The 214,202-nt window shown below is 40.6% G+C and overlaps 3 protein-coding genes across 5 annotated transcripts; 1 reads left to right on the plus strand and 2 right to left on the minus strand.

Annotated features, from left to right (window-relative positions):
- Positions 1–23,178: 23,178 nt before the first annotated feature.
- COL2A1 (collagen type II alpha 1 chain) lies at positions 23,179–123,301 on the plus strand. The gene is made up of 54 exons (XM_070740898.1): positions 23,179–23,272; positions 28,093–28,299; positions 30,964–30,980; positions 31,668–31,700; positions 31,820–31,852; positions 31,945–31,998; positions 33,773–33,874; positions 36,063–36,146; positions 39,777–39,821; positions 39,937–39,990; positions 44,898–44,951; positions 46,867–46,920; positions 47,514–47,567; positions 47,654–47,707; positions 50,353–50,397; positions 51,645–51,698; positions 55,453–55,497; positions 58,172–58,225; positions 62,742–62,840; positions 64,438–64,482; positions 64,685–64,783; positions 66,545–66,598; positions 70,006–70,113; positions 71,720–71,773; positions 73,197–73,295; positions 75,631–75,684; positions 77,051–77,149; positions 78,880–78,933; positions 80,564–80,617; positions 83,317–83,370; positions 84,559–84,612; positions 85,516–85,560; positions 85,690–85,788; positions 87,254–87,361; positions 88,398–88,451; positions 90,626–90,679; positions 92,682–92,735; positions 95,247–95,300; positions 95,423–95,530; positions 96,539–96,592; positions 99,498–99,551; positions 101,951–102,112; positions 102,208–102,315; positions 103,802–103,909; positions 105,952–106,005; positions 106,956–107,063; positions 107,198–107,251; positions 109,701–109,808; positions 110,946–110,999; positions 112,303–112,410; positions 113,434–113,722; positions 115,411–115,598; positions 118,500–118,742; positions 122,663–123,301. The coding sequence occupies exons 1-54, from the start codon at positions 23,179–23,181 to the stop codon at positions 122,807–122,809; spliced, it is 4,479 nt and encodes a 1,492-aa protein (XP_070596999.1). The 3' UTR covers positions 122,810–123,301.
- A 1,019-nt stretch (positions 123,302–124,320) lies between these two features.
- On the minus strand, positions 124,321–146,248 carry LOC139161594 (glycoprotein-N-acetylgalactosamine 3-beta-galactosyltransferase 1-B-like). Of its 2 annotated transcripts, XM_070740929.1 has the most exons (4): positions 146,190–146,248; positions 137,313–137,539; positions 133,143–133,807; positions 124,321–127,726 (listed from the first exon to the last, which is right to left on the minus strand). In XM_070740929.1, exons 2-4 carry the CDS (start codon positions 137,497–137,499, stop codon positions 127,508–127,510), a joined length of 1,071 nt encoding a protein of 356 aa, XP_070597030.1. In that variant the 5' UTR covers positions 137,500–137,539; positions 146,190–146,248; the 3' UTR covers positions 124,321–127,507. The 2 variants fall into 2 exon arrangements, with proteins under 2 accessions (XP_070597030.1, XP_070597032.1); XM_070740931.1 differs by lacking the exons at positions 137,313–137,539; positions 146,190–146,248 and adding an exon at positions 134,497–134,598.
- A 15,661-nt stretch (positions 146,249–161,909) lies between these two features.
- On the minus strand, positions 161,910–213,689 carry OS9 (OS9 endoplasmic reticulum lectin). Of its 2 annotated transcripts, XM_070740899.1 has the most exons (15): positions 213,359–213,689; positions 197,319–197,495; positions 196,115–196,178; positions 193,403–193,479; positions 189,539–189,637; positions 187,426–187,627; positions 185,668–185,778; positions 183,163–183,278; positions 180,909–180,951; positions 178,300–178,388; positions 177,657–177,899; positions 175,585–175,831; positions 170,909–171,076; positions 166,133–166,245; positions 161,910–163,142 (listed from the first exon to the last, which is right to left on the minus strand). In XM_070740899.1, the coding sequence occupies exons 1-15, from the start codon at positions 213,611–213,613 to the stop codon at positions 163,005–163,007; spliced, it is 2,142 nt and encodes a 713-aa protein (XP_070597000.1). In that variant the 5' UTR covers positions 213,614–213,689; the 3' UTR covers positions 161,910–163,004. The 2 variants fall into 2 exon arrangements, with proteins under 2 accessions (XP_070597000.1, XP_070597001.1); XM_070740900.1 differs by lacking the exon at positions 170,909–171,076 and having other exon boundaries at positions 213,359–213,574.
- Positions 213,690–214,202: the final 513 nt, after the last annotated feature.

A 214,202-nucleotide genomic window follows, 5' to 3' on the forward strand; every position in this document is an offset into this window, starting at 1 on the left:
TTTTCAAAAAATATTAATTAAAAAATACTTTGCGGGGTTTTTTTCTATACCAGGGTTTTTCCAACCTGATGACATCATACATCATCGCCAAACTTTCGTTTGCCATTGCTGATTGGCCGAAATCTCGGCCAATCAACGTTTTTATCACAAAAAAAATAATTATTGTTAATAAATAATTATGTTTATAAATATCAGGATCACTAAGTGTCTCATTCAATGGTGAGAACCAGTAATAATGAAGAACAAATGGTTTTTAAAGGAAAGGGAAATGGTAATTTAGGGGTTTAAAGTGTTAAGGGAAGGCTTGTGATACTGGTCATAGCCAAAAATGGTGTATTTACTTCTGCATCTCTACTTTGCGGAAATTTGACTTTCGCGGGCGGTCTTGGAACGCATCCCCCGCGAAAATCGAGGGAACACTGTACTTCAAAACCGCCTCACATTGGGGATCAACAGAAGCAGGCTGTGAAATGGGTGTATGGTGTGATTGATACAACATATGTAGCTTAAGCCTACCGGTCAATGACTACTTCAGCTTCAACTGCAATAACACAAGAGCACGCAACAGATTCAAACTTAATATGAACCGCTCCAAACTTGACTGTAAAAAATATGATTTCAACAATCGAGTTATCGAAGCGTGGAACTCATTACCGGAGTCAATTGTGTCAACCCCTAAGCCCTAACCCCCAACACTTCTCCCTTAGACTCTCCACAATTGACCTTTCCAGGTTCCTAAGAGGCCAGCAAGGGGCGTACATAAGTGCACTGGTGTGCCTTTCGTCCCCTGTCCAATTGTCTTTCCTTTCTTTCAACTATCCTATATATTCTCTTCCTTCCTTATATCCTCTCCTCTAAGTTCACTTTCACTCTCATTTATATTATCACATGTCTATTTTTCTTCCTATGTATTTGTGTATTGGGCAAATGAATTAATAAAAATAAATAAATAAGCCTCTGTGCATTTATTTCCTAATATAGGTGAGGACTAGCATCTCACAGAACTGTTTTCCTCCTTCTGATGCATTCTTATATTTTACTAAACAACAGTCAATACCCCTCTTAGTTGTACACAATATTCAAATGTCACCAGGTTGGGGACTCCAAAAAGACTGCAAAAAAACCCATTCCATCCATTTCCAATTTAACATAGTTCCAAAGGCTACCTAAACAGGTATCGCATTTTTCATTTAAATAGCTCAATATGAAATATGAAATATTAATGTTTTAATTAAATGTTTTCGGAGCGCTTGCGAGCCATTTGACGTGCACGGTGTTGTCAATAAGGTGATGTATTTATGAAGAGCGGCTCAACCTAAACAAATACATCAGTACTGGGCTGCAGTAATGGAGCAACAAGCTACCAGGAAATAGAATTTTTGGTTTTCAGCAATAAGACCCATAGATGGAGGTATGTTTCAGGAGAAATGCCAAAGGATATTTCTCATTTTCATTGCGTCATTTCATGCTTCTTGCTAAGAAGTGAGGACGCATTGTTCATCCCCAAGCACATTCCATGCTGCTGCTGAAGATGTATTGGAAGGAGATTTTTTTGGAGAAACTAGTAGCTCAGAAAGGTTATTTGCAGAAGCTGTGGAATGCTCTGGTCCTTTGAGATACTTTCCTTAAATCCTCGCTTTCTCTGAAAAAGCCTCTTTTCTTCCAGACATTTCTCATGCCTGCCCATTAGACCAGAGGAAATATTTTTGGGAAAGTCTGAGGTTAGTTTGCAAAGTCATTTTTGACTTGCATTTCTCAAAAAGACAGCAGGGGAGAGGAGACAGTTTTGCACTTGATGAAAAGTTTAATTGCCACCTGAACTCCTTGGTTGGTCCACCTTTCAATCAAATATTATTTGTAGAATTCCACACACACACACTTGGGCAGGGAATAGGAGAAGAAGGGCAAGACATTGTGGAGGCGAAATGCTACCAGTTTGGCGAGGTTCGTATGTACCAGTAGTGGCGGTGGCCAGTGGATTGGAGAACATGTAGCGGTGGCCACGCGAAGCTCCGCCCACCCAGCCTAATCTCGCCAATCTCTTTTTTAACCCTCTGCATATGTGCGAAGCCTTCTGCGCATGCGCAGATGGTGAAAAAGTGTGTGTTTCCGAATCGGCAGGGAAGCTAAGTAGATTTCACCTCTGCTTTAAGCAAAGATCTGTGTGTGTTTGTGTGAAAAACAGGCAAAGGAGAATAGGCACTCCCATGCCTGACTCTCTGGTAGAAGTCCAATATTTCCAATAAAGATGGTCCTCAATTTATAACCCACAAGTGGGATCAGATTTTCCATTGCTAAGCAAGATGGCTGTTAAGAGAGTCACACTTGATTTTATAAACTTTTTTATTTTTTTGCCATGGTCAATCCCATTCTGAATCCGACTTCTCCATTGACATTGCTTGTTGAAGGCTGACTGGGAAAGTCACAAATAGTTATCACATGATTTCTAGAATGGATCATGTTACCTAGTGTTCTGCCGGCTCAACCGCCCATAATTACAGGGTAATTAGTCCAGGAAGACACACACCACAAGATAAAAGGAAACCCCAGAACTTTTTATAAACAGAAAAACAGAAACAGCTCCCTTTTTAAATGTCAAAGGAATTTTCTGGTACACACAAGGCACAGGTTAAATGCAATCCAATTGCTCACCCAATAACTGGGAAATTGAGTCCAATTCTAAAGTCCAGAGAGTCCACACACACAATCCTGAAGAGCAAAAACCACGATCTTGATGAAACAATGAATCAGATAAACTGCCATGAGGCTAAAACACCAGGCTGCACTTTTATCTTTAGCATTAATTACAGCAGCCCCACCCAACCACAGGTGGCCTCATTTTCTCTTGTAATAATCCTTCAGTTGTTGTCTCCTATGCATCACTCTACGCATGCGTGGATGTTTCATTAATTCTTGTTCAGAATCCAGGGATGATACAGATGACTGATCTCCTCCTGGGCTGTCTGCCAAACTCCCCTCTTCCCTGTCACTCACGCTTCCTTGGTCAGAGGAGACAGATTTTACTGGGAGCAAATCAGGCCTGCGGCATGTGGATGTCTCCCCCACATCCACCTCCACATTGCTTGGGGCAGGAGCTGGGCCAGAGCTAACCACAACACCTAGTTTGGGTAATTAAAGTTTGCAAGAAAATAATCCAACTCAGAGAGCACTAAGGACCCCCTGAGTTATCATAAATACATAAATACATGCCGGTTGTTGTTAAATTTTGATCACATGACTGCAACCCATTGTAAGTGTCAGAGGGTGGAAAAAGGCACTGTATTTTTCGGAATATAAGACACACCGTAGTATAAGATGCATCTTAGTTTTTTGGAAGGAAAAGAGGGGGGAAATCTGCCTAACAGATATTTATCTGGCTAGCATCCTTAGTCTGGTCAGCTTCAGCACATTATTTTATCCCCTCATTAGGGCTTTAAAAAAACTTTATTCAGAGTAACAATGAAAGAGCTTGCAAGTTTCTAAGAGCTAGGTATATCGTTATCACCTCATTAGGGCTGGAAAGAAACATTGGTAGCAAGTAGAGCAATGAAAAAAAAGCCTACAAAAACCTAGGGCTTGGAAAACATTTATTAACAGAGAGTAACAATTAAAGAGCCTGCAAGGTAAGAGATGGGAACATTGTTAGCACCTAGTTAGGGCTGGGGGGGAAAGCTTCAAAAAAGAGCTACATTCACTCAAATTTTCAGCCTCTTTTAGGGAGGACAAAAGTGCATCTTACATTCCGAAAAATACGGTAAGTCACTTTTTCAGTGCTTTTTTGGTGCTGTTGTAACTTTGAACAGTTGCTAAATAAATTATTGTAAGTGAAGGACTACCTGTATAAAAGAAAGGAAGGATGAAAATATTTTGCTTCATTGGTGGCAGAAGAATTGTAGGTACAGAGCTATACATTTCTTGGTCCATCTGCGTTACGTTTTTCAGCATTCATCGATAAAAAGCTAAATATTTATCCCAGTCTTCTGCAAGCGTGAGTTCAGACAGCACAAGTGATCCAGCTACATAGGGAAGAAAGTAGAAGACGAGGTTTAGTAATAGTATGGTGTACTATTTATATCTTTTAAATATTAATAGTCTGCATAAATTAAGATTTAAAATGCTGTCCAGTTATGGATAGACCCAGGGATGCGTTCTAACTTACCTCGCCGCCGGTTTGCTTCCTCCCACGCCAAATGGCTCTGCGTGCATGGTGGCTACGTTTGTGCATGCACAGTGCCAAAAGCTAGGAAAAAATAGCCCCCCCAAAATGGCAGCCCCCCCCAAAAAAGATGGCAGCAGCCACAGACCAGCACCTACAGAAACATCTCTGTGATGTCACCACCATTTTACTATCAGTTCTATAGAACTGGTAGGAACCCACCTCTGGATAGACCAGAATGTTTTTCTTTCTCACATTTCTGAAGTTTAGGGCAAAGGTTCCTAACCTGAGGGCTGCAGCCCACTGCGGATCATGACCTATTCACAAGTAAAAAAGGCTATGGAGGAAGCTGGAGGCTGTCGCTGGTGAAAACGGACTTTGGGAGCCTGTTTTAACTGGCTCAACACAAATGATGTTGAGCTTGTCATGCCCACCCAGGCCACACTCGCCCAGTGCCATGAGGTCAAATACAACCCTGATGCAGCCCTCAATGAAATCAAGCTTCACACCCCTGCACTAAGATAAGAACCCATCAGGCCAAGGGTGGATCATCTGCTATGATTGCATATTAGACCCAGTATCTCATTGTACTGTTTATGGACATCTCACAATACCTTGCTTTGAGAACTGCTTAAAAAGGACCCTGTGGATTGTAGGCAGCAGAGCCAGTGTCCCTCGGTAGCGGCACAACTTTAGTCACAAATGAAACTGCTACTTGAATTGGCAAAGAAACAGGAACGTAGAGGAAAGTGTTTTGGTCCAATCTGCCAACTTGTCTTGGTCCACCATGTGAATAATTCTTAATAGTTTCTTTTCCAAAAAATAAATTTTATTGATTTTTATAATAATAAACAAATACACACAACACAAAAACAGTACACAGTAAATTGTGCTCCCTCCACGCAACACCAGTCATTCAATCCATCCACCAAATAAGGGTTTACTAGTTTATAATATTTTAAAAACCGGGAACGTCAACATATTTACAAAATATAGAGTGATTCCAATTTATTCTTTGTGGCGCGGTCTCGAATTCTACTGACCATAAAATCTCTGACCCTATCCCATCTTCCCATCAGTTTTTCCACTTTATTTTTATTGATCATATTCATTTTTATTTCCATAATTTCAAATTGAATGTGTTCCACCATGTACCGAAATAATTCTTAATAGTTTCTAATTCTTGCACACTTTGCCTTTCTTAAAGCGACAATGATAAGAGGCCAGCTGAAAAGTTGGCAACTTTATTCTTAAATTGCAACGCAAATATAGTAAACACTTCCTGTTCACCTCAAATATCAGCTTGATCTCCTGTTCCTTTGAATCACTAAAATCTCCAAGTCTTGTTTTACAGTGATCCCCCGATTATCGCGAGGGTTCCGTTCCAAGACCCCTCGCGATAATCGATATTTCGGGATGTAGTGGTGCGGAAGTAAAAACACCATCTGCGCATGCGCGTCCTTTTTTCTATGGCTGCACATGCGCAGATGGTGGAGTTTGCGTGTGGGCGGCGGGGAAGACCCGGGGAAGACCCAGGGAAGGTTCCTTCGGCCGCCCAACAGCTGATCTGCTCCGCAGTGTGGCAGCAGCGAGGAGCCGAAGATGGGGTTTCCCCCCAAGATCGCTTGCCGCTTGCCCGTTCGCCCGCCCGGCCGGCTGCTCGCTTGCCGCTCGCTTGCCGCTCGCTTGCAGCGCGGCAGCAGCGAGGAGCCGAAGATGGGGTTTCCCCGTTGCCCAGGCTTGCCGCTTGCCGCTTGCCCGCTTGCCGCTTGCCGCTTGCCCGTTCGCCCACCCGCCCGGCTGCTCGCTTGCCGCTCGAGAGCAAGAGGGGGAGAGATAGAGAAAGAGAGAGAAGGAAAGAAAGAGATGAGAGAGGGAGGAAGAGAGTGTGAGAGAGGTAGAAGCAAGATAGAGAAAGAGAGAGAGAAAGAAAGATGAGAAAGGAAGGGAGTGACGTCATCGGGTGGAAAAATCGCGATATAGCCTTTCGCAATGATCGGGATCGCGAAACTCGGGGGATCACTGTATTGGGATCCAGCAAGCAATTTATCAGTATTTTTGAGACTTTTCTCCTTGTTTGAGTTCGAGCCTGCTTTACAGGCTTCTCCAAAGGAACTTCATCATTCAGAAACAGTATACAGAAATGGTGGCACTTTGCCAGAACACTCAAAGCAGTCAGTCAGCTAGACGTCTGCTTCCTGTTGCTTACATGAAGGTGAACTCAACAGAAGCCTACTATCTCTCTCAGGCCTGGGCTGGACCGGGGATGAAAGGAAAGAGAGGTCAAATTTCATTCTGGAAAGGTTCCATTGATAGCTTTCAGCTCTGGGTTTCCATCTCTGGTCTCATGAATGGAGCGTACATGCACACACACACACACACAAAACACACCCCTATATTTTTTTGAAAAAGCTTTTTATCTTTTCTTCCACATCAACAACATAAAAACCATACATCACATATACCTTCAATAACAATCAATATACAAATATTGTATTATTAAAAACAATAGTACAATAACCTAAGTTGCATTCCAATTTTATTAATTTAATCCATCTCAATCTTCTCACCCTCCACTCCCCACTTTCTATGTCAGGTGGCTAAACCACCTATAGTACCTACCTTCTCTCCCCTTTCCTACTACCATCTCCTTCTTCCTTCTTCCTTCTCCACCTCTCCTTCTACTCTCTTTCTTCCCTTCTCTTTCCTTCCTCCTTCTCTACCTTCCCTTCTACCCTCACTCCTTTCTCTGCTTCTTACTTACTTCCTCTTACGCCCTCTAAATCGTTCCCTGAGTGGATAATTTAATTGCAAAGATTTTTTTCTTATTATTTTTCTCCCACTAAAAAAAAAAAAGCATACAGAGGTGGGCTGCTAAGGTGGAACAGTGACATTTGCTCACCCCTGTGGCTCAGAGTGGTAGCAGAGTCCAGTGCAATTATGCTACTGCACCTGTGCAGGTAGCAAAATTGTGCACGGAGATACAGGTGAATTTGTGTTTCAGCACTCATGCGGAAGCCAAAAAGTGTGCTGAAACACGGGCGCGCCTGCGTGTTGGTGTGTGATTTTGCTACCTGCACAGGTGCAGTAGCATAATTTCGCTGGACTCCGCTACCACTCAGAGCTACTGGGGTGAGCAAATGTCACCGTTCCATCTTAGCAGTCCACCTCTGCATACGCACACCTATATTTATCTGTCTGCCTGTGTTTGTCTGTGTTTCTATATACAGACATGGGCTGTCCCACTTACTCATGTACATCTAATGGTGATTTATCGGGTTTATCAATATTCCCCAGCAATTCCCTTCACCAAAAACCCAGAACTGTCCCAATCAAGTCCAGTCAAAAACAGATCAATGCTAGTCCACAGAGCAATGACCAATGAATCCAGAAGGCACTTGAAAGTTTCCCAAACAAGACAAATCCACCTGGCAGAATTAAATCCACAACAGAAGCGGATTCACAAGGCAAGAAAAGTCCAGAGTTCCCAAGGCACGATCCAAAGTCAAGGCTCGGCGTCATTCCAAAGCAACCCAGGAATCACAATGACCAGGAAACATGCAGCTAGGAAATGAACACGCTGTTCCCAGCATTGCCTCCAGAGGTGGATTCCTCCCAGTTTGGACTGATTCACCCAAACCAGTAGCAACCAACTGGTGACAGCACAATGATGTCACAGAAACCGATCAGTAATGTATTTGGCACATCAGGGGGTCAGTGGAGAAGAAGGGTGGAGTTTCAACGTTGCCGAAAGGAAAATGGCTGTGTTTTTTGCCACGCTAAAGTAAGCCAAAGTATTTTGTATTGTTATCAGTCAGTGCTGCTGTTTTTCAAAGTTATGCTGTTAGGAAAATAAATCTTGTTTAAGTGAAGCAGAAGGAGGAATGCAGCTAAGAGAGAGATAACAGACCGAGTGCTGTATGGAATGTGTTTGAATTACAGGAGAGCAGAGAAATAAATGGAGTTTCTTTATTCATGAAATGATGCATTTAATAAGAGTTATTTGTAATTGCTAAATTTCTACCAGAAACCAGAACACACACACACCCTGAATTTTTTTTAAAAAATATTCTTTTCCACATGTGCAGAAGCCGAGTTTCCGGCACCATTTTGGTTTTGGCGCTTTTTTTAAATAAAAAAAGTGTTTTCTTGCACTGCACATTCCCATGAGGCACACCCACACGGCGCGGGAGGAAGCAAACCAGTTGTGAGGTAAGTTAGAATCCACCCCTGATTGCCTCCATCTGTCTGTTGTGCTATATAGCCATCTTCTGGTGCAGCCCATCAAGGCTGCCTTTGCTGCTCCTGCCTTTTCTCTGTCCTCTGTGTTTTTGGATCAGGTACAGTAGGCAGTTCCTCTTCCTCATCACTGACGAGATGCAATTGCATGATTTTCCCACCTGAAGCTTCAGGGCTGTCATGCTGCAGCTGTCCTTCAGTCAAACCCCTCTCAGCTAGCTGCTTAGAGCCATTGACCAACTGTAAAATAATGCACTTGGGGAAAAGGAATCCTCAATCTGAGTATTGCATGGGCAGTTCTGTGTTACCAAAAACTTCAGAAGAGAAGGATTTAGGGGTAGTGATTTCTGACAGTCTCAAAATGGGTGAACAGTGCAGTCAGGTGGTAGGGAAAGCAAGTAGGATGCTTGGCTGCATAGCTAGAGGCATAACAAGCAGGAAGAGGGAGATTGTGATCCCGCTGTATAGAGTGCTGGTGAGACCACATGTTCAGTTCTGGAGACCTCACCTACAAAAAGATATTGACAAAATTGAACGGGTCCAAAGATGGGCTACAAGAATGGTGGAAGGTCTTAAGCATAAAACTTATCAGGAAAGACTTAACGAGCTCAATCTGTATAGTCTGGAGGACAGAAGGAAAAGGGGGGACATGATCGAAACATTTAAATATGTCAAAGGGTTAAGTAAGGTTCAGGAGGGAAGTGTTTTTAATAGGAAAGTGAACACAAGAACAATTGGGCACAATCTGAAGTTAGTTGGGGGAAAGATGAAAAGCAACATAAGAAAATATTATTTTACTGAAAGAGTAGTAGATCCTTGGAACAAACTTCCAGCAGATGTGGTAGATAAATCCACAGTAACTGAATTTAAACATGCCTGGGATAAATTTATATCCATCCTAAGATAAAATACAGAAAATAGTATAAGGGCAGACTAGATGGACCATGAGGTCTTTTTCTGCCATCAGACTTCTATGTTTCTATGTATCTTTGTCCTCCTGACATGCCTGGAACTGGTTCATCTTCCTCCGAACTGACATCTTGAGAGATATGTTGGGAAGCATCCAGGGGAAGTCATCACAATACCTAACACACACAAAGAAGCATCAGCTATCTTATCACTTTACTTTATGGCAACTCATTCTCTACATCAGTGGTTCTCAACTTTCTAATGCTGCGACCCCTTAATACAGTTCCTCATGTTGTGGTGACCCCCAACCATAAGTCCAGCGCCAATTTTCCCAACAAAGCTTTAAGCTGATTGGCAGGAAGATCAGAGGGACACCCCCACTGTAAAAACCTGATTGGTCGGATTGTACAAATATTTTCCAAGGCATCAGAATAGAAGCTTTAGTTCCTAATACCATGGGAAATTTGTCTTTTCCCATGATCTTAGGCGACTCTGTTAAATGGTTGTTCGACCTCGAAAGGGGTCCTGATTGTATCAGAAGGTATGCATTCCCTGGTATTATCAGCTGGGATCAAGGAAAGGAAGTCTGATCCAACCTGATATTTAAGTAACCCAGCTAAACTGGGTAGTGGTGGGTTGCTGCTGGTTCAGACCAGTTTGCCAGTACTGGTGGTGGAAATTTGTCCATGCCCCCAAATTGGTCCTCCAGTTGTTGCTCCTTGAAAGCGGCTGGCAAATAACCCTCTGTGCATGTACAGAAGGGTAATTTCCTTGATGTGACGCGGGCACCCGAGTGAGCGAAGCAAGTACTTCCAATGCGATGCGAATCGGTACAGAAGGTAAGTAGAATCCAGGCCTAGTGTAGCTGCATTGCATTTTGCAATTTCAAATGGTCTTTAAATGAATGTCCATCAGTTAAAATGTTTGACATAGCTTACAATTTTCTTACTGATGAGTCAAAGCATTCCCCACTTCCCACAACCATCACTGACAAAAATATCAAGTTTGTCCTCATTATTGTTGTAAATGTTTAAGGGGTTGTAGACAGGAGTTAACAGTAAAATGTTGAAGATTCACCTTTGTCGCCAGGAGTGGGGATGATTAAGCCCCCCTTTTTTAGTTTTTCTGACCTCTGTATTACGGTCAATTGGGTTGAGTGTTTATGATTGCGTAATTGATGATTTACGATACTGTTTATGTTATATTAATATTTTTTAATTAACTGGTTAACTGGTACTGTATTGTATTATTGCTATGTTGTGAGCCGGCCCGAGTCTTCGGAGAGGGGCAGCATACAAATTTAATAAATTTAATAAATTATTATTATTATTATTATTATTATTATTATTATTATTATTATTATTATTATTATTATTATTATTATTATTATATGAGCATCCGTATGGTAGTTTCTTTTCCTTCAGATTTCCAACACTCCAAGTCCTATTTATTACTCCTGCAAATATTTTAATGTATGGGGAAATCAGCCACTAGAGGGCGCTGTCACATCTGAAGGATGTCCTCCTGCATCTACAGCATGGGGATGATGGTGGTGGGGGGTATTAAGTCATAAATTATTAGATTTAATGAACTAAGCCTTAAGGCCCTTTTCCTGCTGCTATTATTATTATAGCCAAAAATGGCTACTTCTTTGACAGAGATTGTGCTTCAGATTGTACAACTTCACATCAATTAGATTGTACACTTTCACATCAATCAAGATTGTGCAATTTCACATCAATTTCAATTATCTGCAGGGCCTATGCGAGGCTTTGATGTCAAGGCCGAAGAGGCATTTGATGATCTGAGAACGTTTCATATAATGCCATGAACTATTCGTTTTGGGAAGCAAGCCAGATTTTTCCCCACTACCTCCCCATTTCCAAATAAGCAAGGGAATGAATGAATGAATGAACACAGACATACAAACAGAGACAGACAGACAGGCAGACAGACATAAACACACAAACACATAGAGAGAGAATCATTTTGGAATTTTCAAACTGTAAGATTCTGAAGTAAGTTTTGTCTCCCTCTGTCAAACAACAGAGACCAACATGCTTTTATAGGTTTCTTTTTTAATATTAGATTTGTTTCGCTATAATATTGTTTTTATTATTGTTGTGAGCCACCCCAAGCCTTCGGAGAGGGGCGGCATACAAATCTAATAAATTATTATTATTATTATTATTATTATTATTATTATTATTATTAATAAATTTTAGGAGGAAACAAGACTGATGGTTGACGATCATTTAATGGGGAAAATCCCTTTAAGAAAAAAAGAAGTTCTGTTGTTATCTAGGATTATTCTTTTTCCCTTTTCATACACAATGGAAAGACTTTTTAATTACTTAATATTAATATTAAAATATAAGGATAACTTACACACATATGTGCACACACACAATGTATTTATATATTATGGTACCTTATGTTGTAACATAGCCAAAAAAATGCACTCTAAGAAGTCCAAAATTCTGGCTGCATCAATGTCCAGTTAAGGCAATGCAGACTTATTTCCTGCTGCGAAGATTGGCATTCAGAACCATATCGCCCTATTTAACTACCCAGTTAACATTGTTCATCCCATTTTATTCCCTTCTCTACCAAGAGCCACAATGAGGGAATACTTTTTCTGGGAGCAGTCAAGCATTGTAAAATTGCTAGCAAACTATTTGTACAATGACTCACATTGTAATATTTGAACAAAGGATAGGATTGCTGTTCTCATTCAAATAAACCAGTCACTTAGAAACTACTAATATTATACTGTATATATGAAAATTTATGCATGTCTACTATAACCATGATGTATAAAGGATACATTGAGATACATGTTCCATTAAAGGGAAGGTTGAATATATGCCTGCCCATATCTAAATACAGAGAAGATTTTACTGTATCATCAATAGCACATCAATTATTTGAAATTAAAATTATCCTGTCTGCTTTCCTTAACCATTCTAAATAACCCGATAACTCAACACAAGTAATTCCATAATTTTAAAGCAATGAATATATTTCTAAAAACCAAACCAGAAACCAGTAAAATAATTCAACAATAGTAATCTAAATAATTCTAAACTGCATGTTGCTGTTTAGGCAGTAGCATTTTTCTGCTTTTCCTCCCCCTGTAGTTCCTTAACCATGGGACAGTGATAATATAAGTTGTTGTTGTTGTTGTTGTTGTTGTTGTTGTTGTTAATATTAATATTATTATTGTTATTGTTGTTGTTGTTGTTGTTGTTGTTGTTGTTATTATTATTTATTAGACTTGTATGCCGCCCCTCTCCGGAGACCCACAGTGAAAAAGAAAAAAGATAACCTCTACTCAAATGGTAAATGTCATTCCCATTTTCCCTTGAGCAAGAGCCGGGGTGGCACAATGATTAGAGTGCAGCACTGCAGGCTACTTCAGCTAACTGCTAGCTGTAGTTCAGCAGTTCAAATGTCACCACTGGCTCAAAGTTGACTCAGACTTCCATCCTTCCAAGGTGGGTAAAATGAGGACCCAGATTGTTGGGGGCAATAGGCTGATTCTGTAAACTGCTTAGAGAGGGCTGTAAAAAGCACAATAATAATAATAATAATAATAATAATAATAATAATAATAATAATAATAATAATAATAATTATTATTATTATTATTATTATTATTATTATTATTATTATTACTACTATTTATTGGATTTGCATGCCGCCCCTCTCTGCAGTGTATAAGTGTAAATGCTATTGCTAAATGCTATTAATGTGGTCTTCCGTATCTCAAAATTGGATAGCAAAGAGTTTGCTAATACAAGTAGTCCTCTACTTACAACCCACAATTAAGCCCAAAATTTTCTGTTGTCAAGTGAGACATTTGTTAAGTGAGTTTTGCCGCATTTTACATCCTTTCTTGCCACAGTTGTTAAGCAGATCACTGCAGTTGATAAGATAGTAACACGGTCGTTAAGTGAATCACCCATTGACTTTGCTTGTCAGGGTCATGGAATCACTTTGATTCCTGGGAAAAAGCAACGGTCATAAGTATGAACCAGATGCCAAGCATCTGGATTTTAACCACATAATCATGGGCTGCTACAAAGGTCATAAATGTGAAAAATGGCCGTAAGTCACTTCTTGTAACTTTGAACCACACCAAATGAACTGTTGTAAGTTGAGGGCTACCTGCACTGGCATTCAGTCAATTGATCAATTAAATGATAGAGGAGGCATCAACTAAAATGTATTAACTTGGTTGACAGTTATACCTTAAATCAAGCAGGTTGAATCTTGCAGTCTCCTGTCAGTGGCAGATGGGGAGGGGAGCAGGAGGCTATGAAAAATCGAACAGGTGTGCACCTGGGCCTCTATGTCAGGTGTGATATTCTTCCCACATCTTTTCCTGACTCTGGGCTTTTAATTATTAGTGATGAGCAGATATTTCTTCTGGCATAACTCAACCCTGTTTTGCACCTGGGCCAGAAATTCCTGTGTTGAAGCTATAATATGTTGGCCAGGGAGGTAGAAATTAAATTAACAGCCTGAGCTGACAAATGATAATAAGAGGGGAAATTGCCCTGGTTTGTTTTCGTGTCTTTTAGAACAATGTTTCCCAACCTTGGCAACTGGAAGATATCTGGACTTCAACTCCCAGAATTCCCCAGCCAGCGAATGCGAATGCTGGCTGGGGAATTCTGGGAGTTGAAGTCCAGATATCTTCCAGTTGCTAAGGTTGGGAAACATTGTTTTAGAGCAACATGAAGCCATCAAGTGGAAATACCATCCACAACATATAGATCAGGGTTGTTAAGCTTGGAATCAGCTCTGGAATCAGCTCCCCCTGGAGATTCACACTGCCCCCACCCTCCTCGCCTTCCGAAAGAGTTTAAAAACACATCTTTGCTTCCAGGCCTGGGGACATTAGACCTTACTTCCGACCAACGAATGTCGTTAGTATTGAATGAATGCAAATGAATGTTTTAAAGTAGAATTTTTAAGAGCCTTTTTAGTATATTAATTGGATAAACTGTATTGTTATGTTTTGGGTATATGCTGTGAGCCGCCCCGAGTTCGCGGAGAGGGTCGGCATACAAGTCCAATTAATAAATAAATAAAATAAATATGTTATCCAGCTCTTTCACATCTCATAATATGGCTACCTTGGCATTGAGTTTATTTTCTTCTGGATCTTTAAGCTGCAAAATATTTAGCTGCAAGACACCAGGAACAGCCCAAAGGATACAGATCTCCCTCCCCATCAATATAAGCCTGTAATGAGGCAGAGGCCAGAATTCTTGACCTTTAACTTCTATTAAAGGCATTCTTCCCCACTTAGCATCCTAGATATTGTACCAGATTCTCACTTGGGTTATTTGAGATGGTCTAAAAAAGGTGAAGCTCAGCTGCAAAAATCAAGGCATTTTTTTGAGTAAAGTTGCCAAACACCAGATTCTAGTGAAATGTATGGTTGAACACATGCAATTTGTTGGCACACCTGAACCTAACTTTCTACTCTAATAAACAGCCCTGTTTCCCATTTCACTCTGCTTCCTCTTCTACATTAGCCAAGATGAACTAGATCAGGGCTGTCAAAATCATGGCCCGCAGACCGGAGGCGTCACATGTTGGCCACGCCCAATTCAGCGATGGAGGAAAAAGACACTATGTCACACAATGCTTTAACAACATGAGTTTGACACCGTTGACTAGATGTTGCTTCAAGCTGGGTAGGTTTGTTGCAGACTATTTTATAAAAAGTTTGCCTTCTGCTTTTAACATCCTGACTTGCCTCAGAACCAAGAAATTATGAACACAATGCATGGAACTCACTACCAGATTCTATAGTACCATCTCCTAACCACAAAAACTTTACCCTTAGACTATCCACTATTGACCTCTCCCAATTCCTAAGAGGGGTAAGAGTGTAAGGGGCGTGCATAAGTGCACCAGCGTGTCTCCCGTCCTTAATGTTCTTCATTTTTACTAGTTGCATGTATTTGAATATTATTACAGTGATACCTCGTATTATGAACCCCTCATCATACAAATGTTTCAAGATACGAACTCGGGGTTTAAGATTTTTTTGCCTCTTCTTCCGAACTATTTTCACCTTACGAACCTGTCGCCGCCACTGGGAAACCCCACCTCCAGACTTCCGTTGCCAGAGAAGCGCCCGTTTTTGTGATGCTGGGATTCCCCTGCTGGGATTCCCCTGCAGCATCGCAAAAACGGGGAAGTCCGGAGGTGGGGTTTCCCATAGAGGGGAGCCTCAAGGGAATCCCACCAGCGCGAAAATAGACACTTTGGCTGGCAGAAGAGGTGAATTTTGGGCTTGCACACATTAATTGCTTTTCCATTGATTCCTATGGGAAACACTGTTTCATCTTACAAACCTTTCACCTTACGAACCTTGTCCTGGAACCAATTAAGTTCATAAGACAAGGTATCACTGTATTTCTAATACTCTTTTTCAAAATTTTGACTTTTACTAGTATCATATATCTTAATATTATCATCTTTTCACTTGACAAAACAAACAAATAAATAAATACACAAACAAACATCTACTTTGCACTCTGGCTGCTGTTAAATAAGTATAATGTATAATGACTAAACTGAGTTTATTATAGATTTTTGTTTGTATCTGTTTCTTGGCCAGTTTGGATGATTGCTGATTGTGGCTCAGAGATCTGAAGAGGCTACTAAAAATTGCTGCAAAATACTGCTTCTTATTGTACAAAGTGCTGCCTTGAGGGCGGATAGAAACAACAAAGCAGGGCATGAGTAAGTAGAGGCAGTCTTTGTAAGTTCTAGTAAGGTTATCAATGTTGGTTTGGGAATATTTTTTAATATTTTGTTCTTATAACTGTCAGAAATTAGATTTTCAGAAATGAGCAGGTGAAGGTCTTCATAGCATGCTTAGGACTGCCACAGAGGAAACCAGATACTGTGTTTCCCCGAAAATAAGACACTGTCTTATATTAATTTTTGCTCCAAAAGTTGTGCTACGTCTTATTTTCGGGGGGTGCCTTATATTTCTCAAATAAGACAAATTCACAGGCAGAAAAGCTGACACCCCCAAAGAAAGTGTACCGTACGGTACAATGATTACGGTATGGTACCTGTCAGTATGGCACCCACACACTCAAATGACGGCACTTATATGGTACAACAGTATACTCCCGCTATTGCAGCTTCCGGCCACCAGAGGAACTACAGTCTACGCTCTGTAGTGGAGACTGTAATGGCGGTGAGACAGCAGCAGACTGTGTCTGCTGTACTGGACGGTACAAAGCAATGGAAGGGGCCAGCAGGGGACACCACATTATTACGGTACCGCTATGAACAGCTTTGAATGGTACCGTATGTTTTTCCACCGTACCATATGTAAACTTGACTACGCCTTATTTTCGGGGGGTGCCTTATATTAGCAAATTCTGCAAAACCTCTGACATGCCTTACTTTCGGGGTATGTCTTATTTTTGGGGAAACAGGGTAGGAATCCATAGGGGCAATAAAAAAAGCACAACATTTCACCCCAAGTTAAGAAAAGTCTCATATCTAAAGGTTTTGGAATTTTTAAAGGTTCTTTCAAGATTTCCCTTTGTGAATAAAAATTCTAAAGCAATGGACTCTGAACAAAATCAAATAAAATTAAGTCAAGGTATCCTAACTGCATGAGGAATTTAAACTCAGAATTTAAGGTGTAAACGCATTCTATTTCAGCTCCTCTCTTGCAGCAAAGATCAAGCAGTAGCCAGGCAACTGATGAAAAAGTTCCTAGTTGGTTGCAAAACGTGGATCTGTCACCTCACTGCAAGGAAACACAGAGGTTATTTAAAGTGGGTTTGTCTTAATGACAGGTTAAAAAGAGATAAAAATAAGATTCACAAACCACACACATACACATATTATCAAAATCTACTGTTGCATTCAGTGAGCTCTGAGTTACATCCAAGCCTCAGTGGAATAGCTTCCCTGTTTAAATTCAGTGGGGTGAGTAGAATTCATCCAGTTCTGAGGTAAAAGATGGGGATCTCTGCCATTGGTTAATTGATGGGGCACATTTTTAGCATTCACAGCCAAACAAGGGCAAAGCTCACTGGCTCTTTTTACAACTGAGAGTGTGAGTTATTTTTGGGGAAGGTTCATACCACGCTGTGGCCATCTTTGCTACAAGCACACAATGTGACTTTTCATAAGCATTGAAAAGTTAAGAGTCTTCTTCAAAGAAATCCCTGATGCATTAACGAGCATTAAAATTACAATAGCCTTTTTTTGTCTTGTGGCAACAATCATAAGGGATGATTGAAAGCTTTTGGTATGGAAATATTAGAGGAGGTGTCAAGTTACTGAATTTTATACTTGTGTGGAGCCATCTTTTATATGTTTCTTTTATTATTTTTTTATATTTCTTTGTACTTCTCTTTTTCTCTTTATTTTTTATACCTCTCTTAGTTTGTATTTGTCTTTTATCTTTGTGTTTGTAAACTCTGATAATAATTATGAAAAAGAATATTATTAATCAAATTTATATGGCTGCCCATCTCAAGGAAAATGACACCATACATAAAACATTCCAATAAAATATATATATATCACAATTGTTACATAAAACCATTATAAATATTATTTTTAAAATGTTTATTAATCAAATTTGGTATGTATTTAAACTACTTAGTGTAAATGAAGAAATTGACATAACTTTTTTAAAAGTTTTGTCTGCTCAGATTGGCTTGCATCTGCAATGTATTCATTCATTCATTCATTCATTCATTCATTCATTCATTCATTCATTCATTCATTCATTCGACTTCTATGGCAGCCAATCCCAATGAGACTCAGGGATTGTTGTCTTTCTAGAGCTGGTTGACTTTAAGGCAGTTACACTCTCTCACTCTCAGCTCAACACAGGATTGTTGTTTTGGGGGAAAAGGAGGGAAGAAGGGGTGTTGATTCTCCAGCTTGAATTATTTGTAAAAATAATAAAGATGAGATACAAAATAAATAAAATAATATTAAATTATCTTCAAGTTACAAAGTGTCACGCGTTGATATATGGCAAATTTAACTGATCTTAAGGTTCAGGAACAATTCCTTTGAATTAATAGAATTCTGCTTTGGAGCATTCATTCATAAATCACATAACTTTGTGTCGATTATGCACTCTGGAACCCGAATTATGCTCGGGGAGAAAATGGCAGGGAAGAAAAATGTAATCTCCTCTTTCCCATTCACATATGGTCAGTTCCAAAGGCAGCTGTTTCTTTACACTAGTTTTTCAGTTATTGGTCAAAAAGCATCTGGTGAGGTCAAAATGAGGATTGAATGTTGTTCATTTAACTGCTGTTGTTAAAAAATGCAACACTTCCCAAGGATGATGATGATGATGATGATGATGATGATAATAATAATAATAATAATAATAATAATAATAATAATAATTTATTAGATTTGTATTCCGCCCCTCTCCGAAGACTCGAAGGTGCTTTGGAGAGTACATACAGCTGTTTGGTATTTGGTTTAAAAAAGGCTTAGTCACAAAACTAGGAGATTGATGTCTCAAGGAAGGAGAATTTGCCTTAAAATTCTGCATGGTATTTAAACCAGTTTGGTCTATTGGTTAAGGGCGCCTGGCTGGAAAGCAGGAGACTAATCCCACCTTAGCTATGAAAGTCACCTGGGTGGCCTTGAGCCAGTCACTCTCCTTAGGCCAACTCACCTCACAGGGTTGTTGTGGGTAAAATAGGAGGTAGATGTGTTAGATGCAGAGGTGGGCTGCTAAAGTGGAATGGTGACATGTACTCACCCCTGTGGCTCTGAGTACTAACGGAGTCCAGCGGAATTATGCTACTGCACCTGTGCAGGTAGAAAATTGCGCAGGGCGATGCAGGTGCGCCCATGTTTCGGCACACTTCTGCATGTGACCTAATGTTAGCATTCATGGCCCCCACGTCTGCTAGCAAAGCCAGGTATTCACAGCCTTTCGGAAGGCCAGTAGGGTGGGAAAAATACGGACATCGCGGGGGGGTTGGTTGGTTCCATAGAGCCAGGCCAGCCACAGAGAAGACCCTCCCCCACGGTTCCACCAACCCGCATTGCTAAGTCCAGTATTTCCCAACCTTGGCAACTTGAAGATATCCGGACTTCAACTTCCAGAATTCCCCAGCCAGCATTCACTGGCTGGGGAATTCTGAGAGCTGAAGTCCAAATATCTTCAAGTTGCCAAGGTTGGGAAATACTGGCTTAGTCAACAGGACTTGAAGAAGGCCAACTCTATGTGATCTTACTGGTCTCTGGCAGGTATATAGTAGGAGACGGTCCCATAAATATCGACTAGCACCTTGCATTGCTCCCAGAATGAAACTGGAAAGCAGTGCAACTCTGTAACAAATGTGCTACATGGGCAAACCCATTACTCTGCACACTGCTTACATTGTTGACCAGCTGAAGTTTGGAGGTGCCTGGATTTGACAATTACCCATTTTGCAGGTTTTTTACCTCTGAACTACATTCCCTCCATAGCAGGGGTGTAATTCAGCAGGTTTGGACAGGTTCTATAGAACCGATGGTGGCAATTATGCGTAGTTTGGCAAACCGGTAAATTGCACCACAGACTGGCCCCTCCCCTCCCCCCTCACACCATCTCGGGTTCAAACACACAGAGCAAACATGAGGAGGCATCGAAAAGCAGTCAGATTGACTGCTAGAAGACTTGGCCAAACTTTTCTGTCGGTTCTGTGGGTGTGGCTTGCCGTGGGCGACATCAAGTTGGCCACGCCTACTCAAATGACCATTACCAAGCCACGCCCATAGAACCATTGGGGAAAAATTTGACGGAGTGAGTGTCATCTGCAAGGTCTTGTTTATTCAGCTTGTATTTGGTGTTCTGATTCTTTTTGCCAATGTGCAGCATTTATTGGTTGAGATTTGGAGTTGCCAGATGTTTGACCATTCTGTCACAGAGTCAAGGTCGTTTTGGAGGGTAGCAGTATTGTTGGGAGTGTTGAAGAGTTTTACATCATCGGCGAAGAGAATGCAGTTATTTGTAATGCGATCACAAAGGTCATTGTAAATAGTGTTGGTCCTAATACACTGCCTTAAAGTGGGATTAGATCAGACACTCCCAATTTTGACCACTTGTTGTGTTTGACAGGAACACAGTTATCCAGTCATGCAGGGGTCCAGAGATGCCACAGGATTTCAGTTTCAGAAGTAGTTTATCATGAACCACTGAGTCGAAGACTCTACAGAAGTCTATATAAATTGCGTCTATTGTTTTGCCCTTGTCAAGTTTTGAGGTCTATATATTTTTGCAGCGTAGTTGTACATTGCAGGATTTCCCCCCCTGAAACTGAATTGCTTGTTTGAAAGTAGGTTGTTAGTTTCTAGGTGGAGGGTAATGGATTAGTTTGATTGGCTCCATGGCTTTGCATGTGGCAGCATAGAGAGATTGGGGTTCAGGCATTTCCTTCAGTTGGGAACTGCCTCCCCCCCCTCCCCCCAATCATCTGCCAAGAAAAAAACGCGCTTGACAAAAAAGCCACACCAACTCTCTGTCACTTGCCCTGTCTCTGGGTGCCAAGCTTCGAGCCACGTGCGTCACAAAACCAGAGCCAGACCAGCTAAGCTGCGCGCGCAGGTGGGCGCATTCAGTCCCGCCGGAGCCGCCCTCTGCCCGCCTAAGATTTTTGCTACTGTAGTTATGTCGGAAACCGGGAATGACTCTCTTCGGCCGGGACGCGTCTCCCAGGACACGGGAGAAGTACTTGCTGGAGAAGGCGGCTCTTTATCAAACGGGCTTGTGTAGGCTGTCGCCTAAACTTATTTTCTCAAATAAAAGCCTAGCTACATTTAGTGGGACTAAATTATCAAGTAGGGCTCACGCCCCGCCTTGGCAGCCAACTTTTCCTCCCAAGAGAGACCTTGGCATTTTCTCTCTCTGGAAATGGCGATGCAGTAATGGGAAGAGGGACCAGGCAGGGCAGGGAGAGCGCGTATCGCGGTGTGTAACGGGGACAAGAGAGGGGAGGGGGATCGCTCTGATTTAGCCAGTACGTTTCTCATACCTTTCTCCGAAAGGGAAAAGGGGTCAGGAAGGGACAAGTGGAATGAAATGAATAGAATTCTTTATTGGCCAAGTGTGATTGGACACACCAGGAATTTGTCTTTGGTGCATATGCTCTCAGTGTACATAAAAGATACTTTTGTCAAAAATCATAAGATACAACACTTCATGATTGTCATGGGGTTCAAATAAGCAATCAGGAAACAATATAAATGGTAAGGATACAAACAACAAGTTACAGTCATAGTCACAAGTGGGAGGAAATGGGTGATAGGAATGATGAAAAGAATAATTGTAATGCAACCTTAGTGAATAGTTAGAGTAGAATAGAATTCTTTATTGGCCAAGTGCGATTGGACACAAGGAATTTATCTTTGGTGCATATGCTCTTACTGTACATAAAAGAAAATAAACATTTGTCAAGAATCGTGAGGTAAAACGCTTAATGATTGTCGGTACAAATAAGCAATTAGGAAACAATATTAATATAAATATGAGGATACAAGCAACAAGTTACAGCCATACAGTCACAAATGGGAGGAAATGGGTGATAGGGGAGGGGGTTTATTCTGCCTATTTGGTCATTTGCGTCCACTCAGTTCAGGAAACGCCACTCGATCGCCTCAGCCATCGGGGTGAGGTAGTCAAAACTCAGACCACTTTCCCAAGCCATTTCCCCCCGGCGTTAACTCATTCAAGAGTTGAGCTGGGTCATTAATGCCCTGTTGCAACCGTCCCCCTTTCGTTCACGTTAAACGGCAGAGAAGGTGGCCCGGGGAGAGGGCGAGGGAAAATACTTGGGAGATTTCTTGGGCCAAAAGCTGAGGAAAACGATTGGCGGGCTGAGGATTTAAAACGGCACATAATAACGTATTAAAAGTGGCGGGGTGTATCGAGTACGCGAGGGAAGCAGCGATATTGCAGCGTCTTGCGAGGGGGAATAAAAAGGGGATGCAGCGAACGGGTTCTTGGGGGGGGGAAGAAAGCAACAGGTGGGGAGGGCAAAGCGCTCTTCCGTCCGGACCTGGCTGATGCTGCGTCTGTATTGTATAGAGAGGCAAGCTTGCTTTAAAAGAATCCGAATAAAGTAAAGTAGTCAAGTCTCAACTTTGTAGAAAAAATCGGGATGCAAAGAGCGGGAGACGCTGGAGAAATGCAAGTACGCGCCGGCCACCCTGGGAATCTTTTGCCTCCTTCTACCTCCCGGTTGAAGCCCAGCCAGATTCCCAGCTCTCGAAGGCTCCCGCGCGCTCTTCTCCGAAAGTTGCTTCCATGGAGAGCAGAGCGATGGACGGGGCTGGCGAGGTGAAGATTTCGTCTGAGGCCGAAGCGGGAGGGGGGAGATGCTAAGGCGTGTTTGCAGGCATGTATAGGGCGGGGGCTGGAGGGGGAAGAGGGCCACGGACCCCCCTCCCTCTCGCCTGGTCGCCACCCGTTTGGGGGCTGCGGGAGTTGGCCTTGAGAAAGATCGATCGGGAGGAGGGGTCTCTTCACTTGGGGACAAGGCTTGCAAGCTCAGGTTACAGCCCTGCTGGGGGCAAGGGGAGGACTGAGACCTGGGCATATACACGGGCTGCTAGAAGGCAGAGGGGAGCATCAGCCGCGGTGCTTCATCCCAGAGCCCTCGGCCTTAGCCGGGTTTCTGCTGGGCCTTTTGCTCCTTTGGGATTCTCTTTGCTGTTTTATTTTTTAAGACCGCGGAGGATCGACTGCATGAAGGCTCGGTAGCCACTGGGGAAACTACCACCACTTACTACTATCACCACCACCTCCTCCTCGTTTCTCATCCAGGCAAAAGGTCCTGCATGTCTAACATTTAGACATGTTCAGCTTTCTGGATTCAAGGACTCTAGTGCTCCTGGCAGCTACTCAAGTAATTTTATTAGCACTTGTCAATTGTCAGAATGAAGATATACGTAAGTGACCACCTTTCTTTCTCTTTCTCTGGTCCAGAAAGCAGGTTGATGGGGAACAATAAATTAAGAAGGGTGTGTGGAATCAGGAGAACAAACAAACTTTAAAAAAAAAAATCACTTGTGGGTTTGTGCAACTAAACTTCCTCCTTTGAGTTAATCTCTGTCCATCTCCTTCTTGCACTTGGTTTCTCTCCTCCTCCCTCCTCAGATTCTTTCCCGCTGCAGAGAGATGCTGTTCCATCCTCATAATTAGTCTGAAATCCCAATCTGTGCTTTGTAATGCTTGGTTACTCAAAAACAAGAGTTGCGCTTAGCACAATCTCATTCCAGTGCTGCCGCACTTCTTCTCTGGGCCTTCCAAACAGTGGGGTGAACTGGGGATAAGGCTTTATTATTATAAGTGTTTAAAGTGTTATATGCGGTCATCTAAAGATCTCCAGAAACAGTATGGTTTAAAAAGTCATATTTCGGTGGATAAATGACCCTCCCAACCTCTTGTTGGTGGAATGAAAGGGTTAACTGAATAATTTGTACAGGGGCTCATGGGGGGGGGGGGGCAGCAGGATCCAGACAAAAGAGAATATACCAGGAAGTTTGGGGAGGGTGTGGAATCACAGAGAAAGATCTTTATCCATAAGATCTAGTGTCGCTCCCCTGGTTCAGTTAGGGATGTGGAGTAAGGTGCAGATGGAGTTCCTGGAGAATTTGATAGCTAACAGATTTTTAATTTTTTTTGGTAGCTGAAGGAGCAGAAGGAAAAATTCCCCCAACTCAAAAGAGGCCACCTGAGGGGGTACAAAACATTCCAGAGGCACATCAGTCCATTTATTCTACTCTCACTCTTCACCCCTCCCCCCCACACACTTAGGCATGGGAATCCTTCCTGTGTGTCGGAATTGTGTACAACCACCCTCATCCCCCCCTTTCTTCTCCCCAAAGCTTTTATCAACTTTCCCTCCCAATCATTACAAAAGTAGAGCCAAGCTCCCCCTTTTCTGATGCTCACTTAAAAAGCCTTTGTTGTTTGCAGTATTTTATTCAAGAGTGGGAAAACTTGAATAGGTAGAAGCAATTCTTTCCTTCCTATATTTTGGACAGGTTTTCTTCTGTTTGAATTCTACGCGTAATGCTCCAGATTGTAAATCAATTGCAGGGATTATATCAGGGAAGTGGGGTAGAATTTCCTATTTTGTTTTAAAAAAAAATTTGCTCCTGACCTCAGGCCTTGCTTTCTCCCGGTGCAATTCCAAAGAAAGACTCTAATTCTTTTTATTATTAATATATGCTATAATATCTGCAGTAGGGTCTTCTGAGTTGGTAACAGAAAGAGCCTTGGGCTGGTTTGCCTCAGGGTGGTTCAAGAAAGGGAACTAACTTAAGTTCCTAGCCCTGATGATCAAAAGGTATTGAGGAGTTAAGTCTATTCTCTGCTTTTAACAACCATAAAATGTTAGGAAAACAGAGGAGGGCTACCAATGGAAAAGTGTAGAACTTTCTTAGTTTATGGTGAGAAAAGCAAAACAAAACACCAGGAGTCAGGAGTTTTACTGACTAACCCACTTTATTAAGAGGTACAAGCTTTCAGTGAACTAAGCAGGGCAATTGCACACTGAAAGTAGCTCAGAAACACTCCGAATCTTGGGGGACTATTTGTAATTCCCGATTACAATCAGGTGCCCTTTCTCTTATTATAATCAGCTGGTGGGCAGAGTGGTAAGTGTAGTCTTTCTTAAGTTTAACATCTTTCCTCACCCCTTTTGCCATGATTAAAGCACCATGACTTGGAGATTTAGAAACATGCAGGAGAAGTGAATTGTTCATCAGCAAATCCTATTTAATTGTTTGTGTGTGTGTGTTTTAAAATCACATTTTCTTATTCTCATGAAGGGGGAAAGTTTTTAATCCAGGTGTTTATCCAGGAGAGTCTCATGTGTGTGTTTCTTTTTCCTTTTACACATTGATTCCTCCTCTCCCCCCCACCCCCAAAGTGTTCTTCCAGGTTAAGGGAGTAAGCTGAATCCTTGCTCTATGCAGGTTTATTTGCCTTGAGCAGCAATAGCTTCCAGATGCTGAAAGGCTGCCCATGTTTATTTAAAGTAGTCCCTACTGGAGCCATGTGAATCGCACTCTGTGTGCCTTTGAGAAAAGGTCCATTCATGAGTGGAGGGTCCCTTGGGCTCCAACTGGCTCTGCTGACTTGTGCACAATAGCCCCCCTGTCATATCCTTGCTGCTGTCAGGCCTTCGCTAAGAAGTTAAAGAAAAGGGGCAGGGGGGAGGGAAGAGATCCAAGTGCATTTTTAATGTACTTTCCCCCCTGATCTCTTCCCTATTATTTCACTAACTTAAGGGAGGGATGTCAGAGAGGATGAGAAAGTTGAGTTAATCTGATGTTTAATCTGAGCATCAAAGTCTTCCTCTGCCTTCTGGTTTGAACTCTCCAACCACTCTCCATCTGCCATATCCTTCACCGATCTAACATTAGTTTGGTCTTCTGTTGCCTAATAACACCTGCCCCAGTTGGATTTTTAATTAGAAAAACACTTTTACTCTTCCTTAGATTTATCAAGAATTAATTCAGGTCACTACTGTTCCTTAGGTGCAGGTTGAAAGGGCCTGGGGAAAATTGGGTGGTCTCTAATACCCTCCCTTGCCCATTATAGTCAATAATTAGTGTTAGGGGACGCAAAGTGAATTAGTTATGTGGCCCAATATAACCATTCTAAGTGGTAAACCTCTTCTGCCAGAAATGCTATCAGTTCAGTCAAGTGGCTCACCAAAATACTATGAATGGAGACTGTGCTTAATTATAAGTGAGTTTGCTAAATGGCAAGGTCTGCTGAGTAAGGATTGAGGGAGCTCTAGATCAGCGGTAAAGAGGGGGAGAGCAACTACTATAGCTGAACTAAGACTTAGAATAAACATAATTTATACACCTGTGATTAGATCTTAGGCTTGCCGGGTATTTTTTGATGAAGGTGGTATCATTGTAACCAAGAGATAATATATAGCAAGCAAAATACTTTTTTTTAGATAGATAGAATTCTTTATTGGCCAAGTGTGATTGGACACACAAGGAATTTGTCTTGGTGCATATGCTCTCAGTATACATAAGAGAAAATATAGATTTGGCAAAAATCATGGGGTACTACACTTAATGATTGACATAGGGGTCAAATAAATAATAAGAAACAATATTAGTAAAAATCTTAGAATATAAGCAACAAGTTACAGTCATACAATCTTAAATGGGAGGATAAGGATGATAGGAATGATGAGAAAAAACTAGTAAAAATAGAAGTGCAGACTAAGTAAAAAGTTTGACAGTGTTGAGGGAATTATTTGTTTAGTAGAAACTGATGTCAGTCAGGAAAAAAAATGATATGGCAGGAAGTAAAAATATAATGCAGGAACAATCTTAGGCAAGCAATTGCTACTTTAGAGGTTACCCTGGAAGTAATTAATACTCCAGCAATATCTTATAGGAATCTATTACCCTAATTACCCTATAACTATTGCCGGCTAATACATACTGTTGTGTACAAGTAGGTATTATCCTGCAGCTAACTAATGCCCTAGCCTTTATCTCACAAATACCTTCTACTGGTACCCTAGTTATTACTTTATAAGTAATTATTATCCTGGCTCTTACCTTGCAGGTAGCTATTACCCAAGCCATTACTTCACAAGTGAGCATTGTCTTGCCTCATGAGTGACTATAGCATCCTAGCACACCTCGCATAACTGATGGTGAGGATAAATGAAAAAAGTCTCTTGAGCCCACACATCTGGTAGGAAGAAACCTTAAAAGATACTATATTTATTCAGCACTGCTAAGATCACAACTGGGGTCCTATCTAGGATTTTGAGTAATACAATTCCAGAAAGGGTTTCCAGAGGAAGACAAAAATGATGATACTGTACAAGTATAAGACATTTCCTAAGAAGATAAGAAGGATGTTGGGATGTTCAAGCTGGAAAAACAAAAACCGAGGAGAGATAAGATAACCATGTTCAGGTACATAAAGGGAAACTAAAGGAAAGTGATTGAGACTGTTTTCTACAGCTATAGAAACTAGAACCAGAAATAGCCTATAAATAAACAAAAATGTTTCTACCTAGATTTGTTTTAAATATTTCCTGTCAGTAAAATGTTTGTTATCAGTAGAACAATCTACTTGTGAGGGTTATGGATTCTCCATTTCTCTGTGTGTGTGTGTGTGTGTTAAGTTAGGAGAATTATTTATCATGGATGGTTTAAATTGTTTTCCTGAACATTGCTGAAGATTGGACAGATGACCCTCATTATCCTTTCAGATCTACAACTCTTATGATTCTCTAATACAGTGTTCCCCAACCTTGGCAACTTGGAGATATCTGGACTTCAACTCCCAGAATTCCCCAGCCAGCATTTGCTGGCTGGGGAATTCTGGGAGTTGAAGTCCAAATATCAAGTTGCCAAGGTTGGGAAACACTGGTCTAATAATCCCACCAATGGCACGTGATCTTTGGAGTTTACATAGACTCTCCCAAGTCATGAGTGTTAACTATCATTGTTGTGAGGAACCCTGAGATAAATTTACTTATGTGGAGGTGGGGATGGGATTGGGAGCAGCTAACAGAAGGCCCTTATCTCTTATTTATGAAGAACAAAATGCCCTCATAACCTGTGGGAAGTTGATGAGGTGTTTCTGAAGGGGGCCGGTTGGGAATAACGGAGGCCAAATGTTGGATCACTGGGGCAAACGCTGCTCTTTCTTTCGCTCCTGGTTTCTGCTGCATTTGTCTCTTAACCTGCTTTCTCCTTTCCTTCTGGCGCAGAGGAGGCAGGCAGCTGTGTACAGAAGGGGCAGAGATATAGTGATAAGGATGTGTGGAAACCGGAGCCGTGCCAGATCTGTGTCTGTGACACTGGCACTGTCCTCTGCGACGATATTCTCTGCGAAGAAATGAGAGACTGTCCCAGGCCTGAGATCCCCTTCGGAGAATGTTGCCCTATATGTCCAACTGATCAGCCCATCGCCAGTGGTTGTAATTTATTTATTTCTATTTCATATAAATAAATTACTTGAGAGATGATAGCACCAAAAAAAGAAAGATGAATAAGAGCCATGGATGTGTGACTCTCAGAGGTTGTCGCATCCATGAAAGGCAATGGCTTCAAAAGGCTACTTCTCACAATTCCTCAAACTCTTATGATATAGAAGAGATGAATTAATTGAAATATGAACATATGACACAAGAAGATGGGCAGCGTTGTTGATCAACTATTAACTTGTCTAAGGCAGCTGACACATTTATTAACAGTGCAGGCATTTTAGAACCAGAAACATTTCTAGAAATTTCAAAAGTTTTCCTCAGCAAGTAAAAGTTTTTTAAACAACTATAGCATCAACTTTTTCTTTTGCATTTACTGTTATAGTTATAGTTTATTAGATTTGTATGCCACCCTTCTCCGAAGACTCGGGGCAGCTCACAACATAACAGTGATACAATACATTACAAATCCAATAGTAGAAAATTGCTTTAAAACATTGAGGAAGTAGGAAGAAGCTTCATAATGCTAAATATGTCTTCCACTACACAATGTTGAACTCTGATTTCTATGTCAGAATTTTATAAGGGGACCTAGACAATGGGAGGTTGTTTTTTTAAAAAAAATAATCCTATAGAAATGGAAAAGATGAACCAGGTATTGATATCTGGTATTATCCAATGACAAAACCTCTTGAAAGACAGGGACTCGAGTTCTTAATATATAAATTTAATGATGTGCAGAAATCGTAGCTTGCGGCTACCATTAAAAAAAGTGATGCTGATGCTAAATGCATATCTATATAGTGCTTTATTACAATACAATATTTTATTAGTGTACCCATGTTCAATAAAATTAAAGGAACATATAAGCAGATAATTTGCACATCCTATTAATATCAATGTGTATTTGGCACACATTTCAAACAGTACCCATTGCCTTATTCTTTAACAGCTTTCACCTAGTATGCCAATCAAAGTTGTGTAAGAAAATTATAAGGGTCAAGGAACACAAGTGTCCTTCAGCTTTCCTTCTTTGACCAGCATTCCTACTGAAGGCTAGTGTTTGGAAGGATGTAAAATGCTTGAGTAATTTTGGAGTTACTGAGAATATCAACAGAGATAGAAGTAGATAGCAATTCTCATTTTGGTGAAATGTGTTTATGTCACAACAAAAAATGTGTATGATTCAGCCTTGAGAAATCTACCATTTCCCCCAAAATAAGACCCTGTCTTATATATTTTTAAAATCCTGAAATAAATTTTATTGCCATGCACTTAAAAGCCTGATTGGGCTTGTTATCAGGGGATGTCTTATTTTGAGGGAAACAGGGTATGAGGATAAGCTAAAAATAGTCAAGATAGATATTAGTTTTGTTTGGATGATCACAGCTGCCATTTTTTAACTTTTTTCACACACACACACACACACACACACACACACACACCTGCCTAGCAGATAGCTCTGGCTCCTCCCATATGTTACAGTACTGTATATCTCTTTGGAGCCTTAAAGTCCCTTAAGGAATTCCTAGTTCATTAATTGAGGGGTGAGGGAGAGGCCTCAGGCGTCAAGAGGTCAACCTTTCCCCTTGTGGGAACTTTACAAGAATGACCTAACTTTCATACCTAAAGTTTGGGAGATGATTCATAAGGCTTCCCTGCTTCACCTTGTGCTGCCTTGGGGTTCTGTTTTCCGCAGCAATGTCAGGAAAATATTTTTCAGTTTAAAAAATAGCAAGTCTTTTTAAAAAAAACATGAGGAATTGTAACTAGTACAAGTGGCCTTTTTTAACCCTTTCCCCTCTTCTGGCTGTCTGAGGCTCCTCTAATTAAAAGGGAAGCAACAAGAGACTGCCAGGAGAAGTAAAAAGGTTGAGACCTGCAATAGTTAACACTTTTTTTCTGTGCATTGTTTTTTTTGCAATTAAACTGATTTGGCTTTTAACCTCTGTGTTTTGCTTCATACATCTGTTTTTTTTTTAAAAAAATAGCCTACACTTCTCAAATCTTTTGTTTGCTTATTTGATTGATTTAACCATGTTTAATGGTGGTGAGTTTCACTGATTTTTTTTTTTAATTGGGAAGTTGCTTGTAAAGAAGTCACATTTTGGGAGTCCGACTTCCTCCAATCAGTGGGATTCTCAGTCCTCTCCTTCCAACCTATGCAAATTTATTTGGAAGAAAGTCCTAAATGGACGCAGTCTTAAAACAGACAACATTGCTTTGATAAAACTGAACTGCAATTCCTGTGGGCAAAGTGGAATTAATGTTAGCTAGCCTGCTTTAGCATGGCTTGCAATGAATTATTCAGAACACTATTATTCTCTCTACGCTTGCTTGTTTTGTTACTTTGCATCAGCCCTTACATTCCCAGTGTAAAAAAATAACAATCCTATGAGCGTTGTATTCCTGGGACATCAGCATCTCCCACAGAGCAGTGATTTGAAACAGGGCAAGTACTGAAATAAGAAAGCTCTCCTGTCTGTTTCCTTGATCTAGTTACAGGTGACCCTATGTTCGTCTCCGTGTTGTCACATGCTTCATGAATGAACAGACTGAGGACAATTGTGAAACTCAAATTTTCATATATAATTCTATTTTTAAAATAGTTCTGATGTTTTCTTCTGTTCTCTCTCTCTCCTTCATTCTTAACAGGGCAACCTGGTCCTAAGGTGAGTCAAATGAATGCTCTTGACAACCACCATTGTCTGTTAGCGCCCCAAGGTTTGCCCACTATGTTAGAAGTGCAACAGGGACTTGCAGAATTGGTTGCTCTTCAGTTGGCAGCTTTATTAATTTAAAATATATCTAACCTTTGTTGAGCTGCTTAAAAAAGAAGTGTAGCATTATTATTTATCACCAGGTCCCAAAAAGCTAATTTCTGCAGAGTGAGATGCTATAAAAAGCACTGTTGTGGCTTTTTGTGTTTTTAGGGGTTTGACTTCAGCCTCAGGGAGGAGATAGGTCTTCAGAACCAAATGATGCAATAGATAGTTATCATGATTTATGACAGAACCTGGCTCTGAATGGGAATGGCAATCTGACAGCCTCCTACTGAAATTGATTATATAATTGCTTTGCTCCAACCAAATGAATATTTTACTGACTTTACTAAGTCTGTTCATGTTTTATATAAAGTTATGCATACCGTAGTTCCAAAATTGGAGGTTAGATACTCTAATACTTTGAAACCTACAGGCTATCTATTGCTGTAGTGTTGAAACAGGCTATCTACTGCTGTAATGTTAGAAAGTTAAGGCTGTAGACTCAGAGTCCAAGATGTGGGAATTGATTGGCTTGGGATGTTTGATTCAGCTTCCATCCACTCCTTAATTTTACATATTTTTTAAATCTGGCAGGGTCAAAAGGGAGAACCTGGTGATATCAAGGAGGTAAGTTTCAAATTTAATGCATCCCTTCCTATTTTTTCTTAAACCCTAGCTGTACAAAATATACCTTTGACTGAACTGGTTTTCTGAATGTTTTCTTCTTTCCCCCTCTTGTGGTCTAGGTTGTAGGACCAAGGGGCCCTCCTGGACTACAGGTAGTGGCATCTTTGGCAATCTTATTTACATGTATTGAAAAATATTTTTTTTTAAAAAAATGGTTTGTGAATGTTCTCGTTATCTTCTGCAGGGACCTGCAGGTGAACAAGGACCAAGGGGAGAACGTGGAGATAAAGGAGAAAAGGTAAAACCAACTATACCTGTGCAGTGTTTAATGAACTAAACAGGCTACAAGTCTATTTATACTGACCTCAGAGTAAGTTCTCAGCAAAGTAGAGTTTGCATCTAATTCAGGGTGTCAAGTGCTGTAGTTGTAGAATATCACTGTCTTTGTCAAATTAATATTTTTTTGCAGAAGTAACTCATTAAACCCTCAAGGCAGGTCCATCAACATTAAATATTACAGTTCATATTAAAGTCATAATCATAATAAGAAGTGTAGAAGAAGATCACTTAAGCCATGATTGGGTGTAAGATACAGAGTTAATAACATGACCGAATGAACTTTTAGACACCTCGCTTACCTGCAAAATTGTTGAATTTACTGAACCAGCCCAAGGCATTTGGCTGTGTATAGCTGAGCCTCTCCCATACATACATCATTGCATTCAGCAACCAAGTTGAACTGACAAATGAATTCTACTTCAGTGCTCACAGTGCAATAACATTCTTTAGGGCAAACAGACTAGTTTTGGGGGCACAGGATAAGCTACCTTAGGGACTGCAGGGAGTTTGGTATTGGAATGTTCCTTGCTCTCCAAAACTTATAACTGAAAATAATTACCTATGATTATTCTGCAATAGAACAAGACCTCCAAATCAGTAGACTTGTATGGATAGTAAAATATCTGGACAATGCCATTTTCCACTTATATCCTTCCAGTCCTAATACTTTCTTTCCCACCACAAAATCTATTGGTATATATGTGTAAGAGAGACATGAAAATATACCCATCAAATATTTTGACTGGTAAGTTGAGGACCTACTTGTGGGAGTATTTTTCTTGTGTAGCCTTTGCATTTAGATGGATAATAATATACAGTTTCAATAGTTTTTAAGCCTTCTCTTTGGCAGCTCCAACCCTCTGGAATCAGCTCCCTCCAGAGATTAGAACTGCCCCTACCCTCCTTGCCTTTCATAAACTCCTTAAAACCCACCTCTATCGTCAGGCGTGGGGGAACTGAGACATCTCCCCCTGCCTATGTAGTTTTTGTGCATGATATGACTGTATGTATGTTTTTTATATTGGGGTTCCTTGCTTTTAGATTTTTAAATGTACAATTGTTATTTTAGATTCTAATTATTAGATCTGTCATTATATATTGTTTTTATCACTGTTGTGAGCCGCCCCGAGTCTGCGGAGAGGGGTGGCATACAAATCTAATTAATAATAATAATAATAATAATAATAATAATAATAATAATAGTTAGAATTCAGTCATAGAGCAATGAAATGGGAAAATTTGTGCTCATAATGTTATTCCTCTTTGAAACATAAGTGGCTGAATTTGAGCCAGTTGTTATCTGTATACTTTGCAGGGTTTTTTGTAAAGGGTATGAAAGGCATTTTTAATCTAAAATCACAATGTCTGCCAATATTATTAAGAATTAAGAGGCACAGACAAATGGCATGGTATCCTATCCTATCCTATCCCATGTCAATTAAAATTAGTATACTAAACAAAATTACTAACAATATATATAGGCATATAATTGGCACACTAAAATTCAATTTAGTTATAAACAATAAACAACTTTAATACAATGGGACTTCCCTTTGCATTGTTTTGAGTTATAGAATGCTGTTTTAAAAATTATGAGATAAACTGCATTAGAAGTGGCGGTTTCTAAAAATGATAAGTGATAAGATAAATATATAATTGAAAAGAGTGGACAGTTTGGTATTCATAGAAGATCTTCCTTCCTTCCTTCTTTCCTTCCTTCCATCCATTCATAGGGTAGTCCAGGCCCACGTGGCAGAGATGGTGAACCTGGCACACCTGGCAATCCAGGGTCCCCTGGAGTCCCAGGAACTCCAGGCGCCCCTGGCCTTGGTGGAGTGAGTATTTTTTTACTTTGGCGAATGTTTTTAATCTCACAGCTTCTGCATATGAATGTTACACAATTTCATGTAAATGCCTCTTTCACTGGGTTGCCTCTTGAGAATTCCTAATGGAGAAGTCTTAATTCGGAATAACATGTGTAATGTGTTGTCTACGTTTCAAATACCCCAAACAGCAAGTAACACTCGTGATTGTTTTTTAATCAACTGAACAAGGCCTTTGACCCACTCCTGTTGCTTTGCTCTGTGAGACTCTCTGCATGAAAGAATAACATTCCCCTGTGTTGAAAATCTCCCTGCATTGCTTGAATGGGGGGGAAAAAGCATCATCATAATCTATAATAATATGAACAAAATTCCTTGTAGCATAGCTAGTTCATCATTACTACGTTTATTTTTCTGCTGGCTGCCACAAAGAAGCATTGGTTTTATGGAAGAACGCATTCAGAATTTTTGTCGGGTCAACAGAGGGGCACAATAGGGAGGACCATTGTTCTTTGTAAATTCAGAGTGTGCCCCATGACCCAGAATCCTTTGTAATACTAGAGTGTTCGATGGGATTCCTCAGCCGGCCGACTGAAGTGGGAAGAATTTCCTTAAAGAAGAAAACTTTAGAGACCAAATCTCTTTGTCAGTATAGTTTGGACCAATAGCCCAGCAGCGAATTAGATATGCCCTAGCTGATAGATTTCAGTAGGCATAATTGCCTCTGTGTTTTGTTGTGTTATCATGGTCAAACTGATAGTATAAATGGCCTCTCATAATCGTGGGATCTCCTGACTTTGCTTATATTAACAGAGAAATTACAAAACATCTTTACTTAATCTGCTAATTATCCTGTAGCTCCTTTACAGAGAAATATTTCAAAGAGCAATGTCTAATCCTTGAATAAAAAAGCATAGAAAGATCTAACTGTTTTTAATTGGGGGGGGAGGTTTTAGAATTATCAGGTGAGTTATTACTAGGGACAAAAACATTTCCACCATGGGGGTTTCTATAAAATTATTTATTAGAATCATTCACATGTTTAATTTCTTTCGCTGTGAGCCATGGACTTTTATTTGCAATTCAAAAGCATGACCTGTGATAGAAATGTTGAATAGTATTTCTGTAGAATGTGTACCAAGTTCTTACTCCATATCCGCAGTAACTATTTCAACTTTGGATATATTTTATTACAGCCCTCTTTGGGTACAGTCAAAAGATCATATTCTTTTAGTCCCAATTAATATACTTTAACAACTAACTTCCAGTAAACACTGACAATTCGGCACAGAATATGCATTAAAAAGAACAGAAAACAGCTTCTTTAATGGTTTCCAAGCTATTCTTTTGTATAGGATATGAATAATTCTTAGCATAAGAACTACTCATCTTGATGTTGCCTTTTAGGATGTGAAATTTAGGATTGCTTTTCTGCTCACCCCTAAATGGTGTCAGATTTTTCTTTGAAAATATACTTGGCAAAATCCAAATTTAAGTTACACATTAATTATTTTAAATGCCTTTCTATAACTTGAAATTCATTGATTTACTTTACATTAGAAATACCATGACTTCAAGAGTAGTTAAAATCTCTAGTATTTACAAGTAACAGCTGCCCCGAGTCTATGGAGAGGGGTGGCATAAAAATCTAATGAATGAATGAATGAATGGATGGATAGATAGGTAGGTAGGTAGGTAGGTAGGTAGGTAGATAGATAGATAGATAGATAGATAGATAGATAGATAGATAGATAGATAGATAGATAGACAGACAGACAGACAGATGGATAGATAAATAAATAAACTCTTGAAAAGTTAGGTAATATGACTTTTATTTCTTTAGACACTACAGAGTTTCAACTCATATCCAAGAAATGTTAAATACTTTTTTAGTAGAATAATCAATTGCCAAATAAAATCTCCCTTTTTTTCTATACCTGAAATTATTTCCAGAAATACCTCCTGATAAAATATCTGCATGAGTTGCAAGGAGAGAGAAAAAATGGTAAAAGAGAGCAAATTTACCTAATCTCTCCCCCCCCCCCCCCCTGTAACACGGCAAAAGATTGCCCATCAGATATAAAGGAAAGGTCTGTGCTTTTAAAAGACCTTCTTATATTTCATATGGTAGACGGGTTCTCCATTTAATCACATCGTATTCCGCATCTCACTGAAACTATGTTCCCTTTGTCTCTTGCAGAACTTTGCTGCTCAGATGGCTGGTGGATTTGATGAGAAGGCAGGCGGTGGAGGGGCTCAGATGGGAGTGATGCAAGGACCTATGGTAAGGATTAGGAGAGTGGGTGCAATCCTTGGGTATTTGCACTACTTTTTTCTTTTATATCAATTTATGGGTCTTGGCCTAATATTCTCCAAAGAATCTGATCACAGTGGTCAAACTGATGGCCCATGGGCCAGATGTATTTCCCCCCACCCCATATTTGATTCATACACAACAATACTAAGGTTCCTAAGTGGTCAGTAAGGGGCGTACATAAGTGCACTAGCCTGCCTTTCGTCCCCTGTCCAATTGTCTCTCCTTATCTCATATCTCATATATCTTTTCTTCCTTTCATATATCTTCTCCTCTACTTTTATATCTTTTCTTTATATATAATACTTCATGTCAATCCTCTTCAATATGTATTGTGTATTGGACAAAATAAATAAATAAAAAATAAAAAATACAAAAACATAATTGTATCAATAAACATACATTATTCTCATAAAAAACAAAAACCTATTTTACACTCCAATCTTGCTCTTTATTAAACAGTCTGTGTTAAATATGCATTGAAGTAATGTAAATAAGTTGAATGTGGATTGAGCATTCTGATTGGTTAAGACAATGACAGTTGAGTTTAAGCGGGAAAGTAAAAGTATAAAAGGAGCGCTCTGACACTGTTTCAGTCAGTCGCGTTCTGAGCTGAAGTCACTTTCTAAAAAGAGCTTTCTCCTGCTGAGCCAAAATAAAGAATTTAAAGAACCGACTGCCTCAGTCTTCTTCACTGGCGACGAAGAACGGTCGAACCTACGATCCTTCGCCATGGACAGCCTGCCTGTCGGATGAGCTCCCGATCCCTTCGACCCAGAAAAGTCGACCTGGGACAACTACATAGCAAAATTCCACTCCCTTCTTTTTCTCCTCCTGCGTCATCTACCTTTTTATACCTTCTCTCTCCCTCTTCCTGCTTCCCTCTTCCTTCCTTTCTCCCTCACTATTTCCTCTTCCTATCTCCCCTCCTCCCGTCTACTTCATCTTTCTCCTTCTTAATCCTTCCCTAAGTGAATAACTCTAATCTATTACATAACAGACTGGTAACACATTTCCAGACTTCTCTAAGTTCATCCACTTTATATTTATACTTCTTATTCTTAAGCTCATATCCATACTATTAAGTCTTTATTTTAGGTATATGTTATTTATCTAATGCTACCTCCTTAATCTAATTTCACTATCTGGGTTATTTCCATTCCTCTTATCATTTTCTTTTGTTCCAATCATAATAGTTAAATTAAGCAATTAATTCTCTATCTATATTCTTTTTCTAACCATTCATAGAATTTCACCCATATTTTATAATATTCTGAGTCTTCCTTGTCTTTAATTTTCAATGTCCCATGCATTTAGAGGGTCCAACGATAGACCCAGTCTGTTTGGATATTCACCTAAAACAAACAGGCCCCTTGATAAGCCAGGAGTGTTTTTCCACTTCTCATCTTTATGATCCATGTAAATATTGATTGTTACGGGGAGATAGTTCTCTACAAAAGTTGGAAGCTTAACAAATATTTTAATTTGCCATTCTCTTGACAGTGTGAAACATTTGCTAGGGGATACAGTATTTAACAGCCTATTCAAATCTGTAGAGCAGTGTTTCCCAACCTTGGCAACTTGAAGATATTTGGACTTGAACTCCCAGAATTCCCCAGCCAGTGAATGCTGGCTGGGGCATTCTGGGAGTTGAAGTCCAGATATCTTCAAGTTGCCAAAGTTGGGAAACACTGCTGTAGAGTATACTTCAAGCAACCTGGCATGCTAAATGCCTATTTTTATATTAGAAATTATGCATTTTGACAAACTTTTAAAAGATCAGGAGAATGGTTGGCTATTATAATATCAGCAATGGCTGTGTTGGTCATTTTATATTTCAAATTATTTAATTAATTATTTAATATAATCATAATGATACAGTGTATGCAGATATACAAAGCAGGTAGATATATTAATTTCCTTCTTTTAAGAAGGCATCAAAAGTACTTTATGCTTGTTTTATTATTATTTAATCTTATTATCCTTTTATTTTGTTTTCAACAAAATGTTTCAGAAAAATGATAAATATAGGTAATTAATGAGGTTGTGCAATTTTACTCAATTTGACAGTAAAGATTCCAACCACGGTATATTAAATTAATTTTATGCTATCATGTTGTGGTATGAGCTTTAACTTTAAAATTTTACAAGATATTCTTCAGATGGCTTTAATTTGAGGAATTAGTTTATTATTTATGCATATAAGATTCCTCCATCTTCTCAGTCATTTTCCTTTAAAAACACTGCTTGAAATGGCAGACAAATGTCTGTGAAATGGTTGATTAACTTTCAAAGTGCAATCTAATAAATCCAGAATGGTTTTGAATCTCTTGATTGCAAATAAGATTATAGCTTCTTTCCATTTATTTCTTTAAATCTAAAGGATCCTACCAATTAGCAAGCATTTTAAAAAAGTCTAAAGACCACATTACTCAAAAGAGTTACATTCCTAGTTTCATAACCAGTCAGCTAGTACAGGATCAGCAAAATTTGAGATTTTGAAGTGATTCCATGAAAGTTATCACACCAATTTTTCTAATACCCCCAATCCCAGCAAAAATTGCTTCATTGTCAGGGTGATATTCTATATTGTTTGGAAAGAATTGCATGGACATAGGATCAATTGGACCTATTGTTTGAAGAGCAAAGGGTGATCTCTTCAGGCTTCCATTTTCTGCCTTGGAAGCCTTCAGACAAAAGTGCCCTCATTTAAAAAAAAAATTTTTTTAGTTTGCATTATCAGATTACTCAAGAACGTAAACCGATTGTTGCAATAATGTGGAAGTAGTTTTAGAAAATAGCTGTAGCCTTTGTATTTTTTTATTTTTTATATTTTTTGGGCCAAAGCTTCTTGAAGGCAGGTGCCAAAATCTTTGAAACAGATGATTACAGATAGGGAAGTAATAGAGAGGATTGATTCAGGAATTCTCTCAGTATTTCCCTTGGACCAAGGGCTGAAGAAAGACAGCAGCTACTGTTCTTCAGGATCCACAAAACTTCCAGCAGGAAATTTCTGCTGTCCAGCATTTCTTGGCAAGCTGTAAATGAAATTCAGTCTTAGTCAACATGGACTGTTTCCAAGAAAAGCTGTGAGTGTGTGTATGTGTGTGTGCGCGAACGCACTCTTCTTTTTGCCTGAGCATGCCTTCCCTAAATAAAAATACTTCTGCATGATAGAGAGGGAGAAAGAGAGACTTAAAGGAAACAACATTATAGCAATAGCCATGAGATTAGACCTACTTTTACACCTGCATAAGTGCACCAGCGTGCCTTCCGTCCCCTGTCCTAATGTCTCTCTTCTACTTCCACTAGCTCCATGTGTATGAACTCTATTATTCCCAATTTCTTCTATATTATTCCTAATGTCTTTCCTTCTATTCTTCTATTAATGTATTTTACTATGATTATATCCTCCGAAACCTACATTATGTATTAGACAAAATAAATAAATAAATAAATAAATAGCTGTCCCGGGTCTACTAAATCTAAATAATAATAATAATAATAATAATAATAATAATAATACTCAACTTTTCTCTTGTGCTTCAATTATAAAACAACAATATTGATACATTTTTTTCTTTTTTAATTGTTATATAGGGGCCAATGGGACCGCGGGGGCCTCCAGGACCATCAGGATCTCCTGTGAGTATAGAATTTGATACTTTCCTTGGGTGACCTTGTAGGTCATGAAAATAATACAGTAAGATTGTTCTATCTTGAGATGATCACTGATAGTGCTTCTGCCACCATTTTTCAGGGCCCTCAAGGATTTCAAGGCAGCCCTGGAGAACCTGGAGAACCTGGTTCTGTGGTGAGTATCCAGGAAGCAGGGTTATTTTAGCCCAGTGGTTGTCAGCCTGGGGGGCGGGACCCCTTTGGTGGCGAACGAGCATTTCACAGGGGTCGCCTAAGACCATGGGAAAAGAAAAATTTCCCATGGTGTTAAGAACTAAAGCTTCTATTCTGGTGCCTTTTTACTATCCGACCAATCAGATGTTTATAGTGGGGGTGTCCCTCTAACCTTCCTTCCAATCAGCTTAAAGCTCTGTTGGGAGAATTGGTGCTAGATTTATGGTTGGGAATCACCACAATATGACCATGGAGACATCTTCAGACAGTGCTGGCTCTTCAGCTTTGAAACAGAGATGAGCACTGCCCCCTAGAGTCGGGAATGGCTAGCACATATGTGTGAGGGGAATCTTTACCTTTTTATTTATTTATTTATTTGTTTATTTTATTTATTAGTTTGATTTGACTTCCTAAGTCAAAAACTAAGTCAGTTTGACTCCCTAAGGACTATGCCGCCCAATTCCCTAAGGACTCTTTATAGATCATTTAGAAGTATCAGGTACGGGAAGTTGCAACAGTATGGAGCTGTCCTTTAGCTCTTACCTTATCTCATCTGGATTTTGAAAAAAAATCACTACCATTTAAAGAATGCCTGAACAAATCTAACAGGTGTCAATTTTTGAAACCTACAGTTTACCGTCAGTGGTCACATATATTCAAAGAATTAGTAGGAAGCTTATGTATAAAGAGCAATGGGCTTATATATCTCTTATATATATGAACACAAAGTAAATTTCCCACATGGATTGATCCAGGCTCAGTTTAATGGTAGAAAAGAAATTGTTGATCCAGGTGGAAGTTGTTAAGGAGTCTTTTTTTCTTTGTATCAAGGTGAGGAAGATACCAGTAGAGAAGGTATTAGGAATAGAAGATGAGTATTTGTGGTTTAAGTCTCGTATAAATAGACTAGAATAGAAATCTTTATTGGCCAAGTGTGATTGGACACACAAGGAGTTTGTCTTTGGCACATAGGCTCTCAGTGTACCTAAAAGAAAAGATACATTTGTTAAGAATCATGTACAACACTTAATGATTGTCATAGGGTACAAATAAGCAATCAGGAAATATTAATATAAATCGTATGGATACAAGCAACAAGTTAAGTCATAAAGTCATAAGTGGGAGGAGATAGCTGATAGGAACAATGAGAAGAATAATAGTAATAGTAATGCAGCCTTAGTGAACAGAGGGAATTACAGTATTTGTTTAGCAGAGTGATGGCATTCAGGAAAAACTGTTCTTGTGTCCGGTTGTCTTGGTTTGCAGTGCTCTATAGTGTCATTTTGAGGGTAGGAGTTGAAACAATTTATGTCCAGGATGCGAGGGGTCAGTCAATATTTTCATGGCCGTCTTTTTAACTTGTGCAGTATACAAGTCCTCAATGGAAGGCAAGCTGTCAGTAATTGTTTTTTCTGCAGTTCTGATTATTCTCTGAAGTCTCTGTCTCTCTTGCTGGGTTGCAGAACCAAACCAGATAGTTAGAGAGGTGCAGATGACAGACTCAATGATTCCTCTGTAGAACTGTATCAGCAACACATTGGGCAATTAGTGCAGAAAGAACATTCTTTGTTGTGCTTTTTTGATGACGGTTTTGATGTTAGGTGATCATTTTAGGTCTTGAGATATGATAGAACCTCTATTGTTGATACTGTGCTGTCTATTATTGTAAGAGGTGATAGAATGGGAGGGTCTACCACCGTTTCTACAGTTTTGAATGTGTTCAGTTCCAGATTGTTCCAGTCGCACCACGAGGCTAGTTGTTCCCATTTGTATGCGGTTTCATTGTTGTCTCAAATAGATTAGAATAGAATAGAATAGAATTGAATTTTATTGGCTAAGTGTGATTGGACACACAAAGGAATTTGTCTTGGTGCATATGCTCTCAGCGTACATAAAAGAAAAAGATACATTTGTCAAGAATCATGTGGTACAACACTTAACGATTGTCATAGGGATCAAATAAGCAATGAAGAAACAATCAATATTAATAAAAATCTTAGGATACAAGCAACAAGTTACAGTCATACAGTCCTAAGGGGGAGGAAAAGGATGATAGGAATGATGAGAAAAACTTGTAGAAATAGAAGTGCAGATTTAGTAAAAAGTCTGACAGAGTTGAGGGAATTATTTGTTTAGTAGAGTGATGGCGTTCGGGGAAAAACTGTTCTTGTGTCTAGTGAGACCAATCACTGTTGCATCATCTGGAAACTTCAGTAGTTTAACAGATGGATCGTTTGAGATGCAGTCATTGGTATACAGAGAGAAGGGAAGTGGAGAGAGTACACATTCACCACTAGCTGATTTAGGTTAGTTAGAAGAATGTCTGGTATGAAAGTATTAAATGCTGAACTGAAGTCTACAAAGAAGACCTTACGTAGGTCTTTGGAGATTCAAGATATTGTAGGATGTAGTGCAGAGCCATATTAACAGCATCATCTGTCGATCTATTTGCTCGGTATGCACATTTCAGGAGGACTAATAGTGGATCTGTTATGGTTTTCAAGTGGGACAGCAATAGCCTTTCAAACGTTTTCATAACTACAGATGTTAGAGCAACTGGTCTGCAGTTATTCAGTTCCTTGATGGAGGGCTTCTTTGGCACTGGGATGATAGTGGAGTGTTTGAAGCAAGAAGGAACAGGGCATATCTCTAGTGATTTGTTGAAGATTTGGGTGAAGATGGGGGCCGATTGGTCGGCACAGATTTTTAAGCAAGAAGGCGTTATCTTGTCTGGGCCTGGTGTTTTTCCTGGCTTCTGTGTGTGAAATAGATCTTGCAGTTCCTTTTCTGTGATCACAAGATGGGGTCAGTTGTAGGAAGTTTGGCTGGTGTTGGTGTGTCTGGGATGGAGGATGTGGAGATAGGTGGCTGTAGTTTCCTTTCAAATCTGCCAATTGCTGATTTCCTTCATCTTGGGAAGGTGGTTTGCCATAACCAGTGATGTTTTGAAGAGTTTTCCACATGTTTGCTGGTTCATTTGTTGAGAACTGATTCTTGAGCTTTTCAGAGTAGCTTCTTTTTGCTGCTCTGATCTCCCTTGTTAATACATGTCTGGCCTGATTGTACAGCATTCTATCAACTTTTCTGTAGGCTTCCTCTTTGGAAGGATGTACAGTAGCTACCTAAGCTTAGCTGTAACCGAGGTTTATTGTTGCTATATGTTTGCAAGTTCCTGGTCGGTACACATAGGTCTTCACAGATATACATAGGTCTTAAATACATTGGCACACTGTGAAACTACTTTACATTGTCATTGTCAGTTGCCTCTGGGAATAAGTTGATTTTGAAGGTTCATGCAGGATGTTGATGGAATTCTACCTTAATAGCTACTGAGATGGAATTACTTAGAAAATTATGTGTTCCCATTTCTTTAGGAAGAACATAAAATCCTGTCGAATGACTGAGAGCAATTTATAGTTTTGCTTTGCATATGAAAACATATGATGAAGCTTGATATAGATCTGCTTCTGGGAATGGAAGCCCCATGTAGCATTTTTGCTGCAAGCTGTCAATCAGAAAGAGTTCTGGGACTTCAAAAAAAAGCTTCAGAGGCCCCTACCTTTGCCGTACTGATTTTAGAAACATAGTTTCAATTTTTATTTGTTTGCTTAAGGTAGCTTTTCCAGGAACATATCTGATTTGCTAGATCTTAATTTTTAATCTTTGTAGCTATTATTTCATTGCTGAGAAATTAGAGGTGCTTTATGGTGAACAATCTTCAATGGATTTTTATTGAAGTTTGGACTTGACTTGTAACTATATAAATATTACATATCCTGCACTATATTTATATTTTACACTATGCCTATTTATACTAGTTGCCTTAATATGTGAATTAATTTGCTCATTAAACCCCATCACCGATTTAACTGAAGGAAATATCAATTCAAAGCAGAACTAAGAAAGGTTATGAAAACATGAAAGCTGTAATCCTATTCCTAAAATGATCCTTATTTATTATTATGCTTGATTGCACAGTCAGCCAGGTGTTTAAACTGGATTTGGCATTTTTATCTATCTGTTGAGTCCTTCTCAAGCATCTGGTATAGGCAGATGTTGATGTTTGAGAATGTTGGTCTAACTTACCTCACTGCCAGTTTGCTTCCTCCTGCATCGTGTGAGTGCTGAAAACCAAGCTTTTACACATGCACAGAAGCCAAAAACAAGATGGCTCCTATGGCATCCCTGTTAGAGCCGCTTTGGGGGCGTGGCCAACCAGCGATCACTCCTACTTCGGTGAGCGGGGGAAAATTCCTGCTGATTCTATAGAACCGGTCAAAACCGGAAGGAACCCACCTCTGCTATTGGTGGTGTAACCGCAGAACCATTCACTAGTGAGTTCAGGAATATGACTGATCATTCTTAATCTAATGCATTAATTGAAAATTGTTGCTTGAATTTAGCTATTTCCCTTTTAAAGTTAAGTCATGGTCATTACAACTCCTGAGATATGCATTATCTACATATTAATCTTTATCTGTCTTGAATCTCCCACTTTTCGGTATTATAGCACTTTTTCCTTTTCTACACAAAGACTTCTATGATACCCTCCTTACTAAGCATTTGTACTGTGATAAACTAAATTGCTAGGGATCATAGAAGATTCCTCGTTAATACACATAGTAGATATGTTTTTGCTTGGTATTGAAAAAGCTGTTTTCAAGGAAATTGGTGCTTAAATCCCTGAGCCAGATGTCGGAAGAAATAACATGATTTGGGAAGTCCTCAGCTGAGGTAGAATTTGAACCTAGCTTCTGGTGAACCCAGTTTCTGTCTCAATTGTTGATCAATGCCATACCAAGCCTAGGGTGTATCATTATAACCCCTTATTTCATATTTCATTCTTCTCAATTATATTTTGTCTTCTAGGGTTCAATGGGTCCCCGTGGGCCAGCTGGACCACCCGGAAAACCAGGAGATGATGTGAGTATTATTTTCTTAAACATCCCAATATTAGGATCAGCATAGGGGAATCAGCTTAGGTGAAGGAGAGGTTCGCTAGAAACGTTAGGTTAAAATGTTTATTTAAAGATTATACCTTCATGGTTATATCAATTACACTACGCCAATAAATCATTTATTTTCAGAAGGGAGATGGGAATTCTAATATAATTACGCTGAAGAGAAATATATTTGTAGACTTGACAGAAGCCAAGATCTACAGAGGTATACCATTTAAAAGAAAGAATGAATTGCTGCATCACAACCCACTGAGAATAGAAATGCTGAATAACAGAGCTAAAAAAGGCCTTGGAAGTCTTCTGATCCAACCCCCTGTTCAAACAGAAGACCCGATACCAGTGAGGGTGAACCTCTGGCACGCGTGCCACAGGTGGCACACAGAGCCATATCTGCCCGCACGCGAGCCGTTGTCCTAATTTAGCTCCAGTGCGCATGTATGTGCCAGCCAGCTGATTTTCAGTTTGTGTGGAGGCTCTGGGAGGGTGTTTTCGGCCTCCAGAAGGACCAGGCAAGCCGTTTTCACCCTCCTTAGGCTCCAAGAAAACCTCTAGAGCCTGGGGAGGGTAGAAAACGGGCCTACTGGGCCCACCTGAAGTTGGGAAATGGGGGAGCGGGGGGAATCATACATGCATGCATGGGGGGCAGGGCATGTGCATGGGCAGGGGGCGGGGGCATTGAATTATGGTTGTGGGGACTTGCATGTGCGCAATAGTGTGCTTTTGACACCTAAGGAAAAAAGGTTTGCCATCCCTTCCCTATAATATTCTGGACAAATGGCTGTCTAGTCTTAATAAGCTCCAGTGTTGGAGCATCCACAACTTTCTAGGCAGAATCTCTTTCTATCCATTGCCTTTTGTCCTGCCTTCAGGTGCTTTGGAGAGTAGGTTGGCCCCGGTCTCTGTGACAGCCTTTCAAATATTGGAAGACTGCTATCATACCACCCCTTGACCTTCTCTTCGTTAGACTAAACGTACCCAGTTCCCCTCATTAACTGAGAATGCTTACTGGCTGATCAGCTGTTGAGAAGAAGGGGGGAAAAAGAAACAATCAGGAAAGCTAAAAACTAGACAAGAATTAAGTAAAAAGGGACTTGACTGGCCCCCGCCCCCAGCCAGGAACACCCCACATTAGCACTATTTTGTTTCCAATTCCCAATTGTGTACCCCTTAAATAGACAATCCATGGCATTAATTTGCTTTTGAACATTCATCTGTCTGTCTATCTATCTATCTATCTATCTATCTATCTATCTATCTATCTATCTATCTATCCATCCATCCATCCATCCATCCATCCATCCATCCATCCATCCACCCACCCACCCACCCACCCACCCATCTACCTACCTACCTACCTATCTGCCTATCTGCCTATTTACCTATCTCTGTCTGTCTGTCTGTCTATCCATCCATCCATCCACCCACCCACCCACCTACCTACTTACCTACCTATCTGCCTATTTACCTATCTCTGTCTGTCTGTCCGTCCGTCCGTCTGTCCATCCGTCCGTCCACCCACCCACCCACCCACCTACCTACCTACCTACCTACCTACCTGCCTATCTGCCTATTTACCTATCTCTATCTGTCTGTCCGTCCGTCCACCCACCCACCCACCCACCCACCCACCCACCTACCTACCTACCTACCTACCTACCTACCTAGCTAACTGTTAAGCATATAGAAAGGGAAAATATCCAGCTAAAACATTAAAGTGATGAGGGTCTCAATTTAAAAGTGACGAGGGTCTCAATTTTTTCATTTAAAAACGAAACCATCTAATTTTGGGGCTCTTGAGAAGGAGGAAGAAAAATCAAGCGTTGTCTTATTCTTATGTATTCCCTAATAAAATTGCATCCGCTTTGGGTTTTTTTCAGGGTGAAGCAGGCAAACCTGGCAAATCAGGGGACCGTGGATTACCTGGACCTCAGGTATGGCTGTGTCCTCCATATCAGTATACTGTAGATATTTAGATTCAGAAACCGCAATCCTCCAATTTTACAGGTTACAGGTTATAAGAGGCATAGTATTTGGGGCCAAAATGTCTTTCTTTTCTCTCCCTGGTAACAGGCTGAAAATTGTAACCTTCATGATGCTAAGTGGGCAGTACTAACATCCTGATTTCTGGGTACCTTTACTGCAGCACTGTAATTCTATATATCCTAAAGAGAAAGGACTGATGTTAAATCAGGATACTGAAAGGAGGAAGTAAATAACAGGGAGCAAGCAAAATATTCTTACCTTCCCTTTAATGATGAAGATAATCAGATTGAGAAGAAAACAAAGGGTATAAAGGCCATTTTTTGTCAGACTTTGTTTTCTTCTATTATGATAAATACCTGTGGGTCCAACTGATCTAGGTTCTATGTAAATGACTATCAAATTAGAAGACCAGTTTTTCCTTTTTTTGCTTTTAAAGATATTGTACTTTAATGAAGTCAGTAGCAATGTAGGAATTTTTGCATGTGTGTTTTAGAAAAAGTTGTCTATTTTTTTAACCAATTAATTTGTCATTTAAATTTAGGGTGCTCGAGGTTTCCCGGGGACCCCAGGTCTTCCTGGAGTCAAGGGTCACAGAGTAAGTTTATATTTTGTAGATGAGATTTTTAAATTTTAATTTAATCCAGAATTGATTCCTATGCTTTCCCCCCTCCTCTCTTCTAGGGATATCCTGGTTTAGATGGCTCTAAAGGGGAAGCTGGTGCTGCAGGTGCTAAGGTAAGACCGAGAACTCCCATCCTAAGATGTGACTGGTTGCAGGCAGGAAATATTAACCATTCTTAGACTGAAATTCATTTGGTAAAAAAACAATCTCAACTGCCATTTTGCTAGTCTATTTTTCCCCCCAAGGAAGTTTAATGAAAGGGAGCACTATTCACTTAGCAGACTGGGAGAAATCATGGAATACAATATCTAAAATAACACTGTCAGCTGCATATAAAGAAAATTATTACAAACTTTTTTATAGATGGTACATGCCACCATCAAGACTAGCGAAGATATACCCAATATTACAAGACACCTGCTGGAAATGGAAAAAAAAAATAAGGTTCCTTTTTTCATATGTGGTTGTCCTGCCCCAAAATTCAAAAAATATGGAAAACAACCCACAAATGGCTCACTGAAATTATAAAAGAGATAGAATACACACCAGAAGGTATGCTCTTAGGAATCTGGAAAAGACCTTATACCAAACAAACGCTCTTCCTCATAACACATATAAGCACCGCAGTCAGAATCTCATTGGCACAAACATGGAAAAATGAACAAACTCCATCAGAGAGCTTAATTATTGATAAAATATATAAATGTATTGAGATGGATGAAATGACAACTCAATTAAGGGGACCGAAAGCAAAAAATCTAAACAATTATGGTACAAATGGCACGAATGGATTCAAAACAAAGATTGAAAATATAACAATACAAAGTATCAGTGTACAAAAGAAGGATAACAATTACCTTAAGATGTATGATCTCTTTTTCTATGTATTTTTTCTATACTAATAGTAAAATCTACTTACGATATTTACGTATATGTAAATGTACAAAAATATGAAGAAATGTATCGGAAAGGTAATAGAAATGGATTAAGATCTGTTAAACTAGAACAAAATATGTGAGAAATATTGTTTTTACTCCTTATTCTTTTTACTTTCTTTTTCTTTTTTCGTTTTGGAAAACAATAAAGATACTATTAAAAAAAAAGAAAGGGAGCAGATAGGGTTATTGTAGAAGGGAAAAATACTCCATGTGAAAACGATGCTGATTTCAACTGATACAGAAATCAGTTCACCAGAGATGGCAAGTTTTACAAATCAGACACTAAACAATGAGACGGGTAATCAACCTCGACTATTATAAAAACATTTTTAAAAGCAATTTTACATTTGTTTTCACTTTTTAAACTATCCAGAAAAAAACTGTTATTGGAAAACAGCAAAATCATGATTATATTAATTGTGCCATATTGATACAGTGTGTACTTACTGTATAAGGTGGATGTTGTCAGGGTTCCAAGTAACCTCCCATTATTGTATGGCCACCAATTGGCAGATGTTTAATCTCTGTGATGTCACTTACCCATGGCATTATGATATCTCTAGCCATTCTATTCATCTTAAAAACAATTGATAGTGTATATTAAGACACCTGCATTATGAAGGACACGGATTCCCAGGACATGAGGATTCCCAGGACACTTAGGTCCTACTTTATACTGTGATCAACAGACAATCAATCAATCAATCAATCAATCAATCAATCAATCAATCAGAATAGAGCTGGAAGGGACCTTGAAGGTCTTCCAGTCCAACCCCTGCTCAAACAGGAGACCTACCATTCCAGACAAGTGATTTGTCAGTCTCTTCTTAAACACCTCCAGTGATGCAGCACCCACAACTTCTGAAGGCAATTTGTTCCACGGATTAATATTTTTAATAGATGATATTTTTAAACAGTCGACAGTTGATGCGCATTTCATTGCTTATGAAAAATAACTGTCAGGCTCCAAAAACCAAGAAAAATATGCTGAGTTTCTTCTAAGCAGTTTCCTTTATAGTTCCTCACCTACAGAAATCTCATCAAACTGAAGGAAACTATTTGCATCATGAAAAAATATATTCTGAGAACGTCGAGGGAGGAGGAACTGTCCTGACCACTACCTCCCAATCCCACTACCTAATTTTGCTGTCTAAATTTTGCTCCCCTGGAATATAGAATCTTCCTCCAGGGAATCCAGAGTACATTCCACCTCAATAACTTCCAGTTCAAGAAAACTTCAAGAAAGTCCTTTTGCAGCACAGAGAATTCACCCCAGATAGCCTTTGTTTAGCAACTGCCTGGTTTAACTACCATTCACAGTTCTGACTGTGATGAAAAAGTAACTTTGAAACCAGGGTTCACATTTACAATCTTTGCAAGTCTGTAAGGCAAAGGAAAGCTAAAGTAAAATAAAAACCATGTTGGTTTCCCTTAGCAACTGTTTTGTTTAATGATTGAGTTGCAGAACCCAATTATGATCACTAAAGAGAACCACCTGTACTCTCTGAAGAGAGATTAAGGGTTATAAAAACATGACTAGCTTGGTACCAAAAGCTTGGTACCAAGTTGGAACTGATTCACCTCTTTCAGAATCTAGTAGCTATAGGGCATCCTCTAAAGATGTGTTGAAATACCCAGCCTTCAGTTAGGTATTGGTGTGTTTTCCATGCTTGTGAATTGCCCTCTAGTGTTTTCTTGATATGAAAGGTAGTAATGATTTTGCAGCTGAGGCAAACCACGATGCCCCAATCTGTTTTATATTTTCTTGGACTGTTTGATGACACAGATGTCTAGTTTACCATTGTTTCTCTTCTCTCTAGGGTGAAGCTGGATCTTCTGGGGAGAATGGTTCTCCTGGTCCTATGGTGAGGATTTATTGCTTAGTTATTTTTAATTGTTATCACAACACCAACGTTGTAGGTTGGCCATTGTCAATATCTGATTATCATAGAAACATAGAAGACTGACGGCAGAAAAAGACCTCATGATCCATCTAGTCTGCCCTTATACTATTTTCTGTATTTTATCTTAGGATGGATATATGTTTATCCCAGGCATGTTTAAATTCAGTTACTGTGGATTTATCTACCACGTCTGCTGGACGTTTTTTCCAAGGATCTACTACTCTTTCAGTAAAATAATATTTTCTCATGTTGCTTTTGATCTTTCCCCCAACTAACTTCAGATTGTGTCCCCTTGTTCTTGTGTTCACTTTTCTATTAAAAACACTTCCCTCCTGGACCTTATTTAACCCTTTAATATATTTAAATGTTTTGATCATGTCCCACCTTTTCTCCTGTCCTCCAGACTATACAGATTGAGTTCATTAAGTCTTTCCATGTCAAACTCACAGCCTGCAGGCTGGATACATCATATGCTGGCCCCATCCCTGCCCAATTTAGGGAAGAGGGGGGAAGTCCCAATACATCACATGGCGACCCCTGATATAGAGCATACATATCCCTTCTTTGCATCCCCATAGGTTAATGTAAACAAACTACATTTATATTTTGAGTTCCATGGAATCTAAATGGCACAGGTAGAATTCTCATGTAAAGTAGTTTAATACCCTTGCTTCCTTAGTCACAGCACGTGTGTACTCATGCACAGTATCAATCATGGGAAATGTATTCGGTCCCCTCTCACTGCAGCTCTTGCTTGAATATCCTAGCAGGCATTTTATTGGTGAATTGTTGTTGTTGTTGTTGTTGTTATTATTATTATTATTATTATTATTATTATTATTATTGCATGGTATATTTTGATAAAAACAAATGTGATAAAAATACCAAATATGAAATATAAAATCTAAAACATTTCTCGATTACATTTTTTTTCTTCATTTGTCACAGCCAGGAAATCAGCAAAGTCTCGATTATAGACACTTTTTTTGGTGCTCTGTCACTATATATTGACTAGTTTGTCTATTGACCTCACAGTTGCAATTCAGCAGTGGTATAGAGAGCTTCTGCAAATCTTCCATGGCCAGTGCGAATTTGGTTGATGAATTAGAAGATAAAACACACAGTTTAGTTTTCAGAAGAGGAAAATTCCCCTTGAAGGACAGTAGGGTGCTAATACCTTTTAAACTTTTGCTTCTGCTATTCTTTAGGGTCCCCGTGGCCTTTCAGGTGAAAGAGGACGTCCTGGCCCATCCGGTGCCGCTGTAAGTATCAGCATAGTTTGAATGTTGCAAATCTTGCTCCCTGGGTATGTGTACTTTGAGTGCTTTTTACAGCCACAGAATGCATAAATGCAGAATGCAGAAAATATTTGCCCTCTTTGCAATCTCCCATCTAATTCACCGTGGTCAATTCAATCTCCCAGAGTAACGGTATATCCTTCTAATATAAAGGATGAAGGAAAATTAATGCAGTACTATGATGGCTGTGCATGCAAAGCACACATACTTTTAATATATCCTTAGGATAAGGATGGTAGTATTTACTGTGCCATGAATAGTGAAGTTGTATAACAGCAGTGTTAATTAAAGGGAAGCATTTGTGTAGAAAACAGTTTTAATTATCTTGTGGTCTGGACCGCAAGTATAGGATTAAATTTTGTGCTAAACCTGCCTTGGGCACCTTCTAGTTGCATGGACCTAAATTCTCAGAAATGACTGGGCTGTTTAGAAAAGACATCGGAAGTTGCCCAGACCAAGGAAGGCTGCAATAAAAGAAAAGCTAATGCAAAGAGGTTTTCCTTCCTCTATCTTCCCTTTTTCCCTACCCGCCTTTCCTTAAGTATAACATAGCACAAGATTATAGCGAGGGTTGCCTTTTGAAATAAAGCTTCTAGATTAATGGTTCCAGAAGCAACTTTTGGAAGGCCAAAGAATAAAATAGCATCTTAATGTAGCTGTAAATTTGTCCGTACCTGCAATGCTTAATCTCAGATTTTATAGGATTAGTAGAGAGCCTTTTTGTGTGGTGGTTACGTCTTTATGTTAGAAACTAGGAGACCATGATTTCTAGTTCCAACTTAGGCACAAAAACTAGCTGAGTGACCTTGAGCTAGCCACTTTCTTTCAGCCCTAGAAGGAAACTAGGGCAAACAAGCTTCCCAAAAACCTTACCAAGAAAACTGCAGGGACCTGTCCATGCAGTCAGCAAAAAATCAACACTGACTCAAAGGAACAAAAAAGAAAGAAAGAAAGAAAGAAAGAAAGAAAGAAAGAAAGAAAGAAAGAAAGAGTCATAAGATTAACACATTGATTGTACAGATAGGAAGGATTTCTATGTAAAAAGCTATTGGAACTGACCCATTCCACATATTTGTTTATTTTGTTCTTGCCCTGTCCTTTCTCCAAGGAGCATAAGATGACATACATGGTCCATTCCGTTTGCATTTCCATTTTTTGCAAAGCCAATTAGTCCAAGAAATGTTGATTTGTCTAACATTAGTGGGTAAATCCTGCAATGTACTGTAAGTACAATGCAAAACAAAGCTGAGTTTCAGGTGCAGATATTTTTTACAGAGCTGTAAGTCAAATAAACTCTCCCCTTGGTCCATTTCACACCTCATCTTTTACTACATGGTAACATTTTTCTAATGGTCATTATAAAACTCAGCAGGACTGTTTTTGGCCCAAGTTCCAGACTGTTTATTTGCACAGATTTGAAATGTTGAAGAAATTAAGGAGCTGAAGTAATCAAGTTACTCAATAGTAAGTCCAGATTTCCAGTAGTAAAAAACAGTAGGATTTACTGTTTCTTATGACTAAATTTAAATCCATCGTATTGAAGAGATGTAAGAGATTGAGTGACAAGAAACTTGGTTCATCTCAGAATAGGTGCAATACATTTAAGGGTGGGAAGTGATTCTTGAAAGCCTCCCCTGTTTTACCCCAATATAGCATTAAATATAGTTTCCTAAAATCTATGTCATTCTTGTTTCTGCCATGAGTCTTGGCAATAGGAAGGTAATTTAACAGATAAACAGAGTTGGAAGGAACCTCGCAGGTCATCTAGTCCAACCCCAGGCCCCCAAGCAGGAGACCCTAGTCTGCCTCTACCTAGGATCAAACTCATAACCTCCTAATTGTGAGGCAAGAGCTCCACCTCTAGGCCACAGCAGCTTCTTGGTGACTATTTTGTCATCAGTGTAGTTTTTATAAGTTTCTTACCGCTCACCAAATATAAAGACAGTTTACACTTGTGGTGGAAGAGGAAAAAAAGATTTTAACGGTAATTGTTAAAGCAACAACAAACATTTTTTAAATAATTCCACTTCAAAATAGGGGAATATAAACTTTTGAAGGCGAAAGCAAATAATTTTATTCAAAGTGTGGGATGTTTAAAAGGGGATTTAACCAGGCCTAAGCAAATAATTCAATAAGATGTTTTGTTTGCAATTGTGCAATCCTCTAGATTTGCTCTTTGAAACCACAGAACAGTCATATCAAAAAGCTCTTCTGAGTTATCTGAGTGGTTTATCCTTTAAGGCAGTGTTTCCCAACCTTGGCAGCTTGAAGATATTTGGACTTCAACTCCCAGAATTCCCCAGCCAGCGAATGCTGGCTGGGGAATTCTGGGAGTTGAAGTCCAGATATCTTCAAGTTGCTAAGGTTGGGAAACACTGCTTTAAGGGGTTATGTTTGCACAAACTTAGTTTTTTTACTGTCCTTGAAGGGAGGCATGTGAGGGAGGCATGCTTTTTGTTTTGCTTTAAGTCCTTTGATGACATCCCCTGGGCTTTGGATTGTGCTGATGAGAGTCACATGATCCTTTTGGCCTCACCTTTCCTGGCCCATTGCCTGAGACAGAAGCAACTAGGCCAAGCAATTAGTCTTGAGTTACAGGAGGGCAGGAATGTCAACCCATTAGCTGCTGAGAAGGACCCCTCACAAGAGGCCTTGCTCAAGCTTGGGGATTGTGTGAGATTAGAACTACGATCCTGTAGAAAAGTACAATCTTTTCTACAACCCGTTGATGTAAGAATAGCCATAGATATGACTCAGACGTCCTAAAATTGAAGGACGTTGTTGTTGTTTGCCATGATTTTTTTTCAAGGCTAGTATCATCTTCCATTTTCTCTTGCTAACCAAAAAACCCAAAAAATTTCCAGAAGAATTACATAGAACGTGAAATTCTATATCTAACTTGAAATTTAAAGAAGCTTATTTAGATTCTTTTATTCCAGCTGTTGCATGCCTCCAAAACTGGAAAGTTGTAGGACCGAGCCTCAAATATATTTTCATTGCTTGTATTCTCACAAGCAATGTGGAGTACTTTCCCACATACAGCGTTCCCTCAATTTTCATGGCTCTGAACTTCACGAATAGCTTATACCACGGTTTTTCAAAAAATATTAATTAAAAAATACTTCACGGGTTTTTTTTTTCTATATCACGGTTTTTCCCGCCTGATGACTTCATATGTCATCGCCAAACTAATAATTTTTGCAAATAAATAACAAAAAAATTAATTATTGTTAATAAATAATTATGTGTATAAATATCAGGATCAGTAAGTATCTTATTTAATGGTGAGTACCAGTAATAATGGTGAGTAAATGGTTGTTAAGGGAATGGGAAATGGTAATTTAGGGGTTTAAAGTGTTAAGGGAAGGCTTGTGATACTGTCCATAGCCAAAAATGGTGTATTTACTTCCGCATCTCTACTTCGCGGAAATTCAACTTTCGCGGGCGGTCTTGGAACACATCTCCTGTGAAAATCGAGGGAACACGGTACTCCGTTTTGTCTCCTGAGTTAGAGCAAGATTTCTACTCATGTAATATATGCCTCCAACTGTCCATATAAGATGTTAGTGAACTGATGGAGAACAAGGGAGTAGAGCAGCTGTTAGATAGCTAAAGATTTGCTCGGAATTCTAAATCCATTTGGATACAGAACTCCAAATATAATAATACTGTTGTCTGACAAAATATATTTTTCTGAGTCAGTATTCTGTTCACACAGGGTGCTCGTGGTAATGATGGTCTCCCTGGTCCAGCTGGTCCACCGGTAAGTAATTAAGTATTTTATTTTTTTCCCTTCTGGAAAATGATCATGCTATTTACATTTATTGTTACTATAATTATATTATCTAACTTTTTTTTATTAAAAAAAATCCCTTTCCTCTGTTATACTAGTGATGTCATGAAAGACAGCAATATTATATTGTAAAACCTATCTTCCATACCAAAGACTACAATTTAATAACAATTACTCATGCTTTGTTTCAGCCCGTCAGGCATGGGGGAACTGAAACATCTCCCCCTGGGCACGTTTAATTTATGCATGGTATGTCTGTGTGTGTGATTGTTAGCATATGGGTTTTTTAAAAATATTTAAATATTTTAAATTTGTCTGATTGCTTATGATTTGTTTTTACATGTTGTGAGCCGCCCCGAGTCTTCGGAGAGGGGCGGCATACACATCTAAGTAATAAATAAATAAATAAATAAATTAAGATGAAAGCTTTAGCAAAAGGGGAAAAAATAAGGCGGTATTTAAAAGATAAACAAAAATATATGTGTTTATAATAACAGCAATAATGATAGTAATAGGTGTCTTGAGTACAATGAAGCGGCACTTGAACCCCATCAAAATTACAAAATTACCATCAGTCAATTGCAAAAGGTAGCTTTAGCCAGAACAGCTGATATCCTGCAAAAATATATTTAATGCCATCAAATATCAAAATCTACCTATCCCAGGTCCCGATAATGGGATAAAAATGCCAAATCCAGTCTGAACATCTGGCTGACTGTGTGACAAACTATAATGATTAGCAGGGAGCAGGGAGACTGAGACATATATCTTTCATAGCTGGAAAACATAGGAGCTGCTTTCCTAGGTACAAAAAAATTATGAGAAGTCCTGTTTTCATAAGAATATTTTTATGTAACCCAAGAGAACTGATTGATGATATAGTTAGAGAAGCAGAAGGGCCTGTAAAAATGGGAAACAGTGTAGGAAGACAAAGTAAGGTAAAGTTAAGGAACAAGTATAGGCATCCACAAGGATATAAAAAAACTGTAAAATGGCAGGTCTGGCTTTACAATTCAAGACCTGCCCCTTTTATATATGCATGATGCAATACTGTGCCTATTATTGTGTCACACACTTACATATATGTGCACCAGTGGTCATTGCAGCTGAGAAAAATCAGAATTGGGATGTGAGGAGATGTAAAACTATTGTATATAATCTGAGGAAGCAGCAACAACAATTTGGGCATTTTCCTTTTGAACAGATGCAACAGGACTGAGGAATGTTAAGGAATATTAAGGCAAACTGCAAAGAACAAGATTGTTCTAGCAAAGATTAAGGATACCTAAAAAGATACCACTTCAGAGTGGTAAACGGAGGGGGGGGGGAACAGAGGTAGAGGGTTTTCTGCTTGTTGTACAATGAGGAGCAGCTTGACTTAATAGTAGAAGGGGCATAGGGAAGAAATGGTGAATAATGACTTTTTTTTCATTGTACTCGCATCTTCAGAATCAGGGATGGAGCTGATTTTTTGAGCTAATTGATTAATTAATACTATTTAATATTTTTAGCATTTAAATGGATTTATGTTCTTTACTCTAGCTAGACCTGTGTAACAGATGTTTCTTAACTTACAGTCATCTTTTATAAAGTAGTTATTTTACTGGGAAGAAGAAAGCATTATTACAAAATAAATAACAATTATGAAATGTTAATACAGCAGTAAATTAGTATTGAAGAAATATTATTTTATAATTACTTCGTGACCTCCTTGACTGTTCATGAGTCAGACAAATTTGGCAACAGTTATCCATGTCAATTTCATTCTTCCTTTCCCCCCCAAATAATTTTATTAAGAATTATAAATTAAAGAAATAAAAGCAAATACAAACACAAAAGTACAAAAAGAAAAAAAACCCCAAAAACCCCTTCATCCCAGCAAAAACAATTTTAACAGCTTGTCACCATATCTAAGTATAACATAATCTCTCTTTCCCCCACCTACTTAATTTCTTAATTAAAAAACAAAAATCCATAAGATTCGTCTGCCCTGTCAACAGGAAGTCGATATGACTTTTTTCCTCTTTTAGCCCTGATCAAATAAACCAACTTGAAAAATCTTCCCTGAATTTTTATTGAAATATCTAATAAATAAAGGAGAAGAAAAGAAGAAAGACTCTTTGAAGGTAGCTTTTTAAAAACAAGGAACAACAATAATCGTATACAAACTAGACTGGATCTGACACAGATTCCAAATTCAAATTCCAATAATATACAAGCCGTTTCAGTTGATTTTGATAACATCCACATTTTATTCTATTATATCCACATTTTCCTTATTTGAACCTTATTATAAGCACCTTTTGTTCCTGACCAAACTTCTAAATACAAATAATGATAATGATAATAATTTGGAATAGTGGAGAACTGGGACAGGGTGAGTGCCCTTTTTATTAAATCTAAGCGTAACTAAAAACATCAGCACTTTTATTTCTTGTCTCAGTTTGACCAAAGACTTGTTTTAGCCACTGATACATTGAGAAATTCAGTTCAGCTACAACTGTCTACCTCTACATTTAGATAATTCAGTTATTATACGTTAGGAGTGAAGTGCACAACTGTTTAAATGAGCATCAAAATTCTAAATGTTCTCCTCATTTTTGTCAAGCTCATTAAAGCCACTTGTTTTGTTTCCTTTTTTCAGGGACCTGTTGGCCCTTCTGGTGGACCAGGGTTTCCAGGAGCTCCAGGTGCAAAGGCAAGTCATGTTTCAAAGCCAAAGTAATGTTTCTGCAATTGTGTAGCATAAATTGCATCCATTTCCCAGCATTCTATATGCCACTATGCTAACTAGAACACTATGCATCTTTCATTCTTTTTATTAGTTTATCCATCTGAAGAAGTTTGTAAGTAGTTTTCCTTAAGAGAAAGAAAGATTTCTTTAAAAAAAAAATAGAGAAAAAAAGATTTCAACTCCCTGAATTTTTTTTTTAAAGGAAGAAAGTACAGGTAGTCTTTGACTTACCATGGTTCATTTTGTGACTGTTCAAAGTTACAACACTAAAAATATATGACTTTTGACCATTTTTCATGGTTACCACGTTTGCAGCATCCCCATGATCATGTGATCAAAATTCAGATGCTTGGCAATTGGTTCATATTTATATTCATGTGATTCAAAGTCATGTGATTCCCTTTTGCGACCTTCTGACAAACACAGTCAATGGGGAAGCTAGATTCACTAAATTATCAACTACGGTGATTGACTTAACAACTGTAGCAAGAAAGGTCATAAAGGGGAACTAAACTCACTTAACAAATGTCTCATTGAGCAACAGAAATGTTGGGCTCAATTGCGGTCGTAAGTCAAGGACTACTTGGATAGACTCTTTTTATAGTAATAAACATTTTTTGATTTTGAGGATTACTACTTTTGGGGGCAGACAGCCTGAGAATTTTAAGGAATATGGATTATACTGAAGAATTGTATGATTCCATCTTGTTCTAATTTATCTGTTTCTCTGGATATAATTTGCTGCAGTGAAATGGAAAAGCAATGAGTCTAGCTAAGAAAACAGTACAAGGAGAAAGCAGGTGTGGGAATTTTTCAAGACTTTTAGAAAATGTCTTGAAATAATGGCTTGTGAATATTCTATATAGGTTAATGTACTTGAGTTGGTGACAGATAAACCAATTTAGACTTCTTCTTTTTTTAGTAATGATGATTTGTTTGTAGGGGGAATATCCTGAACATAATTAAGGCCCATTATTGAATATGTTTAATAATGTGTTTTAAGATGGCAGGTCAAAATAATTTGTTTTAAATCAAGGGGAATTCTCCCATTCACTTCCTCATCTGGAAGGTTTATTGGAATATTTATATTGCAACAATTCTCAAATGGAATATGGCTGAGACTGAAAAATAAGCTGGTGGGGGGGAAATTTACATATCCATTTCCTGCTAAATTTGGTTCTTGCCCTAGGTCTTCCCACTCACACATGTATTCACCATCAGTTTGATAACAGAAACTTAGATATTTCTGTGTTCATTTATTTTTTATTTATTTTATTTGTTTGTTTGTTTTGTCCAACACACAATAATACACAATGAAGGTTAATATAGAGGATATATATGAGTACAATGTATCAAAGAGAATATAGAAGAGAAATATAGGAGTAAAATATAACTAGAGAGAATAGCAGAAAATATAAGAGATAAAAGAGATATAATAGATGATAGAAGAGGTAGAAGAGAAGATATAGGAGAGACTATAAGACAGGGGACAGTAGGCACTCTGGTGCACTTATATACGCCGCTAATTCCTTTAAGATCTTTAATTCCTTAAAGATGGAATGGACTCTTGTAAAAGAAGATTTTGTTTTCTGCGTACTATTGGCTCTGTTATGTGTACTGCAATTCTTTTTCTAAGGTATCTTCATTCCTCATGTTCCTTTCAAGTATTCCTGAGTATTTCGCCCATGACGCCTTTTGCTCCAGGCTTCAACAGAAATCTGAATTGTGCTAAAGGGGCAAGACAATCAGGCTCACCCCCCCCCTTCTCCCCACAGAGGCCTATCATAATGTTATGGACCTTGGCTCAGCTTCACAGATTTCCTTATTGTAAGGCTCATTAGGGCAAGGGAAAACACAGAGGCAGCCAGAGAGAATGGCCTTCCCTTGGGAATTCCCAAAACCATGTGGTTTCTGATTTTAGTGTGCTAATCTGCTAGTGGACTGGTTTCTAGGGTTACTAGACAGTGAAGGGGCCATGTGTAGACGTGTGAGGGGAGGTAGAGATGGTAGGAAATGAGGCCCCTTGTGCATTATCCCACAACCACTAACAATGGGTCTTCTTCATTAACAAAGTGCCCTTGTTACAAAAGATGAAGAATCCTTCTGAAGGGAATGTCACAGATAATAAGATGGGGCGAGGGGGGGGGAGAGGAATATTAGCAGTTTGCATTTTAGGAATGGTGCTTTCTTTGGGAGCTGGGGTGAGGGAGAAGAGCAAGAATGGAAAAGCCTAAAAGTTTGGTATGAAATAACCTAACAGTGTGCAAGTTTTCAGATTCTCCAGAGCGTTTTATTAATTTATTTAGTTCAATAAGAAGGGTGGGGAAGAAGTGGACAAACCCAAAAATCATACCCTGGCCAAGTGTTTGAATGTGAGGATTTGCAGTTCAAGGAGTAACATTTTAATTGTCCAATTTATTCACAAAAATATCCCCTCCTCAACCTGCCTGTCATTCGAGGCGTGTTTTAGAATTCCTTTCCTTGGTCAAAATATCAGAAATCCTTGTCCAGAATCCATGGTAGTCTCTTATGAGTGCTGGGTTTATTTTATTTTAAATAAAGAAATATTTCACATTGGCAGCATCGCAGCTTATTGATTTAGCATATGGCATGTTATACAGGGACGAGCAATATCTATTAACATTTCACTTAGGATTAGTAAAGCACAATAAAATATAAATGTCAAAAAGATCACAGATTTCTACAAGATCTACATTGAAATATTAATGTGTAAGGCTAGGCCATCTGGCCATTAAAGCGCATCATTGTTTATATTTAAAAAATCAGATAGTGGACCAGTATATGCCCTCAGTTTACAGCTGGTCACAATGTGATCTACAGTTTGACATGGGACTCCCCACAGTCACAATGAGGACAGGATACTATGCCTCATTTTATACAGAGAATCCCTATTAATAAATGAGGAAGGTCGGCTTACGCTGGTAGGAGTGAATTGTTCATAATTTTTCTTTATTCTCTTACTAGTGTGTCTTGTTTATGTAAAGCTGGCAATGCTATATGGCTAGAAGAGGAAGTGTCATCAAGTCTGATGTTTAACTTATTAGTGTGGCAGCTATTTAGAATAGAACTGAACAGAATAGAATAGAATTCTTTATTGGCCAAGTATGATTGGACACACAAGGAATTTGTCTTTGGTGCATATGCTCTCAGTGTACATAAAAGAAAATATACATTTGTCAAGAATCATAAGGTACAACACTTAATGATTGTCATAGGGTACAAAGAAGCAATCAGGAAACAATCCATAAACCACACAGGAGCACAGTGTTCTACGGAGTAGACCAACCCCTGTGTTGATGACTTGGCACCTGAAGCTCCCCATTTAGTTTCACATAACTTCTGGAGTGTATTGTTCTTGTATTGATTTTTGCCACCATATTCTCTAGACTGGAGAGAGTCTAGTCCATTGTTACTCCAAGGTATTTAGGATGTGGATTATTGTTGTTGTTTCAATAGATCTTCAGGGCTTCATATGCTAGTTTGTAGTTAAGGTGGAAGCACGTAGTAACCGCTTCGTTGGTGTTAGGACTGAGTCTCCAGTTAGTGAAGAATTTTCCCAAGGTTTTAAGACTTTTGGATAGTGACTGTCCCACCACTTCCATAAGTTTTTCTTGTACTGCTTTGGTTAGATCATCAGCGTATCCAAATTTGTGTCCTAGCCTTAGACCACTTTATTCATCACAGCTTTATACCACCTTACAGAAGAAATGTTAGATCTAAGGGTGGTCTCTTTTAAAAAAGAATGCAACCAATGTAGGACAATTGGTATATAAGTTCTGAAAATAGGGAAAAATAGAAAGCTATTGGCCCAAAGTTGCAATCACCAAGCTCCTCTTATAAGATACAGCCTGATTATTCTTACAGGTCACAAAGAATCTAGTAGGGTTTTTTTCCCCTGATGATATTTAAATACTTATTAATAGTATGATCCAGGAAAGCCTTTGATTGTCCAGCTGCAGGAAGTGTAGAATTTCCATCAGTTGGCCTATCAGTTCTATTGGACTATGCAAGCCACATGGAGGCTTATACTCTAACGGTGGGGGAGGCCATGACCCATAGGTCATTTTAGGAGCTTTAAGAAATGCCTCAAACATTTTGCAAAACTTAAGGCAGTTCCAAAAGTGTTTTCGAAAGGTAACTGGACTTCCTTGAAGACGTTTTTATTCTCATCTCTTCATCGTTTCTTGGATTGAGACAACCATGACGTGGATGACTGAGAATGTCCATAGACCCTTAAGGCAGTCATTCTGCCCCTTAACCTCTTCTCAACTACCCATTGAAAAGAACCTCAAATGTTTGCCTCTGCAACCACATTGAGAAGTTCTGAGTGGCAAAATAGGGATGGTCTTATGAATTCTGTGGTCTAACTTTTTTGCATCCTTCTGTTTATGGATATCTTTGTATGAAGGGTGGGGTTTTTTTAATAGTAATCCATGTTCCTTTCTTTATATCTATTCAGGGTGAAGCTGGTCCTACTGGTGCTCGTGGCCCTGAGGGTGCCCAAGGCTCTCGAGGTGAATCTGGATCCCCTGGTTCTCCAGGACCTGCAGGACCTCCAGTAAGTACTCTGGTTCTTAAAATATGTTCAAGATCCAGAATCTGACCTGAAGATGGTTTAATTCACACATAGGCAATCTACAACCAATGGATTGCATACAATCCTCGGCCATTTTCTATGTAAGCAGGGAGGAGACCAACAATGTACATTTTTTTCTTGCTTAATTCTTGATTTGCCAACAACTGATGATTGAGAATAACGGCTGTTCTTGCTGCTCTTAATATGTGAATGATCATGCATATAGACTCAAGACATAGTTTGGGGGAGAAATTAGCCTAGTTTGTAGTTGGCAAATGCTCCCACTTTTCATGGACCTTAGTTTAGTGGACTTTGGATGCAACATGAAAAAAATACCTGTCTATGCACTGCATAGCTTTAGATGTGTGTAAAGTCTCACCTGCTGTTTTAAATTTGTGAAAAATTTATAAAATGTGCAAAATACATATGCATAAAATCCTATTCCCATTTTATGTTTACATAAAATGTTTACAATGTACACATCAAAAATTTCTTTTGGATTTAGCAAACGTTCTCTTTTAACAGACCCTTCTTTTGCTTATTTTAGTCTGCTAAATCTCAGATTAACTGTATTTCTCTAGAAATTTACCCTACCATTTGGCTTAGGATTTTGAATTCTAAATTCATAAACCACCAGAAGTGTGCACAACATTTCAGTGCCGGAATAGTGCCTTGTTTTTTAAAAAAAATCTGGTCCATCAACGTCAAATGTTGTATGCAGAGACTGTGTGACATATTTTCATCCATTCTAGTTTCTACTGTGACCTACAAATGTTTATACAAAAACCAGGGTTATGTACACATTTGTACATTATCGTCTTCACTTGCCCATATTGATCTGATTATAAGAAAATAAAATATGCCTACAAATGAGAGGGAAGCTCCCATTTGTTTGTCTCTTAATGAGATACAAATCATACTGTTGGCAAGAATTTTGGAGAATTCAAGATATGAACTGACAAAACCACTGACAAAAAGACTCCTTGTAGGGACTGAGGTTTTAGGAACTTTGGAAGCAAATTTAATTTGTTTTATAAAACCATAACAGCAAATGGCAAAGTTTTTATTGCAAATTAAATAACTGTCCATTTGATATCCAAATTACTTTAACATATTTCAAGACCAGAACTTTTCTCTCCATTGCTGTTTTGGGTTTCTTCATCTTTACCAAAACTATTAATTATGGTGAGAAGGAAAAATCCTTATTTGATATAATGTCCTTCATTATATAACAACCTGGGAAGGAAAAAAAATATGGTTGTAACCAATTTTGTGGTTTAAGCCACTTGTTTATTGTTTGTTAGTGTAAGAGCCATTGCTCTCCTCCAATATTAATCAAACGTTCTAATCAAAAGAGGTAATTTTGTGGCTTTCAATTGAATTGCGTAATTAATGTGTTTAACACATTACTAAATTTTACATTTTATAATGTCCTTTTGTAACTTGGATTAAAGAGAAATAGTAGTTTACCAGTAACTTGCAATTCAGTAAATTTAAGTGAACTATTTTCTTAAAATCTCTGAAATGACAATGATTTTTCAAAAAGGTATTTTGCTCACAGATTTCTCCTTGCTTTTAGGGCAACCCTGGAAATGATGGGATCCCTGGTGCCAAAGGATCAGCAGTAAGTTGCACATTATTAGATGGATATAAAGGCGGAGCTAATTGGAGACTTTGGAAGACTTGAGGAACAATCACAGAATCTCTGGTCTAAGCTACCTATTGAAATTCTAAACATCAGCAGTGATTTCTCGGAATAGCTCGCTGTGTCTCAATCCACCTGCATTTCTAATGCCTAACTCTGGGTTTCTCTATTTGATTAACAGGGCGGTTCTGGCATTGCTGGTGCTCCTGGTTTTCCTGGCCCACGTGGACCACCTGGGCCACAAGGTGCAACAGGACCTTTGGGTCCCAAAGGTCAGGCGGTAAGATAGAGGGATACCGTGAAACTATGACGTGCCTGGTGCTCCAGATTGATTGTTCAAGATCCTGCCTCTTGCATCTGTTCTGGGGTGCCTTCTCTCTGGGTGATTCATATCATGGACACTTCATTCTGAACCTGTTTCTGTTTGGCTTCTTCTCATGCCAATCTTAATCGTGATTTGGCCATGGATTGTTCAAGAACAATGTCCACCTTTTCATCAACTTTGCCTGCCTACAGTAACTATTATAATGGTTGCCAATGGTCTATTATTTCCATAAAGTTCTACATGTGGACTTCAGGGAAACAGTTGCAATTTTTCCCTATTTGATTGCTTAAGAGGCATTTGAAAGTGGGGAGAAATATGTTTGAGTTTCTCCAAAACTGGCAAGGCATTATTATTGATTTTTTGTTTTATTTTTTTGCTATCCTTAGCAAAGGAGAGGAAGGGAGGGAGGAGAGAGAGAGAGAAAGAAAGATTTCCCTTAATTCTCTGGATCTCTGTAATTAATGGAGAATTTGAGGGAGCAGAGGGATATTTCACTCGGGCTGGGCATGTGGCCATCAGATAGAAAATAGAAGATCTTCTTTGGTGAGCTAGTATTGCAGTGCCAAAAATGTGTGACAATATGAAGTATTGCTAAACGAGCACAAAGAAATTGCAGAAAATGTAATTAATTCTCACTGTAGGTGATTTACACTTTGGGAAGAGGACAGCTGGAAAATTTAATCCTAAACAAACATACTAAAGAGGAAGTCTTTTTGACTTCAAAGACAACTTACTTCTGAGTTAACTTGCTTGGGATGGCATTGCTAGTCATTTAGAAGTGATAAGGAACACAGGTCTATGTTTTTATAAACTAATAAAAACTGATAAGCTTTGGGGACCTGAATGGAAACCCACATATTCCTGAAGAATTCTCCAATGTGAAATTATTGATCTTCTAGATGTGTACCTTATATCTAAAATGGTCTCTTTACTAAAGAATCATGAAGTTCATACAATATCCGGCATCATGATGGATTTAAGAAATTGTAAAAGACTGCAGGCATACCCTGGAAAATACATTAGAAGTACAGTATTATAAAAAAATAATTATTGGAGTATATTATATCCAAATAGGGAAATGAAGCCTTTTAAATAATGGGATAATTAACAGTTAGTTAGAGACTAAACTGAACAGGGGCTGTTACAAAACCATGGTTTGAAATTGATTCAAAAGACATGCAAGCACAGCAACCTTCTACTCTTCATCAAAGACTTTTCGGCCTTCCACATGAGCCTAAGAAAAAGTTGCTGCTGTTTTGACAAACAACATTAATGTGACTGTAAAGTAGCAGCATGCCTTTTTCCTATGCCTTTTGCATAGAAATCTGGAAGAAGCTGGGCTCCATTAAAACATTGCCAATGGATGCTACGTTCCCATTCATACAAGTTCTGAGGTGTTTTTTTAAAATACTCACAGCCCTATTTCAGACTGGTTCTCCACCATGAGCAAGACTTTCTGGGCACTTTAACCACATGAGTGTTGCCAGACTCTTTAGCCATTGCAATATTTTTATTTGAAAACTTCCCTATTTAAAAATGCTCATTTGTCTGTCCATTTTCTCTTTCTTTCTTTCTTTCTTTCTTTCTTTCTTTCTTGTTAAAGGGTCCCCCACATCTGATACTGCTTTAAATGATTTGCTGGTTTGATCAGTAGGTAGCCTAAAGTGATACAGATGTTGCTGTATTCTCTTAACATTTTTCTTTCCATCTCTGTAGGGAGAACCTGGAATTGCAGGCTTCAAAGGTGAACAAGGCCCCAAGGGTGAACCTGTAAGTAATTGATCACATGCTTGTCATTTTACGCTAAATTTGAATGCTCCTTTTTACACTCATTATTAAAGTTGTGTTTCTACAGGAGCCCTGTGATCTGGCTAGGGAATTTTGAGAATTATAATCCCAGTCCATTTGAAGGGCAACCCTGGGGGAGGGGGCGTGTTAATTTCATTATTTAACAGCTGAGGAGTTTTTTGTTTTGTTTTGGAAGGAGTGAGAAGATTTTGAGAGTTTTCTATTCATTTATTTGTATCTTTTAAACAATGCACTTCTTCCACAGTTTCACCTCCCAATACTCTGAGATTTTATTTAAAAACAAAGGAGATGCATTCTGACACATGCATAGAACAACCTGATGCCCTAGAGAAAAATGCTAGCAATTTTTTTTAATGTTTGCTAAGGGATGAAAGGGATGCTACTGATTAGGTGACACCTTAAAAGGCAGGATAAGATCTGAGGGTCAGTTGAAAAGATGGAAATAAATACATAGTGCCAGTCTTTCACTTCTCTTAGCTCGGATATTGGTCAAAAGATTCCTACTTTGCTGCTATTTGTGCGGGAACTCTAGACTTGCCAAGAGGTACCTGTGATTGGGCCTAAAGCATCTTAATTCTCAACATATTTCCAAATATCCAGACATCCTGGATCCATCCTGTGTTTAAACTATACCGGCAATCTTTGTTTACTGGCCACAATTGGGTCTGGCAACCTGGTCATTAAGTGAAGAGAGGAGTGAAACCTCAACTGTTTCTTAATCAGGTCACTATGTGGAAACTGGTAGACTAGGTGAACACAAACTCTCTTCTTCTGAGAGCACAGGTCTAATAGTTAAGGCAACAGGCTAGAAAACAGGAGACTGTGAGTTCGAGTTCTGTCTTAGTTATGAAAGCTGGCTGGGTGACTTTGGGCCAGTCATTCACTCTCAGGCTAATTCACCCCTCAGAGTTGTTGTTGCGAGGAAAATAGAAAATAGAAAGATGGAGTAGTATATATATTCGCCACCTTGAGTTGATCATAAAAATAATTAAAGGATACAGACAGACACACTTTGTGTATGTGTGTCTGCATTGTTAATGTATGAGCAGGGTAATCCTTGTTTACCAAGGTTGTGCACACACAGAAACGTTTAGATTGAGATTAGTTGTGAATAACTACTGAGCCACACACAGATATACTAACTTGAATTGAAGTTTACTTTGAGAAACAACATATCCATATAAACAGTCTAAAGTCATACACATAGTAAGTCAGAATAGCAATCCAAATATTACCAAGTACATAGTCTTTCTTACCAGTTTTCTTTGCATTAATCAATAAAGATATCAAGCCTATACCCATTTTAGCTATAATATATAATTACAATACAGAGAGATTGCAAAGCAAACCTAACAGTGAGTAGCCATTAACAGTGAGTAGCTAAGCAAAGAGAGTGATTCAGAGAAATAAGCTATGAACTCTAGCTCCCTCTTGTGGCAGTCTGCAACACCTCAGCTAAACAGACATAGCTCAGTTATAATACATATTGTTGGTTTATATGTTGCCAACCCGACTGTTTTGGACAGAGTCCTAACATGCATGTATGTCCTTGTGTGTATGTGTGTAAAGTAACATTTATTGCCTTGAGATACCATTTCTCCATCCCATGTCACTGGCATGGGAATATATCAAAATAGCTTGAATTATAACATCATGGAGTTCTATTAACGGGAGTGTACTGTGACCTGCAAGGTTTTTCCTTTCTTTTACCACTCTTTCCATCATTTTTTAAAGAAAGAAATAAAGCCTGGCCTTTTGTTGTTGTTGCAAAATCTCTTTTGGAGTACATGGGGGAAACCATGGTAATTTTATTGCATTGAACTCTGCTTTTTATTCTTGAGGCTGAAGATATACCATGGTAAACAATGATTCATTCACCAATTTATATACAGTGATCCCTCGTTTTTCACGGGTGTGTTTCAAGACCACCCATGAAAAACGAATTTCCGTGAAGTAGAGGAAAGATATTTTTTAATGTATTTAACGAGTATTTGGACTTTTAAAACCCACCCTTTGCATTAGTCATTCTCTAATGTTTCTCAGCTGGAACTACATGTGATGTCCTACCAGGTTTTTTTAATAGAGTACAGTAGTACTGTAGAATAATTTTATGAATTTTTAATGGATTTAAAATTTTCAATGGATATAATGGATTTAAGCCTCCTTTGAAAACCCGTGGAGTAGCGAATCCACAAAAGATGAACCAGTAGCGAGGGATTACTGTACTATTTTCCGATGGGTATATAAATGGCCCATAGCAGGGGTGGGCTTGCTCTGTGAAGTTCTTTAGTGCCATTTATATAAAATGTTTATTATGTAGCTCATCAGTCTTCATAGATAAAATGCAGGTTTGGTATTCCTGCGATTTAAGGGATTGTCTTGCTTTCCCAGATTATACTGAACCATATTTTTATGTCCTTCCTTAATTTTAGATAGCATTGCATTTGCACCTAGCAACATCCAAAGGATGGAACTTATTTTTTTTTCTATATTAAAAATGTACCTTCTAATTTAAAAGCATCAATGTTGACACTGTATTCCATGTGTATATTGCCATCTGAACAGTGAGAAATGCTAAAATATGATGAGTACCAGTTTATAGGAAATAAATAATTGGTTTTTGAAAAGTTATGCTGCAAGATTTATTTAGATGAATAGATAGGGGCTCATAGCATTTATGTTTTTTATAAATATTTATCCCCATCAGATAACTAGATAAATTCGGAGCCACAGGTTTGGTGAAAATAAAGTAGCCTCTTTCCATTTTCTCATTCTAATGTAGGCTGCCTTTTTGCTACAATATGTGTACACACACACACACACACAGAGAAGTATCACTCATCCCTTAGCTTTGATATTTAGGGATAAGAAGGCTGAGTGCTTTCTACCATGTCATAATTCCTCTTTCAAACATAATTTCAGAAGGTTGATGATGATCATCAACTATTATTAGGGATTTGGGGGGAAAAGTATAATTATTGCCAATCCTTTGTTTAATCTTATGCAGCATTGATTTAGAGTGCCTTCTAAATGTCTTTATTTAGGTTTTCCCCTCAAGCCCATGATTTAGAGCAAGGAGGGAATCAATGCTTGCCCTGCCCATCCATAATAATATTTTTACATTTTAATCCACCTGGTACCAATGAAAATGGCACTTGAAATAGTGAAGATAAAAATGACAACTCTCATAAGTTGCCTTTCTGCCTGGTTATTTTGCTACAGAGATTAGATCACCCTAAATTCTGGGCGATATTCAAAATGTTTTTCTAAAAATACAGTGACTGTTGATAGGTTTTAGACATTATTGTATAGAAGATAAAGGAATATAAAAGATGTAACTAAGCCTCTTTGCTGTTTCTCATCCCTAGGGACCTGGGGGACCACAAGGAGCCCCTGGCCCAGCCGGCGAAGAAGGGAAGAGAGGAGGTCGTGGTGAGCCAGGAGCTGCAGGACCAATTGGACCAGCTGGAGAGAGGGTAAGTGATATCATTTGCAGGAAGTAATCCTCTATGTGGAATGCCTATAAACCAAGGGTGTCAAACTCAAGGCCCACAGGCCTCATCTGGCATGCGAGGTGCTGAAACCTGGCCCAGGTGCCTGCCCTGGAAACAGTGAAGGACTGGCCCACGGTTTCTCTGCCAGCAAAAATGGAGCCTGGACGGGTCGCACACGACCTCCCCAATCTCCATTTTTGCTGGCAAAGGACTGCAGGAGGGCGTCACAGCCAAAAACAGAGCCTAGGCAGGCCGTTCATAGCCTTCCTAAGCTCAGTTTTCACTGGCAGAGGGCTGTAGGAGGCCATCCCTCTAGAAAACGGAGCCTGAGTGAGCCACACATAGCCACCCCAAGCTCTGGTTTTGCTGGTAGAGAGCTGCAGAAGCCATTACAGCTGAAAATGGAGCCTCTATGAGTTACATTAACCTGACCATGCCCTTAGCCCCTGTGGTCAGACATAATTCTAATGCATTCCTCAATGAAATCAAGTTTGACAACACTGCTCTAAGCCATGTGGTGCCATGTTCCAACAACTAGGTTCTTATGTGTAGAGTTTAAACTATCTACTTTATTGTTCTATGCCTATTTCACAGGAATCATCCCAAACTAGTAGCTTCTGCCTGGGAAAGACCAGATAAGGCTCAAATAAGGCTCAGGGATTCAGCTCTGGCCATCTTGTGGTTATGTAGCAAATCTAAACTTATTCTCTGCTTGAACTCTTCTTCCCAACTGGGGCAACAGCTCTCCAACAAGTGCTGTAAATTCCAAGCAAAGGATTAATTAAACTTAGGTTGGGAGTTGCCTAAGATAGTTGATGGCCATTTTGATTGAAACTGTTCAAATAAAAGACATCCCACCCAGTCGATATAATACAAGATAATGTCAGGTTAATGACACATAATTTTTGAGGCGATTGAATTCTGGACCCCAAAATAGCAGCCTCTTGATCTTTTAAAGATTGTAATGCAATAGTCCCTGTAGAGTGAACTCATGTTTAAGTGCAAAAAATATTTGGATCGTTATGGCACAGAAGATATAAAGAGAAAATCATATTTGGTCACAGCTCTTGGCCAGAGTATACAACCCTTTGTTGCTGTTACTTGTTACATTCCTAGAAATATAGTTAATGTACCTTATTCTAAATGTCCATGTTGCAATAGAAAAAAAATCCCCCCCTACACACAACTGTATATGTCCATAAAATCTAGGGGCATAGTGGTGCAAGAGAAGAATTTTATTGTTTCCATCCTTGTTTACTTTGCCTGAGCTATTGAAAGGGAGATATATGGCTGCCAATTCAACCTCCACTTTAGAAGACTAGATGTGCCCTACTATTTCAAATGGTCTTAAGAACATCAAGGCTCTTCCCTTAGAACAGGTCATATTATTTAGATCCATGCAAGATATTTCTTGTGTATTGTAGTTGTATTGTTAGTGCACTCACCAGCGGCAGTAGCCTATTGAGGGTTCTTACATCTGCTGTGTCCTTGTCCTAAAAGAGGTCCAAGGTTCCTATTCAACCTTTGGCAATGATGATTCTTTTCCTTAACTTTGACATTTTTTAATTTTTAATTTTTTTGCTTTCAGGGTTCCCCTGGAAATCGTGGTTTCCCCGGTCAGGATGGATTAGCTGGTCCCAAAGTGAGTATTGACTGGCTGTCTTTTCACTGGAATAACAATAAAAAAAATAGAAAGATGGCACAATTTTTTTTCTTTGTGTTTTTGACTGGGTTTTTTTCCCTACCGCTATTGACAAATAGCATATGAAATTGGTACTCTGTGTTCCCTTTAAAAGTCTCCTAGCTCGTGAATTCTTTCATAGAAAACATAGTGTGCACATTTTGGACATGCCACAAAATATCTTTAGGATCTCACATTTTTCTTTGGAAAAGTTCACCACCTCAACCATTTCATAGATGTATCGTGTTTAGGATGGGGTTGACCAATCCTGTGGAGTTTTACTTCTAAAATTCATAATTTACCAATTAGATTCAGCCACGGAAGGCACACGTTTAGAAAGAAGAAACCCCAAATTCAATATAAACTAAAGAATTACCTTCTTTCATTGTCCTATATTGTTTCATAAAGTTCTATGTTCTTTCATAAAGTTCTACATTCTTTCATAATCATTGTGGGATATCTTGTGTGGTGTGGTTCATCAGCTTGGCTACCGAACTAGGATCGAAGACCCCTTGGACCAGGCTTAGCCTTAGGGTCAGTTCATTGAGTAAATTGGACTGGTCACTTCCAGCCTATCTCACTATTTTGTTATCTTTGGGAGGTGGAATTGGAGGAGATAGTGCTGGTTATACCAAATTGAGCTCTTGGAAAAAAAGGCAGGAGAAAAATTGAATGGTTGAATAAATCTATTTGTGGTTACTACGGTCCTTTGTAATTTAGCTTGAGGAGGAATTATTTTACTACAGATGTAGGTACATGTAAATAATTAAGGGTTAGGATGCAGATATATTGCAAACTTAGTTTACCTTCTGCTCACCCCTTCTGTTTTTCTATTTTAAGGATGTCAGAATAATTAAATGAGTTTTAACACTATTTAATATATACAGGAGGCCCTCGACTTACAACAGTTCATTTAGTGACTATTCAAAGTTACAACATCACTGAAAAAAGTGACTCATGACTGCTTTTCACACTTAGAACTGTTGCAGCATCCCTTTGTCCATGTGGTCAAAATTCAGATGCTTGGCAAATGGTTCATATTTATGATAGTTTGCTGTGTCCTGGCTGGGGGTTAGGTAACCCCCTTTTGCAACCTTCAGACTAGTGAAGTCAATGGGGAAACCAGATTCACTTTAACAACCGTGTTACTAACTTAGCAAATGCAATGATTCACTTAACAACAGTGGCAAGTAGAGTCGTAAAATGGAGCAAAACAAAAAAATGTTTCATTGAGTAACAAATATTTTGTGCTCAATTGTGGTCATAACTCAAGGACTACCTGTATAATGTGATGGTAGATCGTTGAGCCAATTACAGATTTTCCTGGTACTGTATTCTTCTGAAAATCTTTAATGTATTTCTCGCTTAAATTTTCTTCCAATAGGGTGCTCCTGGAGAACGTGGTCCTCCTGGCCTTGGGGGACTCAAAGGGGCCCCTGGAGATCCTGGACGACCTGGAGAACCTGGCCTGCCTGGTGCCCGGGTAAGTTCAATATGGAATTTAATAAGCTTATAAAGGAGGTGCCCTCAAAGTATGAATTAGTGTAGGGCATGGGTCCTCAAACATGGCAACTTTAAGACTTGTGGACTTCAACTCCCAGAATTCTCCAGCCAGCCTAGCTGGCTGGAGAATTCTGGGAGTTGAAGTCCACAAGTCTTAAAGTTGACAAATTTGAAGACCTCTGGTCTAGGGATTCCTGCATTACTATGGAAGAATATCACTCAACCTGAGAAGGCCTGTCTTCTTTTTTAAAAAAAATAGTTTTTGTTAATTATTTACACTAAAAAGAAGACAAGACAAATACAATGCAGAGAGAAAAAACAATACAGCAATACACATACAATAGAAAAAGCAAAGAAAAAAAGGCAAAAACAAAGATAAAACAAACATATATTTGCCAACCAGCAAGTTGGCATTGTTGCTACAGCTTTCACTATTGTTTACTATATTCATATATTTACAAGAGTCTTGGCCATGTGTATTTCACACTTATGTCCAGTATTTTATGATAAAGGAATAATAAAGGGTAACAAGATTGCTAGGAAATAACATATTTGACTGTATTATAATTATTTAAAGTTTTAAATATTTTTTTTTTGGTCAACCCAGAAGGTCTGTCTTCTTAGTATTACTACTACTTATTTAAGTGAATCAAGCCTGCTTATAAAGCATGTGCAGTAATACACCTGATGTACAGCTGGTGTCAGGTAGTAGAAGACACGATTTTTGTGTAGAGAAATGAAAAGCATTCACACTGCTGTGGCTTCAGGTTGGGTTTATAGGCAGCAGCCGGTTGTTCTTTTCTCCTTACTGGTGCGCTGTGCGCACATCGCAATGTTGCACACATACGCACGCACACCTCCCGTCGTGCGATTTTGCTTCTGTATATGCACAGAAGCAAAAAACCACTGAAAATTAGTTTTTAAAAAATGATAACACGCACAAACCAGAAAAGACAGCACCGGAGCTGTTGGGCACAAATTGCACAATTGGCGGGCCATTACTGGACTACCACACCGGGAGAGGGGGCTTGAATAGATTAAAGCATCTCTAAAGAATTTGGTACAATTTTGTTTTGAGTCTCTATTTTTTCACTTAGCAGCTAAATTTGCTAGTCTCAATAGTTATTGTTTAATGAGGGGTGACTGTAAGAGACAGTGTGAAGCTGTTTTTCATTTTGTATCTGGTTAAAAATATACTAGGGCAGGGGTAGGCAAAGTGAGGTCTTCTATGACTTGTGTACTGCAACTCCCAGAATTCCTGAGCCAATCATGCTAGCTCAGGAATTCTGGGAGTTGAAGTCCACATGTCATAGGAGAGCCAACTTTGCCCACCCTTGTACTAGGGTATAATGCCTGGTGTGACTTCATAATGAAATAACGTCATGCCAACCTGTATACCTCACCTTTGCTTTATTTCATTACATGCTACAGTTGATGGACACTGCAATTATGATCACTACCATCTGAAGTTATTATAATTAGAACTAGAAGAGAGGAGAAGCGTATACATACTTGTAGGGTAGTAGAGCAATTTAGATAGGACGTATAAGTAGCCACTAGATGGCATTGAGTGGATACAGAAAACTCTTTTAATGTTCCAATTTTTTGCAGCTGAAATATGCTAAGCCAGTTTTGTGGCACCCATAATTCTCAGAGCTTTCAGATTAAGTTTTGTGTCCATAAAAGTCCCTGTTTAAATAATCTTGACTCAGAAAAGTTCTGCAGGAAGGACCAGGTTTAAATCTGTAGATTTAATACTGGCATCTGTCCCATTTTCAGTGCCAGGTGTGAGCTAGAATGAGTGAGTTTGCCTGTTTGAAACAGACAGAAAAAAGTTATGAGTGGTTTGATTGTGGCAATTGCAGCTGTATCTCTATTTAGGCGGTAACAGGATCATTTTTATTTGTGATTTCTGTCACTTAAAACGCTACACACTTTTGGCTAGACAAAGAGCTATATCTTTGTCTAGCCAAAAGATGACAAGAGTTGTTTTGGAAAGTCGGATGGATGGATAGATAGATAGATAGATAGATAGATAGATAGATAGATAGATAGATAGATAGATAGATAATGGATGGAAAAAGGAAGGAAGGAAGGAAGGAAGGAAGGAAGGAAGGAAGGAAGGAAACACAAAAACAGGTTCTACAATCTTTCAGACATTTATATTGGGCATATTGCTTCAGCTATTGTTCCTAAGGCTTGAGACAATGAAAGCAGTGGGTAAATTAACATCAGAATTAATTTTCTTGGCAACACTTGAAGAAGTCCAAAACTATCTTAATTTCTTTTTTATATATATAACCTCTTCTTACTAGGGACTCACTGGTCGCCCTGGGGATGCTGGTGCTCAAGGCAAAGTTGGCCCATCTGTAAGTGAAATTCTGTACTTTTCTTCTTGTGGCATGCAGAATATTTGAGAATACGGTTAAGCTAGAAGAATATGATGATAAAACAAGGCAGAATTGCAAACATTTCCTTGGCATTAACTTGTGCGGAGAATTTTTTAAAAATATCGAAGTTGGATTTAAAGTTATGACCTGCGCTAAGCCATTTTTTTCTTACACCTAGTTTATTGACTAAACCACATACAGCCATATTTATCACAACTTAATAACAACATGTTTTATAAACCACAGTGGGGACTTAAGACAATATATATTAAGCCAATAACCTGTAATACGTGAACTCTGGTTGTAATTGTGATGGATGAAGAAAGAGATAGCAACAGAAACACACACGCATGCTAGATAGATAGATTATAGATAGATAGATAGATAGATAGATAGATAGATAGATAGATAGATAGATAGATAGATAGATAGATAGATAGACAGTATCTGAAAATATGTATTTCTATGCTTGATGAATCCATTGTTGTTATTCATAATATTCTTAATAGTGAGATGTGCATCCTGTCTTGCTTTCAGGTCTCAGCTTATAGGGGATCTTTTATTTGTTTAATCCCCACAATGGCAAATTTATGAGTAGGTTAGACTAAGAAAGAATTGCTAAGAAAGTGTATCTAGTATAATTCCTTAGTTAATGGTGGCTTAAAACATGTGTCTTCCCAGTCCTAATCCAACACTTTTACTTCTAGACCAGAGTTCCCCAACATTTCTGGCTTTGTGGACTGGCAGGAGGGAGGGGATGATTTGCACAAGTGGCTGGCAAGTGTGCATGTGTGCACACAACTCCATTTCCACCAATGGTTGCACATGTGCCTACCCCTCACATAAATGGAGCAAGTGTGCTCGCTGCAAATGGCTCACCTGCTGTTTCCATGGCCCAGTTACAAACCCTTCACGGCCCACTACTGGGCGGTGTCCCACTGGTTGGAGACCCTTGCTTTAGACCAGTGTTTCCCAACCTTGGCAACTTGAAGATATCTGGACTTCAACTCCCAGAATTCCCCAGCCAGCGAATGCTGGCTGGGGAATTCTGGGAGTTGAAGTCCAGATATCTTCAAGTTGCCAAGGTTGGGAAACACTGCTTTAGACCACAATAACTCTTTGAATACTTTCATGAGGAAATAGATCCCATCACTGTACAACAAACAGCATGAAGGGTGAATGACTATAGTTATAGATCGAGTTTACACTGACTTTTTAAAACAGGTTAATAAAGCAAACAGCCTCTTTTCCAGGCCAAGTTAGCATTTCTACCGAGCTAGGCCTGTAGCGGCTTGACGTTCACCTGCTTTAGCAGTGGATGCCTATACTTTCTCCCTCTCTATAGGGTGCTCCGGGTGAAGATGGACGGCCTGGCCCACCTGGTCCTCAAGGTACTCGTGGTCAGCCTGGTGTCATGGGTTTCCCAGGCCCCAAAGGTGCTAACGTAAGTAAAGCTGTATTTGACACTTAGAAGCACGACCCAGGCAGATTTGAAGGGAAATAGGGAGCAATTATGACATTTGCCCGACTAACAGAAAGGTCTACAAATTAGTCAACATTTCTCCTTATTTGCCATACTTTTTCTGCTCTCTCCAATTTGGGTAGTAACTGTTGTCCTTTTTTAAAAACTACGATTTTGTTACATTTTGAAAACATGAATAAAAAGTAAACAAGCAAGAAAAATGAAAGAAAGTAGTGAGGAAAAGTGAGGGAAAGGAAAGAAAAACAGAAAAACAATGGCTTCTGACTTTCTTTGGTGCAGCTGTAGATAAGAAATAGAACCAACTCTTATTCTAATATTAACAATACCCTACATTACTTCTATAATCTGATAGAATTTAATCATCAAATCCCCAAATCAGTATTACATTTCTCTTAATTTCTCGCAAAGATTAGTTCATTAACAGCTCATCACTGTTGCTTAAACTACAACCAAGCAATTCTTAATTACATACCTCGCCCCATTTTCTATAAACTCATGTTTGGATCTTCAGCTCTCCTTATTAATCTGCGAAGTTGTAATATAAATGAACAAAAATAGTTATAGTTTATAGTTTAGTTATAGTTTATTAGATTTGTATGCCGCCCCTCTCCGAAGACTCGGGGCGGCTCCCAGCATAACAGTAATACAATACATTACAAATCTAATAATGAAAAAAAAATTAAATCCATTTAAGAAGGCATTAATAACATAATAAAACCCCTAACTGTCCAGTCATACACATTGAGCCTAATCTATCATACAGTAAGGCCAAAAACATAATAAAAACGGGGGAAAGATGGTAATTATCCCCTCGCCTGGCGACAAAAGTGGGTCTTCAGCATTTTACGGAAGGCAAGGAGGGTGGGGGCTATTCGAATCTCTGGCGGGAGTTGATTCCAGAGGGCCGGGGCCGCCACAGAGAAGGCTCTTCTCCTGGGTCCTGCCAACCGACATTGTTTGGTCGATGGGACCTGGAGAAGGCCAACTCTGTGGGACCTAGTCGGCTGCTGGGATTTGTGCGGCAGGAGGCGGTCTCGGAGATATTCTGGTCCAATGCCATGTAGGGCTTTATAGGCCATAACCGACACTTTGAATTGTGACCAGAAACTGATCGGCAGCCAGTGCAGGCCGTGGAGTGTTGGTGAAACGTGGGCAGATCTTGGAAGCCCCATGTATAGCCCTCTTTTCCATTTACTCTGTGTTTTCTCTCTCTCTCTCTCTCTTAACAATTATACATTGCAAAAAAGAAATAAAGGACTTAATACTACCCCCCAAACACTCACTCCTTTGTTAGATAAGAAAAACTATTACTCCATTAGACATTTGGGGGAAAAGTGCACTATTCGGTCTAGATATCTATTCAACATGACCAGAAATAAGAACTCTTTATTTAGCCATAATCAGATGGTTTACCTAATTTTGTATTTTCCCCTTTTTCTCCCAAGTATGCTTAAGTCCTATAGCTAAAAAATTGTCTCTTGTTTTTCTTCTCATTTCCTCTTCTCTCATGTATAGTAGTTACTATAATCACAAACAAAGGCAAATAGTTACTGTAATCCTATGAAACACTATTTAATGGAGAAAGAATAGGATAGAAGGACACGGAGTTTGAGACATAGAGGATCTCCAGCTGGATCTTTTATCTTTTGTAAAATATGCTTATAAATTATTTCGTTCATCTTTCTCTTTAGGGTGAAGCTGGTAAGGCTGGTGAGAAAGGACTACCTGGTGCTCCTGGACTGCGGGTGAGTTTATTCTCTGTCCCTCTACAGTTAAAAAGCCTTTTGCTGTTTGTTTATAGACTTTCTCTAAAAGGTTAAATAACACAGCCCCACATTGTAGTAAAAACAACTCAGTTTCTTCATATCGTCTGAAAGAAGGGACCATCCTCTTCTTCCCTTCTTACTCCACATCTGTATAAGGCAGATGTTAGCTGAGATCCTAAGTACTGAGACGCAGTGATGAGAGGCTGTGGGAAATAATTCTCATGACCAACTATGCAAACAAATCAGTGCTGGCAAAGAGGCACATTGAAACTAATTATACAACTCAGTGTTGCATTTTTCTCCATGTTAAATAAAACTCTTCTTTGTTCTTTAAGTTTCCCACAAATGATGCTCATCAGCCCAATTTCTAACAATGAAACATTAGTTTGCTAGAATTATCTGGAAAAGTATGCAGAACCTTGAAGTATTTGAAAAGTAATTTTGCTTGTTCAGAGTTGTAGTATTGGAAAACTTTAATAATTATGCACGTGCTTTAGAAACCTCAAAATATGGGTGCATGTCTCTGAGTCTCCTTCCTTTCTTGAACACTTTGCTTATGTACAGAGCAGCTAATGCACGCATGTACAGTATCGAAGTGCATCTGTGCTATGCTTCAATAATTGCTAGGTGCACACACTGGAGTGCTACCTTCAGCAAGGAGGGGCAAGAAAGAGCAATAGCTTCCAAAAGTGACACATTTTCATTCCATTTTGACAAATCTTGACATATTCGTCTGACCTAACATTTTTCTCTTTGAGAATTATTAAAAGTACAGCATGCAGACATTCCAAAAATATGTACGGTATTAAAATACCCAAAGAAGGGTAGTTGTCGTCTTCTTCTTCTTCTTCTTCTTCTTCTTCTTCTTCTTCTTCTTCTTCTTCTTCTTCTTCTTCTTCTTCTTCCTCTTCCTCTTCCTCTTCCTCTTCTTCTTTTTCCCTTCTTCCTCTTCTTCCTCTTCCTCCTCTCCTTCTTCCTCCTCCTCCTCTTCTTCTTTTCTTCTCCTCCTTCCTCCCCTTCTTCCTCCTCCTCTTCTTCTTGTTCTTTTCTTCTCCTCCTCCTTCTCCTCCTCCCTCCTCCTCCTCCTTCCTCCTCCTCCTCCTCCTTCCCTTCTTCCTCCTCCTCCTCTTCTTCTTCCTCCTCCTCCTCTCCTCCTCTTCTTCTTTTCTTCTCCTCCTTCCTCCCCTTCTTCCTCCTCCTCTTCTTCTTCCTCCTCCTCCTCTCCTCCTCTTCTTCTTTTCTTCTCCTCCTTCCTCCCCTCCTTCCTCCTCCTCTTCTTCTTCCTCCTCCTCCTCTCCTCCTCTTCTTCTTTTCTTCTCCTCCTTTCTCCCCTCCTTCCTCCTCCTCTTCTTCTTCCTCCTCCTCCTCTCCTCCTCTTCTTCTTTTCTTCTCCTCCTTCCTCCCCTCCTTCCTCCTCCTCTTCTTCTTCCTCCTCCTCCTCTCTTCTTCTTTTCTTCTCCTCCTCCTCCCCTTCTTCCTCCTCCTCCTCCTCTTCTTCTTCTCCTTCTCCTCCTCCTTCTCAGAGCAAAGAATGTTAACTGCTTTTATTCTGGGGTAATGGGAGGAGAGATGAGGTGATCAATGATCAATCTGCACCTTTTTCTTTCAGGGTCTTCCTGGCAAAGATGGTGAGACAGGAGCAGCTGGACCACCAGGACCTGCTGTGAGTATTTCCTTTCTTTTTATTTTTAGGAGCATGCCATCTACAGATTACCTAGACACAACTGTTATAGAAAGGAGGCAGAATCAAAATCCTATCCTTTCCTAAGTTTAGGGAAACTGGGCTTTTATGAGGATGAGCAGGATTTCCTTTTGGCTTGTTATGATCAGAAAGTGATCACTCAGCAGATTGTTTAAGCAAAAGTTGCTGTCCTTCATTGGATTCAATTAAGTTGCATACAATATTAGTTTCTCATTCGTTCTCTTTTATTTGCAGGGGGAGTATTCTGAATAATTTCTTCATTACATTTATAGCTTATTTTTCCCTGTAAACATCTCAAAGGGACAGTTCTTGTTTTCTTCATATTCCACTTTATCCTAGCAAAAGTCTTGTGGAATAGATTAGTCTGAGACTGGCCCGTGTTCTTTCATTAAGCAGATGAATTTCAATCTAGTCTCCATAGTTCAAACCAGAGGTGGGTTGCTCCCAGTTTGGACCGGTTCTATAGAACCGGTAGCAGGAATTTCCCCCTGCTCACCGAAACGAGAGCAATCGCCAGCTGGCCACTGAACCAGCGCTTTTGGTGGCAATGTAGGCGCCCCCTCTTGGTTTTGGCTTCTATCCACATGCAGAAGCTGTTTTTTGCTTTTGTGCACACGCAAAAGCCAGGTTTTTGGCACTGCACATGTATATGCGCTCAGTGCAGCCACGTAGCATGCAACATGCATATGCCCACACAGTGCGAGAGGATGCAAACCAGACGTGAGGCAAGTTAGAACCTACCACCCCTGGTTCAAACACTATAACACATCAGGTGTTCAGCCCTCAGCAGTATTACGTCCGTTTCTATTACTCCTGTTGGGGAATTCTAAGGTTTTGCTATGAAAAGTACAGGAAGAGCTCTAACTTATGGATAGAATGTGAACTTTGCAGCAAAGTAGGAAACGAAGCTATGGGAGAAGATAGTAGTGATCACAGCAGAACCATAGAATTCTTTAGTAATGAGTAATAGAACTTGGCGTTCTACCACTGAGGGCTCAACACAACAGCTACACAAAGAACATTTAACTATACAGTAGTACCCCTAGATACGAGTATAATTGGTTCTAGAAGGGAGCTTGTATGTCGAGCAACTCGTATCTGGAACAAATGGCTTTAGACTTTGTTTTCCCCCCTCCGAGATAACCTAAAGCAAGGATTATTGCGCCACCTAGTGGACGCTCGGCTCGTATCCCGAATTTGAGCTCGGGTCTGGAACAGAAATTTCTCTCCCCTCGCGGCTCGTATCTTGAAATACTCACATGTGGAGCAGCTCGTATCTAGAGGTACTACTGTATTGAAATTTAAGGATTGCCAATAGCTTAGTAGCAGGGGTGGATTTCTCTTACCTTCCCTATTGGTTCGGAAGTGTGCGTGTCATGTCAGGTACTGACCCTCTGCACATGTGCAAAAGCCTTTGTGCATGTGCAGAGGGTTATATGCCAGCCGCTTTCAAATAGCAGCAACCGAGGAACCGGTTTGGGGGCATGGCAAGCCGGCCTTCACTACCAGTTTGGCAACTGTGGCCAAATTTCCACCACCGGTTCATGTGAACCAGTCTGAACCAGTAGCAACTCACCACTGCTTAGTACAGTGATTTTCAACCTTTTTTGAGCCGCGGCACATTTTTTACATTTACGAAACCCTGGGGCACATTGAGCGGGCGTGGGGTGGGGGCTAAAAAAAGTTTGGACAAAAAAATTATATCTCTCTCTTCCTCCCTTTGGCTCTATTTCTCTCTCCCCCCTCTTTCTCTCCCTTCCTCTTTCTTTCTCTCTCTCTCTCTCCATCCCTCTTTCTTTCTCTTCCTTCTTTCCTCTCTTTTTTGCTCTCTTTCTCTCTCCCTCCCTACCTCCCTCTATGTCTTTCTCTCTCTCTCCTTCCCACCCTCTCTTTCTCTTGCTTTCTTTCTTTCTCTTGCTCTCTCTCTTTCTCTCTTGCTTTCTTTTTCTTGTTCTCTTTCTCTCTCTTGCTTTCTTTCTCTCTCTCTTGTTCTCTTTCTCTCTCTCTCTCTCTCTCTTGCTTTCTCTCTCTCTCTCTCTCTTGCTTTCTTTCTTCCTTTCTTTCTCTCTCTGAGCTTCGCGGCACACCTGACCATGTCTCGCGGCACACTAGTGTGCCACGGCACACTGGTTGAAAAACACTGGCTTAGTACAATGGTTCTCAACCTTTCTAATGCCGTGACCTCTTAATCCAGTTCCTCACGTTGTGGTGACCCCCAACCATAAGTCTAGTGCCAATTCTCCCAACAGAGCTTTAAGCTGATTGGCAGGAAGGCCAGAGGGACACTCCCACTGTAAATGCCTGATTGATTGTATTGTGAAAATAGGTTCTAAGGCGCCAGAATAGAAGCTTCAGTTCCTAACACCATAGGAAATTTGTCTTTTCCCATGGTCTTAGGTGACCCACATGAAACAGTTGTTTGACCCCCCCCAAAGGGGTTCTGACCTCCAGGTTGAGAACCACTGGCTTAGTTGATGGTGGGTGGTCCATTATGGAAGAGAGTATAAATCCATTTAATAGGACATAACTGTAAGTAATCAATAATCTTTGGGTAAGCTCTGTGTTTTTGATTCCATGAATTATATCTCTCCCCTTCCTGTTAGACTCACAGTGTTGTTGTTTTTTTTTTTTGCTAATGATGATGATGATGATATTTGCAGGGGGCTGTTGGAGAGAGAGGTGAACAGGGTGCCCCTGGACCATCTGGATTCCAAGTAAGTGCAGCAATTCTATTCCAAGCCTTTACTACCATGCTGGAGGACATTCCCCCCTCCCCACCCAGTCCTAGCAAGTAAATCTGCTTTTGCAAGGGGGAGTATAAATAGACACAGGCAGAAGGGGGAAAAACCTATCCAATTCCTGCTGAACGCACCATGAAATTTGTCTAAAATATTGAATTGTATCTGTTCCTCAAAAATGCATAGATGTTTTCAGGGTTGCATTTGTTGATGATAACTTCCTGCCAAATAATTTTGTCAGGTACCAGGGAGGCAACAAGGAAAGCACTATTTTTATTTAGTCTGTCTATCACCTCTTTTCCTGGATTCCTGGCATATCCCAAAGGCTGTATGTCTCACAGTTTGTACAGGGGGGAAATGTAAGAGAGAAAATGAATGAATGAGGCTGAATTGGGCTTATATATTAATCAGAGATGCTCAAAGTAGGCAGATGTAGTTTTGTTGCAGGTGTTTGAGAGCCACAATAGGAATGTATCCATAGTTGTCCCATCATCTAGGTAGGGGGATACTATTGTCCAATCTATTTTATTTTTATTTATTTATTTATTCATTTGTCCAATACACAATACATATGGAAGAGAATAGACATGAAGTAATATATATAAAGATAATATGTAAAAATAGAGAAGATATATGAAAGGAAGAAAATATATATGATATATGAGATAAAGGAAAGACAATTGGACAGGGGACGAAAGGCACACTAGTGCACTTATGTATGCCCCTTACTGACCTCTTAGGAACCTGGAGAGGTCAATCGTGGATAGTCTAAGGGAGAAATGTTGGGGGTTAGGGGTTGACACTATTGAGTCCGGTAATGAGTTCCACGCTTCGACAACTCGATTGTTAAAGTCATATTTTTTACAGTCAAGTTTGGAGCGGTTGACATTAAGTTTGAATTTGTTGCGTGCTCTTGTATTGTTGCGGTTGAAGCTGAAGTAGTCATTGACTGGTAGGACGTTGCAGCATATGATCTTGTGGGCAATACTTAAATCATGTTTTAGGCGCCGTATTAGTATTAGATTTACATCATGTTTGATGGTAAATTAGTGATTGTTCCTTTGGATCTAATTCCTGCCCTGGATCCACTTAGCTGGGGCAGGATGTTACTTCTCGAAGAGAATGGTGAGCCTTCCTAATACCAAAATAATCTCTTGCTTTCAGGGACTTCCAGGCCCCGCAGGCCCTCCAGGCGAAGGTGGAAAACCAGGTGACCAAGTAAGTTATAATTATCAATCCCCATTTAGCACATACAACATAGATGCTTACCAGTCTGAAAATGCAGCCTTTCCTACGTCTTTTCCATAGATTCAAAATAGCTTCTAGATGTGGAAGTAGATTGAATTATGTACACTGAGAGCATATGTACTAAAGACAAATTCCTTCTGTGTCCAATCACACTTGGCCAATAAAGAATTCTATGTTCTATCTCATCCCCAGTCCTTCTTTTCATTAAACTAGCCATGCCCAGTTCCTGCACCTGTTCTTCATATGTTTTAGACTCCAGTGCCCTAATCATCTTCATTGCTGTTCTCTGCAACTTTCTAGAGTATCAACGTCCTTTTTACATTATAACTTACATTATAACTCTGCTACTGCTAAATAGAAATTATGAATCACTACTGAGATATTCAGTAGGTTTACAGTGCAGGAAGCAATATATATCAGTCCAAAATGCTGATATTTGTCTTATTTGTAAAAATAGACAGAATCATGATATTGATCAAACTTTTCAACCATGGCCATATGTGATTAGAAACACAGACAATTTTTCTAAACTATAATTCTCATCATGACTTTGCCTTTTAGAGGGTGTGTTTTTTTGTCAATACGGCATTAAAAGTAATATTTAAAAGTGAAAAAGCTGAAAAGATGCTTGTCCAAATTAAACCCTAACATGTGAATTGAGTATGATAAATATAATAAATATTATTTATTTAGTTATAAATAAATAAAATGAATAAATAAATAATATTCTTCACCTATGAATTTTGATTAATATTTTTTTTAGCTTGCCTTATTTGTTAATGGCTAATAGGGAATCGTGTTAAGTTTTAGGAAGGTCTGTTAGTAGCTTCTTTCCCTGTCCTTCTGTTTTCAACTCTTTTGTTTTGGTTTCAGGGTGTTCCTGGAGAAGCTGGTGCTCCTGGTCTTGTTGGTCCCAGAGTAAGTCACCTACAGTTCAATTTGAGCCCCTGAACTTAACTCATAAGTGGAAGTAGCAAAACAGCAGCTTGATTCATTATTTATCGGTATAGACTCTCAATGGCACTAAGGAAAATCTCTCCTTTCCAGGGTGAACGTGGTTTCCCAGGAGAACGTGGATCTGCAGGTGCCCAAGGCTTGGCTGGTGCTCGAGGGCTTCCGGGTACCCCTGGTACTGATGGACCCAAGGTAGGCTGAGTATTTGCCTTGTTTTCTTACTCTGTAATGAGGCTGAATACGTTTTGCCACCCAGTGGCTGCCAACCCTACAAAAAAAAGTGGCATTGGACTCTTCTGGAAGAGCTTTCCTCAGCCTGGTACCCACTAGAAGTGTTTAATTGAGCTCCACAATTCTTTGGCCAGTGTATACAGTATTGGACATTGAAATCCATCACATCTAGAAAGCACCAAGTTGGAGAAGACCACTTCAGGTCCCTGCAATTTATTTGGCAAGTTTGCCATTGCTTCCCTTCTAGAGCTGAGAGAGAAAGACTGGCACAAGATAACCTAGCTGGCTTTGTGCCTAAGGCAGAACTAGAACTCCCAGGTTGTTGTTTAACTATTACATCAAGCTAGCTCTTCTGTTATTATCTAATGCAGTTTGGTATTGTGACCTATCTTATTTTTCAGAATATAAGACACACTGGAGTATAAGAGGCACCTTAGTTTTGGGGAAGGAAAATAGTGGGGGGAAATCTATCTACCAGGTATTCATCTGGTTAGCATCCTTAGTTTGTTCACCTTCAGCACATTAGTCTTCAGAGAGGGTTGGCATGCAAATCTAATAGATTATTATTGTTGTTGTTGTTGTTGGTTGTTGTTATTATTATTGTTGTTTGTTGTTGTTGTTGTTGTTATTATCATTATTTATTATGTCAATACAACACAGCAAACGAGATCACTATGCTGGATTTCGTATTTCATCACCAGTCGGGCGCTTCCCAAGCACCTAGGACTGCGTGATGTAGCGGCAAATTATGTGTGCCAATCCCAGTAAAGTGGCCTTTTGCAATTGACAGATGGAGATTTTGTCAATTCTGATGGTTTTCAAATGTCCGCTGAGATCCTTTGGCACTGCGCCCAGCGTACCAAGTACCACTGGGACCACTTTCACTGGCTTATGCCAGAGTCATTGCAGCTCGATTTTTAGATCTTCGTATTTCACTAATTTCTCTAGCTGCTTCTCCTCAATTCTGCTGTCCCCTGGGATTGCGATGTCGATGATCCATACTTTCTTTTTCTCCACGATCACAATGTCTGGTGTGTTATGCTTCAGAATTCGGTCAGTCTGAAGTCGGAAGTCCCACAATAGTTGTGCTTGCTCATTTTCGACCACTTTTTCAAGTTTCAAGTTTAATCAGATTTGTATGCCGCCCCTCTCCACAGACTCGGGCTTATGATCCCACCAGTTCTTTGCCACTGGGAAATGGTAGTTCCGGCACAAGTTCCAGTGGATCATCTGTGCCACAGCATCATGTCTATGCTTGTAGTCAGTCTGTGCGGAAGATTGTTAGCATCTAGTTAGGGATGGGAAAAAAACCTTGCAAAAAGCTACATCGGCATATGAGACGCACCCAAATTTTCCGCCTCTTTTAGGGAGGAAAAAGGTGTGACTTATACTCTGAAAAATACAGTATGTTGTTTTTCTTGCTTAGGGTGCAGCTGGTCCTGGTGGGCCTCCTGGAGCCCAAGGCCCCCCAGGTCTTCAGGGAATGCCTGGTGAGAGAGGAGCTGGAGGTATTCCTGGACCAAAGGGAGACAGGGTAAGTAGCAGAGACTTTCCATAAAATTTCAAAGCACCATATTTTCTTTTTTTTAAAAAAAATATTTTTTTATTATTTTTCTCAAACAAACACGATATATAACATTTAGTGGAGCTACAGTTGCTCTGCTCAAAGTAGAAGTCTTCATGATACAAAGAGAAGAAAGATCTTATTGTTGTTTGACACCGTCTATGAAATATATAAAAATATCTATTATAAGACACTACATAAAAACACATCTAAAAGTTTATAAGAATATATATCTATAAATTCTTAATTTGTAGATTGAATCAAACTAAAATAAAGAAGACAAGAGAAAAAGAAATAACATTTATATTATAGGTAATCACAATCTAATACAGTTTTACTATTAGGTTCAAATTTTCAAAGTGATATAATAGCAAGCTTATCCCTTTTTCTTTTTATCCCACCAAATATATACCTTCTGCCAGATATCATAAAATTCTGAGTCTTCTTGATTATTTAACCATCTCGTCATCATGTCGAGCTCTGCGCATTCTAAAACTTTCTTAAGTATTTCTGCTTCTTTTGGAATCTCTATTTATTTCCATTTTTGAGCAAAAACTATCCTAGCTGCTACTAATATATGAACTATTAAGCACCACATTTTCAAGAGTTGTATGTGTGGTTTTTTTTTTAAGTGTCGGATTTTGTTAAGTTGCTTATTATGTTTTTTTAATCCCCCTTTGTTTCCTGTGGTTTAGTTTTTTAAAAATTCTCTCTATAGTTTAGTAAAATGTTTTTAAAAGTTATCTTCCTTTTGTTAAAAAGGTTAGTTTTTTTAATTATGGATTCTTATTTACAAGAGGCATTGTGGATAAATGGTTACATTGCTGTTTGTTTTTTTAAAAAAATGATAAGTCTATGTTTTTAAAAAAATAAATGTTGTCATTTTTCTTAAAGTTTCATAAAATAATACAAGAGGCAAGGGCAGAAAATCACAATGTAAGGGATCAGGGTTCCAAGTTGATATGGGCTACTTTAAGTCATTATTCCTTTGGTATTTTCCCAACAGGGTGATGCTGGTGAGAAAGGCCCAGAAGGTGCTCCTGGCAAAGATGGCAGCCGCGTATGTCCACATCAGAAATCAATTTCTCTTCTCTTAAGGCAGCAAAATTTTTATTTAATGAAATAAGTGGATGACTAGTGTGGAGGGGGAATATGTAACATATTGGTCTATATAATCCTAGACTCTCATTAGTGCCAAGCCGCAGAGAACTCTGACAATACCTAATTAATCTAACAGAGTGTTTAATTAAAATAGATTAAACTCCTTACTGAGCAAATTGTCTCGCCCAGGGATGCGTTCTAACTTACCTAGCTGCCATTTCGCTTCCTCCTGCACTACATGGGCATGTTGCATGGCCATTTGCAGTGCTGAAAACTCAGCTTCTGCGCATGCACAGAAGCAAAAAACAACTTCTATATGTGCAGAAGCAAAAAACAAGAGAGACAATTCAGGGGCGTGGCCAGCCAGCCATTGGTCCCAGTTTGGCAAGCAAGGGAAAATTCCTGCTACCGGTTCCATAGAATCGATCCAAACCGTGAGGAACCGACCTCTGGTCTCTCCCTTTTCAGAGTCAACCCTCCTTATTATACAACCACCCTTAGATAATTTATTCTGGTGTTGTCCTGTGTTTTCTCTATGCAAGAAAATGCAGTCTGTGATGGTGACACCTTATTTTCTTCAATAGAGAGAAGACCCAACCCCCCCCCCAATAAAGGATCAATAAAAACAAAGGCTTAGTTAAGGTTTAAAGCTTTAGAATTGTCATAAGTGCTATTATCCCTATTGTATTATGGGACGAAGGCATAAGGGATCCATTGCCCAATGTGTTCAATTCAAATGAAGGCACATCAGCCATGGACCCAGTGATGGGCTACCAAAATTTTTACTACCACACTGTGGGCATGGCTTACGCATTTTGTTTCAATAATTTTCAGTGCAAATTGGGTGCTCTGGAGCTCCATTTTCTCTACCCCACTGCGGTCTCCCCCATCCAGGCAGTAGCCCACCCCTGATTATCTACTATATAAAGTATATGTACACTCACGCACGCACGCACGCACAGTTCTTCTAAAATTATACACATTCAAACTCATTTACTGCGATAGGAAAAACATACCCAGAAGGGATACTGTGTACCTGACTATACCCGTAGGAGCCCATCACTGCATGGAGCCCAGTATTGAACTGCGACAATATTCCAGGAGGATACGGGATGTGATGGTAGCATCTCACCTTCTCCTTTATGGAGGAATGGCAGCAGGAAGTGGTAGCTTTTATGGACAACATCCTGGACTCCCAATCAAAGCCTATTATTTTCATGTTTTCAAATGTGTTGAACTACTGTAGATGGAGGATCCAAGTTGGCCATGAACAGGATTTCGTTCCCAAATCTTGTTCAGTATTTTACTGCCATGCTAGCATTGCAGCTGCACTGCCTCTGTTCTTTCCTTAGCCATATTAGATAACGCGATATGGAAGGACACAGAGGCAGGAAGCAACCATGGTGGACTCAGACCGAGATCCAAACCTACATACTGCAGTTGATGTGCTAACAGAACTGTATTAGAAAAAGGCTGGGAATAACTACCGTGTTTCCCCGAAAATAAGACAGCGTCTTATATTAATTTTTGCTCCCAAAGATGTGCTTTGTCTTATATTCAGGGGATGTCTTATTTTTTTTCAATGAATTGTATCCTGCATCCTGCTGCAGCAAAAATGCATCCAAACAAGCAAATCTGTTTGATTTAGCGTTTTGGGATACACTTTATGGACAGCAGTGTTATATATGTTCTGTTCGGGAATGTTGCGAAATGAAACGTCTCCTACATCTTACTTTCGGGGGATGCCTTATATTAGGCAATTCTACAAAACCTCTCCTATGTCATACTTTCGGGGTGACTTATTTTGGGGGAAACAGGGTAGTTAAGAAAAATGTTTGCTATTCTATTTTATAGTGGGCTATTATGTCAGTTGGAAAAAGACTGAGCGCTATAGAAAATTCAGTATAATTTAATTCAAACATTATGATTTGTGCAATTTACATGTGTGGAATAGCTTTGAATTGTAAAATAAATGAACAGGTACAAGGAAAAAGGGTGAAAAAGAGGAAGGAAGTCATTGGTTTGATTTGGACCTATTTTAATTTAATAAGTGAGGATATGAACAGAAGGTTGGGATACCTCTGATCTTGTTTTCTATCAGTACATCTAACTCTTTATTTTCTTCATTGTCAGGGCTTGAGTGGTCCCATTGGTCCTACTGGTCCTGGTGGCCCTAGTGGAGAGAAGGTAAGAGGTTCTGTCTCTTGTTAGGTCATGTGACAAGTAGAGAGTTAGAAGCCACATGTATGCTCTCCGAATAGTTGTACTTCCACAGTAATGTTTCCTATCACCCAGTACTGAGAATTTGGAGTGTGTCTGTGGATTATCAATAGCACTTAGACTGATATACAGCTTCACAGTGCTTTACAGCCCACTCTAAGCAGTTTACAAAGTCAGCTATTGGCCCCAACAATCTGGATCCTCATTTTACTGACCTTGGAAGGATGGAAGGCTGACTCAACCCTGAGCCACTGAGAATCGAACTGTTGGCAATCAGCAGAATTAACCTGCAATACTGCATTCTATCCAATGCAACACTCTTTTTAGAGTGCCTTAAAAACTATTTCTAGGCCTTCGAAGAGCCTTGGGAAGCTATGCTTTATGACAAAAAGTATACGTGGAACAGTAAACACAATAAGAAATCACATTAGCTATGCTTTATGACCTAGATCCAGAGAGATGAGGAAAAACATGGGGGATGAAGTATCAATTTAACTTCATTAGAACTTCATTAGAAGCTTAGAGCTGTATTGATGATAACCCCATTATGTTTACATTGATGGACTTATTGACTTCTTGTACATCTGAATTTTCTCGCTTCCTGGGGTTTAGGAAGAAACCACAGAATCAGAAGTTCCAGCAATAAGAACTGTTCAGTAGGAAGAATATAGTTGATAATTATCTATTTACTTGGCTGTTTTGTTCTGGCTCCATGGAATCCATTGTATCTTCTATCCTTAGTTAGTCTGGCTAGTCTCCAGAGTGTATCCCAGTGATGGCGAACCTTCGCATGCCAAAAGGGTGTGTGTGCATGTGCCCACACCCATTTCTTCCCCCCCATAATGCGTACCCCACCTGTCCTGTGCATGCGCACAATCCCCCCCATCCCTGCGCATGCACACAGGCCTCACCGAAACCTGGGACAGTACTTCCGGTTTGCCCATTATGCTACTTTTCACACTTTGGAGCCTTCCGGGAAGCTTCCCTGAAGCCTCTGGAGGCAAAAAAACAGCACAACGAGCAAAGCAGAAGCCCGCTTTTCTGGACTTCCGGTTTGCCCATTGGGCTGTTTTTTGCACTCAGGGGCTTCAAGGAAGGTTCCCTGAAGGCTCCAGAGGGCAAAATGGCCTTCCATAAGGCCAAAAATCAGCTGTCTAGTGTGCACTGGAGCTCTGACGTAAGGCAATGCCTTGCATGCCCTACAATATGGCTTCATGTGCCACCTGTGGCATGCATGCCATAGGTTCGCCATAATGGGTATATCCAAATCTCAGCCTGTTTCTCCCTACTATACCTGCACTGTTTGCAGTGCAATCATGACATGGACAAGGATTGTCTTCTTGTTCTTAATTCCTTGCAGTGCCCAGTGGTTCAGTTGCTCAATTAAATAAACTAACCTGTCAAAATATTAAAGGTGTAATTATACAATACAGGTCGTCCTCAACTTACAATCCCAACTTTCAACCCAGAATTATATGTTATTGAGAAACCTGTTAAGCGAGTTGTGCCCCATTTTACCACTTTCCTTGCCACAGTTTTTAAATGAATTGCTGAAGTTGTTTCAAATTAGTCACATGGCAGTTCAGCAGTTTCCCCATTATCTTTGCTTGCCAGAAGGTCACAAAAGGAGATCACGTGACCCCGGGACACTGCAAACATCATAAATATGAACCAGCTGTTCAAGCCTCCAAATGTAAATCACGTGACTGTAGGGATGCGGTCATAAGTGTAAAAAACAGCCTTAAGTTTCTCACTGCCATTGTAACTTTGAACGGTCACTAAACAAACTGTTGTAAGTTGAGGACTACCTGCTATGTACCTTCTTGCCATCTTAAGAAAATTCAGGACCATTCATCTTACTAGCCATTGGCCATATTGAGTTTTACCGCCTTTGGTAATGGTGGAAGAGATTCTCTTTCAGCAACAAACACTCCATGGTCTTACTTTCACTTCTTTTCTATCCCTGCAGGGTGAATCGGGTCCCCCTGGCCCAAGTGGAGCTTCTGGAACTCGTGGTGCCCCTGTGAGTTTGATTGTCATTGTGAAACCTTCCAATGAAGTTTGTTGGGATAAACAGGGGAAGAGATTCAGGCTAGCCCACATCAGTGTAGAAATCCTAATAGGAAACCATTTATTTATTTTTATTTATTTTTTATTTATTTATTCTTTGTCCAATATACAATACATATGGAAGAGAATAGACATTAAGTAATATATATAACAATAGAAAGTAAAAAAGAAGAGAAGTAGATGGGAGGGAGAGAATATATATGATATAAGAGATAAGGAGATAATATATATGATATATATATATATATATATATATATATATATATATATATATATATATATATATATTATAGATAGATAGATAGATAGATAAAGAGAGAATATATATGATATATGAGATAAGGAAAGACAATTGGACAGGGGACGATAGGCACATCAGTGCACTTATATACGCCCCTTACTGGCCTCTTAGGAACCTGGAGAGGTCAATCGTGGATAGTCTAAGGGAGAAGGGTTGGGGGTTGGGAGTTGACACTACTGAGTGAGTTCCACGCTTCGACAACTCGATTCTTAAAGTCATATTTTTTACAGTCAAGTTTGGAGCGGTTAATATTAAGTTTGAATCTGTTGTGTGCTCTTGTGTTGTTGCGGTTGAAGCTGAAGTAGTCGTTGACCGGAAGGACGTTGCAGCATATGATCTTGTGGGCAATACTTAAATCGTGTTTTAGGCGCCGCAGTTCTAAGCTTTCAAGACCCAGGATATAAATCCAATAAATCTAATCTAAATCTAATTTAAACTCCTACAGGAAGCATAGGAATATATGTAGATGTACTTTTACTGAATTGTTTCCATGTGAAGAGCAAATTGTCTCCCTTTCCCTCTATTGTACTATGTAGAGATCAGCTTGGAAGACTCCAGCTGTTTTGATTAGCATCTATCGGTAGAAAAGCCCATTAGAGTCTAACTGATAACTCATGAATTTCTCCAAGTTGTAGAAAGGAAAAGCCACTCGCTCTTGTATTTATGCAGAGTAGCGGCAGCATCTGAGAAGGAACAAACAGTGCTGCAGAGCTACCCTGTGGGCTGTTCTGAAAAGATGATTTGCAAGGTCCCTGAGAATATCTTAGGAAACTGTGTGTTCCTAAACAATTGCTGGATAGTGTCTGAGCCGTAGGAAGCATATCTGTTGGGTCACAGCAGCCTTATTGCAGATCCTATTATCTCTGAAACAGCTGGAGAGATCCTGTCCCTAGACTAGCCTCTAGAAAACGGAACTGCCCCTGCGGCTGTAGAAATTGGCCAACTGTGGCCAGGTTCTTTTTTTTGTAAAAAGGTTTTTTTTTTATTCCCCCCCCCACATATATTCACACAAATGTCGATGCATGTACCTACTAACATATTTTTAAAAAGTACCTAACTTCATATTCCTAATCATTTCTATATCTGTATTTACACTTTACACTAAATCAGGTCTGCATTCAAGTCTCATTTTCTCACTCCCCTCACACACACTCCATCTCTCCCATCTACCTTTCTTCCCCACTCTCCAACCTTCCTTTCTTCCTCTCTCTTCTCCTCCTTTAACTTTCTCCAAAAACTACTTCCTCCCTCCCCTTCTTTTATTTATTTATTTGTTTGTTTATTTGTTTATTGGATTTATATGCCATCCAGTAATGGGCTACCAAAATTTTTACCACCACACTGTGGGCGTGGCTTGTGCAGGACGCCCTGCATTTTCTTTCAACATCTTTCAGTGCAAATTGGGTGCTCTGGGGTGGGGCTCCATTTTTGCTACCCCACTGCGTTCTCCCGCATCCCGGCAGCAGCCCACCCCTGATGCCGCCCCTTTCCAAGGACTCTTTACCATTCCTTGAGTGACTTCTTCTTTAAAGAGAAACAAAACCTTTTATCTGGCAGACTATTAATATGGTTTTCTTTTTAGGAACTTATTTCCTTAATATCTTTTCCCTGTTTTTACATCATCTTGAACATATTTATAATTATTATAATTACTTCCCCGTTTGGCAGGACCCAGGGGAAGAGCCTTCTCTGTGGCGGCCCCGGCCCTCTGGAACCAACTCCCCCCAGAGATTAGAATAGCCCCCACCCTCTTTGCCTTTCGTAAGCTCCTTAAAACCCACCTCTGCCGTCAGGCATGGGGGAACTGAGATATTCTTTCCCCCTAGGCTGCTACAATTTATGCATGGTATGTTTGTATGTATGATTGGTTTTATAATAAGAGTTTTTAGCTGTTTTAGTATTGGATTGTCGCATGTTGTTTTTACCACTGTTGTTAGCCGCCCCAAGTCTACGGAGAGGGGCGGCATACAAATCCAATAAATAAATAAATAAATAAATATTAACTTTAATTTAGGTATATACCTTAATACTATCGTTTACTAAAACCTTAGAGTTCTAATTTCATCATCTGGGTTACATTATTTCTTATCTCTTAACTGTGGCCAGTTTGAGGGGTATGTGACCTTGGGTTTTTTCCATTTGTGACTGCTCTTTCCATTTCAGGGTGAGCGTGGTGAAACCGGACCCCCTGGCCCTGCTGGATTTGCTGGCCCCCCTGTGAGTATTGCATGACAGTTCCAGGCTGTCACACTTCTAATATTTAAATGGTCCAGTCGCTCTTGGTGTTTAACCATTGTGGCTTCTTCCTCCTGCCTCTCCCACTTTTCTCCCCATTGCAGGGTGCTGATGGTCAGCCTGGTGCTAAAGGCGAGCAAGGTGGATCTGGCCAGAAAGGAGATGCTGGATCCCCTGGTCCACAAGGGCCATCTGGTGCTCCTGGTCCACAGGTCAGTGAAACACACACACATACAGGGAGAAAGAGTGTGTGTGTTTGTAAAGCAGGGATTTTCCAGCTGCTAATCCAAGTGTATACACAAGTTTAGCACATTGTCCATGAAGGTAGTACTATGTCCCACAGCACCACAGGCATAGCTTCTGAATGCTGAGAGGTCTATCGAGAGGGTGGAAAAACTGGGGAAGGCTAGTTGCTGCTGAACAAAATTTATTTATTTATTTTATTTATTTATTTTATTTGTCATACAAATATAGTATTGTATTGTAGTATGTTTAACATAATATAAGTATAAAGTAGAGATAGAAAAGATAAAAAAAGACATTAGGACAGGAACGGTAGGCACGAAGGTGCACTTATGCACGGCCCTTACAGACCTCTTAGAAAAGGGGAGAGGTCTATTGTAGATAATGTAAGGTTGAAGATGTTGGGATTGGGGGAAGAAACAACAGAGTCCGGTAGTGAATTCCAGGCGTTGACCACTCTATTGCTGAAATCATATTTTCTGCAGTCTAGTTTAGAGTGATTTACATTTAGTTTGTATCTATTGCGTGCTCTTGTGTTGTTGTTGTTAAAGGTGAAGTAGTCGCTAACAGGGAGTACATTGTGATGTATGATTTTATGAAGAACAGTTAAATCAGTTCGGAGGCGGCGTAGCTGTAAATTTTCTAAACATAGTAATTGAAGTCTGGAGGAGTAAGGTAACTTGTTGCATGAGGAGGAGTGGAGGACTCTTCTTGTGAAGTATTTCTGGACTCCTTCAATTGTATTAATGTCTGTTATGCAGTGTGGATTCCATACAGGTGAGTGATGCTGTATGCTCACCTGTATGATGTGGTGTAGCACATCACATCATACAGGAGATGTGATGTGTATGATGTGATGTGATGTGTCACATTACCTGTATGATATGATGTAGCACCAAAATGATGCTACATAGATCAGCAATGAAAAGTGCATTTAAAAAATCCCGATTTCCTGATTTCATTTTGCTTTTCAACAGGGTCCAACTGGCGTGACAGGTCCAAAAGGAGCTCGCGGTGCACAAGGGCCCACAGTGAGTATATTTGGTGAATCAATTCCTTTACTTTTTGTTTTCCACGGAGGCTCTTTTGAAAGTAGCATTAATGTTCATTGTTCATGGCTTTTCTTTACGTGAATGAGATGTGCTGTGACACCGTTCTTTGAAGCAATGTGGGTAACGATAAGGGGAATTATCAGCTATGGAGATGAGCAATGCGTATTGGAGAAATCAAGTCAATGGTTATTCCGCTTGGCTTTGTAGCTGGTAGCTGAAGAATAACCTCAGGGAACACCCATTCCACTTTTATTCTAACATATGTCAAAACAGCTGTTCTGAAGATGAATGAAAATGCAGCTTCAAGACCAAAAAAGATTTCACATCCTATTGTTGACTCTTTTATCTTATTGCCTACAAAAATAATGGTAACAACACAAAAGGATGCTTTACCAATATCATGTCATGTGACAATTGCCCACTAGATGGCAATAGAGCTCAATCTGGACTGATCTAAAAAAAAATCTAAGCAATGATTACATACTTAGAAGGGAAGCTATAGGCCTGTTAAATTAAAAACCATCCAGAAGAAGATAATCAGAAACTCCCTGGATTGTGGTTAAAAAACACCCTATATACCATCAAATGAGAGATTTATCTTTAATCCTTCCTTTGGATTTTGGGTTGCTCGAAATTAAGGTAAATGTAAACCCCACCCCCAATTTTTGCATTCCCAGCATGTTGAATCATAAATTCCATCATAGTTCTGATGGTTAGAATTGGGGTAATCTTTTTGGTTTTCTTGGAGAGAGTTGTATTGAGGAAGGCTATTTTGGTGGCTTTATGCTCAGCATTTCATAGTGCACGTCTTACAAGACATGTCTTCATTATATTTTTCTTAAGGGAATAATGCAGGGGTGAATTTCAAACTTTTTCTCTACCTGTTCTGTGGGCATGGCTTGCTGAGTGTAGCAAGGGAAGGATACTGCAAAATCTTAATTCCCACCCCACTTCAGGGGAAGGATACTGCAAAATCTCCATTCCCGCCCCACTTCAGGGGAAGGATACTGCAAAATCTCCATTCCCGCCCCACTTCAGGGGAAGGATACTGCAAAATCTCCATTCCCGCCCCACTTCAGGAGAAGGATACTGCAAAATCTCTATTCCCTGCCCATTTTGGGGGAAGGATATTGCAAAATCTTAATTCCCACCCCACTTCAGGGGAAGGATACTGCAAAATCTCCATTCCCGCCCCACTTCAGGGGAAGGATACTGCAAAATCTCCATTCCCGCCCCACTTCAGGGGAAGGATACTGCAAAATCTCTATTCCCTGCCCATTTTGGGGGAAGGATATTGCAAAATCCCCATTGCCTCCCCACTTTCGGGCCAGCCAGAAGTGGTATTTGCCGGTTCTCCAAACAACTTAAAATTTCCACTACCGGTTCTCCAGAACCTATCAGGCCCGCTGGATTTCAGCCCTAGAATAAAGTCATTGTTCTTGTTGATCTCCAGGCTGACCTTAGAAGATGCAAATCAGTCAAATCAATAAGAGATGCTTTTATTAATCAATCTTTCTCAGGAAGCAGCAAATTATACCTCTACCTTGTAGAAAAGAGAAGATTGCAACTCAGTCTGTACCCATCTGTGAACTAATTGTCTTGTCTGGTGCTATTAGTGAATGTGGATGTTCTGATGGGCTGCAAATTAGAGCAAAAAAATATATTCAATTTAATATCCATGTGCAGTGCAGTGCCCACATATATTGCCTAAGGTTCTCTGTCTCATCTGACTTCCAAATGTTCTTTTTTTCTTTTTAATTAAAAATGAAGTGAAATTGGAAGCAGCCGTGCTGCAAACCAAACTGTCAACATAACATTTATTTCGAAGAGTATTTGGAAATATCCATCCCCATTAGCATTCCTTTAGGACAAAGAAGGCCACGTACCATGTCTCTCCAGAGAAATGTAGAAGGTAGAAGTAGATAGTTTCTCTTCTCATTAAAACTTATTTTGTTTTACCTACCAGAGCAGCCTTTGTGTCCAGCAAGCCAAAAAAAATCTACCTGCTTCTAAATTAGAAAAATATTGGTTGGGGATTCGGGATCAGAGTTACTAAATCTACTAGGAAATGGGCTTAGTGGACTTAGTCTGTTAGTGAAATTAACACAAACAAGCAATCTGTCATTTATGTCTCCTGAAAGTGGTTGTCTCCTCCATCCAAAGTTGGAAGAGGAAGCACATCCCTTCTTCTTTATAGTAAATACCAGCAGGGGTTTTAACTCCATATAGGTCTTTCTTAGAATATCTGTCTGACCTTTGTCTGACCTTCAGAATCTAGAGGGATTTTTCCTTTTAAAAAGAACAAAAAAAAGGAATATATTGCATGCCTTTATACACTGCTCAAAAAAATAAAGGGAACACTTAAACAACACAATATAACTCCAAGCAAATCAAACTTCTATAAAGTCAAACTGTCCACTTAGGAAGCAACACTGATTGACAATCAATTTCATTTTGTTGTCAGCACGTTCAACTTTGTACAGAACAAAGTATTCAATGAGAATATTTCATTCATTCAGATCTAGGATGTGTTCTTTGAGTGTTCCCTTTCTTTTTTTGGAGCAGTAGATATGAACGTCTTGCATCCTGCAGTTCCTCCAATGACTTAAGACAACCTTGTTTTGGTTGGGCCCTCATTTTGTACTCATAACAGCAACCGTGTGGGATAGGTTAAACTGAGGTAAAACAATCTCCTCAGAATCCCCCAGTGAACCCTGAGGCTGTGTGGAGATCTTTCTATCTGTATCGCCCCAGGATACACTTTCCAACATATTTTCTGAGGCATATTACTGAAATCAAACTTTATTTCTTAAGAAATGGGCCACTTGCTCGTCAGTGTGTTTAAATTGAGGTGTTTTGCTTATGAAATCTTCTTCTTTTCTAGGGCGCCACTGGATTTCCTGGTGCAGCAGGACGTGTTGGACCACCAGGTCCCAATGTGAGTTCTTTGTTGTCTGCCATTGTTCCCCCACCCCACCCCATTTTAATATCAGTAGTGCTGAAAGAAGAAGAATATGCATATCAAAGTGTAAGCTCTCTTTCCCAAGCTTCAACCACTTTATAGTACTGAAATGGTGGATCAAAGTTTCAAAGGTTTCAACAGGAAACAAAATGAAACATAATTTAACTTGCTTATGAGGATAAAATTAGAATCCCATTTAAAAGAAAAAGCTTGCCATGTTACATAGGGTAGATTATTATTATTTATTATTATTTATTAGATTTGTATGCCGCCCCTCTCCGGAGACTCGGGGCGGTTCACAACATAGCAATAATACAATACATTACAAATCTAATAAAAATTTAAAAGTCAATTAAAAAACATTAATATAACATAAACAGTGTCATAAAATCCCCGAATACACAATCGTACACATTCAACACATTGTATTGTATTATCATGTTAATACAATAAAATAAAATATTAAAGGAGGAGAAATTCTGTATTCAAATGTATTGGTTGAAAGTTCCAATTGATCCTGATGAGTTTCTTCCTAGCTGGCTTTTTCTTCAGAGGAGAAAACATCATAGGCTTTATACCAGCAGAGGGAGCTGTAGCATTGAAAGAGAGCGCCAAATGCCATTGTCTGCCCTGATCCCTGTTACAAAAGATGTGTCTGCTAGTTGTGATCTCTCAGACTTTCCAGTCACTTGAGTTCTGGTTGCATGGCAACAATGAAAGCTACAGAAGACAATTCAGAAACCATTTCCACTGACTTTTTCATGAACCAATCATAGAGAAGAAAAATCAATCCTTCTCAATGACCGAAGTAACACTTGCTAAATTAGCAGGATGGACAAGGTCATGTTATAAAAGAGAAACAGAAAACTGGATAGCTTTTGTGATTCTAGACATACCTATGAGCTTCTGGCAAGAAAATGGCATTTCCAGGAATCCGTCCTTATTTTCTGGGTTCTGATGGATTTTAGACAAATAGAGAATTACTACACAATTTTAAGAGAGCATTTTTATTTCCTTCCTTTTTGAAGAATCCCAACTCCCATTATAAGCCACCCCAAACTATAATGTCCCATAAACAAACAGCTTCTCATTCTTTTCTACACAAGATAGACTTTTTCTGAAAGGCATTCATTTTTATATAAATCTTATATAAGGAGTGGTTGTTTGATTCCTCAAACCACTCCAGCTCATGTACATTTCTTTTTGTTAAGATGATTTATGATTTAGAATTAGAACGAATGAGCTGGAAGGGACATTAGAGGTCTTGTAGTCCAGCCTCCTGCTCAAGCAGGAAATATATTATTTCAGATAAGTGGGTTAGGGTTAGGGTTAACCCTAGTTTCTTCTTAAAGTGATGGAGCATCCACAACTTCTAAAGGCAAGCTGTTCCACTGGTTAATTGTCCTCACTGTTAGGAAGTTTCTCCTTCATTCCAGGTTTCTTCTCTCCTTGATTCGTTTTCATCCATTGTTTCTTGTTTTGCCTTCTGGTGCTTTGGAAAATAAGTTAACCTTTTCTTTGTGGCAGTCCATCAAATACTGGAATTCTGCTATCACCCCTAGTTCTCCTTTTCTCTAGACTAGCCAAACCTAAATCCTGCAGCCATTCTTCATACGTTTTAGTCTCCAGGCTTTTGCTCATCTTAGTTGCTCTTCTTTGAACCTTTTCCAGCCTCAACATCATAGATAGATAGATAGATAGATAGATAGATAGATAGATAGATAGATAGATAGAGATAGAGATAGAGATAGAGATAGAGATAGAGATAGAGATAGAGATAGAGATAGAGATAGAGATATGACGGTCTTGGCATATTCGGGTTTCTTCCCGTGTAGGATTTGGAAATTTCTGGCAATGTTTCGACGAGGTTCCACTCATCATCTTCAGGCTGGTGCTTCTGTCCTTGTTCTAGGGCGAATACAAGGACAGAAGCACCAGCCTGAAGATGACGAGTGGGACCTCGTCGAAACGTCGCCAAAAATTTCCAAATCCTACACGGGAAGAAACCCAAATATGCCAAGACCGTCATACCTGTACCTGTGAAAATCTACAAAAACATATATAGAGATATATGGATATATAGATATATATATAGATATACTGTATATAGATATATATATATATATATATATATATAGAGAGAGAGAGAGATCACTATATATATTTGATCACTATATATATATATATATATATATAAAAATATAGTGATATATATAGTGATCAAATATATATAGTGATCAAAATTGGTTGCAGTATTCCAGGTGTGGTGATCTTACTAGGGCTTTATAAAGTGAAGCTAATATTTCAGGTGATCTTGATTCTATGCCTCTGTTTATACAACCCAGGATTGCATTTGCTTTCTTTTTTCTTTCTAGGGTAATCCGGGTTCCGCAGGCCCACCTGGTGCTTCTGGAAAAGACGGTCCCAAGGGTGCCCGTGGCGATGCAGGTCCAGCTGGACGTACCGGTGATCCAGGTTTGCAAGGCCCACCTGGTTCCGCAGGCGAGAAGGGAGAATCTGGAGAGGATGGCCCTCCTGTATGTATTCAGCTCGTGGTCTTGTATAAGTTACTGACTTGGCCCGTTGCTATTTCTGGGGCAAATTCCTTCCTGTCTTCCTTTCTTTTTATCAGGGTGCAGATGGCCCACCTGGACCTCAGGGTTTGGCAGGACAGAGAGGAATAGTTGGTCTTCCTGGTCAGCGAGGAGAAAGAGGCTTCCCTGGTCTGCCTGGGCCTTCTGTAAGTACCTTGGAGGCTAGCGACCTTGAAAAATATAAGTTGAAACGTGAACAATGTACACTCAGTTCCTTGGACATTCCATTTCCCAGCTTCTGAATTTGGGAGATGTCCAATGCTTTTGTCACCTTTTTCTTTTTATTACAAAATCGATATTAGGTTAATAATAGTTTTTAATGTTTTGAGAGTTAAGCTAAAGGGGCTGTGTTGATTCATGTGGGTGGGATGCTGAGTCTCAAAAGACCATTCAAAGATCAGCAGTTCAGCAGTTCGAAACCCGAGAACAACCCGCCTGGCAGAATAAGTTCCTGTTACTTTGTCCATTCAACAGTTCAAAAGCATGCAAATACAAATAGACAAACAGGTACCACTTTGGTGGGAAGATGCTGGGGGCATGAAAGGAGCCGCCTCAGCCATCCCCTGGGCAACGGTGATGTCACACTGGCTATTATCTTTTCAATACAGAAGCACCTTGGTAGTGCTTTCAACATGGGGGAATTGAGATACACTTTCCCCCTAGGCCTTTATAATTTTATGCATGGTATGTCTGTATGTATGATTGGTTTTTATAATACAGTAATGGGTTTTTAACTGTTTTTAGTATTGGATTATTGTTATATGCTGTTTTGTTACTGTTGTTAGCCGCCTGGAGTCTGCGGAGAGGGGCGGCATACAAATCCAATAAATAAATGGATGGATGGATGGATGGATGAATGAATATAGTGGTAGTATTAAGCTGCTACTTACTGTATCAAGTGTTCTGTTGATTTTTCGTAGTCTGGCTTGTATCCCTTCAACATGGCATCACAGCATCTGTGAGAACTACGCTGCTCAAAAAAATAAAGGGAACCCTCAAAGAACACATCCTAGGTCTGAATGAATGAAATATTCTCATTGAATACTTTGTTCTGTACAAAGTTGAATGTGCTGACATGTGAAATTGATTGTCAATCAGTGTTGCTTCCTAAGTGGACAGCTTGATTTCACAGAAGTTTGATTTACTTGGAGTTATATTGTGTTGTTTAAGTATTCCCTTTATTTTTTTGAGCAGTGTATATCAATTGCATTCTCTGCATTTGATCTCTTGGGAATAAAGTGTTCTTCCCCAGCTAAGAAACATAGCAAAAACACAGTTTGTTCATACTTACCTGAATCAGTAACCAACTACTGTCTTAGTAGAGGAAATTGTATTTTATTGGGATATTAGAGATGGCTCAAATAAAAAAAATATTATCAGTTGCTCAGACAATTCTGCCAGATTTTTCTGACAATTTTCAATTCATCCAAGTTTTAAAACTCACAAACTGACCTTGCACAAAATAGGTTCATCATCTTCATATGATTATGGAGTAAAACTGGACAAACAATTTTTAGTTTAATTTTTAGCTTAATTTTGATGGGGAAAATCGACTTAGGTTTTTCATTTTACCTTGTCCAGTTTACTGTCAAAATAGTCTTCTGCTTGCTCAAATTGGTTTTCTTCCCCCAGGGTGAGCCTGGTAAACAAGGATCTTCTGGAGGTCCAGGAGATAGAGGCCCACCTGGCCCAGTTGGTCCACCTGGTTTGACTGGTCCCTCTGGTGAACCTGGCCGTGAGGTGAGTCCAATTAACCTAGGCACGTTTCTCAAATGGAATATAAAAGATGCATTTCTGGTTCCTCACAAGGGTGCTTCCTCTCAGGAGAGTATTTAAATAAATATCTATCCTTTCCCATTATATAATGACTAGGTATAATACAACCACAGCACGACATTCAATGCAATATTTCACAACTCAAGGAGTATCTGATATAGTCATTTCAAAGTTCTTGAAGAGTATATTGCCTGTTTCCAAACATATTTATTCCTTGAGCCTTGACCTTTATTGAAAGTTCCTCCTGATGAATGGGGTTAATGCAGAATGAAAATTAATTAAACACCTATGGCTCCCCTCTAAAAGAGGGGAGATGCCTTTTCCCCATATTAACAACCATGGAAGACAAGGAAGCTCATGGCAAAATAGTGTGAAGGTTGGCATGATATGACGGCTTTGGGGAGGGCTTGGCACATACCTTCTCTTGTTCATATGGTCCACCCATACACTAATTTAAAACCATTGCTCTTATTGCCATATTTTTTTAAAAATATGGAAACATTTTTTTGTTTTCTGATGGAATAATTTTAGACATGGTGTAATAACAGCATCAAAGAAGCAGATGATCAGACTAATAGACAGGACCTTTTCAATTTATTCCTTTGTCCATCACCATCAGCGGATAAATAAGATGACAAAGCTGATAGAAGCTGCAGTTACAAATAGAGCTTATACCAAAAAAAATTTAAAGGGTGAATTTGGGAAGTGGGTTGCAGAAAGCTAGAAGACTGTGAGGGTTTGGGTTCAGTAGCAAATGGGAAATAGCTCTGGTTCTGTGCCCTTTTTGCTCTTGCTAGTAATTGTTGATAGTTGAGAAGTCCTATCCCACCCATCACGACTCCATGGACAACATTCCTCCTGTCCTTTACCATCCTCTGGAGCCCATTTATGCTCACACCGACTGCTTCAGTGACTCCATCCAGCCACCTCATTCTCTGCCGTCTTCTTTTGCCCTCAATCGTTCCCAGCATTAGGCTCTTCTCCAGTGAGTCCTTCCTTCTCATGAAGTGGCCAAAGTATTTGAATTTCATGTTCAGGATATGGTTATATATCGTGCTGGTTAGCTTAGGCTAAAGCTTGGTAACTACAGCATGAAGCCCCGAGGAGCCTTTTAATAGTATAACAACTGTACAGTGGTACCTCATGATACGAACCCCTCGTCTTACGAACAACCCAAGAAAAATTTTGCCTCTTCTTACGAACTTTTTTCTTCTTACGAACCCGCCGCCGCTGCCGAGAAGCCCCGCCGCCCGGCTGTCGCTTTTTGAAACAGCTGGGGGGCTTCTCAGCATCCTCCTGAACCCGAACGCCAAACCCAAACTTCCGGGTTCGGTGTTCGGGAGGCTGCCGAGAAGCCCCCCAGCTGTTTTAAAAGGTGACAGCCGGGCGGCGGGGCTTCCCAGCAGCCTCCCGAACCCGAACCTTTGCCGAACTTCCAGGTTTGGCGTTCGGGAGGCCACCGGGAAGCCCCGCCGCCCGGCTGTCGTCTTTTGAAACAGCCGGGGGGCTTCTCGGCAGCCTCCCAAACGCCAAACCCAGAAGTTCGGGTTTGGCGTTCGAGTTCAGGAGGACGCTGGGAAGCCCCCCAGCTGTTTCAAAAGGTGACAGCCGGGCGGTGGCGTTTTTTGTGGTTTTTTTCCGTTGCACGGATTAATTGATTTTATATTGTTTCCTATGGGAAACAATGTTTCGTCTTACGAACTTTTCGTCTTACGAACCTCCCCCTGGAACCAATTAGGTTTGTAAGACGAGGTATTACTGTATTTCAGATGAGAATTTACCAAACCAGAGTTTGCTCTAGTTTGACCTCCAAGAGAAAGAGGATACCTTCTGTTTAAGATGAGTAGGGGGGTATGGGACAATTCAAGGATCAGGTCATCACAGAACATATGCAGTTTTTCATTAGTAGAAAATGTTTCTACCAACTCCTAATTAATTGCCAGACCCCAGCTGCACAAGCGCCTTCCTAGTTTTCTCAGAAATAACTACCCTCTTCTTGTTCTCAGGGTAATCCTGGTTCAGATGGTCCTCCAGGCAGAGATGGTTCCCCAGGACCGAAGGTAAGTGTATTGGAGGTGTTGATCAGCTCCAGGAATCTATTTTAATTCACCTCTTTTATTTGGTTAGTGTTTCATCACTGCTTTTGGCTAGGAGGTTATAGAGATAATAATTTACCCAAATAATCTCAGACAGGATGCCTGCCCTTTATATGGCTTTCTTTCTTCATTCATATTCTCAACCACCATTTTCTGACTTTTAAATATCCCATTTTGCCTCCGAGGGCAGCATAGTTTTCATGATAGAGTGCAGTACTAGACAACCCAAGCTGTTTCCCCCTGTTAGAATGGAGTGTATAGAAGAGTAGGCAGAACTGAGGGGCAGAGTTAAGCATGTCATCAGCTTAGACTAATTACGTTCCCACAAACAGTTTAAGTCCAAACCCTCTTAAATTTTGTTGACCCTTATCTGGCGGCAATTTAATATTAAACTTTAACTAAATTCCTGTATATAGGTTTTGACAGTAAATTTTCTGAACTGCAAATTAACATGCGGTCTTGATCCTTTGTGCCTGACCAGGAGGGTAGCATGGATAGAATCGGTGATGGTTTTAATCTGACATTTTTGCTTTTACGGTAATCCATATAAACTATCCAAAATCATTTATGAGTAGTTGGTCAGTCAAATAATAAATGTGAATAGATAACATAAAGGAGGAATTTCTGGAGTCTCATAACTCTGTCACACTGGGTCGGGTTATAAACAACTGCAACTGACTAGTTTCCCCAAATGTTTCCCAAATGGCTTCTTCAGCCCTTGTATTGACAATGGTATCCTGTGTCTCCTAATATCATAGACCTGAATTTGGGCTAATAATGATAATGATGATATTTCATGTTTGTTACAAATGAAAAGGCAGTTTTCTATTGGGTAGTTGTCTCTTACTCCACCACCCTTCATATATGCGGCATTAAATATTTGAACTTTGTGTCTTTCCTCTCTCTCCAAACAGGGTGAACGTGGTGAGACTGGTCCTGTTGGAAGTCATGGTGCTCCTGGCTCACCTGGTTCTCCAGGGCCTGTTGGTCCAACTGGCAAACAAGGAGACAGAGGTGAAACAGTTAAGTGTTTAGTAACAAGGAAGAAGCTGGAATGAAACCAACTCTTCAGATCCATTCTGAGAACTGCAGTCTTCCATCTTCTCATTGACAGAAGGCTAGGCCAACATCTCATTCTTTTGCTTTGTTTTTCCAGGGTCCTCAAGGTCCCATTGGCCCGACTGGCCTTGCAGGAGCAAGGGGCTTACCTGTAAGTACTTTTTCCTTTTGTCCAGCTCCATCGTCTTCTGACTTCCTAGTAAACATTGTGGAATTCCCCACAGAACCAAAAGCAATCAAGTCAAATTGCAGCTGTGCCCTTGCTATGTCTAGCCAGGAGAATTCATTTTCAATTTGTGCGATTAGCACAATGGCTCAATGCCGTGGGGAGCACTTCATGTTTTGCAAAGCCAATTGGTAAAGTAGGTCTGGCTCTTAAATATGTGAACCCTGCCATATGAACAACAACAAAAAACAAATTACAGGGACGGAGGCCAAGTGCAGTGCAAACCTATATACATGTATGTTTATGTGATACTTGAATAGAGGCCTCTCGGGTACGATAACCGGATGTTGCTTGTACAGGAGCACTTTGCACATTTATCTGAAGTGGGGTAGTCTTTCCTTGCCTCTGCTTTCTTTTTCTTTTTTCAATTTTTTTAATTATTTTTCAAAAGACAAACAAAAAACAAACAACATTCAACATTTAAGGAGCTACCATTGCTCCACTTATCGTAGAAGTCTAACTAGTACACACACAAAAAAAGCCTAACTATAATCAGATCAATACAAAACCATAATACACGTACTCTATATTCTTATTAAATTTATCTCTATATTCTCTATATTAATTAATTTTCTTATCTATAAAATATCAAATGTTTAATCTAAAATAAAATATAAAATATAACACTTCTAAATTTATCATATTGCAAAACTACTCTATGTTTATATTGTTTTTAAACTATTCATATATGCATACAGTTTACCATCAGATTAATAATTTCAAATAATTATAAATTCTTACTTATTTAATTTTTAAAACTATTTTTAAAATTCCACCATTTATATACTTTATCCCATATTTTATAAAATTCTGTTTCAACTTGGTTGTTCAAGGTTTTTTGTCATCATGTCTAATTCCACACATTCTATAATTTTTTTTTAAATACTTCTACATCTTTTGGTATTTCCTTTTCTTTCCATTTCTGTGCAAATGTAATTCTTGCAGCAACCAATATATGTATTATTAAATACCAGCAATCATTTAAAGATGTCTCAGATTGAGAAGCAGCACGAGATTTCCAAAAAACCCCCACCATAGTTGTATCTCGAATGTTCATTTCTTGAAATAATATATGTTACACATGAATAAGATGTTTCTAAAACTGGAATTACTTTTTACCAGATAGCCATAAAACACATCAAAGATCAACTAATTATTTCACCCAGGAGGGCGAGTCGGCGGACATCTTTTTCATTTATCACTTGAGGTCACCATGAGTGAGTGCTGGACAGCATTCTAGCACTATTAGCCTGTGGCTAGAATGCACTAAAAATGCTGAGAGCATTCCCTATTTAGTCTAATCATAGAATTTCTGCCAGGGCGTATATGGACAAATGGAACAATAATTCCTTGCCATTTTATTTTTTAGCTCCCAAGGTAATTTCTACTTATTCACTACCACCACCCAAGACTTTATTTTTCTTTATTTGCTCCACAGAAAATGAGTACAATTCCAAACAGATAACTACAGCCATCATTTTTCCCCTTAAGTATGCTCACAGGGCATTTCTTTTGGCGCCTGAGGTATTTTTTTTGTAGATAAAAATAACGCTGGAGGCTTTTTTTGCTTACATTGCGACATACTAGTTTCCATTTTTATTTTTATTTTTTACTGAAAAGAGATATTTGTGGACACATTAAGACACATGAGCATTTAACTGGTTGCTTCTGCTATAAGCATTTACTGCCAAAGAAAGACCAAACCACTATAGTCTTCTATTTAACTTGTACACATCAAGGTAATCTGTCTGATTCTGCCCAAAAGGTCCAAATCTAAAGTTCATAGAAATTAAACATGGTATAAACATGTTTCAGTACATTCAAATTAAGCTCAAAGTAACCAATGTTTTTTCTAGTTTAATCACTATAGTTAGCATTGTATCAAGAGAGACGATTGGAATTTTAGGGCAAGGATTGATGTCATAACATCCTTTGCAAGGAACAAAGGGGCTTTATGACATAAGAACATAACAACCAGAACTATGAAACTCACTTGCCAAGCCTGAAATAGAGATACTGTCAATATGAAAGTTAATTATTCACGTTTTCTATTGGGCAAATATATAAAGCATTGTGGAGTAACAACAACATCGTCTCCTGTATTCTGTAGCAAGCGGGCTTTCCTGTGATTCTCCAGTCCTTTATTTATTTGTTTGTCAAACGTACAAGATAGCTATAAACATAAGCAAAGAGAACAATAGGACAGTAAAACAGGGATGATAGGTACAGACCTCTTAGGAATGGGGTGAGGTCGACAGTAGACGGTCTAAGGTTAAAGTCTTTGGGGCTTGGGGAAAAAAACACAGAGTCAGATAGTGAATTCCAGGCATTGATTACTCTGTTGCTGATGACGGCTTGTGTTTTATACTTCTAGGGTATGCAAGGTCTTCGTGGCGACAAAGGTGAAGCTGGAGAGGCAGGAGAACGAGGTCTGAAGGGTCACCGAGGATTCACTGGCCTGCAGGGTCTCCCTGGACCTCCTGTAAGTTTTGATTTCAGCAGGTCCTGGATGGGATTCAGCCCCAGAGGCTCCGTTCTAGGCTTGGGGAGGGCCAAGGAATGTTTCTAGTACTATTGTTGAATGAATGGTAATGGAAGTTTTTAAAGTAGATGTTTAAGGATTGTTTTATGTATTAACTGGATTGACTTTATTACTGTCTCTTTATATATGTTGCGAGCCGCCCCGAGTCCTCAGAGAGGGGCGGCATACAAATCCAATAAAATAAATAAAATAAATAAATCTGGGCATAGTATGGCAGGCTAGAGAAAAGACGGATGGAGGGGTGACATGAGAGCAGTGATGATTCCAATATCTGAGGAGCTACCACAAAGAAAAGGGGTCAACTTATTCTCCAAAGCACCAGAGGGCAGAACAAGAAACAATGGATGGAAACTAATGAAGGAGATAAGCAACCTGGAATTAAGGAGAAATTTGCTAACAGTGAGAACAATTGACCAGAGGAACAGCTTTGCCTTCAGAAATTATGGGTGCTTCATCGCTGGAGGTTTTTAAGAAGAAGCTGGAGAGCGAGCTGTCTGAAATGGTAGAGGTTCTCCTGCTTGAGCAGGAAGTTGGGCTAAAAGACCTCTAAGGTCCCTTCCAGCTCTAGTCTGATTGATGATCTGTTCCTCCTATTGTAACAAGGATAAGAATCAGTCCATAAGAATCTGCTGTATGCATTGCTCTCTACAAAGATTTCATAAATGCAATAACTTTTGGTAAGACTTGTGAACTGAAATTCTATATAGTAAACAAGCCCTGTTTAGGCTTGGGAATTTAAATTATCTCCCATGCAACACAGAAGGTCTTTGAAAACCGATCAAAGGATCTTCAGTCCAGGACATAGTTATTATTTGGCCATTCTATTCCCTACTAATGGCCTCCTCCAAAAGATACAGTTGCAAGATACATTGGATGAGTTTGTACTTTGTAATAAATTTCTCCTTTGACGTGAAGGTCCATAGAGGATCACTGGCATGTTAATTCATGCACAAAGGTCAATGAATCAAAGCCCACAAGGAGTAAGGCTCCATGTCGTAGAGACCACTTGGACTGCGGAGAAACTATAATGCACAATATTCAGATTTAACCATGCAGCTGTTTTCCTTTCTTCCTTAGGGTCCTTCTGGAGATCAAGGTACATCTGGTCCCGGTGGTCCCTCTGGTCCCAGGGTAAGTACAATGAACAGGGTACTTCAGAAAACCTAATTTCGTGAACAATTAAGTCACCTGTCATTTTATGGGTATTCAATCTGCTGCACGGACTCTTGATTCATCAGGCACGACGATGCTGTGATTTGCAAAACTTCATATTTTTCCTCCCAAGAGTGACAGTAGGCTCTGAATTCTTGAGGTTGATTGGTTTAAGGAGAGGATAGAAGCAATTACTACTGAGTCAAAGAGGAGCAATAGGACATCTCTTGTTTCCAAATCTCCTTCTGGCTCACATCCTAAGCTTTGGTGACGCAGTGGCTGGAGTGCAGTACTGCAAACTGCTTCTGCTGACTTGTGGCTATAGTTCAGCAGTTCAAACCTCACCACCAGCTCAAGGTTGACTCAGCCTTCCATCCTTCCGAGTGTTGGGCTTTGTTGGGTATCCTGGTTAATATTAATATTACTAGTATTAGCAGAGTTTAGCTGGCTTAAGTTGCAGCGGATTCAGCATGGCAAGAAATCAATTGTATGGCTTAGAATCCCATTTGTTGGTAATGAATGATCAGCCCTTCATAAAGAGGAAATAAACTGTAATCTTTACTTACAATTCTGTTGATTCCTGCATTTACGTAATGCAGGCACATATGCTTATATTTCAATATATATCAATAACTTCTGGATGCTTCCATGTGTGAGGATGTCTTCGGATTGATCTCACACATGTGTCCTCAGCCGAGGACAATGGAACACACAGGGAGAGAGAAGGAGGTGGAAGAAAGGGTCAGCAGGGCCAAAAAGAGGATCGAAAGGGGAGGAGTACCTACTCTGCAGAAGTTTATATAGTCTGCAGAGTACCCGCCCCTTTTGGTCATCAAAAGGTGACATGCTGGTCAGTTAATTGTGACCTGACCATAGAGATGTGTTTACAAGACAGTGCAAGCATGTAGTAGAGTGGTTAAATCCAACACCGAGGTGGGTAAAATGAGGACCCAGAACGTTGGGGGCAATAGGCTGATTCTGTAAACTGCAGTATATAAATGAAGCGGTATATAAGTCTTAAGTGCTATTGCAATCGCTATAAGGGCTGGGAAGCTTCCGCCGTATGTGGAGCAGGTCAGATTAGGAAAGGCTCTCCTACTGCAATTTGGTTGTAGCAGAAACTTGGGAGCATCAGTGGGATGGATGGATGGATGGATGGATTGGTTGGTTGGACAAATTTATGATGCAGCCCGAAAGTTCTTTCCCTCGTACATTTATTATATAGGCAGCATTTATGATCAGCTGATTCTCACCTGTAATTTTTTTTTTGGCTTTCTCCTAGGGTCCCCCAGGTCCTGTTGGTCCCTCTGGCAAGGATGGCTCAAATGGAATGCCTGGGCCAATTGGCCCCCCTGGCCCACGTGGTCGTAGTGGAGAAACTGGTCCAGCTGTAAGTAACTTTTTTTAAAAAGCTATAAATACAGGTAGTCCTCAACTTAATGACCATAATTGAGCCCAAAATTTCTGTCATTTAGCAGGACAGTTAAGTGAACTTTGCTCCCATTTTACAACCTTTCTTGGCATAGCTCTTAGGGAATCACTGCAGTCATTAAGTTAGTTAAGTTAGTTAGAATATGACTTCCCCAGTGACTTTGATTGTTAGAAGGTCGCAAAAGGTGATCACATGAGCCAGGACACTGTTACAATTGTAAATATGAGTCAGTTGACAAGTGTCTGAATTTGGGCTGCAATTTTGGATCATGGGTGGATAATGGTCATAAGTCACTTCTTTCAGTGCCATCATGACTTCAGACCATCACTAAATGAACAGTTACAAATCAAGGTCTACAGAAATAAAAAGCTACAATACATTACATAAAAGATGTTGGCTTTTTTTTTTCATGGGGAATTAATTGAAAGACTAGGTATTTTGTATGAATGTTATTATTCTATGAATAAAAAATAACATGGTATTCTATACTGCTCAAAAAAAAAATAAAGGGAACCCTCAAATAACACATCCTATATCTGAATGAATGAAATATTCTCATTGAATACTTGGTTCTGTATAAAGTTGAATGTGCACAACAGCATGTGAAGTTGATTGTCAATCAGTGTTGCTTCCTAAGTGGAATTTGATTTCACAGAAGTTTGATTTACTTGGAGTTATATTGTGTTGTTTAAGTGTTCCCTTCATTTAATTGGAGCAGTGTATGATGAAATATTTATATTTATTTGCTTGTTACTTATTACATTTATAAACTATCCTATTTCAAAAGGCATTTCTAATTATAGGACAGCAACTATATGCCATTTGCACATAGCACACTGAGCTTTATATATATGTATGTATATATGTTTATGTACACATATATATTTGAGGGGAAGGAGGGAGGGGGAGAGAGAGGGGAGGGAGAGATTTCTGTCCTAAGGCAATTCTGTTAGAATGGCCTCCTTTCCTCTTCTCTGACAGGGTCCTCCTGGCAATCCTGGCCCCCCAGGCCCACCTGGCCCCCCTGGAACTGGGATTGACATGTCAGCCTTTGCTGGCCTCGGCCAGACTGAGAAAGGCCCTGACCCAATGCGCTACATGCGATCTGATCAGGCTTTCAGTAATTTGCGGCAGCATGACGTTGAGGTCGATGCCACCTTGAAGACTCTCAACAACCAGATTGAGAGCATCCGAAATCCTGAGGGCAGCAAGAAGAACCCAGCTCGAACCTGCCGTGACCTGAAACTATGCCACCCTGAATGGAAGAGTGGTGAGTCTCCAGGCGGAGTGCCCCTAACTGATTTGGGGTGGGCCGGAGTTCTGTCAGCAGAGTTATGTAAAACCTATACCCAGAGAGAACCAAATGATTCCCATTCGAAGCATATATAAATGTCTCTCAGAGCAAGAGTCAGTGATGGGTTGCTGCCCCCACAGGAGTGGGATGCAGTGGGGGTAGTAGGTTTATGCAGTATTTATTGAATACTGTACTTAATAGTTTTTTTTATTGTCCTTTCTTCTCTAGTACCTTAGTATGATCCTTAATTACTTTTAAAATAGGAGATAATTAAATAGTATGTTTTTACCCATAAACGCTCTAATCATTTTAATCATTATCGAGAACTGAACTTTTATAGCAATTAAAGAAAATCGAGCTACTTGCCTAATCTGTTATCATACTGAACCTTGTGGGTTCAGTACAAAACTTTAAAATGTTACTGTGCTCCTCAACAAATAATACTCAACAAAAATCATTTGTCCTTTTTGTGGCTATTCAAATAATGTGACTTAATCAACTGAAAAAGAGTCCAAGCACCTATTTGAAAACTTATCTTGGCCACTCCCACCCAGTCACATGACCTTTAAGCCACCCCTGGCCACATGAGTATTAAGCCACTCCCACCTGGTTACATGCCCAGCTAGCCACTCCTACCCAGTCACATGCCCATCAAGTCACACCCACAAAATAAGCCACGCCCACAGTGTGGCAGTAATTTTGGCAGCCCCTCACTGGCAAGAGTGGCTTGGATATTTTTGATTTCTGTCACCCCAAAATGTGGAATTCTAACAATAGTTAGAATGCAGTATTGCAGGCTAACATTGTCCACATCCTGGAGTTTAATCCTGACTGGCTCAAGATTGACTCAGCCTTCCATCCTTCCGAGGTCAGTAAAATGTTAGGGATATTGTTAGGGATATTAGGCTAACTGTAAACTGCAGTATATAAGTCTAAGTGCTATTGATATTTGATCCGCTTCCTTGAAAATATTAGAGATACCATAGCTTGTAAATCTGGCCATATTCTTTTCCCAGAATATCACTGGAAACCACACTGTACTAAATGATAAAATGTAGCTATTTTTCCCTAAGTTTAGATGCCCATTCTGTTATCAGAGTGAATCAACTAACACAACCTGAAAACTATAGACTACAGTCCAAAATATTAACATGTAATGTGGAATCTTTAATCATTGAATATTGTAGTGGTGATGTTCATATTAGAGTAAACATTAGAGATATGTTTATAAGCTAAACCTTACAAAAACTTTTAAGATTTAGCCTTTTTCATAATTTCTAGAGTACTTGATATTTCAACCTTTCACTGTTTACATTCATGTCCTGATTACTAATAAATTTCAATTATAATTCCATTCTAATATGATTAATTAGACATCTAGTGCATTAGTTAGACATCTGAGGCTACCCCCTGGATAGGAATATGGCCAGTGCAGGATCTGTTTTTTTTACCAAGTGTGACCAAAAAAAAAAAAAAGTAATATACAGTATATGTACAATGACCCAGATTGATGGGAGCAATATGTTGACACTTTAAACCACTTAGAGAGGGCTGTAAAGCACTGTGAAGCAGTATATAACTGTGTGCTGTTGCTATTGCTATGCATGTGAAAACAGAGACATAACATACATTTATTTGTAAGTGACTTTGTTTCCCTTTTACAGGTGATTATTGGATTGACCCCAACCAGGGCTGCACTTTGGATGCCATAAAGGTTTTCTGCAACATGGAGACTGGCGAGTCCTGTGTCTACCCGAAGCCAAAGGGCATTCCCAGGAAGAATTGGTGGACAAGCAAGGACAAGGAAAAAAAGCACATCTGGTTTGGAGAAAGCATCAATGGAGGTTTTCACGTGAGTAGTCAATAATCAATAGCTGCCTTTGCATTGATTAGACAGATTTGGAGAGAGTGCCAGTGTACTGTGAGCATCCCAGTTCCCTTTCTCAGCTTCTCTGGGTTAACAACACAACATCCATTTAGTAACTGCAGTTTTTCTGTAATGCTGTCTGAAGGAAGTGTCCTGAATCACATTTTTTATTTATTTATTCTTTGTCCAATATACAATACATATGAGAGAGAATATACATTAGGAATATATATATAAAGATAGGAAGTAAAAAGAAGGGAAGTGGATAGGAAGAGAATATATATAGAGGAGAGAATATATAAGATAAAAGAGGTAAGAAAAGAGAATTGGACAGGGGACGATAGGCACATCAGTGCACTTATATACGCCCCTTACTGGCCTCTGAGGAATCGGGAGAGGTCAATCGTGGAGAGTTTAATGGAGAAGTGTAGGGGATTGGGGGTTGACACTATTGAGTCCGGTAATGAGTTCCACGCTTCGACAACTCGATTGTTAAAGTCGTATTTTTTGCAGTCAAGTTTGGAGCGATTGATATTAAGTTTGAATCTGTTGTGTGCTCTTGTGTTGTTGCTGTTGAAGCTGAAGTAGTCGTTGACCGGAAGGACGTTGCAGCGTATGATCTTGTGGGCAATACTTAGATCGTGTTTTAGACGCCGTAGTTCTAGGCTTTATAGTTCATAGCCTGCTGGATTCCGTATGTCAACCCTGAAGTGATCGTGGCTTGGAGGGAGGGAGGGGCAGATAGTTAGATGTTTTTTTAATCCAAAACAATAAAACATTCCTCTGGGAACCTAAAGGCATTCCTACAAGTGGCTGGCTAGAGGAGGGGGTGAAGATAATTTATTTTATTTTTATTTATTTGTTCGTTTGTCTGTTTTGTCAAGTACATATTGGTGGTATTCAAAGATATAATAATGTTTATATACATGATACTAGTAAGAGAAAACATTAGGACAGGGGACGGAAGGCACGCTGGTGCACTTATGCATGCCCCTTACTGACCTCTTAGGAATCGGGAGAGGTCAACAGTGGAGATAGTCTAAGGGTAAAGTTTTGGGGGTTAGGTGATGATACTACAGAGTCTGGTACTGAGTTCCATGCATCAACTACTCAGTTACTAAAGTCATATTTCCTGCAGTCGAGTTTGGAACGGTTTACTTCAAGTTTGTATCCGTTGTGTGCTCGTGTGTTGTTGTGGTTGAAGCTGAAGTAGTCATTGACAGGAAGAACGTTGTAGCAGATGATTTTATGGGCTATGCTTAGGTCGTGTTTAAGGCGATGTAGTTCTACGCTTTCTGAACCTAGGATTGTAAGTCTAGTTACGTAGGGTAGTCTGTTGCGAGTGGAGGAGTGGAGGGCACTTCTAGTAAAGTAACCAAGCAACTGACCAGCTTCTGGATTGGACAGTATGATCAGTGACCTGTGGGGGGGAGGGAGGAAATTTTTTATTTATTTATCTATTTATTTATTTATTGGATTTGTATGCTGCCCCTCTCTGCAGACTCGGGGCGGCTAACAACAATGATAAAAAACATGTAACAATCCAATTTAGTAAAACAACTAAAAACCCTTATTATAAAAATAATAATAGCATAGACATTAGAGAGTTATTGTTAACGGCGAGTATTCTGAGCAGAGTCAGGTTACAAGCGGTGTGCCACAAGGGTCTGTTCTGGGTCCTATTCTTTTTAATATGTTTGTGAGTGACATAGGGGAAGGTTTGGTAGGGAAGGTTTGCCTATTTGCCGATGACTCTAAAGTGCGCAATAGGGTTGATATTCCTGGAGGCGTCTGTAATATGGTAAATGATTTAGCTTTACTAGATAAATGGTCAAAGCAATGGAAACTGCAGTTTAATGTTTCCAAATGTAAAATAATGCACTTGGGGAAAAGGAATCCTCAATCTGAGTATTGTATTGGCAGTTCTGTGTTAGCAAATACTTCAGAAGAAAAGGATTTAGGGGTAGTGATTTCTGACAGTCTCAAAATGGGTGAACAGTGCAGTCAGGCAGTAGGGAAAGCAAGTAGGATGCTTGGCTGCATAGCTAGAGGTATAACAAGCAGGAAGAGGGAGATTATGATCCCGCTATATAGAATGCTGGTGAGACCACATTTGGAATACTGTGTTCAGTTCTGGAGACCTCACCTACAAAAAGATATTGACAAAATTGAACGGGTCCAAAGACGGGCTACAAGAATGGTGGAAGGTCTTAAGCATAAAACGTATCAGGAAAGACTTAATGAACTCAATCTGTATAGTCTGGAGGACAGAAGGAAAAGGGGGGACATGATCGAGACATTTAAATATATTAAAGGGTTAAATAAGGTCCAGGAGGGAAGTGTTTTTAATAGGAAAGTGAACACAAGAACAAGGGGACACAATCTGAAGTTAGTTGGGGGAAAGATCAAAAGCAAGATGAGAAAATATTATTTTACTGAAAGAGTAGTAGATCCTTGGAACAAACTTCCAGCAGACGTGGTAGATAAATCCACAGTAACTGAATTTAAACATGCCTGGGATAAACATATATCCATCCTAAGATAAAATACAGAAAATAGTATAAGGGCAGACTAGATGGACCATGAGGTCTTTTCCTGCCGTCAGACTTCTATATTTCTATGTTTAATAATACTTTAAATTAGTTGAAAGCTGTGGGAACCTTTAGAGTCAGTTTTCACCATCCGTGCCAATATAATCTACCCAATAAAACTGTCCTTTGAGGAATCTGTCAGCCTTGGAGTTCTGGTTTCTATGGGTGAATTACTTGGAATGCTGACACCAGGCTTTTGTCCTCTTGGCCATTCCCGTGTGCCATTCCTGTCCCTTCTCCCTTGGCTCCTTTTAAGGCTTCCACGTCCTAATGGCTTTGCCTTGTCCTTTTCCAGTTTAGCTACGGAGATGACAACTTGGCTCCTAACACTGCCAACATCCAGATGACTTTCCTGCGGCTCTTGTCGTCTGAAGGCTCACAAAACCTTACCTACCACTGCAAGAACAGCATTGCCTACATGGATGCAGCATCCGGCAACCTTAAGAAAGCTCTGCTGATACAGGGATCCAACGACGTGGAGATGAGAGCCGAGGGCAATAGCAGGTTCACCTACACTGCCTTGCAGGATGGATGTACTGTAAGTAGAAAGAAAGCAGCCGTGTCTGAAATGGAACAGGGCTTCCTTCCTGCCAGGGCAGAGGTTTGGATTAGAATACCCCCAAGGTCCCCTCCTTATCCCTATTATTCTAAATTATTTATTGGGAATTAGCGTTCTGCCTAATTGGGTGGCATAATGCTCTCATTCTGGAGAGCATAAAGTGGGAAGAAATTGCAGCGGTGTTGCCTACATAGAACAAATTTCTAATCATAGTTTTACACATTTCTAAAATAATTTTTGAGCTGTGATCTTGAAGATAGAAACATAGAAACATAGAAGTCTGACGGCAGAAAAAGACCTCATGGTCCATCTAGTCTGCCCTTATACTATTTTCTGTATTTTATCTTAGGATGGATATATGTTTATCCCAGGCATGTTTAAATTCAGTTACTGTGGATTTATCTACCACATCTGCTGGAAGTTTGATGTTATTTATTTAACATTGGGCTAATTTGTACCAAGAAAGTAAATACAAATACTACACAATTGTTTGATTCAAGGGCAAGAGGTCCTAATGACAGTACCAGGCTCAGCTTGCTGATCAAAGAGAGTAGCAGAAATTACCATTTCAGCCAAGTAGCCAGTTATATTTTTCTACGTGGATCATTCTGAGTAATTCCTGAGTAGGATTTGTTTTTCTTTTTAGTGATGCAAGCTTTATAGCTAAAGGAGAATGATGGTTTAAATCATCCTAGGACAGTGATGGCGAACCATTTTCCCCTTGGGTGTCAAAAGATCGTGTGTGCACCCTATGCACAAATGCCCACACCCCTAATTCAATGCCTGCGGAGTGAGAAAACAGCTTCCCCCACCCTCTGGAGGCCCGAAAAGGCCTGTTTCCCAACTTCAGGTGGGAAACAAGTAGGGTCTTGTTTTGTCTTCTCCAGGCTCCAAAGGCTTCCCTGGACCTGGAGAAGGGTAAAAATGCCCTCCCCCACCCCCCTGGAAGCTCTCTGGAAGCCAAAAATGCCCACTCAGAGCCTCTGTGCAAGCCAAAAATCAGCTGGCCGTCACACACATGCATGTTGGGCCAACGGCTCGCGTGCCAGCAGATATGACTCTGCGTGCCATCTGTGGCACCCATGCCATAGGTTCGCCATCACTGTACTAGGCGATATCAGATTGAAAGGAAGAAGAGAGGCAATTCTGAATCCAGTTCTGCAAGGGAGGTCTTCTGTTGACTGTTCTGCCTGGCCAGCCAACCATTGACCATTTTACATATTCTGTCTTGACCAGGTTACCAAAAAGGAGTCAAAAGTATATACAGTGATCCCCCGCTCGTTGCGAGGGTTCCGTTCCAGGACCCCCCGCAACGAGCGGGTTTTCGCGAAGTAGCGCTGCGGAAGTAAAAACACCATCTGCGCATGTGCAGATGGTGTTTTTACTCCCACAGCGCTAGCGAGGAGCCGAAGATTGGGGGCGGCGCGGCTGTTTGCCGCCGGCATGGGGGGCTTCCTAGCAGCCCCCCAAACCCGGGTTGGGGGTCCGGGGGGCGCTGGCTCTCGGCGCTTTCGAGCTGAGTCCGGGAGCGAATTCGCTTCCGGACTCAGCTCAAAAGCGCCGATAGCCAGCGCCAACGAACGGCTTGTCCACGCTGGCTCTCGGCGCTTTCGAGCTGAGTCCGGGAGCGAATTCGCTTCCGGACTCAGCTCAAAAGCGCCGATAGCCAGCGCCAACGAACGGCTTGTCCACGCTGGCTCTCGGCGCTTTCGAGCTGAGTCCGGGAGCGAATTCGCTTCCGGACTCAGCTCAAAAGCGCCGATAGCCAGCGCCAGCGAACGGCTTGTCCACGCTGGCTCTCGGCGCTTTCGAGCTGAGTCCTGGAGCGAATTCGCTTCAGGACTCAGCTCGAAAGCGGCGAGAATGAACGGCGTGGGCGGGCGAAGGGCGGGCGGCAGCGAGGAGTTTGCGTGGGCGGTGGGGAAACTCCTCGCTGACGTCAGCAAGAGGGGGAAGACCCAGGGAAGCCGCCCAGCAGCTGATCTCCCGGTTGCCATCTACGCATGCGTGCCCATAGAAAAAACGGGCACGCATGCGTAGGTGGTATTTTGACTTCCGGGTTGAAAAATAGCGAAGTACCCTTTTCGCAATGGTTGGGGACGCAATAAACGGGGGATCACTGTAAAGCCAGAAATATTTGAAATCTGCCACATTATTTTATTAATCAGAGCAGACAGGGTATAGCTCAGTGATGGCAAACCTTTTTTTCCATGGGTGCCAAAAGTGTGTGCGTGCATGCTATCGCGCATGCACAAATGCTGACACCCATGTCTGGAGAGGGTAAAAACGGCCTCCCCCTCCCCCTGGAAGCCTTCTGGAAGCTAGAAATGGCCTGTTTCCCAACTTCTGGTGGGTCCGGTAGGCCCGTTTTTCACCCTCTCCAGGCTCTAGAGCAGTGATTTTCAACCTTTTTAGAGCTGCAGCACATTTTTTACATTTACAAAATCCTGGGGCACACCAACAACCAAAATGACACAAAATGACACTCTAAGACAGTACATATTATACATATTATGCCCCCCTTGTGTGTGCATGTGTGTGTACACACTCTTGAACCATTTCCAAAAACAGGTGGGGACTGGGGGGGGTTCCCTCTCTTATTCTTTGGGTGCTTTTTATCATATGCTGTAAATCAAGTCACTTCTCTCTCTCTTTTGTTTCTCTCTCGTTCCTCTTATTCTCTGCCTCAATCATTTTCTCATTTCTTTTTTTCTCCATTTTCTCTCATTCCTCTCTCTCTCCCTTCCTCTCCTCTCTCTCTCTTTCTCTCTCTTGCTTTCTTTCTCTCTCTTGCTTTCTTTCTCTCCCTCTCTCTTGCTTTCTTTCTCAAACACACTCACTCTCATGCTTTCTCTCTTGCTTTCTTTCTCTCTCAAACTCACACTCTCTTGCTTTCTCTATCTCTTGCTTGCTTTCTCTTACTCGCTTTCTTTCTCTCCCCCCTCTTTCTCTCTGTCTCTCTCTCTCTCTTGCTTTCTTTCTCTCCCTCTCTCTTGCTTTCTTTCTCTCTCAAACTCACACTCTCTTGCTTTCTCTCTCTCTTGCTTGCTTTCTCTCTTACTCGCTTTCTTTCTCTCCCCCCTTTCTCTCTGTCTCTCTCTCTCTCTTGCTTTCTTTCTCTCCCTCTCTCTTGCTTTCTTTCTTTCTCTCAAACTCACACTCTCTTGCTTTCTCTCTCTCTTGCTTGCTTTCTCTCTTACTCGCTTTCTTTCTCTCCCCCCTCTTTCTCTCTGTCTCTCTCTCTCTTGCTTTCTTTCTCTCTCTCTCTTTCTCTCCCCTCTTGCGGCACACTGGTTGAAAAACACTGCTCTAGAGGCTTCCCTGGAGCCAGGAGAAGGCAAAAGTGTCCTCATTCTCCCGGAGGCCCTCTATAAGCTAAAAATGCCCTACCATAGCCTCCGTGTGAGCCGAAAATCAGCTAGCCAACAAGCACATGCACATTGGAGCTGAGCTAGGGCAATTGCTTGTGTGCCAGCAGATATGGTCCCGCGTGCCACCTATGGCACCCATGCCGTAGGTTCGCCATCACTGGTATAGGTGTTCCATCAACCCACCCTGTCTGAAGATATAAGTATTCCAAGGAGCGTTAGACTCTGATCTTCTAGAATCCTACAATCTTCTAGAACCCCATACCAGATCCATGAGCAAGTGTTATGACATCACTCTTCAGAACTACATTGCAAGCCAAAAAGGACATCGTAACTCCCCACTCAGATTTTTGAAATATTGATGCAGCCATAAAATGCCACTGATTTGAAAGTAGTCAGGGCCAGTCTAAGCATGCCATGCATATCCAGGTGTGTTTTATTATTATCCAAGCACCTCATTGAAACTGGAGTACCAGAGATCTTGAACTAATGCGCTCTTTTGTGTGTGTGTGTGTGTTTTCACCATTCCAGAAACATACTGGCAAGTGGGGGAAGACAATCATCGAGTATCGCTCTCAGAAGACTTCACGCCTGCCCATCATTGACATTGCGCCTATGGACATTGGTGGCGCCAATCAGGAATTTGGTGTTGACATTGGCCCCGTGTGCTTTTTGTAAAAGGAGAACAAACCCTAAAATCAATATTTTTTTATCAATCCAAGTACTTCCCAATCACTTTTAGGACTTCTGCACTGAATGGCTGAACCAAACTCCTCCCTTTCCCCCAAAAAAACCTTTTTGTTTACCTTTTTTGGATCTTCTTATCATTTTTTGTGGCCATCATTGCTTGAGTAGATCACAAAACCAGCATAAGAAAGAAAGGGAGGGAGGGAGGAAGAACTAATAATGGTACTATTTATTTATTGTCTTCCTAGAGGGCCTTTCTTGGGTCAGGTGGTGATAGGAAGCTCACAAGTATATATGAAGGGCCATTCTCTCCAAGTTGCTGATGTCCCCAATCCTGGTTGTAGCCAAATCTTCTCCCCACTCCATTCCAAGTGCGTATCAAAGCAAGATTACTGTGTACGATACTAAAGATGGTGCTATTATTGTTAAAACAAGTCTGTATTTTTTAACATCAATTGATATAAAAACCTTCATTGGAAAGTAGTAATCTGGTTCTTTCTTGTTTTTGTCTATGAGTCTGAATTTTATTGACTGGTGCCTCAACTTTATAGTTTCCTTTTGTAAAACCAAATCAGCCGTAGGGTTAGTGTGTAAATCTCTCCAGTATTCATGCTAAATTGCACTAGAAAATAAAAGCAACCTCTCACCTCCACCAATGATTAAGCCTTATATACCATGGAGATGTGCATTTTGGAAGAAAGAATATTGTACACTTCCTTTCCACTCACAGATAAGTGACAATGCTAAATTTTTCTCCTATTTTCAGATCCCTTGTTTTAGATTTAGTTGAGCACCAACATTTTCTTAAAAGCATTGCTGATATTAGTTTGTAAAGTGATGCTACCGGTTCTAACCAGCTGTAAGCATAAACAATTATATGAGCTTGTCGATCAGAAGGTTGCCAGCTCAGCAGTTCGAATCCTTAGTGCCGCATAAGAGTGACCTCCCATTAGTGGTCTCAGCTGCTGCCAACCTAGAACTTTGAAAGCATGTAAAAAATGCAAGTAGAAAAATAGGGACCACATTTGGTGGGAAGGTAACAGCGTTCCATGCGCCTTCGGCGTTGAGTTATGCTGGTCACATGACCACAAAGACGTCTTTGGACACTGCTGACTCTTTGACTTTGAAATGGAGATGAGCACTTCCCCTAGAGCTGGAAACAACTAGCACACATGTGTTGGGGTTAGGGTTTTGGCCTACCCTCCTGCCAAAAATCATAAAGCTAAGGATCTGAATTCTCTGTTAAGAAAAACAAAATAAGATGAATCATACACTCTCTATTTCTACGTGAATAATATATGTGCACCACAAATTGTGATGGTGGACAGAGCACTGTTATATGACTGGAAGAAAATAGGTGTTGGTTGAATTTTCTAGCACTGAAATTCAATGGGTACTGTGAATATTTACCTACCTCCTAAAAGTCATTATGCATAGTGAAATGCACTCAAAAGATTAGTGTCAAACCTTGTGTTGACCCATTGAAACAAATGCAATTTTAGTTCCATATGAGCAACATCTCCATTTATTTCAATATCCCAAAATGGCTAATTTTAATTCCAACCTGTAATTAGTGACAGATACTGTATAATAAATCCCTCTCCCCCAGAATCTTACACAGAACAATAGAATAATATATCATTATCCACTACATCAGAAAGAGTTGAAAAGGAGTAGGGCAATCTATTAAACATTTCTTTAAGCCCTGAGAAATCTTCACAGTTATTCAATATTAATGGTCTGGTCCACCACCTCCATTTATCAGGACGAGTTAAAAATTCACAGCTTTGGCAATGTACGAACATGGGTAGTGATGAAATCTACTTACGTTCTCTACTGGTTTGGAAGTGCGGGAGGCTTTACGAATGCGCGGAGGGTTAAAAAAAAGAAAATGGCAACGTCCAGGTAGGTGGGCGGAGCCTCACCCTGCCGCCACTAGCAGTTCTCTGAACCACCGGTGTCCGCCACCACCAGTACGCCTGAACTGGGCCAAACCATTAGCATTTCACCTTTGGTCACGGGGTGGGAGTTTCATCAGCTGCCTGCTTTAACTTCAGACTTCACAAGGAGACTCAAATGCTGGGCCTCTAAATCTCCCTAGCTCCATGTGGGTCTTTTTAGCACATTACAGGAAGGACTGATCAATGTATTTAGTCATCTCTGCCTTCTACAAGGAAGTAGAATAGAAACATAGAAGTCTGACGGCAGAAAAAGACCTCATGGTCCATCTAGTCTGCCCTTATACTATTTTCTGTATTTTATCTTAGGATGGATATATGTTTATCCCAGGCATGTTTAAATTCAGTTACTGTGGATTTACCAACCACGTCTGCTGGAAGTTTGTTCCAAGGATCTACTACTCTTTCAGTCAAATAATATTTTCTCATGTTGCTTTTGATCTTTCCCCCAACTAACTTCAGATTGTGTCCCCTTGTTCTTGTGTTCACTTTCCTATTAAAAATACTTCCCTCCTGGACCTTATTTAACCCTTTAACATATTTAAATGTTTCGATCATGTCCCCCCTTTTCCTTCTGTCCTCCAGACTATACAGATTGAGTTCATTTTTTCATTGACTATAGCCCTTACATCATTGCTAAACCATAGCGGTTTCTTCTTCCTTTTACCTTTAGTTATTTGCCTTACATACAGTCTAGTGGCTTTTAAGAGAAGCAATAGTTGTTACATTTCCCAGAAGATTCTTTTTTGTCTACATCCTTGTCTTGGATATAGGTGGAAGTGTACGTACTTTCCATTCTTTTTGGACTTCGGAAAACATGTGCTCGTTTTTCACAACACGGATCAATTTATCAAAAATAGAACTCCATTATAGGACAGTAATTGCCACTGGGGGATGCTTGGAAACATCAGACGTTGCCCAGTTAGAAAACTGAAAAGCACTTGGTTATTCTGGCGGATTGAGCCACAAAACAGGGATGGGTAATATTCCCTCAAGGGCGGGCATCTGCTGGTTCTCCTGTCTCCAGAACTCTCTCTTATTGGCATAAGGACACTCTTATAGTGTGAGATTAACACCACTGCAGAAGCTTCATGTGGACGAGGATTCCTATAGCGTTAGAATGGAGTTAACCTTCAATAGCAGGCAAGGGAGTACAGGCAGTAAGGAGGATGAAGACATATTTAACTGCAGCAGAGGTGGGATTCAGCAAGTTCTGACCAGTTCTGGAGAACCGGTAGTGGAAATTTTGAGTAGCTCAGAGAACCGGTAAATCTCCGCCCCCATCTATTCTCTGCCTCGAGTCCCAGCTGATCGGAAGGGAAATGGGGATTTTGCAGTAACCTTCCCCTGGATTGAGGAAGGAATGGAGATTTTGCAGTATCCTTCCCCTGGAGAGGGGTGGGATTGGAGATTTTACCCCTGCTACGCCCACCAAGCCACGCCTACCAAGCCACACCCACCAAGCCACACCCACCAAGTTACACCACACACACACACACAGAACCGGTAGTAAAAAAAATTGAATCTCCCCGCTGCAGGATTGGCTCCTGCCTTCAAGCTAGTCAGCTGTTGGGCAATCAGCGGTGATGTAGGGGGAAAATATTGCCCTTTCACGTCAATTTTGATTCTTGAGAAATGCCCCCTGCAGTCCTTTTTGGTAGCATTTCCCAGAAGCGGCTTGCCAATTCCTTCTTCGTCTCCATTATCTTCCTTTAAACAATAATCCTTGTTGACAATACACCCTGAATCATGAAGAAGCCCATCGGTGGAGTGTCTAATTATAGGCTGAATCCTTCAGTGCAAGAGTCTCCAACCTTGGCAACTTTAAGGCTTGTGGACTTCAAGGCTTTGCTGGCTGAGGAATTCTGGGAGTTGAAGTCCACAAGTCTTAAAGTTGCCAAGGTTGGAGACCCCTGCTTCAGTGGACTGAAACTGCTGATGTCACGCTCGTGTGACCTGGTAGACTTAACGTCCTATTTTCATCTCATCTCTCAGTGTCGAAGAGAGGATTCTTACTCATTCCCACTAGCCAAACACCGGCTATTATATGACACCTCTTTGCTCACGGTGCAATCCTGTTTGGGGAGGGAAGACAATGACACTATCCCATTTTCCAAGATGTTCCTTTTGTGCATCTTCACAACTTCCTTCCCCGTCACTCGAGAAAATTCTGCCCCACTGCTTAAAAAAAATAAATAAATCACGTTTTGAAGGCCAAACCCTCAGCGTTTTAACCCAATGTGCATCATACAGAGCAGGGCACCTTTAAGCCTAAAAGACTTCAACTCCCAGAATTCACCAGCCAGCAAAGAACTGATTGGCTATTTATATACCCCGCTGCCAGGCGTGGCCAATCAATGATTACTCTGGATTTTTCCCGCCTGAAAAACCCAGGACATAACAGTTTCCAACACCAGGGCAAAAAAGTAGCAGATAAAAGCAGCATCGTGTTGGGTCAGATTCTGCCTTCTTCTCATGTCCTGTCAGCAGCAACAACAACAACAGCAACAAAAATGGCTTCTTCAATAACATCCTTCCTTTTGGCTAGCGGGCGTATACAGAGGTTTTGGGGAATGAGAAAATTACCTCAGCTTAGGGCATATTCATTCCTCTCCTTTCCAGGAAGAAGCCACTTACTTTAAAACATGCTAAAAACCAGAGGGGCCAGCAGGATTGAGGCCTCACCATCTGTAAGCCTGGATGGGTTTTGCTCTGAACGTGCGCTCAGTTCTTACAATTTGCCCTGCTCAGTGGCGTTGCTGCTCCTTTTAGGGTCTTCCCCCAAGGGTGGGTGGGGCTGAAGGTGAATGGCATTCTCAGGCAAGGGTGGCTGGTAGCGGTAGCGATACCCGTGGGCACGCAGATGGTAGGTGAGGTAATCCAGGGTGTACATCAACTCTGAGTTCACATAGTGGAAAGAGACAGCCAGGTCAGAGCAACACTGAGGTCCCTGAGGGAAAAAAAAAAGAGGAGAGTGTGTTAATTGCTGACGCTAAACTATAGACCTACCTGTGGTCATTGTAAGCTGGGTTGAGGACTGGGTGATGCTTCCAGTTGGCTTTTGAGAAAACACCTCTGGGACCCAATAAGAACATAAGAAGAGCCATGCTGAATCGGGCCAAAGCCCATTGAGTCCAGCATTCTGTGTCACACACAGTAGCCCACCAATTGTCCATGGGGATCTTGAGCAGAAAGAGAAGGCAAAACGTCTAATCCTGTCTTGAAGCTATCCAGGCTGACAGCTGTCACGACCTCTTCTGGAAGAGAATTCCATAAACCAATGATCCTCTCAGTGAAGAAATATTTCCCTTTATTTGACCTCACTTTCTTACCTATGAGCTTTAGGGAGTGTCCCCTCGCCCTAGTATTGTGTGATAAATAAAAGAATTTTTCTCTATCCACTTTTTTCCATCCCAATGCAATGCAGTTGTAGAAGTCACACCGTTATCCCAAATCTCAAATCTTTACATTAGATCAGTGGTCACCAACTGGTGGTCTGTGGACCATCGGTGGTTCATTTGGTGGTCCACAGAAAAGTCATTTACATTTGTTTATATTGCACTAAATCGGGGGTCCTCAAACTATGGCCCCTGGGCAAGATATGTGCAATGAACGTTAATGTCGCTGCAAAGTGTCTCCCCCTTTCAGGGTCTTTGTGCAGGTTGGAGGGGGGCAGAAATTCTGGTGGGGTCTGCTTCAGTCTCCAGGTGTGGGGTTTTGGGTGAAGGCTGGAGGGTAGTGCCACTGGTGGCGAAGAGCCAGAGGACCTGGTTCCAGTGGGACTGCATCATGGCCTGCAACTGTCTGACCATCTCAGCCTGCTGAACCTCCAGGCGACGGTACCTGGCCTTGCACTCCGGCAGGTCTTCCCTCTGCTTGGACAGTCTATGCTTGTAGTCCTCAGTGAGGTGCTTCTGCTGAGCCTCCTTCTCGGTCAGATCCAATTTGAACTGAGTTGTTTTGCCAACTCTTTCTCATGGTGGCTGTTTAGCTCCAATAACTGCTTCCTGTTGGGGCCCTAAAGAGCCCAGGCCAAGAGGAGAGGAGTGGATGGGAGGGGTGAGTAGAGGTTGGCGAGGTGATGTGAGTGACATTGAGTTGGCCACACCCATCCAGTCACATGATCACCTAGCCACACCCACCCAGCCAGTCACTAGGCAGATCATATCAGTGGTCTGCAGAATTTAAAATTATGAATTTAGTGGTCCCTGAGGTCCGAAAGGTTGGTGAGCCCTGCATTAGATGACCTGTTCATATGGATGTGGTTGCTTCTCAAATGATCAGAACAAAACAAAACAAAAACAAAATATGGCTCCGGTATCAATGGAACTGAGAAATTAAGGGCCATTCCGTTTCAGGAATATTTTGATATTCCTGCATGAATAATTTCCGCAAGAGCTTTGGAAAGATCTCAGGAGAGCAAGCTAGGTTCTGGTGAGATTTCTGCAATCTGAAGTAGGATGGGGCCCTACTGCGAGGCCTGGCAGGCTCTTGATTCTGGTTTTTTTTTTTAAGTCACAAGAAACTATTCTGTTAAGAAAAATACAAATAAGAGTGAGGAACCTATGACTTCACTAGTTATCAGACTTACTTACTTACTTACTTACTTACTTACTTACTTACTTACTTACTTACTTACTTACTTACTTACTTACTTACTTACTTACTTACTTACTGGATTTGTATGCTGCCCCTCTCCGTGGACTCGGGGCGGCTAACAACAGTGATAAAACAACATGTGACAATCCAATAGTAAAACAGCTAAAAACCTTTATTATAAAACCAAACATACATACAAAACATACCATGCATAAATAGTAAAGGCTTAAGGGGGAAAGAATCTCAATTCCCCCATGTCTGACGGCAGAGGTGGGTTTTAAGAAGCTTACGAAAGGCGAGGAGGGTGGGGGCAATTCTAATCTCTGGGGGGAGTTGGTTCCAGAGGGCCGGGGCCGCCACAGAGAAGGCTCTTCCCCTGGGTCCCGCCAAATGACATTGTTTAGTTGACGGGACCCGGAGAAGGCCCACTCTGTGGGACCTAACTGGTCACTGGGATTTGTGCAGGAGAAGGCGATCCCTGAGATAATCTGGTCCGGTGCCATGAAGGGCTTTATAGGTCATAACCAACACTTTGAATTGTGACCAGAAACTGATCGGCAACCAATGCAGACTGCGCATATTTGGGGAAGCCCATGATTGCTCTCGCAGCTGCATTCTGCACGATCTGAAGTTTCCGAACACTTTTCAAAGGTAGCCCCATGTAGAGAGCATTACAGTAGTCGAGCCTCGAGGTGAAGTCTTCATGAAACACCTTGCTGGCTTGGACTAAGTGGCCACTGGGATATTGAAGAACCACAAATTCCTTATTCTGATAGCACAAAAAAAACCCTTTCATTCATGCATACATGCATTTCATGCATACATACACATATATGCATACATACACATACATGTATACATACACATTCATGCATATATACAGCCAAAAGTAATCTGCTTTGAAAAGTTTACTGAAAGAGCAATTACAGTTGGCATCTTTCCATTTCAGCTCACAGCAAGCATTAGCTAATCTCCAATTAATCACTTAATCCTCTAGGGTCACTGAATCCCAATTCCCCTACAAAGATTAAACGTATTTCTGGCATCTTTGCCCTCCAATTCCTCACTTCAGATTAATCTAAAGAGAAAAGGTTTGTAGGGTAAGGCTACCTGCTGAAAAGTTCTTTTTTCTAGACCAGTACAAACGAGTACATAAAGCCTTGTCTTCTCTTTCATCTGATCACCCTACACAAAGACAGATATGTGTCCCATCCACAACAGACCCGCCAACAGCTGGAGAGGCATTTCTGTGGTTGCCAAGAAAACCTCATGACCATGCCCGAAGCATAGAAATGGTTGAGTTAGAGGTAAGCAGTAAAGCTGCTGAAGAACCTGTGGTCCAAAGACGGGCTACAAGAATGGTGGAAGGTCTTAAGAATAAAACCTATCAAGAAAGACTTAATGAACTCAATCTGTATAGTCTGGAGGACAGAAGGAAAAGGGGGGACATGGTCGAAACATTTAAATATGTTAAAGGGTTAAATAAGGTTCAGGGGGGAAGTGTTTTTAATAGGAAAGTGAACACAAGAACAAGGGGACACAATCCGAGGTCAGTTGAGGGAAAGATCAGCAGCAACGAGAGAAAATATTATTTTACTGAAAGAGTAGTAGATGCTTGGAACAAACTTCCAGCAGATGTGGTTAACAAATCCACAGTAACTGAATTTAAACATGCCTGGGATAAACATATATCCATCCTAAGATAAAATACAGAAAATAGTATAAGGGCAGACTAGATGGACCATGAGGTCTTTTTCTGCCGTCAATCTTCTACGTTTCTATGTTTCATGTTTATATATTTCAGTCCATTGGCCTCAGCAGCATACTCTAGGGCAGTGTTTCCCAACCTTGGCAACTTGAAGATATTTGGACTTCAACTTCCAGAACTGGAGTCGGGCCGGGGTGGCGCAGCAGGTAGAGTGCTGTACTGCAGACCACTGAAGCTGACTTGTAGATCTGAAGGTCAGCGGTTCAAATCTCATCACCGGCTCAAGGTTGACTCAGCCTTCCATCCTTCTGAGGTGGGTCAAATGAGGACACGGGTTGTGGGGCAATAGCCTAGCTCTGTTAAAAAAGTGCTATTGCTAACATGTTGTAAGCTGCCCTGAGTCTAAGGAGAAGGGCGGCATAAAAATTGAATGAATGAATGAATGAATGAATGAATGAATGAATGAATGAATGAATGAATAAATAAATAAATAAAATAAATAAAATAAATTCCCCAGCCAGTGAACGCTGGCTGGGGAATTCTGGGAGTTAAAGTCCAGATATCTTCAAGTTGCCAAGGTTGGAAAAAACTGGTCTAGGGCAGTGATGGTGAACCTTTTTTTGGTTTGCATGCCAAAAGGGGTGTGGGTGGGTGTATGAGCATGCGTGCCTTCCCTCTTCCCCCACGCATACGCCCCACCCCTGCGCTGTCCACCATACATGCGCACAGGCCTTTCTAAAGCCTGTTAGGCAGTAGTGGTTTCATACCAGTGTGGTCCAGAGAGCCGCACTGATATGAACCCAGTGACTTTTGAAGAAGAAGGCCCCCTGCCCCCCCCCCCCATCTTAATGCTGACCTTTATTCTTCATCTAAAGCACAGCTGAGGGTTTTTCCACACGGAGACGCCGGGGGGGGGAAATCACCAAAAACCAGTGGGTTCATAACAATGTGAATCTCCGGACCATACTGGAATAAACCCACCACTGAAAAAAAATGCCTAAACTGGCAAACCGGAAGTGTGTTTTTCCTACTTCCGGTTTGTCATTGGGGGATTTTTTTTGCCTCCGGGGCTTCGGGGAAGCTGTCGTGAAGCATCCGGAGGAAGAAACTGCCTTTCCAAAGGCCAAAAATCAGCTGTGTGTGCTGGAGCTGAAACATAGGAAAGTCTCGTGTGCCCTCCCATATGGCTCCTTATGCCACCTGTGGCACGCGGTCCATAGGTTCACCACCACAGGTCTAGGGTTAGAAAAATGGGGATGGTAGCAGTTCCACCTCTATGGTTTCTCAACTGTATTCTACAGCTACAGCCAGTAACTTACAGGGGTTTCAGGGAAGGCAAAAGGGTCTGCCCTTGCCATCCACATCCAAGAGATTCCAGATTCAACCCCAGGCACCTCTGAGCAGGTTCTATGTCAACTTGCCACAGCTAGTTCGCCATAGCCAACTCACCATGGTCAACTTGCCATGGGCCAACTCGCCACAGGATAATTCAACAATTTAATTTATTTAAAACAGTTAACAAAATATTTTAATTTTTGTCATTCTCATTTCCTTTTGTCCCTCCTTGGGCATTCTTTCTTTAGTGATTCCATTTCAACATTTCTTCAATATCAGTGTGGCTCTTGTCCTGCGGTGAGTTGCCCCATGGAGAGCTGGCCATGGTGAACTGTCCATGGCAGGTTGACTGCAGTGAGTTGGCAATGGCATAGCAATACAATTTAGACTTATATACTGCTTCATAGTGCTTATATAGCCCTCTCTAAGCGATTTACAGAGTCAGCATATTGTCCCCAACAATCTGGGTCCTCATTTTACCCAACCTGGAAGGATGGAAGACTGAGTCAACCTTGAGCTGGTGGTGAGATTTGAACCGCTGAACTACAACTAGCACTTAACTGAAGTAGCCTGCAATGCTGCACTCTAACCACTGCACCACCCCTGGCTCTTATAAGTTGACTGTGTCAAGTTGTCCCATTCCGCCTCTGAGCAGCAATGAAGAAAGTTCTTGACGGAAAACCCCAAAGGAAATGGCTTCACCCTTGCTTCGTGTGCCACCTACCTCCACGACAGGATAATAGCAATAAGTCCAGTACCAGGAGCTTTTGGAGACCTTCCCTGTCAAGTGCTGCTCAGGCACAAAAGGATGGAAGGTCTCCCTCTTTCTCGTGTCCCGGGAATCGCCAGCCTCCACGCCCATCTTCTCCATGCATTGGCCCAGAGCCAGGTCCTCTATGGAAGACGTGTGGCTGCAGACCTTGGTGGCAAAGCCGGCCACGAAGCGACGCAGGGCCTCTTTGCTCAAGACGTAGCCCCCGCCCCCGCTCATGTAGCCTTGCTTGGCGAAGGGCCGGAAGCGCTTCCCGAAATAGATGGGCCTGTCGGAGGAGTAGTTGGAGAGCAGCCACCGGAGGTTTTCCAGCACCACAAAGGTGTCGTCGTCGGCTTTGAGGAACCAGTCGGCCTGCTCGAAGTGATGTGTGTGCACATAATGGAAAGCCTTGATGGTTTTCCAGTAGAGCTGGTCCCTGCCTTCCTGGGTACCCAGTCCTACAGTGGGAAAGTCTTTGTCTTCCACCGAACTCATGAAAACCACCACGTTGCAATGACGGGTCCAAGTGGCCTTGACGTGGCGTGCTTTCTTCTCCAGGTTTTGGGGCCCTGTCATCACCCAGCACAGAATCCGCACCTTGTCATACAGGTCATCTGCCATGCCGTTATCCTCACCTGAGGAAGAGGGAACCAAAGAGTTACCATTTTTTCAACGATTAGCCATGTGAAGAACCTAAGACGTTTGTATACAGTGTTACCTCCACCTAAGAACACCCCTACTTAAGAACTTTTCTAGATAAGAACAGGGTGTTCAAGATTTTTTTGCCTCTTCTTAAGAACCATTTTCTACTTAAGAACCAGAGCCTGGAAAAATTTCCCAGGAAATTTGAGAGCGGCATGAAGGCCCGGCCAGTTTCCTGCCATTCCCCCTTTAATCCTGGCCATCTCAGGCTTTTCTGGGCTGCTGGAGGAGCCTTTCGGTGGGGGCTTTGGCAGTCCAGAGCGAACAAAGTATTTCCCTTTCTCTGGACGCTTGGAGAGGGAATAAACCCTCCCTTCGCTCTGGGCAGTAACTGTCCTCCTCTTCTTCCTCCTCCTCCTCCCACCCAAATTCCAAGCTTTTATTTCTTTCCTAATGGGTTTGCACACATTATTTGCTTTTATATTGATTTCTATGGGGAAAATTGCTTCTGCTTACAAACTTTTATACTTAAGAACCTGGTCACGGAACGAATTAAGTTCTTAAGTAGAGGTACCACTGTGCTAGGTACAGGCAGTCCTTGACTTACAACAGCTCATTTAGTTACCGTCCAAAGGTACAACAGCAGTGGAAAAAGTGACTCGTGACCATATTTTTTACATACCTGTTGGTCACGTGATCATTCAGATGCTTGATAGCTGCTTCACATTTATGATGGTCATGTGATGGTCATGTCATCTGGGGTCATGTGATCACCTTTGGTGACCTTCTGACAAGCAAAGACAATGGGGAAGCAGAGATTCACTTAATAACCATATCCCTAACTTAATGACTACAGCAATTCACTTAACAACTGTGGCGAGAAAGGTCATAAAAATGGGGCCAAACACCTTTAATAAATGTCTCACTTAGCAACTGAAATTTTGGGCTCAATTGTAGTTGTAAGTCAAGGACTACCTGTATTGATTACAAATTTAACTTGTAGGTTAAATTTGGTGATCAGTGGTTACATCAGCAGATGCTCCTAAAGTCCAAACCACAAAATCCCACTTCAGAATTCTCAGATTCTGTGACCACAATTGTCACAATGACAATAATGTACACAGAATTGTATCATTTACTGCAGGTTTCTTGTTCATGGGCTGCAAGGTGAAACTGCTGAATCAGCAGCCAAGACTAGGTGATCGAGAAGCACACTCTATATCTCAGTAGCATAATATAATTCATTCCATGATGTTCTCTGACAAACATTAGCATGGTCCAGATCATCAACCAGCACAATCTGCTTGACTGTAACCAGAGACTGGTATTCAACCGGTTCTATTCAGCTCGAGTGAACTGGTAGGGACGATTGCGGGAGTCCACTTTATATAAATATTGTCCCATTTATCCACGTTTTTGAGGTTCTGCACATGCTAACATTTAGTGAATTTAGTAGTGAAGGCAAGTATCAGGCCGAAGCCATCGTTTGAGTTGGAGACTTTGGCCTGCCACATATGCCTGACAGTAAGTGAATACCACCTCTGACTGTAATCCCTCTTGACTGGACTGTTCTGCCCCAGCTACGGACCAAAAAGAACGTAGCACACATGCAGTTTGTTCAAAGCTATGCTTACCCAATTAACAACTACTAATAATCTTGCTTAGTAATTGACACACACAAACACAAGTTAAAGCAGTCTTTTATTTATTAGATTTGTATGCCGCCCCTCTCCGTAGACTTTTTGTTGAAAAGCCAGCTGTTAATTAAACGGCATTAACAGCTAGCAAAAGTCCATAAAGTCATGAGTCTAAGCAATTAGTCCTGGATGTCTCAAAAAGCTTACAAGGATTGGCAAAATGCCTAGAAGCAGGCCGCAGGAAAAAAGCCAAAACAGCTAAGTTGAGCAGATGTTTTCAGACCACAGAGGCACCTGAATGAACAAAAGTTGTTTCCTGCAGAGTTTTTGCTGTCATCATCCCTTAAATAGGCTAAGGGAGTGGCAGCTTCAAGCCTTACTCCCGAGGAGATCTCCTCCTGAGGAACCATTCCTGCCTTTTGGCACCTCTGAGTGCCCATGGATTAAGAAGAGGAGGAGCCTGATGTGAGGTGCTGAAGGTTCCAAAGGCCCTGGCTGAACTTCTGCCTCAGGCACCAAGTTCTCACCAGCCTCCTTACTGTACGACTCGGATGCCAGCTGCACAGCCACTGGTGCATCACCACATCGGCCTCTTCTCGGATGGGGTCCGCTAACAGCTGCAAAGGTTGCTGGCGGGCCACAACAGGACCGTATGGAGCATTTGAAATTGGACAAAAGATTAAACTGGGGACTCACACTCTATATTTAATTTGGTAAGTATGATAGGGCAAAAACGCTTCCCCAACTAACTAATGTGAAGTGAAACTGCCCAGCAATCAACGGACAAGATAGCAGATGTCAAGCCTATAAGCCTACAAAAAACACATTGGAGGCTTTATAAGTATTTTCAACTATTTATTTAGTCAAAAGCTTAATATCAGTCTAAATGAAAAGGCATATAACCACGCTTATTCCTTTTTAATGCACTTTCCTTCCCTAACCTGATGTCTTCCTCATATTTGGAATCCAAGCTCTATTTCCTACCCCCCCTTTTTTAATACTTTATTAATTATATACATTAAAAAAGAGAAAAGACAAAACAACAGTACAACATTTACAGAATGTACATACATGGAAATCTATAAAGAGAAAAAGATAGTAAGAAAGAAATAATAACATATATACACTCATAACAAAAATAAAGCATTATGCTTTATACATGGGTTATTTTGGTATCAGAACTTAATATTTACACCTGGTAAATGGCAGGATGATTGATTTTGCAGCTCATTAATTTATAGCAGTATTTTCCCTTTGTTAATTGTTACACATACATTGAGTTTTCCATTAACATATCCGTTTTTATGAGATTATTTTCATTTTCTCTATGGTATAATAGTCCCTTGTAATGACAATATTTCCTCTTAATAACAATTTAATTTTTCTCTCTAAATTTGATAACTTGAATAACTTTATCGTTATTCTCATTGTTCTTTTATTTTATTTTAAGCACTCCAGATATACCACCTGCCCCAGGTTTTGTGGAATTCCTTAATATCTTTGTCCTGTAGTTCGTATGTAAGCTTTGTCATTTCTACTACCTCATATATTTGGTTATTAAATTAAACATTGTTGGGACGATTTCCTGTTTCCAGGTTTGTGCATATACAATTCTTGCGGTCGTTATATGTAGGATTAGATGCCTGTCATTTATTGTAACTTTATGTCTAATTATTCCAAGAAGAAAGAGTTCCGGTTTTAATGGTATTTTTTTCTCCTATAATTTCCTCCATCAAATTTTTAATTTTTTCCCCAAAATTTCTTGGCTTTTTACCCCTTTTGATGACTGCTAGGGTAGACCCAAGGACACCAGGATGGGAGGGGAAAGGATTCTGCTGGACCTGTTTTCTTCAGTTCTTACCTTCTTCGCCTAAGTGTGCAGAACTGACAAGAGTTGATTTAGCCTTGGAGCGATGTGGCATCTGGAGGCCGAGACGCAGGGATTGTTCCCATGTCAGGTTTTGCACAATGCAAAAGATGCTTAGAAAGCCAGAAACTAGGCCAACAAGGAAAACCAAAAAGGAAGACTTGGAGCCTAATACGCCCATGCCAAGGATAAAAACCCCAAGTGAGGATGTGTCACATACCCTGCAGTGGGAAGAAAGCAGAATTAAGGTGAAGAAGCCCTCTGTTGACTGCCAACATTATTGTTACATCCCAAGGTCAGCTGTGAAATCCTATCTTCATTTTACTCCAATCTCCACTGGGATCAAAGATGTTGGGTGGGAATTGCACATACATCTAATGTTGAGATGTATGGACTGTTCTAGGGTGTTCCAAAATCTATAACATAAAGTTAACAGAATAACAGAGTTGGAAGGGACCTTGTAGGTCATCTAGTTCAACCCCCTGCCCAAGCAGGAGCCCCTACACCATTTCTGACAGATGGCAGTCCAGTCTTTTCTTGAAAGCTTCCAGAAAGCTTCAAGTTGTGATTAGGCCACTACATCTGCTCAGTTTTAACACCTCTACTACAGGCTATAGGATATATCCCAGGTTCTTCCTGGACCCTAGTAGCAAACTCTTAGAAAGAAACAAATGCTAACAAAAATATATGTCTTGGATCAGAGGTTATAGCTCTACAGACAGTAGAAGACTGCAGTCTATTTCCCCAACTTTCCCCAACTTGGTGCGCTTTGGATGTGTTGAGATTGCAACTGCAGCTAGCTAACCATAAATAACACGTCTAAGGATCCAATTTCCTCATCTAAGAAGACACAGATCAATGTGTCTTATCCTTTAAACCTTCGTGTTCTGTTTGCTTTTACTATACACTTGTACTTTTTCAGGTCTATATGACCCGACCTTAAAATGTTAATTTTAGCCGCCCCGAGTCTACAGAGTGGGGCAGCATACAAATCTAATAAAGTAAGTAAGTAAGTAAGTAAGTAAGTAAGTAAGTAAATAAATAAACAAACAAACAAACAAACAAATACTGTAAATGTTTTTAATACCTATTCCATTATTAAACTGTCTGTGAACATTGTTGATCATAAACAAATAAAAAATGAAATTAAAATTTAATATTTTTTTTCAGAAAAAGGTAACACAGGCTGTTTGCAATTATGTTCGCTTTATACATAGACTAGGCTGCAAGTTCCAAATTACATCCTTGTTTTTAGAATGGATTTCTTGCATCTGACTAGTTGTCTGGGTACCATGTACTTTTTCAGGTCAATATGACCCGACCTATCCTATATCAGGTATTCTTGATATAGCGTACCTAGTAGGACCAGGAGTAGCTTTTATAATATTTTCAGTGACCAATCTACCAGCATGACTAAGTTGCAAGTTCCAAATTACACCCTTGCTTTTAGAATGGATTTTTTGCATCTGACTAGTTGTCTAGGTACCATGTTCTTCATATTCCATTTTCATCACAATCGCAGGGTGCATCTGTATGTGTGTGATGGGGCCCTGAAACAGACCCTGTTCAAATCTGTACTTAATGCTCATCCATGCAATCAATATATCACAGCAGTGAGAATACACCCCCTCCTAAACAATCATTCACTCTTCTTTGTTACAATGGCACATATTAGCCTGCTTCATGGCACAGTAGTCCAAAATGTCTTTGCAATATGCACCCTTTTGAATAGTGAGATGAAGTACACAGAAAAAGAAATAAATTTTGCAGACAGAAATAATTAGTGACCTGTAAATCTGTTCAGGTCAATACTGATCCAAACAGTACAGATATAACAATCAGCCCACAGCAAAAAGTAAACCAACCTCCACCAAAAACACTCATAGTAAGAACCCCTCAAATGAGGAATTAATCACAAACTTTCAGACCTGTAAAAGTCAATTAATCACAAGTTTCAGACCTGTAAAACCGTCCGGGTCACACATCAAAAAGTTAAAATAAAAAACCAAAAACACTCATAGTAAGAACCCCTCGAATGAGGCAAAGTCATTTAATCACAAGTTTCAGATCTGTAGGGGGAAAAATCTACAAGATCTCAAATTTCATTTCGGGTCATATAGACCCAAACAGAACACAAAGGTTAGAAGAGATATCTTACCTGGTTTGGTCTGCTGGATAAAAAGTCCACAGCAATCACTATCACACCACTGCCTGCAACTTATTTTTTCTAAAACATTTCATTTCCTTTAAATTGCCTTAGCTTAGCATAACTATCTACGGGACCGTCTTCTGCCGCACGAATCCCAGCGACCAGTTAGGTCCCACAGAATGGGCCTTCTCCGGGTCCCGTCGACTAAACAATGTCGTTTGGCGGAACCCAGGGGAAGAGCCTTCTCTGTGGTGGCCCCGGCCCTCTGGAACCAACTCCCCCCAGATATCAGAATTGCCCCCACCCTCCTTGCCTTTCATAAGCTTCTTAAAACCCACCTCTGTCGTCAGGCATGGGGGAATTGAGATATTCCCTTCCCCCTAGGCTTATAAAATTTATGCATGGTATGTCTGTATGTATGATTGGTTCCTTAAATTGGGTTTTTAAAAAAAATTATTTTAAAATTAGATTTGTTTATATTGCTTTTTACTGTTGTTAGCCGCCCCGAGTCTGCGGAGAGGGGCGGCATACAAATCTAATTAATAATAATAATAATAATAATAATAATAATAACAACAACAACAACAACAACTGGTTTTTTAAAAAATCTAGATAGGAATATCTCACAGTGAAGGGACTGTGACCGCAATTTCTATCTCCTATATCTATAGCATCTATTTCTGCATCAATATCTATCACCAAATATACTATATACTGTACACTTATGGTGTTTGCTACTCTACCAGCCAAGCCTACAATTGGGAGATTAGGTTGGGTGACATCAAACTATTTTGTAGGTAGCAGGGCAGAAGGCCGATGTGGTAATTAAAACCCAATTCCACTTCTTCCTAATCGGATTAAAATATTTGCTCTTTAATCCCTCTTGTGCTGAAGATTTACCTAATTCTTAATGCCTCGACACAAGCAGAGCTGTAGGGACAAATTAAAGGCAAGTCCTAGCCAGTGCTATCTATCATATTAGAAACTGGCTGGAAGCTGGGAGATCATGAGTTTAGTCCTGCCTTGGATGCAACCTTGAGCTAGTTACTCTCAGTCCCAGGAAGACAATAAGGGCAAACACCAGAGGCGGTGATGGCTTCACTTCCTTTTGGCTCAGCACCGTTCCTGGTTTTACAAGAAAGGAACTGCTGTTTCCCCTGCTTTGGAAAGTGGCAGCCTTGAGTTGATCTCTGTTAGAGAACAGTCAGAAATTCCAAGCCTACTGTTTGCTTAAAAAGCAAGATCTGAGATTTGGGCTACTCTGCAATCCTGATGAACTGCATCTCAAATATCAAAGAAGGGCAGTTATGTGGGCTGGAAGTGGGATCAAAGGCTGATTTCCAAAATATTATCCGGGACAGTGGTTTCCAACTTTGGTAACTATAAAACTTGTGGACTTCAACTCCCAGAATTCCTCAGCCAGCCCCTGTTGGTGCCCTTTCTTAGCTTAGACCAGGAGTAGGCAAAGTTGGCTCTTCTATGACATTATGGACTTCAACTCCCAGAATTCCTGAGCTAGCAAGATTGGGCCAGGAATTCTGGGAGTTGAAGTCCACAAGTCTTAAAATTGCCAAGGCTGGCAATTAATATTTTGGAAATCATCCATCAGGGGGTGGACAAACGATTCCTCTTGGGTCCCCCAAACCTTGTCTGCTCATCCCCATGACTACGAAGTCTACGGAGAGGGGCAGAATACAAATCTAATAAATAAATGACTGAGGTCTCAGCCCCCTGTTGGTGCCCTTTCTTAGCCTACACCAGGAGTAGGCAAAGTTGGCTCTTCTATGACATGTGGACTTCAACTCCCAGAATTCCTCAGCTAGCATGATTGGCCCCGGAATTCTGGGAGTTGAAGTCCACAAGTCCTAGAAGAGCCAACTTTGCCTACTCCTGGTCTAGACAATGAGCTGGTTTTCATTGCCAGAAAGTTGATGGCCCTGGAGTGGTTCGAGGGAGAGTCTCCAAGACAATAGTCCTGTGTTTAGTTAGAACAAGTGGCCAGTCTTCAGCACGTCCTATGAAGAAAACCCACCATGCCTAAACTCTGCCCTTTGAAAAGACTCTGAAAACATGTTTTTGGCCAATGGGCAAGGAGACCAGGGAATATGGCAAAGTCAACACAGAGGTTGTTTCCTTCCTTTTGTTTTTCTTGTTCTTTAAATTGTTCTTTTTGCATTTTTTGTTATTGTTTTTATGTTGGCTTTAATTATTTGCAAAAAACCCCACCCCTCATACATATGAGATGGACAACTATATGCATGCAAATAATAAGAAAGAAAGAAAGAAAGAAGAAAGAAAAAGAAAGAGAGAAAGAAAGAAAGAGAAAGAAAGAAAGAAAGAAAGAAAGAAGAAAAAGAAAGAGAGAAAGAAAGAAAGAAAGAGAGAGAGAAAGAAGAAAAAGAAAGAGAGAGAAAGAAAAAGAAAGAGAGAGAGAGAGAAAGAGAGAGAGAAAGAAGAAAGAAAAAGAAAGAGAGAGAGAAAGAAAGAAAGAAGAAAAAAAGAAAGAAAGAAAGAAGAAAAAGAAAGAGAGGAAGAAAGAAAGAAAGAGAGAGAAAGAAAGAAAGAAGAAAAAGAAAGAGAGGAAGAAAGAAAAAGAGAGAGAGAAAGAAAGAAAAAGAAAAAGAAAGAGAGAGAGAAAGAAAGAAAGAAGAAAGAGAGAAAGAAAGAAGAAAAAGAAAGAAAGAAAAAGAAAGAAAGAATACATAAATAAAGAACAAAGGCTGGAAGCTAGGCTGGAAGATCAGGATAAGATCGTAACTGGGAGCAGGCAGTGGAATAATTCTAGGATCTAATTGTTGAGAAATTGGACTAGGAAATCCCAGTGCGAACTTTGGACCGGCTGTGTTCTCTCTCTGCCAAGTGACTTCACAGGGCTGTTATAGTGGGGAAAAATAGAAAGAGGGAGCAGTATACACACTGTTTCTATTTCTCCATGAGAGGCAAGGTGTTCAATAAATAAAGATGACCACAGCCTGCTCAAGAAAGATAAGACCACGAACAACTAGGTAATGGAAACAGCAGAGCAGAGAGAGTAGTAAAGCAAACCCCAATGAAATCCATTCCAGTCATGGAGGCCTCGGCTCAAGATTAGGATGTCCAAGCTATGGGATGTGGCTGTCCGAAATAGAAGACACTTTGAGGTAGCTATGGTAGCCACCGCCACCAGTAATATCCCTTGCATGTGCTTATACAAACTGTTTTCGGCCCCCTAAGCTACTTTGGCACAATGGTTAAAGGCACCAGGCTAGGATCTGGGAGATTACAGTAGTGAGTTTAGGGGCTTAAACAAAGGTAGATTAAACAGAGATACGGGTAAGTTAAATAGAGACACATATGTTTACTTTGCAAAGTTTGCACAACTGTATTTTACTTGGGAAAATCTGACTTCCTAAGTGAGAACAATTAACTAGCGGAACAGCTTTGCTTCAGAAGTTGTGGGAGTTTCATCACTGTTTAAGAAGAGACTGAATAGCCGCTTGTCTGAAGTGATATAGGGTTTTCTGCTTGAGTAGGGGATTGGACTAGAACAGGGGATACCAACCTTTTGGACCCCAGGGACCACTAAATTCATAATTTTAAATCCCACGGACCACTAATATGATTTCTTTTTAAAAAAAAGATAAATACAGTAGTAGTATTTAGTGCAATATAAAAATGCAAATAATTTTCCTGCGGACCACCAGTGGTCTACCGACCACCAGTTGGTGATCATTGGACTAGGAGACTTCCAAGATCCCTTTCAATTCCATTATTTCTCTTTTCTGTGTTCTGTGAATCCACCCAGGTGGATCTTCAGGACACAAGAGACATTCCCTAAAACAGTGATGGCGAATCTTTTTACCCTTGGGTGCCAAAAAGAGTGTATGTGTGCTTTCGTGTGTGCACGAGTGCCCACACCCATAATTCAATACCTGGAGAGGGCAAAAACAACTTCCCCCACCTCTCTGGAGGCCGGAAATGGCCTGTTTCCCAACTTCTGGTGGGCCCAGTAGGGTCGTGTTTCGCCCTCCCTATGCTCCAAAGGCTTTCCTGGAGCTAGGAGAGGGTAAAAACACCCTCCCCCATTTCCCCGGAGGCACTCTGGAAACCAAAAAGGCCCTCCCAGAGCCTCTGTGCAAGCCAAAAATCAGCTGGCTGGCACACACATGCACGTTGGAGCTGAACTAGGGCAACGGTTCGTGTGCCAGCAAATATGGCTCTGCGTGCCACCTGTGCCGTAGGTTTGCCATCACTGCCCTAAAAGATCACTGAGAATAGTGAAGAAGCGTCTCCTGAGTCCCCCATGGGAAAATTGGGATGTAAACATGAACCCTGTCCACAACAGCGGCTTAGCTGAGCACAGTCCAAGATCCAAAACACAAAGGGAACCTGTTCTGCCGGCGTGTTTCAACCATCCGTAATTACAGGGTAATTAGTCCAGGAAGACACATACCACACAATAAAAGGAAACCCCAGAAGTTTTTATAAACAGAAAAACAGAAACAGCTCCCTTTTTAAATGTCAAAGGGATTTTCTGGTACACAAAAGGCACAGGTTAAATGCAATCCAATTGCTCACACAATAACTGGGAAATTGAGTCCAATTCTAAAGTCCAGAGAGTCCACACACAATCTTGAACAGCACAAAAACCACGATCTTGACGAACAATGAATCAGATAAACTGCCATGAGGCTAAAACACCAAGCTGCACTTTTATCTGTAGCACTAATTACAGCAGCCCCACCCGACCACAGGTGGCCTCATTTTCTCTTGTAATAATCCTTCAGTTGTTGTCTCCTATGCATCACTCTACACATGCGTGGATGTGTCATTAATTCTTGTTCAGAATCCAGGGATGATACAGATGATTGATCTCCTCCTGGGCTAGTCTGCCAAACTCCCCTCTTCCCTGTCACTCACGCTTCCTTCGGTCCATGGGCCACCGGTTTGACACCCCTGGTCTAGAAGAGTGGAGTTCAATTCCCAGAATTTCCAGAAGTCTGCCAGAGGAAGCTTCGTCGGCAGATTCCATCGGGAGCAAAACAGGCCTGCGGCATGTGGATGTTTCCCCCACATCCACCTGCACATTCCTTGGGGCAGGAGCTGGGCCAGAGCTAACCACAACAGGAACCCAACTAGAAACCTTTCGGAGGTTACAAGATGGAAAGTGACGGTGGAGGAAGAGAAAGAACAGCAGCACAGCCTGAAGAGGATGATGGATTCTCCTTCCTTGGAAGATTCTATAGATAAATGTTTTTCTAGAACACAGGTGTCAAACTTGATCGTGTCATGTGACGCATTGTGACATATCGTGAGGTATTGTGATGTATCTTGACATTCTTTTGCCTTTGCAGAGCCGGGGTGGGCATGGCCTACACGCAGTGGTGGGTTGCTACCATTGAAACTGGTGTGGCAAACCAGTAATGCCCACACGCTCCCATTCCCAAACTGCTAGCAAGAATCCAGCTACTGCCTACATGTGGCAGATTCGGTCCATGGGCCACCGGTTTGACACCCGTGGTCTAGAAGAGTGGAGTTCAATTCCCAGAATTTCCAGAAGTCTGCCAGTTGAAATCCACCCAGGTGCCAAGGTAAAGAAACAAGGGCTAAAGTTTTAACTTTTGTCACTAAGTAAATCGGGGACTACTTGTACTGGGATACATTATTATTATTATTATTATTATTATTATTATTATTATTATTATTATTATTATTATTATTATTGCTATTATTATTATTATTATTATTATTATTATTATTATTATTATTATTATTTAGATTTGTATGCCGCCCCTCTCTGAGAACTCCATCCATTCCCTCAATCCATCATTTATATCAGGAAAAGTGAGAGGAGAAATGGGGAAGAAAGGCACTTTTTGCTCTTCAATCTCTTCTGAATTAAAACATATAAAATTCGGAAGGGAAAGAGAGAGAAAATGTAGTGGGGAGGGGGGCAGAGCCAGAGCCAAAAGAAAGAAATAGATACTGGGGAGCGGGGAGCACATTGTACTGTAAAAGAAAAAAATCTACTAGAGGGGGGGGCTGCCCCAGAGAGGAGGGAGTCGAGCTATTTTCTAAGAAACCTGAAGACCAGACAAGGAACAATGGATGGAAACTGACCAAGGAGAGAGTCAACCTGGAAATAAGGAGAAATTTCTGAAACTGAGGACGATCCACCAATGGAAGAGCTTGCCTTCAGAAGTTGTGAGAACTTCATCACTGGAGGCTTTCAAAAAGGGACTGGACTGCCACCTGTCAGAAATGGTGTTGGGTCTCCTGCTTGGTAGAGGTTGGACTATATGACCCTACAAGGTCCCTTCCAACTCTGTTATTCGGTTATTTCATCATTGGAAGCTTTAATGAAGAGACTGGACAGAAATGGTGCAGGGTGTCCTGCTTGGTGGGGGTTGAACTAGATCAAGGGGAGGGAAGGTTGGCTCTTCTATGACATGTGGACTTCTACTCCCAGAATTCCTGAACTAGCATGATTGGCTGAGGAATTCTGGGAGTTGAAGTCCACAAGTCATAGAAAAGCCAACTTCGCCTACCCCTGGACTGGATGACCCTACAAGGTCCCTTCCAACTCTCTTAAAGCTTTTTATCTCCGCTGCTTCGGGATGTCGCCGCTCATCGCAAGAAGGCAAAAGACGACCAAAGGCCACCACGACTCCAAAGTCATACGAAGGGGAGACAGGCAATTCAATCAACACCCCCACCCCCTCGCCCGGACCTGCTGCGCTTACCTGAGAAGCCGCCAGCCGCTTAGCCGCTCGCCGATCCTGGGTGCCAAATTCAAGCGGCTCCAAGGCACACGGGCGCCCCCACCCACGGCCGCACCCATTGGCTGGAATCCCGCAAGGCCTAGCTACGATTGGCTCCCTGACCAGAAGACTAAAGGCGAGGGCGGGGCTTTAGGGCGGAGAAGGCACGTGGAGGGAAAGTATGTGGGAGCCGGAGACGGAATGTTTGTTTTCCACAGTGGACGGCGGGAGGCGGCGGAAGGGCCGAGGGAGTGAGAGGAATCCCCCACTCCACGTCTTCGGCTCCCCAAAGCAGATCCTTACTGCAGGTTATGGCTATTTAAAAGCTTGTGGGATAATCCCTGAATGTGAAGAGTTGCCAAGGTTTTTAGGGGTTGAGGTAAAGTGCAAAGCACGACTCAATTGCTCGCTGTAATAATAATAATAATGATAATGATAGTGATAATAGTGATAATAGTGATAATAATAACAACAATAATAATAATTTTATTTATTTATTTGATTTGTCAAGTATGTATTGGTGGCATACAAAGCTATAATAATATTTATATACATGATAAAAGAAAAAATAGGACAGGGGACGGAAGGCACTCTGGTGCACTTATGACCTCTTAAGAATCAGGAGAGATCAACAGTGAATAGTCTAAAGGTAAAGTTTTGGGGGTTAGGTGATGATACTAGAGAGCTTGGTAGTGAGTTCCATGCATCAACTACTTGGTTACTAAAGTCGTATTTCCCGCAGTCGAGTTTGTAGCGGTTTACTTCAAGTTTGTATCTGTTGTGTGCTCGAGTGTTGTTGGGGTTGAAGCTGAAGTAGCCATTAACAAAGGATAATAATAATGATAATAGTAATAGTAATAATAATAATATAAAAACAACAATAATAATAATAGGAAGAGAAGGAGGAGGACGACGACGACAACAACAATGGGACCTTGGAGGTCTTCTAGTCCAACCCCTTGCATAGGCTGGAAACCCTACACTACAGCACTGGGTCGAAGGAAGGGAATAAGGAAACTGAAAAGGCAGAGAGATTTGATTTGTGGGACGATGCAAATGGTAAAACCGGTGGAGAAGAAGATTGGGTTAGTCGCTGGTTCATAAAATAAGTGAGGCTCACAAAGAGGAATCCATCCCACTTCATTTCCACTTGGTCGTGAATTGAGATCTCTTTTAAAAATCTATGGAGATTCTTGATCATCCCAGTCATGGTTGTCCCAAAGGGGCTTTTTTTTCAAGAGGCAACTGGACTTCCTTGATTTTTCTTTGAAGACGTTTGAAGAGCTGAACAAGCTTTTTGGATGGGAAGCAAAACTTCCTCAAAGGAAAAAAAACCCAAGGAAATCCAGTTTGAAAAAAAAGCACCCTCAGGACATGTAGAGTCAGAGCACGTGGAGAGCTTCCTCCCCTCCGAACCAACGTTAAAGTTATTTTATGAACCAGCGACTAAGACAATATTTTTCACCAATTTTATAATTTCCATCGCCCCGCAAATCAAATCTATATGACTTTTTGCCTTCATTATTCCCTTCCTTCAATCCAGGGCTCTCATAAACTGCCTTTTTAAAATTTAAAATTTTAATGGGGTTTTAGTTTTAGATAATGTTTTAGTTTTAGATAATGTTTGACTTCTTTTTTATCCCTTTGTATTTATATTGTATTTTTAATGGTTCTTGTAAGCCATCCTGAGTCCTTCAGAATTGGGCGGTATAGAAGTCGAACAAACAAACAAACAAATAAATAATATTGAGCCCTTGGATCTTGCTTTGCTCTTTAGCTTAAGCAACAACACAAGAGCACACAACAGATTTAAACTTAATATTAACCGCTCCAAACTTGAATGTAAAAAATATGACTTCAGCAACCGAGTTGTCGAAGCGTGGAACTCATTACCGGACTCCATAGTGTCATCCCCAAACCCCCAACACTTTACCCTTAGATTATCCACGGTTGACCTATCCAGATTCCTAAGAGGTCAGTAAGGGGCAAGTACAAGTGCACTAGAGTGCCTTCCGTCCCCTGTCCTATTGCTCTCCTATATCTCCTATACCTTTCTTCTATTCCTATATCTCTTCTTCTATTCTTTCATTGATATGTTCTATTACTATATCTTCTTTTCTATTATTTATTAGATATATTTTACTATGAGTATCTCCTCTATAACCTTCATCATGTATTTTACTATGTATATATATGTTCTGTCTGGGTTTTCCCAGACCTCCACACCCACTGAAAAAACAGCCAGACACTCTGGTAAAATCCCAAAAGTATTTTATAGCAGGAAAAAATAAGCACAAAGGAAAACCTGTCTTCACAGCAGACAGGTTACAATACGTTACAACAGGGTCCTGATGTCCAGTCAATTTCACAAGCTTCTTGCTGGCACACCCCCCCAAGGTTTCAATAGTCCAAGGCACAAACCAGGATTGTAGCCACCAAAGTTCACAGACAGGTCTCACGAATCTCCAAGATAAAACTCCACAAGCCAGGAAGGGTGGGGCCGCCTTTTATCCTTTCCCAAGCACCACACCCAAACCCAGCTGTGACCTCTAATGCTGGAAATACCTAGCCAATTGAGTTCATCTCTGATTAGCTCTCCTTTGTCGCATATCTATGATGTCATGAGCATCTTCCCCCAGGGAATCCAGGCTGCTTGCTGGGGAGAGCTCCCCCTGGTGGAACTCTGGCTGTCCTTCTTCTTCAGCCTGGGATTCCGCTTCCTCGTCAGTCTGCACCTCCTGGTCCTCAGCCTCTCCCTCTGAGCTGGAAGCCGACAGCAAATCAGCCATTCCCGGAGGGGTCCCAGGCTGAACCACAACAATATATATACCCACTAAAACTTACCTCATTGTGTATTGGACAAAATAAATAAATAATAAATAAATAAATAAATAAGCACTGAAGATCTTGGCAGCTCTTTATATTCAGGGAATATCCTCCAAGATTTCAGCAATCTTAGGATCTGCTTTTTTTTCTGCACCAGTCTAGTCCAATTGTGATCTAGGTTGGTAAATTCCTCTTGGAGATTCTTGTATTTTGGGACAGTAAATGAGAAATATCTGCCATTGGCCGTTCACCAGTTATTTGGTGCCATCAGAATATTTGCCCTGTGACCACTGTTAGCCAGACATGTCAACCAGGTTAAGGATAGCTTATTGCTATCTTACTTGCTGACTTACATTAAGGACCTCTGTGTGTGTGTGTGTGTGTGTGTGTGTGTGTGTGTGTATGTGTCTGTGTACATGTGTGCACTTGTATACACAGGTATGCGTGGGGTGTGCACTTGCACACACAGAGATGGTGTGTTTATTGCAAAATGCTCCTTAAACTGGATTTATTTCAGGCCAAAGTTGAGAGAGAGTTGCAGAGACTGGTTCCTTATCAATCATGCATCACATGATTTCACACTCTTCATGCAAGGGGAAAAATTAAAATATAATTAAAATATAATTAATATTAATCTGCAGCTAATTATTAGTTCATTATTTTAAGGTCCAGTTCACCAAGCCAGAGATGTCAAAGTTTACTGATAATTCTTTTGGTTGATTATGGGGGACAGATTGAATTGGGACATCCTCAGTCAAATGTGGAAAAGACAGTGACTTAATGGTCTCATATGAAAGACTTTATCTTCTGAACATTTTCCCCAAAATTTAGCTAAGGAGTTAAAATTTAGCAATCTTGCCACTCAAATATCATATTGACTTTTTTTTTTAGGATGTTCTATAAATCTTTGCTTCCTAACTGATGAAATGGTAGATTACTCATACTGTACTCATACTGTAAATCAAATAAAAAAATTAAATGAGCACTTCCTTGTAAGAGACGTGGAGCAGAACGGTACTTGGACTCGAGGAAAGAAAAGTCAATGGAGGAAAAGTAATAAACAGAGCATATAAATTCCCGACCCAAAAAATCCACTACCCTACTATGTAAATAAGCATTAAGGAGTGGTTTTACAGATGCACTTCTTATTTACATAAAGCCAGGAGGGTAAGAACCAGGAAACATGCTTCCATCTTCTGGAACAGCTTTCCTAAAGAAGCTAAGCTGGCCCTTCAGTAATGCTTTCTAGAAGACAATAGAATCAGAGTTGGAAGGGATCTATAAGGTCATCAAGTCCAACCCACTGCATATTACGAGATTTACTGTCATTTCCCAATCTACCTGTCAATGACTACTTCAGCTTCAATCGCAACAACATAAGAGCACGCAACAGATTAAAATGTAATATTAACTGCTCCAAACCTGACTGTAAAAAATATGACTTCAGCAACCGAGTTGTCGAAGCGTGGAATTCATTACCGGACTCAGTAGTGTCAACCCCTAACCCCCAACATTTTTCCCTTAGACTATCCACGATTGACCTCTCCAGGTTCCTTAGAGGTCAGTAAGGGACGTGCATAAGTGCACCAGTGTGCCTTCCGTCCCCTGTCCAATTGTCTCTCCTTATCTCGTTTATCTTTTCTTCCTTTCAAATATGTTCACCTATACTTTTATATCTTTTCTTCTATTCGTTTCTTTAGTTATATTACTACATATCTATTCTCTTCAATGTGTATTATGTATTGGAATAGATAGATAGATAGATAGATAGATAGATAGATAGATAGATAGATAGATAGATAGATAGATGATAGATGATAGATAGATAGATAGATAGATAGATAGATAGATAGATAGATAGATAGATAGATGAATATCTAGAGTCTGTTTAAAAACCTCCAGAGAAGGGTAATAAATCACGCCATAGCATTTAGACTACTATACCGCTTCATAGTGCTTTTACAGCCCTCTCTAAGTGGTTTACAGAATCAGCATATTGCCCCTAACAATCTGGGTCCTCATTTTACCCAACCTCGGAAGGATGGAAAGCCAAGTCAACCTTGAACCAGTGGTAAGATTTGAACTGGTGAACTACAGCTAGCAGTTAGATGAAGTAGCCTGCAGTGTTGCACTCTAACCACTGTGCCACCCTGGCTCTTATACTGCAGTAACTAACACTTTCCTTCTGGGAGGCTCAAAATATGGATTCCACTCAGTGCCCGTGAGTCTAAATCATTCATCTGTCCAACAAGGAACAACGGATGGAAGCTGACCAAAGAGAGATTCAACCTGGAAATAAGGAGGAACTTTCTGATGGTGAGAGCGATCAACCAGTGGAAAAGCTTGCCTGCAGAGGTTGTGAATGCTCCAACACGTGAGACTTTCAAAAGGAGATTGGACTGCCATTTGTCTGGGGCGGTGTAGGGTCTCCTGCTCAAGCAGGGGTTAGCCCTAGATGACCTACAAGGTCCATTCCAACCCTAATGATAAATAAAATAAATGAAGAACAAATTCAGGATCTCTCTTCATCTCTGTGAGATTAGTGGCCAAGAGAGAATGTCTGGATTAAAATCATCCAGTGACTTTCAGTGGCTAAAGGCTGGCTTAAACCTTGATCTCCCTCAATCCCAGTCTAATTCAAACTTAATATTAACCGCTCCAAACTTGACTGTAAAAAATATGACTTCAGCAACCGAGTTGTCGAAGCATGGAACTCATTACCTGACTCAGTAGTGTCAACCCCTAACCCCCAACATTTTTCCCTTAGACTATCCACGATTGACCTCTCCAGGTTCCTTAGAGGTCAGTAAGGGGCGTGCATAAGTGCACCAGTGTGCCTTCCGTCCCCTGTCCAATTGTCTCTCCTTATCTCATTTATCTTTTCTTCCTTTCAAATATGTTCACCTATACTTTTATATCTTTTCTTCTGTTGTTTTCTTTATTTATATTACTACTTATCTATTCTCTTCAATGTGTATTATGTATTGGACTAAATAAATAAATAAAATAAATCCCTTAATAATGTAACTCTCCATACTCCATCTCCTTTATTTCCAAGGAAAGAGACATCACAGTCTGCTCTCCTCTCCTCTTGTATTACCCAGCTATGGAACATTCCTTCCCAACCTCACTCCATCTTCAAGCTGAAGGTAGGCTACTTCGCCCTGGGCAGTTCCTGCCCATCAATAGGGCGGCACAAGCAGTTCTACAGCCTGGTAAGCTAAAAGGAAATGGAGTCTCCTCCTTTAGGGAGCATCTCTTACACATTCTTCCCTGTATCCTCTTCCTCTTCACAGCACAAGAGGGGAAGGAAGAAGAGAACGGACTTTCCACCATGAGGAAGTTTGAAAGAGGCCACTCAAGGGCTAGGATTGATGAATCAATCAAGCCTTGCTTCTCTTGCCCCACCCCAAAAGGGCTCATGCCAAAGTCCAAAGAGGAATCTCAGATGCTCCCTTGGTCAGACAGCCCTAGCCGAATCCAATAAGGAAGAAGGTAGAGCAAGATGATCTAGCTACCTCTATAAATTGGGGTTTCAACTCAGGACTACTAAGAAAAATTTAATAGAAGTTGCGGCTGCTCCAACACTGGAAGTTTTAAAGATGTTGGATAACCATTTGTCTGAAGTGATGTAGGGTTTCCTGCCTAAGCAGAAGGTTGGACTAGAAGACCTCCAAGGTCCCTTCCAACTCTCTCAATCTGTTAAGTGGCAAAGATTCTCCATTTGTAACAGGCAGACCCAGATAGTACTAAATCCAGCTCTAGCCTTCCAAGGAGCTTCCAAGGAATAACAGTCTTTTCCTGCAAACGTTTTCTTCCACATTTTACTTAGTAAGGAACAAGGGTGAAATCCACCAGGTTTTATTTTATTTTTATTTTTATTTATTCATTTGTCCAATACACAAATACATAGGAAGAAAAATAGACATGTGGTAATATATATAAGGGTAAAAGTGAACTTAGAGGAGAGGATATATGAAAGAAAGAAAATATATATGATAAGTGAGAGAAAGGAAAGACAATTGGACAGGGGACGAAAGGCACACCAGTGCACTTATGTACGCCCCTTAATAATGGCATGTAAAGAGGACCCCTTGATTGTAACAGCATCCATCTTCTTGTCACAAACACACATCTCTTTTAGAGATTCAGAAATCTCATAGTTGAGAAGTTGGTCTGCTTTAGAAACGAGAATTATAAATTATTATAGATAATTGCAAGCATGCTTCTTTTTGGGGGGGAAAAGGATGCCTGATTTCAGTGTCAGTTTCCACCTCTGAAATAACAGTCTAAAATTAGACCCTGAGAAATGTGAGGCATTTTAGGAAGAAAAAAAATGGGTTTTTATTCAGGTACAAATTCTGAGTAGCTTGAAGAATTGGCAAATGCCACTCTGGCTGGCCCCAGAGTGGGGTGGGAATGGAGATTTTGCAATATCCTTCCCCCAGGAGTGGGGAGGAAACAAGGATTTACAGTATCCTTCCCCTGCCACACCCTCCAAGCCACGCCCATCGGTAGTAAAAAAAATTCAATTTCACCACTGGTAAGGAGTGGAGGGCTTGACCTGCTTCACTTTGTCAGCTCTAGCTAACAAGTTTGCTTAGTTCCGAAAGAGACAACATGGCACACATTACAATCCTACCTCTGACAGATCCAGACGGCAAGCTAACTAAAGGAGCTCAGAGGTGCCTGCAGAAGATGTCATCCAGCCTTAGTGGTAGTGATGTAATACTTTCATTTGGTATGTGCTTACAACGAAGTGCAGAAATGAAAACTGTTTTATGCTATGAAGGAGTATCACCAAGAAAACCATATAAGAATCGATGTAAAACATTTCCTGCTACTGCACGAATCCCAGCGACCGATAAGTTCCCATAGAGTTGGCCTTCTCCGGGTCCCGTCGACTAAACAATGTCGTTTGGCGGGCCCCAGGGGAAGAGCCTTCTCTGTGGCGGCCCCGGCCCTCTGGAACCAACTCCCCCCGGAGATTAGAACTGCCCCCACCCTCCCTGTCTTTCGTAAACTACTCAAGACTCATTTATACCACCAGGCATGGGGGAGTTGAGATAGCTCTTCCCCCTAGGCCATTACAAGTTATGCATGGTATGTTTGTGTGTTTGTTTGGTTTTATAATAGGGGTTTTTAGTTGTTTTTTATTATTGGATTGTACATGTTGTGTTTATTATTGTTGTTAGCCGCCCCGAGTCTGCGGAGAGGGGCGGCATACAAATCCAATAAATAATAATAATAATAATAATAATAATAATAATAATAATTATTATTATTATTATTATTATTATTATTATTATTATTATTATTATTTCCTACCAGTCTAAGGGTCAATTGCAGGTTGTCCCCTGGCCACCATCTTATTGTGATAGGCACTGGAGTTGAAACGGAAGTGTTCCCTTCTCTTCATGGGGAATGACTTCCGGAATGGCATTCTTCTGGAGGAGCAGGGCAAGGACCAGTAAGTCGATTCTGGCACCCAAAGCTAACGTTGCCTCTCACTGTTCCCTAGGAGAGACACTGCTTGGTGAAGTGGTGCTACCACATTACTCATCTATCAAGAGATAGTTTTAAATTTGCTGCTCCTGATCAGCCGCTACCTCAGGCCCCCTCCCACTTTCTCCTTTGTGAGGTAGGTATGATGTTCCCAGTTGTAACAAAGGAAAGCCCACCACATTATCTCTGGATTAGCAAGTCACTTACAAGGACACAGCCAAATTCTATGCAGGTAACTTCAACATGGGGAAATGGCCGTTCAGCATGTTATGGTTCACTCAGACTTCCATCCTTCAAAGGCTGTTAAAATGAGGACGAAGATTGTTGGGGACAATATGCTGACTCTGTAAACCACTTAGAGAGGGCTGTAAAGCACTGCAAAGAAATATATTAGTCTAAGTGCTATTGCTATGTTAGCTTCCTAATGACTGTTTAAGCAATGTATATGTTCAATCTTTGTTTTGTAGGTAAGATAGTAACACGTGTAGCCAATGAAATGGATGAATTGTGTTGTGCCTGCCTTTGAACTATAAATTCTACAACTCTTTTAAACCTATTATCTGTCTTGCAGGGCAGGTAGGTCTTACAATATTCTATGTTTTCTCTTCATTGGTTACTCTCCTTTATTCATTGGACATGGAATCTTTATTCCACAATAATTTAGGTTTTTTAAAAATTATATTAACAAATAGAAGGCAAAACCAGTTCAACTAATTCTGTGTCCCATTTCCAAATGTGGATGGTCAGATGCCTCTTGAGGAATGTAGGTAGGTAGGTAAGAAGGAGAGAAAGAAGGGAGGGAGGAAGGAAGGAGTCTTCGAGTCTTCAGAGAAGGGCGGCATACAAACCTCATAAATAAAATAAAGAAGGAAGGAAAGAAAGAAAGAGTCTCAAACTCTGGAAACACTATTCCCCCTACTTTCCCTGTTTAAATAATAAGTAGATAGTGTGAGCCCATATATCTAGAGGGCAGTAGGCTGGAGAAGGATGAAATTACATCAGTAACTATTGCACACAAATTCACACTTGTAAGCAAATAAGTCCATGTAAGTAGACCAATACATATGTGTGTCTCCAAAGTGTTTTCTTTCTCGCCAACTTCACTATTTCTTTATTTCTTTTTGTCAGCCAACTCTGCTGATTTAAGCCTTTTCCATAGGGACAAAAGTATCGATTTCAGTCACTCTGGTGGAAAATTCACTGACAAAGCACCAACAATTGAACAATGGTTTATAAAGCCAGCAGGTTAGAGTGAGCCCCTGACTTCTTGCACCAAGAGGTAGAGCCAAGAAATTATATTGGTCTTATATTTTGTTGATCAAAAACAATTTAAATATAAACTAGCAGAAAACCTTAAATATAGATAATTGATTCAGAAATAAGAGAAACGGAAAGGAGCTCAGACACAATACTCTTCCTTATGTAAAATAAAGCCACATTCCTGAAAAGGAAACACGGATTAATACCATTGATATGTGAATTAATTTCTGACAGATTGACAACCCCCATAGAAGAGAAAAGGACATATGGGAGCTTACATTCTTGAGGCCTGTCTCCTTACACGGCAGAAATTCTCTAATCAGGTAGCCTTTACTAGGGACTGCTTGATATAATAAAAACACAATTTTTAAATCACATTAAATGAGAGATATAGCAAAGGGCATTAAAGAAACATATATCACACACAATATTATAAGCGAACAAAAGCTCGAGTTCCAACCAGTGTCATTCACACAACTTTCCACTTTGGCTATAAAATGGGTTTATAGGTTTATATATACTATATGTTTGGCTTTTGCTGATAACCTTGAAAATCTTCTCGTTTCAAAGTGGGTAAACTAGAATTACTTGCATAATTCTGGCTGCTCCCTGAACATTTTTATATGTATTTGTAAATGTTTAAACCACTCCATTTGTCAGATGTCATCCTGTTCCTTCTACCTTGCTCAACAAGATTCTCCTTGATTTAGTCTAAATCGTTTAAAAAAGAGAGAGAAAGAATAAAGTGAAAGTTTTCTTAAAATAGAAGCAGAAAAATGTTGTTAATTAATAATTAGAAAGTCTGCTCTGCAAGTCATTTTGAAATAGGAAAAAGTTGATTTCTAGATGTTTAATTTGATAGCAATTTGCATGAAGCGTGATCTAGGTCTGTGATTAGAAAAGGGTAGGATGGAAACAAATAATACTGTTGGGTATGAACACGGTACGGATGTAACATCCTAGTTTCGTAATTCTAAAATAGCAGTGGAGGGTGTGGTCCCATTGCAGATGCCAAAAGTAAAAAGAAAGAAAAAAAGGCTTAACAGCCAAGCCAGATAATGCTAGCCCATTTAATGACAGGAGAGTTACTAGCCTCACAACTCTGGCATCCAAAATAATGTGAACTATGCTGAGCTGATTTGTGTAGCTCTATAGGTCTCTCTGGAGAAGGCTCTAATACTTGGAAAGGTTGAAGGAAAAAGATGACGATAACCAATAGCAAGATGGGTGGATTCAATTGCAGTAGTGATGACTGCACTGTTAGAAGATCTGAAAGACTAAATTAGAGATACATCATCAAGGAGAAAATTTATGTGGCTCCTAAGAGCTGACACTGGCTTGATGGCACATATTAATCAATGTGTCTTGTTGCTGTGAATTCATAGGCTGCAGTAGAGAGATACCCAGCTCTACATACTGCAAGCATTTCTTATTTTTAAATTTTATATTATTATTTTGCTCTTGAATAACATTCACATAACCTTTACAAAAACACTAACTAGGCTTCCAATAAGTGCAAAGTTCTGCTAGGTTCAAGGCAAGAGGAGGAGAAGAATAGTTTTATTCTTCATTCTATTCTGGATTATAGTGTAGCATTTACGAACTACAAAAGTAGTATTCTCTCTCTCTCTCTCTCTCTCTCTCTCTCTCTCTCTCTCTCTCTCTCTCTCTCTCTCTCTCTCTCTGTGTATACATATATACAGTGGTACCTCTACTTAAGAACGCCTCTACTTAAAAACTTTTCTAGATAAGAACCAGGTGTTCAAGATTTTTTTGTCTCTTCTTAAGAACCATTTTCTACTTAAGAACCCAAGCCTAGAAATTTTCCCCAGGAAATTTGAGAGCAGTACGAAGGCCCGGACAGTTTCCTGCCATTCCCCCTTTAATCCTGGCCATCTTAGGCTTTTCTGGGCTGCCAGAGGAGCCTTTCGGTGGCGCTTAAGGAGGCTTTGGCAGTCCAGAGCGAACGAAGCATTTTCCTTTCTCTGGGCACTTGGACAGGGAATAAACCTCTACCAGTGCCCAGAGAAAAGAAACGCTCCCTTCGCTCTGGGCAGCCGAGGAATCACCACAGCGAAGGAAAGGCACCGGCTACCGAGCGAGTGAGAAGAGAGGGGAGCCCTTCAGCATGGGAAGGAAGAGGCAGCAGGTAGCAGCAGCAGCAGCAGCCAGTGTATGGGAGGAAGCCTCGCACCGGGTGTATTGGAGGCGCGTGCTCCTTGCCGCCTAAGTCCCTCTTTTTTTTTTTAAGCCTTAAGAGTTTTGGATTTTTTTTATTCCCCTCATCTTACCTTCTTCCTTCAGCAGCGACTCTCCTGTTCCTCTTCTTCCTCCTTCTCCTCCCCCCCCCCCAAATTCCGAGTGTTTCTTTCTTAATGGGTTTGCACGCATTATTTGCTTTTACATTGATTCCTATGGGAAAAATTGCTTCTTCTTAAGAACTTTTCTACTTTTTGAGCTTATTTGCTCTCATTAGCCAGCCAGGCCCTTACTGGGATTTTCCTTGTAAGGCAGCGGCCTTAGCTTCTAGACTAAAAGCTCCTTTCCTTAAGGAAGCTGTATGCTCATCCCATATTTGGGTATACCAGGGTGACTCGACAAAAGATCACATATAACCTTCCCTCGTACAACTGGTAAGGAGCAGAGCCTGTAGTCTAGAGCAGTGTTTTTCAACCAGTGTGCCGTGGCACACTAGTGTGCCGCGAGACATGGTCAGGTGTGCTGCGAAGCTCAGAGAGAGAAAGAAAGAAAGAGAGAGAGAAAAAAGAGAAAGCAAGAGAGAGAGAGAAAGCAAGAGAAAGAGCGAGTGAGCGAGAAAGAGAACAAGAGAGAGAGAAAGAAAGCAAGAGAGAGAGAGAGAGAACAAGAGAAAGAAAGCAAGAGAGAGAGAAAGAGAGAAAGACAGCAAGAGAGAGAGAGAGGGAGGGAAGGAGAGAGAGAAAAACACATAGAGGGAGGGAAGGAGGGAGAGAAAGAGAGCAAAAAAGAGAGGAAGGAAGGAAGAGAAAGAAAGAGGGATGGAGAGAGAGAAAGAAAGAGGAAGGAAGGGAGAGAGAGAAAAAAAATTTCTCCAAACTTTTTTTAGCTCCCCCACCCCACCCCGCTCAATGTGCCCCAGGGTTTCGTAAATGTAAAAAATGTGCCGCGGCTCAAAAAAGGTTGAAAATCACTGGTCTAGAGGATTTAATTTTCCCCATTTATCTGTATTTCAATTTCCTTGACTATATTTAAAAAAGGGTTTTATTTATTTTATTTATTTATTGGATTTGTATGCCGCCCCTCTCTGTAGTTGTCTTCTAATTTTTTTGTTATTTGTGCACTTAATCCATTTTATTGTTCACCTACAATGCATATGTTCTCCCATTCCATTTCTGTTACTATACTGCCCCCAAAATAAAGGGAACACTCAAATAACACATCCTAGATCTGAATGAATGAAATATTCTCATTATTTGCACAACTATTCCATTTGCTCCACAGCATGTGAAATTGATTGTCAATCAGTATTGCTTCCTAAGTGGACAGTTTGATTTCAGAGAAGTTTGATTTACTTGAAGTTATATTGTTTTTTTAAGTGTTCCCTTTATTTTTGAGCTGTGTATTTTAATTTGGAATATATATATTTTTGTTTATTAGGTGTGTATATTGCTACCAGCAGCCTTTGTTTTTTCCCCATTGTTATTTGCAGTATCAAGATCCTACTTTGTCAGTGTATATCAATTTTGGAGTTTAAGTACTCATTTACGTAGATTGCACTTTTTTTAACTTGTTATAGTGCGCAGTATAATTTTCCTAATTCGGGAGATTCCCATAATTTTTTCGAGTTTCCTTTAATGTGTACTTCCTGTATACAGGTTATATCCATATTCTGTTTCTTAAGACTCAGCAAAACACATTTCCCCTTTGTGGGTGCATTTAGACCATTAATGTTAATCGATAGTAGGCTGAAATTCTGTTCCTTTTTATTGTGTTAGTTGATTTTGCATTTCCCTTCGCCAGCAGTTCATTTTGTGCCCTTGTCCTTGCCCCTTCTCTTTCATACCTTTCTATCTCAATATTTCCTGTTCTTCCCCATAATGGCTAACTCTTAGTTCCTCCTGACTCGTACTTGGTCTCGTTTCATTGCTGTCTTGTTCATCGTCCCCTGTCAGCAGTTGATCATAGTTTATGATAAACTGCACAATTCTGAATGCTAGTTCTACTTTTGGCTATCCATTTGATGCCTGGCTACCTTGAGTTACGTAATCATGTATTGTACATATCCCCTTCCCTCCATTATCCCTGAACCAATGGAGCGAGATACTGCCACAATTTCAGTTCTACCTTGCAATGCCCATCCCGCAGGCCAGGCCAGGGTAATCTCCAGATCTAGCAATTACTTAGGCAGTTCTGCGGGTAATCTCATCTGCTGACAAATTATGTGCATGAATCTTCTGGAGTTATTTTATTTGGCAAAGACACAAGTGCAGGCAGATTTATGTCTGGATGGCCACAGCGTTTAAACCAATTATATATGGTATTTTTGTTTTTGCTTCTATTGCACAGATTCTTCACTGCCATATCTCATGTCATTGCTGAGGACTCTTGCTCTCAGCTACTTATAATTACTGAAGTGGATTATGAAAAGTTAAAAAATTCCAAGACAACAAAATGTGGCTGTCCTCTATGACTTTCCTCTCACTAACCTACTACAGTGATACCTTGTCTTATGCCTCGTCATACAAAATTTTCGAGATACAAACCCGGGGTTTAAGATTTTTTTTGCCTCTTCTTACAAACTATTTTCACCTTACAAACCCACGGCCACCGCTGGGATGCCCCGCCTCTGGACTTCCGTTGCCAGTGAAGTGCTCGTTTTTGTGCTGCTGGGATTCACCTGAGGCTCCCCTTCATGGGAAACCCCACCTCTGGACTTCTGTGTTTTTGTGATGCTGCAGGGCAATCCCAGCAGCGTAAAAATGGGGCGGTTCGCTGGCAACGGAAGTCCGGAGGTGGGGTTTCCCAGCGAGGGGAGCCTCAGTGAAATCGCAGCATCGCAAAAACACAGAGGTCCGGAGGTGCGGTTTCGAGGACTTCGGTGTTTTTGCGATGCTGCGATTTAACTGATGCTCCCTTCACTGGGAAACCCCACCTCTGGACTTCCGTTGCCAGCGAAGTGCTCATTTTTGCAATGCTGGGATTCTCCTGCGGGGATTACCCTACAGCATCGCAAAAACACAGAAGTCTGGAGGTGAGGTTTCCCATGGAGGGGAGCCTCAGGGCAATCCCAGCAGCGCAAAAACGGGTGCTTCGGCTGGCAAAAGGGGTGAATTTTGGGCTTGCATGCATTAATGGCTTTTCCATTGATTCCTATGGGAAACATTGTTTCGTCTTACAAACTTTTCACCTTAAGAACCTTGTCCCGGAACCAATTAAGTTTGTAAGACAAGGTATCACTCTATCTTGGTTTATCATTTTTCACTTGTTTTGATCTGTTCTCCGGGGCACCCTTGCAAAACAGAGCATGAGGCTATATAGTCAAGTAGCTATTTTTATTTCTACAAATGTCAATCATAAATTGATACGGTTTGATGATTTTCTGGAATATCAATAGAAAAGCCAGTTTTCCACTTCTTTATTATCTTAAAAGTAACTTAAAACCAAGCCAGGTGGCCTAAAGGACTTGGATGGCATTGAGGGAAATACCTTGTAAGTTCTTGGATGCTCCTGGTGACCATATAATAAAATTCAATAGAATGGAACCGATTGTCTGCTAAACTTAAGAGAAGACCATTCCTTTACTTCAATCATCGGTATTACAATTAGTAATTATTTTTTGTTTATTAAAATTGCAAAAGAATCAGTTTCTTTCCTATCAAGATCTTTTACAAAAATAACCTTCACCGAAGTTCCATAATGCAGCATTTATTGTACTAGCCAAAAAAATAAATTAGAATGATCACTGATTCCTGCAGCAAAAACCTACTTGGATGTGATGCTTTGTTTTACAAGAAGTAAAGAGAAGCCACCCTATTTATTTTAATAGAGAAATGACTTGATGCTCAGCTCAGAGCACTTCTATAGAGCCAACACTATCCACTCAGAGCCACATAAAGCAAACATCAATTCCAGTTGGGTTCACCTGGATTTATTGATAGAAAAATGAATTGCGATTTGTCCTGGATGTGTCAAGGAAGGCAACACTATTTCTTCAGCCTTGCTGCTTCCCTTGAGCCGCAATTCCTCACCTCCAGTCACCCATGCAGCAGCCAAGACTGTTCAACGGCATTGGAAATAAATCACAAATTTCAGCTAGCTTCACTTCTTGAGACTTCACAGAAGGAACAGCCAGTCCCGTACCTCCATGAATCTTTGTTACAAAGGAAACATTTTTAATGCAGTTCACATACTCATATATCTAAGGCCCTTTAGTATGTGAAACAACATGGCTAGGAAGATCGGCCTACAGTAGCTTTTCTCCCAACCCTCCACATTTCTCTGCTGATTTCGGTACACAAAGGATGTGTCCTAGCTGTCGGCTCCAGAAATGAAGATAGTCAAGGGACAGCCTGTACACTGGAGCAGGTTTGCTCACAATTCAAACATTCAGGCCTAAAGAAAAACAAACTGTTGGGAGGAGAGCAACACCGTAGAAGGGAAGATTGTCCTCTCCTCTGATTTGACGTTTCAAGGCACACAGGTGAGACAAAGAAACACAAGATCCTTCCAATTTATGAGGGTATTAGAAACAGGAGGGCACCAGTTTTAAACTCTCCAACTTGATTCACACCTGAATCAGCGGGAATTTTGTTTTGTACAGGGCTCCTCTCTTTTACTCTCTTTTGTGTGAATCTTTAATCATTTTGAAGACCAAGATTTGAGCACCGAGGCTGAGGCCAGTGGTTTGAAAAAGGGGGGAAAGCTTGGAATTTTATGAAATGCCATGGTCTCCATCTGAGGCAGCCCTACAGGAGCCATTAAGGTGCGGGAGGAAATGTCACAGTGGATGCCCTAGAGAAACTCACTTGACAGCAATAGCTTTAAAAGAGACAATTCACAGCTCGGAGTGGTGCTCGCCTTGAGCTTGCCGATGTCTTGCACGCATTCAACAGAGATTCTAGCAACAAAACAAATTGGTCCTCCTGATGCACATGAGGGAATCGATGGCTGCCAAATCCTGCAAAGGAACGTCCATGAGTGCCAAGAGTTCTGGGGATTGGCAAAAGATCAAAAGTCTAAGTCATCCGATTCAGTCCCACCGGTGCTAGGGAGCTCTTCCTGGTTACGCCCCCACACAAAACGATAGTTGTCTTCCAGTTGGCGTTGCCGCCGTTGTTCTTTATGTGCTTCCTCTGTGCCCTGGATCTAAGAAACAAATGCCAAAGCAATCAAACAGACAGACGAAACGCCCCACGTATAAGACAAAAAGGAAGCTAATTTTTGGGCGAAGTTCTTTGCCACTCGAAGATGAAAAAAACTTAAAAGTCATAGGGCTCCTTCCTAATTTTTCCTCAAAGGGCTGAGAAATGCTGCTAGTATTTCACTGGGATTAATTTATAGCAATACACTGAAATGCATGGGAGCACTCCAATTCCACTCTGAAATCTGATTTGGTTTTTCACCTTTGCCATCTTCAACAACGTTCCAAAATTCACCAACTGGTCCCCTCTACCAACAAGCAAGAAGTGGAATGCAACATTGCGCAAAGGGAATCTTTCTCACATGATGGGGCTTCTCACTTTCCTTCCTTGCTGTCCCACCCTTGTGCCTCAAAACTTGAGAAACTCCCCGTCAGAGTTGTGTACTACTGCCACAACACACACACAAAATGCTGCTCTCCCAATGAAATCCTGGGAGCCAGCCTGCTAGCTTTTTTTGCTGTAAGCAATTTGGGAGTTATGTGTTGTGGTCCTCCAGCGGCCAGGGGAAGTGGCAGCAGATTCGGACAGTGAGGAGGTTGGGGAGGAACATGGGCCAGCCTTGGAATCTGGAGGCAGCTCTAATGAGTGCTCTGCGTTGGAGGCAAAGATAGGGCCAGGGCAGTCTGACAGTTATCAGCTGCCTTTGGAGTCAGACATCAGTGAGGAAGAGGAACAGCTAAAATCTTTTCCCAGGGTGCGCAGCACCAAGCTGCCAAAGGGAACATCTAAGGAACAAGGGTTGACCTGAGAGTAATGCCACAGATCGATAATGAATGGTCCTACCCACAGGAAATAAACGAGGAGCGAAAGGGATGGGACTTTGCAGGAGACAATTAGTTTGCTTACCATATTTTTCGGAGTATAAGTTGCACCATTTTACCCCCCCAAAAGTGAGTGAAAACTTGGGTACATCTTATACGTTGAATATGCCCCCACCCTTTGGCTTCTGCCTCCCAGCAATTTACCTCCTTGCAGCAAACAGCACAGAGCCTGATTAGCACAAGCAATTCATTATCAGCTTCCCGAACCTCAGCTGAATTGAGGCTGCAGGCAGGCAGGCCACATGCTAAACTGAAAATAATAGTAGCTGCAAAGAGGCAAATTGCTGGGAGGTGGACTGCAGGCAATGTTGGACTTCTGAAACTGGCTGCTAGTAAGTCAGTCAATAAATGTAAGTGTCTATAGAATGTTCAAATTATTAGACTTATTTTTACAGACTGCTTTATTATTGTTCTCGACAACTTAACAAAAGCAATACACTGAAATGCACAGGAGCACTCCAATTCCACTCTGAAGCTTTTTAAAATAAATCCTTGATTTGAAGAGACCCAATGCTTTTGTATCTTCTTTTAAATAGCAGAGAATAATGTATACTTCCAGAAAGCCACATCAGTTTTAAAGATCTGTAAAAGTATAATCTGAAATGTAACAGTGTCCTGTTTTAGTATTAAGATAAGGCAGCTGAGTTAAATTTTGACTTAATCATGTTTGAAGTATACCTATTTAAATAATTGGGAGGAATTACTGTGACTCCATTTAAGAAAACTTTCTGGCATTAATATACCCCGTAGTATACATTTCTCCAATTCTTTGCTATTTCTATGGGTCAGGCACATATGCACAAAAATGCGCAGCAAACAATGTATATCATCTGTGCTGTTTGCTGTTTACTGGGAGGCAAATTGATGGGAGGCAGAGGCAGAAATTTTTCTCCTTGTTTTCCTCCCCCCAAACTAAGGTGCATCTTATAGTCTGAAAAATATGGTAATTAAGTTCGTGACACTCAGAGACTTCTGCGACTATAATTTTACCATTGAAAGACTTTGCTGGATGTGAATGAGAAGAATTCAGGCTCAGACATAACTGAGTGGCCGTCAGTACTGACAGTCGACTATATCGACTATCCATCCTTGGTTCTGGGGGGAGAGAAATTGCCCCCTCCCCCTGAATGGGTTCGCAATTTGGGTGTCCTCCTAGACTCACAGTTGATTAGACCAACATTTGACAGTTGTAGCTGGGGGACCTTTGCACAGGTTCGCCTAGTGCAACAATTTTGGCCCTACTTGGATCAGGAGGCTATTCTCAAAGTCACTCATGTCCATGTCACCTTACAGTTAGATTATTGCAACACGCTCTATGTCAGGCTACCCCTGAAGAGTGTCCGGAGACTACAGGTGGTCCAGAATGCATTTGCGCAAGTTGTTGTGAGTGTACCTAGGTACACCCACATTACACCAATCCTCCACAAACTGCACCGGCTCCCAATTGGTCTCCAGATGCAATACAAGGTGTTGGTCATTACCTTTAAAGCCCTACATGACTCAGGGCCAGACTATCTTCAAGACCGCTGTCTACCACATAGCTCCCAGCGACAGGCTAGGGTCCACAGAGTTGGTCGTCTCCAGGTCCCATCAGCTAAACAGTATTGGCTGACAGGTCTGTGGGGGAGGGCCTTCTCTGTGGCTGCCCCAGCTCTCTGGAACCAGTTACCTCCTGAGATCCAGACTACCCCCACCCTATTGGCCTTCTGGAAAGTGGTAAACTGGCTTTTCCAAGAGGCCTGAGGCCAATGATCTTATGGTAGTAACCATCGAGATTCCGGCCATGAATGGTATGCAGAGGTTTAACTATTTGTATTGTAAATAGTTTTTAAACTGTTTTTAGAGGTTTTTGTACTATTACTGATGTTTTATATTTTTGTTGTGAGCTGCCTAGAGTCTCTAGGGAGTTGGGCAGCACAGAAATTGAATTAATTAATTAATTAATTAATTAATTAATTAATTAATTAATTCAGAGTGTTTTAATAAAAAAGGGTTTTTGTTGGGACAAGGAGTCTGCTACATGGTTTGTGGAATCCTAGGTCAAAACATTATGCTGGGATGATAGGAAAGAAACATTTGCCCCCATTATATTAGTCTGGATGTAAGTCCTTACCAAAATATTGAAGAAAATGTCTTTGAGGTTCTTAGTGTCTTCTTCTGAGAGCCAGTGGGTGTCATCATCATCTCCAAAACCACCAGTGGTCACAATTTTAATTTCAATTTTTCCTGCCAATCACAGTGAACCAAGCATTAATAAGAGCCTTGCAATAATCTTCTCTAAATTACTGCCATTCAAATGTATTGAACCTACAATTCTTACAATTTCCCTCTTGCTACTGGGAAAAACAGGGCAGCTCCTCCTAAATAAAGAGAAGCAATGGAATGGCAAAAGATTAAACCACTAGAAGACTAACCTGGCGCTGGCCTCATGCCCAAACCCATTGTCATCTTAAATTTGTGATTGTCATTGAACCAATTTCTCTCACCATAATTTGGCAGAAAAGGAAATATCACCCAATGCTACTGCCAACAAGCTGAACGGAGACAGGCAAATACTGAGCACACTGACATCCTGTTTGCTAGAATTAAGAAATGAGTTGGCACATCCTGGATGCCTATGCTTACTCTGACCTTACAGCACCTATGGGGGGGAAATCAGTTCAGGGCAAAATGAGATTGGTTTAACACCCCTCTCAATTCTGTTAGCAAGGTCTTTAAGAGCCATATAATAAAGAATTTGGAGGTAAAGGAGGAAGGCTAATCCAATATCCCTAAGCCTGATCTTCAAGGGGGAAAAAATCCTACCATTTGCTCAAGGTTTATTCTTTGTTAGGTCTCCAAAGCAACCAACACAAAAAGCTACAGTCTCAGGTCATAAACTGGTAGGATGTATCAATGCTTAGGATTAAAAAAAGTACCTAAAAGTAACCCAAAAAAAGCACACTTCCTAGACTTTAGGAGGGCAAAATGCATTCTTGGAAAACTATGAAAAAACTGTTATTTTTCCACAGAAACTGACTTATTAATGAACAGATAGATGATCTCTGGCGGGCCCGGGACAGGGGTTTATCCTCTGTCCTGGTGCTCCTTGACCTCTCAGCGGCTTTCGATACCATCGACCATGGTATCCTTCTGCACCGGCTGGAGGGGTTGGGAGTGGGAGGCACTGTCCTTCAGTGGTTCTCCTCCTACCTCTCTGGCCGGTCGCAGTCGGTGTTAGTGGGGGGCCAGAGGTCGGCTCCTAGGTTTCTCCCTTGTGGGGTGCCTCAGGGGTCGGTCCTCTCCCCCCTGCTATTCAACATCTACATGAAACCGCTGGGCGAGATCATCCAAGGACATGGGGTGAGGTATCATCAATATGCGGATGATACCCAGCTTTACATCTCCACCCCATGCCCAGTCAACGAAGCGGTGGAAGTGATGTGCCGGTGCCTGGAGGCTGTTGGGGCCTGGATGGGTGTCAACAGACTCAAGCTCAACCCGGATAAGACGGAGTGGCTGTGGGTTCTGCCTCCCAAGGACAATCCCATCTGTCCGTCCATCACCCTGGGGGGGGAATTATTGACCCCCTCAGAGAGGGTCCGCAACTTGGGCGTCCTCCTCGATCCACAGCTCACATTAGAACAACATCTTTCAGCTGTGGCGAGGGGGGCGTTTGCCCAGGTTCGCCTGGTGCACCAGTTGCGGCCCTATCTGGACCGGGACTCATTGCTCACAGTCACTCATGCCCTCATCACCTCGAGGTTCGACTACTGTAATGCTCTCTACATGGGGCTACCTTTGAAAAGTGTTCGGAAACTTCAGATCGTGCAAAATGCAGCTGCGAGAGCAGTCATGGGCCTACCTAGGTATGCCCATGTTTCACCATCACTCCGCAGTCTGCATTGGTTGCCGATCAATTTCCGGTCACAATTCAAAGAGTTGGTTATGACCTTTAAAGCCCTTCATGGCATCGGACCAGAATATCTCCGAGACCGCCTCCTGCCGCACGAATCCCAGCGACCGATTAGGTCCCACAGAGTGGGCCTTCTCCGGGTCCCGTCAACTAAACAATGTCGGTTGGCGGGCCCCAGGGGAAGAGCCTTCTCTGTGGCGGCACCGACTCTCTGGAACCAACTCCCCCCGGAGATTAGAACTGCCCCTACTCTTCCTGCCTTCCGTAAACTCCTTAAAACCCACCTTTGCCGTCAGGCATGGGGGAACTGAAACATCTCCCCCTGGGCACGTTTAATTTATGCATGGTATGTCTGTGTGTGTGACTGTTAGCATATGGGTTTTTTTAAATATTTAAATATTTTAAATTTGTCTGATTGCTTATGATTTGTTTTTTACATGTTGTGAGCCGCCCCGAGTCTTCGGAGAGGGGCGGCATACAAATCTAAGTAATAAATAAATAATAAATAAATACACTGCAAACAGTTATTGCAATGCATATGCATGGTGACAAATATTTTCATGAGACAAAAGGCAATATTACTTAATGATCCAGAAAAGACTTTATTGGCAACTTGAGGCTCCTGGGTGCCTTCTTTGTGGCTCTTGAAAAAAATCAGCTAAATCTGCTAGATCTCAGTTCTCCATTTCTCACTGTAGCCCCTTCCCCATTTATTATTATTATTATTATTATTATTATTATTATTATTATTATTATTTAGATTTGTATGCCGCCCCTCTCCGTAGACTTGGGGCGGCTTACAGCAATGATAAAAACAATGTATAACAAATCTAATATTTAAAAACTCTAAAAAATTTAAAAAGCAAAGCATACACACAAACATACCATGCATAAACTATATAGGCCTGGGGGAGATGTCTCAATTCCCCCATGCTGACGGCAGAGGTGGGTTTTGAGGAGTTTGCGAAAGGCAAGGAGGGTGGGGGCAATTCTAATCTCCTTATCCTTCTACTGCAGCCCTCCAACCCACCCTGTAACTATTTCAGTCTAGATTAGGGGTTCCCAAACTATGAGGCATCCCCTGTTTCTTTTGGGGGTGCAGACAAGAGTCCAGAGTAGATGTAAATAACATTTTAGTTGTATAGTAATTTCCCACCTCTCATTGTTCATTTGCCTTCATTTTATTGTTGGGAGTTTTAGGTGAGGTGTGTACATTAAAATTATAAGAAAGGGAAGTGTGATGGCAAAATGTTTAGGAACCTATGCAAAACAACAGTCAATATTATATTATTTAGTTTATTAAAGTATGAATATATAAAAATGGAGTTATATGTAAGCACAATTATCTTTATTTTTTATAAAATCTGCTCCCCCCCCCCCCCCAGCACTATGAGATAGATAAAATCCTGTCACTGGAAGAAAGCATTCTTCAAAGATGTTTTTATTTCCTTTATGAAATGGAATGTCAGCTTGTGTTTGTGTATCTGTGATTTGTCAGAAATATATATACATATACTGTACATACACATGTACACGTTTGTGTGTTTATATGTGTAGATAGATAGATAGATAGATAGATAGATAGATAGATAGATAGATAGATAGATAGATATAGATAGATAGATAGATAGATATAGATAGATAGATATAGATAGATAGATTAGATAGATAGAAAGATAGATAGATAGAGATAGATAGATAGATAGATAGATAGAAAGATAGATAGATAGATAAGATAGATAGATAGAAAGATAGATAGATATAGATAGATAGATAGATAGATAGATATAGATAGATAGATAGATATAGATAGATAGATAGATAGATAGATAAGATAGATAGATAAGATAGATAGATAAGATAGATAGATAGATAAGATAGATAGATAGATAAGATAGATAGATAAGATAGATAGATAGATAGATAAGATAGTTAGTTAGATAGATAGTTAGATAGATAGTTAGATAGATAGATAGATAGAGATAGATAGATAGATAGATAGATAGATAGATAGATAGATCCCTGAAATTACTCTTTGATAGCTTTGTATTTTAGGAAAAAGATGAATGTTATGTTTTGGCTTTAGATAATTATTTTCAGTGTACATCTCTTTAGGACAAATGGGCAAATTTATTCAAAAACAAATAAGGTCATAGTTGACAAATTCTTGGAGCGCTGGGAATGATGCCTTATCTTCTCCTTTCCAGTTTACCTGAATCTCAAAGAGCTAATCAAACAAGAATCTCCATCATTAATCATACAGCTTTTGGAAATGTTGCCTTCTGTTTTTAAAAAGAGTAATGTAAGGTACACGCAGCTCTTACACTAGGGTGATATCTTACACTACTCATTTCATTATTTCCTCCCTGGTAATTAACAAGACTCGATCCATGTTGCATGTTCCTTGTTTCTTTTTAAAGGAGGACTGAAAATAAATGATGAATTGCATACCTTGGTTATTCATAGGCATATCATCATCTACATATCCTTTTAAAACTTTTAATGAGACTTTCTCACTGACAATTCCATTCTATAGGCAATTTTCAACCACAGGCCTTTTCTAGCACTGGTACCTAAAATAATGAAATCTGAAATGCCAAGATGGAACTTGAGATTGTTTGTATATGGGAAGAAAGATAATATGAGGAGCTAAAAATTGGTAGAACATTGACTTGTTCTACCAGTCATTTAAAGGCTCTCCCAACGAACCTCATTACAGAAAAAACATGGGCAACCTGAAAAACCTTCCTAGAAAATAAATTAACCAACCAACCAACCAATCAATCAAGGTAATGGAATAACCAGGTTAGTATCCAGATGCCCATGACATTGTGCAGCCTGCAATTCTGGACTGCTGGCAGCCTCCTGCCCTTGACCACTCTGCCCCAAAAAGGCCCGACGAACCATATAACCTCCACCCGACCCCCGACAGCCTAACCATGAACTCCTATTATGACACACACACACCAATCCCAGGGAGCATGACTGCATTACCTTCTGCCTTCAGGCCTTCCTTCTCCAAGAGGTCCTTAACCACACTCTCTATGTGGTGCAGCTGTGGGTTGTCCCTGCTCATCTCTTGGACTCGCAGCTCCTTCTGCTGAGCGCTACCCGGTTTTACTTTAGTAACCCTGACATTCACGCGCCCGTCTGGGTCGCCATCTGAGATAAAGAAAAGGGGGGGATAGGGGCATGTCAGCCTGCCAGCATTTCTGAGAGAGAAGGAAAGTGCAAACTGCAAGGTGCCCACTAGCAAGGCTGGGTACAGTTTGCCCGTAAAATTAATTATATTCTAACTGCCCAGTAAACTCTGGGCAGCTTACAAAATACGAATGCAGTGATTGGATGGAAGCTCCCATATACCAATTTAGTTGCACATCAATAAAGTATTATTATTGTTGTTGTTGTGGTTGACATAATTTGTTTGAGCAGAAGACTGAGGCTTCAAAGCATTTCAAGACTTTTGCAAAAGCAGAAGTTTTCTGGACAGCAGAGGAAAAGGAAGGCAAGAAGTCACAGGAGGTTGGTCAGCTGGCCAAGGCTATACCACTTCTGACGATTAAAACTGAATGCAATCCCCGAGTGATGCATTGCTCAGAGCTCATAAACCTCTCAGTTCTAGTGCCTGCCAAGAATACAAAAATCTGCCCTGGCTCTTAAACACTAGAAAAACTGCGGACTCTACCGGATAGGCTACATTCAGCCGATAATTTAATAGCATTATGTAAAGCCCAGCTTAAGAATCAAAAATGCATTCTTGCCCTCCAGGTCTGTAGATGTCTACATGATAGAATATCAAAAAAAGAGAAAGAAAATAGAAACATTGACCTGGGTGACCCCAAACTTCATTGAGCTACCTTGGGCCTGATTAGAAGGAATAAAATACTAGAGAGAGGGGGGGGGAAAGCCCAAATAGCAGCATTTATACATAGCCAAGTCAAAAATCAAGTTGAGGAGCAGGTTTTTAAAAGACAAATGTTGGGAACATTTACTATAACACAAAGGTCAGAATAATTTTAAAGCAAAGAGTTATTCCCCATGGAATGGAGAAGCAGCAAGCCATTAAACTGTGTTTTAGAGAAAGCAATTTCTAAGGGAATTGATACAATACTTCATTGGGAACTGCATGCGAGTCACATTCATATGAATCTTGGTTCCCACAACTATCATGCTCTCCCTTGCTCAAATTTAGTCTAGTGGTTAACAAATAATAAAGCCATCTTAATTGAAAGAAAATGGGCAACATCAAATACAGTAATACCTCATCTTACGAACCTAATTGGTTCCCGGGGGAGGTTCGTAAGACGAAATGTTCGTAAGACGAAACATTGTTTCCCATAGGAAACAATGTAAAATCAATACGTGCAACGAAACCCACCCCCCCGCAAAAAACCGCCGCCGCCCAGCTGTCACCTTTTGAAACAGCCAGGGGGCTTCTCGGCAGCCTCCCGAACGCCGAATGCCAAACCCAAACTTATTATTATTCAGTAATAGATTCTAAAACTCTTTACTACCGGTTTGCGTGCATGCCTGTAGATGGGTGGGTGGGTGGATGGAGTGGGTGGAGTGTCCTGCTGCCAGTACTTGGAACCGGGCTGAACCAGGAGCAACCCACCACTGATACTATATACTGTATAGTATTTGGCCATATATATACATTCATAATATAAATATACTATATATACGGCATATGTATATATGCCGTAGGACAAGATCTGACTGACAAGAAATTATAGACCAATATTGCTAAACTACTACTACTACGCAACTACTAAATCTAGTAAAGAAAATTACATCTATGATAGTTTCTCCAGCCGGACAGAAAACAACTGTAGATATGTAAAGTACAGAGAAGCTAGGAACTACACCTAGTTTGCAAAAGATTCAAAAACCCTAAATATGATACAGGATATGATACAGGGGATAATGATTAAGACATAGGAAAGGACAGCTAACAATCATGAGGATACAAAAGGGAATTTTGGAGGAGTAAGAAAGAATGTGAAGAAATTAGATCAGTGGTTCTCAACCTGGGGGTCAGGACTCCTTTGGGGGTCGAATGACCATTTCATGGGGGTCGCCTGAGATCCTGGGAAAAGACAAGTTTCCCCTGGTATTAGGAACTAAACCTTCTATTCTGGCATCTTGTAACATATTTTTACAATCCGACCAATCAGGCGTTTACAGTGGGGGCGTCTCTTTGACCTTCCTGACAATCAGCTCAAAGCTCTGTTGGGAGAATTGGCACTAGACTTATGATTGGGGGTCACCACAACACGGGGAACTGTATTAACGGGTCGTGGCCTTAGAAAGGTTGAGAACCACTGAATTAAATGATAGAATGGAGAAAATTCAAGAGGCAATAGATAACAATGAACAGAAAATAAAAATAGAAGAAAGAACAGAAAAAACTGAAAAAATATTATATGCATAAAGATAGAAAGATCTGACTTTATCTGCATGGAAGAATGGATAGGGAAAATATTAGAACTTGCATACATGGCCAAATTGATTACTTTAATTACAGACAGGACATTGTCTAAACCTAATGATGATTGGAAACCTTTTGGACTTTTTACAGGAAACCATAAAAATGATGTTAGAATATATGGTTTTGAGGATTAGAATAAAAGTAATAGAATGCAGAGAGAATGTAAACAATACTGCAAGCAGAGTAAGAAATTGTTTTATATTTATGTTTATAACTGCTATAAAAGAATAGGAAGTCACTTCTCCTAGCCACCTTGAGTCTTTCGAGAGTGGGTGGCATATAAATATAATAATATAATATAATATAATATAATTAATATAATATAATATTTCTCTTTTAATTTGGCTTCTTTAATTCTACCCTCCATTCTAAGTAATTAGTTCTTGCTAGTTTTTATTTTGTATTTAGAAAATTAATAAACCATTTTAAAATGTGAGAAGGAATATTATTCCATTGAGAGTCAAAAATGGTATTTCTCTAGAATCCTTCGCCTCTAAATACATAGCCTTCATCTTGAAAAGAAGTCTCTGAATGTGTTCCTCTCCATCTAACCCTGATAGCTTCCAAACCCTGGGATAGGACCTCTAGCACATTACTTGCCTGGCCTAAGATGAAATGTTTGTTAGATCAGTGTTTCCCAACCTTGGCAACTTGAAGATATCTGGACTTCAACTCCCAGAATTCCCCAGCCAGCAAATGCTGGCTGGGGAATTCTGCAAGTTGAAGTCCAGATATCTTCAAGTTGCCAAGGTTGGGAAACACTGTGTTAGATGATATGTCAGCATACGGATGACTCTAGACCAGTGGTTCTCAACCTTGGGGTCGGGATCCCTTTGGGGGTCGAACGACCATTTCACAGGGGTCGCCTAAGACCATGGGAGAAGACAAATTTCCAATGGTGTTAGCAACTAAAGCTTCTATTCTGGCATCTCGGAACATATTTTTACAATCCAACCAATCAGGCGTTTACAGGGGGGTGTCCCTCTGACCTCTTGCCAATCAGCTTAAAGATCTGTTGGAAGAACTGGCACTAAACCTATAGTTGGGGGTCACCACAAGATGAGGAACTGTATTAAGGGGTCACGGCATTAGAAAGGTTGAGAACCACTGCTCTAGACCAATGCAAATGTATAGCCACCTTCAGGTAGTTTATCATCTGCTACTAAGAAGTGAAGAGAGCCCAGAATTCACAAAACAGATGTTTCTGGGCAGATCTTTCTCCTTACCTCCAGATGGAACTATATCTCAGCAAGGAGAATTACTGCAAAGCAGTGCCACCCAGCTCCAGTCCAGCAGAGGTGATCGGGTAAGTTCAATGAAATGAAACTATTTAGGAGGGATCCCAAAGGTGCTTTTTGAAGAGGCAACTGGACTTTGTTTTTCTTTGAAGAGCTAAAGAAGCTTCTTGGATGAGAAGCGAAATGTCTTCAAAAGGAAATCCAGAGAGTCCAATTGCCTCTTAAAAAAGCAACTTTGAGACAACCATGACCTGGATGACTGAGAATCACCATGGAGACTTTGGAGGGAGTAGCAATGAAAAAATCCTGCAAGCCAGGAAGATTGTTAGCACCTTTTTAGGGCTGGGAAAAAACATTTTTGGAGGAAGTAGCAATGAAAACAAGCTTGCAAAGACTTAGGGCTGGAAAAAAACCTTTTTTGGAGGAAGTTGTTAGCACCTTTTTAAGGCTGAATTAACCTTGTTGGGAGGGAGTAGCAATGAAAACAAGCCTGCAAAGACTTAGGGCTGGAAAAAAACCTTTTTGGAGGGAGTTGTTAGCAGCTTTTTAAGGCTGAAAAAACCTTGTTGGGAGGGAGTAGCAATGAAAACAAGCCTGCAAAGACTTAGGGCTGGAAAAAAAATCTATTTCGGAAGGAGTATCACTGAAAACAAGCCTGCAAACCAGGAAGATCTTAGCACCTCGTTAGGGCTGGGAAATAAAGCCTCGAAAAAGCTACATTCCAAGAATAAGAGACACCCAAATTTTCAGCCTCTTTTTTTGGGGGGGGGAGTGCGTCTTATAATCCAAAAAATACAGTACCTTACCTTGATCTTTCATCAGCTCAAGGAAGCCATTACTTGGGGCAATTTATGGCAAATCAACCTGCTAGTTGATTCAAAAACATTATCCAAATGATCAACACTCAAGACAATATTGATTGTGCTGCTTGTGTATCATACCCGGGGTTGGCTTGGGTGGGTTTTCTTTAGCAGTGTTGCTATCCTCCACTGCCTCCTCCTGCTCTTCCTCTTCCTCCTCCTCCACTTGCTGCTGCTGCTGCTGCTTTTGAGCCTCTTCTTCTTCAGGTGGGGCTTTGCCAGGATCCAACTTGTCAATGAGTTTGTTGAGGGTGGACGCCAAAGACTTGGAGGCCTGTTTTCGGTCAAACTCACCTTTCATGCCTTTCGTTCCCATTTCATCCTCAACCTGTTGGTACGCAGTGATGGATTATTAGATCAGGGCTCTTCAGAAGTACCAGAGCTGAATCTGATACAGGTAGTCCTCGACTTACGACCGCAATCGAGCCCCAAATTTATGTTGCTGATCAAGACAGTTGCCAAGTGAACTTTGACCCATTTTACGATTTTTCTTGCCACAGTTGAGAAGTGAATCACTGCACTTGTTAAAATAACATGGGCGTTAGATGAACCTGGCCTCCCTGATGGATTTTGCTTGTCAGAAGGTCGCAAAAGATTATCACATGACCCCCGAATGCTGCAGCCGTCGTAAATATGAGTCAATTGCCAAGCATCTGAATTCTGAGTATGTGACCGTGGAATTGCCATGACGGTTATTAAGTGTGACAAATGATCATCCTAAGCCACTTTTTTTCAATGATATTGTAACTTTAAACTGTCACTAAACAAACAGTTGTAAGTCGAGGACTGCCTGTACTTGTTTGTTCAACAGGTTCTTATTACTTTCAGCAATTCAATGCCAAAACCTAGATTCATGAAGCAATTTAAAGGACATTTTTAGACACTGGAGATGATACACATTCCCTTTTAAAATATATCAGAAGGTGGTAAGAATATGGGAGAAGGAAAAAAATGTGGAATGTGACTAAACCTTTACCCAGCACATAGTAAGGAGGGAAAAGTACAAGACGGTGGGTTGCTACCTGTTTGGACTGGTTCACCTGAACCAGTAGCTTTGACTCCAAGCCAAGAGGGAACCGGTTCTCTGCCCAGGTCTAGGTTATACTGTACTGACTATTATCTCTGCTTCCGAGGCCCAGCTGATCAGGGGCGGCAGATTGAATTGCTGCGCTATAGCTCTTTTCCATGCTTCTTGCTTCATTTGTAACGTGGAAGCTCTATTTCCTCTGAAGTGTGCATGCGCACGCAGCAAAACACACCCTCAGCGAATGGATTGTAAAGCCGGTAGCAACCTACGTCTGATACAAGAAGTACTGTACAATGTATATGGGAGGTACAATGCTTGCTACCCTTCCTGCTGTAAGCTCATCAAGACACTTAATATATTGAAGAGATAATGGGTGCGGTGTATGCAGTTCTCAGCGTAATATTTTAAATCCTCTGCAGTCAGGGTTGAAAACCATGCCATAAAGCCAATCTCAACTGAGTAGGCACTCGTCTTTTTTTCTCCCAGAGGAAATCAGAGGAAAACAACCTAATAAAAGAAAGAAAGACACAAAAGAGGGAGGGAGGAAGGAAAGAGAGAGAGAGAGAGAAAGAAAGAAGGAAGGCGAGAGAGAAAGAAAGAAGCAGAGAGAGAGAAAGAAGGAAAGGAAGGAAGGAGAAAGAAAGAAAGAAAAAGAAAGGAGAGAGAAAGAAAGAAAGAAAGAAAGGAGAGAGAGAAATAAAGAAAGAAGGAAGGAGAGAGAAGGAAGGAAGGAGAGAAAGGAAGAAAGGAAAGGAAGGAAAGAGAGAGAGAGAGAGAGAAAGAAAAGAAAAAGCACAGGACCTACTCTTCTCCCTCAGGCAATATGTAGGAAGCTTGCAATGTGGGATGCTTGCAATGTGAAGGGGGCATGTTACTGGATAAATCTTGAATTCATTCATGATTTATCATGAATTCATAAATTTTAATAAAAATTATTCATTCATCATTTTATAGAATCTTTTTACATTTTTTCCTCTCTCCTGCCCAATCTAGGGCTTCACTTTATCCAGTATGGAAGGAAATGGGAATGCAAGTCTTAGGAATAGTCAGTAATAGCCCCATCACTCTTTTGGGAAGGAGAGATCAAAACAACCTGAAAAGTGGAGCTAATCCAAGGAATCCTGACCTCATCAATGATGTTGTCAAACTCCTTCTCCATTTCAGTTTTCACTTCTTCCTTCAGCTTGGCCATTTCAGACTTAGGTAACAAAATGTCTTCTAATTCCTTCTCAAATTTTCCTATTAGATCTTCTTCATCTTCTTCTTTCTCCTGAATTCCATCTTCAGGGTGTCCTGTTTCTGGATCTGCCTTAGTTTGGGGTGAGCCTTCTTGCACCCCTTCTTCAGATTCACCAGCCTTCTCTTTGCCCTAAAAGGACATGGGGGAAGTTCAGAAAACTGCCAATGGGAGAGTGCGAGGTGGGGGAGAGAAAGCATTTGGTCAACCCACCCAGTCCAAATGTGAGCTACAGATAAAAGATGTGGAATGCTTTTTAAAGCTACAAGCAGGCAAAGGGTGGGAAAAAAGGGCTTGTAGGCATTGGTAGACACATTCAGAAAGGACTTTGGGTATATAAATCAACTGTTCTAGAGAAAAAATGAACAAAATTATGCTTCTCCCTTTCTATGTGCATTGGTGTAAGCGTGAATCTCTGGATAGCAGAGCACCAAGAAGGGGAAGATTGCTTGGTGTAGCTACACGGGTAAAAGAGATGCCTGTCATATAGTAAACCTGAGTCAGTTTAGGAAGTCCTACTAAAAAGCCTCACCTTCTGGGAATTTGCCTTCATCTCCCGAATAAACTGCACCAAGTCCCCGGGGTTTCGAATAACTTTGAAATGTATCTTTTTCTTAAAATCTGCAAAAACACAGACAAAATGAATTCAATTTATTCGACAGTCAGATAACTGCAGGAAGTCAGATAATTTTCAGAATCTGTACACAGCACCCAGTGATATTTCGTCCTGTGACCTGCATTAACTCTATGCAAATTTGCATGTATCTATTTATATAATTTCTTCTGTGTATGTAAAGAGATAGAAATCCTATCTTTTCATTAGGCTTCCTTTACTGCACTGCATCTACTAACCAGATGCCTCCACTGGCTTTCTTTAGGCAAAGAAATGTGGTGCAATTGTCAGTCTGCATGTTCTAGTTACCTCGTGGCTTCCTATTCCTATAATAAAACGTACTATGCTATTGAAACATGAGTTCATATATTGCGTTTCTCTTTATTTATTCTCCAACCATTGTCAGGCAGTTTAATGACAAAAACATTACTGTGAAACAGAAATGCAGAAAGATTATATTTACCCATATCATTAAACCAGCATTTTAAACCATGGTTTGCTCAATTAAACTATTAAGAGGTGGAACTCACATATTATGGTAGATAAAACAAAATACACTGCTCAAAAAATAAAGAGAACACTTAAACAACACAATATAGAACTCCAGGTAAATCCAACTTCTGTGAAATCACACTGTCCACTTAGGAAGCAACACTGATTGTCAATCAATTTCACATGCTGTTGTGCACATTCTACTTTGTACAGAACAAAGTATTCAATGAGAATATTTCATTCATTCAGATCTAGGTTATGTTCTTTGAGTGTTCCCTTTATTTTTTTGAGCAGTATATATAATGGACAAGCCATAGCAGCAAAATGCTATGAAGGAAACATTTCCTTTCTCTTCCTTGAGCTGGGAAAATGGAACAGCAGCATATAATGTTATAGCTTTACAATATACCAAAGCTAAGCCCAGCGTGTGACAGTTTTACCACAGCAAGTTGTTTTACTTTTATCAAAGATTAACATTTTTACAGATGGCATATTGATCTGCAAATAATTTCCAAGCTAGACTAATTGTATAACAATAAATCCTGGAAACTGTATGACCAAAAAAAGAGAACATTTTATCCTAGGCAGTGGTTACGTAAAAAGAACCTAAAATATTGGGAAGAAATAATCAAAATATTCACCAAGTCCTGAAGATTTTTTTAAATTGAAATCACCAATCTGTTTATTGAGAATAATCCCAGATAACTTAAATAAATAGCCAGAGTTTACTAAGATATATGCTGAAAACTGCAAGAACAAATTCAGCATTACATTGGAAAAGAGAAACTTTACTATTGATATTGGAGTGGAAGACCAAAGTGAGAGTACATATCTATCACATTGGACTAACTCAATGTAAGCAAGAATGGTTGCCTTCTATACTAGTTACACATTTAGACACTTGGAACATGGCTTTTATAATATAAATTATGAGTCCAATTATATGAGCCGAGGTGGAGCAGTAGGTAGAGTGCAATACTGCAGGCCACTAAAGCTGACTGCCAGATCTATAGGTCAGTGGTTCAAATCTCATCACTTGCTCAAGGTTGACTCAGCCTTCCATCCTTCGGAGATGGGTAAAATGAGGACCCAGATTGTGGGAGCAATATGCTGGCTCTGTTAAAAAGTGCTATTGCTAACATGTTGTAAGCCACCCTGAATCTAAGGAGAAGGGCAGCATTTAAAAAACTGAATAAATAAATAATAATAATTTAAAAAAACAAATGAAAAGACTTTTAAATATTAGAATAATCTTCAATGTTCAATTAAAAGTATAAATGTTGAAGTTGTGGTCAGCGGTTGGAGAAACAAATGGAAAGAAAGTGGAGACGTTTCCCCAACATGCTTTTAATTATGCCTAATAGTTATGCATTGGAGACAAGTTCCTCATGTGTCTAATCACACTTGGCCAATAAATAATTCTAATTCTAGTTTCTTCTCTTTGCTTGGTTTCATTATCTATCTAAATATATATCTAAATATAGATTTCTTTTTCCTTTATATTTCATTTATTCCTTTATATGTTTTAAAATACTGTACGCAATTAAAATTAAAATTCAGTGTTGCTGCTGAATGGGCAGTTAACCCCCACTGAGGTAATTAAAGACATAAAATGTCCTGCATGAGTACTGTCATTGCTGAAAGCTAATTGCAAAGCCTGAGGGTTGGCCCCGGCTGAAAAACAAGAGAGGATATACTGACCGCCCAAATCTTCTCTTGGCTGATCTCGCTCCCATGGCATCGTCTAGCTCATGGGTGTCAAACACAAGGCCCGCAGGGAATTTAGATCAGTTATCTAAGTTCCCTAGAAACAGCAAAGGACCAGCCCGCGGTTCTTCTACCATAGAAAATGGAGCTCGGGAGGGCCGTTTTCGCTGGCAGAGTGCTCAGGCCACCACAGGCACCCCCGACGTGATGTTGAGCTGGCCATGCCCACCCCGCTCCCCCGAGGTCAAACACAACCCTGGTGCGGCCCTCAATTAAATCGAGTCTGACATCCCTGCTCTAGATCCATCTACAAAGCACTTTACGTTTACCTGCTAGGCGACTGTCTGCTGTCCTTATCCCTAGTTCTTCCTCCTACAAAAAGGAGAAAAAGAAGAACGTTTTAAATGTTGCACATTAAAAATGCTGCCTCAGAAATGAATGTCCAAGTGGCACATCTCTTGAGGTTTGCCATTCATTTCTGCCCGGTGGATCTGGGTAATTATTCCATCCCAGCTGAGGTACTCAATTCAACATACCAGTTACCGCCACACACACACACACACAGACATATTGAGGCTGTTCTATACATGTACCATTGTGGTTATTAATTCATAACTGCACTATTATTAGTCCAGGAACCTCTAAAAGTCTGTAGAGATTCTCAGTTATCCAGGGCATGGTTGTCCCAAAGATGCTTTTTCAGGAGGCAACTACTGGACTTTCTTGTTTTTTTCTTTTGAAGATGTTTCACTTCTCATCGAAGAAGCTTCTTCAGCTCTGACAGGAGAGTGGGGAATGGAAGGATTTATATTCTTTGTAGTCAGCTGGTAATGTGCATACTTTTAGAGCAAGGGTGTCAAACTTGCGGCCCACAAGCTGGGTGCATCACGCACTAGCCACGCCCATGCCTGATATAGCGAAGTTGCGATATGTTACATGATGACGCAACTTTGACTCCCCCTCCCCATTTTAGAGGGTTATTGAAGCGCTTGGAGGTTTACCTGTGTCTCTAGGAACACCTGATCACTACTCAGGTTACCTCAGGGATAAAGATAAACCTCCAAGTGCTTCAACAACCCTCTAAAATCAGGATTCCCAACCGGGGTGCAAGACAATATTCCAGGGGGTGCGAAAACTCAGGTTTAGAAGTTTCAAACTTCTAAACTTCTTCTTTTGTTACGTCTATGGTTTTCTCTTTCACTTCTCTTTCTATTTGCTTTGATGGTGAATATAAAGATGTAATGATTGAGAAAATGTCCTTTTAAATGTATATATCTGAAATAAAAATTATTTTTTTTTAAAAAAAAGAAGTTTCAAAATTATAATGTATATGCATATTTATATGCATATAATTATTTACTGTTGTAAGGGGTGCGAGAATATATCAGAAGCATTCCAGGGTATAGAAAAGGTTGGGAACCCCTGTTCTAGAAAGATGCAGATTACCAGCTATCTGCTAGGAATATAAATGTTTCCATTCCTTACTATCCTGTCAGAACTGAAGAAGCGTCCTGGATGAGAAGCAAAACGCTTCAAAAGAAAAAAAAACCAAGAAAATCAGCGGCCTTCTGAAAAAACACCCTTGAACGTCAGGATCCTCTACATTTTTTGGACTTCTTTTTAGCTATGGTTGCTCTTAATAGGATTGTCCTATGAAATGATATTTAATCACAGAAACCCATCTAATCTTCAAAGGCTGTATCTTCTTCCTTCTCTTTTTTAAAATAAAAATCGGCAAGTAACAACAAAAAAACATTTTTGCACCACTTAAGATTATGGATTCTCTCCTCTGTTGAAATGTGACAAACTTTAAATATTTAATTGCACTTTATAAGATGTTTAGTCAGGAAGCCTTCTTATAATTAAATTTGTGCTCACCTATTTCTCTAAAGACGTTTGTCTGATGAGCATTATGTTATTATTTCAGCATGAACGGTCTTTCAGTTCTCCTTTTGTAATTTCTTGCACTTCTACTGCTGGTGGTATTTTAAATAATTTTAGTTCTAATATTTTTAGCCTCTTTTGCTTTCAGTAGCTTTAACAGAATAACAGAGTTGGAAGGAATCTTGGAGGTCTTTTAGCCCAACCTTCTGCTCAAGCAAGAAACCCTATATAATTTCAGACAAATGGTTGTCTAATTTCTTTTTAAAAGCCTCCAGCATTGGAGCACCAACAACGTCTGGAGGCAAATTGTTCCACTGATTGACTGTTCTATCAGGAAATATTGTTTAATACTGTTTAAATGTAACGTTTTAGCAAGTTTTTACACTGATTTTAGCTACCTTCTGTTATATTTACAGTAAGTGCAACCACAAGGTATAAGTACATTTAAACATTACAAAATATACTAAAAAAGGCAGGATGCCTAGGCATGCCAAATTAAATTAAAATAGATCATCCAGCATAAAACTACATTGGATGCCATGAGGAAGATGCACAAAATAAAAGGCAGATCATCTTCTTCCAGCAAAAAGAGAATCTCATGGTCCAAAAGGTAGCATGCCTAGTTTTGAGATAAAAATCCGTGTTTAACATCACCGGCTCTGGAATAACTGAACTTGCAATATGGTGATAGGAAGTTACCTTTGTTTGGTCTGGAGTCTGAGCTGTTTTCCCCTCTCTGTGCAATGCCATTTTCTCCCAGAACTCAGATTCATCCCCAGGTTCATTTTCAAGAGGAGGAGAAGGGGTTGGGGCCACTGATCAAAGAAGCAAAAAGCAGAGGGCATTAAATGAGAGGGAAACATCCAAGCCAAGCATCTCTATAATGCCCTTGGACCAGGCATTTGTGAATCAAGATGACAGCATGTGGAGAATCTCATGTCCTAGTTAGAGATTTTTATTTAGAGGTCTGGGTGGTGCAGTGGTTAGAATGCAGTATTGTAGGGTAATTCTGCCAAATGCTAGAAGTTCGATCTTGACCGGGTCAAGGTTGACTCAGCTTTCCATCCTTCCGTAGTCAGTAAAATGAGGGCCCAGATTGTTGGGGGCAATATTCTGATACCGTAAACTGCTTAGAGAGGGCTTTAAAAGCACTACGAAGTAGTATATCAGTCTAAGTGCTATTCTAGTCACTACGTTTACCAAAAAAGGAAGCTGCCCAGTCATTTTTGAATCGGAAGCATGCAACGAGAGCTGGTTCTCACAATGATAAGAAATTCAGTAAAAAGAGTTAAAAAAACAAAACAAAACAGGTTCCAGCCACCTTCATTTGCTTATAGAAAAGTTTTTCATTTGAAAAGAAGAGTGTGGTTCTGTGGTTGCTTTAAACTTCTTTATGTGTAGTTCATCCATTTTAAGTTGTATTTTTTTGGCAATATCACACATAAGAAGCATGGGATTAAAAAGAAGTCATTAACCTGGCCCATAATACAAAAATGCTATTTTTTCTCAGAACAGAACTAGTTGTTGTCTTCAGCTTCTGTTGCTAAAGCAGTGCCCCTATCCATAAATTAGAATCAAGTTATAAAACAGAATATTGAAAGTATAGTAAAATGCTGCAAGCCATTATATTTATATTTAAATTGGTAAACATTAGAGATCTTGCCCTGTCCTGGTCATCGATGAATTAGGAAATTTTTATTTAGCCATCTGAATCCAAGATTTGCAGCTCTTTATTCTACAACCAAAAGCACTCTTTTAGTTATATCTGGAAGATTCTTACTTTTAAAAAAAACATTAAAGAGTAAGAGAGATACTCTGTGAGTCACTCTGGTTATGGACTAACTTTCATCCCAAAAAAAAATCAGATCAGTACCTGAGTTTTATTTCAATACCAAGATAAATTGAGGCTATTTCTCCCAAGCTTTTGAGATTTAGTGATTATAAAAACAGTGGATTTCTTTTTACAGTTTAGTATTTCACAGCCTTCCACTGATACGTTTTATTGACTAGTATCATCATAAGATCTAGGGTTCAAATACTCCTGTCTTTATTATTTAATCAATTTTGATGGGTATGTATGTTATGATTACCCTATGGCTATTTTTAAGAATTTATATTGTATTATTCAATGATAAACTTCCAATGCCATATTCCTTTCACTTAGCCCTGTGATGCCACCTATTCTGTTCCTTCAGAGCACTTGGTATTGTTTGCATACAATAAAGAAGGCAACCAAGTCAATCTCCTATTTCGCTTTTCTACACCCAGAGTGTCTTAAGGACTATGGAAATCATCTTGTTCTTTAAGGGTTTGTTTGGGAAATCCTTGAAAATGTCCAAAGATACTTCACCAGAAGAGCCCTTCACTCCTCCATTCGAAACAGAATACCCTACGAAAGCAGACTATCAACCCTAGGTCTAGAAAGCTTAGAACTACGTCACCTAAAACACAATCTAAGTATTGCCCACAAGATCACATGCTGTAACGTTCTACCAGTCAATGACTACTTCAGCTTCAATCACAACAACACAAGAGCACGCAACAGATTCAAACTTAATATTAACGGCTCCAAACTTGACTGTAAAAAATATGACTTCAGCAACCAAGTTGTCGAAGCGTGGAACTCATTACCTGACTCAGTAGTGTCAACCCCTAACCCCCAACATTTTTCCCTTAGACTATCCACGATTGACCTCTCCAGGTTCCTTAGAGGTCAGTAAGGGGCGTGCATAAGTGCACCAGTGTGCCTTCCGTCCCCTGTCCAATTGTCTCTCCTTATCTCATTTATATTTTCTTCCTTTCAAATAGGTTCACCTATACTTTTATATCTTTTCTTCTATTCTTTTCTTTACTTATATTATTACATATCTTTCTCTTCAATGTGTATTATGTAGTGTACAAAATAAATAAATAAATAAATAAAATAAAAATAAATCACTCCATTGTGCATTTGTTTAGGAGGTTGATACTTTTATCCATTCACTCTTCTCTTTCTGCCTACATGTACAAATTGTTGCTATCCTTGATGGAATTTGGCACTGAAAACCATCTACGTTAAAAATTTCAGGGATACTTTTCTGAGTCTGATTTAGCATTCCCCAATCTAGTGCCCTTCAGATATTCTCAATAGCATCACACTGAGCGTGTTTGGGTTGATGGGATATTTGAAGGCCTCAGGTTAGCGAAAGGTTAATAGTAGCTTACCATTCTCATTGGACTCCTGAGTAGCAGGGTTAGCATCTTGCTCACTCCACAGCTGTGTGTCTAGAGTCTTCAGCTCTTCTGAAATTTCCTCCACTTTGCGCTTGGTATCAGCTGCAGCAATTTAAAACATTAGATTAGATTAGAACTGCACCCACACTCCTTGCCTTTCGTAAATTACTCAAGACCCATCTAAACCGCCAGGCATGGGGGAGTTGAGACACCTTTCCCCCAGGCTTTTTTATATTTATGTTTGGGTATGTATATATCTTGTTCTCTTTTTTAAATATGATAGGGTTTTATGTGCTTTTTAATATTAGATTTGTTTTTGCTGGAATATTGTTTTTATTATTGTTGTGAGCCGCCCCGAGTCTTTGGAGAGGGGCGGCATACAAATCTAATAAATTATTATTATTATTGCTATTACTATTACTATTATTATTATTATTATTATTATTATTATTATTATTATTATTATTTTATAAAACTCTACCTCCCATGAAGATCACTGAACGGATCATCATCATAACATCACAATTTTCTCCAAAGGAATTACTACTGTAGTAGATTCTTTGTTGAGAATATTGCATTTCTTTTTACAGTCTAATCAGAACTAAAGGAAAGCTGAAAAGGAGCAGCAGTAGCCGAGGGACCTTTCAAAAGCACAATCCATGATACCCCCCCCCCAGCCCATGGTCCTTAGACCTAGAGGCTATTGGTCCTGTTTGGACAAGGTGGCCATTCAATACATTTCTCTTAAATGTCATGTGGGTGCAGGGCCTTTTGCAGAGATGTAGAGACTTATTCTACCTCATGTTTCCTTCTAAAGGGAAATATAGATACATTCCCCCGCCACCACTAAGCACACTTCACAAATACGAACCTAACTTAATAGTTACACTAAACCAAATCAGAATCATTCAATGACTTCATGGTTCAGAGAAAATTTGTAACGTGCTCTCTGATTCCTGCTCTCGCTGCCCTATATTGGCCTCATCATTCCGTCCTGTCATCCATAGAAAATGAGACAGAAGGACAACCTGAGTGTAACGAATTGGAATGGTCTATATTCCAGTTTACGGATATAGGAGGTTATAGGGCAGCGATGGTGAACCTATGGCACGGGTGCCACAGGTGGCACACGGAGCCATATCTACTGGCACATGAGCTGTTGCCCTAGCTCAGCTCCAACGTGCATGTGTGTGTTGACCAGCTGATTTTTGGCTCGCACAGAGCCTCTGGGATGGCGTTTTTGACTTCCAGAGAGCCTCTGGGGGGGATAGGGGAGGGGTTTTTACTCTCCCCCAGCTCCAGGGAAGCCTTTGAAGCCTGGGGAGGGGGAAACACAAGCCTACTGGGCCCACCAGAAGTTGGGAAACAGGCCATTTCCAGCCTCCAGAGGGCCTCCAGGGGCCGAGGGAAGCTGTTTTCACCCTTCCCAGGCATTGAATTATGGGTGTGGGCACTCACACATGTGCAATAGCAGGCGCCTATGCTCTTTCAGCACCTGAGGGGAAAAAAGGCTCGCCATCACTGTTATAGAGAGTAGAATCTTCCAAGACCTGCATCTATCCTACGTAATTATCAAAAATTTTAAAAAAAGATGATCTAAGCCAGCACACACTTGTGCAAAAAGCTTCTACAGTCACTTTTTGACACTGAATTTGGGAACAATTTCAGGGAAACAGTATAGGGGTTTTCACTCTCACTAAGGGAAGTGTGGAAGGGCCCGCTCCCTCTTTACTGGCAAGGTATACTTACATACTTGGGCCTTGACATATTCCACATATTCAGCAGGGCTCAGGGCTGGGTGACAGCGGATGGACTGAGGGGTGGCAGTGGATGGCAGCCGCAGAAACGGGTGGTGGCAGATACGGGTGGTATGGATCGTCAGCACATAGGAACAAGATTGGGGCTCGTCAACACGGGCAATGTAGTCTCCGGAACCTTCCTCACACAAAAACTGGAATCAAGGTAAGGGAGGGGGGGGGGAATCAATGATGCTATCTTATGAGAGTTCAACACATTGAGACACTGTAGATCAGTGATGGCAAACCTATGGCACGGGTGGCACATTGAGCCATATCTGCTGGCACACAAGCCACTGCCCTAGCCCAGCTCCAACATGCATGTGTGTGCTGGCCAGCTGATTTTTGGCTCACACAGAGGCTCTGGGAGGGCGTTTTTGGACTCCAGAGAGCCTCAAGGGAGGTGGGGGAGGGTGTTTTGCCCTCCCCAGCTCCAGGGAAGCCTTTGGAACCTGGGGAGGGCGAAACATGAGCCCACAAAAATTTGGGAAACAGTCCATTTTCAGGCTCCAGAGGGCCTCTGGTGGGTGGGGGAAGCTGTTTGCACTCTCCCCAGGAATTATGGGTGTGGGCATTCACATATGCATGATAGTGTGCGTACATGCTCTTTCGGCACCCGAGGAAAAAAGGTTCACTATCACTGCTGTAGACACACACTGTCAACTTGTAAATATTTCAAGTTGCCATGAAAAGAAGGGGGGGAGGGAACTGAAGGAAGACTGTTTCCCTAACTGAAAAGTCTGCCCAGAGTCCAGAAGGAGTTGGGCAGCTTATAAATCAAATAAATTAAATTACATTAAAATGCATTCCACAAATGTTTCTTTTACTGATCATGTCCTAGGCTACCAGAATCAGAATGAGGGCTGTGGGGATCCCAACTGGCCAATGTGATTAAGTGAAGGATGTGATTTATGACATGGCCAATGAGAAGGGAGGAAACAGGGTCATAACAACATGCAGCCAGAGTGAACTCAGTTCTGGCTACAGCGGAATATTGCCGAGATGTCACTTTTATTTTATTTATCTTTGCATTTCTTTTGGACATGGGCTCAAGGCTCCTGAATTAGTAAGAGCGTTTTTGGGAAACTTCACACCTGTCCTCTAGTCCAGTCTTTTTCAACCAGTGTGCCGTGGCACACTAGTGTGCTGCGAGACATGGTCAGGTGTGCCGCGAAGCTCAGAGAGAGAAAGAAAGCGAGAGAGAGAGAGAAAGAGAACAAGAAAGAGAGAAAGAAAGCAAGAGAGAGAGAAAGAGAACAAGAAAAAGAAAGCAAGAGAGAAAGAAAGCAAGAGAGAGAAAGAGAAAGAGAGGGAGGGAAGGAGAGAGAGAGAAAGACATAGAGGGAGGTAGGGAGGGAGAGAGAAAGAGAGCAAAAAAGAAAGGAAGGAAGAGAAAGAAAGAGGGATGGAGAGAGAAAGAAAGAAAGATGAAGGGAGAGAAAGAGGGAGGGAGAGAGAAATAGAGCGAAAGGGAGGAAGAGAGAGAGGGAAATTTTTTTGTCCAAACTTCTTTTAGCGCCCCCCCCCCCCCCCGCTCAATGTGCCCCAGGGTTTCGTAAATGTAAAAAATGTGCCGCAGCTCAAGAAAGGTTGAAAATCACTGCTCTAGTCCACTGTTTCCCAACCTTGGCAACTTGAAGATATTTGGACTTCAACTCCCAGAATTCCCCAGCCAGCATTCACTGGCTGGGGAATTCTGGGAGTTGAAGTCCAGATATCTTCAAGTTGCCACGGTTGGGAAACACTGCTCTAGTCGGTATGACTGTCGCAGGCAGCATTTCTGTAGGGGTTCAAGGATCAACATTTTTCATCCTTCTCCCAGAGACCCTTTAAACTGAGAATGGACTCTTAAAGTTTGCATCTTCTTGGAGCTATGGCATGAAAGCTATTCCGAGACTGCTTTCATGAATTGGGGAAGAGGGAAGCAAAGGGAAAAGTAGCTGGATCATCTCATTTTGAAAATAGCAATAGAATAGAATTGAAAACTATAATAAAAATAAAAATAGCCTTTTTCTCCCATAGCTTTCTCCCCAATTCTGTACGCTTTCTGTTCTCTTTTGTCTTACCCTAACTTCGGCCTCCCTGGGCTTCCCATTCAGGTTACACTTGGATCCATTGACATAGGTCTGACTGTGATACCGTTTCAACTTGTGTTGCTTTGATGCCTGCAAATGGGATGAGAAACAAAACCAGAAAACGCTCAGGCCACAATTTAGAAGTCATTTGCTTCAAACTAAAGGCACCCTCCCACTCCCCTACACAGCAGTAAAATATAAATCTACAGTGATACCTTGTCTTACAAACTTAATTGGTTCCGGGACGAGGTTCTTAAGGTGAAAAGTTTGTAAGACGAAGCAATGTTTCCCATAGGAATCAATGGAAAAGCGATTAATGCGTGCAAGCCCAAAATTCACCCCTTTTGCCAGCCAAAGTGCCCGTTTTTGCACTGCTGGGATTCCACCGAGGCTTCCCTCCATGGGAAACCCCACCTCCGGACTTCACCTAACAAATAACAGGGAATCCCAGCATCGCAAAAACGAGCACTTTGCTGGCAACGGAAGTCCGGAGGTGGGGTTTCCCAGTGAAGGAAGCATCAGTGAAATCACAGCATCGCAAAAACACCGATGTCCTCGAAATGCCACCTCCGGATCTCTGTGTTTTTGCGATGCTGTGATTTCACTGAGGCTCCCCTCGCTGGAGGGGAGCCTCAGGAGAATCCCAGCAGCGCAAAAACGGGCGCTTCGCTGGCAACGGAAGTCCGGAGGCGCGGCATCCCAGCGGCCGCGGTGGGTTTGTAAGGTGAAAATAGTTTGTAAGAAGAGGCAAAAAAATCTTAAACCCCGGGTTTGTATCTCAAAAAGTTTGTATGATGAGGCGTTTGTAAGACGAGGTATCACTGTATTTACAGCCAGATGTATTTAGAAAAAAGAAAAGAGGCTGTCTGTAGCAAAACACAGGAGATTTTTCTTGTGATCCCCTGGATATATGCAGGGGTAATTATCAATAAATAAATGGTATGAAGATGGTAGGAAGGGGAAGAACAGAATTACTGGGGATTCCTTGTGATATAACAAATTAGAAGGCGTACTGAGGCAATCCTTGGTGTAACACATCAAGATCTGAAGAGATCCCAGATCATTTTGTGTCAGATTGATCAGTGAAGGGAACCTTCGGCCCCAAATTCTCTCTATCATGAGGCAGTAGCCAATGAGCTACCTTAGCTACCAGTCTGACAGAAGAAAAAATAAACAAAGTACATACAGTGGTACCTCTACTTAAGAACTTAATTTGTTTCCGCGACCAGGTTCTTAAGTAGAAAAGTTCTTAAGTAGAAGCAATTTTTCCCATAGGAATCAATGTAAAAGCAAATAATGCATGCAAACCCATTAGGAAAGAAATAAAAGCTCGGAATTTGGGTGGGAGGAGGAGGAGGAAGAAGAGGAGGAGGAGGAGGACAGTCACTGCCGAAGGAAGAAGGTGAGGTGAGGGGAATCAAAACAATCCAAAATGTTAAGGCTTAAAAAAACAAAGAGGGACTGAGGTGGTGAGGTGGTGAGGAGGAGCACACGCTTCTCACACACCCAGCGCAAGGCTGCCCCCCATACACCACGCCAAAGAGAGAAACCCAGGCAGGCAAGAGGGGGGAACCTCCCACTCCTTTAATCGAAAGGCAGCTGCTGCTTCTGCTACCTGCTTCCTCTTCCTTCCCATGCTGAAGGACTCCGCTCTTCTCTCGCTCGCTCGCTTTGTAGCCGGTGCCATTCCTTCACTGTGGTGACTCCTCGGTTTGGCTGAAGCCGAGTTGATCCGGGCGGGGCAAAGCGCCCCCTTTTGCCTTTCTGCACCCAGACACTCCAGGAGGTAACTTGAGCTGGGTGTGTGGGAGGCAGTGCAAGGGAGTCACCACAACAAAGTGGTTTATTCCCTTTCCAAGCGCCCAGAGAAAGGAAAATGCTCCGAAAACGCCCAGCAAAGGGAGCGTTTCTTTTTTCTGGGTTCTGGCAGAGGTTTATTCCCTTTCCAAGCGCCCAGAGAAAGGAAAATGCTCCGAAAACGCCCAGCAAAGGAGCGTTTCTTTTCTCTGGGTTCTAGCAGAGGTTTATTCCCTTTCCAAGCGCCCAGAGAAAGGAAAATGCTCCGAAAACGCCTAGCAAAGGGAGCGTTTCTTTTCTCTGGGTTCTGGCAGAGGTTTATTCCCTTTCCAAGCACCCAGAGATGCTCCGAAAACGCCCAGCAAAGGGACCGTTTCTTTTCTCTGGGTTCTGGCAGAGGTTTATTCCCTTTCCAAGCGCCCAGAGAAAGGAAAATGCTTTGGTCGCTCTGGACTGCGAAAGCCTCCATAAGCGCCACCAAAAGGCTCCTCTGGAAGGCCAGAAAAGCCCAAGATGGCCAGGATTAAAGGGAGAATGGCAGGAAACTGGCCGGGCCTTCATGCCGCTCTCAAATTTCCTGGGGAATTTTTCCGGGCTCGGGTTCTTAAGTAGAAAATGGTTCTTAAGAAGAGGCAAAAAAATTTTGAACGCTGGTTCTTATCTAGAAAAGTTCTTAAGTAGAGGCATTCTTAAGTAGAAGTACCACTGTATATGGACTGCACAATCCCACTCCTCACAGCAGATTTCACACCTCTATTTTTGTATTATATATTTCTTGGCCTCTTTCCAAGATCACTATCCTTAAGGTCTTTTACAAAAAAACCCAACACAATTTAGTATCAAAATACAAATGCATTTACATTTCACCAATTTTAAAATTTGAATTAGCTATTTAAAATAAAATAAAAATACTATTTTAAATACCATAAAACAATTACACATAGCATAACCAAGTTCATAAATTTACAGAACTGATAAATTTCCAGTAAGCTGGAAATGGTCACTTACAATACTTGAATTTAACCCTCTGTTTCATTCAGAGACATCCATAATAGAAATTCAAAGCATTTAATGGCTCCTAGACATGCTGTGCTTCTCAACAGGAGATCAGTCTTGGGTACTGTTGTGGTTGGCTTTGGCCCAGCTGCTGCCCCAGGGAATGTGGAGGTGGATGCAGGGGAAAATTCAACATGTCATAGGCCTGTGTTATTGCCGACAGAGTTAATTCAGAGTTTAGTTTTCTCGGACGAAGAAGAAGGTAGGAGTGACTTGGAAGAGGGGGGCTTGGCACACAGCCCAGGCAGTCAATCTCCATTATCTTCCATTGATTCAGATGAAGACATCTTGGACCCACGCAAGTGCAGAATTATGTGTAGAAGAGACCAAGTTAAGACATACTACAGGAGATAAGAGAGGCCACCTGTGTTTGGGTGGGGCTCCAGTAATTAGGGCTGCTGCTATAAATAGCAGCGTGTGGGTTTGGCCATTGTGGAAGAGTATCTGATCGCAGTTCTTCAGGAATCCTGTGTTGCTGTTTTCTGGACTTTGTTGATTTTTCATGCCTTTGAAACCAAAGCAGAGCAACGTGTGTGTGTGTGTCTCACTTCCTTGGAAGAAGAAGGGGTGTGAAGTTTCTTCACAGCTGCTAACTAAGTACTTAATGACTGCTTAAGGGAAATTGTACAGATTACCCAGTTGTTTTGGGATGAGTGCTCTTTGCAATACAAAAAGAGTGCTTAGTTTATTTTGAATTTTGTGATAAAGAACATTGTTTTGAATTTTCAAACGTGTGTGTGTCTGAAATTTGTACCCTTGAATTTTCGGGAGGCTCCTACCAGAGAGCCCGGCAGAACAGGTACCAAGGCACTTAAAACATTGGCAGATAGGGCGGGAAAAGAACAACTAAGAAAAAGTGATGTGAAATGTTTCTAACTTAATTCCAACACTGAGGCTGAGAGACAGGAAGCTTAATGTGTGTCTAAGCTCTTAGTATTAATCTCAGGAATATTTTATCAAGACCATGGGGGGGGGGGGTTTAAAAGTGTGGGAAACACCCACCTTTGCTGTTTCATTGTCCCAATCAAATGCAGACTGATAATACCCGAGATGAAGAATATCACCTTTGACTTCAGATTCTGGAAAATATAAAGGGGTGTGAGAGTCAGTAAACATAGAAACATAGAAGACGGACGGCAGAAAAAGACCTCATGGTCCATCTAGTCTGCCCTTATACTATTTCCTGTATTTTATCTTAGGATGGATATATGTTTATCCCAGGCATGTTTAAATTCAGTTACTGTGGATTTACCAACCACGTCTGCTGGAAGTTTGTTCCAAGGATCTACTACTCTTTCAGTGAAATAATATTTTCTCACTTTGTTTTGATCTTTCCCCCAACTAACTTCAGATTGTGTCCCCTTGTTCTTGTGTTCACTTTCCTATTAAAAACCCTTCCCTCCTGAACCTTATTTAACCCTTTAACATATTTAAATGTTTCGATCATGTTCAATTCTGTCAATATCTTTTTGTAGGTGAGGTATCCAGAACTGAACACAGTATTCCAAATGCGGTCTCACCAGTGCTCCATATAAGGGGATCACAATCTCCCTCTTCCTGCTTGTTATACCTCTAGCTATGCAGCCAAGCATCCTACTTGCTTTTCCTACTGCCCAACCACAACTAACTGACAGTCTGAGATTCTTAGTTAAGAAACATGACACAAAATGAGAAGTTTCATTTCTGCCACCTGAGCCAGAAAGAGAAAGCATGTCAAACAGATTCCGCCACTACAAGACTGTAAATTGGGCAAAGATTCAAATTGGCGTATTTTTCAGGGTATAAGATGCATCTTTTCCCTCCTAAAAGAGGATGAAAATCTGGGTGTGTCTCATACACCAAATGTAGCCCTGCCCAGCCTCTCAAACTGAGATTTCGGAGGCTGAAAACAACCTCTCAAACAGAACTTTGCAAGGCTAAAAAAACAACCCCTCAAGCGGAGCCTTGCAAGGCTAATATACCTGTTCCAAGCTGTTTGCTAAGAATGCTAGAATGATGCTGGTAGGCAGAATTTTTTTTTCTTACTTTCCTCCCAAGAAACGAAGGTGTGTCTTATACTCTGGTGGCATCTTATAGTGCGAAAAATATGGTAGGCCTTATCAGTTGTACAGATCTTATTAAGCTGCACCCAGCATCTTCCAAAAAATATCCTGATCAATTGTTTCTCCCCCTCATTTCTGGAAGTCTAAGATTGAGTATTACAGAATGCGTATTCAGAAACTTAGGTAAAACAAAAGAGATCTTCGGAGTGGGGCAGCATACAAATCTAAATAATAATAATAATTATTATTATTATTTAGATTTGTAAGCCGCCCCTCTCCGAAGATCTCTTGTTTAGCTAGAATGATGATGATGATGATGATGATGATGATGATAATAATGATGATAATAATGATAATAATAATAATAATAATCCCCACTGATTGTCGTGCCTTGTCGTGGTAGTAACTGAAGAACTAGGGTTACTGCAACAGAAACGAATCGGAAAACCAACTGGAGAACCAAAATTGAAAATCCGACTAGAACTGAAAATCAAAAGCTTGAGATCAGATGCAAGTAACTTGAAGAACATTAAGGAGCAGAAACTGAACAATCAGAAGATCAAAGACTATTTGACAAAAAAGTACAGTTTAATTTGTTCCAGACCCGAGCTTGTATATCGATCAACTCGCATCTCAAACGAATGCCTTTAGACTTTGTTTTTCGCGCCCAGATAACTGGAAGCAAGGAATTCTTGCGCCACCTAGTAGAAGCTCGGCTGGTATCCTGAATTTGAGCTCGGGTGTCGAACAGAAATTTTGCTCGCGTCTCGGCTCGTAACTTGGAATACTCGCATGTGGAGCAGCTTGTATCTAGAGGTACTACTGTACTGGCTTAGTACAAGAAAGATCGAGGAAGCTCTGGAAATTGTAAAGCAGCCAGGAAAATTGAGTGATATGAAGCTAGGATCACCCAGTACAGGCAGAATCAAAGATTTCAATCCATCCAGAGGCAGCAGAATTGAGAAGCAGCTAGAGAAATTAGTGAAATATGAAGATCTAAAAATCAAGCTGCAACGACTCTGGCATAAGCCAGTGAAAGTGGTTCCAGTGGTACTTGGCACGCTGGGCGCAGTGCCAAAAGATCTCAGCGGACATTTGAAAACCATCGGAATTGACAAAATCTCCATCTGTCAATTGCAAAAGGCCGCTTTACTGGGATCGGCAAACATAATTTGCCGCTACATCATGCAGTCCTAGGTGCTTGGGAAGCGCCCGACTGGTGATGAAATACGAAATCCATCATAGTGATCTCGTTTGCTGTGTTGTACTGACATAATAACAATAATAATAATAATAATAATAATAATAATAATATTGTTATTATTGTTATTGTTATTATTATTATCTTGCAACAGGTTTCATTTTCCTATAAACATGAGTTTTACTAAGGATGGAAGCTTGTAGTATTCAGTGAGATTTTAAGATTCGAGCAAGTATGTAGAGGCACAATTGTTTGCATATGTTTTCTTTCAAGCAAGCTGAGGGAGTGCTGGATTTGATCAAATACCTCTGCAATTAAGACTCTAAGAAACCTCTTGCCCTGTGAAGTCCTTGAAACCACACACCTGGTTTTAATAATAAAGCCTAATAGTTATGGATTTTAGATTTTCCAATCTTGACCACCACTCCTTTACACTTCAACCACAAATGCAATAGAGTAGAAGATCAATACCTTCTATATGGTATTGCTGGATGTGTTTTCCATAGCAGAATTCATATGTCCACCAGTCTTTAGTCTAAGAGAAAAGGGAGAAAGTAAAGATCCAATTAAACAATTAAAATGACAATTCAATCAGAATTCACCAAAAAAAACCCACAAAAAAACCCTGGTGATCATTTCATTTCACCTCCCATAACACTCCGCCCTCAATCAAGTTTAAGAAAAACCATCCTAAAGTAGCAGCATCGCAAAATTCTGCAGTCAGAAAACACTAGGCCATTTTAAAAAATAGGATGAACATAATGCACTGAATCTAGAGGAACTTCGGAGTCTTCGGAGAGGGGCGGCATACAAATCCAAATAATAAATAAACTTTTTTAGATAGTTGTAGAATTTTAAAATATCCAAGCTTCACTTTGATTAGGAGAAATGAAGTTATGGCAGTGAGTTCGGCATTGGATGCAAGTGGCATATTCAACCTTCAGCTGAATAATGGGTAAGTGTGGTGTATAAAATAGGTAAATTCCAGCATCAGTTTGTTTGAATGGTATGATTTTTGGTAGCAAAAGTTCTCCAAGTGCTTTTTTTCCCCAGACACTATTGTTATAGGAAAATATCAATGTGTCTGTCTATATCAAGCAAATCTCTTAGTTAGAAAAAATTGTGGGGGAAAGATGTATCAATATGTCATAAAGGAAGAAAGGATTGGTTTCGTTTTAAGCTGTTTACTAAATAAGATGCAAAGAGTCAGATTTCCATAACATGCTTACCGAGGACAAATAGGCTGCATAAATTTCCTTGATTTGTAAAGTCAGTTACTGTTGGGTTTAGACATTGGAAAACAAATGTATGGTCCCTGCATAGATTCAATGGGTGAACCTTTGGCAAATAACTTTTCATTTGAGCAGCCAATTTCTCCATCAATTTTTTAAAAAGGGACATCAAAGATTTATTCCCAAAGATTTGGGGGAGGTTAAGGAAATAAGGACTGTAAAAGCATTTCACATTACTGTAATGTGATCAGGAATAATGACAGCTTTTACTAAACTGACCTTGTTTTCTGTGTTATTAGGGATCAAGATTATCACTAATCTCCGGGAGAGATATGAGAAAGCAGAGCCTTTAACAAAGCCCATTCAGTAAATGTTTTCCAAGTCTTTTGTTTGTGCCTAAGTCTCCCAATGTCCCCTTAATTTCAAACCCCTCCTAAAGTTACTTTAATAAGGCACGGAGCTGCTTCCATTGGTTTCAGCAGTTCTGAGATCCCAAGTCCAGAGTAACTCTGTGGATCCTCCTCTTTGTCTTGATGGATCTTCATTGCAGCAGCTGGTAGTCGGCACTCATACTTCTGCTTGTATTTGGAAGAGATGGTTACTACATCGGTGGCCTTACTCTAAAGAGAAAAAAAAGAGAGGTAGATAGAATTGAGAATTAGCTATCAATAATAAGAGGGTAAGGGTAGCAACTGTCAAGGGCACAAAAAGAGTGGGACTTGGAGAGGGTAATTTTGTAAATTGGGCCCTTTTAAAAGTTAGTTATGAAAAACTAAATGTGAATCAGTTCCCTTTGGGGCATTTTAAAGAAGAAATAGCACATCTCTAGCAATTTACTGAAGATTTGGGTGAAGATGGGGGCCAATTGGTCAGCACAGACTTTTAAACAAGGAGTTATCTTGTCTGGGTCTGGTGCTTTTCCTGGCTTTTGTCTGTGAAATAGGTCTTGCACTTCCTTTTCTGTTATCAGAATGGTATGGGATCAGCTGTAGGAGGCTTGGCTGATGTTGGTGTCTGAAATGGGGGCTGTGGAGATAGGTGGATCTAGTTTGCTTTCAAACCTACAGTAAAACACATTCAGGTCATCTGCCAGTTCCTGATTTCCTTCAACCTGGAAAGGAGGTTTACCATAACTGGTGATATTTTTAAGAGTTTTCCACATGTTTGCTGGTTCATTTGTTGAGAATTGATTCTTTAGCTTTTCAGAGTAGCTTCTTTTTGCTGCTCTGATCTCCCCTGTTAATACATTTCTGGTCTCACTGTACAGCATTCTATCACCTTTTCTGTGGGTTTCCTCTTTGGAACAATGCAGCTGTTTAAGTTTAGCTGTGAACCAAGGTATGTTGCTGCTGTATAAGTGAATCATTGTAGTTGTTAAGTTAATCACATGGTTGTTAAACGAATCTAGTTTACCCATTGACTCTGCTTGTCAGAAAGTTGCAAAAGTGATCCTTGGATACTATACAACCATCATAAATGTCAGTCAGCTGCCAACTATCTGAGTTTTGATCACGGGACAATGGGGATGCTGTAACGGTTATGTGAAAAATGGTTACAAGTCACTTGTTTCAATGATGTTTGAATGGTCATTGAGTGAACTGTTGTAAGTCAAGAACTACCTGTGCTACTGTACATCTTAACGAAAAAGCAGATGTAGGCAAAAAGTATACTCTGTTCTCCTTTCAGAAGTACCTTATGGCAACAAAAATAAAAAATAAGTATAAACTGAAATCCATTCTACAGAATTACTTAAGGCAGGGATCCCCAAACTTTTTACACAGGGGGCCAGTTCACCGTCCCTTGGACTGTTGGAGGGCCGAACTATAAAAAAAACTATGAACAAATCCCTATGCACGCTGCACATACCTTATTTTAAAGTAAAAAACAAAATGGGAACGTACTATTTAGAGGGGGGGAGAAAGAAGTTTGAAATTCATATATGTTTATGTTTCGTTTTTAATTTTCTTTTGTTAACATCTGATTGGCTATACAAGGTTTCCTTGGCTTATAGAAAAATGTATAAAGAAAGAAGGAAGCACTTTGGCATAATGGTTAATAAGTTAGAAATATATTTGGTGGTGTACTTTTTTGAGGAGGGAATTTAATTAAAAGAAAATGAATGTAACTGGATGACAAAATTAGAAAAAAGCCTTTTACAACTTTTCTTGATGATTGATATTAGTTACTAACAAAATACCGCATTTTATTCATGGAAAATTAGATGTGCTCCTGTCACTCACCCGCGGGCCGGATGTGGCCCGCGGGCCGTAGTTTGGGGACCGCTGACTTAAGGCAAAGAAAGATAATCTGTTCATTATTTGGGGTAGTGGACAGATAGGAATTGTGCTTGGAAGGTGTACTTATTAGAACCTCATTATTAAAATAGAATAGAATGGAATGGAATGGAATGGAGTGGAGTGGAGTGGAGTAGAGTAGAATAGAACAGAATAGATTAGGTTTGACTTCCTGTTCTTTGTGGCAGCCCCTGAGATTTTGGAACACTGTTATGTCTCCCCTAGTCCTTCTTTTCATTAAACTAGACATACCCAGTTCCTGCAATCGTTTTTTATGTATTTTAGCCTCCGGTCCCATAATCATCTTTATCACTCTTCTCTGCACTCTTTCTACAGTTTCGACATCCTTTTTGCATTGTAGTGACCAAAACCGAATGCAGCATTCCAAGTGTGGCCTTACCAAGGCATTACAGTATATAGTGGCATTAATATTTCACGTGATCTGGATTCTATCTTTCTGTCAATGCAGCCTAGAACTTTGTTGGCTTTTTTGGCAGCTGCTGCACATGAAAGAATATTGGATAGCAAGGGGACCATTGAGCAAATTTTGTAATGAGAGAATCTCTCCAAACTTAGTTTCCCCTAATCCCTTTTCAAAACATTTCAGGTTATGTAATCAAGTATGCATCAACAGAGCCAAGTTTAATACGTGGCATCTCTGTGCAGTGCTCTGGCCTACTTGAAGCAAATTTTTTAAAAATGATCTTGAGTCTAAATGTTGTCAGGTAAAGCCACACTTATTTATTTATTTATTTATTTATTTATTTATTTATTTATTTATTTATTTATTATTTATTTATTAGATTTGTATGCCGCCCCTCTCTGTAGACTAAAAAACCCTTATTAAAAACCAAACATACACACAAAAATACCATGCACAAATTGTATAGGCCTGGGGGGAAGGAATATCTCAATTCCCCCATGCCTGATGACAGAGGTGGGTTTTAAGGAGCTTATGAAAGGCGAGGGGGGGGGCAATTCTGATCTCTGGGGGGAGCTGGTTCCAGAGGGTCAGGGCCACCCCAGAGAAGGCTCTTCTCCTGGGTCCCGCCAGACGACATTGTTTAGTTGACGGGACCCGGAGAAGGCCAACTCTGTGGGACCAACTGTTCGCTGGGATTTGTGCGGCAGAAGGCGGTGCTGGAGGTATTCTGGTCCGGTGCCATGAAGGGCTTTATAGGTCATAACCAACACTTTGAATTGTGACCAGAAACTGATCGGCAACCAATGCAGACTGCGGAGTGTTGGTGTGACATGGGCATACTTAGGGAAGCCCATGATTGTTCTCACAGCTGCATTCTGCATGATCTGAAGTTTCCGAATACTTTTCAAAGGTAGCCCCACGTAGAGAGCATTACAATAGTCGAGCCTTGAGGTGATGAGGGCATGAGTGACTGTGAGCAGTGACTCCCGGTCCAGATAGGGCCGCAACTGGTGCACCACATTAATCCCTCGCTAAATGTTGTGTCCACAACTAAATATTACATGAATACATAAAATAAATACATAAATAATTAAATAAATATTATACATGCACCCACATACTCACATTCACTATATGACACAGAGAAACAACTCTAGTTCAGATGTATAGATATACATGGTGAAAGAAACAAATCTTGGGGATTTACCAGATGGATGGCATAGGGAACAAAGCTGTTACAAAATTTGGAAATCCTGCTAGAAATACTTTGAAACCTTTTCCCACACAGGAGCAACAGAAACAGACCATAAAGTGTGTGTGTGGGGTCTCAATGCTTTGAGCTCTAAACACATAGAGCAGTGACGGTGAACCTTTTTGGTGTGCCAAAAGAATGCGCATGTAATAGCATGCACATGGTGCCCACACCCATAATGCAATGCCCTCACTTGGCACATGCATACAGCCTCATGTTGCCCTCACTGAAGCTTCCGGTAGGACCATTAGGCTGTTTTTCACTCTCCCCAGGGTTCAGGAAAGCCTCCCGAAGCTTGGGGATGGCCAAAAATGGCCCAACGGGCCAGCTGGAAGTTTGGAAATGAAACAGATAGTTGAATCCAGGCCTCACACTCCTCGGCCCATTTCTTCTGCAGCTGAGAAGGCTTGCCTGAAGGCCTGTGTTGCCAATAACAGAGCTCCAGATCAATCTGGAGCTCTGTTATCAGCTGCAGAGGCCTTCAGGAAAGCCTTGCCAGCTGCAGAAGAAATGGGCCGAGGTGTGGGAGCCTGGCTGTAACTATCCAAACCTGAAGAAGTCCCTGAAGATCTCTGACAGAGAAAAGGAGGCTGAGAGTGAAAATACAAGTGAACTTCCGGTTGGCCCTTTGAGCCACTTTTCGCTGTCCTCAGGGTTCAGGGTGCTTTCCTGAAGCCTGGAGAGAGCGAAAACAGCTGAAAAGAAGACCAAAAATCAACTGACCAACACACAGAGGCAACGCCTCATGTGCCCTCAGATATGGCTCCAGGTGCTACCTGTGGCATGCATGCCCTAGGTTTTTCATCACTGGCATGGCACTTATAAGCAGTATCCTGAATAGCGGGAAACGAGCCCATCTTCTTGGCTTTTGTTGTTCTTGAGGCTGTGTGTACCTCAACAAAGATATACAGTGATACCTCATCTTACAAACGCCTCATCATACAAACTTTTTGAGATACAAACCCAGGGTTTAAGATTTTTTTGCCTCTTCTCACAAACTATTTTCACCTTACAAACCCACCGCCGCCGCTGGGATGCCCCGCCTCCGGACTTCCGTTGCCAGCGAAGCACCCGTTTTTGTGCTGCTGGGATTCCCCTGAGGCTCCCCTCCATGGGAAACCCCACCTCCAGACTTCCGTGTTTTTGTGATGCAGCAGGGGAATCCCAGCAGCGCAAAAACAGGCACTTCGCTAGCAACGGAAGTCCGGAGATGGGGTTTCCCAGCGAGGGGAGCCTCAGTGAAATCGCCGCACCGCAAAAACACAGACGTCTGGAGGTGGGGTTTCGAGGACTTTGGTGTGTTTGCGATGCTGCAATTTCACTGAGGCTCCCCTCACAGGGAAACCCCACCTCCAGACTTCCGGAGCGCTTGTTTTTGCGAAGCGCTTGTTTTTGGGATGCTGAGATTATCCTGCTGGGATTCCCCTGCAGCATCGCAAAAACACAGAAGTCCGGAGGTGGGGTTTCCCATGGTGGCGAGCCTCAGAGAAATCTCAGCAGTGCAAAAATGGGCGCTTCGGCTGGCAAAAGGGGTGAATTTTGGCCTTGCACACATTAATCGCTTTTCCATTGATTCTTATGGGAAACATTGTATTGTCTTACAAACTTTTCACCTTAAGAACCTCGTCCTGGAACCAATTAAGTTTGTAAGACAAGGTATCACTGTACTAACAAGCTGTAATAGAAGATGATTAGATATAAACAGAGTATTCTAAACTGAGAGATCTCAAAAGCTTCAAAGGAAGTCATTTTTAATGATCTTCAGCAAGATACAGTAATTGGAAGGTAAAGGTTTCCCCTTAGACAGTCATACTAAGTCTAGGGCAGAGGTCTCCCACCCTGACTACTTTAAGACTTGTGGACTTCAACTCCCAGAATTCTGGGAGTTGAGGTCCACAAGTGTTAAAGCTGCCAAGGTTGCAGACCCCTGGTCTAAGGCATGATGCTCATCTCTGTTTCTTAGCCAAGGGAGCCAGCATTGCCCAAAGACATTTTTCATGGTCATGCGACCAGCATGCGAAAGATGCAATGACCACCAAAGTGATACCTATTAATCTCCTGGCATTTGCATGTTTTCGAACTGCTAGGTGGGCAGAAGATGGGGCGAGTAATGGGAGCTCACCCCGTTATGCGGGACTTGAGTGTCAAAACCTAGGCAGTCAGCTTGCCAGTTAAGTTCAGTGTCTTCAACCACTGAGCCACTGGGTTCCCAATTGATTAACAAACTGCTCTTTTTAATTAATGAACTGCTGTTCTTAATAAATTGCTGTTAATTAATTAACAGCAATTAATAAAAAACAAATATTTTGTTCTTAACAAAACACTAGCATCTTAAAGAAACAATGATTTAGAGCTGATATTCCTCTTAGCCTACAAATCTACATATCACAGTGGTGCAGTGGTTAGAGTGCAGTATTGCAGTCTATTTCTGCTGACTGCCGGGGTGCCTGCAATTTGGCACTTCAAATCTCACCAGGCTGAAAGTTGACTCAGCCTTCCATTCTTCCAAGGTCAGTAAAATGAGGACTTAGATTATTGGGGAGAATAGGCTGACTCTGTAAACTGCTTAGAGAGGGCTGTAAAGCAGTATGAAGCTGTATACAGTGATCCCCCGCTCGTTGCGAGGGTTCCGTTCCAGGACCCCCGCAACGAGCGGGTTTTCACGAAGTAGCGCTGTGGAAGTAAAAAGATGGTGTTTTTACTCCCGCAGCGCTAGCGAGGAGCCGAAGATTGGGGGCAGCGCGGCTGTTTTAAAACGTCGCCGCCGGCATGGGGGGCTTCCTAGCAGCCCCCCAAACCCGGGTTGGGGGTCCGGGGGGTGCTGGCAAGCCCCCCATGCCGGCGGCGACGTTTTAAAACAGCCGCGCGGCTTTCCAATGAGTCCCGAAGACAAACATCAAACTTCCGCGTTTGTCTTCGGGACTCATTGGAAAGCCGCGCCGCTGTTTTAAAACGTCGCCGCCGGCATGGGCGGCTTGCCAGCAACCCCCCCGAACCTGGGTGAGCAGCGAGCGAACGGCGGGTGGCCGGGCGAAGGGCGGGCGAGCGGGTGCTGGGGAGGGCTTCTCGCTCTCCCGCCAGCAAGAGGGGGAGCGAACAGCGTGGGCAGGCTGCGGACAAGCCGTTCGCTCGGGCCGCTTCCCAGCTGAGTACTCAGCTGGGAAGCGGCCCGAGCGAAAGGCGTGGGCGGGAGAAGGGCGCGCGAGCCGCGGGCGCGCGGGCAGGCAGGCTGCGGACAAGCCGTTCGCTCGGGCCGCTTCCCAGCTGAGTACTCAGCTGGGAAGCAGCCCGAGCAAACGGCGTGGGCGGGAGAAGGGCGCGCGAGCCGCGGGCGCGCGGGCAGGCAGGCTGCGGACAAGCCGTTCGCTCGGGCCGCTTCCCAGCTGAGTACTCAGCTGAGAAGCGGCCCGAGCGAAGCGGCAGCAGCGAGGAGTTTGCGTGGGCGGTGGGGAAACTCCTCGCTGATGCCCGCCAAGAGGGGCAAGACCTAGGGAAGCCGCCCAGCAGCTGATCTGCCCGGCGCCATCTACGCATGCGTGCCCATAGAAAAAAAGGGCACGCATGCGCAGATGGTGTTCTGACTTCCGGGTTCAAAAATCGCAAATTAGCCTGTTCACAATGGTCGGGGACGCAATAACCGGGGGATCACTGTATACCGTATTTTTTAGACTATAAGACACACCTTTGTTTTTTAGACTATAAGACACACCTTTGTTTTTTAGACTATAAGACACACCTTTGTTTTTTAGACTATAAGACACACCTTTGTTTTTGGGGAGGAAAATAGGGAAAGGAATTTGCTTACCAAATATTCATCTGGATAGCGTCCTTAGTCTGATCAGCTTCAGCACATTATTTTATCCCCTGGTTAGGGCTTTAAAAAAACCTTATTCGGAGAGAGTAACAATGAAAGAGCTTGCAAGCCAGTAAGAGCTGGGAACATCATTAGCACCTGGAAAGAAACTTTTGGGGCAAGTAGAGCAATGAAAAAAAACCTACAAAGACTTAGGGCTTGGAAAACATTCTTCGCAGAGAATAACAATGAAAGAGCTTGCAAGCCGGTAAGAGCTGGGAAGCTTGTTAGCACCTGGTTAGGGCTAGAAAGAAACTTATCCGCAAGACTCTGAAGACCCATTTATGCCGCCAGGCATGGGGGGATTAATGCGCCTTCTGACTAGTAGGACCTGAGTATGGTATGATTGTGTAGTATCGATTGTTTTTAATGATAGTGGGTTTTTAACTTTAGTTTTTAACTATTAGATTTGTACTGTTTTGTTATTGTTGTTGTGAGCCGCCCCGAGTCTTCGGAGAAGGGCGGCATACAAATCTAATAAACTATTATTTATTAATTATTAATTATTCAGAGTTAGCTAGAGCAATGAAAGAAACCCTGTAAAGACTTAGAGCTTGAAAAACATTCTTTTCAGAGAGAAACAATGAAAGAGCCTGCAAGGTAATATTTGGGAATATCGTTAGAAGCTAGTTTGGTCTTGGGGGAAGGGGAACTACATTCAGAGTATAAGATGCACCCTAATTATCAGCCTCTTTTAGGGAGGAAAAAGGTGTGTCGTATACTCCAAAAATACTGTAAGTCTAAGTGCTATTGCTGTATCCACTTACTTAGAAATAATAGCAACTTATCCTCAGTAGATTAATATATATATCCACTGTATTGCAATTGTTGCAAATGGAGGCTCTCTTTAATGCCATATTAGCATCTTGCTATATTAGCATGTAATTAGCATGTCTCCGAACACAATTCAAGGTGTTGGTTATTACCTATAAAGCCCTACATGGCTTAGGACCAGATTACCTGAGGAATCATCTTCTGCCTCGTACATCCCAGCGGCCGATAAGAGCCCACAGAGTCGGCCTTCTCCAGGTCCCGTAAGCCAAGCGATGTTGCCTGGCGGGACCACAAGGAAGGGCCTTCTCTGTCATGGCTCCAGTCCTTTGAAACCAACTTCCCCCAGACATTTGTATGGCCCCCACCCTCATGGCCTTTTGGGCATGGCTTGGGGCAGTTGAGCATTATACTCTGCTCCGGCCAGTAGTTATAAATGCATGAAGTATGAATGTTTATTATTGGGGGTTTCAAATGGTACTTTTATAATTGTATTTGCGTCTTTTATTCTTGTAAGCCACCCCAAGTCTACTTGGAGAAGGGCAGCCTATAAATTTAAATCAATCAATCAATCAATCAGTCAATAACTCCCAATGCAGAAAATCAGATGCTGTATTTTTATTGTGTATTAATCGTAATTGTTTTAAGTTATTTTGTGATCTCTGCAGAAACCTTCACTTACATGAAAAATATCAAAAGCAAAACATACTCAGAATATCTCTGACATTTCCACAATTTAATTTCAAAGCATATAGAGTCAGAAGAACTGAAAAATGAACTCTGTTCTCTGTTAAAGTCTATTAGATTCAGTTATTTTCACAGGAAAAGCACAGTCAGTCCTTGATTTACTACTGCAGCTGAGACTTGAACTGCCATCTTTAAGCAATGTGTTTGTTAGGTGAATCAAGCCTGGTTTTACAAACTTTTTGTTGTGGTGGTGGTGGTCATTAAATAAATCATGTGGACATTTAAGTGAATCCAGGTTCCCCGTGGACAGCTTGCCAGAAGCTCCCCTGGTGGTCACATGACCCTAGGATGCTACAATAATTGCAAATACCATATTTTTCAGAATATAAAATGCACCTTTTTCCTCCCTAAAAGAGGTTGAAAATTTGGGTGCGTCTTATACTCTGAATGTAGCTTTTTCAAAGCTTTTTTCCCCAGCCCTAAGGAGGTGCTAATGATCGTCCCAGTTCTTACAGGCTTGCAGGCTTTTTCATTATTACTCTCTCCAAATAAGGTTTTTTTTAAGTCCTAACCAGGGGATAAAATAATGTGCTGAAGCTGAACAGAATAAGGACGCTAGCTAGATGAATATCTGCTAGGCAAATTTCCCCCCACTATTTTCCTTCCCAAAAACTAAGCTGCATCTAATACTCCAGTGCGTCTTATATTCCAAAAAATACAGTATATGTCAAGTGTCCAAATTTTGATCACATGACTGTGGGGAATGCTGTGACAGTTGTAAGTGCAAAGACTGGTCCATATGTCACTTTTTCAGTGCCATGGTAACTTCAAATGGTTGTTAAATGAATGGTTGTGAGGACTGCCTGCATATCTCCCCACTCTTGCTCCATCTGCAGCAGCACGTAGCAAGGGAGTACACATAGTCCTCGACTTATGATCATCACTGAGCACAATATTTTTGTGGCTAAGTGAAACATTTGTCGAGTGACTTTTGCCCCATATTGCAATCTTTCATGTCACCATTGTTACACGAATCACTGCAGCTGTTAAGTCAGTAAAACAGTTACTGATTGTGAACACAATCATTATTCAATGATTCTGATTTCCCCATTGACTATGCTTGTAGGAAGGTCACAAAAGGCGATCATGTGACCCTGGGACACTGCCAATCATCATAAATATGAATTGGTTGACCAGCCTCCAAATTTTGATCAAGTGACTATTTATTTATTTATTTATTCATTCATTCATTCATTCATTCATTCATTCATTCATTCATTTATTGGGTTTGTATGCTGCCCCTCTCCGCAGACTCGGGGCGGCTAACAACGATAAAAAACATGTAACAATCCAATTTAATAAAACAACTAAAAACCCTTATTATAAAAACCAAACATACACACAAAACATACCATACATAACTTGTAATGGCCTAGGGGAAGGAATATCCTAACTCCCCCATGCCTGGCGACAAAGGTGGGTCTTGAGTAATTTGCGAAAGACAAGGAGGGTGGGGGCCGTTCTAATCTCTGGGGGGAGTTGATTCCAGAGGGCTGGGGCTGCCAGAGAGAAGGCTCTTCCCCTGGGGCCTGCCAAATGACATTGTTTGGTCAATGGGACCTGGAGAAGGCCAACTTAGTGGGACCTTATCGGCCGCTGGGATTCGTGCGGTAGAAGGCGGTTCCGGATGTATTCTGGCCCAATGCCATGTAGGGCTTTAAAGGTCATTACCAACATTTTGAATTGTGACCGGAATTGTGACTATGGGGATACTGATATGGTCGTAAGTGTGGAAAACAGTCCTGTGTCACTCTTTTCAGTGCCATTGTACAACTTTGAAAAGTCACTAAAAGAACATAAGTGCACACTGGTGTGCCTTTCGTCCCCTGTCCAATTGTCTTTCCTTTTTTTCACCTATCTTATATATTCTCTTCCTTTCATATATCCTCTCCTCTAAGTTCACCTTCACCCTCTTTTTATATTATCACATGTCTATTTTCTTCCTATGTATTTATGTATTGGACAAATGAATGACTAAATAAATAAATAAATAAATAAATAAATAAACTGTGTCTAGGGTTACCTGTATTGTTGAGGGCAGACAAATTGTTTTGAGGGAAACATTCAGGATTTTTCTTAAAAAAATAAAACAAAACCCTGATAACCCATCCAACTCCTCCTGCTCACTGAGTCCAAAGGCTTTGTATCAGCTGAAAACCGAGCAGCTGCTCAAGCCCTGCTTCAAAGGAACTGTCAAAATAAACAAAATAAAGCTTTGACTATCTTCTTTTAACAGAAAGGCAGCAAAAATGCTTGTATATCACAGCCCACACCTGTTTCTCAGATAGCAAAGAGGGTTTATAAAATATTTCTGCTTGATCGCTCAGGGGGAAAGAACCTAAAGCCGCCAACTCCTGCATTATCTAAAGGCACATACACCTGCATTAAGTGGGCACGATTTACATCTTGGAGGAACCTTGTTGTTTTTGATGCACCACTAATAAAAAATGGCCGCCAGCATGCCATTGCTTTTCAGAAGACAACTTTATGCAACGTCCCAAGGGTAGTCATTTAGCATAGTAAACACACAGCAATTCCAAACATCCCAGAAGGCCCTTTCAGCAAGTCAGTGTCTGTGAGAGTTAATTAACATTTTCCTTTCAGAATGTCCTCTGAAACAGTACTGAGAATTGCTGTAGGTGCCCATTACAATTTAGCACTTCAGAGTCAAGGGAAAAAAATATGCCTCAGACTATGAAAGTGGAAGAATGAAAAGAATAGATATCATATAGTACAGTGTTTCCCAACCTTGGCAACTTGAAGATATCTGGACTTCAACTCCCAGAATTCCCCAGCCAGCATTCGCTGGCTGGGGAATTCTGGGAGTTGAAGTCCAAATATCTTCAAGCTGCTAAGGTTGGGAAACACCGACATACTACATACTGTCAGAACGTTAAAACCAAATATACAGTAAAACATAATTTGGGGGGGGGGATGCCACAACTTTAAGCTACCGTCATTAAGTGATGCCGTTTAATCCAAATTATTTTTCCCTTTGAAAGTGAAGTACCACATAGTCCTAATTTTTATTGAAAATAGCTGTATAAATCTTTTCAGCCAGGTATTTTACCAAATGATTCAAGATCACAATGACAAACATTCAAAATCCCTTTAATTTAATTTTGTCCATTTATTTATCTATTTATCTATCTATTTATTTATTTATTAGATTTCTATGCCACCCCTCTCCGCAGACTCGGGGCGGCTCACAACAGTGATAAAAACAATATATAATGACAAATCTAATAATTAGAATCTAAAATAACAATTGTACATTTAAAAACCAGTTTAATAAGTAACCGTAGTAAACCTCACGCCCTGTATATTAAATGGCACCTGTTTCCACAAGTGTCTCTATCTACAATGCCATTAGGAATAAAATATTAGGTTCGCTATAGCATTAAGAAAACCAGTTCACATAATAATCAGATGCTTGTTAAAATAAAATATCAAAGAAGAGCATCAAATTCTTCCATAGTTCTCCTTGATGGTATTGGGAGACTACTTTAGGAGACATTTTGTCTTTCTCTGATTATGAAAATACCTGAAAAACATGTGTTGTAAGCAAATGATCCACACTCATTGCTTATGAACACAATATTGTAATCTAAACATCACGAGGGTAGTTTGGCAACTGCAGAATATCTAAACAGCAGGTAGGAAGCACTGCAGCAAAATCTGGGGGACATCTTAATAGTGGAAGAGGGAATAAAGAGAATAAAATATTTAAAGTGTATAGCAAGCAAATTAAGGCCGGCTTGGAAGAATGGGAGTTTCCAACTCCATGGCTGGGTTTCTGGATACTTGGTTTTCCAAGAAACACTAGCAGCAGATTGCCATTTAACAAATGCACTTAACTGACAAAACTGGATTGTAAAATTGCCTACTTCCATGATTCTTAATTAAAGTACTGCTCGGAAGATGCCAACAGCTAGGCTGCAGTCAATTCAAGAAAGCATCTGTGCCAGCACAGCAGAAAGAATCACATGTTTCATTTAAAATTTAATGGTCATTTGATTTTTTTAAAATAAATATCCTTCCTTCCCAAAACCTCCAAAACTGAATTGGCCCTCTAATTCCAGCCACGCAGAGAATTAAAATACAAAATGGCACCAAGCAGGGATGCCCTTTATCTCCTTGCCCCAATCAAATATTTCCAATTGGTTTGAAAATAACACCCCCAACATCCATGATCAATGGACATGGATGATGGGAGCTGCAGCTTAGGTTGGAGGGCCATCTTACCTATATGTAACAGTAAAGCAGAATGGACAATATTTGTGCATGAGAGTTATCCCCCTTTTCATTTCCCCCCCCTCTCTCCCAAGCAGTACGCTAAGCCAGATAGAACAGTATTGCTTAACAAAACTCTGAATTTAATAAGGGCATTTGAAACAAGGCTGACTAGTATGGGTAGCCCAACGTGTTGGTGGCTTAACCTGGATGTAAAGTAAAAAATGTCCATTACAAACATCATTACAAGCTATGTGCTTTCTCCTAGAGTAAGACAGCAAATCAAGAAGCAAGCTAGTAGAGAAACCACTTGGCTTCAGCAGGTTTAACGCAAGCCTTTTCTAAATTACAACAGAAATCAATGGCAATAGTGCTCAAGCTACCTCTAGTAATAAATCCTTGATTACTCGTGGGCTATGTACAGCACAGATGGTGCAATCCTCAGGTATGATGATGCAACTCTTGCCAGAGTAGTAAATATAAAGCCATTGTGACACATTGCTTAAGTAGGCAGCTATTTTCCAAAAGAGCAAGGTTACATACTGTAAGAAGCAAAGAGAGCACCAAAAGCATTGATAAGCTACTGATAGCACTGACAATGCCCAGTAAGTATAACAATGGTTAAAAAGTCTAAAAAACAAGGCATTAACAAGATTCTGCCAGTTTCTGCAGGTAGTGAAGCAAAAAATGTACAAAAATACCCATACTAAGGGGAAGGCACCATCATATTAAAACAGGACTATATTTTAAAACTTCCTCTTTTAACAATTCTAAATAAGCCCATCAAGTGACTTATTTAAGTGTGTGCTGTCACTATGGGTGGGGAGTTATTGTTTTTTTATTTTGTTACTTTATTTTGTTTTCATTTTTTGTAAGCTGCCTAGATTCTCTTATATTGGTAGCTATATAAATTTTCTAAACAAATACAAATAAAAGTACTTTTTAAAATATATTAAATATTACTAATATTAGTAATATATTACTAATATTCCTTATTTGAGCTAAATATAGATAATTCAGATAACAATTTCAAGAGTAGCCTGTTGTTCACCATTAATATTAAGCAAAGATGAAACTATTTTTAAATGTTATTAAGAAATAATTGTTCTCTAATAGTCATGAAATAAGATAGTATCTTTAGGTTAGGCACTTCTCTTCAATACTTTGCTATACAGTACTTCTTAAATTGTTTATTCACTATATATCTTAGACATTGCTTTAAGCACAAAAGTATCTAATCCAACGCATTGTTTTAATTCTCTTTAAAACACAGATCATGATTTGAGTTAGACAATTCCATTTACATGGCTATTCTTCAGACAAACATTGAATTTTTAAAAGAAAAATTTGCATTCTGATTTAATCTACTATAAATCGAAGCATATTGAATGTCCAGACATTTTACTCCTTGTATACACACTGCAGCATTAAACATTTGCTAAAAGCGTTTCAACCAATTATTTCATGGTTTTAACTTATTGCTTTTTTTCTAATCCAACAATGAACCAAATAATCAAAAGCATGATGTAAATACTTGTTTGGAATAAGTTTGTTCCAGCAATTCTCTCTCTCCCCATTGCAGTATGGGAGGCTGTTAAGAATACTGTATGTAGGAATTACTTCTATGCTCCCTATTCTGTAAGTGGCCCAGTGGGAATTTATTGTAAGAAAATAAATTGCAGGAACACCAGTCATGTCATTATCATTTCTGGAACATATTATTGGATAGATTCTTGTCTCTATAACTGACTAACCATATATTATACAAGTTTTCAGAAAGACTTACAATATTTACCAATGTATCAAAGTATTTTTTTAGGAAACTCTGTAAATTGCATTGTATCGATAGTGCTATATAATCAGAATAATTTTCCCCATGAAAGATGACCTTTGCACAGCAATTTTTTTACCAGTTCATGTGTGATTGTAACACTAGAAATAACCCCCTTCAGCCTTATTTCAGCCCAATTACTTTATCTGTGACTGTGACACAACAATGAAAGAAGTCTCCAAGACCCCTGATACTGTAAACAGCTAAGGCAACAATGGATCTCACCTGAGGCACAAATGATACACAAATTATCCTACTTTGGATACATTGTAGAAAAAGCTAGGAAAAACAAAAATAAAGTGGATGACAGACAGCAATGCAGATGGACTCAGTTACAATGGCAATGAGGACAACATTGGGAGACTTGCAAAAACAGGTTAGAGATAGATTGTCATCTTTATTTATCTCTCTTTTTAAATCTATCTATGATCTCTCCATGTGGTCAGCAAAAATGACTTGATGGCACAAAAACCAATCCATTCAAATTGGAGAGGCTTTCTCCATGTAAAGCATATTCTGAACAACACATGTTCCTGAAATCAAGAATTTCAAATAATTAAAACACTGTGTAAAGGGTTTGAGGAGAGACTTGTACAAAGGCAGCAGGGTAGTGGTGGTGGTTGTGGCAATAGGATATTTCAGAGAAGAAACTACAAAGTGCTAACCAATGGCACACACACACACAAAAAAAAGTTCACAATTTTCCTTGTTTTGCACGGATTGCAACGCTCTGGGCAATTAACCATTCCAGGTTTCTCCCCCTCTTTCATTCCTACATACACACATTTCCTGATCTTGGAGGGGGGGGAACACAGGTGCAAATTTGCCTTCTGAATAAAAGCAGGCAGGTCAAAACAGCCTTTCGAGCCAGCTGTTTGCAAAACCGCATTTCCCGTCCAGCCAAAGGTCGGGGTTTCCGTAAACCACAGAGGATCCGGAGGCACAAGGGCCGAAGCCACAAGACGCGCGTCAGAAGGCGCTTCTTAGGGTTCCGCTTAACGACCGCGGAATTTAGATACCTGACATTCCGCCGGCTTCCTCTTTCCGACCGCCCCAATTCCACCCCAGATCGCTTTACCTGCCCGGCCATCACAGGCTCCGCGCCGATCTCGATCCCGTATTTCAGCTCGCTGAGCTCATGCAGGTTCAAGGTACCAAAGGACTCGCCCTGCCCCAGCACCGAAAACGCCGCAGAGAGCACGAAAAGGCCGCAGGGGGCCGACAACCGAGGCACCGCTGCCGCCATCTTGCTCTCACGGTTCAATCCTGTTATTGCCCTGAGTGGCGGCGGCTTCGCTGACTTCTTCCGCCCGTTCTTTGAAACGCCATCCATTCAATTCCTACGGTTCTGGGACGTGTCAGTTATCCCATTGGAGGTTTCCTATTGGTCGTGATAAGGGAAGTGACTAGCCGGGGGAGGGTCCTGGGAGGGAAAAAAACCTAGAAAAACTCGATTGGACCGATCAATCACGACGGCAAGCGCTAGTACACGCTGAGGTTGAAAGCATCTGTTCGCTAACAATTGGCCAAAGTCAAGTCATCGTAGCAACCAATCAGGACGACGAGCGCTTGCGGTCTCGGAAGAGCACAAGTGCGTGCAGCTATTTTATTTAAATGTTCATATTTGCCTGCTATGCGACTTCTCGTGTAAGAATCGCGTCCACGAATATATTTATGCGTTGAAATTATTCGGAAAATTCCATCGCACAGGGTAGGGAAAGAATGCCCGCTAGTAATTAATCTGCATCATTTAAATTTGACTAAAAACTAAAGTGCTAGTTTGCTGGCGGTTGGTTGTAATTTTACTGAAAGGATGTCTTGTCCGATGTTGTGGGCTCCCCTTTTCTCATCCGGGATGAATTCTTTCTTTCTTGGGTGCTAAATTGTGTGTGTGTGTGTGTGTGTGTGTGTACCACATATGT

Source organism: Erythrolamprus reginae, chromosome 2 (assembly GCF_031021105.1).
Source record: "Erythrolamprus reginae isolate rEryReg1 chromosome 2, rEryReg1.hap1, whole genome shotgun sequence".
Classification (NCBI taxonomy): Eukaryota; Metazoa; Chordata; class Lepidosauria; order Squamata; family Dipsadidae; genus Erythrolamprus; species Erythrolamprus reginae.

Coding starts and splice junctions, on each gene's coding strand:
- COL2A1 (XM_070740898.1), top strand. CDS start 23,179: ATGTTCAGCTTTCTGGATTCAAGGACTCTAGTGCTCCTGGCAGCTACT. Junction 50,398..51,644: donor ATGGTTCTCCTGGTCCTATG/GTGAGGATTTAT, acceptor GCTATTCTTTAG/GGTCCCCGTGGCCTTTCAGG. Junction 102,316..103,801: donor CTGGTCTGCCTGGGCCTTCT/GTAAGTACCTTG, acceptor TTCTTCCCCCAG/GGTGAGCCTGGTAAACAAGG.
- LOC139161594 (XM_070740929.1), bottom strand. CDS start 137,499: ATGGGCGTATTAGGCTCCAAGTCTTCCTTTTTGGTTTTCCTTGTTGGC. Junction 133,808..137,312: donor TGCACACTTAGGCGAAGAAG/GTAAGAACTGAA, acceptor CCTCTTCCTCAG/GTGAGGATAACGGCATGGCA. Junction 127,727..133,142: donor GCTATTATCCTGTCGTGGAG/GTAGGTGGCACA, acceptor TTTTTCCCTCAG/GGACCTCAGTGTTGCTCTGA.
- OS9 (XM_070740899.1), bottom strand. CDS start 213,613: ATGGATGGCGTTTCAAAGAACGGGCGGAAGAAGTCAGCGAAGCCGCCG. Junction 178,389..180,908: donor AGCAGACAGTCGCCTAGCAG/GTAAACGTAAAG, acceptor GTGTTTTTGCAG/ATTTTAAGAAAAAGATACAT. Junction 177,900..178,299: donor TGAAGGCAAATTCCCAGAAG/GTGAGGCTTTTT, acceptor ATGTCCTTTTAG/GGCAAAGAGAAGGCTGGTGA.